Genomic DNA, 288,358 nt, shown 5'->3' on the forward strand with positions numbered 1-288,358 from the left:
TTGTATTGGTTGAAAAGCTGAAAAACGCATCAAAAACGCTACGTGTGAACATAGCCAAAGTGGTGAAGGTACATTTTTTGAGGGGGTCTTTATTTTGAACAGTAAAAAAGTTATGTTTCAGCTCACCCCCATCAGCAAATCCATGAGAGTCCACAGGAACATCCGAGCAAGGAAAACGCCACCGCCCAACGTCCTCTGCTGGGTAAGTATCTTTATTTTGCCTTACATAAAAATTATTACCCTGGAAAGGATGTTCCTTAACATATTTCCCAGGAAAATCCATTTTGGTTTCGTTTTTGTACGTTTCAGTGTGCGCCTGTAAAAGTGTGGTCACACTCTGAAAACATTGGTCACAGCTGTGAACTAGGAGTCAGAATTGCTTCAAGGAGTCTTTCCCATGATGTTACCAATTTGCTCGACCTGAGCAACGAACACTTGACCATTTTAGTTCTCTCCCATCACTACGGACAACCCCTTTAAAAAGAATCATAAATGATGAATCAGGGCCATTGAATAGGCTTGAATCCTCACACTGTGCATTCAGCACTCTCAATGTGACTTTAATGATTGCTCCCTATTTGTTAATTAATTTACTGGCTTATATTACACCATTAATTCCACAGCATTTTACAGATGTCATCATCACGTTCCCCATTGCGGCGCACAATCTATATTCTCTATCAGAATAGAATTTGTTTGGAGTGTGGGAGGAAAACACATGCAAACATGGGGAGAACATAAAAACTTCTTGCAGATGTTGTCCTTTAGGGGATTTGAACCCAGGACCCCAGCACTACAATATTAGCAACTGAGACACTCTGCTGCTCAGTTTGTGCCCGTTTTAATGTATTTATTTTTTTTAAACAATGTGGGTGTGATTTTCTCTATCTAGATGCTATAACCTAATTAGTTTGCCACTTTGGAAAAGCTGCAAAATTTTTTGCAATGGAGCACATATTTATCTACTTTAATTTAAAGACTATCATGCAACATTTTAAAGGATCATGCATCTTTTTGCTTTGTAAAGACACAAAAACAGGTAAAACAAAGATGCATTTGGTTTTAGAAAGAATGTATCAACCTGAGTGTACCGTTCTACACAATTCAGTGCAAAAGTCAGCAACAAATACAGATGCTTCTCACAAAATTAGAATATCATCAAAGTTAATTTATTTCAGTTCTTCAATACAAAAAGTGAAACTCATATATTATATAGAGTCATTAAAGAGTGATCTATTTCAAGTGTTTATTTCTGATAATGTTGATGATTTTGGCTTACAGCCAACGAAAACCCAAAAGTCATTATCTCAGTAAATTAGAATACTTTATAACACCAGCTTGAAAAATTATTTTAAAATCCAAAATGTTGGCCTACTGAAATGTATGCACAGTAAATGCACTCAATATTTGGTCGGGGCTCTATTTGCATCAATTACTGCATTAATGTGGTGTGGTATGGGGGCAATCAGCTTGTGGCACAGCTAAGATGTTATGGGAGCCTAGGTTGCTTTGATAGCAGCCTTCAGCTCATCTGCATTGTTGGGTCTGGTGTGTCTCATCTCCCTCTTGACAATACTCTATAGATTCTCCATGGGGTTAAGGTCAGTCGAGTTTGCTGGCCAATCATGCAGAGTGATACTGTTGTTTTTAAACCATGTATTGGTACTTTTGGCAGTGTGAACAGGTGCCAAGTCCTGCTGGAGAATGAAATTTCTGCTTGTCGGAAGAGGGAAGCATGAAGTGCTCTAAAATTTCCTGGTAGATGTCTGCGCTGACTTGGGTGTGGATAAAACACAGTGGACCTGCAAAAGCAGATCACATGGATCACATGGATTTATATAGCACCATGGAATCAATGGTGCTATATAAATAAATAAATAATAATAATAATAATAATAATAATAATAATAATAATAAAAATAATCCCCAAACCATCACTGATTGTGAAAACTTAACACTAGACCTCAAACAGCTTGGATTGTGCCTCTCCACTCTTCCTCCAGACTCTGGGACCTTGATTTTCAAATGAAATGCACAATTTATTTTGATCTAAAAACAACACCTTGGACCACTGAGCAACAGTCCAGTTCTTTTTCTCCTTGGCCCAGGCAAGATGCTTCTGGCATTGTCTATCGGTCATGAGTGGCTTGACGCAAGAATGCGACACTTGTAGACCATGTCCTGGATACATCTGTGTGTGGAGGCTCTTGAAGAAATGACTCCAGCAGCAGTCCACTCCTTGTGAATCTCCCCCAAACGTTTGAATGGCCTTTTCTTAACAATCCTTTCAAGGCTGCAGTTATCTCGGTTGCTTGTGCACCTTTTTCTACCACACTTTTTCCTTTTTTCCTCAACTTTCCATTAATATGCTTGGATACAGCACTCTGTGAACAGCCAGTTTCTTTATCAATGACCTTTTGTGGCTTACCCTCCTTTTGGAATGTGTCAATGACTGCCTTCTGGACATCTGTCAAGTCAGCCGTCTACCCCATGATTGTGGAGCATACTAAAACAGACTAAGGGACCTTTTTAAAGGCTTAGGAAGACTTTGCAGGTGATTTTTGTTAATTATTCTAATTTAAAGAGGCTTTCATTGGCTATAAGCCATAATCATCAACATTAACAGAAATAACCACTTGAAATAGATCATTGTTTGTAATGACCCTATATAATAATATGAGTTTCACTTTTGGTATTGAAGAACTGAAAGAAATGAACTTTTTGATGATATTCTAATTTTGTGAGAAGCACCTGTATTATAAGGCGAAAAAGAAATGTCACCTAAAAAGCAATAATTATGAATCAGGGCCCTAGTCTCCATTCACTTAGCAATCCTACCAGCTAATGTCAACCCTTTAACGAGCCTTATCACATGACTTAGGATTTGAGCCAAACCTGATCTCAATTTGCAGACACTGTGGTTTGGCTCAAATCCTAAGTTATGTGATAAGGCTTGTTAAAGGGTCGACATTGACTGTTAGGATTGCTACTTCCAATAGGTAGCACTAGAGTTCTAGTCCTCTTCCTCTCTGAAGAGACAATTTGCATATATCCCAGAGGAGCATTGAGGCTTTAAGTCTCCTCATCTCAACATGCTTAACATGTCACTCTCCGCAAGGAGAAACTATACTTCTTGGATTATCTGATGAGGAAATTGTGCACAGGACTAAATCACTGATGGTCTGTATGGAGGGGCATAAAGATCGCATCTGCAGAGGATGCGATCATGACCAGGCCCATCCAAGGGGAGGCATCGCCTTTAGCTGTATCTGAATTTTCATGACTTGGATAAAGCTGAACACTGTAGCGGAGGAACGAGCCTTCGCTCCTTGTTCTGCCTCTAGCACTGATGTGTGACTTACCAGAGTTCCGGAGTATGCGGAGGAAGAATGGCTGTGCTATAATATCACATCATCATGCGACCTGCACCTGGCCAGTGAATGCAAGAAGAAAAAGGAGAGTCTTTGCAGCTGGTCGGAAAGAAAAGTGAGGTGAATTTGTATTTTTGTTCCTTTTTTTATTAGAAATTGAAGCATCAGTGGGCATAATGGAGGACATTGCTAGTATGGCAAGTCATGGCAGAAAGGGGAAGCTACTTTTTATTGAGGCAAAGGTGCATTATTATTTTATGCGGTTACAAAAGGGGACATGATTATCACATGGGGGAACAAAAGTGGGCATAAATATCTTATGGAGGACTAAAGGAGGACATTAGTATTGGTATGACTAAGGACTGAGCTTTAGTCTGAAACATGTAGGAAAACCAACCTACATCTGTAGGTACTGGGAATGTCATTTTAAGCTCATGCATATTGTGTTTAATCTGGAATAAAGCTGGAAAAGTAATTGCTTTAGATGGGAATACTTATTGTATGGGCCAGAAAGGAAACATAATTATTGCATGTAGAGAACAAATAGGAGCATAGATATTGTATGGGGCTGCAAAAGGGGACAAATATAAATATTGCATTGGGTCACAAACAGGGCCAGAATTCTTGCAAAGGGGGACATACCGTATATACTCGAGTATAAGCCGAGCCGAGTATAAGCCGACCCCCCTAATTTTGCCACAAAAAACTGGGAAAACTTAATGACTCGAGTATAAGCCTAGGGTGGAAAATGCAGCAGCTACTGGTAAATGTCTAAAATAAAAATAGATACCAATAAAAGTTAAATTAATTGAGACATCAGTAGGTTAAGTGTTTTTGAATATCTATATTGAATCAGGAGCCCCATATAATGCTCCATAAAGTTTTTGATGGCCCCATAACATGCTCCATATTAAAATATGCCCAATATAATCCTGCATAAAGGTTAATAATGGCCCCATAAGATGCTCCATAGACACATTTGCCCAATATAATGCTGCACAAATGTTGATTATGGCCCCATAAGATGCTCCATAAAGATATTTGCCCCATATAGTGCTGCACAAACCTTGATTATGGCCCCATAAGATGCTCCATACAGATACTTGCCCCATATAATGCTCCACAAACGTTAATTATGGCCCCATAAGATGCTCCATAAAGATATTTGCGCCATATAGTGCTGCACAAACGTTGATTATGGCCCCATAAGATGCTCCATGAAGACATTTGCCCCATATAATCCTGCACAAACGTTGATTATGGCCCCATAAGATGCTCCATACAGACACTTGCCCCATATAGTACTGCACAAACATTGATTATGGCCCCATACAGACACTTGCCCCATATAGTACTGCACAAACGTTGATTATGGCCCCATACAGACACTTGCCCCATATAGAACTGCACAAACGTTGATTATGGCCCCATACAGACACTTGCCCCATATAGTGCTGCACAAACATTATGGCCCCATAAGATGCTCCATACTGACAATTGCCCCATACAGTGCTGCACAAACATTGATTATGGCCCCATACAGACACTTGCCCCATATAGTGCTGCACAAACGTTCTGGCCCCATAAGATGCTCCATACAGACGCTTGCCCTATTTGCTGTTGCTGCGATAAAAAAAAAATCACATACTCACCTCTCCTTCGCTCAGGCCCCCGGCACTTGCAATATTCACCTGACTTCGTTCCGGTGCCGCTCCATCTTCAGCGTCTTCTGCACTGACGTTCAGGCAGAGGGTGCACACTAACCACGTCATCGCGCCCTCTGACCTGAGCGTCACTGCAGAAGACACTGAAGATGTAGCGGCGCCTGGAACGAGGAGCAGGTGAATATCGTGCAGCGCTGTGCTTCCCTCCCCGTTATACTCACCTGCTCCTGGCACAGTGCAGTCCCTGCTTCCCCGGCGCTGCAGCTTCTTCCTGTATTGAGCTGTCACCGTTACCGCTCATTACAGTAATGAATATGTGGCTCCACCCCTATGGGAGGTGGAGCCGCATATTCATTACTGTAATGAGCGGTACCATGTGACCGCTCAGTACAGGAAGAAGCTGCAGCGCCAGAGAAGCAGGGACCTGCAGGGACCGCGCCAGGAGCAGGTGAGTATAATTAGACAGCCCCCGCTCCCCCTCACCTGCCGACCCCTGGGTATGTCTCGAGTATAAGCCGAGAGGGGGACTTTCAGCCCCCCAAAAAATGGACTGAAAACCTCGGCTTATACTTGAGTATATACGGTAATAATTGTATGGGACCACAAATAGAGATTGATAAGTTAAAGGATTTATCAATATATAATACACAAATGCTGTATAGTATACAGAGCACCTGCATACAACTGAGATCTACTACTATATATACCACTGTTAGGGCTAGCGAGTATAGATAGGTAGCTACAAGGTGCGTTCACAGCCCAGGGTCCACCGTGCAGAGATATCTGCTGCAAAGTAACGGCGGATAACCTCTGAGCTCACACGTGGGTTAAGCTTCACCCCTTGTGAACTGGAAGTAATCTCTGTTGACTCACAGAGTCGCGTTGTACACAAAACTATTACCCTAAGGCTAAGTGCACACGATGCAGAATTGCCGCGGAAATTTCCGCGGCAATTCTGCAACTCCAGCCACGGGAATATCGCATGCGGAATTTGCATGCATATTCCTGCAGAAAACTAGCATTTTGCAAGCATAATTAGCTTGCAGAATGCTAGCATTTTCCAAGCGATCTGTAGCATCGCTTGGAAAACTGATTGACAGGTTGGTCACACTTGTCAAACATAGTGTTTGACAAGTGTGACCAACTTTTTACTATTGATGCAGCCTATGCCACATCAATAGTAAAAGATAGAATGTTAAAAATAATTTTAAAAAAATTAAAAAAATGGTTATACTCACCTTCCGCAAACAGCCGATCTCCTCAGCGGCTTCCGTTCCTATAGATGGTGTGTGTGCAGGACCTTTGATGACGTCGCGGTCACGTGACCGCGACGTCATCGCGGTCATGTGACCACGACGTCATCGCAGGTCCTTCACACACACCATCTATAGGAACGGAAGCGGCCACGTGCACCGCTGAGAGGCGGGAAGACTCCGGGGCCATCAGAGGATGAGTATATCACAATTTTTTATTTTAATTCTTTTTGTTTTTTACCAATTATATGGTGCCCAGTCCATGGAGGAGAGTCTCCTCTCCTCCACCCTGGGTACCAACCGCACATGATCTGCTTAATTCCCGCATGGTGGGCATAGCCCCATGCGGGATGTAAGCAGATCAATGCATTCCTAGGTGTGCGGAATCCCCGCGATTCCGCAAATTTAATGAACATGCTGCGTTTTTTTCTGGAATGCGATTCCACTCAGGAAAAAAATGCAGCATGTGCAGAAAAAATGCGGATTGCATTCTATTAAATAGGATGCTTAATGTGAGCGTTTTTTTCGCGGTTTTATAGCGTTTTTATATCGAAAAACCGCGAAAAATCTGCTACGTGTGCACCCAGCCTAAGGGTTGTGCTTGCTCTGGGACTCTTCTGTGCTAACCGCACACATGAAGGAACCAGATGCTAAGCCAAGGCTCATTGCCCCCAATGACGCTAGCTGCCTGCCTGAGTGTACAGTCCCAAAGCTACAGCCTCACACCACATATGTATAGAGTGGTATAGTATCCACTGGCATAAGCCAAACACATTTGATACTAGCGCATGGCCGTGCGGCCATGCAAACCTTTTTTAGTTGCAGCTCTACAGGACCTTCCTGGTGGACCAATAGGAGCTGCAACAGGGCCTGAGCATGTGACCCCCGACCTCCAATGAAAGGTCCTCCCATGGGCATGCTCAGTGCATGAAAAGCAGGACTTAGTCCCAGAAAAGTCTGCTCGCCGCTGACCAATGCTGGCTACAAGGGCAGAGCCTGGAAAGGCAACAGTAACCATTCGCACAGTATCAGGCTGAGCCAGACGCTGGGACCGACGTCTCCACTGCGGCTGGAGAAGAATGGGAGACCACATCGGACATGGCTCAATATTCCCCCTGTGCATCGGCAGGAACTCAACGCCTAACATTACCCCCCCTCCTTGGGCCTCGCTATGCTCAAAGGCTGCAATGAGCAGCAGAGCCCGAATGTGCTCCACAGGTTCCCAGGTTCTGTCCTCTGGGCTGTGACCCTTCCAGTCCACCAGATACTACTTTTTGCCACGTACTACCTTGCACCCCAAGATTGAGTTCACCTTGTACTCATCCGTGGATGAACCCGATGTACCGGCAGATTATTCAGAAAAGTGGGACATATAGACGGGCTTTAAGAGGGAAACATGAAAGGTGTCGGTGATACCAAGGCGTGGAGGAATAGCCAAATGGTAGACCACAGGGTTAACCTGTTCAAGAACCTTGAAAGGACCAATGTAGGGAGGCGCAAACTTTGTGGACTCAACTCGCAGCCTGATGTTACGGGCCACACTGAGTCACCAGGAGCGAAGGTCGGAGCGGGGCGCCGGTGTGCAAAAGCAAAAACCCTCATTCTCTCCCGAATGGCATCCTGTGTGCGGTCCCAAATGTCACGTGCCTCCACTGCCCAGTCTGCCACCCTGGATTCAGTGGATGACACGGGCATGGGCACAGGGACATGCGGATGCTGGCCTTAATTAAGGAGAAATGGAGTCTGCCCAGTGGAATCAGCTACGTCATTGTTCAAAGCAAATTCCGCCGAAGATAGCAAAGATGCCCAGTCATCCTGCCTAGCAGAGACAAATTGTCGCAGGTATGTCACCAGAGTCTGGTTGGCCCTCTCTACCAACCCATTCGTCTCGGGATGGTATACAGAAGAGAGATTCAGCACAATGCTGAGTAAACGACAGAGCCCTCTCCAAAACCGAGATGCAAACTGGGGACCCCTGTCACTGACAATTTTGTCAGGCATGCCATGTAGACGGAAAATATGCTTAATGAACAACGCCGCCAAGGCCCAGGAAGAAGGTAACCGTGGAAGCGGCACCAAGTGCACAGTTTTAGAAAAATGATCGGTGACTACCCAGATAACGGTGCAGCTTCGAAACTTAGGTAAGCCCACCACGAAGTCCATCCCGACCATCTCCCAGGGCCTGTCTGCTACCGGCAGGGGGTAAAGTAGCCCAGCAGGCCGTTGCCGAGGAGATCGATTCTTGGCGCAGGAGATACACGCCCGAATATAATCCTGACATCACGAGCCATATGCAGCCACCAGTATGTCCTCCCCAGAAGCTCAAATGTCCTCTTGGTCCCAAAATGTCCACCCACCCTGGACAAATGAGCCCAAGAGAGAACCTTCGGTCGCAATTTGATGGTACAAAAGTCTTGCCCGGGGGCACAGACTCTAGCGAAACCGGAGCCACAATTCTCAGAAGGGACAATAAGTCAAGGCTCCTCCTCCTCAGATGACACTACGGAGCCGGAGAGAGCGTTGGCACGAATGTTCTTCTCCCCGAAGAGAAAATGGAGGGTGAAATGGAACCAGGAGAAGAACAGGGACCATCTGGCCTGGTGAGAATTTAGCCACTGGGCTGTTTGTAAGTACACCAAATTTTTGTAGTCTGTAAAAACCTGGAAGGGAAAGCGAGCCCCCTCCAGGAGGTGTCTCCACTCTGAGAAAGCCAACTTCATTGCTAGCAACTCCCTGTCCCCGATGGAATAATTCCTCTCCGCTGGTGAGAAGGTCTGGGAAAAGAAGAAGCAAGGATGCTTCTGACCTTGAGCATCCTTTTGGAAGAAGACTGCTCAAGCATCAACAGATGAGGCATCCACCTCCATTATAAACGGCTTATCCACATCGGAGTGATGTAGGATGGGAGCACTAGCAAAGTGTGACTTAATAGCGAGAAAGGCCTTGGAGACCTCCTCCAACCACAATTTGGGATTTGCTCCCTTCTTGGTGAGGGCAACCAAGGGAGCTACCAAAGTGGAAAAGTGGGGAATGAACTGGCGATAGTAATTAATGAACCCCATAAAGCGCTGCACCGCTTTAAGAGAATGAAGTTCCTGCCAGTCTATCACTGCCTGTAGCTTGGCAGGATCCATAGCCAATCCCTGGGCAGAGATGATATAGCCAAGGAAAGGCAAGGACTCCTGATCAAACACTCACTTCTCCAACTTGGCATAGAGGGAGTTTGCCCGTAAGAGGTCGAAGACTTTGCAAACATCTCTCTGGTGGGAGTCAATATCTGGAGAGTAGATGAGAATATCATTCAGATAGACTAGGACCGAGGTGGTGAGCATATCCCAGAAGATGTCGTATACAAAGTCTTGGAAAACGGCTGGGGCATTACAGAGCCCGAAGGGCATCACCAGATATTCATAGTGCCCATCCCTGGTGTTAAAAGCCGTCTTCCATTCATCCCCCTCACGGATGCCAATCAGGTTGCAAGCACCCCGCAGATCTAATTTAGCAAATACCCTTGCTCCCCGTAGCCTATCAAAGAGCTCAGATATCAGGGGTAGTGGGTACTTATTCTTAATGGTGATGGCGTTAAGACCCCTGTAGTCTATGCATGGACGTAGTTCTCCACTCTTCTTCTGCACGAAGAAGAACCCAGCCCCTGCAGGTGACAATGACTTCCTAATGAATCCTCTTGCAAGATTCTCTCGGATGTACTGGGACATTGCCTCCATCTCCGGAAGAGATAACGGATAGACTTGACCCCGGGGAGGCTCTGCACCAGGCAAGAGGTCAATAGGACAGTCATAGGGGCGGTGAGGTGGAAAGGGTCTCTGCAGCCCTTTTGGCGAACACGTCCGTATAGGGCAAATAGTGCTTGGGGAGAGACGAAAGGTCTGCGAGTACCTCAGTTGTAGCAACCTGAACGCACTCCCTCTGACATCTACCCTCACAGGATTTACTCCATTCCAGAATTCTCCCTGAGGACCACTCTATATGAGGAGAGTGGTAGCGTAGCCATGGTATCCCCAACAAGACCTCATCAATTCCCTCAAGAATGACTAGTAGGGTATTAATCTCCTGATGAGATGGAGACATGGAAAGAGTGAATGGAATGGTTTGGTGTGTTAATCTGTGAGGGTAGTGTCGACCCATTTACCACTTGAACGGTCACAGGTTTGGCGAGCATCACCAGGGGTATTGCGTGTCGTTGGGCGAAAGCAGATGACATAAAATTGCCCTCCGCCCCGGAGTCCACGCAAAGCTCTACCATAAGAGTGGATGGGCCTATGGTAATTGTCCTCTTGAAGGACAATTTGAAGGAAAACGTCGCCGTGTCTAGTGTACCTCCTCCGACTACCACTAGATGGCGGGAATCTCCCTAGTGGCCAAAGCGTCATTCACATGGTCAGCCAGCCCCCTCCAAAATACCGAGATGAGGGCTTTATCCGGCCACTCCAGCTCGGATGCTAAAGTCCGAAAGTGGACGGCAAAATGGCGGACCATGGACAAACCCTGAGTCAATGCCAGCAGTTGGAGCACCATATCATGGGTGACTCGAGGTCCTAAAAAGACCTGTTTCAGAGTGCTCAAAAACCGAGGAGCACTCTGCACCACATGATCGTCGCGCTGCCACAGCAGTGTAGCCCATTCCAATGCCCTGTCCGACAGAAGAGAAATAATGAATCCCACCTTTGCCCGCTCTGTGGGAAAACGTTCAGCCAGGAGCTCAAGGTGTATACCGCACTGGCTCACGAAACCCCTACATGATTTACTGTCACCAGAGTATTTATCTGGCAGCAGAAGGTGGGATAAGGACGGAACAGGGGTCGCAGTGGTAAAAGTTGGTGCAGCCACGCTAGCAGCCTGAACAGCTATTGCGGTAACATCCACAGCTGAGGTTGCATGCTCGAGAGCCGCCAACCTGCCCTCCAGCTGCTGGATGTACCCCTGTAATCGCTGTTTGTCCACCGTTACTTAGCTAGACCCTGGCGCTAGTATACTGTTAGGGCTAGTGGAACGCACCAAGTATAGATAGGTAGCTACAAGGTGCGTTCGAAGCCCAGGGTCCACCGTGCAGAGATATCTGCTGCAAAGTAACGGCGTATAACCTCTGAGCTCACACGTGGGTTAGGCTTCACCCCGTGTGAACTGGAAGCGATCTCTGCTGACTCACAGAGTCGCGCTGTACACAGAACTATTACCCTATCTAAGGGTTGTGCTTGCTCTGGAACTCTTCTGTGCTAACCACACACATTAAGGAACCAGATGCTAAGCCAAAGCTCATTGCCCCCACTGACGCTAGATGCCTGCCTGAGTGTACAGTCCCAAAGCTACAGCCTCACACCACATATGTATAGAGTGGCATAATATCCACTGGCATAAGCCAAACACATTTGATACTAGCGCATGGCGAACCTTTTAAAGTTGCAGCTCTACAGGACCTTCCTGGTGGACCAATAGGAGCTGCAACAGGGCCTGAGCGTGTGACCCCCGACCTCCAATGAGAGGTCCTCCCGTGGGAATGCTCAGTGCATGAAAAGCAGGACTTAGTCCAAGAAAAGCCTGCTCGCCGCTGACCAATGCTGGCTACAAGGGCAGAGCTTGGAAAGGCAATAGTAACCATTCACACAGTATCAGGCTGAGCCAGACGCTGGGACCGACGTCTCCACTGCGGCTGGAGAAGAATGGGAGACCACAGCGGACATGGCTCGAGATTCTCCCTGTGCAGCGGCAGGAACTCGACGCCTAACATACCACAGTTGTATTTGTTAATGACTAGAGATGGGTGAACCCGAACAGTAAAGTTCGGTGTCCGTACTGAACACCTACTGTTCCGGCACGGACACAGAACACGGACTTCATCAGGAAATCCATGTTAGGCAGGTGTCACACTTGCAAGTGCAATCCAAAAAATTTGTGCGAGTCTCTCACATCAATTCCTGACACTGCCGACAGCGGTACTGACCGGAGCATTCAGCTGCATAGAAATACATCCAGCCGCACACTCCGGTCCCATGTCCCGGCGGTAGTGCGGGGTATTGATGTGAGAGACTCGTGCGAGTTTCTCGCAATGCACTCGCAAGTGTGACCCCAGCCTTACTGTTCAGATTCGGCAGCCCGAACACTGGGTGTTTGTCGCGCAGTCATGTGCATGACACCGTAGCAACCACTGCTTCTGATCGTTCCCCCGCTATCAAAAGACAGCATGAGCACTGTTATGATCGGAGGTATAAAGTTTGCCTCCGGTCACTGGTGTCAGCTGATGGGACTAAAGCTCCCATCATCTGACAACTGCTGCCGCTAATAACAGCGAGAGCAGGAGCGGCAGATGCAAGTATTCATTATTTGGCTCCTGCGCTGTAAATCAATAATTAAAAAAAATGTGGGTTCCCCTATATTTTTGATAACTAGCCAGGCAAAACTCACAGCAGAGGGCTGCAACCCTGAGCTGTCAGCTTCAACAAGGCTGGTTATCAAGAAAAGAGGGTTGCCCACTCTGTTTAATTAAATTATTTAAATAAATAATAAAAAAACGGCATGGGGTCCTCCCATTTTTGACAACCAGTCTTGCTAAAGCAGACAACTGGGGGCTGGTATTCTCAAGCTGGTAAGGGACCGTGGATATTGGCCAGCCCAGCCTAACAATTTCAGCCTGCAGCTGCCCAGAAAAGGCACATCTATTAGGCTACTTTCACACTAGCATCGGGCTCGGCCCGTCGCAGTGCGTCGGACCGAGGTCACCGACGCTAGCGTTGTCTCCGCCGCACAACGGGGGCAGCGGATGCATTTTTCCAGCGCATCCGCTGCCCCATTGTGAGGTGCGGGGAAGTGCGGGAGGTGGGGGCGGAGTTCCGGCCACGCATGCGCGGTCGGAAAAAGCGGACCGTCGGGAGCAAAAAACGTTACATGTAACGTTTTTTTGCTCCCGGCGGACCGCCACAACATGGCGCAACCATCTCACGACGGTTGCGACGTGTGGCAATCTGTCGCAATGCGTCGCTAATGTTAGTCAATGGAGAAAAAATGCATCCTGCAAGCACTTTTGCAGGATGCGTTTTTTCTGCAAAACGACGCATTGTGACGGATTGCAGTTAACGCTAGTGTGAAAGTAGCCTTATATGCACCAATTCTGGCGCTATGCCGGGCTCTTCCCACTTGCCCAATAGTGGTGGCAAGTGGGGTTCATACTTGTGGGGTTGATGTCAGGTGACATCAAGCCCACAGCTTAGTAATGGAGAGACGTCTATAAGACACCTATCAATTACTAATCCTATAGTTGTTTGGTAAATAAAGACACATCCAGAATAAAGTCCTTTATTAGAAATAAAACAAAACACACGTTATTTAAAAATAACAAACACAGTTATACTCACCAAATGCCCATTCCACCGAAGTGCTTGTTCTCCTGTAATAAAACTAAAATAAAAAAACAATATCCCTCACATGAAAGTACATGATACATTACTGGAATTAAGGCTTCTACTGCTACATTATGCAGCTGTCAGATTACCGTATATAGCAAAAGCCCAGTGACAGATTGTTTTTCAGTATAATAATAATAATAATTATTATTTTATTTATATAGCGCCAACATATTACGCAGCGCTTTACAAATTATATTTGGGACTTGTACAGACAATAGACATTACAGCATAACAGAAATCACAGTTCAAAATAGATACCAAGAGGAGTGAGGGCCCTGCTCGCAAGCTTACAAACTATGAGGAAAAGGGGAGACACGAGAGGTGGATGGTAACAATTGCTTTTTTTTTTTTCAGTATCAGGACAATTACATACAGCATGTTTCCAGTTCAGTTTTTTTATTGCTTGTTTTTTTATCATTTGTTACAACTGAAGCCATTAAGGTAATTTTATTTATTTATTATGAGTTGCTTATATAGCACCATGATATTCCTCAGTGCTTTACATATATAATCATTACAGTCCTCTTTAGGGATCGTATTTCATATTCCCTATCAGTATGTCTTTGAAGTTTTGGGGGAAATCAGAGTGTTTGAAGGAAATCTACGCAAACACGGGGATAGCATTCAAAGTCTTTGCAGATACTGTCCTTGGTGGGAATGGAACCCAGGACCCAGCACTGCAAATCAGCAGTGATAATCACTGAGCCACTGTGCTGCCCATTACCGTTGATTGTAATTTGTAATTTTGTAATGTTTTGGTTTAGTAATGATCGTCACTGTAGCTGCTTAGCATGACTTTTTGTAAGTTTTTGTATATGTCCCTTTAAAATTTCTAAATCAAGGGTGCTTTCCACAACCCGTAAGATTAGGTAAGACAATATTTGCAGAGCAAAGTATTTCAGTTTGTCAGCGAATAGTAAAAAAAAAAAAAAACAAGAAAACTTCTCAACTGTAAAAAGTTCACAGGAACCTCCTGTGGGCTCAAGACAAACTGCACCTATAACTCTTCCTGACAAAACAATGTATGATACTTGAAAGACGTTTTCTCCTATTGTGTGGGAAGTTTGTGTGGGTGGATGAAGTCCTATGGCCAATCAATTATGTCTCCATTTAAACAGAGCCTTTGTTCTCCACAGGCCCTCACAGTAATGGGATCAATATACCTGGCTAGTTGATTCTTAATTATATCCATGTATAGACAATATGGTGACCAGTCTTTTTTAGTAAATTTCTGATATGTCATAGTGACATGTTAGAAGTTTTGATCAGTGGGGCTCCTGGTGCAGAGACCTTGACTGATTACAAAAGATAAAGAGCTGAAGTGCCCCTTCCTCAGTTGTGCTTGGCTCTCACAGAGCAAGAGATATGCAAACTCATAGCCCTTCTATGAGCCCATACATGGCTTGCAAAGCTCAATAACGAGAGCATGGTCAATAATAAACAAAAGAGCACAGCGTACAAGGGAGCATTTCTTCTCATTTGGTTAGAAAATTAATGTTACACTTTAAGTGTCCCCTACACATTAGATGAACATTGTCTGTGACTCATGACATCAGGCCTAAATAAAATTCTGAAGTATTTTCGCTCATCTATTACTAATCTTGCGAATATATGAATATTTGAAAACTGCATATACATTATTGTATGGGAGCACTGGCCAGCTGATTGATGGTCAGGGGAAATGTCGATTGTGCATGTCTGATTTTGGACTCCCTCAAAAAAGAAAAAAAAAATTATATATATATTTTGTCGGGGGCACAGACGAGCTTATCTCACAACTTTGTAGCCCTTACAACCGTGATCACCACACTGCCCTCCATACAGTATAATGGGCCTCCATACAGTATAATGGCAACCACACCCCTACACTGAATACGATGGCCCCTACACAACCATCCACACTCTATAATGGCGACCACCAGCCCTCCAAACAGTATAATTGCCCCCACCCAGCCCACCAAACAGCATACTGGCCCTACACAGCCCTCTACATAGCATAATGGACCCCATCAAAGCCCTCACACTGTATAGTTGTTTGCAAACAGTATAATAGCCCCCACACAGTCCTCCAAACAGTATATTGGCCCCCACATAGCCCTCCAGACAGGATAATGGCCCACATAGCCCTCCAAACAGTACAGTGGGCCCACATAGCCCTCCAAACCATATATTGGCCCTTCACATAGACTTGCAAACAGTATAATACCCCGGACATAGACCTGCAAACAGTATATTGCCCCCCCATGTAGTGCAGCAAACAATATAATGTCCCCCCACGTAGTCCTGCAAACAGTATAATGGCTCCCAAATAGTCCTACAAACAGTATAATAGCCAGACCATGTATTCCTGCAAACAGTATAATCCCCCTACATAGTACTGCAAACAGTATAATGGCCTCCAAATAGTCCTGCAAACAGTATAATGACCCCCACATAGCCCTCAAAATAGTATAATGACCCCCAAATAGCCCTCCAAATAGGGTAATGCCCCCCACATAGCCCTCCAAATAGTATAATGAACCTCAGATAGCCCCACAAATAGTATAATGGCCTCACATTACCTTCCAAATAGTTAAAAAGGACCTCACATAGTCCTCCATATAGTATAATGGGCTCCATATATTCCTCCATACAGTATAATGGACCTCACATATTCCTCCATACAATATAATGTGCCCCAGATAGTCCTCCATACAGTATTATGAGACCCATATAGTCCTCCATACAGTCCTCTATACATTATTATGGATCCTATATAGTCCTCCATACATTATTATAGGTAATTTGTTGTTCTCCATACAGTATATTAGGCCACACATGAAAATACATAAATACTCATCTTTCTCCAATCTCTGCAGCAGATCTTCTGACTCTCTGCACTGCTTGGCACAGAAGGCGCGCTGTAGCAATATCATCATGCCTTTTGCCCTGAGATGTCAGACGCAGAGGGGGAGTGATAGGAAATGGAGAGTTAGCTGACAACTCACTCTCCCATCATTGTTTTCAACTGTATTGGCATCCAGGACCACGATTCCGATAAGGTTGAAAATATGATGCCGGGCAGGGGGGACCTGGTGCTGGCGCTAGCATTGGGCCCCCTGAACTCATGGTCCCTATAGTAGTCAAGTGGCTTGATGCCTTTAGTGGTATGCCATTGCCCAGAAATAAGCCACCGAATTATGTGTTAGTCGATTACTTTCTTAAGGAGAACGTAAGCACCCTCTTTTGGCTGAGTTCACCTGTGCATGGTAGAGTTAACTGAGATAGGTGTCAGCTGAAAGATCAGCCAGAGTATCATTTGGCTGATAGACATCTAAGCTAGTGTGAACAAACAGGTGACAACCAAAAAATGTATAACTTGAAAAACTATAAGGTTGCACAATGAATTACTAAGAAAGATTACGCTAGAACATTGAAACTGCATTACTGCCATAGAAAATGGGAAAAAAGCTATAAAATGTATATATGAATTATTCATCTGCATAATTCCTAGGAAAAATACAGTAAAAAGAAGGTACTTAGCGCATAGATTGGCCAATATATGTGAGCCCAACTGCCAATGTCTGGCAGATATTACGCATAGGCGTAAAAAATAAATATAACTAATTCTTGACCTGCTGTTGATTTGTTTGTTATGCCTCCCAAAGATCACAGTAAGGCTTGGCTCACATTTATCCTGCACTGTACGCTGAGCACTTACTGTGTTTCTGTTGGTTTCTGTGTAAATCTCTGAAATATGTGATTCAGATGGAACCCCTGGTGGAAGATTCACTATAATGAGGCTGATGGAGGCATTGTGAACTCTGTTTTGTCTATGGTCTGGCCATTGCTGTCTTTTTAGGCATGCATAAAGCGTGGTAAGCCACAGTTTTGTGCACCTCTGAAAATCCAGATACCACTGAACAAAAGCCAGAAAGAGTCCCAAGTATATCTGCTGTCTCATTAGTGAATGAATCCCTCGGGGTTTCATCAGAATCACATATTTTGTAGATTTAGATGGAAACCCCAATGTAAGTGCTCAGTGTAGAACACAGTATAAATGTGATCCAACATTTTCTTTACCCCAAAATGCCAATAAAAGCTTCTACTCCACCCACAAAAAACAAGTCTTCACTCAGGTCCGTCATCAGTTAACTGTATATATACATATATAAGGGGTGTCCACATTACGGTAGCACAAAGGCTCTGGAAAAGCAACGTGGCTCCCACCAAAAGAAATCCAGCTAAATCTGTGCTTCCAAATCCAAATGCCTCCCTAATCCTGAGCCCTACAGTGGGTCTAAACTAAATTTAGCATCATCCACATTTTTATCATTACTGTAGGAACTTAAGCCCATTTAATTTAGAGGGTGCGTGTCTTCAGAAGCACAAGCAGGGTTCACTGTTCTGGGCACTACAATGGCATATTTGCATTTTTACTTACTAACATCTATTGCTAGCAAAATCACCTGTAGATCAATCCCAGAGGGGTGTAATTTCCAAACTGGGGTCACTTGAGGGGGCTATTCTGCTCTTCTAGCAATTTGGGGCTCTGTATATGAAGTCTGCAAACTATTCTATGATAATTTTTTATCCAACAGTCTTGCCGTGTGGCTAAGCAGTACTGTACAGCCACATATTGGGTATTGCCACATTCAGGAGGAAATTGTGTAGCAAATCAAATTTTGTGGTCATTTTTACCTATTTACCCTTGTGAAAATGTAAAATCTGCGGCTAAAATAACATTATAGTGGTAAAAATGTAATTTTTTTTCTTCACTGCTCAATGGTTTCAAATTTTGTCAAACATGTGGTCTCAACATGATCACTGTACCCCTAAATAAATTCATTAAGAGGTGTAGCTTGTAAAATGGGGTCACTTATGGGGTTACTGCTTTCCTGACATCTCAGAGGCTCTGCCAAAGTAACATGGCACCCTGAAACCATTCCAGACAAATGTGCAGTCTCATATGATGCTCTTTCTCTGTCTTGTAGAGTGCTCAGCGGTGACCTCCCTCTCTTTCTCTTGCCTGTAGAGTGTAAGATCTTATGGTCAACAAGGTTCTCCCTCTCCTTTTTCCTACGTGTATTTTTCGAGCAATTACAAGCTTTATACAAGGGGCGATCCAAAAGTAATGATAATCGGTTATTTCTATTGCACACAGAAATTAAAATAGAATGTTTTCTTCTCTCTTAGGCCGGGGTCACACTAGACCGTAATACGGACGAGTGCTATGCGATAAAAAATCGCATAGCACTCGGCCCAATGTTAATCTATGGTTCAGCTCCCATCATCCGATATTTTCTCCACCGTATTTCGGATCCGAGGGAACTCGCAGCAGGCTGCGATTGTCAGCGTATCTCGGCCGAGACTCGCCAATGCAAGTCTATGGGTGCGAGAAAAAATCGGATTACACACGGACCATGCATGTGCATTGCGAGAAATACGCAGCGGTGTTCTATAGAAAAGCCGGTAATTCAATTGCCGGCTTTGCATTTCTCCTTCCCATACCCGACAGGATATGAGACATGGTTTTCATACAGTAAACCATCTCATATCCCCATTTTTTTTGCATATTCCACACTACTAATGTTAGTAGTGTGTGTATGCAAAATTTCAGCGCTGTAGCTGCTGAAATAAAGGGTTAAATGGCGGAAAAAATTGGCGTGGGCTCCCGCGCAATTTTCTCCGCCAGAATGGTAAAGCCAGTGACTGAGGGCAGATATTAATAGCCAGGAGAGGGTCCATGGTTATTGGCCCCCCCGTGGCTAAAAACATCTGCCCCCAGCCACCCCAGAAAAGGCACATCTGGAAGATGCGCCTATTCTGGCACTTGGCCACTCTCTTCCCACTCCCTGTAGCGGTGGGCTATGGGGTAATGAAGGGTTAATGCCACCTTGCTATTGGAAGGTGACATTAAGCCAGATTAATAATGGAGAGGCGTCAATTATGACACCTATCCATTATTAATCCAATTGTTGGAAAGGGTTAAAAAACACACACACACATGATTTAAAAGTAGTTTAATGAAATAAACACAGCGGTTGTTGTAATAATTTATTGTTCTCTCAATCCATCAGGAACACCCTCGCTTGGAAAAATAATAAACGCACAAGATACATACCTTCTGGTGAACCGTCTCGTCCCACGAAGTAATCCATCTGAAGGGGTTAACTAATATTACAGGCACGAGCTGCGATAAACTACTCGCTCGTACCTGTAATCCCCGGGTGCTGAAAGGAAAGCAGTGATCTATACTTACATTCAGTCGCGGTGATGCGCCCCTGCTGGATGTTCTCATGAACTGCAGCCTGGGAACTTTTTCCCACGCTACAGGTCATATGAGGACATCCACCAGGGGGCGCATCACCGCGACTGAAGGTAACTATAGGTCATTGACCTACATTTCCTTCAGTCGCGGTGATGCGCCCCCTGGTGGATGTCCTCATATGACCTGTAGCGTGGGAAAAAGTTCCCAGGCTGCAGTTCATGAGAACATCCAGCAGGGGCGCATCACCGCGACTCAATGTAAGTACAGATCCAGCTTTCCTTTCAGCACCCGGGGATTACAGGTACGAGCGAGTAGTTTATCGCAGCTCGTGCCTGTAATATTAGTTAACCCCTTCAGATGGATTACTTCGTGGGACGAGACGGTTCACCAGAAGGTATGTATCTTGTGCGTTTATTATTTTTCCAAGCGAGGGTGTTCCTGATGGATTGAGAGAACAATAAATTATTACAACAACCGCTGTGTCTATTTCATTAAACTACTTTTAAATCATGTGTGTGTGTGTTTTTTAACCCTTTCCAACAATTGGATTAATAATGGATAGGTGTCATAATTGACGCCTCTCCATTATTAATCTGGCTTAATGTCACCTTCCAATAGCAAGGTGGCATTAACCCTTCATTACCCCATAGCCCACCGCTACAGGGAGTGGGAAGAGAGTGGCCAAGTGCCAGAATAGGCGCATCTTCCAGATGTGCCTTTTCTGGGGTGGCTGGGGGCAGATGTTTTTAGCCACGGGGGGCCAATAACCATGGACCCTCTCCTGGCTATTAATATCTGCCCTCAGTCACTGGCTTTACCATTCTGGCGGAGAAAATTGCGCGGGAGCCCACGCCAATTTTTTCCGCCATTTAACCCTTTATTTCAGCAGCTACAGCGCTGAAATTTTGCATACACACACTACTAACATTAGTAGTGTGGAATATGCAAAAAAAAATGGGGATATGAGATGGTTTACTGTATGTAAACCATGTCTCATATCCTGTCGGGTATGGGAAGGAGAAATGCAAAGCCGGCAATTGAATTACCGGCTTTTCACAGATATCGCGCTGAATGAAATATAAATACAGAATATATATATATGTGTCTCAATGACATATATATATATATATATATATATATATATATATATATATATATATATATACTGTATATATGTTTTCCCGAACATTTGAGCACATAAATCCATTAGATGTCGGTTTTGCAAGTTAGCGAGAAAATCTCGGCATACGGATGTCACACGGATGTCACACGGATCATTTGATGCGAGGAAATCGCATCCTCGCACTGCACACGGATCACTGTTTTTGAAACATTTGTGCGATTCTCGGCCGTGAAAAACGGACCGTTTTTTTATACGTTAAGTGTGTCCCCGGCCTTAGGTACCCACTAGTCCAGGAAAAAAAAATCTCTTAAATAGACCATGATTCCCGGGAGCTACATTCATTTGAATATGAACTGCCGAGGAGTGAACATCAAAATGGAAAAAAACGAGCTCAGAGCTGTCATCAAATACCTCTGCTTGAAAAAAATTACTACCAAAGACATACACAGTGACTTGGTGGAAACATTGGGGGACTCTTCTCCTCCATATTCCACAGTTGCACGCTGGGCCAAGGAATTTAAGCTGGGAAGAACATCGATGGAAGATGAACATCGTGAAGGACGCCCATCCACGTCCCTCAATGAAGAAAATGTGAAAAAAGTTGAAGAAGTTGTATTGGCAGATTGAAGTGTGACTATCAGGCATGTAGCTGAGGTCACAGGGATCTCATTTGGCAGTATTCAAAGAATCCTTGCAAAAGAATTGCATATGAGAAAGGTCTCCGCGCGTTGGGTGCCAAAAATGTTAACCGACGAGCAAAAGAAGAAACGAGTTGACATTTCAATAGCAAATCTTGAAAAGTTCCAAGCAGACAAGGAAAATTTTTTGTCACGTTTTTTGACCAAGGACGAGACCTGGATCCACCACTTTGATTCCGAAACTAAACAACAATCGATGACATGGAAACGAGCCTTCGAACCGACGCCAAAGAAATTCAAAGTGTCAAGCTCAGCAGGGAAGGTTATGGCGTCCGTTTTTTGGGGACGCTGAAGGAATTATTATGGTGGACTATTTGGAGAAGGGAGCCACTATTACGGGCTCCTACAACGCAGAACAAATAAGAAGATTGCAGGAGGCTATCAAGGAGAAAAGGCGTGGGAATCTGCGGGCTGGAGTGCTGTTTCACCAAGATAACACGCCGGCTCACAAAGCTGCAGTTGCCATGGCTACCATTCAAGAAGTGGGCTTTGAACTGGTGGAACAACCCCCCTATTCACGAGATCTAGCCCCCAGTGACTTCTTTCTCTTGCCTCGACTCAAGGAACACCTCCGGGGCAAGAAATTTGACGACAATAGCGACGTGATAACCGCTGTTGGGGATTTTTTTGAGGGTCAAGATCAAGAATTTTTTTCAAAGGGAATTCTAAGTTTAGAAAAGAGATGGACTAAATGTATAGACTTGCTAGGAGACTATGTAGAAAAATAAAAAAAAAATTTGACTATATTCATTGTGTTTAGTATTGATTATCATTACTTTTGGATCACCCCTCGTAGTATTGAGATTCACGCAAATTTATTTGCAGCATATTTACCGTAATTATATTGGGAAATTAGGCAAAGCCAACAAATTCGATTTTCACAAGATCTGCTCATCTCTAGTTTGCACCTATATTAAACAGATTTTATGATTTTAGATGTAAACATTAAAATTTCCATTCAATAAAAGAATATTAATTTTTCAAAATGGTTAGGAATTGTCATATAAATAATGCATATAAGAATGTTGATGAACAGATACTTAAAACTGGAAAAATGCTTTAGTCTTCTCCAATAAGTGCTAGCATTCAAAGCAGAAATAGGGTAGCATGGTGGTTAGTGCTGTAGCCTTGAACAGTAGAGGTCCTGGGTTCAAATCCCACCAAGAACAACATCTGCAAGAAGTATGTATGTGCTCCTCATGTTTGTGTGAAACATTACAAGGGGTTGTGCAGTAGCTGTCAACCCCTTTAGCTAAAAATCACCACTATTAGTCTCTGTTGCAGGCAGCATACAGTGAGCTGCGGCAAGAAAAACTAAAACTCCGAGCACTAAAAAATACTCGGAGGACCCCCGAGTGCTTGAGAAATCTCGAGTAACGAGCATATTTGCTCATCACTACTGAACAACACTCCTGTATATGGGAGAACCAGCTGAGATGACAATCAGCCAAAGCATCGTTCATCCAACAGCCATCTAAGGCCGGTTTCACACGTCAGTGGCTCCGGTACGTGAGGTGACAGTTTCCTCCCGTACCGGAGACACTGACACACGTAGACCCATAAAAATCAATGCATCTGTTCAGATGTCATTGATTTTTTGCGGACCGTGTCTCCGTGTGCCAAACACGGAGACATGTCAGTGTTCGTGGGAGCGCACGGATTACACGGACCCAATAGAGTCAATGGGTCCATGTAAAACACGGACCTCACACGGACATTCTCCGTCTGGGGTCCGTGTGCGTGCAGGAGACAGCGCTACAGTAAGCGCTGTCCCCCCCCCACATGGTGCTGAAGCCGCGATTCATATGTTCCCTGCAGCAGCGTTTGCTGCAGAGAAACTATGAATAATAGTGTTTAAAATAAAGATCTATGTGTCCGCCGCCCCCCCACCCCCTGTGCGCCCCCCCGCTGTTCTGAAAATACTCACCCGCTTCCCTCGTTGGCTGTCAATGCTTCCTGGTCTGACCGCGCCTCCTACTGTATGCGGTCACGTGGGGCCGATCATTTACAATCATGAATAGTCGGCTCCGCCCCTATGGGAGGTGGAGCCACATATTCATGACTGTAAATGATCGGCCCCACGTGACCGCATACACTAGAAGCCGCGGCCAGACCAGGAAGCAGCGAGGGAGGCGGGTAAGTATTTTCTGAACAGCGGGGGGGGGGGGCGCACAGGGGTTGGGGGGGCGGCGGACACATAGATCTTTATTTTAAACACTATTCTTCATATTTTCTCTGCAGCAAACACTGCTGCAGGGAACATATGAATCGCGGCTTCAGCGCGATGCAGGGTACCACATGCGTGGGTACCACACGCTCCGTGTGGTACCCACTCGCCATACGGGCAGCACACGTGTGCCGCACGTATGGCCTACGTGAGTTCCCAGGCACACGGACACGGATAACTCCGGTACCGATTTATTCCGGAATTATCTGGACGTGTGGGACAGCCCTAATGTGTATGGCCGGCTTTCATTCATCACACTTAGTATTGACATTACTACAGCTGCACAGGATTTTTTCCTTTTTTGGGAATTTAATAAGTTTGATCATGTTTCTATTAATGACTAAATTTATAAGGCTATGTGCACACGTTCAGGATTTCTTGCAGAAATTTCCTGAGCAAAACCGGACATTTTCTGCAAGAAATCCGCATGCGTTTTTTTCGGAGCTTCCCAATGCATTAAATAGCGGGAAAACCGCAAAAAAATCTGCAAAATTAATGAACATGCTGTGTTTTTTACCGCGATACCTTTTTTTCATGGAAAAAACGCATCGTGTGCACAAAAATTGTGGAATGCATTCTAAATGATGGGATGCATAATGTATGCGTTTTTATAGCGAAAAAAACGCAACGTGTGCACACTGCCTTACACTTTTAGACAAGAAGTTCAGCATTTTACCTCAGTATTTGTGAGCCAAAACCAGGACAAGAAGTTCAGCATTTTACCTCAGTATTTGTGAGCCAAAACCAGGACAAGAAGTTCAGCATTTTACCTCAGTATTTGTGAGCCAAAACCAGGAGTGGGCGATAAAACCGGAAGTGGCGACGTGTTTCTATTATACTTTTCCTTTGATTGTTCCACTCTTGTTTTTCGCTTACAAATACTGTGGTAAAAAACTCACCAAATACTGAATGTGTGAACGTGGTCTAACAAAGATTGTTCCCAATCCACTCAACTCAAGTGAAAGCTGTACACAGAGCAGTCTAGTGTGCCGCACCATCACATAAGCACTATAGTCCTGTATTCATGTAGCTCAGCAATCATTAACCAGGTCACTGATAAGCACTGCAGACAAGTGCAAGTCCTTTACACATAACATGGCCACCAACTCCATCCACAGAAAGCCCTGGTGCTGAATCACCCTGTGCATCAGAGCATTGAGTGAAGCTCAGCCCTGGTTGTTTGCAATGGGCGGATTCCTCGTCCACCCCCTCCTCCTGAACTCCCAGAATTAGAGGCAGAAGCTCCAGCAAGTGACAGACGCAGCGGCTCAGCCACCGGTTGATAATCCCTGGCGCAGACATGGTAAGGAGATGTTTTTGCTTTTATTGCCAAATTGCACTTTATATTAGCAAGGAGATTTTGATTCTTGGGCAGTTGCGTAAGGAGAGGAAGGGACACAAGTCACAGAGCATTAGTTAATGATCAGCTCACAGAGCATTGATGCAAGATAAGGCTGGCTACATAAACCTCACCTGACGTCTTCCTTTTCTGGTCTTGTTACATTGTTTTGCCAATCAGATTGGATGATGAATCTATTTTGTATGATTGTTTTGTTACTTGTATATGAATGATGAGAATACATATTGTGTCTTCTTGCAGTATAACTATACACTATGGCACGTTTGTCAAACTGTCTACCTACAAGTGCAAACAGCGGCTTAGGCTTTATGAAAGAATAACACTGATTTAATTCTGTAGATGAGTATAAGTAAATCATTTTCAGGTTACAATATTATAAAGGATCTGAAAAATTAAATTGAGGTGTGTACAAATGAGCATTAGTGATGAGCGAACATGCTCGGGTGCTAACCGACATGCTCGAATACTACGTTCAAGGGTTGTAGCTGTGGAACAGCCGCAAGGCATGCAGGCACACGGACACGAACATGCCAAAGTCACTCGATTAGCACCCGAGCATGCTCAGATAACACCTCATCCGTTCGCTCATCACTAGTGGCCATATTTAGTGGCTGGGGCTTTGTACAGTCTAGAGGGCAGTAATTGAGGCAAGTAAGATTTTCACAAGATTTTTAGGTAAAAAGATGAGATTCAGAGTCTACATGGAGCTCCAGCCTGAAACAAAACCAAAGGGCTAATTCAGATGTCCATTTTTCATGACCATGTTCTTTTCATGGATTTCACAGAACATGTAGCCATTATAGTCTATGGTGCCGTTGATATGTCCATGGATTTTTGGGGAATTAAGTCATTTGCAGAAAATCATGGGAACGGGTCCGTTTTTTTAAAATCAAAATCACCTATACAAGTCAATGGTTCAGTGCAAATCAGGGATAGCACATGGGTGACATCAGTGTGCTGTCCGTGAATAATTTTGCAATGGATCGGAGAAGCTTTGTAAGGGTATGTTTCCACTGACAGGATGGCCGGCGGTATCGCCGCAGCGGCGAAGCCGCTCGGCGCTAAGTCCCGCCCCCTTTCTGGGACGCGATCATGCCGGATGTGTTAACTCTTCACATCCGGGATGATCGCTCTCGCCCATAGGGCCCTGTGATATGCCTTGTGTGGACGCTGCGTCCCCGCAAGGTGTACGGACATGCTGCGATCTGAAAAGACGCGCAGCATGTCCGGAGTCGCAGGGCCGCCGCGTGCGGGTTTCCACGCATAGTGGAGACGGGATTTCATAAAATCCCCTCCACTATGCTGGAACATCTGGACGCTGCTTGTTTGACGCTGCAGCTCTGCGCAGCGTCAAACAAGCAGCGTTTCCTGACCGTGGAAACATACCCTAAGGGTATGTGTCCACGTTCAGGATTGCATCAGGATTTGGTCAGGATTTTACATCAGTATTTGTAAGCCAAAACCAGGAGTGGGTGATAAATGCAGAAGTGGAGCATATGTTTCTATTATACTTTTCCTCTAATTGTTCCACTCCTGGTTTTGGCTTACAAATACTGATGTAAAATCCTGACCAAATCCTGATGCAATCCTGAACGTGGACACATACCCTAATATATATTTTTTTGTCATCAGTAAAAATCACTGACAAAATACAGATGGTAAAAACTTGAAACGACTAAAACAATAATAATTTTATTTATACCGCCAACATGGTCTGCAGCACTTTATAATTAAAATGAAAATTTCTTGTAAGGCATGTGATCAGCATATGACTGTATCAATAAAAATACAAGAAAGCATCGAAAACAAAAGGTTTTTTTTTAAGGCATGATATGCCAACAAGTAATAAAAACCGCAGCATCAAAATAGCACAAAAAAAACACTCAAACGCAACGAAAAAAGCGCAAGCTACTTAAATGTTCCTAATAGGTTCAGAAATACTGCACCAAATACTCATCATCGTAATGTAGCCTCAAAGTGAGCCTGTCAGCTGATACAGCTTGTCTCATCCATGTATCAGATGTTTGGTTCACTTTAAACGGGAGGTAGTGGCTCAACATAAATTTCTGCTGTAACTCAACGTGACTATAGACATACAGTATCTTGACAATGTGCAATATGTACGCTGTTAGGATTCCTCTTGCTTCTCATCCACTTCATTATATGCACTAGTTGACACATGACTTTAAATAAACCGAAAAAAAAAATTGCAGATTGCATAGTTGTAGTAGCATGATCCTCCCATGAAAATGGAAATAAAGGAAACCCTGAAACGTCAGTGAAGTGTTGGTTACTACACACAGGTTACATTTTTATGTTTCCAGGTCAATCAAAATAAAAAAAACAGTCTGTACAAAAAAAAAAAAAGTGCAATGGACATGCATGTGACCGATAAAGCACAGAGTCGATCATGAGATGAGAACCAGTTTGCTCTGCATGGTTTAATTAACATTGCTCAATGCAAAACAGAAACAGAAGGAAAAAAATCTGGAAGTCATTGTAGAGACCATGATGGAAAAGAAAATCACATGTAGTTTGACTTTATAGCAGCAACATATAGGGCTCGCTCACGCAGGCGTATAACACAGCCTAGTGCTATGTGATGTTTTGTCGGCTAACACTCAGCCCAATGTTATACTATGGGGCCGTCCAGATCAGCACTTTTTTTTTTTCTCATGCTGATTCGAGATGACAAAATATTCTCAGCATGCTGCGGATGCATCCGATCATCAGACCACGTGCACCTATACAAGTCTTTGGGTGAGAGTGAAACATCAGACTGCACTCTGATGCCATCCACGTGCAGTTGATTACCGAGGACAGAAACAATGAAGAAAATAAGTTCTCAGTCTTCTCCACACCTGTGCTGCCATTCTCTCATGTGGGAGAATGGGATCACAGTAAGACGACACTCGGCTCACGCTGTGACTAGTGAAGATTGAATAGTGAAATATTCGGATTCGGGAAAATCGGCACAAATAATTTCTAATATCTGTGTATTCGTACCGCATAACGAATCCAATGCATTGGGAAATCCGAATATTTTTCTGCTGGACCCAACAAACTGATCTGGGGGCCTGAGAAAAAAGCTGAAATGGGTGGAAAAGAGCTAAAACTAAATGGGGACAGCATGGAGAAGATGCCTGCTTGCCTTTCTGACTTACATATGGTATCTGGGAATAATGTTGTCAGACTATTGCGCTGGTTTTATGGTTTTTTTAAAAGACCTACCAAACCAAAAAAAAATTTTAAAGGGGAAAAATGCTAAAAAAAATTATTTCCTTCATAATTACATGTAAATAATGCAAAATTAAAAAAAAAAAAATGAAACCTCCCCTTTAGCATATGTTCGCACAGAGCGTTTTGACTTCTTTTTTTACTTTAACATTTGTGAGGGCTCTCACTCCTACATTTGGGAGGACCCCCCTCATGCCAAATAGTTAGCAGTATAGTGTAATACATATTCCCCATCCCTTTACAATGCCAGCTAAAACATGCCCATTTGAATTTTGGGCTTTGATCGCCATCACCATCATGTCCACCGCCACGTCATTATGCGGCCCTAATTGACAGTTAGCAGAGTGCCAGCAGTTGCCGTGAAACCTGAGTATGATAAGGGCCCTCAGGTGACCCTGTATCATACATTTGGGAGAGCTCTCACTCCTACATTCAGGAGGACCCTCCCTCATGCCAAATAGCAAGATAGTGGAATACATATTCCCCATCCCTTTATGCCATTTCAAACATGCCCAACACCACCATGTTATTATGCGACCTTCACTTTGTTATTATGCGGCCACCAGGTGCTGTGAAACCTGCGTTTTGTAAGGTTCATGGTTCATTTTTGCCACCAGATCCCAATGGAACCACTGTCATAGCGGGTGAAGCTGCTGTAAGGTGAATATAATACAGGAGTTGGGTGAACCATAGCTCCCAACTGTCCCTCATTGTGCGGGACTGTCCCGGATTTGATGCTTTGCCCCGCAGTCCCGCACGGGACGCTCTGATCCCGCAGACAGCAGGAAAAGCAAACAGACACGCCCCCTTGTGTTAAGCCACGCCCCTGTGTTAAGCCAAGTCCTGGGTCACCTCCCGACTGACCAACCCAGGGGGGGGGAATATGAGCCATGCATTCAGGGGGGGGGAATATGAGCCATGCATTCGGGGGGAGGGAATATGGGCCATGCATTCAGCAGGGGGGGATATGAGCCATGCATACAGGGGGGGGGAATATGAGCCATGCATACAAGGGGGGATATGAGCCATGCATACAGGGGGGGGGGATATGAGCCATGCATACAGGAGGGGGAATATGAGCCATGCATACAGGAGGGGGGGATATGAGCCATGCATACAGGAGGGGGAATATGAGCCATGCATACAGGAGGGGGGGATATGAGCCATGTATATGGGAAGTGAGGGAGATGAGCCATGCATACAGGAGGGGGGTCATTATACAGTATTGAGCATCATGTGGGATCATTATACAGTATGGAGAACTGTGTGTGGCCATTATACAGTATTGAACATCATGTGTGGTCATTATACAGTATGGAGCATCATGTGCGGTCATTATACAGTATGGAGCATCATGTGTGGTTATTATACAGTATGGAGCATCATGTGCGGTCATTATACAATATGGAGCATCATGTGCGGTCATTATACAATACGGAGCATCATGTGCGGTCATTATACAGTATGGAGCATCATGTGCGGCCATTATACATTATGGAGCATCATGTGCGGCCATTATACAGTATGGAGCATCATGTGCGGTCAATATACAGTATGGAGCACTGTGTGGCCATTATACAGTATACTAACAATTTGTGAACAGACATATATGCTGAATAGGCACAACTGAACGCTGCGCTGAGACAACAAACTGGACGTGGTTGCTGACTGTTGTGTCTGTGCAACTGCAGGTTGTGGAAAGGAGGCCTCAGTGCTTCTTCCTGGACAGCAGAGTGGGAATGACGTGACACAGGGGTAGTGCCAGTGGTTTCACCGTCAGACACAGATTTTGTACCCAGGTGTTCCGCCCATCTACTGGGGTGCTGCATATATGAGGAGTATATTGCGCATGCTTACAAAGGTATTATGTGAAATTTCCCTTTAGAAAGGGATGTGTGGGTAAGATTTTAGAACTAGCAGCATATACAGTGGGTACGGAAAGTATTCCTACAACCTTACATTTTTCACTCATTGTTTCAGTGCAGCCTTCTGGTAAATTCAAAAAAGTTCATTTTTTTCATTAATGTACACTCTGCACCCCATCTTGACTGAAAAAACATAAGTGTAGTATTTTTTGCAAATTTATTAAAAAAGAAAAACTGAACTACCACATGGTCATAAGTATTCAGACCCTTTGCTCTGTATTGAGTAGAAGCACCCTTTTGAGCTTGTACAGCCATGAGTCTTCATGGGAATGATGCAACAAGCTTTTCACAACTGGACTTGGGGATCCTCTATCATTCTTCCTTGCAGATCCTCTCCAGCTCCGTCAGGTTGCATTGTGAACGTTGGTGGACGCCATTTTCAGGTCTCTCCAGAGACGTTCAATTGGGTTTAGGTTAGGGATCTGGCTGGGACAGTTAAGAATGGTCACAGAGTTGTTCTGAAGCCACTCTGTTATTTTAGCTGTGTGCTTAGGGTCATTGTCTTGTTGGAAGGTGAACCTTTGGCCAAGTCTGAGGTCCAGAGCACTCTAGAAGAGGTTTTTATCCAGGATGTCTCTGTACTTGGCCGCATTAATGTTTCGTTCAATGACAACCAGTCGTACTGTCCCTGCGGCAGAAAAACACACCCACACCATGTTTCACTGTTTAGATTGTATTGGGCAGATGATGAGCAGTGCCTGGTTTTCTCCACACATACTGCTTAGAATTATCACCAAAAAGGTCTATCTTCATCTCATCAGACCAGAGAATCTTATTTCTCATAGTCTGGGAGTCCTTCATATGTTTTTTAGCGGGCTTTCATATGTCTTGCACTGAGGAGAGGCTTCCGTCGGGCCACTCTGCCATAAAGGCCCGACTGGTGGAGGGCTGCAGTGATAGTTGACTTTGTGGAACTTTCTTCCATCTCCCTACTGCATCTCTGAAGCTCAGCCACAGTGATCTTGGGGTTATTCTTTACCTCTCTCACCAAGGCTCTATTCCCATGATTGCTCAGTTTGGCTGGATGGCCAGGTCTAGGAAGGCTTCTAGTCGTCCCAAACTTCTTCCAATTAAGGATTATGGAGGCCACAGTGCTCTTAGGAACCTTGAGTACTGCAGAAATTCTGTTGTAACTTTGGCCAGATCTGTGCCTTACACAGCCGCTTCGCCATGGCAGTGCTGGAGATTTCCCATCTGGGGAGTGATGGGGAGGCTAATTCCACTGAGGAGTAGGAGGAGATACAGGAAGTGTAATACAGGAGACTGAAACCCTGATAGAAGTTGGGCCCGCTATTCTTGGTGTGAATAAGATATGTGATGTCCCAGCCAAATGTGCCGTCACATGAACTTGTGTCTGTGGTTAGGTGGACATTCCCTGTAACTGCGTTGGCCAGAGCACGGCTGATATTGTGTGACATGTGCTTATATAATGCGGGGACGGCACACCGGGAAAAATAGTGTTGGCTGGAAATCGAGTACCATTTTGCTGCCACCGCCAAGAGGTTGCAGAAAGGCTCTGTTCCCACGAGTCGAAACAGCAACATGTCCAGGGCTAGTAATCTGTCAATGTGGGTGTTTAGCGTTTAGGCCTGTGGGTGGCTGGATATTTCTGCTTTCTAGTGAATGTCTGGGGCAGGGACAGCTGAACGCTGCTCTGGGACAAAAAGAGTGGACGTGGTTGCTGACTGTTGTGTGTGTGCAACCGCTTGTTGTGGGCAGGAGGCATCAGTGCCTGCTTCATGGACAGCAGATTGGGAAGGCCATAACACAGGGGAAGGGGCAGTGGTTTCACCCTAAGACACAGATTTGAAACCCAGGCGTTCCACACACCTACTGGGGTGCTTGGCTGCCATGTGCTTTTGCATGCTGGTGTTGCTCAGGTTGGCAGTATTCTTGCCTCTTCTTAACTTGGTTTGGCAGATACTGCAAATTACAGTTGTTTTATCTGAAGGACTTTCAGAAGAAAACTGCCATACAGGGAAACAATGCATTCTTGGCCTGTTATCTAGCCGAGTGGGGGGGGGGACGACTGTGAAACAGTTTACCGAGTTCTACCTCTGAGCAAACCACTACCTCTTCTTGCCTGTTTTCGTGCTACCGATCCATCCCTCTCTGCACTGCTATGCTCGCTAGGTGTGACACCGTGCCAGGTTGGATCAGTGGCCTCATCATTGACCACGTTGGCTTCTAATTTCTCAATCTTATCCTCCTTCTGAGCTGCAATTTGAGGCTGACCTGATGGCAACTGTGCCACATGATTATTCTACACTTCTTCAGACATCAATTGACCTTCCTCAACATGCCTTTCTCCTGGCCATGGGTGCTCAAATGTTTGGGGATCACTGCAATCCACCTCCTCATGACCCTCTTTAATGGTGCACGTTGAGAGGCCTGACAAATTACAAGGGAACAGAAACAGTTCCTCAGAGTGGCCATCGTTGGGGGTCATATGTCTCCTGGGACTCTTGATAGTGGGAGGAAGAAGGCCCAGGTTGAGGATTCAGAGTCCCAGCCTCTTAGTTACTGAGACTGGACTGTATGGAAGACTTTGTGGTGCTGCTTGTCAACACACTGGAGCCTTTGTCTGCCATCCAAACCACAACATCATCGCACCTGCCTGGGTTGGTTAATGGTGTAGCGTGCTGACCAAATTTTGACAGTAAGCTAGAACAAGATACAGTCACTTTCGGATCTGTCACATGGCCTTGGCAGGCACCACCACATTCACGTCCTTTAACGTCGGTCACCCTTTCTCATCTGCAATGCATTATGCTTATGAAACCAAAAATATTGGCTTTTTCACAAGTACTCTTACAAAGGTCCTATGTACAAATTCACTGTAACTAGCAATGTGTGGCTATTTTTTGGGAGATAGTCTTGCTGACACACTCTCTAAATGCGGAGTAATGAAGATTATTGCCCCTGCTACATTGTCACGTACAATTATGTCTACCCAGATTGTGCCAGTCACACAACTACTATACAAATATTAGGTATTTAAAATGGAAAATAGAGAGCTGCAGCATGTACTTGCAATGATGAGAACACCCAGGTGCCTGCCTTTCACCCAACCCCCCTCCTATTAAATATTTCGCTAATAATTACCCACCTAACAAACAAGTAATCTTGACAATTTTCAACTCTTAAAAGAGCTTTTTGGAGTAAAGCTCACTGTAACCTCCTATCACTTTCCCTATGCTGAAAATACGCTCTCCCTACGCTGTTTCCTGCAATGTGCGCAAGCCTTTAAATATTCCCTATGGCACTGGAAGGCCAGACAATCACGGTATTGCCACACTAAAGATGGCGCTGGCGTTACTGTGGTTGGGAAGCCAGCCCAACATGTTCAGTGGCTGAAAATAAAATGCCAAACATGCTGGCGGGTCACTCGAATATACAGAGGTGAATACCTAATTACTCGCCGAGTAACGAACAGCTCGAATGCCGTACTATTCAAGTGAGTAATTATTAGGCTATGTGCACACGTATAATGGTCCTCTGCGGATTTTTCCACAGCGGAATTGATAAATCTGCAGAGCAAAAACGCTGCGTTTTTGCTGCAGATTTACTGCGGATTTCACTGTGGTTTTACACCTGCGGTTTTCTATTGGAACAGGTGTAAAGCCGCTGCGGAATCTGCAGAAAGAAGTGACATGCTGCGGAATGTAAACCGCTGCGTTTCCGCGCGGTTTTTTCCACAGCATGGGCACAGCGTTTTCTGTTTCCCATAGGTTTACATTGTAATATAAACTCATTGGAAACTGCTGCGGACCTGCTGCGGATCCGCAGCAAAATCCGCAGCGTGTGCACATACCCTAAGGGTACCGTCTCACAGTGGCACTTTTGTCGCTACGACGGTACGATCCGTGACGTTCCAGCGATATCCATACGATATCGCTGTGTCTGACACGCAGCAGCGATCAGGGACCCTGCTGAGAATCGTACGTCGTAGCAGATCGTTTGAAACTTTCTTTCGTCGCTGGATCTCCCGCTGTCATCGCTGGATCGTTGTGTGTGACAGCGATCCAGCGATGCGTTCGCTTGTAACCAGGGTAAACATCGGGTTACTAAGCGCAGGGCCGCGCTTAGTAACCCGATGTTTACCCTGGTTACCAGCGTAAAAGTAAAAAAAAAAAAAAAACGTACATACTCACATTCCGGTGTCCTTCAGGTCCCTTGCAGTCTGCTTCCCGCTCTGACTGACTGCCGGCCGGAAAGTGAGAGCAGATCACAGCGGCGACGTCACCGCTGTGATCTGCTTTCACTTTACGGCGGCACTCAGTCAGTGCGGGAAGCAGACGGCAAGGGACCTGAAGGACACCGGAATGTGAGTATGTACGGTTTTTTTTTTTTACTTTTACGCTGGTAACCACGGTAAACATCGGGTTACTAAGCGCGGCCCTGCGCTTAGTAACCCGATGTTTACCCTGGTTACCCGGGGCCCTCGGCATCGTTGGTCGCTGGAGAGCGGTCTGTGTGACAGCTCCCCAGCAACCACACAACGACTTTCCAACGATCACGGCCAGGTCGTATCGCTGGTCGTGATCGTTGGAAAGTCGCAGAGTGTGACAGTACCCTAAGTGCCAAATGTATTCGCTTATCACTAGCTGTGACAGAGTATGATTAGATTTATCATTAGCACATTTAACCTGACTCTCTCACATGTGAGAATATACGGCCATCTGACCGCAGCCTTAAAGTTGTAGATAATATTCCATAGGAAACCGTAATGGATCAATGCAGAAGGAAAAAGAAAAAAAATCCTTATTCCTGAAAGTCCAGTAAAACATCAATATCCAGATTTGATTTAATGTATTATCCTGTATATCTGCTCATCGTGTTTTATTATGTTTGGACGTAATATGGAGGCTGCAGCTGATCATCATCAGCTGATTGACTGCAGCTGTCATGTGACAACTTTGAATACTGATGCCAGGAGATTGGGGAAGGACTGAGTGGTGAGGAAAGGCATCGATCCATATGGTGAAAATTCTTTTTTTCTAATTTATTTGTTTTTTTTCCTACCATTAGGTGATTCAAAAGAGGCTGATAAAGGGAACCTGTCATTTGATTTTTGCTACCCAAACCGTTTTAGTGTGAATCAAATCCTGGCTGCACAACTGCAGTCAAGTATAGTTTATTCTGAAATGCTCTGGCCATTCAGAGATAATGATATAGTTTGAAAATCTGACTGGGATCCAAAGTCAGGGATGAGAATAGTCCGGCCCTATCCCCGGTTGGCCTTTCCAAGAGATGAAAAGTGAATAACAGATCTCTCGCTGTTGGAAAGACCTGTCAATCATCTCTAGCAACAGTGGGAAGAGCTTGCCAGGGGTAGAGTAGGACCAGTTTTTAAACTGGCCATAGTCACTGGACAGATTTCTCAAGTACCATATATTTTCCCTGAAATGTCAGAGCATGGAGGCAGGCCCTGTATGAGCCTCTCTGCTCCTCACCCAATACTGAAACTGGGAAAATGCTATACACGGACTGTTTGAATATAGTGTATGGGTCTTGCTAAGAAACAGTTAAAATGAGTTTAAAAAAGAGCATGAAATGGCACTGAAGCATCACTGAAACATAGTATTTAAGAGAGAAGGAAGCAAAGTAAGGTAAATGTGCAATACTAAAAAAATCCTAATGTAAAGCTATTATAAGAAAATTACCTATTGTTTATATCAGGTTTTTATTTTAAATTATTTTCTTTTTTTTTTAAAGGCAATTTTATTTTTTATATAATGTATTGGTCATCTATATTAAAATCTAAAATAGAAATCTTGTTAATTCCACACTGGTGTCTGGGGCTTTTTGAGACCATAACTTCCTGTAGTTTCAGGAAACAACACATGTACATAGCCACAATGTAAAGACCCCAACCAAATGTTTAGAATTGTAATATCTAATGATCATGTGCAAAAGTCATTGTGAAGGAAAAGGAGGAGTGGGGGGGCCAGGGTCAGCTGCGATATCATAACGACTGCTGTGTCCTGTGTTATCAGCTATGTGTAGAAAAGTTACCTGTAATTGTAATCTTGTCTGTGATAATATGGAGCATTTCTCAAAACTCTTCCTGAAAAAACAGGAAGGAAGAGTCTTAAAAGGCCACAATGGTCACTGGAAAAATTTGACAGTTAACTATTTTTGTTTTGGGTTTTGTTTTTGATAAATTTCAGTGCCAATGGACTTTTTTTTTTTCCTTTTTCCAGTACATTGCAGAAAAATTTAAAAAAGTTATGCCTCTTGGAAGAAGCGGGGAAGAAAATACGAAAGCACAAAAGTGAATGATTGCAAGCTTAACCCCTTAAAGTGCAATGTCTGGAGGATAATTTAAATAAAAAAAAGTTTCTCTTTAAAAGTTCCTTTGAAATCTGTTCTATTTTTGAATAGGATGGAGAATTTGGTCAAGTTAATGTGCCCCATTCTTCATGCTTTTTTATTTCTTACAGTGTCATGCTTTATGTAAATATGTTCTACTTGGAAAAGAACATAAATAAAATGTGGGTTTCATGATCATGGGTTAACGTCTGAAGTCATGATTTCCTGTAATAGTACACAAACACATCTTGCTTCCATTTCAAAGTAATCCTTTATTCTAGACCTGGGCAAAGTCCGGCCCTCTGGCTTTCTCTGTCCGGCCCACAGACAGAGATAGCCGTGGGGCTGGTAACCAGAGGTCCATGGACCGCACTGTGCCCACCCGCTCGCTGACTCCATAGGCGCTGACTGCAACTGCATTGGTGGAGGAAAGGCGTCCTGAGATGTTCTTCCACAATCAGTGTGTGAAACAGCTTACGGGATGATGTTATTCAATTGCGTCAGCTGTGTACTGCAGAGAGTCAGTGCACTGGAGGCAGGAAGAGAAGCAGAGCAGCGGGGAATGGGACCCAGGTATGTGGGATTTTTTTTTTTACTCTTCGCCACAACAGCACCCCACTGGAGAGAGGGATCCGCCCCGCAGGAACAGGAAACCTACCGAGAAATAAAAGGGGGCGGTCCGCCTCTCCTCCTCAGTTTAGGTTTCCTGTTCCTGCGGGAACGTACAGGAACAACAGGACTACACGGCATACCTGGGCTAGCATGCCGCCTGCGCGGTATCCATGAGAACGGCAGGGGCTGCGGCTCAGAAGCAGCGTCGGGGGAGTTTCGTTAGACAGCTCCCTCCTCGTCTGAAGGAGCACGCAGACGGCCGGGTCCGGGGAAGGCCGCCTTGCATCATCTGCGGTGGCGGTATGGCAGTATGAGGAAGCCGGCTGGAGGTAAGAGAGCGGCTGCACTCCTATTGCGGTCCGATGCGGAAATCTCGGACCGCACATGCGCCGACCGCCGCAATACAGGCTACCCCGGAAATGGATGGACTTCCGGGGCTTCTAAGCCGGATCTAGGGCGGGGGAGCCAGCACCGATCTGCGCATGCGCACTGCGAAAAAAAAAAAAAAAATGGGCACACATGGACGGTAATACGGCGATGCAGAGATGTCATCCCCAGGTGCCATGGACCCCACAGCTGGAGATCCAGTACCCCCCGCCAAAGATCACGCCAGAGGATCCTCGGAGACTGCTCGTAAAAGCGACGGATCCAGAACAGGATCTCGGCCTTCTGATCTGGTATTATTTGCTTCACTGGGTGAGTTTGTGAACTCTGCCTATTAAGCTGACGTTGTCTCCCTACTTCTCTCTTTTCTCTTTCTCTCTCTACTTATTACGCTTAGTCCAAAAAGCGACAAAAAACGAAGCATAAGGAATGTGCCTTGTGTAGCCAGCCCCTTCCAGACTCATACCCCAAAAAACTTTGCAAGGACTGTTTTAAGGAAACAACACAGGGAGCAGCAGTGTCCATTACGGACTTACGGGCCATTATTAGGGAGGAACTAAAAAATATGGCCCAGGACAAACCACGTAGTACTAAGTCCAAGACACCGACACCTGTGTCAGACTCCGATAGTGACCAACCTGTACTGTCAGACGCCTCCCTATCATCATGTTCATCATCATCATCCTCATCAGAGATCGAGGGACGCTCATGTTTTCCTTTAGACAGTGTGGACAACTTGGTAAAGTCAATTCGAAATACCATGGGGTGTGAGGAAACTAAGGGTGCGCAAACCACGCAGGACATAATGTTCGCGGGTTTGGCAGAGAGAAAGAGGAGATGTTTTCCAGTTATACCAGCAGTGAAAGCATTAATTAAAAGAGAGTGGGAGAAGCAGGATCAGAGAAGCTTTCTACCCTCAGCGTCAAAACGAAAATATCCGTTTAGTGACGAGGAGCTTCTTACATGGACCAAAGTCCCTAAGGTCGACGCAGCTGTAGCCTCTACCTCTAAGCAATCCACTCTACCTGTGGAGGATGCGGGACTACTGGTCGATCCTTTGGATCGTAAGGCTGAATCATCCCTTAAACGTTCTTGGGAAGCGGCTACAGGAATATTCAAACCTGCAGTAGCCAGCACTTGCGCTGCCCGGTCAATGATCATCTGGATTGATCAGTTAGACCAGCAAATTGAAAATAAAGGTTCAAGAGAAAAACTACGGGCGGCCATCCCCTTAATACGAGGAGCAGCGGCCTTTATGGCAGACGCTTCCGCCGACTCACTCCGTTTGGCAGCAAGATCTGCAGGCCTCGTGAATAACGCAAGACGAGCGCTATGGATGAAAAGCTGGAAAGGGGATGCGCAATCTAAATCTAAAATATGCGCAATCCCATGTGAGGGTGAGTACCTCTTTGGTAAAACCTTAGACGAGATACTCAAAAAGGCAAAGGACAGGAAGAAAGCCTTTCCTGATTCCTCTATTCCCTTTTACAGGAGAGCCTTTAAAAGGAGACCGTTTGGCAAAAGGAGGCAAACGGATAGGTCTACAACATGGACCGCTAAAGACAACAAGCAGAGAGGTACCATGTTTAGAAGACCCAACCCCCAAAAGACAACAAATACTGAGGATATACCAGTTGGGGGCAGACTGAAGTTTTTCACCACTCAATGGGAAAAAATAACATCTAGCTCGTGGGTTTTAAATATCATCCGAGATGGAATTAAACTAAAATTCTCTCTTGTTCCCCACGAGTCATATATTATAACATCCCTCAGCTCGCCTATACAACAACAGGCTCTAGAGCTTGAAATTCAAACCCTATTATCAAAACGGGTCTTAGTCCAAGTTCCGGTGGGACAGGAAGGTAGGGGATTCTACTCTCCCTTATTCCTAATTTCCAAGCCCGACGGATCTTTCAGGACAATCATAAACCTTAAAAAACTCAATTCATTTATTGAAAACTATACATTTAAGATGGAATCCATTAGGTCCACTATAAAACTCCTCTTTCCAAACTGTATGATGGGGGGCATTGATCTAAAAGATGCTTACTATCATCTCCCTATTCATGACAGATACCAAAAATTCCTCAGGGTGGCGGTAATAATCAACAACGAGATTCGTCATTTCCAGTATGCGGCCTTGCCCTTCGGCCTTTCAACAGTGCCGAGGATCTTCACCAAGATAATGCTAGAGGTGATGGCCTACCTTCGCCAGAAGGAAACTTTAATTGTGCCCTTTCTGGATGACTTTTTGGTAATAGGAAATTCAGTTACTCAATGTACTGATCGTTTAGCTCACACAATTTCCTCTCTACAGGACTTGGGCTGGATCATCAATACCAACAAATCCAGACTCACTCCGCTTTCCCGTCAGGCGTTCTTGGGGTTCCATCTAGACTCCATATCTCAAAAGTGTCTTCTGCCTCAGGTAAAGATACTACTGATCAGACACAAAGTCCTAGCCGCGATAAATAACCCACGTATATCCCTAAGACAAGCTATGTCGTTACTAGGGTCTCTTATCTCTTGTATACCTGCAGTAAGATGGGCTCAATACCATACTCGAACACTACAACATCAGATTTTACAAGAAGATAGACGGTTATTTGGTCACCTAAATGCAAAAATAACCTTATCTCAGGAGGTTTTATCTTCCTTAGCGTGGTGGCTAGACTCAAATCATTTGATGAGTGGTGTTCCATGGGTAATAACGCCATCTCATACCATAACCACTGACGCCAGTCCTCATGGATGGGGCGCTCATATGGGGAATGATTTTTGCCAAGGGTTATGGAACATGGAGGAAAGCTGCAGCTCCTCTAACGTTAAAGAACTAAATGCAGTAAAATACGCCTTATACCATTTCCTCCCACAGCTTCGGGGGAAAGACGTCAGAATCCTTTCCGACAAACACCACCACAGTGGCGTATCTAAACAGGCAAGGAGGCATGCGATCAGAGACTCTGATGTCTTCTGCTACAGAAATCTTGAATCTAGCAGAAAGTCACCTAACATCCCTTACTGCGCTGCACATAAGAGGAGAAAACAATCAGCAGGCAGACTTCTTAAGTCGACACACCTTGAGACAAGGGGAGTGGTGCCTAAACCAGCAGATTTTTCTGGACATAATATCCCTATGGGGCCGTCCTCAAATAGATCTCTTTGCCACAAGAAGAAACAGAAAAGTCCGGAGGTTTGCCTCCTTATCTCCAGCGGTTCATCCGTACATTCTGGACGCTCTCCAAGCCCCTTGGCAGTTCAGTCTGGCGTACGCTTTTCCTCTGATCATATTACTACCCCAAGTCATACGCAAAATCAGAGAAGAAGGAGCAAAAGTGATACTGATAGCTCCATTCTGGCCCAAGAGACCATGGTTCTCGTGGCTACAAACCATGTCGGTCTCAGATCCTTGGGTCCTCCCCTCAACACCCAACCTTCTCTTCCAGGGTCCGTTTTTCCACCCTCAGGTGGACAATCTCCATCTGACGGCCTGGAATTTGAGAGGCAGATGCTAAAATCAAGGGGGTTCTCGGAGGGATTGATTGACACACTCCTCCAAAGTAGAAAGCCTTCCACTACAAGAATCTATGCAAGAATATGGAAAAAATTCCTACAATTCCATACATCTTCAAACACGTCAGAAATTCCGATAGTCTATCCTGGAATTTCTTCAAAAAGGGAGAGAACTAGGTTTATCTGTAAACACCTTAAAGGTTCATGTTTCAGCACTAGGAGCCCTCTAAGGCCATAATATTGCAGGAGATAGATGGGTATCCCGATTTATTACAGCCTGCGAACGGATAAATCCAGTTAATATACCTAGAATTCCTCCCTGTGATCTAAATTTAGTTTTACAAGCCCTAACAGACTCTCCATTTGAACCAATAGATTCAATACCAATCAAAAGCCTATCACTAAAAACGGCCCTATTGGTAGCACTGACTTCAGCTAGGAGAATCAGTGACATCCAAGCTCTCTCTGTAGATCCACCTTTCCTGTTAACCTTTCAGGATAAGTTGATCCTTAAACCAGACCCTTCCTACCTTCCCAAAGTAGCAAAGAAATTCCATAGGTCTCAGGAAATAATTTTGCCCACTTTCCTCAGTAATCTCTCCACTCCTGAAGAACAGAAGTACCACACTCTAGATGTTAAAAGAGTAGTGTTAAAATACATTGAAAGGACCAGTAGCTGGCGACAGTGTAGGGCTCTGTTTATTTCCTTCCAGGGTCACAAGAAGGGTCATGGAGTAACAAAAAGCACCTTATCCCGGTGGATCAGAGAGTCTATCAGACTGGCTTATTCCGCGAGGAAAGAAAACCCTCCGGAAGGCATAACAGCGTACTCTACCAGAGCTATGGCATCCTCCTAGGCAGAAAGGGGAGAGGTCCCAAATGAGACTATATGTAAGGCCGCAACTTGGTCAAATCCCTCTACCTTCTATAATCACTATAGGCTTGACCTATCGTCAACTTCTGACCTAGACTTTGGCAGGACTGTCCTCAGCACGGTGGTTCCCCCCCTAGGTGATGGTCTCTGAAAGATCTCCAGTGGGGTGCTGTCGTGGCGAAGAGTAAAAGGCCGGATTACTCACCGGTAATGCTCTTTTAGTGAGTCCACGACAGCACCCTCTTACATCCCTCCCTAGATTAATATAGTACATACTATTGAGTAAAAATTCTTTTAATCATAAGCAAATAAGTTTGAAAAATGAAATAAATGATATTTGCCTAATACTGGCGGTCCTCCGGGTACTCTGAAATCAAAACTGAGGAGGAGAGGCGGACCGCCCCCTTTTATTTCTCGGTAGGTTTCCTGTTCCTGCGGGGCGGATCCCTCTCTCCAGTGGGGTGCTGTCGTGGACTCACTAAAAGAGCATTACCGGTGAGTAATCTGGCTTTTCTTCCATAGGTGAGATGTTTGGGTGGACATGGGGAGGCTATGGGGGTGACATGCACTACATGGGTAGGTTATTGGGGTGACATGCAGCACATGGGGAGGCTATGGGGTGTCATGCTGCACATGGGGAGGCTATGGGGTGACATGCTGCATATGGCGAGGCCATGGTGTGACAATGCTGCACATGGGGATGCTATGGGGATGAAATGCTGCATATGGGGAGGCTATGGGGTCTCATGCTGCACATGAGGAGGCTATGGAGGCCTCAAGCAGTATATGGAGATGCTATTGGGGCCTCATGTAGTATATAGGGAGGCTATGTGGGACTCATGCAGCATATGGGGGAGGCTGTGTTGGGCACATGCTGTATATGGGGGAGGCTGTGTGGGGCTCATGCTGTATATGGGGGAGGCTGTGTGGGGCTCATGTCACTTATGAGAGAGGCTGTGAAGGCTCTTGCAGTATATAAGGGGCTGTTGGAGGGCTCATACGATATACAGAAGGGTCTGTACTCGGGTTCAAACAATATATAGGGGGATGTCAGCATACTTCTCAATATTAAGTGATACAATTAATATAATTATCAATAATATAACTATAATATATCAATATTAATATTGAGTAGACTTAATTTCACCTATTGGTTTGGCCCTCCACAACAGTCACGGTCTCTCATGTGGCCCCCTCCTGAAAATTAATTGCCCACCCCTGCCTTATTCATTCGTTATGCAGATCAGCCACAAGGCAGGGGGCTTGGCCCTGCCCTTATAGCCAGGGCTGCCACTAGGAATTTTGGGGTCCCATACTGGCAAAATTTTCGGGGCCCCCTTGAGACTCTGCCCAGGCTCCACCACAGCCCCTCCTCCACCCCTCGAACTGTCCACAGCCCCACTGCTCTCTTGGGAAAAACTCCACTTCTCACCAGTCACACATTAACAGTTCCTATCACCAGATCACACATATAACCAGCAGCCTTTGTTTTGGCCAAAAGATTTTTTAAGCCGCCACCACGACACGATAGACTCTTTTGGCCGGGTCCTACTCTAACCTATTAAACATTTGGTAATATATGCAATACAATTTAGGTGTATTTTTAAAATGACCAATAATATCACACACAAGGGACAAATACACTGTACCGTGACCAGACACCATATTACCACCGCATGGTGACCAATAATACCACATACAAGGAACAAATACTACCACACTATGGCCGGACAACATATTACCACCACATAGTGACTGAAGACTACAATACTGATGAGTAATTAAAAAAAAAAAAAAAAAACAACACAATACTAATATCACCATATGTGCCATTATACACAGGAGATCTGTACTTCGTATGCAGTGTCAGTGTAAATGCAATACAGTGATCACTGGTGACATTGTACACAGGAGCTCTGTACATACTATACAGCAGAGGTGTCAAACTGCATTCCTGGAGGGCCGCCAACAGGTCATGTTTTCAGGATTTCCTTAGCATTCCACAAGGTGCTGGAATCATTCTGTGCAGGCGATTAAATTATCACCTGTGCAATACAAGGAAATCCTGAAAACATGACCTGTTGGCGGCCCTCGAGGAATGCAGTTTGACACCTCTGCTATACAGTGTATCGTATCAGTGTATAGGTAACACACTGGCTCACCAGTGATGCCTCTAGGTGAAGTCTTTCATCTTCATCCAGCACAGATCGACGTCACTTCTTACAGCCAGGTCTCGTCTCTGCAGGAAATAGCACAGTTAGCTAGAGCACCGCTTGCAAAACACATTACTTATTTTTTCCCAACTTCTATACTACACCAAATGAAAAAAGGCGACATAGTTTGCTCTGCACAGTAACAGGACTGCCTCCCCATTTAAAACAGTTTGCTAAAAAAATAAAATAAACACATCACTGCAGTAATAATATCCCTTAATTAGCCCCTATGGTAATAATATCCCCCATCCTGGCCCTCGTGGGTCTCATTCCTGGCTCCAGCCATATGTTCTCCCATCCTGCCCTCATGAGTATCCATTCTGCCCCCATGTGATTTCCCCATCCTGCCCCATCTGTCCCATGATCCTGCCACAACTGTCCCATTATCCTGCCCCATGAATCTGCACCATCTGTCTCCATCCCACCCAATATCTCCAATCCTGCCCCCCTTTGTCTCAATCCTGCCCCATCTTTCATCCTGCCACCATGTCTCCAATCCTGCCCCCATATCTTTCATCCTGCCACCATGTCTCCAATCCTGCTCCCATCTTTAATCCTGCCCCCTGTGTCTCCAATCCTGCACCCATCTTTCATCCTGCCACCATGTCTACAATCCTGCCCCCATCTTTCATTCTGCCACCATGTCTCCAATCCTACCCCCATGTCTTTCATCCTGCCACCATGTCTCCAATCCTGCACCCATGTCTTTCATCCTGCCCCCATCTTTCATCCTGCCACCATGTCTCCAATCCCATCCCCATCTTTCATCCTGTCTCCAATCCTGCCCCCATGTCTTTCATCCTGCCACCATGTCTCCAATCCTGCTCCCATGTCTTTCATCCTGCCCGTCTCCAATCCTGCCCCCATCTTTCATCCTGCCACCATGTCTCCAATCCTGCTCCCATATCTTTCATTCTGCCCTTGTCTCCAATCTGCTCGTGTCTCCATTCTGCCGCAGTGTCTCCATTCTGCCCCGTGTCTCCGTTCTTGTCCCATGTCTCCAATCATGCCTCAATATCTTTCACCCTTCCCCCTGTCTCTATTCTGCCCCCGGCAGGATGGACACTTGTCTCCATCCTGTCGGCTTGCCGCTTTCAATAAATTTAAAAAAAAAAACCTTTCCTCTTACCCTGCCGCGCTCCTGCAGCGAGTGATTTTCCCTCCACACTGAAAGCACGCACTCCCCGGCGAATAGCGATGTCGTCAGACGCTGGTGACGTGCGCGCTGATGTCATTTGCCAGCCTCCTATTGGCTGCCGGCTTTAACTATTGCCATGTGGGCCCGCACGGCAATGTAGTTTAACTGAACCCTGCGTCTTGGACGCAGGGTTCAGTAAATACTGCCACTGGGGCCCGATCAGCAGAAGAGACGTGGCCCGATGTGGGCCCCCTCTGTTGACCGGGCTCCATACGCCAATCAGGGCAGTAATGCCCTGATGGTGGCCCTGCTTATAGCTCTCCATCCTATTTTCATCTTTCACCTCCTGTCGCCATCCAAAGTTCCCTGACTGATAGATCACTCTTGCCTGAGTGATTTGCCTCCCCTGTCTGAAATCTCAAGTAGGTGCCGTCATTTCCAGTAGGGGGTTCATGCTGATGATGATGCAGAGAGTTCAGGACTATGGATCTGCACATGTGCCACCCCCTCTGAGAAGATGGCTGGCCCCAGGAGTGGCACCGCCTGTGCAAGTTTTTGAATGGGAAAGGCAAGCCACTCACACAAGGAGTGACCTGTCAGTCGGGGAACTTCGGCTTGTGGGAAAAGATGAAAATAGGATGAAGAGCTGTAAGTGTATGGCCAAGCCTCATGTACATAACAATTGGATAAGGGAATAATTTGGGGTGGAAGGAAAGATTACAATAAAGAATGTATATATGCAATTTGTATTACAGTGATCCAACCTAGATGTGTCCGGTTCCCTTTATTGTTCTCCAGTCTCCATCATTGTAGTCATCCATTAGTGTGATGACGGAGCAGTATCTATTTTCTCATCTAGTTGCCAAGATACAGAAACGTCTGTCTCTTTCATTGAGCCTCGGAGTAAAATGAACAGTGTACTATTGTGAAACCTTTTCCGGTTTAATTTATTATGGCAGACAAAGCTTACACTAACATGACAAACTGCTTGGAATCGCTCACGTTTATACAGTAATATTCTATATGGTGAATTCATAACTATGACTAGAACATGGATCCATTTTTTCTAAGAATTGTGTGCCGTTTCACCGGTACCAGAGCCACAGAAGAAATAGCTAAGCATAAAGAGAGAGTGAGAAATATTGAGGTTGCTTAGCATGTCATCTGCTGCCTCTTGAATGAATGTCCATCCTTTTAACCATCTTTATTTTTTGCTCCAAAACTTTCTTCTATTAATCTCTTAGGTCATTGTAATAGTGGTTAGAAGACATATTTTTGTAACCGTACGCCACATCCCTCATGCTTGGCCATATAGTGAAAAAAACCGTAACTGTCACATCCAAAGGGATGTGCTTCCTAATCATAGGCTGGTACCAAGGCTGGGCTCTCAGAATGTTCCTCACCATCTCAGTCCCTAACCTTGGACAATCATTAATGGGATTTTCCTACAATGAGAGTGAATCCTATATCCAGGGCCGGACTGGCCATCTGGCAATTCTGGTAAATGCCAGAAGGGCCTGTCTGGTTGTGGGCTGCCTTGACTGCTACATTTTTTACAGAATCAGCGTTCTCAAGACACCCATACTGTTAAGAGTTGTGACGGAGCACAAAGTTGCTGACTCTGTCACTTACCCCAGTGGGCCACGGGTATCATTAGAAATATTGGTCTTTTAGTAAATCTTGCTTTCCTCCATCCAGGGTAATATTAGTAATATATCCCATCTGGTGCTTGGGGACAGCATGAGCCTGTGTGACTTCAAATGTCAGGACTGAATTTCAGCCCCAGTCCGTACCTGCCTCTATCCACTTGATAAGTGATCAGTGACTGGTCACTCGGGCTTTACTGCTGAGAGCCCTTTTGAGAACCAGAACACAGTGAGGGCAAGACCAAATGGAGCATTGGTTTGGCCTGTCTATGGGGCTATGGGGCTAAGTATTTAGCTGTCTCCATCAGTCCTACTTTGAATGGAGCCCTGTTACCCATGCTTCATCACTACTCTGAAATTCTCCTTGCTGCATTTGTGAAATGAGGCGTAACAGGTCACTCAGGACCTCCATTCTAGTAATCACTGAGGCACCTAATCATCCATGTCTGTCTTTGAATAGGTGATAGTTTCTGTAATAAAACCCTTTAAAGGGAATCTGTCAGCAGTTTTTTGATACCTCCTCTGAGCAGCCTGATATAGGAAAAGAGACCCTGATTCCATCAATGTATCACTTAGTTTACTGTGTCCAATTGTTCTGACACAATCAAAGCTTTTAGATGTAAGCCCCGCCTACTTCCGCATGCCTCTTGCGTACCTATCTTTAACATTGTAACCAGAAAGAAAACTGTGTGGTCCAATAGATAAAAATAGAAAATATGGTACAAAATTTATTGAAGACAAAAGAGGACATACGGATGTATGCGGATGCGTTGTTTTGACACGCCCGCCGACCGCACGGTAACACAAGTTGCGTTTTGTGCGGACGGCGGGCGCGTCAAGATGACACATCCACATGTCCTGCGCACCCAATGTTAAAGATAGGTACGCAGGACACATGCAGAAGTATGTGGAAGTAGGTGGGGCTTAGCAGAGGACGTATGCAGCCCTCCGCAAAGCCCCTGAACGCTAATGTGAACCCGGCCTTAGTAATGACTTTGTTTTGTTTTTTACATGCAATAACATTTTTTTTTGAGATTCCAATAAATTACATACTGGGATACTTAAATGACGCAGCTGCTGTCCCCACCCTGAAGCAGAGAATCATCAGTGCCGACGGTTTCAGGGGCTGGGCTAGTCCTTGCTTTGCGGAACATGCGCTGGTTGTAAATTCTGACACATGCTCAGTATGAACTCCATCATTATATTCCTTTGAATGCAGTGACCGTGCACTCCCTTGTGTCTCTAAAGAGAGTAGAGCATGGGGAGAGGTGGAGCAGCTGAGTGAGGAGTTGAAGAGATGAATGGGTCATGCAGGGGAAATACGTACGCTACTTACCTGGTAGCAGTGTTTTTTCAGGAGCCATGACAGCACAACGAGAGAGGGGATCCGCCCTTCAGGGACAGGAAACCTCAGGCATAAAAAGGGCGGCACCTCACTCCCCCGCCAGTTGGTTTACAGAGTACAAGCGGACCTTTTAGGTTAGTAATACACAACAATATTAAATATGGTACAATTCACCCAGTGAGTAAACTTAGGAATTACTACAGGAAGTGTTGATCCCAATAAAGAAAAGGGTAGGGAATATAAGGGTGCTGTCATGGCTCCTGAAAAAACACTGCTACCAGGTAAGTAGCGTACGTATTTATTCAGTCGCCATGACAGCACAACGAGAGACTTTCAGAGAAGTTAAAAAGTGACTAGGGAGGGACTACTGCCTCCAGCACCCTTCTCCCGAATGTGAGGTCGGAGGAGTCACCTAGATCTAATCTATAGTGCTTAAGAAAGGTGGATGGAGAAGACCATGTGGCCGCCTTACAAATGTCTTCAATCGACACGTCAGCTCTCTCAGCCCAGGATGTGGCTACCGCTCGAGTGGAATGAGCCTTTATACCTTCCGGAATTTCCACGCCACCTGCGGTATAAGCAAGAGATATCGCCTCCCTAATCCATCTGGATAGTGTATTTTTCGATACTCTAAGCCCTTTCCTAACTCCCTGGTAGGATACAAATAAGGAGTGATCTTTTTTCCAGGTGTCTGTTACTGAAATGTATCTGAGAAGACACCTACGTACGTCTAAACAATGAAACCGATGTTCCTTATCATTAGAGGGATTAGAACAGAAAGAAGGTAGGACCACCTCTTGGGATCTATTAAATTTTGAGGCAACCTTTGGAAGATAAAGGGGGTCAGGTCTCATAATCACTCTATCTTCCCTAAACTGCATATATGGAGGCTGTCTCGACAATGCTTGTAGGTCACTAACCCTTCTCGCAGACGTGAGGGCAACTAAGAGGGCTGTTTTGACCGACAGGATTTTGATTGGAACAGTATCAATAGGTTCGAACGGGGCTTGTGTTAGAGCTGAGAGCACGAGATTTAGGTCCCATGGGACTATTCTTTGTTTAATAACTGGCCTGGATCTGGTAACAGCTTTGAAGAATCTAGATATCCAGTGATTATTGGCTAAGTCAGTATTATATAGCGCCCCCAGGGCTGAAACCTGAACTCTGAGGGTACTGGTGGCTAAACCCATCTCTAGGCCCCTTTGTAAAAATTCTAAAATTTGCGTAATATTAGGTTTTTGATCAATTTGTGCCCCCGAACTTGAAAGGAATCTTCTCCAGACCCTGACATAGATGTTAGTCGTGGAGGCTTTCCTACTTTTTAGCAGTGTATTGATAAGATTTTTAGAGAATCCCTTCCCCTTCAGAAGTGACCTCTCAAATTCCACGCTGTTAGGTGTAAGTTGGTTACTCGTGGGTGTAGGACTGGACCCTGGGAGAGGAGGTCTGGTATCTCTGGTAGGATCCATGGCTGGGAAATGGACATGTTTCTCAGCCATGGGAACCACGATCTTCTGGGCCAGAACGGGGCTATCAGAATCACTCGGGCCCTGTCTTCCCGAATTTTCCTCAGAACTAAAGGAATCAGATTTAGAGGGGGAAAAGCATAGGCGAGCCTGAAGTTCCAGGAGATTGAGAGAGCATCGACTGCGTATGGGTTGTCCCCTGGACTTAGGGAACAGAAGTGATGTAGTTTTCTGTTTCCACGATTGGCAAAGAGATCTATTTCCGGACATCCCCATAACTGTACGATCTGATTGAAGACAGCCGGTTTCAGAGACCAGTCCCCTTGTTTGAGCTCGTTGCGGCTTAAATAATCGGCCCTGGTATTTAGTTTTCCCTTTATGTGGAGCGCTGTAAGGGAGAGCAGGTGATTCTCGGCCATCTGAAAAATACGATTTGCAACATCCATTAATGATCTAGACCGCGTACCTCCCTGGTGGTTAATATAGGCAACGGTCACTTGGTTGTCAGAGAGTAGTCTGACATGTCTACCCTGTAGAGGTATAAGAAACTCGTTTAAGGCACGTTCTACCGCCAACAATTCTTTTAGATTGGAGGATGACGCTCGCTCAGGTTGGGACCACAATCCCTGCACGCAATTATCTTCCCAGTGAGCCCCCCAACCCGTGGGGCTAGCATCAGTTGTCACTACTCGCGTGACCCGATTTGACCAGGGTACTCCTCGACGAAGATTTGGAATGTGTGTCCACCAAACTAGTGAATCAGTGGCCTCAACCGATAGAGAAAATTTGTTATCTAGGCTAGCGCCCAGCCGACGAAAATTATGTAGCACATCCCACTGCAGAGTCCTAGTGTGAAATTGTGCCCAGAGTACTGCCGGAAAACACGAAGTAAGAGAACCCAAAAGTGACATCGCCCCCCTTAAGGAGATTACAGGATTATTAATTGCTCTGGTGACCAGTCGGTGAATACTGTGGACTTTCGAGTCCGGCAGGCGACATTCCTGCTGAACCGAGTCCACAATAAGACCCAAAAACTCCTGTGATGTTACGGGCTGAAGACGCGATTTTTTGAGATTAATAACCCATCCTAAGCTATGTAATGCTGTTATCACTTTTCCCAACTGGTCTTTACAGTGTGACTCTGAACGTCCCACAATTAACAAGTCATCTAAGTATGGAATTATTAGTATGTTTTGTTCGTGAAGGTGTGCCATAACCTCTACCATGATCTTAGTGAAAACCCGGGGTGCAACTGCAACACCAAAAGGGAGTGCTCGATACTGAAAGTGCTGTACCGTGCCGGCAAGAGAAACCGCCACCCTGAGAAAGCGCTGATGATTTACATGTATTGGGACATGGTAATAGGCGTCTTTCAGATCTAAGACGACCATAAAGCAATTGTGAAAAAGTAGCTTTATTGCTGTTTTCACAGATTCCATTTTAAAGGATGGGATCAGCAAGAATTCATTCAGGCCTTTAAGGTTGATGATGGTGCGATACGACCCATCTGGCTTTTTAATCAGGAATAAAGGGGAGTAAAACCCCTTACCTCGTTCCTCTGTGGGTACCTTAATCAGAACCCCCTTTTTTTGGAGATCATGGACTTCTGACTCCAAAGCCAATTGTTCTGCGGAAGAAGAACGGATAGGAGTTAATTTGAATTTGTCCTGAGGCATCTGATGGAACTGCAACTTTAAGCCCTCTTTGATGATACTGAGGATCCATGGACTATTGGTGATCTTCAACCAGGCTGGATAGAAGGCTAGAAGCCTACCACCCACCTGGTCCGCCAGTCATTGAGGTTTTTTGGAGTCTCGAGAGGAGTTAAACATATAACCTCTACCTCTTCGTCTGCTGTTGTAATATCTGGTCGAATCTCTATTCGGCTCCCTCTCGGATCTTCGGCGATAAGACCATCCTCTGGTGTAATCCTTCCTGTAAAAGGGTCTTCCCAAAAAAGGGAATCGTTTTTTACTGTCACCAGCCTTCTCAAGCAGCTCATCTAGCACTGGACCAAACAAATGAACCCCCTCACAGGGGATGCCGCATAATTTTGACCTGGCCTGCAAATCTCCTGGCCAACATTTTATCCAGAGTGCTCTGCGGGCTGCATTGGATAAGGCTGTGCCGCGATGCTCCGTCCGACGAATCCATTGCAGAAATGAAGAATCAGGAGCAGCTTGCAGCTCACCCGAGCTCCTTAATAAACCCCCACGGTACCACCCCCTGATGGGGGACAGCAGGGAATCCAGGTGGTGCGAATTGCACTTAGTGCAAATAGGGCACGCTCCCCAGGGCCCCCCCGCAACGCCCCTGAGATCCGGCGCCATCCGGACGACAGGGCGCCGCCATTACTCGGGGACGGCACTACTGCGCCTGCCCCGTCGCGTCATCAAGCCGTGCCGCCCGTCGCAACATCCGGAAACGTCACTTCCGGCTGCGACTGCAGCAACGCCGGCCGACACGCGCGAGGAGACGCCAGTGCCGCCCGGAGTAGACAGCGCGCCCGTGGAATAGCGCACAGATCCCCTGAGGCACCGGCAGGCACGACCCCAGGACAGCAGCCCCAATACTCACCAGGTACATGCGGCCCACAATAGAAGTCGGCTACCCTCAGAGGCCGCTTCTCTCTGCTGTCACCGACACAGACAGTGCCCCTGCCGTGTGGTGCTTCCACAACCTGATCAGACCGAGGTAGGGGACCCCCGCTACCTGCATCGGTCTGTCAGACGTGGGATCTCTTCTTTAAATCTTCAACCCTCTTCATAGGGTCTGCCTGAAGAGGTTCCCCGTCAGGGACAGGAAACCAACTGGCGGGGGAGTGAGGTGCCGCCCTTTTTATGCCTGAGGTTTCCTGTCCCTGAAGGGCGGATCCCCTCTCTCGTTGTGCTGTCATGGCGACTGAATAAAATAGGTTTCCTGTTTCTACATAAAGCAGAGAAAAGAGACAAAGTAGCTGGGTAGAAAGGCAAAATGAGCAATTGTAAGTACACTGTTATATTAAGAGGATAAAAACTTTGATGTGAGTGCTTCTTTAAATTTATTACACTATACTTCTCCAGTTAGCTGACTACTTGCCCATTACATGCAGCAGATGGGTATTGTAGTCCCAACTTTCCTCCTGAACTCTCTTGTAGAAGTTTGAGCAGCTTTGAAACAGCCAGCTCAGCTGCCCGCATCCACAGATGAGAGGACAGCTCCCACGGGAGGCGGGGCTACAACTGAAATGACGATTCTGACAAAATTCAGAATAGTAGATTAGTCCCTTTCCGCGCCTTTGGCTGTGCCTATCAGAGGGCTGGATGTGGCCTGAGGGCCAACGTTTGCCCAGGTTTTGCCTACAATTTGCTGAGTTCAGTGCATGCAGAGCTATGCCTCCATTTAAATACCTGGCAGTCCTTTCTGTATGAATGCCCTATTGATCAAGTTACCACGTATCCGCAACCTGAAAGGCCACATTGATTATTATGGCATCTAAGTTTTGCTATGTGCCAATGGAAGAAAAAGTGCTTCACGTGGAACTTTTGTTTTTGTGAATTATAAACAGGCACATAAGGGAACCCAGATGTTCCCCATGAAAATAAGAGACCCTTATGCTTCTTTTTACATCAAGTTGCGTAACACATTCCACTTTAGACATGAATTACGTTTGTTGGTTACTAAAGTGTAACAGAAACTGAATTCCCAATCGCAATGCAATAAAAGATGCAAATTATCTTTTAATGTCTCAGTGAAATGTCCTCCCTCTAAAATCAGATCACCCTCTACTCCCTTCCACTGTAAGCAGGTGACCGAATGCAACGCACAGAAGGCACGAGGCAGGGACAGTCAATGAACTGTTTAATTCTTTCAAATACAGAGAAAAGTTACAGCAGTTAGGGGTTAGTTGATGATTTCAAACAGTGCAAAACAGCAATAAACCCATACAACAGTACATTTATAATAATGGGGAAGTCTCTCAAGAATTATGCTAATGTTCTTTATACAAGGGTTCTACACCCGTTTCTGAGAGCTACCATGTTCCCTCTTCCTGCAACAAAGGTCTTAGCAGGGGTTCCCGGATTTTCCTGCTAGGCCGCAAGTCCTCCTGACAAAGTCTGTCAAAGAGCGTTGAGCCTCCTGTGCCCCAACTGGACACCACCCAACCTGTTGTCCTAACCCAGGCTAACTCCTGTACCGCATGTTATGGCTGGAAGTGACGGCCATTCTCACACGGGATGTCCCTTTGTAACTGCAGTCGTTCTTGTCTGTGGCAGGCGTCTCCTAGGCCTTGGGCAGAGAGGACTGGGTTCTGATTCTCGGCGGGTAACAGTCTGGCCTCGGAGACTTAACCGGCATGGGGTGAAGGTTCTGGTCTTGACTGGTGCAGCGTGGACTCTGTATCTTGACTTGAGTAAATTGGGTTGCTAGGTTTCTCCGGGCATCATCTGGACCTTGTCTGGCAGTGACCGGCGCCTTGGTGGTGCACTCTGTCTTCTGTTGCCTGTCACACTGGCTTCAGCGTCGTCTCTGGTCCAAGTCTGCACCGCGCCTCTTTTTGGTGCCAAATCCCTCTGCAGTTTGGCGCTCAGAGCTTTTATATCCAAGAACTTTGTCATTCAAGGCACCTGACCAGGTCCAGGACAAGAATTGCCCCACCCTTCAATTCTTCTGGTGCCTGTTGGTTCTGCCTGGTTTTGTCCAGCCAGCAGATGGCAGTCTTTTCTCACTAATGTCACACCACGTAGAGGTACTAATATTTCCTCTTCCACTGCCAAGAAAAACTAAATTAATTTAAACCTATGCACGTTAATGATAATCCAATGTATCTATGTTTTAACATGTTCTAGTAATAAATATTTTACTCTGTTGAAAGGCCGGAAAAGCTCACAGACTCAGTGGAGAAGAACGAGAACAGCTCCTGCCCAACCTGAGAGCAGTTGGGTGGAATGAATTGGATGGCAGAGATGCTATATGCAAAGAATTCCACTTCAAGGATTTCAATAGGGTAAGCTTGAAACAAAGCAATAAGGACATGATATTTTTGAAGATTAGAACCTTTGCAATTTGGCATCTCAAGTTTTAAAACATACCTATTAGAAAAAAAATAAAAATGACTTGGGTTGGTGAAGGCCTGCCTTTGTCATCAGGATTATGAGAGACGTTATACATGCGGACCATAAAAAAAAAAGATTAATAAAAACATAAAGGAGTTTAAAAATAATTTTATTTTCTTCCTTTCTTTGTCTATGTTCAGGCTTTTGGATTCATGACCAGAGTTGCATTACAAGCTGAAAAGTTAGATCACCATCCTGAATGGTTTAATGTCTACAACAAGGTAAGGACATTTTAACCCCTATCTGACATCGGGCGTAATATTACGCCGATGTCTGACACCCTCCCTTTGATATGGGCTTCGGCGCTGAGCCCACATCTTTCCAGGCACATGTCAGCTGTTTTGGGGCAGCACGGTGGCTCAGTGGTTAGCACTGCAGCCTTGCAGCGCTGGAATCCTGGGTTCTAATCCCACCTTGGACAACATCTGCAAGGAGTTTGTATGTTCTACCCGTGTTTGCGTGGGTTTCTTCCGGGTACTCTGGTTTTCTCCCACATTCCAAAGACATACTGATAGGGAATTTAGATTGTCAGCCCGAGCAACGAGTATACTTGCTCATCACTAATTAAAATGCATTAACGGGAGATCAAAAGATCATATGTGCACCAAAATAGTATCAGAATGTCAGCTCAGCATTCAAAAAATAAGCCCTCGCCTAACCCGAGATCATGAAAAATGGAGATGCTACGGGTATTGGCGCAATTTTATTTTTTTTTTTAACAAATTTTGGAAATTTTTTTTCACTACTTGGATAAAAAAAAAAACCTAGATATGTTTGGTGGCTATGAACTTGTACTGACATGTAGACTCATATCGGCAGGTCAGTTTTAGCATTTAGTGAATTTAGTAAAAAAGCAAAACAAAGAACATCTACGGCATTGCACTTTTTTTTTTGCAATTTCACCGCACTTTGAAAATTTTTCCCGTTTACCAGTACACAATATGTTAAAACTAATGGTGTTGTTCAAAAGTACAACTGGTCCCGTAAAAAAAACAAGCTCTGACATGGTCATTTTGACCAAAAAATAAAAAAAAGTTATGGCTCTGGGAAGAAGGGGAGCAAAAAAATGAAAATGCAAAGCCAAAAAATACCTCTGGTTGTTAAGGGGTTAATAGGATAATGTATTAAATGTTTTGTCCAGAATGTAGATTTTGATGACCTAGCCTCTATGAAGTTGTTAGGCGACAAACACCTGGCATCCCATAATCAGTTTGCAGTTCTGTAGCACAATACAGGGACTATAACTAAGGCGAAGTTCACACAGGAGCATTTCTGGCCTTAAGGCCCCGTCTCACATAGCGAGATCGCTAGCGAGATCGCTGCTGAGTCACAAGTTTTGTGACGCAACAGCGACCTCCATAGCGATCTCGCTATGTGTGACACGTACCAGCGATCAGGCCCCTGCTGCGAGATCGCTGGTCGTGTCGGAATGGCCTGGACCTTTTTTTGGTCGTTGAGGCCCCGCTGACATCGCTGAATCGGTGTGTGTGACACCGATCCAGCGATGTCTTCACTGGTAACCAGGGTAAACATCGGGTTACTAAACGCAGGGCCGCGCTTAGTAACCCGATGTTTACCCTGGTTACCAGCGTAAATGTAAAAAAAAACAAACAATACATACTCGCCTTCTGATGTCCGTCAGGTCCCTTGCCGTCTGCTTCCTGCTCTCACTGACTGCCGGCCGTACAGTGAGAAGTGAGAGCACAGCAGTGACGTCACCGCTGCGCTCTGCTCTCACTGTACAGCCGGATCTCAGTCAGAGCAGGAAGCAGACGGCAAGGGACCTGGACACCGAAAGGCGAGTATGTACTGTTTGTTTTTTTGGTAACCAGGGTAAACATCGGGTTACTAAGCGCGGCCCTGCGCTTAGTAACCCGATGTTTACCCTGGTTACCCGGGTGCTGCAGGGGGACTTCGGCATCGTTGAAGACAGTTTCAACGATGCCGAAGTCGTTCCCCTGATCGTTGGTCGCTGGAGAGAGCTGTCTGTGTGACAGCTCCCCAGCGACCACACAGCGACTTACCAACGATCACGGCCAGGTCGTATCGCTGCTCGTGATCGTTGGTAAATCGCTTAGTGAGACGGGGCCTTTAGTTTGCAACACATTGCACATGGATCTGGAAATCTGCCATCAGAGCTTATTTTAAATGAAAGGGGGCATTACCAGTGTGAGACATGTAGATTATACGGTCAGTTATTACATGTCTCACACTGGTAATGTTCTCTTTTAAAAAAAAAAAAAAAAAAAAAACACCTCTGGAGGCAGATGCTCATGCAGATCATTGTCCGTCCCATAGATCTTAACAGCTCATTTACATATTTAGGAAAACACACATTTCTTAAGGAGTAAGACAATGGATCACAGATATCAGGGTATCGTGTTATTCAGCTTCCTATGACCTGCATGCCCATGTGAGCGGCGTAGGAGGGTGGATTCTACAGACAGATTCCCTCTAATGAGATTAATTCTTTAATATGCACTACAGAACAGTTGGCTTCCACATAAACTAAAATCTGAGAAGGCTTTATGGTTTGTATTTATCACCATAATTTCTTATTTTGTGTACATGTATAAATTCAATTCTAACTTGATATACTGTAACAAAAGTACATAGAAGTTTATTTTAACTATACCGTATTGAGGAATCAGTGTTACCAAAATTGTGTATGAGATGGATCAATTATTAAATGAGCAAGAAATTATTGTAATGTCACTTTCTCTGTTTTCAAGGTTCACATCACACTGAGCACCCATGAATGCGGAGGTCTTTCGGAGAGAGACATTAACCTTGCCAGCTTTATTGAACAAGTTGCAGCCACTCTGTCTTAACAAGAGGGGGCAGCACCACCACGCAACCAGATATTCACAGGAAGCCAAAGTCCTTGACTGACATGTTAGTGATGTGACTACCCACGTTTGTGCAAGTCTTAAAACCTAAACATTCTCCAAGCTGTACGGCCAGTGGTTGAGCCATCACTACCCTAATGACGGGAGCGCTCAGGTTATATCGTATGCTATTATTCTGCCAAAGCCGACGTTGTGCATTAAAGCTGTAGTTATGTCATGTCCTGGAGAAAAAAAAAATGTTTCCCACAGTCTTTATCTCTTGATGTATAACAGTATTACTAGTCATTTTATAGCGAATATATTATGTAATATTTTATCCAATGTAAAGTATACAAGAATAATTTTAATAAATGTCTTATTTTTCTTCTGTGTGTAAATTATCCATGGTTAATGAATTACTCCTACGTCAGGAAACATTTCCTGTTTTCAATGCTGTTAGGCCATGTCCCCACATGTGAAACCACTGCAGGTTTTTTTTCTGTAGGTGTATGCAACAAAACATGCAATAGCAATCTGCTCTGATCATTGCATCGTCCTTGCCCCTTTTTTTGTGATTCTTGCCTTTTTTTTGTAAGAAGCCTATAATGAAATGACGCACACACTTCAACAGCATCTTTGAAAGCACAGTGGGCAAGAATGTTCATAAAATCACATCCAGCTTGCTTAAACTATTAAACACATTGTTGTTTTTATTTTTTATTGGAACGTTTACACCCAATCTCTTCTTTAGTATACTATAGTTGGAAAATGAGAATGATTATGTTAGCCGATGCGTGGCATTAAATTACCACCTATTGGTAAATATTAGCCAATCAGGCTTAGAACAGGTTGCCCACATACTAATATGTGCACAGAATCATTATTAATAGATTGTTCACTGCAAATAGGCTGCAATTGTTCTTGACAGCAAACATTCCATCTGTTTTTTCCCGGTACCGGAGAGGACAGTGTCCGTGTAATACTTGCCGCACACATGTGGCAACAGTGTTCTGCATCAGTACCACATGGACGGGCACCAGGGAAGAAGCGCTACAGTAAGTGCTCTTCCACGGTGCTGGGTGCTGAAGACAGCTTACATCATTGTCCCCTGCTCTGTCAGCGATCAGTGCGAGCAGGGGAGAATGATGAGAGTTGTATTCAAGTGAGAATAATAACAGCAGGTGGCGGCTGATGGGACTATTACTCCTATCAGCCTACACTTGCTGCCATTAATAACAGTGCCTTATAGACACCTCTCCATTACTAAGCCGTGGGCTTGATGTCACCTGAAAATACAGAAGTCATCAACCCCACAAATATGAACCCCACTTGCCACTGTTACAGGGCAAGTGGTAAGAGCTGGGCAAAGCACCAGAATTGGCACAACTAATAGATGTGCCTATTCTGGTTGGCTGCGGGCTGCTATTTTTAGGCTGAGGGGGTCAATATCAATGGCCCCTTACCAGCCTGAGCATACCAGCTGTCAGCTTTAGCAAGGCTGGTTGACAAAAATGGGGAGGACCATTTTTTAAATAATTAAAAAACAGCGTAGGGCCCTCAGCTGTGAGTTGTGCCTGGCTGGTTATAGAAAACATAGGGGAACCCACACGGGGTTTTTTATTTATGTATAGCGCAGCGGGTGAGGAATACTCCTATCAGCCGCTCTTGCTGTTATTGTTCTTACTTGTTTGCAACACTCATCATTCTCCCCTGCTCGCGCGCTGATCACCGGGAGAGCAGGGGAGAATGATGAAAGCAGTCTTCAGAACCCGGTGCCAGGGAACATCGCTTACTGTACCGCTTCTTCTCTGGTGCCGATGCGTGTCTCACGGATGACATCCCTGTGTATCATCCAAGTGCATGTATGCGGGATGATTTGTGGCCTGTGCTGACTGTAAAAAAAAAAAAACTTGCATGTCAGCGTGCTTTGTCCACAGACACGCAGTCCATGGAAACACACTGAAATGTGCACAGACACATTCACTTGAATGGGTCTGTGTGTGAAAACTGTCACATGTACCAGACACGGAAGTGTGCAAGAGCCGAGAGAATGATGACTATTTGGGCAAACAAAAAGATCATTTCACCCAACAAATGAACATTTTTCTAGGTTGTTGTTGTCACATGATCGGCAGCCTGTTTACACTACCTGATTATCGGGAAAGCGCACTCATGAGAACACTTGATCCTATAATTAATACAATACACACACCTAGAACATGAGACGGGAATAACTTGCTGATTGCTGTGGATCCACTGTGACCCTTAGCAATCCTGAGATCAGAGCACTGCTCTGAATTAACCAGATGTACATACACTTGAGTTCCACTTTATTCATTTTCTACGAGACTACCTAAAATAGCGAAGGGCTGTACTCGGCAGTCTCATAGACAATGAATGGAACGGAGGCCAATCATGTGCACATCCACTCCATTTAGTGTGAGGCTGTAGAGACCAGTTCTCAGGATCACAGGGGTCAGACGCTGATCGATCGGCATGTTAACCATTATCCCATGATTAGGGAATAACTCTTTCTTTAACAATAAGCAGACAGCTTTCCTTTAAATACTTCTGATCCATTGATTTGTCAGTCAGTTCGTGCAGCCGAAACCACAGGCACAATGAATACGAGCTAGATGGGCTTTCTCTGTTTCAGAGAAAAACATGGTTTGACGTTCTGGCCAGGGACCAAATGGAGAGGTTAGACTAGTCCAATGCAGTCCCAGCTCGGCTTCTCCACATACCGCTTCAGGTGATTGAATGATCGTTCACATGTGTACATCAGAAAAGATCTGTCAAGCAAGTAGAGCAGCACAGAAGTAAACTCTCCCAAACTTCCTTGGCACAATGTGGAACGCCTGCCAGGGCCGTGGGGTACCGGTACTTAAAGGGATGTGTCACGGCGGCGGTGGCCCTGGGCGCCCAAGTAAAAGGGACAGTGTTTAAAAGGGTTTGTGAAATAATAAAAGTTTGTGACGCCACATGTGGTACTCGGTCAGGGGTGACCGATGCTGCTTAAAGGGGTCCTCTGGGGTGGTGTTATGGCAGCAGGGATGGTATGGCTTCCCCCAGGTGAAGCTGGGTCCCCAGGGCTCCCAGTGTGTTTGGCAAGGATGGTGCGGTGCCGGAAAATAAACGGAGAACAGGGTTGAAGTCTCTTTACTTGGTTTACTGATGTAGACAGTCACAGTCCATGGTACCAGCAACAGGTGAGGTCCGGTCGGCCTGGAGGCAATGGTGGATCCATCTCCCAGGTGAGGTTCGTAAGCCTTCCTTCTTGCATTTTCATGAGAGTTCCTTGCTGCCTGTGGCTCCCTTACAAGGTCCATTCTCTCCTTTCCTGGGACAGTACCCATATGGTGGGCAATGCTTGCCTTTTTACAGGGTCTCTATCGCGACCCGGGCTCTGTGTACTGCTGCACCTTCGGGTGTGGACAGACTAAATAAAGGCTTCTGCTGTGGAACATGAAGCACTACACAGCCTCAGGTTCCTGCACTTCAGCTCAGAGGGTGCCCGGTCGCTATTCTCCTCCAAACTCCTTTGTTCTCCCTTCTCACACTTGCTATCAATGCAACCCGTCTGTTTCTCTTCTGTCCTGGAGCTGCAGCACCACACGTGGCTGCACAGCGCCACTCTCTGCTCACACTCCTCTCTCCGCTCAACAACTCCCTGGATCAACTGTCTAACTCCAACTAACTCCTCCTCCAGACCAGAATATCTATATCTGGGGGAAGCTCCCCTGAATCCGGTTTCAGAGTTTCCCCCTTCTGGTCTGGATTCAGAATGTGTTGCATGGAGGTGTATTACCCGTTAAAGGGAATCCTCCTTGCTTCCAGGCATGACACCACCCTCCCGGAAAAGAAGGCGACATCACTAAGAGGTTACCTGGGGTGTTACACAATGCACCTGACAAGGCCTCCCAGATATTTAGAGGTAATCTGGCAACAGGTTTTGTTGCCCCATCTGAGAGGAATATAATGTAGCTGCATAGATGCAGACTGCAGCTGTGTCACTTACTGGATTGCTTCCTGTAGTTCTAAATTGTTACCAGCTACTGTTCTGCCAATGCTGAGCTCGGTATAACACCACCCACAGCATTCAGTGTACACTGTGCATAGGCAAAAAAAAAAAGCTACCAATCAGTGGTGGGGGTGGCATTAGACAGAGCTTATGAATATAGAGAACTACATGTTAGCAAGTTTACTAGTCCTCTAATAGGATTTGAGCAGATCTGAGTAGCCCATAAGTCTCTATAACCAGGGTACAGAATGGTGCAACAAAATCAGGGGCAGAAACATGATGATGATGATAACAACAGTCATGATCTGACCTCTCAGCCCTTTTCTTACCGCATGGTCTAGTCCAGGGATGTCACTCTTTCACTGAAGGCCACATCAGCATTAAAGTTGCCTTCAAAAGGCCTCTTGTAATTGTAAGGGCTAATGCAGATGACCATGCAATACAGTATGAGCAGAAACTGCAATGCACAGACTGGCCCCTGGCTATGAGAGAGCGGTCCCTGGGAGTACGGCTAAGAGAGCTGTGTCAAACCTTAGCGTCCAAGATTGACTGCTCCTTATGCTAAGTACTGGCTGAGTCTGCTCTGATTCAAAGGAGGAACCTCACAAAATTGCTGGCTGACTGCGTTCACTCAGTTTCAAAGATGGCACTCGCGCCTTGTACCGACACCGCCCCGTCCAAAAAGCGCTGGCTGTGTCTGATCAGATTCCTTTAAAACTGCTGCTTTTTTTATTCCACCTCCTGCTCTCTAATCTATCGAACAGTAAAAACATTCATACTAAGTGATTATGGGAAATGATGATTCCCAGAAACTATTTTTTCCCTATTTGTGCAGTGGAAACAGACAGCAAATCTACCTACAGATAAACAAAGGGCTCATTGGGTAAAATGATCTTTTGGTGCATCTTGAAGATCATTGTTCTTGGCAGTGCATTGTCCTGTGTAAACAGAACCTTTTGCTGTCGAAAACCATGGCTTCCTATGTGAAGACAGTTACTGATCAGAAGATGTATGTGTGTAGATTCAAGAGACACAAATGAAATAAAGAGTCAATCAAGTGGTCACATTTTCTGCTGCCAGTGGAAAAACAAAAAACTAACCTCACACATACAGCACTCGGATCAATGTTATTCACATGGACAGAATGTGGAGGGGAGGAATCTAATGTATTCTGTATTTTGGATGAGACTTACCTATTCCAGTCTAAGAGTTATAAAAAAAATAATTTGCATAATTAATAAAATTTACCAAAGTCAATTTCCTATGTTAACTGCTGATATTTTCGACAATACAGATTAAAAATAATTTTTTCCCTTTTGCAATTTACTGCGGTTTTAAAATTTACGGCAGTTCTTGAGATACTAACACTTTTGTTTACAGATCATTTCTAGGAGACCGACCACCGCACCAGTCTAGTTAGTAGGCGCTACGCTGAAGATGGCTGGAAATAAGGGGCAACAGCGGCTACAGCAAACCCAGCCTGCTTTAAAACAGTGCTTACAAGCTCGATAGAAAGGAGCTTATAAGCACAGAGTATGATCTGAGAAGGTGTAGCAGCAGGGGCCCGTTTCCAATTCAACCAGCTGTAAACAAATGTTGACATCAATTAAAGTTTAATAATCAGTAAATTGCTAAATTGTTTGCATTTCCAAGCACTGACAATTCCCCTTTTATGAATCTGTGAATTGTACTTTAAAGCACCACTTCAGTGGTTATTAAAAAAAAAAGTGCTTTAAAAGGGTTGTCCGCTACTAGGACAACCCCTTCTTGATCGAAAAGTTCGGCACTGATAACATACTAAGGGCTCCTTCTCACTTGCGAGAAATACGGCCGAGTCTCGCATGTTAAAACCAAGCTCTGGCGCCGGCACCCCAGAGTGGAGTGTGCAGCTCCATGTGTTGATAGGCAGCCGCACGCTCCGCTCTGTAGTGGCGGTGCCAGAGCTTGGTTTTAATATGCTAGACTCGCACATATTTCTCGCAAGTGAGGAGCCCTAAAGCATCTCTCCCGTGCTGGCGCCATTCACGCAGTGTTGGCACTCTCTTCCCGGGGCTCCCATGCAGTTGTGACACATGAGGAGTCACTGTCCCTGCCTTTGGACGTCTTGAACATGAAGATGAATTCCAGGCTGCTGTTGATCCCTAGCTTCCCCTTCCTGCTCAAAACGTCTGAAGGCAGGCACAGTGATGCCAGCGCTGATGGGGCACCGGAGTCACGTGTCACAACAACTGCATGGGAGCCACAGGGAGAGCGAGTGCCGACACCGCGGGAACAGCGCTGGCATGGAAGGAGAGTATAGGCTTTGTTATCGGGACCAAGCGAGGGATATGAAAAGTTGTCCAGATAGTGGACAACATCTTTAATGCTTTTTACTCGCCTCGCTTTCAAGTTTATGTAATAAATGAAATGCAGCTGAGCATAGCTATGCATGTCTGAGTACGCCTGTACCAGCATGGCAGACAAGTCATTAGCATGGTTGATTTTTAGCCTAATATCTGTATGGAATAAAGTTCTTATTTGCAGACTTGCTTTGAAGGAGAAAAAAAACAAAAAAACTCCCAAAACAGTATGTTTGTCTGAACATTAGTGCCAGTATGCCTAGTCTTTCCCCTGACGAGGCTAGACCCACTAGCAATACACGTTGGGATGTGTATGCCCGGCTGAATTGATATAGGTAGGATTCTATCCAGTGAGGCAAGTATGGATTTTGGTTATATCATGTTTTAAACACTTTTACTTACCTTTACTACAATGGTCATGTTGTGGATTTCTTATTTGAGATGAATTTTCTCTTTTCTCTGCATTTGGCATTTAATCCTTAGTACATTTATTCTATTTGACCATTTGTATTTGTGCAACACTATTATTGATATTTATTACATATACACTGCTCAAAAAAATAAAGGGAACACTAAAAATACCACATCCAAGATATCAATGAATGGAATATTCCAGTTGTAAATCTTTATTCATTACAAAAACCTAAAAATGATCAACGTAAATCAAAATGAATATTCTACGGAGGTCTGGATTTGGAATGATACTCAAAATCAAAGTGGAAAATCAAAATTACAGGCTGATCCAAGTTTAGTGGGAATGCCTCAAGACAAGGAAATGATGATCAGTAGTGTGTGTGGCCTCCAAGTGCCTATATGACCTCACTACAACGCTTGGGCATGCTTCTGATGAGGCGGCGGATGGTCTGATGGATCTCCTCCCAGACCTGGACTAAAGCATCTGCCAACTCCTGGAAAGTCTGTGGTGCAACGTGACGTTGGTTGATGGTGCGAGACATGATGTCCCAGATGTGTTCAATCGGATTGAGGTCTGGGGAACGGGCGGGCCAGTCCATAGCTTCACTGCCTTCATCTTGCAGCAACTGCTGACACACTCTCCAGCCACATGAGGTCTGGCATTGTCCTGCATTAGGAGGAACCCAGGGGCAAACGCACCAGCATATGGTCTCACAAGGGGTCTGAGGATCTCATCTCGGTACCTAATGGCAGTCAGGCTACCTCTGGCGAGCACCTGGAGGGCTGTGCGGCCCTCCAAAGAAATGCCTCCCCACACCATTACTGACAAATCGGTCATGCTGAAGGATGTTGCAGGCAGATCGCTCTCCGCGGCGTCTCCAGACTTTCACATGTGCTCAGTGTGAACCTTTCATCTGTGAAGAGCACAGGGTGCCAGTGGCGAATGTGCCAATCTTGGTGTTCTGTGGCAAATGCCAATCATCCCGCACGGTGTTGGGCTGTGAGCACAACCCCCATCTGTGGACGTCAGACACTCAGACCATCCTCATGGAGTCGGTTTCTAACCGTTTGTGCAGACATGCACATTTGTGGCCTGCTGGAGGTCATTTTGCAGGGCTCTGGCAGTGCTCCTCCTGTTCTTCCTTGCACAAAGGCTGAGGTAGCGGTCCTGCTGCTGGGTTGTTGCCTTCCTACGGCCCACTTCATGTCTCCTGGTGTACTGGCCTGTCTCCTGGTAGCGCCTCCAGCCACTACGCTGACAGACACAGCAAAGCTTCTTGCCACAGCTCGCATTGATGTACCATCCTGGATGAGCTGCACTACCTGAGCCACTTGTGTGGGTTGCAGAGTTTGTCTCATTCTACCATGAGTGTGAAAGCACAGCCAACATTCAAAAGTGACCAAAACATCAGCCAGAAAGCACTGGTACCGAGATGTGGTCTGTGGTCCCCATCTGCAGAACCACTCCTTCATTCAGTGTGTCTTGATAATTGCCAATAATTTCCATCTGTTGTCTATTCCATTTGCACAACAGCATGTGAAATTGATTGTCAAACAGTGTTGCTTCCTAAGTAGACAGTTTGATTTCAAAAGAAGTTTGATTTACTTGGAGTTATATTCTGTTTAAGTGTTCCCTTTATTTTTTTTGAGCAGTGTATTATCAATATATATTTTTTGTACATGTTCAATTTTTATATATAATGTTGCAATATGAGCGATATACCATCTCAGTAGATTTTCATTGATACTCCGTGCATTGTCCAATATTTGTTCTTTGTACGTTCACTTTAGCCGAATTTTGAATGATATTGTAAAATTCATCTCTGGTTACTTGACCTCTTTTTTCAGCCTGTTTTTGTGCACCTTATTACAGATGCACTTCTTTGTCTTGTGTGTTTTTTGTTTTTAAAGGGAACCTTTCACCCCCAAAATCGATGGTGAGGTAAGCTCACCGTCATCAGGGGCTTATCTACAGCATTCTGTAATGCATTCTGTAATGCTGTAGATAAGCCCCCGATGTTACCTGAAAGAGGAGAAAAAGGTTAGATTATACTCACCCAGGGGCGGTCCCGCTGCTGTCCGGTCAAATGGGTGTCTCAGGTCCGCTCCGGCGCCTCCTATCTTCATTCCATGACGTCGTCTTCTGGTCTTCACACCGCGGCTCCGGCGCAGGCGTACTTTGTCTGGCCTGTTGAGGGCAGAGCAAAGCACTGCAGTACGCAGGCGCCGGGCCTCTCTGACCTTTCCGGCGCCTGCGCACTGCTTTGCCCTTAACAGGGCAGACAAAGTATGCCTGCGCCGGAGCCGCGGCGTGAAGACCAGAACAGGACGTCATGGAATTTAGATGGGAGGCGCTGTAACGGACCTGAGATGCCCATCGGAGCGGGACCGCCCCTGGGTGAGTATAATCTAACGTCATTTCAGAATGCTGTAGATAAGCCCCTGATGACGGTGAGCTTACCTCACCATTAATTTTGGGGGGTGACAAGTTCCTTTTAACGTTGTTCATGTGCATTGGCATCTCAATAAAGGCTTTTTAATGTTTCTATTGTGGGTGTGTGAACCGTTTATATCGCTGTTTTCTTTGCCTTCACACAATATGCCTAGGATGGCGTGACAAAACCTGATGATACTTGAGTTTTTCAATTTATAAGCATTTGGATTTTACAAACGATGACATTGTTTAGTAATAAATTTAAGAATTTTATTACATTATCGTGTTACAGTAAAATTAATCAACCACCTACAAGGTGATAAAAGGCACTTGACATTTAGCTCAGCTAATTTCTACACATTAATTTATGACAGAAAAATCTATGGCATTTTAAATGACAGTATAGGCGAGAAAACCCTGTTAATACTCAGACTGATGACAGGAAGAACAGATAAACATAGAACGAAACTGCTGAAAAAAACAAGCAAAAAACGGCATATACTGAAGTTACAATTAGTAATAACATTACTAGAAATGGCCAAGAATGATTCAGTGTTATCAATACTCCATAGAAAACGTTGTCTGACCCCAAAGCCAATATCACCACCTCGGCCATTAGCAGTATATGATGTTTACAAATACAAAAAACAAATAAAACAGACTTTCATTACTAGTAAAAAATACCCTTTTTCAGGTTTACACGGGCTCTGGAAGTGGATTTCTCCCTTTCAAGTTAAAATGTTAATTCCAATCCGCCACACACCCTCATTTCTCACCCCTTGCCCCAAGAAAATGTGCTTTTTAAAAATCACTTTTTTGCCGTTTGATAAAGGATCTAACAAGAAGAATGGCCTTCATTACAGTGCGAGTAGGGTGTATACCCCATAGGGTACATACAGCCAGCGAACAATGCCAGGCCAGGCCTAGTGTTCATGGCCTCTTAGTACATCTGTCCCATGAGTTTGTGCTTGTCTGCAGCCAGAATGTTTTGCTTTCCATTACTAACAAGGAGTCCTACAAAAAGCAATAGAGGTGCTACTGGAGCAGAGAGGTCACAGTTGAACATAAATTAACATTGTGACTTCTTAAATGACATAAGGGCAGCAACCTGTTTGGTAGACAACAGCATGGGGCCTAAGGGAATGTTCACATGGAGGGGACTATTGGAATATTTGCTTTGCTGTTGCGGATTTTCTGATTGTAAATCTAAACCAAAAAAGAAAAATCATCAGCATTTATGCTGTGTGTGAACATACCCTAAATTTAAAAAAAAGGAACCTGTCACATTATACATGCAGTCAGATCTGTAGAGACATTGAGCATAAGTATATATAGGTTTGTTGCAAAAGCTTCTGGGTAACATTTTATTCATGGAAATCCTTGGCGTTTGTATGTACAAGTCCAGTGGGCGGTCCCACAAGTGATTGACAGCCGTCTCAGAATGCACAGTAGGGAATAGGGAAGACGGTCAGTGAGTAGGGCAGCCTACTGGACTCCTACACATACAAACACAGGGATTTCACTAAATAAAATACAAGTTAGAATGACACTTTCTCCACAATAACGTATAGCAATCTCATCAGTTGCTCCACTCTATCATATCCGGCCTGCAGATCAGGTACCATTTTCATCATGGCAAGTTCCCTTTGCATCCAACAATATAAAAAAGTTTTACCATTAGAAGAAATGCCCCACATTGCACACATTGAATGAATGGAAATGAGAAAATAGTTACTCTATGGTCAGTCTCCATAGAGATTACAGACACAGGGAAGAATTTAGAAAATGTTTAAACAGCTTCTCAGAATACAGTAATTCAAAAGGCATTATCACACATACTATTGACTAGTAATATAAAAAACAACAAGAAAAGACCCAACTAAGTGCACTTGTCTATTACCCATTGATGGCTTCTTATTGCATGCCCTATGGTGTAATCGAGGCAGACCGCTCCGGCGCCTTCCTCTTCGCTTCCTGATTAAGATGCCCTTTATATAAAAGGTAACCCTACAGTTATGGACAAGTTCCCTTTATTAACCTTAAAGTTATTGGTTGTGCTGTACAGATGGTGAATCTCAGCTGGAGCAAGAACCGGATTTCCCCATAACACTCCTCTGATTTACAATATGGGTGGCCTTAAATGGATACTTGAGGATAATGTTACAAAAAGATGAAGGGTTTTGTCAGCACTCCTCTTGTTAAAAAAAAAAAAATATGCCCAATACATTGCCTTCTTCCTGACAGATAATTATCTGTATGCACCACAATGATAAAAGATCAATCTGTCAAAGAAAGGACGGGATTATGCAGAGGGCTGGGGCCATTTACATTCCTTTTCAAGCTATTAATCAGCAGTCAGAAACTGATGTTCCTGGGCCCCAATGCAGAAGCTCCATCATTGCCGTCCATCCCTAGTTACCATGTGCCATTTATAATAGTGGTGTCTATCTGGCAAATGGGCTTTGTGGCCCCCACAGATCCTGGTGTGGCCGCTACCTCTGCCCGTCGCTAATGGTTCTTTTAGAGATGCGATGATGTATATGGTCCTCCTGCACTTAACAAGTCAACTGACGTACGGTTATGCCCCCATTTACATAGGCTGATGAATTCTGATGGAAACAGAACAATAGTACGAGAGTTCCATCCCCATCATGTGAGCTGCAGAACATCACCTGATTACACGGGGTGATGTGCTGCAGATAGTGAGCATTTTTTATGGTCCAATCATCCGATGAACAATTGTTGGCTTGTCTAAATCCACCATCTCATGCAGCCAATAACATTGTACAAGTAAAGTTTAAAGAGGTTTTTGGCCAAGGTAATGGTGATTAAACTCAGACCTGAAACTACTAAACATGGCCAATAATGGAACGTTAATGAACATCTGTGCATTTCTATACAATGTCCTAAGGGACATGTGCGGAGAAAGTTTTGCGAGCATAATCATTGTTAGAGAGCGCACACAATCAACATTAACCGATGCAGAACAAGTTTGATAAAAAAAGGATGCAAAACAAACCTGATATAGCACAATTGTCAATTTTGTCTATATTTACAATAATTCTACTAGGGATTACCATTATGAAAGGTCATGATATTGTCAGGTACTGGTTACCCTCTGCTCTACCCCAGCGCTGATGCCGCTTAGCTCAGGATCGACATTGGCGGTACAATCATAGGATATGCCATCAGTGTGCGGTCAACAATGGCTCGGCCATTGTGACCCCTGAGCAAACCTCATCGGTACATAAAACTGGACTTTCCAGTTACTTTTCTAGCAGTAACTCATGTTCTTCTCTTGAAGTTCTACGTTGCATTTTCTGTGGATTATGGGGTCTGGACATCACAATGTGTCACACTTCAATATGCAGACAGGAACATATGGGTAAGCAGATCAGAAGACATTATATAGCCTATGGACAATTCTCAGATCTTACGAGGCACAAAAATTAGATTTTGTATTCTGTCGGAAAGGAAAAAATATTTCTAGGCAATAAGTACCTTACTCATTAGGCATAAAAGTATATAAAAAAAAAAACAGACAAGTCCCCTATAGTAATAAAAAGCAGTCTCTGTGAGATTCTGCTGCCCTGTGGAACCATTTGGAATAGTACCGCCTAAAGGGAAGGAGTTATACCTAGTGCTGTCCATGAGAGCCATTTATCTGTTTGGCACTAGGTGGCAATTCTGTGAGATACAAACAGTCCAGGAAAGCTTTGGAAATTTCAGTGACCAGGGATCTATCAGGAATCGTCTGTGCCATCCCATATACTGCACCCTTAAAAGAAAAAAAAAAAAAAGTAAAAATTTGCATTTTCAGATTTCATTCTGCTTCAATACTAAAGAACAAGCTCACTCTGATCTGGCCACCCACCCAGTTACACCGCTGCTTGTAGGACTTTAACGATTCACAAAAGAAATTCTCCAAAAATGCTTCATATAATATAAAAAAGTGGAAATAAAATCAAGTTACCGCTCCAGTGGCTTTGGCTCCTGGATCTTCCATTATCACCGGCAAAGATTCTTGAACGTCCTTCACAAAAAGCTGCGCTACTCCAGGTTTTGTGTGCAGCAATGTCAGACATATATGGATACTAAGGGCAAGAAACGAGAACGTAGCTGAAGCAATCATCGTTCCATCATCATATTCCTTCATCACAAATCATGTCCCCTCAATCCCATCATCTACTAAAATTTTCACACAATTAGGTATAAAATGGGGTTGCAGCTGGAACCATCTAATTCCCAAAACTGGGACACTAATTACCTACCGTAATTTAGAAATTGATGGCAGAAACATATCTCAAAAAAGCTGGGACAGGGTCAACAAAAGGCTGAGAAAGTAAAAGATACTAAAGGAAAAAGAGCCACATTTCAACTAGGTCATGACAGTGTTAGAAAAAAAAAAAAAAAGTTAGAAAGGCAGAGTCTCTCAAAAGCAAACAGCATCAGAGATTCAGCTGAACAGTCTAAATATTGTGGAATTATTTCATAAAATGTTCCTCAAAGTAATGTTGCAAAAACTTTGAATATCTCACCATCTACAAGGCTTGATATCATCAAAGGTTCTGAAATTCTGAAGAAATCTATGTGAACAAGGCCGACAGTCAATATTGTATGCTAGTGATGTTCAGGTCCTCAAGTGGTACTGCATTAAAAAGTGGGATGAGTCTTGTGCAATTTATTGGAAAACCTACATTTTTAGTCTTTTCAGTTCCTTTTGGATCTAATGTCTTGGTCATGTAAAAAAGCAATACAGGGGTCACATATCTAAGTTCCCTTCCCTGAGTATTACATTCACCAACCGCCATCTTCATCTGTTTAATGGCGCCACTCCGATCGGTCTCCAGCAGTTTGTGACATGCCAGATTGCACAAGCATTCGCTGGGCGATTCGGAGGTCACTTCCAGTCAGTCAGAAGTTGCGATCTGAAGATGGCGGATTGGGACAGGAGCTGTAAACAGCTAAAGACGGCAGCTGGTGAGTATATTACTCAGGGATGGGAACTTACATTAGTGATACTACTCCATCGCTGAAATAAGAAGAGAACGCTGGAGTGGCGCTTTAAAATTTGTAATGGAAAAGTTTGCAATTTAGAATTAATTTTCCTGGTTGCCTCTTTTTTCCTTCTTTATTGTAGTTTCTTTGTAGTGTGATGCAACAGGTTTTATATAGTCTGGAGCAGTCTATTTCTTTTTTTCAGGTTTTATGTATTTTTGCACTATAAATCACTTACCTGGGTGGAAATTGGAGCGTATTCAGATTCCAGCCTTTTGCCGTCAAAGAATTGGACAATCGATAGATATCAAAAACCTTAGAACCAAATGAGATCACCGAAACCTCAGGATTTCCAAAAATCAAAATTTCTTTTATTTTTTGCAACCTTAAAATTAAAAGCAAAAATAGAAACAAGGTCTGAAAATCATTATATAGTAAGCCAGCATTCACAGACTCTATAGTGCAGCAAAAATTTTTATATAAAGGCACATGTAGATTAGACAAACGCCAAGAGAAGACTTTCACCAGGCAAATAAACTTTCAAAAACTTTTTTTCTTAAGCTTGCATTTCACAAGAAATAGCAATGCTGAATAAGAACAATAAGGTTCTTACTTGGGTCATTCCTTTGTTACTCTGCCTGAAAATAAACAGATAAATTGACAGCTGGGTGATACTATTGCCCTCGTCAATGGGGTGTGTCCAGAAACACTACAACTCAGATCATTGACCACATAAGATTATAAGGACACCAACAAGGAGGACGATGGTATCCAGATGCAAGATGGTTACACCTTCCAGTAGGAATAATAGAGGAATAACATCATAAGATCTCTAATAAAAGAAGTTTCAGATTTAGTTCATAGGGAATAAACGCATTTACTGTAAGTAATCTGTCAGAATTCTTTGTAAATCACCAACAGCCTGTCCTCTTTATGCTGCAGCATTAGGAAAGTCCTTTTGTCCCCAGTCAGGCTGGTACACGTCAGTATAACTTTTTGCAGGATGGAATAGTGCAATACAATATACTGTAACAAAACATACGATGGGAGACTATAGGCGACACGTATGACAGTATGACTATACACTGGGGTAAGTTGTAGGCATACGTCGGTAGCTTTTCCACAGATATGCTTTAAGTCAATGCTCAGAAAGGATGAAGAGGCTCATATACATACAAGAGTTATTTTTGCCTTTGCCTTGTGGTCACTGGCTGACATATATACACAGGGATATACATCAGAGGTACACATACACAGGAGAACACCACCGGTGTATAGCCCTAAGGAACACCCTAAATGCAATAAGAACATGGACTGGAGTATATACATACGTACATACACACACACATAATAGAAATGCATTTACATAGGCTCACTTACTCTTTTATGATGAATCGTGCGTTTGAGATAATACTCTTGGTGGCTTCAATATATCCATCTTCTCCCATGTGCATCATTGTAGCCCAGCAAGCAGCTACAATGCCACCAGGTCGCGAGCCGGCTATTGAAGGAGAAGCATACAATCCACCTGGCCAGTCAGAAGTGACAAAGAACTGGTACTGCCTATAGTCCTTGTGGCTATACAGTATCACTGAAGACCCTTTAGGAGCGTAGCCATACTGGAAAGAAGTCAGAAGAAGAAAAAATAAATAGTGCAGTCTAAACTTGACTTTATACCTCATTGATTGGTGTGGTTCCATCAACTCATGGGAACCCTACTGACCACTGAAACCAGGGTCCAGCCCTCAGCTAAAGCAAGAGGTGTGCACAGCAGTGTGTGGACCCACGGACTCTACATTTAGGGCCCGTCCTCTCGTATTAGCTGAGCACTTCTCAACTATAGTTTGAGCAATCACTGGAGGCCTCAGGACTGTGACCCCCAACAGTCAAGAAGACTTAAGTTGCTTTAACATATTAAAAACTTGCTTACACACGATAGGATATCTGCCTGGGCAAACTATGATCCATACTTCTGTTTAGTTACCCTACCTTATGAGTATCGGCTGAGATGCTGGTCACTCCTTTAACCCTAAAGTCAAATGGCTTAAGAGGGTAACCGGCTTTTTTCATGAACACAATGAGGAATCCACCTAAACAGGCATCCACGTGAAAAGGGATGTTGTACTTTACTGCCAGCTAAGAAAACAAACAAAACATCATTAAAAAGGGCAAAAACACATACATAGTTTAATTATTCCCATCTTCATAGATAGATTTTGTTGGCTAGTGCTAGTGAAAACAAGCACTTTTGCAATGCAATACTTAACGTTTGCAGCTATTGTTGAAACAAACACAGCGCACTCCAGAAATACTGGCCAGCTTCAAAACAGCGCTTACAAGACCGACACAGAAGAGTTTGTAAGCACTGCAAGTGTTCTGCTGTCTAAAAACGGTGGTCAGTATCCAAGGCAACAAGCTGTAAGCAAATGTCGTACAGGCGGGTCCTCAGCAGCTTCTCCCAGGCTACTCTCAGTGACTGATAAGCCTCTGCCTGTGTGTGCGTATAACTGTCAGTTGGCGGTGAGAAGCCACCGAGGACCCGCCTGTACAACTAGTCAATAATGTGGCTCAGTCCCAAGCGGCTAGTAAAAGTATGGAACTAGGGCACATCAGAGACACACATACATGGCTGTGATCTTACAACCAGTGGCTGATACCGGACAACCACAGCTTGAGTTGCCTGCATCAGCTGACAGGTTCCCTTTAAAATGATTACATCATTGAGAAATGCTGATAAGCCGGCAGAATTGTGAATGCAGCTCCAGGATGTAATGCCAGCCCCAGTGCGTGGTACATATGGTAACATACTGAGGTAGTCAACAATCCAATGGTTTATTTAGGTTCATTTTATATACAATCTTTTAGTCACACTGAGCTCTGGGAGTCAAAGTTTCACAAAGATCATGTAGCCTTCGATAAGGAGTACTTACCTTAGCTACGTCTTCTATGGGGTCAATAATGCCATGTGGAAACTGAGGAGCTGAACACACCAGCATCGCAGTGTTCTTAGAGATCGCTCTTCTCATAGCCTGCAATACAAATGGACACTACAGAGGTGCCTCGTCTAATACATGGAGCACACACACAATCCAGACGTCATGTCATGAAGCGTTGCTAGAGGATAGAAAGGGAATCAGTCCTCAACAATCCCAATAATTGGGAGCAAATACATTTCACAGAAAAGATTTGTCACAAATGTTGATTTAGTCCAACTTTTTCATTTTCACAAGTGGGAATACAAAATGGACTTCACAATTTTGTTATGGACTATCTCCAAATTCTCGGCGATACCTCATATGTGGTCAGACACGACTGTTTGGCCACACGGCAGGCTGAAGGGAGAAGCAATATTTGACTTTTGGTACAAATGGTTATGCCCCATAGTACATAGACTTTGGACTAGGGTATATAACCCTATTCTCACAGTTACAAATACTAACCTTATAAACAAAAAAACCCTTGGGAAGCCTTACTTAAATGTATCCCTAAGACTGGTTTCACACTTGCGTTTTGATCTGCAGCGTTTTAAAAAAAAACGCATGTGGTGAAAAAACGCATGTAAACGCGGCAAAACGCCGCGTTTTTTAGATGCATGCGTTTTTGCATGCAGAAAAAAAAAGCGGCGTTTTGCGGCGTTTACATGCGTTTTTTCCTGCGTTTGCGTTTTTTAAACGCATGCTGAGAAGTGTGTGACAGCTGCCAATCACCAAAATCAACTAGAAAACCCACTAAAAACAGAAATAGCTAGGGTTAGGGTTAGGATCCCTAATAACCCTAGGGATCCTAACCCTAACCCTACCCCTAACCCTAGGGATCCTAACCCTAACCCTAGGGATCCTAACCCTAAGGTTTAGGGTTAGGATCCCTAGGGTTAGGGTTAGGATCCCTAGTAACCCTAGGGTTAGGGTTTTCTTGTTTTTTCTTGTGTTTAGGGTTTTGTTTTTCTATAAAAACGCATGCGTTTTTAACGCACGCAAACGCATGTGCTTAAAAACGCATGCGTTTACATAGACCGCAATGCATTTTTTTGCCGCGAATAAACGCATGCGTTTTTTTGCGGCAAAAAAATGCCGCTAGAAATTACTACAGGTTGCATTTCTGCAAATGAACGCACGCGTCAAAAAACGCATGCGTTGCCGAAAACGCACGCTAAAAAACGCATGCATTTTTTAATGTTAAGTATAGAAAAAAAAACGCATGCGTTTTTTAGCGCTAAAACGTTGCAGACCAAAACGCAAGTGTGAAACCAGCCTAATACACACCTAAATTCTCATTTCATTCATATTTCTAGTGGCCAAGCAAACTATAGCACTTGCCTGGGGAAAAAAAAAAAAAGAATCAGGCTTAGATTTATCGCAAGTCAAGAAACGCCATTCTTGGTATACGGTTAACAGAAAAACTAGTCAGCCATACTTACGGACAAAGTCCGTAAATGTGAGAAAATTTGGCTTCCCTATGCCAGCCACACCATCACTTTGTCTACATGCTCCTTACTCCTCAGATTCGTCCTAATTCTTGCTACTGAATTTAGACTCTACTAACCTCCCACCTCGGGATACTTCCCCCCCTCCTTCACCCTTTATACCTTCCTGTCCGTTATGTTAGTCCCTCCCTTTGTATCCCACCTAACTATATGTTCATAGTATGGTTACTACAATGTACCCTGTTTAAAGTTGTATAATTCTTTAATAAAAATATGTTAAAAAAAAAAAAAGTTTGTAAACACCATGTCTTATTTCAAGAGCATATGAGCTGCCACCACACTTTGGAAACTACACTCCAGAAGGCATTTATCAAGTGGTGGATTTCCCATTTGAACCCAAGTGTTTTTTCAGGGTTCAGTGCACGTAAAATCCATTATGTAACGTTACAGAAAAAGTACATAATGTACATTTGTTTTTGTTTTCTCGTACACAAGAAAAGGGCAAGTTTTTGTTTTCACTTGAAAGTTTGATATATATGTTTTCTTTAAACATTCAGGACTTGAATTTTAACTCTATGGTTGCTAATGTGTACACTGCAAAACTTCTGAAGAGAGATCGCATCAGGAATTTGATAGTGCCGTAATGGGCACGTGATCAATGCCTGATCCAATCAGTTTCCTGATGATGTCTCCTGGACCCAAGAAGCTGGATTCGTGTTATGGAGGCGCTGTGAGGGACAGCTCTGCTGGTAAAATATCCACTTTAAATACAGTTATATGAAAAAGTTTGGGCACCCCTATTAATCTTAAGCTTAATGTCTTATAAAAATTGTTTTTTTTTTTTGCGACAGCTATTTCAGTTTCAAATATATAATAACTGTTGGACACAGTAATGTTTCTGCCTTGAAATGAGGTTTATTGTACTAACAGAAAATGTGCAATCTGCATTGAAACAAAATTTGACAGGTGCATAAGTATGGGCACCTCACCAGAAAAGTGACATTAATATTTATTAGATCCTCCTTTTGCAAAAATAACAGCCTCTAGTCGCTTCCTGTAGCTTTTAATGAGTTCCTGGATCCTGGATGAAGGTATTTTTGACCATTCCTCTTTAGAAAACAATTCCAGTTCAGTTAAGTTTGATGGTCGCCGAGCATGGACAGTCCTCTTCAAATGATCCCACAGATCTTCAATGATATTCAGGTCTGGGGACTGGGATGGCCATTCCAGAACAGTGTAATTGTTCCTCTGCATGAATGCCTGAGTAGATTTGGAGCGGTGTTTTGGATCATTGTCCTGTTGAAAGATCCATCCCCTGCGTAACTTCAACTTTGTCACTGATTCATGAACATTATTGTCAAGAATCTGCTGATACTGAGAGGAATCCATGCCTCCCTCAACTTTAACAAGATTCCCGGTGCCGGCATTGGCCACACAGCCCCAAAGCATGATGGAACATCCACCCAATTTTACTGTGGGTAGCAAGTGTTTTTCTTGGAATGCTGTGTTTTTTGGCCGCCATGCATAATGCCTTTTTGTATGATCAAACAACTCAATCTTGGTTTCATCAGTCCACAGGACTTTCTTCCAAAAAGAAATTGGCTTCTCCAAATGTGCTTTTTGCATACCTCAGTCGACTCTGTTTGTGGCGTGCTTGCAGAAACGGCTTCTTTCGCATCACTCTCCCATACAGCTTCTCCTTGTGCAAAGTGCATTGTATAGTTGACCGATGCACAGTGACACCATCTGCAGCAAGTTGATGCTGCAGCTCTCTGGAGGTGGTCTGAGGATTGTCCTTGACTGATCTCACCATTCTTCTTCTCTGCCTTTTTGATGTTTTTCTTGGCCTGCCACTTCTGGCATTAACAAGAACTGTACCTATGTTCTTCCATTTCCTTACTATGTTCCTCACAGTGGAAATTGTCAGGTTAAATCTCTGAGACAGCTTTTTGTATCCTTCCCCTGAACAACTATGTTGAATAATCTTTGTTTTCAGATCATTTGACAGTTGTTTTGAGGAGCCCATGATGCCACTCTTCAGAGGAGATTCAAACAGGAGAACAACTTGCAAGTGGCCACTTTAAGTAGCTTTTCTCATGATTGCATACACCTAGCTATGAAGTTCAAAACTCAATGAGGTTACAAAACCAACAAAGTGCTTTAGTAAGTCAGTAAAAAGTAGGTAGGAGTATTTAAAACAAGAAAATGATAAGGGTGCCCATACTTATGCACCTGTCAAATTTTGTTTGAATGCAGATTGCACATTTTCTGTTAGTACAATAAACCTCATTTCAAGGCAGAAACATTACTGTGTCCAACAGTTATTAGATATATGAAACTGAAATAGCTGTTGCAAAAACAACAATTTTCAAAAAACATTAAGCTTAAGATTAATAGGGGTGCCCAAACGTTTTCATATAACTGTATATGCAGGTACTGATCAAAGCCCAGCAAGCATCAACTTATACTTACCGTCATCTGTCAGGAAGAAGTTAAAAATCTTCTAGAGTTTACAGCACCTATAAAATATTGTGTCTGCATGGTTGTTGCCAAAATACTAAACTGGTGTAGTCTACCCCCCTATAGGCACTCTCCATTCTATCCATCTCCCAGCTTATAACAAAAATATATTTGGTAGTTGAGCAACACGGGACTGTAGGGTTAGTCTATACAGGGAGATATGGACACAAAACAAGTTATACTTTTCTTTTTTTTTTTTTTTTTTAAAGGGAACCTGTCACCCCCCTCAGGCGTTTGTAACTAAAAGAGCCACCTTGTGCAGCACTAATGCTGCATTCTGACAAGGTGGCTCTTTTTGTTATGATGCCTACACACGCTGAAATAAAGGTTTGTAAAATGTGCCCCCTCATATCCTGAAATTGTCCTGGAGGCAGGACTTTCCTTCCTAATCAGACGCAGCACAGCAGTCACTCCGGGCCTGTGCGCGCCGCCTCCTCTTGCTGCATTATCGTCCCCGGCGCCTGCACTGCCCCCCCAAAAAAAAACTTAATGCGCAGGCACCGGGGACAATAATGCTGCAAGAGGAGGCGGTACCCGGGGCACACAGGCCTGGAGTGACGGCTGTGCTGCCTCTAATTAGGAAGGAAAGTCCCGCCTCCGGGACCATTTCACGGTATGAGGGGGCACATTTTATAAGTGTTTATTTCAGCGTGTGCAGGGAGCATAACTAAAAGAGCCACCATGTCAGAATGCAGCATTAGTGCTGCACAAGGTGGCTCTTTTAGTTACAAACGCCTGAGGGGGGTGACAGGTTCCCTTTAAATTGAGTACTTTAAAATATATTCCAGCAGGATCGATTAATATATGCAAAAACAGGGCAAATATTGCTGTAGTTTCTGCAGCCCAAATGCTGTGGATATAACGTTGCAACGTTTCTTATATATAATAAATGTAATACCTTCACATCGACTTGCATGGTCTTCTTATCCAGGGGAATGTGCACCATCTTCATTCCAAAATAATTTGCTGCTTTGTCAAATGCTGCATGCACACTCACCGGAGCAACTCTACAATAGAACAGCCCTGTAGCGTTACATATCTATCCCAAACATACACATTTCAGACATAAAAACCACGAGAAGTGAGCAATGGATTACAATAAAAAGACCCCACAAAAGAAAAAAAAAAAAAAAAAAAAGAAAAATAAAATGTTCTCTTTCTTCCACACAAATAGAATAAAAGCCATGTCATGACCTGTGACTAGAGATGACGGAACTTGTTCGGAAAATGATCACCGAATCAGAATGTGCCATAATCGTGTCAAATTTATATTTGGCGATAGTTTCCGAATATATTTGCTCATCTCTACTTGTATTAGCGAATATCTTTGGAAAACGATCACCAAACAAATTCGGCAGGAATACGGCACATTCAGCGACTGTTTTCCAAACAAGTTCACTCATCTCTACCTGTGACCACCATCTCTTCATTCATAAACGGCTTTAAAGGGAATCTGTCAGCAGGTTTTTGCCATCTCATCTGAGAGCTGTCTGATGTAGGTAAAGAGTATCATAAGTGATACATCGCTGGACTTAGCTTTTGGGTGCAGCAGTTTTGACATTTTTTAGATTTTAAGCAATGCAGCAGAGCTGAGAAAGCCAACACCGCCCACACCAGGTATGTACAATGTCTATAGACAGTGAGCTGCTTATCAGAGGAGGGGCGGAGTAGGACCAGGAGGCACATGCTGCTGTGTCCCAGCAATGATAAGCTCCTGGTGCTAAAGCAATCATTGTAAGAAGACAAAACCACAGAACTTGATAAGCGAGGCATCACTGAAATCTGTCTTTAACCCCTTCAGCATGCAGTATTCAGATTACATAGCAAAAACCTGCTGACAGATTCCCTTTAACAGGCGACACATTACATAGGAGCAGGAGCTGAATAGATTGATATAACGTTTTGTAGGAAAAGATTCATTATAACTTCTAATACTGAATCTTATAAATTGCTGCTCTCTCTAATTAGGAGTCCAGTAGGTGGTCCTACTCTGTAAATGATATCCATCTATATATGCAGACTCCTACCAGGAAGGTGACAGGTCACTCACTGGACTCCTACGCTTACAAGAAGAGAGATACATCAATAAAATACAAGTTACACTGAATCATTCAGTATGTCTTTACCATCGTCCACCTTCTCAGCATAAATAATTGAAACGTAGGACTTTAACAGAAGACATCAAATCGGCCAGGGAATGGCTGTTAAAGGTAAGCATTCATCAGTAGTTAGTTTATATTTTTTTAGCTAATAAAATACCGTTCTTTTTTTCTCAGACATTCTATTCCCCTTCTAGCAGTACACAACAAAAAGTCTTCCCATCCGTATTGCCAAGCCACTACTTTGAACACCAGGTGGCGCCAATATACACCCCACACATAATAGCTATCTATCTTGGCATTTTAACAGGGAGGGGTGTGTGTATATCCACTGTGTACATACATTATATATACGCAGTTGAAACCAGAAGTTTACATACACTATATAAAAAGACATATGCATGTTTTTCTCAATATCTGACATGAAATCAGAATAAACCTTTCCTATTTTAGGTCAATTAGGATTACCATAATTATTAATATTTGCCAAATGTCAGAATGAGAGACAGAATGTGTCAAGGCATTTTTATTACATACTGCAAAGTCAAAAGTTTACATACACTATGATTTTTATGCCTTTAAACAATTCTGAACGGCCCATATGATGATGTCATGTGTTTGGAAGCTTCCGACAGGTTTTTTGGCAACATCTAAGTTACTGTATATACTCTAGTATAAGCCGAGATTTTCAGCCCCCAAAGATGGGCTGCAAGTGCCCCTCTCGGCTTATACTCGAGTCATGGAAGGCGGGGGGGTCTTCGGGTGAGGGGGAGCGACATACTCACCTGCTCCTGATGGGGTCCCTGCGTGTTTCATGGTCTCCGGCGCCTTTTTCCTCTGTTCAGCTGTCACGTGGTACCGCTCATTAAAGTAATGAATATGGACTCCACTCCCACGGGGGTGGAGCCACATATTCATTACTGTAATGAGCGGTACCAGTGACTGCTGAACAGAGGAAGAAGCTGCGGGTGCTGGAAACCATCTATCTGGGAGAAGCTGCCAGGGACCACGCCGGGTGCAGGTGAGTATTAAATAATCACCTGTCCCTCGTTCCAGTGTCGGCGCCGCTCTGTCTTCTGCGTCCTCTGCAGTGACTGCTCAGGTCAGAGGGCGCGATGACGTATTAGTGTGCGCACCGCCCTCTGCCTGAACAATCAGTGTGGAGAGACGGGACGCTGAGGAGCAACGATGAGAGGTGAGTATGTCTTTTTTTGCAGCAGCAGCATTATATGTGGCACATTGTCATATGGAGCATCTATGGGGCCATAATGAACTGCATGGAGCATTATATGGGGCATATTTGTATATGGAGCATCTATGGGGCCATAATGAACTGCATGGAGCATTATATGGGGCATATTTGTATATGGAGCATCATATGGGGCGTATTTTAATATGGAGCATCTTATGGGGCCCATCATGAACTGTATTGAGCATTATATGGGGCTCCTGATTCAATATGGATATTCAAAAACAGTTGACCTACTGATGTCTCAATTAATTTTACTTTTATTGGTATTTTTATTTTTGAAATTTACCAGTAGCTGCTACATTTCCCACCCTAGGCTTATACTCGAGTCATTAAGTTTTCCCAGTTTTTTGGGGCAAAATTAGGGGGTCGGCATATACTCGGGTCAGCTTATATTCGAGTATATATGGTAATTAGAGACATCTGTGGAAGTATTTTAATGCACACCTGAAACACACTGCTTCTTTGTGTAGCATCATGGGAAAGTCTAAAGAAATCAGGTAAGATATGAGGAAGAGAATTCTGGACTTGCACATGTCTGGCTCATCCTTGAGTACAATTTCAAGATACCTGAAGGTGCCTCGTTCATCTGTACAAACAATATGCAAGTACTAACAAGATGGGAATGTCCAGCCATCATATCGCTCAGGAAGGAGGCGGGTTCTGTGTCCTAGAGAAGAATGTGCTTTGGTCCGACATGTGCATGCCAACCCAAGAACAAAAGACCTTGTGAAGATGATGGTGGAAGCTGGTAAGATTGTGTCAATATCCACAGTGACATGAGTACTGTATCAACATGGGCTGAAAGGAAACTCTGCCAGGAAGAAGCCATTACTCCAAAAGAAACATAAGAAAGCAAGATTAATGTACACAAGAACAAAGACCTTAATTTTTGGAGACGTCCTGTGTTCTGATGACACTAAAATGGAACATTTTGGGCATAATAACCATCGTTATGCATGGAGGAAAGGGAGAAGCTTGGAAGCCTAAGAACACCATCCCAACTGTGAAACATGGGGGTGCCAGCATTATATTGTGGGGTTGTTTTGCTGCAGGAGGGACTGGTGCACTTCACGAAATAGATGGCATCATGAGAAAAGAAGATTATGTGGGAACACTGAAGCAACATCTCAACACATCAGCCAGGAAGTTAAAGCTTGGGCCTAAGTGGGTTTCCAAATGGACAATGACCCAAAGCATATTGACAAAATGGCAACGTGTCTCAAGGATAACAAAGCCAATGTTTTGGAATGGCCATCACAAAGCCCTGATCTCAATCCTATTGAAAATTTATGGGCAAAGCTGAAAAGGCAGGTGAAAGCAAGGCGAACTACAAACCTGGATCAGTTACACCAGTATTGTCAGGAGGAATGGGCCCAAATTCCAACCAACTATTGTGGGAAGCTTGTAGAAGGATATCCTAAACGTCGGACCCAAATCATTCAGTTTTAGGCTACTTTCACACATCAGGTTTTCGCCGTCAGGCTCAATCTGGCTAATTTTGAAAAAAACGGATCCGGCGAAATATGGGAGGTATTAGTTAATATTTTGGCCAAAATACGCAAGCTCATAACTAATACCTCACATATGTGTTTTTAGCACTTTTTTTCGGGGTGAGTTTGGCCCACTCTGTCTTGTAAACTGTGGTGTCTGTTCACATGGGGTGCATTTGGATAGCGCTGGGCAGCCCGTCTGATTTAATAGAAGGGTGTCACTACTAGCCTGTTAACCTGGATGCTGTGCATCTCCATTGTGTGAACAGCGCCACATACAAGCCTTATGTGCAGCAATGTGCCAAGCAGCCACCCCCTCCATTAGTTTGGTAGGTTGTGAGTGGCTGCCTCATCGGTATTTCTGCACCTGTGCTGCTGCCATCTTAACTACATGGGTCCACTGCATCCTGATAGTGCACTTGTTTAGAGGCCTAGGCAGGTAAGCATCTCAGCCATTTTGCTGTTTTCTAAGGGCAATGGTACCAAATCCTAATGAAATGTATGTAAACTTTTGACTTTGCAGTAAATAATAAAAATGGCTTAAAACATTCTCTCTCTCATTATTCTTATTATTAAACATGCATATGTGTCCTTTTATATAGTGTATGTAAACTTCCAGTTTCCACTGTATGTACACACACATTATTTAATGTCACCCATAATCGGTAAAAATCTAGTAAGAAACAAGCTGAAATTATGTTGGGGGGTAGGGGATAAAAAAAAAAAAAAAACTAAAGTAATATGGTTCCATATGCGAGAACACCCTGGAATAAATTGGAAACGTGGTTGTGTTCAGAATTAGACAATCACATTTAGGGTAAGTTCAGACTATGCATTTTTTTCCTTGCGTTTTTCAGCATGCTAGATTTGTCTCTTGTGCATGCTGATAAAGTTTAGTATTGGAAAAATAAAGTCCTGTTCCAAAGAATGAAGTTTTGGCAAAAAAAAACGCTGCAAAACGTGATGCTTGCGTTTTTGGTGCGTTTTTCACCACCCATTCAAGTAATAAACAGCTGAAAATTAGCATAAAAAAAATGCATCAGCAAAAACGCAATGTGAACTTAGTCTTCAACTCAAGCTAAATAATAGTCAGTACACGGTTGACATCATATATAGTGATTATGATTAACCCTATATAAAAAGTTTAGCTGTTCTAGCAGTATTTTCAACAGCATTTTACAACAAAAGTCATGATTTTATAAATCTTGCAACATAGAAAAGGGATCTCATTTTTCAAATTCATCAGTAAAAAAAAAACAAAAAAGGTACCAAAAAAATTCCAGGGCATTATATATACAGGTCCTTCTCAAAAAAATTAGCATATAGTGTTAAATTTCATTATTTACCATAATGTAATGATTACAATTAAGCTTTCATATATTATAGATTCATTATCCACCAACTGAAATTTGTCAGGTCTTTTATTGTTTTAATACTGATGATTTTGGCCTACAACTCCTGATAACCCAAAAAACCTGTCTCAATAAATTAGCATATTAAGAAAAGGTTCTCTAAACGACCTATTACCCTAATCTTCTGAATCAACTAATTAACTCTAAACACATGCAAAAGATACCTGAGGCTTTTAAAAACTCCCTGCCTGGTTCATTACTCAAAACCCCCATCATGGGTAAGACTAGCGACCTGACAGATGTCAAGAAGGCCATCATTGACACCCTCAAGCAAGAGGGTAAGACCCAGAAAGAAATTTCTCAACAAATAGGCTGTTCCCAGAGTGCTGTATCAAGGCTCCTCAATGGTAAGTCTGTTGGAAGGAAACAATGTGGCAGAAAACGCTGTACAACGAGAAGAGGTGACCGGACCCTGAGGAAGATTGTGGAGAAGGACCGATTCCAGACCTTGGGGAACCTGAGGAAGCAGTGGACTGAGTCTGGTGTGGAAACATCCAGAGCCACCGTGCACAGGCGTGTGCAGGAAATGGGCTACAGGTGCCGCATTCCCCAGGTAAAGCCACGTTTGAACCAGAAACAGCGGCAGAAGCGCCTGACCTGGGCTACAGAGAAGCAGCACTGGACTGTTGCTAAGTGGTCCCAAGTACTTTTTTCTGATGAAAGCAAATTTTGCATGTCATTCGGAAATCAAGGTGCCAGAGTCTGGAGGAAGACTGGGGAGAAGGAAATGCCAAAATGCCTGAAGTCCAGTGTCAAGTACCCAGTCAGTGATCGTGTGGGGTGCCATGTCAGCTGCTGGTGTTGGTCCACTGTGTTTCATCAAGGGCAGGGTCAATGCAGCTAGCTATCAGGAGATTTTGGAGCACTTCATGCTTCCTGGCACCTGCTCACAGTGCCAAAACCACTGGTAAATGGTTTACTGACCATGGTATTACTGTGCTCAATTGGCCTGCCAACTCTCCTGACCTGAACCCCATAGAGAATCTGTGGGATATTGTGAAGAGAAAGTTGAGAGACGCAAGACCCAACACTCTGGATGAGCTTAAGGCCGCTATTGAAGCATCCTGGGCCTCCATAACATCTCAGCAGTGTCACAGGCTGATTGCCTCCATGCCACGCCGCATTGAAGCAGTCATTTCTGCCAAAGGATTCCCGACCAAGTATTGAGTGCATAACTGAACATTATTATTTGATGTTTTTTTTGTTTGTTATTAAAAAACACTTTTATTTGATTGGACGGTTGAAATATGCTAATTTATTGAGACAGGTTTTTTGGGTTATCAGGAGTTGTAGGCCAAAATCATCAGTATTAAAACAATAAAAGACCTGACAAATTTCAGTTGGTGGATAATGAATCTATAATATATGAAAGTTTAATTGTAATCATTACATTATGGTAAATAATGAAATTTAACACTATATGCTAATTTTTTGAGAAGGACCTGTACAATGGAACTTTGCAGACGGTCATGAAGAAGGGTCTTAAATTTGGCACAACTATGTGTTTACCTAGAACTGGGCAATGCTTAGAAATTGATGAGAAGACAAAGGAAATTAGAGGAATTGCAAAAATTTCTGTGCCCTGCATGTGACAACAATCTTCTGTATTCTTTATAAGTCTGGGCTCGGGGGTATGGGTGGCAAGACGGAAGCACTTTCTTCTTTGGCTAGGTTTTGCCGCAACCTACATCTAATCTGCCAAAAGCATGTGGGAAAAGGTGTTATAGTCTCATGAGACCAAGGTTGAAACTTTTGGCAAGAATTCAAAAAAGGTATGTTTGTAGTAAACCCAACACTGCGCCCCACCAAAATAACACTATAACCACAGTAAAGCATGGTGGAGGCAGAATTATGCCTTAGGGCAGTTTTTCGGGAGCTGGAACTGGGGTCTCAGTCAGAGTGGAGGGAACAAAACCTTAAGCTGCTGCTAGAAAAACGAAAATGAAGAGGATTTTCACCTTTCCGTGCATTGACTGTAAGCATGCCTCCAAATTAACTAGAGTGGCTTTGCCAGGAGAATATCAAAGTTTTGCAATGGCCAAGCCAGAGCGCAGATCTGAATTTAATTGAAAATCTGTGGTTGACCTGAAGAGGGCGCTGTACACAGGAGGTACCCTCACAATCTGACAAAATTGGTGAGCTACTGCAAGGAAGAGTGAGCAACGATTGACAAATCTAGATGTGCCCAAAAAACTGAATGCTGCCATATAATCTAAGAGTACTTCAATAAAATATTAGTGTAAGGGTGTGCATGTTTATGTAGTCACATTACTCAAGTTTTTTATTTTCTTTTTCCACATGAAATGATTTCAGTATGTTTCTTAATGGATTTGTACAGATTACACTGTGACCATAAAAAGGTGAACAGTTCTGAAATTATTTTTCTAGGAATGATTTTTTTACATGTCAAAAACTTGGCATTTTAACATGGTCAATGCCAAGATTACAATCTAAACCTGTTCCATAGGGTTGTTTTTAAAATGAATTTGTATGCAAGCGGAATAGGTACATGGAAAAACAGATGGTAAAAATGAAAATAATCGCTTTCCCCTCCGGTAAGGCCTCTTTCACACTTCCGTCTTTCTCCACACGTCGAAATACGTCGGTTTGTGAAAAAACAGGATCCTGCAAATTTGTATGCAGGATCCTGTTTTTTCCCCCATTGACTTGTATTAGCGACGTATGGGCACACGTTATGTCTGTCGTGCACTGGATCCTTGGCATTTTGGCGGACTGTCGTCTGTACGTTGGATCCTGTGTTTCCTATTGAGCATGCCCGGCAGGGAATCTCTCTCTCCTCCCCAGGATTTTACACTTACCTTTCCGGACAGTGGACCTGTTGAAACACTGCATCCGCTGCACATGTTATCCACTATTTCCCAAACATCCGTCGGTACGTCGCGCCGACGGAAATGTGGAAGAAGCCTAAGCCCTGCTGCTCGCTGTCCAGACATCATCGTTCGCTCATCACATGCAACACCTCCAGCCTCTTCACTATAAGCTAGGACTTCCAGTAGTTAAAAGGCCAGAGGTGTGGAATGCAACAGTGAAAAAAAACAGGGAGGCCAGAAATATACTAGCATTTTTTTATGGGGGCAAAAATTAAATGTTTGTAACTTGGGGTGGCATGCAAGCTCTTAAAGGGGTTGTCCACTATTATGAGAACCCTTTCTTGAATTAAATGTTTGGCCACAATAAAATAAAAACAGCAGATACACCCCTCCCGTGCTGGCACTGCTCCATTGGCGTCAGCACTCACAGTCCCAAAGCTATGGGACCGCGACTGCTCATACAGATGGAACGCTATCTGCACGGGAGGAAAGTATAGGCTTTTTTTTTTTCATTTATTTTATCCGGACCAAACATTTAGTTCAGGAAAGGGTTGTCCTAGCAGTGGAGAACCATTTTAGCCCATCATTTGCACATGAATGAAAGCACCAATTTGGGAAAACAGCAACAGTTAGCAGACATATGGATTTACATTTTAAAAACCTGCATGCTCATATATGTGGTTTATTGCTCAAATGAAATATTCACTAACAAATTGTTGCAAGTTTTTTGTTTTTTTTACAAAAATATATGTGACTTCTGAAGTCTGTATTGCGCTGGGATTTCTTGGAGAAGACCGTTACTTACATCTCAGGGTACTTGATTCCCTTTTCATATGCTAGATCTCTGTAGGCTTTGCAGGCCATCAGGATACTTTCCGTTCCTCCGGACGTCACCTGCACAAATAGAATAGACAACATCTACGAGTTACTGTTGCTCCATCGGCGAGGGCATTGAGATTTCAGCATCTAATGAGGTTGTGAAGGGAGAGAGACTGGGAATAGGAACCGCAATAATCAGTTTCATCCACTGATTTTCATGGCTAGTCATGAGGCTGTATCTCAGGATTTCCTCACTATGCAGGTGTCGGGTTGACAGTCCTGCTGGGAGCGGTGATAGCAGACATTCCTTACAAAACAAGACATAACATGCAAAAAAAAACAAAACATAAATAAGTTCTAATGGCCCCAGAGAAAAGTAGGACCCATCACCTGAAAGTCTCATGTGAAAATGTGTAAACATAGCAAAAGTTTTCGCAATCGCCAGAAATGGATTTCCTAATGTCTAAGTGTGTGTTGCTCCATACACAGTGGCCGGCATACAGTGTGTCACGTCACGAAGCACAGCTGTGTCTGCTGCCCAAGTGTCCTCAGATCAGTGCAAAACAAGAAGACAGCCATGACCTTTGCAGACAAGCAAACAGGCCGAACACCAGAAAACTATCCTTCATTGCCAGGGCAACTGAGTTTCTTCACCTTGATTTTTCTCTTGTTTTTCCTCCTAAATTCTTCGCTTTAGCCCTTTTTAATTGTCTTCAGACATAAGACACAAAACACCAGTTGCAGATGGAATTTTTTTTATTGATTCTGGAGTGTCAGGGTGAAGATTGATATGCAGAGGTTGTCTGGCCTGCTACCAAGCTTCATAGTCCCATGGTTTAGGGTTTAATAGAGTCCCAGAAAAACAACACATTCGAGGGAAGCCGTCATCAGAAAATTACCTATTGATTAAATCATGTTTTTCTGTTATATGCATATTTTTTCTTTAATTTAGGCAATGTTTTACAATCTTTATTAATGTGGTTGTGGACTACAAAGACAACTTCTTCTCCATCTGATTTCTTTTTCCTCGGTTAGAATAAAAACATTTAGGCTATGTGCACCCGTTGCAGATCCGCAGCGTTTTTTCGGTGCGGATTTACACCAAATCCGCAAAGAGTGCTCAGGCAATGTTAATGAATTGGAATCCAGAATTGGTGTGCACATGCTGCGGAAAATTCCACACTGATTCTCATCTCATTTTCCGCAGCATGTCAATTCTTTTTGCGGATCTGCAGCGTTTCTGCACCCATTCACTTACAGTAAGTCAGTCAAATTTGCAGCAAAACTGCAGGTGTAAAAAGGTCTGCAGATTAGCTGCGGATTTGCGTGCCAAAAACACTGCAGAAAGGAAGGAGGAAGAGTGTGAGCGGAGAATATGTGCGGGTCTGTCTGCGGGTATCTCTGTGTGTCTGCTCACGTCTGCATGTGTGCGGGTCTGTGTGTGTGTTTGCGCGTGTGTGTGTGTAGCCAGGCATCGTCTGATGGGACTAATGCTCCCATCCGGCTATGTCTGCTGTCACATATATCAGTGAAAGCATGAGCCGATGATGGGGCAGTACTCCCAAAATCCGGCGACTGTTCAAGTGTAAAAAAAATAAAATAAAAAGTCATAGTTACTCACCGATAACGGTGTTTCTCGGAGCCCATGACAGCACTACGGAGAGAGGGGATCCGCCCTTCAGGGACAGGAAACCTACAGATAAAAGGGCGGTACCTCTCCCTCGCATCAGTTGGTTTACAGAGCATCGGAGGTCCTCCAGGTTAGTTTACAACAGAGAAAATACCATATTATAACATTTCTTAAAAAAAAGGAACCCCGTGCCTAAATTGTAATATATAACTATATAAATCATATGTAATTAAAGGTGCTCACCGCACTCGTGACGGGAGGGAATAAGCAAGTGCTGTCATGGGCTCCGAGAAACACCGTTATCGGTGAGTAACTATGACTTTCTCGGTCTCCCATGACAGCACTACGGAGAGAATTGCAAAGACTAAGCTTAGGGAGGGACCACCGCCTCAAGAACCCTTCGACCGAAGGTCAGGTCAGGTCAGACACAGAGGCTAGATTTAATCTATAGTGCCTAAAAAAGGTTGACGGTGATGACCAGGTGGCCGCCTTACAGATCTGTTCTATTGATACCTCTGACCTCTCAGCCCATGAGGTAGCTACTGCTCTTGTGGAAGGCGCTCTTATACCGTCCGGGATCGCATTTCCCAATATTTTTGGTACCCAAGGAATCCCTTTTGAGATATTCTGGTTCTTTCCCCACCACAGAAGGGAATGAATAACGGAGGAATTTAGAATGACCCTGCTTTCCAAATTGTTTTTTAATATTACCTGCCATTCTAGTATGTGCCACTGAAGCTCCCTTGTGTGGAATTGTGCAAAGGGTATCGCCAGCAGGCATGAAGATAGAGACCCCAGCAGTGACATTGCCCTCCTTAGAGTCATGGAGGGGTTTTGTAGTGTTTGTGCTATCATGGTTAATATTTTGTCTTTTTTGGGGCCCGGGAGTCGGCATTCTTGAACCTGGGAGTCTAACGTCAGCCCTAGGAACTCCTGCACTTGAGAGGGTTCCAATTTTGATTTTTTTATATTTATGAGCCAACCCAAGTCCGTTAGAATAGTCATTACTCGGTCTCTCTGTTCTCTGCAACTTTGAGCCGAGTCGCTGGCAATAAGAAAATCGTCCAAGTAAGGGACTATGATAATGTTTTGTTCCCTTATGTGGGCCATCATCTCCGCTACTATTTTTGTGAATATCCGCGGAGCAATAGAAATCCCGAACGGGAGGGCCCTGTACTGGAAGTTTCTTATTTTTCCCTTTATGGACACTGCCATCCTGAGAAATTTTTGAGAATGTTCGTGGATGGGGCACATGGTAATATGCGTCGGTTAGGTCTATCACAACCATGTAGCAATTTGGGAAGATAATTTTTATTGTAGATTTTATTGTTTCCATTTTGAACTTGTGATTTCTTACATAATTGTTTAGATTTTTCAAGTTTATAATCGTCCGAAAAGACCCGTCGGGTTTCGGTACTAGAAACAGAGGGGAAAAGAACCCTTCCTCCATTTCTTGAGGAGGGATCTCCTGAATCACGGCTTTCTGCAGTAGGGAAATAATTTCTCTCTCTAATGCCGCTTGTTCTGCTGCCGAAGACCTCGTCTTTGTCACTACATAATTTCCGGGGGGGGGGGGGGGAGAGAAAGGAAATCTATTTTAAGACCAGATTGTATTAGTCTTAAAATCCAGGTGTTGTTGGATATTTTTTCCCAGGCAGGAAGAAATGAGGTGAGCCTTCCCCCCACCATAGGGAAAATGTCATTTGGAGGTTTTTTTTATCACGGGAGGTGTTGCCAAAGAGGTAACCTCTATCTCGTCTTCTCCCTTCTTCCCATTTATTCTGTTCTCTGGGAGGTCTCCGACGAAAAAATTTACAGTTCCGAAAGGACTGTTTAAATGGGGCTGGCCCCAGGTTTGGAAACACCTTCTTTTTGTCTCCTGCTTTCTGGAGGATGTCATCCAGGGTTTCCCCAAATAAGAAATTTCCCTCACATGGGATAGAACACAATTTTAACTTTGTTTGGAGATCCCCTGGCCTGCTCTTAAGCCATAGGGTCCTTCTATCTGCGTTGGAGAGGGCAGCGGCCTTGGATGTTAAACGTACTGAGTCCGCTGAAGAGTCCGCTAGGAATGCTGCTGCTGCCCTAATTGCAGGGATTGAGTCCAGCAATTTACTTCTGGGTGACCCGTCCTTGATCTGGCTTTCCAGCTGGTCAACCCACAAAATCAAAGATCTGGGAGGTGCAGGTCGCTGCAACTGCAGGTCTCAATCTACCCCCAGCCGATTCCCAAGCCCCTTTAAGAAAGTTATCCGCTTTCTTGTCTAAGGGGTCTTTGAGGGTACCCATATCCTCAAACGGGAGCACAAATTTTCTCGAGGCTTTGGCCACTGCCACGTCCAATTTGGGTGCCTTGTCCCAAGAAGTGGACGCCTCATCATCGAAGGGATACTTTCTTTTAAGCGAGGGCACTGAAGTGTTCCTCCTGTCCGGTTTTTCCCATTCTTTTTTGATCAGTGTCTGGACATTGGGATTTAACGGAAAAGTTCTCCGCTTTTTTTTGTCCCAGACCTCCGAACATAATATCTTGAGCCGTTTTATCGGGTCTGGGATCCTCAACCCCCATAGTGGCTCTGACGGTTTTAACTAAAGCATCCACCTCCTCTAGTGGGAAGCAATGACGGCCCGAATCTTCATCGGAGGAAGATAGGGAGGATTTGGAATCGTCAGAGTCCGCGTCCTCAGACGAGGATCGGACAGAGTGAGAATATACCGTCTCCTTCACCTTTTCCTTCCCTTTTTTGGAAGATAACAGGGCATTCTGAACTTCAGATCTAATTATAGTTTTTAGTTCAGATGCGAAGTCAGGGGTCTCTTCACATAAAAATCGCTGAATGCAAGATTTACAAAGCTTTTTTCTCCAGGTTACCGGCAAAGCTTTGTTACAGGTGGGACAGACCCTATTTTTCTTTTTCTCCAGGCTCTTCTTACCCTAGTAAGGGAGAAGAGGGAGCCCTATTATAAAAAATGTATACTTTCACGGAGATCACTCACCATCCGGATGTGGAGGCAGGTACCGGTTCTGGAGGCGGGCCCGGGTCTGGCAGTGGAGCTTCTTGAGGAGGAGAGTTAGTCCCTGCAGCAGATCTGCTGCGCTGTGTGGATCGACTGCTTGATTCACTTCTTCTGGAGCTCTTTGGGTCCCCTTTCTTATGGTGCTGCTGTCTGGGCTGCAGCTGCTGTGGATCGCTGTCCTCCATGGTTAAACGGAGATGGTGCACACATAGTTGTCGCACTATCTCCCTTTTGAATTCGGCGCCACCCCCAGCGTTCTGCCTCACTTCCGGTCCTGCGCACATCCCAGGGAGAGGAGAGATTACTGCGCATGCGCGCGGAGATGACCCGGAAGTTAACGCCGCATTTCCGGAGCGGCGGCCATCTTTCTTCACCCGGAGCGTGCAGCAGCCGGCACCGGAGCTCCGGGTGACCAGCGCCCCTTCCTCCCTCGGAGTCTGGCGGCGGCCTCTCCCCCGCACACCCTGAAGAACCCGTCGGTTCCAGCGGTGCCGGCTTCGGGTGCTGGACGAGCCGCGGCAGGAGCCTCCTCGCTGCCGGAACCCGACTGTCCGGTCCCGGTCCCTTAGAAACGGCGTCTTCGTGTCAGGTACTGCCGAAAAGAGGTTCCCCGTCAGGGACAGGAAACCAACTGATGCGAGGGAGAGGTACCGCCCTTTTATCTGTAGGTTTCCTGTCCCTGAAGGGCGGATCCCCTCTCTCCGTAGTGCTGTCATGGGGGACCGAGAAATACAACACACATTTACATAGTCACATACAACATTCATACTCAAACACCTAATTCCGACGCCCTCGATTTCCTGCAAAATAAAAAAAACAAACAAAAAAAAAAAACCACCATATACTTACCTTTCCGCCGTAGTCCATTTAACAACGAGTGTCCCACAGCGATCTCATGTGTAGAACAGTCACATCGGGAGATGTGACCGCTCTAAACGGCTCTGGTGATACACTGACAGGAGCAAATATCTCAGGAACCGGCAACGTTTTGGACGGAGCGGAAATGTGCTGCAGGCTTTTGTACGCAGGTGATTCCGCATGTGTTCATTGAACCGTGCAGAATCACAGCACCCAATAAATTGTACGGGTGACATTTATCTTGTGGAGAATGAGCATCTCCGCAAGATAAATTGGCATGCTGCGGTCTGGAAAGACGCGCCGCATGTCAGTCTCTGCAGGGAAGCCGCGGGTGCCGATGCACGCACAGTGAAAATGGGATTTCTTCAATTCCCATCCACTATGTGGTAACATACAGCCGCTGCGGGTTGGACGCTCCGTACAACCCAACCCACAGCGTTACTGACCGTGGGAACGTACCCTTATAAAGTTTTTGAAAATTAAACAGATATTGCGTTTCACTCAGATTTTGTGTGTGCGTGCATCTTTCTGCCACCTGTTCATTACTAAACCTTGCTTGGATTTAGATATTTAGATAGATAGATAGATAGATAGATAGATAGATAGATAGATAGATAGATAGATAGATAGATAGATAGATAGATATATTATACATTATACTCTCGTGTATTTGTTTTGCCTTATGTAATGATATTATGGTCTTCGATGGAGAATGTAAAGGAAGAGGTTGGACTAGGAAATTACAATTTTTTTTTTTTTTTTTTTTGGTTCTTTTTTGTTAAATATATTTTTATTTAGCATACAAAAACGCAGACAAATCTGCATAGAAATCCGCATGAAAAACCGCATCAAAAGCGCGAGGATTTTCAACTGTGTTTTCTGCCAAAAGAGGAAGAATCCATGCAGATTTTTACAAGAGTAAATCCGCAACGTGTGCACATACCCTTATACTCACCTCGTGTGCTGGCGCGGTTCTAGAGGTGTCGGCACTCAAGTTCCCGGGGCTCACCTACGGTTGTTATGTCGTGTGAGCCCAGCGCCCAGTCAGCAATGGTGTCACTGTCCCCGCTTTTGGGCAGAAAACTAGCGGTTAGTGAGAGCTGCGGCTGCTTTGTCACTTCCTCTTGATTACTTCTAAATGCAAAGGCGCGGACAGTGACGCCAGTGCGGATTCATCTATTGTGAATGGTGGCTCCTGTTACCCGCTATGGATAGAGGTGTTGCCTGCCTCTGCTAATAAATTTATCTGGTGAAAACGCATCCTGAAAGCACAGGAAGTGGGGAGTCCGAAGATGCCCTGGTCGCCACTGAGAGTTGCTCGTTTTTATTTTTACAAAATAATGGGATAAAAAAAAAAAAAAGCACCACCTTTTGGAAGACTCTTTTACGAGACTTGCCACATGACATGGGATACAAGCCAAAACTGAATCTCAATTTGTAGACACAATGTTTCGGGGTGTTGCCCCTCATCAGTGCCAAGTATGAGATACGATTTGGCCATTTGACTTTTAGGATTGCGGCTTCCAAATCGGTGGTGCTAGGGTAATATTCCTATTTCTTGCTGAAGGGATAATTTGCATATTTAACTTCCCAGAGGGGCATGCATAGCATACAAATCTCCTCACTTTGACATGCCAGGCTTGGCTTTCACTCTCCACAAGGAGAAATGCTACTCCTTAGACACAAACTGGAAATGACTCATTTTGTGCTTAACGTAGACTACAAGTAATATAACACACATTAACCCCTTTTTGACATCGAGCGTAATAGTGCGCCGATGTCGGACTCCCCCTGTTTGGCATTGGCTCCAGAGCGGAGTCTGCACCTTTCAGGGCACATGACAGCTGATATATACAGCTGACAACTGCCCGCAACAGCTGCGGATGAAGTCGCGATTCACCCGCGGCTGTTAACTAGTTAAATGACGCAATCTCTGACAGCGGCATTTAACTCATGCTTTCGGAGAGCGTGCTGGAAATCCAGCCAGTCGGTGACCCAGTCACGTAACTGTGGGTCAACGATGGGTTGGCATGATAACTAGAGGTCTCTAGCAGACCTCTATGGTTGTCACTGCCAGATTGCTGTGAGCGCCGCCCGGTAGTCGACACTCATAGCAAGTGAGCATTTCTGCTACATACAGGTGATCTGATCATCGCCTGTGTGTAGCAGAGGCAATCAAAGAACTGCAGCTTCTAGTCTCCCATGAAGACTATTGAAGCATACAAAAAGTAAAAAAAAAAAAGTTTTTAAAAATATAAAATCAAAAAATATAAAAGTTCAAATCAAAAATCAAATATACCCATATTTGTTATCTATGAACTCGTAATGACCTGGAGAATCATAATGGCAGGACAGTTGCAGCCTTTAGTGAACGTGGTAAAAAAAAAACAAAAAAAAACCAAAAAACCCTGTGGGATTACACTTTTTTTGCAATTTCACCACACTTGGAATTTTTTTCCCGTTTTCCAGTACACTATATGTTAAAACCAACGGTGTTGTTCAAAAGTACAACTTGTCCTGCTAAAAAACAAGCCATTTTGACAACAACAACAAAAAAAAAAAAATAATAATTATGGCTCTGGGAAGGGAGCAAAAAATTAAAATGCAAAAACAAAAATACGTCAGGTCGTTAGCGCTCAGTTTTGCCTCCAAACCTACAATAAAAGAAGTAGTACACACATTTGGTTTGGACTGGTTTGAAGATCTCTCATACCAAAAAGGGTTTCTGCACACTTGAATGTCATAGACCCATGTTGTGTGAACCCATTATACGAGCACAGACTTAAGGTTTTATAAAGACGTTTTTGGCAGGAGCTCATATGAAACCTATTAGAGAAATAATCACGGCTTGCAGTATTATCGTGGCACCTAAAGGTCCATGACACAGAGCCAGAGTAACCGGCCGTACATGGTCTGCCCATTCGGCAATGCGATGAGGTCTAGAAGTGTTACCACGAGTATGGAAGGACAAACTTGGCACATTCATGAAACATGGATTTTATTTTGTTACAGCAATTATTTGAATATTTTAATTTCATTAGTTTACAATAGGGGGAAAACATTGACAGTGAAGTATTTGATCATAAACTGCTCTTCTGAGGGTTAATTGGAATCTTGCACTAGAGCTCCTCTTCTAGAAAATGAACAGAAGTCGATATTCAAGAGAAAATACAAACTACTTTTCTTACCGCTCCACAGGTCTCAGGGCCACCATTGAAAAGATTACAGGCCATTCTGACTATTTCTGCTTCCATCTTCCGTACACCAGGGAAAACATCCGGATGTAGAGGATTGCTCCAGGCAAACTCTCCATACACCTACAGGGAAAGGTTTCAGTGCGTGAGAACAAAACCCTGCAGAAAGCATGCCGGGCACCAATATATATCACATTCATGCATTACACAGAAGAGTACAATGGGCCCGAATGACCGCACATTTCACTTTTCTTCTTTGGGTGGCTTTCAGATCTAACAAAATCAATAAAATACCTATATCTATCTCTAATTGTCTAAGGAGTACTTCCGTCTGTCTAACTTCAGTAACGGAAATCCCACGTCACTGACTGATCGCGGCCGGCCGGGACCAATCAGCGAGATTGGGGCGGGATTTGCTTCACTTTTACTATTGATGAATATTAAAAACATAGGATGTTAAAAGAAAAAAAAAAAAAAAAAAAAAGACAAAAACAAACATTATATTCTCCCCATTTGAAGTCCGCCGCAGCCTTTCCCGCTCCAGTCCCAAGAATGCATTGCGGCACTGACTCGAGATCACGTAGCGGTCTCGCGAGATGATGACGTAGCGGTCTCGCGAGACCACTACATGATCTCAACTCATTGCCGCAATCCATTCTTGGAACCGGAGCATCGGTAAAGGCCTCGGCTGGATCCGGGGGCCGACGGAAGGTTAGTGTATAACTATTTTTATTTTAATTGTGTTTTGTTTTTTGTTTTTTTAACAGGGATATGGTGCCCACATTGCTATATACTACGTGGCTGTGTATTCTAGACTACCCGATGCGTGTCTCTCTCTCCCTCTCCATATACACATATACTAGATGATAGCCCGATTCTAGTCTAACGCATTGGGTAGTCTAGAATATGCATCTAGAATATGCATGTCCACGTAGTATATTGCCCAGCCATGTAGTATATTGCCCAGCCACGTAGTATATTGCCCAGCCACGTAGTATATTGCCCAGCCACGTATGTCACAGGTTAAAAATAAAAAATAAACATATACTCACCTTCCGAGGGGCCCCTTGTAGTTCTGTCGCCTGTGTTTGGTGCAGGCGGCAGCTTCCGGTCCCAGGGTGTGATGACGTCGCGGTCACATGACCGTGACGTCATGGCAGGTCCTTCTCACGCAGGACTTGTGATGACGTCACAGTCACATGACCGTGACATCATGGCAGGTCCTTGTCGCATACCATCCTTAGCACCGGAACCTGCCGCTTGCATGGAGCGGTCACCGAAGCGTCGCGAGGAGCGGGAAAGGCAGCGGAAGGTGACTATATAATGATTTTTTATTTTTTTAAACATTAGATGTTTTTACTATTAACGCTGCATAGGCAGCATCAATAGTAAAAACGTGGTCATACAGGGTTAATAGCGGCGGTAACGGAGTGAGTTACCCGCAGCATAACGCGGTCCGTTACCTCTGGCATTAACCCTGTGTGAGCAGTGACTGCGGGGAGTATGGAGCGGGCGCCGGGCACTGACTGCAGGAGAATAGGGAGGGACTAATCAGACTGTGGCCGTCGCTGATTGGTCGCGGCAGCCATGACAGGCAGCTGGTGCGACCAATCAGCGACGCGGGATTTCCGTGACGGAAGTTGCCGACAGAAAGACGGAAGTACTACTTAGACAAATATATATGTACTAGATTGTGGCCCGATTCTAACGCTTCGGGTATTCTAGAATATGCATGACCCCGTAGTATATGGACAATGATGATTCCAGAATTCGCAGCAGACTGTGCCCATCGCTGATTGGTCGAGGCAACCTTTATGACATCATCGTCGCCATGGCAACCATCATAACATCTACGTCGATACTGTGCCCATCGCTGATTGATTGGTCGAGGCCTGGCGGCCAGGCCTCGACCAATCAGAGAGGCGGGATTTCCAGGACAGACAGACAGACAGACGGAAAAACCCTTAGACAATTATATATATAGATTGTCTATGTATATTATACGGCAATGATGTTATAATGGTTGCCATGGCGAAGATGATGTCAATGGTTGCCATGGCGACGATGTAATAGGTTGCAATGGTGACGGTGTTGTCATAATTGGTATATGGGCACGGGACTATGGGATGGAGGCTGTGTGATGGGTATATGGGCACTGGACTATGGGATGGAGGATATATGTGATGGGTATATGGGCACGGGACTATGGGATGGAAGATGTGCGTGATGGGTATATGGGCACAGGACTATGGGATGGAGGCTGCCTGATGGGTATATGGGTACTGGACTATGGGATGGAGGATATGTATGATGGATATATGGGCACGGGACTATGGGATGGACGATAATCATTAGAATGTTATAATAGTCGTTAACAACAATAATACATTAGTAGAATAGGAAATGTGACTTTTATAAACAGGTCATCCTCCGTTCATACAAAAACAACGACAGTGCTCAGGAGCACCCCTATATTAGAGCAGATAGAAAAACTCCTGTTCAGGTCACTGCATATTTATTTAAATAAGTAAAAGCAACAGTGCATATAAAAATCATTGGGTGCTTCGTATGCACCGTTCTTGATTAAAAAAAAAAAAAGGAAAAGCTTAAAAGCCATCTTACCCGCGCCAAGGTGTACACGAATTTTGGGACAGTCCTAACCTCTAGTATTAAACCTTTTACCATCTGTCATAGTGACGTCAAGGAGAATAAGGGTTGAGCAGGACAAGGTCCCCAACAGAGCAAAATGGGAAGCTATATAAACGTAATGACCAGCTCCAAGAAAGGGAAGCCACGCACTTACCTGCACTTCCCATTTTGCTGGGTGATCATGTCCAGGACCTGGTCCTGTTCAGCCCTTATTCACACTGTTGTCGCTATAACATATGGGAAGGTTTTAATAGCCGCATTTAGGACCTTCCCAAATTTGGGTATACCTCAATGCTGGCAGAATGGCTTTTACGCTTTTTTTTTTTAATCAAAAACAGAGATTTCACTTATTTACCTACAGCAGGGTATATGTTCATTTTGTTTCTGACCTTTCCACTGCATAGCTATTTGTGATGAGCGAATATACTCGTTACTTGAGATTTCTCGAGCACGCTCGGGTGACCTCCGAGTATTTGTTAGTGTTCGGAGATTTAGTTTTCATCGCTGCAGCTGAATGATTTACAGCTATTAGCCAGGCTGAGTACATGAGGGGGTTGCCTGGTTGCTAGGGAATCCCCACATGTAATCAAGCTGGCTAGTAGCTGTAAATCATTCAGCTGCATAGATTAAAACTAAATCTCTGAGCAAATACTCGGAGGACACCCGAGCGTGCTCGGGAAAAGCAACGAGTATACTCGCTCATCACTAATAGCTATGTATTACATTGTACAATTAAATGAATGGAGGACTTTTTCTATGTGGCTGCCACACATTGATGTTACTGGCGATCACAGCAGTTAAGAAAGGCAAGGGCAAACAATTTGCAAACCTATAGTATTTTTTATCATTTTGTGCTACATTTCTGCTATTTTTTACTAATCTAATAAATGAGTACTTTTAGTACAGATTTTGATTAAAATTTCATGAACCCACCCACTACAACACGGTGGTGTCATTCAGATGGGTTTCTGGACTGAGGCTAGTGCTACAGGTCATGTGCAAAATGCGATATAGTCCTAAACGAGATGTAACCAAAATAACGTATCGGCCAGAATACGGATGTCAAACAAGAACGCCAAGGCGGGAGTCATACAAGACGTGATCAAAGATAGAAAAGTCCTGTGCGACTAACAGAAGTAAGGCTACATCCCCCCGATCAGGAATAGCAACGTTTTGGACACAGTGTATTTTCGCTGCATTCTAATTGCCGCACTTGTTTGTCAGTACATGCGGATTTACATGTAAGGACATTAAATTGGTCAAAAATTCGACCATGCTGCGGCTCGTACACCCGCACCGTGTGGGAGCTTACCCAGAGTTAAAGAGAAGCACAGAGGGCATGGGAGTTCTACAAATCGCATCCACTGTGCTTATAATGCAGAACACAGCGTTTTGCTATTCCTGATCCTGCTCATTTATGGGCCGATACAAACAGAAGCATCAATGAGCCTTAAGGAAAAAAATGAAAGAAAAAAAAAAAAAAAAATATACACCACACATGACTAGTCTGCTCATATGTACCTTTACAAGAAGCTGGGTAAGCCGTTCATCTCCACTATAGACCGTCCCAGACACTTTGCCTTGTTCCCACGAGACCTCACCTGAAACAGATAAGAATGTGATTTTTTTTTTTTTTTTTACTTGAGTTTGAAAACAAAACCTCATACTGAAAAAAAAAAAAAAAAAAGAAGAAGAAGAGTCTAAAAACTGCATATGCCAACTACAACTGCCACAGACGTCATTAGCGGGGCATTAAAGGGAAATGGTCACCAGATTTTTGTTACATAATCTGAGAACAGAATCATGACACGGCTCTCATAATTCCAACACTTATTTCATTTTCCTTTCTTTAAGGCCAAGTTCACACAAGTGTATGGGCTCGTGCACACAACAGGGTTAAATCGGACGAGTGCCGTCCGTTGCTTTGACTGTGCACATGTCCAATTTTCATCTGAGGGTCAGACCAAATCAACAATGCAAGTCTATGGGTCTGTGGAAAATGTCAGACCGCACTCTGACATCCGATTTTCACAGACTGACAGAATGGAGGAGGTGGGGAAACTTCATTTCTGAGAAAAACAGATTTTCAACTCTGATCATACCCCGATTAGCAGAATCAGACCATTGATCTCCGAAGGAGAGAATACAGTTGTGAAGTGAGACCCCCCAGGCTATAAATAATGTTCCGTTTTTTTTCCCTTCACCATGACAGCACCGCACATGAGAGATGGCATCCGCCCCCAGGAACAGGAAACCTGCAGCAGAGATAAAAGAATGGGGCGGCCACTCTCTCCTCAGTTTGGTTTCCTGTTCCTGCAGGTGGACGCCTGTGGCAGAGCTCATACCTCCGGAGGGATACCCTCTGATGATTCCGGTCCAGAGGCCGAGGTCCGCGGGGGGGGACCAGCCATGCTCGGCAGCACTGCGTGCGGTGCTGCCCGGGTGAAGGAGCTGCTGTACCGCGCCTTTTTCCCCCTCGCTGGACTCCCCGGCGACCGCTCTGGGCAGGAGGCAGGTCCGGGGCAGGGGGCGTGTCCTTCGCTGACGCCGGCCGCCGAAGTGAAGGATGACGACTTCCGGTCGCGCCGGAAGTAACGTCACACGCCGAAGGAGCCGGTGTGCTGGACACTTCCGGGCGGAAGCTGTTCCAGAGGCGCGCACACCACTCCTTATATATACAGGGAGCAACCGATTAGCCTCTGGTCCTCTACAGCACGCAGTTTGCCTGCTAGAATGACCGAACCAGCGATAGATCCGGAGATGCCTGCACCCAGAATGTCTGAGGAGGCACAAACTACCGCGGTATCCGGGGTCCTGGAGGGGTGAGTGCCACACACTGATACACTATATACGGTGTCTTTTTAGGGAAGGAAAGCCACCTCCAAACAAAAGAATAGGGCTTGTCCACTATGTAAGGTGACACTCCCCAAACTATATACCAAAAGAATCTGCTGGGCCTGTATAGATAAAACAGTCGCAAAAGAATCACCTTCCTTATTACAGAACATTAGGACAATAATACGAGAAGAGGTTAAATCCACAGTTAAAGAGCAGCTGAAACATCAGGCGGCTAAAGAAAATCCCCCTCCCCCAGCAAGTGAACAGGGGTCGGACATAGATTCAGGGGATGAGCCAGGAGTGTTAACCCCCTCTCTGATGCCTCAGACTTAGACTCCTCGGATGAGGAGTATGGCCACCCGTATTTCCAGTCAGAGGATATTGGAAAACTGCTCAAACTAGTCAGAGCAACTATGGGGGTGGAAACCCCAAAAGGAGCCGCGGTCAGTTCAGGATAGTATGTTCAGCAACTTGGAGGGAAAGAAGCGGAAAGTCTTTCCCTTCCATGATAATATACTTAATCTAATTAAGAAAGAATGGAAAAAGACCAATAAGAAGATCTCCATTCCTCAAGCCTTAAAACGCAAGTACCCCTTTGATGAAGCGGTATGTGAAAAATGGGAAAAGGCTCCTAAATTAGACGCCGCCATAGCCAGCACCTCTAAAGGGGTAGCATTGCCTTTTGAGGATATGGGAGCCCTAAAAGACCCCCTTGACAAGAAGGCAGATGCCTTTCTAAAATCAGCTTGGGAGGCATCAACATGGTCATTTAAAACTGGGGTTGCGGCCACTTGCACGGCACGTGCTATGGTCAAGTGGCTGGAGGAGTTAAGTGACCAAATCAAAAATAAGTGCCCACGAGAAAAACTACTAGAGGCATTGCCCTCCCTGCAAGGGGCCGCAAAATTCCTGGCAGATGCATCAATTGATTCTGTCAGGGGGGCCGCACGTGCTTCTGCTTTATCCAACTCTGGGCGTAGAGCATTATGGCTGAAGAATTGGGCGGCTGACTTCCAGTCAAAAGTTAAACTCTGCGGAGTACCCTGTGAAGGGCAATATCTTTTCGGTAAAGCTCTGGACGAGATTCTTGAAAAAGCGTCTGACAAAAAGAAGCAATTTCCACCTCCTTCCTTTCCTAGGCGCCGATGGGAGGCTTCCCGTTCGTCCTTTCGGAGATCTGGATACAGGGGGACCCGCGGCCGTTCAGATGACAGGCCTGGCCGAGGCAGACCTTGGAGAGATCGAAAAGAAAAAGGATTCCTTTTCAACAAGCCTCCCCTATGTCTGATCCCAAACACCAATGACGCCAGGATTCCAGTGGGGGGGGGGGGGAAGACTCCGGTGGTTCGTCCACCACTGGGCAGCACTGCCGGCTTCTCAGTGGATAACCAACCTATTATCGGAAGGTCTGAAACTCAAATTCTCCAACCTCCCACCAAATCGTGTGACAATGACCCAAGTGGCGGGAAAAAAAATCAGGCCACCCTGGAAAGAGAAGTTCGTCTCCTCATACAAAAAGAGGTATTAGTAAAGGTTCCTCATCAGGAAATAGGGAAAGGGTTCTACAGCACCCTGTTCCTAACGCCAAAACTAGGGTTGAGCGAAACGGGTCGGCAATTTTCAGAAGTCGCCGACTTTTGGCAAAGTCGGGTTTCATGAAACCCGACCCGACCCCTGTGTGGGGTCGGCCATGAAGTCGGCGATCTTCTGAATCTGGAATTCCGATACCGATTCCCGATATCTTAAACATATCTGGAATTGGTATCGGAATTCAGATTTAAGTGTAAAATAAAGAATTAAAATAAAAAATATCGCTATACTTACCCTCTGACGGGCCCTGGTACTAACCGGGAACCTTCCTTCCTTAGAATCAGCCTTCCAGGACCTTGCGGTGACGTCGCGGCTTGTGACTGGTCGCGTGGCCGCCCATGTGACCGCTCGCGCGACCAATCACAAGCCGCGACGTCACCGAAGGTCCTGGAAGGGCTGATTCTTAGGAAGGAAGGCTGCCGGAACGAAGCCGAGGGTGAGTATATTCCTATTAGGTATATACTCACCTCGGACACGCCCTGCTTCTTTCTGGCAGCCTTCCTTCCTAAGAATCAGCCCTTCCAGGACCTTCGGTGACGTCACGGTGACGTCGCGGCTTGTGATTGGTCACGCGAGCGGTCACATGGGCGGCCGCGTGACCAATCACAAGCCGCGACGTCACCGCAAGGTCCTGGAAGGCTGATTCTAAGGAAGGAAGGTTCCCGGTTAGTACCAGGGCCCGTCAGAGGGTAAGTATAGCGATATTTTTTATTTTAATTCTTTATTTTACACTTAAATATGGATCCCAGGGCCTGAAGGAGAGTTTCCGCTCCTTCAGACCCTGGGAACAATTGGAAACCCAATGCACTGCATTGGGTTTCGAGTTTCGGCCGACCCCGACTTTTTTATAGGATCGGCCGATTTCACTCGACCCGACTTTTGAAAAAGTCGGGTTTCGTGAAACCCGATCCTATAAAAGTAAAGGTCGCTCAACCCTAGCCAAAACCAGACGGCTCGTTGAGGGTGATATTCAACTTGAGGGCCTTAAATCGTTACATTCATATAGAGAAATTCAAGATGGAGACTCTAAGGACGGCGTTAAAAGTGCTCAACCCAAACTGTTATATGGCAGTAATCGATCTTACAGATGCTTACTACCATGTGCCAATCGCAATCCAATGTCAGCAATATCTCAGACTACTAGTAAACCTCGAAAAAACTCCCACCCACGTACAGTATCAATGTCTTCCATTTGGGGTAGCCATAGCACCCCGCATATTTACCAAAATTATTTCCGAAGTGGCGTCCTTCATCAGAAAACAAGACATATTACTGGTGCCTTATTTGGACGATTTCTTGGTGATAGCAAACAGCAAAGAAGATTGCGAGAAAGCAGTCACAACAGTTCTGGACGTGTTAACGAAATTGGGGTGGATGATAAATCTGAAGAAATCAAGACTTGTCCCAACACAGTAAGAATTCCTCGGGATCCTACTAGATTCCACCAAACAGGAGTGTATCCTCCCACAGAGGAAAATTCAGTCTATCCAACAGAAGGTGCAACTTCTTCAGCGGCAACAATCTATCTCTCTACGGAACGCAATGTCGCTCCTGGGAGTTCTAACGGCGACAATTCCAGCAACGCGGTGGGCCCAAAGCCACACGAGAGAGTTGCAATGGCAGGTACTAGCCGAGCAAGCAAAAAATCCTTACAACCTAAATCGGAAGATTCTCCTATCTCTAAGGGTCCAAAACTCACTAAAGTGGTGGTTAAAACCAGAAAATCTGAGCAAAGCAGTACCGTGGTCATTACAAAATCCAGTAGTCCTCACCACCGATGCGAGCCCATGGGGATGGGGAGCGCATGTGGGGGATCAGGTCCTACAAGGTCAATGGGAGCCCTCAATGACAGCAGCGTCTTCCAATCTAAAAGAACTGTCAGCGGTGAGACAAGCGTTTCTTCAAATAGGAGAAAAAATACAAGGAAGGCATGTGGTGGTGTTATCCGACAACAACACAACAATAGCTTATATAAATCGCCAGGGGGGCACAAGATCACCATCCCTGATAGCAGAAGCCAAAGAACTTTTCTTGTGGGCCGAAAACAACCTTCTCTCTCTAACCGGGACATACTTAAGAGGATCAGAGAATCAAGTAGCCGACTTCCTAAGCCGTCACCCATTACATCAAGGGGAGTGGGCCCTGAGCCAGGAGGTCTTTGGGAAAATATGTGCCAACTGGGGCATCCCAGAAGTAGACTTATTCGCCACAAAACAAAATCGGAAGGTGAAGAAGTTCTATTCTCTAAACCCAAAAGAACAACCGGAAGGGGTAGACGCGTTTCTATACCAGTGGAACTTCCATCTGGCATATGCATTTCCCCCAATACCGTTAATCCCGACAGTCCTCAGGAAAATTCGGGAAGACAGGGCACGAGTAATACTCATAGCTCCCTTTTGGCCGAAAAGGGCATGGTTCACGTGGCTCAGGCGCATGTCTATCTCGGACCCGTGGATCCTTCCAGATACATCGGATCGCCTACACCAGGGACCAGTTCAACACCCTCAAGTACACAGGCTACATCTCACCGCCAGGAACTTGAGAGGGGACTTCTACTAGCAAAAGGATTCTCGAACCCTTTAGTGACCACATTGCTCGCTAGCAGGAAAAAAGTCACCTCAGAAAAATATCAAAAAATTTGGCAAAAATTCCTGGAATTCTCGGGGCGACAGTTGTCCCAGACAGGCCAAGAAGTCACGGTAAAAGAAAATTTTAGAATTCCTCCAAAAAGGGTTGGAGAGAGGGCTATCTACTAGCACCCTGAAGGTGCATGTCTCCGCCCTGGGTGCGCTGTTTGATCACAAACTTGCTGACCACCCTTGGGTCTATAGGTTCATCTGAGCCTCCTTTACATCTAGACCCTCAAAATTATCTCCCAAGGTGGCTCCCTGGGATCTAAATTTAGTTTTAAATGCTCTAACTGTTTCCCCCTTTGAGCCTCTTGACTCTATTTCAATAAAATCTTTGACCCTTAAAACTGTCCTCCTGGTTGTGTTAACTTCAGCCCGCCGTACTTGCGAGCTGCAGGCTATTTCAGTGAACCCCCTTACACTACCTTCCAGGATGACAGTAATTATTAAAACTGACCCGGCCTTCCTACCTAAGGTCAATTCTAAATTTCATAGGGACCAGGAAATTATCTTACCCTCATTTTGTCCTCAACCAAAATCCCAGGGAGAGCAAACCTTCCATTGTCTTGATGTCAGACGCTGCCTGCTTCAATACATAGAAGCCACAAAATCTTGGCGTCAGTCATCAGCCCTTTTTGTCGCCTTCCAGGGGACAAACAGGGGAAAAAAGGCCTCAAAGGCAACTATTGCACGGTGGTTGCGTACGGCTACTTCACTTTCGTATTCCTCTTCTGGCCAAATCCCCCCACAGGGTGTTACGGCTCACTCCACGCGTTCTATTGCCACATCCTGGGCGCAAACGCCTCGGTGGAACAGATTTGTAGAGCGGCAGTATGGTCTTCACCCTCTACCTTTTTCCGACATCATAGGCTAGACTTAGGTCTATCAAACTTGTCTTTCGGGAGAAAGGTGTTATCTGCTGTTGTCCCACCCTAGGAGTCTTCTATTTCTTCCTCTCATGTGCGGTGCTGTCATGGTGAAGGGAAAAAATGATAATTACTTACGGGTAATTTGATTTTCCAGAACCATGACAGCACCGCATTAATTCCCGCCCTATCTTGGTGATGGTTGTGTGATTCACAAAAAAAAAAAAGAGCTAATATACAGCTATGCAATGTAAATATGATACATGAATGTGTACTAACAAAGCGGTCATCTTCCATACTCTGAAACAAACTGAGGAGAGTGGCCGCCCCATTCTTTTATCTCTGCTGCAGGTTTCCTGTTCCTGGGGGTGGATGCCATCTCTCATGTGCGGTGCTGTCATGGTTCTGGAAAATCAAATTACTAGTAAGTAATTATCATTTTTATCCAGGAAAAAAAAAAAAAAAAAATGGATGAATTCTCATCACAAATTTTTTGTATGAAAACTTTATGCCATTAATTTTCATATAATCAGCAGCAATTAAAATTTACAGGACAAAACAGTTCTTTAAAGGGTATTCCCATCTCAACATGTATTTGGTTTAATAATAACATTAGCAAATACCTCCCATCAGAAATGTGGTATAGTTTTTCTGATTTGCGGTGTCTCTCCCCTCATCTGCAGGCATTGCAGGACCTTAGGTATCCATGGTTACGTCCACTGATATACTTGACAGCTAGTTGCTAGTGGTCGTAACCTTGGATACCTAAGGTCCTGCAATGCCTACACATGAGGAAAGACATAGCAAATCAGAAAAACTGTACTACATGTCTAATAAAGGGTATTTGCTAATAATATCATTACTGCATCTACTACATATTGGGATAGGGTCTTGGAGATGGGAATACCCCTTTAAGCATGTTGATAACTGCAATGTATTCATAGAGATCAAATGCTATGTGCAGCCATAGACTTGAAAAGACTAGCGCATGCCATTTTACTTCTTTATTTCATTCCAATATTCAATCCATGGAAAAAAAGAACAAACAAAAACAAGAACAAGAAGAAGAAGGTCATCTAAACAGCTCTATTACATAACACTGGTCCAAGTGCAGATAGAAAGCAGTCACTGCAATTATACGGTTGTGTGAGCCTAGCCTAACAGATAAGGCCATTTTCACACAGGTTTGACAAATCGTTTTATGCTTTTTTTCCCCCTGCATGAATACGTAGATTACAGCCAGGAACCTGCAGTCGAAATGATCTGTTTTTAAAGAGTTTTTGATGTGTTCTTGGTCGCTTACCAGTATATTTGTTTATTTTTTTAATCTCAAAATGAGGAAAATAAACTGCAGTAATAAAGCAAAAAAATGTACATACTGTATTTTTTAAAAACCGTATGGGGGGGGGTGAGGGATTGTTTCAATATCTTAGAAATCTCATTCATTTTGCGGTTACTGTGAAAAGACTACGATTATTTCACTTTTGAAAAAAAAATAAAATACAATAAAAATAGCATCAAAAGCACCGAGTCCGAGCAAGTTGTAAAACTTCCTAACTCTTAGGCTATGTTCACACCATGACTGTTTTCCCCCAAAGGCAAAACTTGCACTCTTAGCAGTAAAGAAGCAGCTTACATAAAGGCAGGATTTGCTGGGTTTTTGTTGTCTCTTGTGCATTTTGGTAAAGTTTATTGACCCCCCAAAAAAGAATGATATAACTTCCTTAGTTTTCTGCACAAAAAACGGATACCTGTTTTTTTTGCTGCATTTTCGTACTTACCCCATTGTTTCCTATGGGTGAGATAATGTGCAAATATGGTGTAAAAATGCTGAAAGAAGTGACGTGATGTACGGTAGTTTGCAAAAACGCAGCAGTTTTCCAAATCAAGCAAGAAAAAAAAATGTATGTAATGAGATTTCTGAAATCTCAGACTTTGCTGGTGCAGTAAAACACAGCTTAAAGTTTGCATAAAAAAAAGCAGCAAAAAAACAAAACCACATTAAAGAGGATCTGTCATTTAATCTGAGAGTAGCATAATATAGGGGCAAAGAGATGATTACCGGTGTGTGTCACTAATTAGGCTGTGTGCTGTAGATTCAATAAAATCAGTGTTATCAGCAGGAGATTATCACTAGGGGAGTAGGTCTCACGTGCAGGCCGGTCAGGCTAATTTGTGTGAGTGGGGTTAAACAGCTCAGCATTCTGACCACTGCTACATCTATGACAGGCAAAACAGGGACTTTATTACAGCTGCACCAAGCAGTTCAGTACGTGACACATTGGAGCATTCAGGGTCTCTGCCCCTGCATCGGGATGCTCTGAGATTACAAAGACCTGCAGACAGATTCTCTAATTCCTTGCTCAGCATCGCCCTTTGTCTCACAAATATAAGAACAGATAATCTGTAACTAGTGTCCTGGAAGATGTACCTAGAGCGGAGTATTCTTTTAATTTCTCCATTACTTTTTCCTGCTTTAGTCCATTGCGTGGGAGAGTTTTCACAAAGGTCATTCCATCTTTCACATTTAACAGTCGATGAGCCATTTCATCCAGAGCTTTATCCAGTTCCTTCTGGATCTGTGGAAATGAAGTGTAGATATTAGACTGCAGACCTGTAATAAACCCATAGTCGTCCTGTTCTGTCGGAGCTCCTGCTCATAAATGGAGAAGTGCGGATCTGAACTACAGCACAAGCTAAGATTTACCAGGTAAACCTCAGTCTATGCAGTTCACGTGTACACCTGGGTAATATGACCTAGTAATGGTACACACTAAAATGCAACTCATTTTCAAATTTTTTTTTTTTTCGTCTACAGCGCTTATTCAGAGGTTTGTGCCCCAGGACAACAAAGAACTTCAACCAAACTGCTCAAACATTCCTTTTTTTGAAACGACGGTATATTCAGACTACACAGGGTTTCCTTGTAGTCTGCTACCATGGAGACACATTGAGCATAGTAGACAGTACAGTGGATTTTGAATAAACACCATTTGTAAACTAGTTCTATATTTAGTTTAATATGCATCAGAAGCAAAACCATATTTGACTGCAGAGGTATAAAAAATAGCCGTGGATTACAGTTACATAGTTACATAGTTATTACGGTTGAAGGAAGACTGTAAGTCCATCTAGTTCAACCCATAGCCTAACCTAGCATGCCCTAACATGTTGATCCAGGGGAAGGCAAAAAAAACACATGTGGCAAAGAGTAACTCCACCATGGGGAAAAAAATTCCTTCCCGACTCCACATACGGCAATCAGACTAGTTCCCTGGATCAACGCCTTATCAAGGAATCTAATATATATACCCTGTAATATTATACTTTTCCAGAAAGGTATCCAGTCCCCTCTTAAATTGAAGCAATGAGTCACTCATTACAACATCATACGGCAGAGAGTTCCATAGTCTCACTGCTCTTACAGTAAAGAATCCGCGTCTGTTATTATGCTTAAACCTTCTTTCCTCCAGACGTAGAGGATGCCCCCTTGTCCCTGTCTCAGGTCTATGATTAAAAAGATCATCAGAAAGGTCTTTGTACTGTCCCCTCATATATTTATACATTAAAATAAGATCACCCCTTAGTCTTCGTTTTTCCAAACTAAATAGCCCCAAGTGTAATAACCTATCTTGGTATGGCAGACCCCCCAGTCCTCTAATAACCTTGGTCGCTCTTCTCTGCACCCGCTCCAGTTCAGCTATGTCTTTCTTATACACCGGAGACCAGAACTGTGCACAGTATTCTAAGTGTGGTCGAACTAGTGACTTGTATAGAGGTAAAATTATGTTCTCCTCATGAGCATCTATGCCTCTTTTAATACATCCCATTATTTTATTTGCCTTTGTAGCAGCTGCCTGACACTGGCCACTGAATATGAGTTTGTCATCCACCCATACAGCCAGGTCTTTTTCATTGACGGTTTTGCCCAGAGTTTTAGAATTAAGCACATAGTTATACATCTTATTACTTCTACCCAAGTGCATGACCTTACATTTATCCCCATTAAAGCTCATTTGCCATTTATCAGCCCAAGCTTCTAGTTTACATAAATCATCCTGTAATATAAAATTGTCCTCTCCTGTATTGATTACCCTGCAGAGTTTAGTGTCATCTGCAAATATTGAAATTCTACTCTGAATGCCCCCTACAAGGTCATTAATAAATATGTTAAAAAGAAGAGGGCCCAATACTGACCCCTGTGGTACCCCACTGCTAACCGTGACCCAGTCCGAGTGTGCTCCATTAATAACCACCCTTTGTTTCCTATCCCTGAGCCATCTCTCAACCCACTTACACATATTTTCCCCTATCCCCATTACTCTCATTTTATGTAACAACCTTTTGTGTGGCACCGTATCAAAAGCTTTGGAAAAGTCCATATATACTACGTCCACTGGGTTCCCTTGGTCCAGTCCGGAACTTACCTCTTCATAGAAGCTGATCAAATTAGTCTGACATGAACGGTCCCTAGTAAACCCGTGCTGATACTGGGTCATGAGGTTATTCCTCTTCCGGATACTCCAGCATAGCATCCCTTAGAATGCCCTCCAGGATTTTACCCACAGTAGAGGTTAAGCTTACTGGCCTATAATTACCGAGTTCAGTTTTTGCCCCTTTTTTTAATATTGGCACCACATTTGCTATACGCCAGTCCTGTGGTACAGACCCTGTTATTATGGAGTCTTTAAAGATTAAAAATAATGGTCTATCAATGACTGTACTTAGTTCCTGCAGTACTCGGGGGTGTATCCCATCCGGACCCGGAGATTTGTCAATTTTAGTTATTTTTAGTCGCCGCTGTACTTCCTGCTGGGTTAAGCAGGTGACATTTAATGGGGAATTTTTATCACTAGTCATATTGTCTGCCATGGGATTTTCTTTTGTAAATACTGATGAAAAAAAGTCATTTAGCATATTGGCTTTTTCCTCATCCTCATCCACCATTTCACCCAGACTATTTTTAAGGGGGCCAACACTATCATTTTTTAGTTTCTTACTATTTATATAGTTAAAGAATATTTTGGGATTATTTTTACTCTCTCTGGCAATGAGTCTCTCTGTCTCAATCTTTGCTGCCTTGATTTGCTTTTTACAGAATTTATTTAATTTTCTGTATTTATTTAATGCCTCCTCACTACCTACTTCCTTTAATTCTCTAAATGCTTTCTTTTTGTCCCTTATGGCAGAGTTGTTTGTACTCTGTTAGGGTGGAGATAAAGGATACTTTGCTACACTTATCTTATCGGTCTATTAGGACACTGATCATCCAAAGAGGCAATATGCAGGTTTATATGAGCGAGTGGGTTCAAAGTTTACAGTTCAGTTTAGAAACAATGGACCCAATTACGTAATTGCATTATTTTTCACTTTTTTCTTGTTATGTGGCGTTTTTGTGCCAAAGTCTTCAAAAAAAGGCACACACAGATTATGCACAAAATGAAACATGTGCTTTTAATGACATTTGTATATGTATGCATGTATATTTATATATGTGAGCGAGTGTGTGTGTATTGTAACAATAGAAGTATGACTGGGTTAAACCATATCACTACAGGTCTTCATTAGATGCATCTTGGCAGCTCTAACCAACAACTAGGAAACAGGCTCACCCTGTGTAAGTCTACTTAATGTTGTGCAGAGTCGGGTGTGTTGAAGCTGGTGAGTGACCAGCCAAAATGTGAGCTGTAGCTGGGAGACAAGCCAGCGTCTCTCTCTGTATGGAGACTGAACGGGGTTTCAGCTAGGAAAACTGAGCAGTCTGTGTTGGAACTGCAGAGTATAGTGTGAAAGTTGCAGCCTGTTCAGTGTGAACTGTGCATGGAGTTGAACACTTGTTTGGCGCTGGAAGCTGCTGGAGCTAACATGGACAAGAAATGCGTGGCAATGCTTGGACTGGCCGGCGGCTATCCTGACCCAAGCGCAACAGCTGCGTAGAAATATATACAAGCTGCCACGCTTGGATCAGGAGAGCCACCAGCCAGTCCGAGCATTGCGATATGATAATCATTCATATTATACAGCTGTCTAACTATGCCCTGAAGGAGATACCAAGACTGGTAGTACTGTACCTCTTGTGTGTAACATTTGCTCCTGTAGCAAGGACTGCAATCTGTTTGGATGAGCCCGCACGGACATGTGCTACTGAATGAACGGTCTATTTGCGGTGATACCTTTGTACTCAGAAGATGCTGCTTTGGTTTTGAATCCCTTGGAGTTTTATGAAACCGATAAAACTGGAAATGTTTGGACCCAACCGCATTGCCTGTGTGAACACTACCCAATGCCTAGCTGAGAGCGTGGACCCCTACAGCATGTATTAAGCTAAAAGGAGAGAAACAATTGTAGCAATCTATGACTCTAGTAAAGTGTCTCCCAGGAAACTAGTCTCAATTATTTTGGTGTACAAGGCTTATATAGGAGTGCATTTCTCCTGCTTTAGACAGAAACAGACATTCTACAGCTGTTTGGATCCTTACATTTTCACAGCAGTAGGTTATTAGTCCATGGTCAGGAATAGGAGGTCCCACACATAAGCGGCACATATGGGCTTCTTGCTTCCATATGGTTGGAAGTACTATGAATCCAGCATTACAGAAAAACAACGTACATACTTACTAGTTACTGTGGCTTAGTAATCTATAAGTATAGAGGAAAGCAGGATAAAACAAGCTGCTAAGGTGACCATGCACATCTGAGGAAAGTCTGTCCAACCACTGATCTTAGAGACTTGACAACTGTCTAATGTGTTATGACAGCAGATGTAGGAGGGAAGAGACACGGGACATGTTAAATTTCAATGTGCCGAATCAGTCGTTCCTTCAGCAGATAAGTTGTCACTAGAGTTGAGCGACCTTTAGTTTTTTAGGGTCGAGTCGGGTTTTGTGAAACCCGACTGTCTTAAAAGTCGAGTCGAGTGAAATCGGCCGACCACCGTTCAAATTCGGGGATCTCTCTCTCTCTCTCTTTGCACATCGCTCCCAGAACGCTCATTTTACACTTTGCACATCGCTGTAATGCACGCGCAAAAAATGACGGTAGTTGTGTACGCCCCCTAACACCTATGTCATCACTCTACCGCTCCTTCATTGGCTGCAAAAATGGCGCTAAACGCATCATACAAAACGCGACTTTCGCGCCAAGTTCGCGTACCGCGTGGCCGACCCCACACAGGGATCGGGTCGGGTTTCATGAGACGCCGACTATGCCAAAAGTCGGCGACTTATGAAAATGAACGATCCGTTTCGCTCAACCCTAGTTGTCACCCATGTAGTCGCATTTTACACTCCCATTGAGTTTGCAGGAGATGGGATGAATGGATGCCAGCTGAAGTAGCAACTATCTAAAGTGTACGGCAACTTTACAAAGCTGAAGGGAAAAGAAATATAAAAAGTCACACCAGGATAGAAAAAAAAAATAAAAATGCAAAAGTGCAAGAATATCCCCCTAACTTGCAGCAGAGAAGTCAGCAGGACACAGCAGTTTGTTCTGCCTCTTTCAGTAAAATGACCTGAAGTAAACTCGGAGAAGGCTGGGGGAAGAAAGGACGGCGAGTCCCGTGATAATGAAGTCACCAGTTTAATGTACAGAGTCGGCTGGAGCAAGATTGATGGTGTGAAATAACAATGCTGATCCTTACCAGAATCATCCTCACAATACAGCTCATGGAGCAACTTCAAAACACAACATGACAGAGTTAGGCTGGAGGTCACTTACTTTGGATCCGATAATCGGCAATCTTCTGACCATGCGGAAAAATTGTTTCTTACATCGGGACTTTAGACCTGTCATAAAAGAATTCAGAGAACAGTTATGTCTGAATGTTCAGGTTACAAACACAGCAAGAGGGGATTTAAGGAAACCTGTCAGGATTCCCAGGCCCCCATAAAACATCAGATATTCGGACTAAAAGATCTGCACCGAATACGCTGCACTTACCCTATGTGGGAATGTGAACTTAATGGCCCCCATACTCTTTACATAGCAGCCGATGAACCTTGGCTCGTCCGATGGCTCTCGGCCATACACAGGAGCTCCCGCCACGCCGAGCAGTGTCCTCTATAAGAGCCGCTGCCAGAAATCTAGAATGATCGCCTATCTGTTAGAGAACAAAAATGTCCAAAACTGGACAATATGCAGATATTCCCCTGAAGTCAAAGGCCTAAAGGGGAAGACTGGCCTTAGGCTACAAGTCTGCACTGACTCCATGTGACTTGTGAATCCTTACATCGTTCGCACTGCAAGGTTTCCCAGATGCCAATGCCTGGAGGGGGCGGTCATATTACCACAAGTATGTGATTTACATACTTCCGAGCACATTCCGACTAGACAAGTCCAACCTCGTTCATTGAGCAGGTCTAGTCGGTATGTGACTGCATGTATGCAAATCACATATTTGTGGTCATAAGCCTACAGCTCCTGGTACCGGCACCAGAGATTCCTCACAGGGCGTGCTATGTGAGGACTCAGAAGTCTGCAGTCAGAGTGATCGCTGACTAGAGTAAGGGTACCGTCACACAGTGGCACTTTGATCGCTACGACGGTACGATCCGTGACGTTCCAGCGATATCCATACGATATCGCTGTGTCTGACACGCAGCAGCGATCTGGGACCCTGCTGAGAATCGTACGTCGTAGCAGATCGTTTGGAACTTTATTTCGTCGCTGGATCTCCCGCGGTCATCGCTGGATCATTGTGTGTGACAGCGATCCAGCGATGTGTTCGCTTGTAACCAGGGTAAACATCGGGTTACTAAGCGCAGGGCCGCGCTTAGTAACCCGATGTTTACCGTGGTTACCAGTGTAAAAGTAAAAAAACAAAAAAAAACGTACATACTCACATTTCGGTGTCCTTCAGGTCCCTTGCCGTCTGCCGGCCGGAAAGTAAGAGCAGAGCACAGCGGCACCGCTGTGATCTGCTTTCACTTTACGGCGGCACTCAGTCAGAGCGGGAAGCAGACAGCAAGGGACCTGAAGGACACCGGAATGTGAGTATGTACGTTTTTTGTTTTTTTTTTTACTTTTATGCTGGTAACCAGGGTAAACATCGGGTTACTAAGCGCGACCCTGCGCTTAGTAACCCGATGTTTACCCTGGTTACCCGGGACCTCGGCATCGTTGGTCGCTGGAGAGCTGTCTGTGTGACAGCTCCCCAGCAACCACACAACGACTTTCCAACGATCACGGCCAGGTCGTATCGCTGGTCGTGATCGTTGGAAAGTTGCAGAGTGTGACAGTACCCTAAGGCCAGACAATCCCTTTAAACAAACAGCAAAACTTTAAAGGGCATAGAGAACAAAAAGGTAATTCTCGAATAAGTGATAATGGTGACGGATGAGAAGGGGGATGTTACGTGGGAACATTCTACAAAACCATCAGGAAGTGTAGATTCTGCACAGATTAATGATACGAACCGTGGCTTTGTGTAAGGGTTACCTAAGCAGAACAGCCAGGCTCTCTGGCACCGGTAGAGCTGGGCCATTTATTATTCATAGACTGCAGCACTCGGTACTTTATGGGCTGAATAATGATCACTATATAATGCAAATATCACAGGTGGCTGGCTGTGAGGTCTCGGGGAAAGGGCGGCCATTATCTCTTTGTTAACACAAAGGTTATAAACAATAGTCTCCGGGAGAGAAGTCACCCAGGCAGGAGCTGCGCATCTACTACTGCCCACTGCAGCCTGCGGGCCGCGAATGCAATTATTCCTCAATATTTTATTCATTCTCACTCAATCACGTTGATGAATTTCCTTCACGGAAACAAAGTATGTGATAAACCCCCACCCCACGAGTGCCCCTCAATGGCACCTATAGCAAACAACTGACCCCCTTGCACAGATCTATGGTAGAGCAATGGTGAATTCAGACAGCACGATCACTGTGAATGAGCAATCACAGGAGCACCTGTTACTCCATAGTTGTGCAGTCTGCCGATCACCCAATGAACAAGCAAAAAGCTTGTTAGTCGGGTGAAATAAGCTTTTAGTTTATACAAGGATTTCTATGCTGCTGCCGAGAACAATCTATTACTGGTCGCTCAGTACGTATACGAATGCTGCCGATTGGCGCTGGGATAACCCTGTGCATCGCTCAGTGTAAATGGACCTTCACTTTCAAATCACTTTTTACGCAGGTAGTACAGATGAAAAACAAAACAAAATGTCCATCAACTTCAAACAAGCAGTGACGTGAACAATCAGGATAGAAAAAAAATTAATTGTTTAGTCCAGCAAGTTCAAACTTCATCTAAACCCCCCACCACTTACACTACGGTTTGAAATCAGCCAAGATACATTTTGACAGGTGTATGAAACCCAGTTCCAGAGAAACACTATGCTACATGCCATTATCTGACCTGTACATGGGTCTGTGTGGAGCTCCGTGCAGAACCCGTGTACCATGTATGCAGACACTGTCTCACTGGCAGAAGAAAAGTGGGAGCTGAGCAACACTGGTCATTGTGTTGTTTGGGTGCAGCCCATGACGGACACGCACAGCACACTACCAAGAGTATGTTTGTCTGAACACAGTCCAAGGGCTGTACTGCATTTCAAAAAATTGCACCTCTAGGAGAGAAAATGTCCAGCATTATAGAATACTTTGCATTTCATGGACCTCTGCACGCCATGCTCTACTCTCAGAGCTGTAATACACCCCAGTAACCCAGAGAAACTTATTAGCCAGCAGAGGAGAAAAAAAAAAAAAAAAATGTCCTGGTTTTGCGTTTACATAAATGTATTCATATATTTTACCTGGAACTTTGGCCTGTACAGAATTGTGATTTTATTGCATATACAGTTAGGTTCATATATATTTGGACAGAGACAACATTTGTCTAATTTTGGTTATAGACATTACCACAATGTAATATAAACAAAACAATTCAGATGCAGTTGAAGTTCAGACTTTCAGCTTTCATTTCAGGGTATCCACAATAAAATTGGATGAAGGTTTTAGGAGTTTCAGCTCCTTACTTAACATGTGCCACCCTGTTTTTTTTTTTTTAAATAGCTGCAATGACTATAAATACTTACTCTCACGCTGGAATATAAAGTTATACACCCATACGGTCACCAATGTGGAGGCAAATGTCAGCATTATAAGATGACATGGTTCGAGATCTTTGAAGGAATCATTTACAAAGCTTCGGATGTCCAGCACATATTGTAGAGCAATTTCTTTATAATCCATTAAGGTTTTCTGGGGAGAACAAAAAAACAAACAAACCATGAAACAGCTAAAAAAAAAAATGACGACACAGATAAAACATCCTCTGTATTCCCTTTCCGAGTGAAGTATAGATACGGTAAGTAGTATATCACACGCTTCCACCCTCCGAGTCTTGGTCAACTTTGTTGACTATGCGCACATAGCACTTATCCATACTGCCTTTATTAAAGATACAGTGGACAAAGACACAAGGGGCACAAAACGTCTGGTACAGATTGTTGCGCAGAAAGTATATACTACCTGGCATAACTACAGTCATGGCCAAAAGTATTCACACCCCTGCAATTCTGTCAGATAATACTCAGTTTCTTCTTGAAAATGATTGCAAACACAAATTCTTTGGTATTATTATCTTCATTTAATTTGTCTTAAATGAAAAAACACAAGAGAGAATGAAGCAAAAAGCAAAACATTGATCATTTCACACAAAACTCCAAAAATGAGCCAGACAAAAGTATTGGCACCCTCAACCTAATACTTGCTTGCACAACCTTTAGCCAAAATAACTGCGACCAACCGCTTCCGGTAACCATCAATGAGTTTCGTACAATGCTCTGCTGGAATTTTAGACCATTCTTCTTTGGCAAACTGCTCCAGGTCCCTGATATTTGAAGGGTGCCTTCTCCAAACTGCCATTTTTAGATCTCTCCACAGGTGTTCTTTGGGATTCAGGTCTGGACTCATTGTTGGCCACCTTAGAAGTCTCCAGTGCTTTCTCTCAAACCATGTTCTAGTGCTTTTTGAAGTGTGTTTTGGGTCATTGTCCTGCTGGAAGACCCATGACCTCTGAGGAAGACCGAGCTTTCTCACACTGGGCCCTACATTATGCTGCAAAATTTGTTGGTAGTCTTCAGACTTCATAATGCCATGCACACGGTCAAGCAGTCCAGTGCCAGAGGCAGCAAAGCAACCCCAAAACATCAGGGAACCTCCGCCATGTTTGACTGTAGGGACCGTGTTCTTTTCTTTTAATGCCTCTTTTTTTCCTCCAGTAAACTCTCTTCTGACCAGAGAACATTCTTCCAAAACATTTTAGGCTTTTTCAGGTAAGTTTAGGCAAACTCCAGCCTGGCTTTTTTATGTCTCGGGGTAAGAAGTGGGGTCTTCCTGGGTTTCCTAACATACAGTCCCTTTCCATTCAGACGCCGACGGATAGTAAGGGTTGACACTGTTGTACCCTCGGACTGCAGGGCAGCTTGAACTTGTTTGGATGTTAGTCGAGGTTCTTTATCCAACATCCGCACAATCTTGCGTTGAAATCTCTTGTCAATTTTTCTTTTCCATCCACATCTAGGGAGGTTAGCCATGGTGCCATGAGCTTTAAACTTCTTGATGACACTGCGCACGGTAGACACAGGAACACTCAGGTCTTAGGAGATGGACTTGTAGCCTTGAGATTGCTCATGTTTCCTCAAAATTTAGTTTCTCAAGTCCTCAGACAGTTCTTTGGTCTTCTTTCTTTTCTCCATGCTCAATGTGGTGCACACAAGGACACAGGACAGAGGTTGAGTCAACTTTAATCCATGTCAACTGGCTGCAAGTGTGATTTAGTTATTGCCAACACCTGTTAGGTGCCACAGGTAAGTTACAGGTGCTGTTAATTACAGAAATTAGAGAAGCATCTCATGATTTTTCAAACAGTGCCAATACTTTTGTCCACCCCCTTTTTTATGTTTGGTGTGGAATTATATCCAATTTGGCTTTAGAACAATTATTTTTGTGTTTTTTTCATTTAAGACAAATTAAATGAAGATAATACCAAAGAATTTGTGTTTGCAATCATTTTCAGGAAGAAACTGAGTATTATCTGACAGAATTGCAGGGGTGTGAATACTTTTGGTCATGACTGTATGTGCTGTACTGTGCAATAAAGTATAGGTCCCCCTACTCATGCCAGCACGTGTCCTGGCATGTTTAAAGTTCGCCAATGACCATCTGGATAATCCAGAAAGGCATGGGAGAAGGTCTTGTGGTCAGATGAGACCAAAATAGAACATTTTGGTATTAACTGCACTCGCCGTGTTTGGAGGAAAAAAAAGGATGAGTACAACCCCCAAGAACAACGTCCCAACTGTGAAGCATGGTGGGGGAAACATCATACTTTGAGGGTGCTTTTCTTCAAAGAGGACAGGATGACTGCACCATATTGAAAGGAAGAAGGATGGGGTCCTGTACCATGATATTTTGGGCAACAACCTCCTTCTCTCAGTAAGAGCATTGAAGATGGGTCGTGGCTGGGTCTTCCACCATATCAATAACCCAAAACACACAGCCAGGGCATTTAATGGAGTTGCTCCATAAGAAGCATTTCAAGGTCTTGGAGTGGCCTAGCCAGTCTCCAGACCTGAAACCAATACATAATCTTTGGAGGGAGTCGAAACTCAATGTTGCCCATTGACAGCCCTGAAACCTCAAAGATCTGAGAAGATCTGTATGGAGGAGTGGGCCAAAATCCCTGCTACAGTGTGTGCAAACTTGGTCAAGAACTACAGGAAACGTCTGATGTCTGTAATTACAAATCAAGATTTTTGTACGAAATATTAAGTTCTGTTTTTCTAGTGTATCAAATACTTATTTCATGCAATTAAATGCTAATTATGTAAAAATCTTACAATGTGATTTTCTGGATTTCTTTTTTAAGATTCTGTCTCTCACAGTTGAAGTGTACCTACAATAAAAATTACAGACCTCTCCATTTTTTGTAACATAGTAACATAGTTTTTAAGGTTGAGGGAAGACTAAGTCCATCTAGTTCAACCCATAGCCTAACCTAACGTGCCCTAACATGTTGATCCAGAGGAAGGCAAAAAAAAACCATGTGGCAAAGAGTAAGCTCCATATTGGGGGAAAAAATTCCTTCCTGACTCCACATATGGCAGTCAGACTAGTTCCCTGGATCAACACCCTATCAAAGTGATCGGTGGGAAGACTTGGTTCATCATGGCAGGGTCAATCGTATAAATACACCTTTCCACCAATTGCCACCCCAATTTTCTTTGATTGACAGCTCTGGCTTCATAAAGCCAGAGAAGGGTGGAGATAGATGTAAAGCAAGCAGGTGGAAAGCTCTATATAAATGATTGACCCCGCCATAAAGCACCAAGCGCCTGTATTTGGTTTAAACAGTCATTCTGTTATGACAGACTCCCTTTAATACGGGCACATAACATTTTTCTTGGAAGTGCATGTCCCATTTATAGAGGATGATGTGCTGCCGAGAACAATGATCTTTTCAGTAAACCAAAAGACCATTTTGCGCGTTCGTCGAGTGATTGATTAGCAGCTGGTTTAGACAGCAAGATTATTGAAAGTGGTAACTTTTCAGACACCTTCTGCTTAAAAGTCAGAAGAATCGTAGGGCTATAAGAAACTATTAGGGTATGTGTCCACGGGCCGTATTACATCCGGAATAGCTGCGGATTGAACGCTGCGCGGAGCCGCAGCGTTCAATCCGCAGCATCCAGATGTTACAGCATAGTGGAGGGGATTTTATGAAATCCCGCCTCCACTATGCGTGGTAACACGCATCCGGAGGCCCTGCGATTCTGGACATGCGGTGCATATTTTTAGAAGGCAGCATGTCTGTTTACCTTGCGGCGACGCTGCGCAAGGTAACACAGGGCCCTATGCGTGGGGTGCGATGATTCCGGATGTGTGCAATGAACACATCCGGCATCATCGCGTCTACAGAAGGGGGCGGAGCTTTGGGCGGAGCGAGTTTTCCACTCCGTCCAAAGCGCCGGCCATCCTGAACGTGGACACGTACCCTTAACCCCTTCACCCCCGGAGCTTTTTCCGTTTTTTCATTTTCGTTTTTCGCTCCCCTCCTTCCCAGAGCCATAACTTTTTTATTTTTCCGTCAATTTGGCCATGTGAGGGCTTATTTTTTGTGGGACGAGTTGTACTTTTGAACAACATCATTGGTTTTACCATGTCGTGTACTAGAAAATGGGAAAAAAATTCCAAGTGCAGTGAAATTGCAAAAAAAGTGCAATCCCACACTTGTTTTTTGCTTCGCTATTTTGCTAGGTTCACTAAATGCTAAAACTGACCTGCCATTATGATTCTCCAGGTCAGTACGAGTTCATAGACACCTAACATGACTAGGTTATTTTTCACCTAAGTGGTGAAAAAAAATTCCAAACTTTGCAAAAAAAAAAAAATAAATTGCACCATTTTCCGATACTCGTAGCGTCTTTATTTTTCGTGATCTGGGGTCAGGTGAGGGCTTATTTTTTGCGTGCCGAGCTGGCGTTTTTAATGATAGCATTTTGGTGCAGATACGTTCTTTTGATCGCCCGTTATTGCATTTTAATGCAATATCGCGGCGACCAAAAAAAACGTAATTCTGGCGTTTCGATTTTTTTTCTCATTACGCCATTTAGCGATCAGGTTAATGCTTTTTTTTTATTGATAGATCGGGCGATTCTGAACGCGGCGATACCAAATATGTGTAGGTTTGATTTTTTTGTTATTGATTTATTTTGATTGGGGCGAAAGGGGGGTGATTTAAACTTTTATATTTTTTTTATTTTTTTCACATTTTTTTTTACTTTTTTTTTTTCACTTTTGCCATGCTTCTATAGCCTCCATGGGAGGCTAGAAGCAGGCACAACCCGATCGGTTCTGCTATGTAGCAGCGATCATAGGATCGCTGCTACACAGCAGAATTACAGGTGTGCTGTGAGCGCCGACCACAGGGTGGCGCTCACAGCTGCCGGGGATCAGTAACCATAGAGGTCTCAAGGACCTCTATGGTTACCATTTAGAAGCATCGCCGACCTCCGATCATGTGACGGGGGTCGGCGATGCGCTCATATCCGGCCGCCCGGCCGGATGCGGTAGTTAAATGCCGCTGTCTGTGTTTGACGGCGGCATTTAACTAGTTAATGGGCGCGGGCGGATCGCGATTCCGCTCGCGCTCATTGCGCGCACATGTCAGCTGTACAAAACAGCTGACATGTCGCGGCTTTAAGGTGGGCTCGCCGCCGGAGCCCACCTTAAAGCGGGGGTTCTGCCAGCTGACGTACTATTCCGTCAGCTGGCAGAAAGGGGTTAAAGGGAACCTGTCACCTCCAAAATCGAAGGTGAGCTAAGCCCACCAGCATCAGGGGCTTATATAAACAGCATTCTGGAATGATGTAGATAAGCCCCGGATGTATCCTGAAAGATGAGAAAAAGAGGTTAGATTATACACACCCATGGGCGGTCCAGCGCCTCCTATCTTCATCAGATGACGTCCTCTTCTGGTCTTCACGCTGCGGCTCCGGCGCACTTTGTCTGCCCTATTGAGGGCAGAGCAAAGTACTGCAGTGCGCAGGCGCCGGGCCTCTCTGACCTTTCCCTGCAGTACTTTGCTCTGCCCTCAACAGGGCAGACAAAGTACACCAGCGCCGGAGCCACAGCATGAATACAAGAAGAGGATGTCATCGTAAGAAGATGGGAGGCCCCAGACAGCGACGCCTATCGTACCGGGACCGCCCCTGGGTGAGTGTAATCTAACTTCTATTTCTTATCTTTCAGGATACATCGGGGGGGGGGGGGGGGTGTCTTATCTACAGCATTACAGAATGCTGTAGATAAGCCCCTGATGCTGGTGGGCTTATCTCACCTTCCATTTTGGCGGTGACAGGTTCCCTTTCACACAAAACAATTTGGATAAAATGCAATAACAGATGATCTTGTGTAACGAACAAGATACTGCAGTTAAGGTACCTTCACACTAAGCGACACTGCAGCGATACAGACAACGATGCCGATCGCTGCAGCGTTGCTGTTTGGTCGCTGGAGAGCTGTCACACAGACCGCTCTCCAGCGACCAACGATGCCGAAGTCCCCGGGTAACCAGGGTAAACACCGGGTTACTAAGCGCAGGGCCGCGATTAGTAACCCGATGGTTACCAGTGTAAAATGTAAAAAAACCAAACAGTACATACTCACCTTCGCATCCCCCGGCGTCCACTTCCCTGCACTGACTGAGTGCCGGCCCTAACAGCAGAGCGGTGACGTCACCGCTGTGCTGTACTTTCACTTTACGGCCGACGCTCAGTCACTGTGGGAAGCGGACGGTGGGGGACGCGAAGGTGAGTATGTACTGTTTGTTATTTTACATTTTACACTGGTAACCAGGGTAAACATCGGGTTACTAAGCGCGGCCCTGCGCTTAGCAACCCGATGTTTACCCTGGTTACCACTGTAAAACATCGCTGGCATCGTTGCTTTTGGTGTCAAACACGACGATACACGGCGATCTGACGACCAAATAAAGTTCTGAACTTTCTTCAACGACCAGCGATATCACAGCAGGATCCTGATCGCTGCTGCGTGTCACACTCAACGATATCGCTAGCCAGGACGCTGCAACGTCACGGATCGCTAGCGATATCGTTTAGTGTGAAGGTACCTTTAGGGGGCTTCTCAAAAGCCTGATGACTTATTAATACATCTGTGTAATTAGATGACTTAGAAAAGTGGGGACCTGTGAGGGACTGGTCTTGCTCGAAAACCTATTGGACCAATTGACGTAGAGCAGAATCCACCGCGCTAAGGGATGCAGACTTGTTCCAGCATGAAGCATCGGTTATGTCGCCCTTCCTGATGTGTTTTATTAGAGAGTTCCTTGCTCTTCCATTTAGCCTCTGGAATCAATGTTTCTATTCAGTGACAGTAAGCAGAGGAAAATGTGTGGGCTGGCTCTTATGTATACCTAAGGCCAGACAGGAGAAAGCTTTACCTTTACCAGTCATTCCATTACTCCCATTAGTGTCTCAGGGGCCTCAATTAAGCCATTGTTCTCCCAGCCACTAGTCCCATTATGTGGATGGAGACAGTGGTGCCCTCACCACAGGGGGTCCCACACACAGTGCCAGGTGATAGGCTCAGCATCAGGAAAATACCTCCACCAGTGCACAGATAGCTTTGGAGGAAGTGTAGCTTACCTAGGGCCGGGCTCAATTCCAGTGAGTGGGGTATTTAGGACACTTGTGTGTGTGTGTGGCGGAGGAGTTGTTGTTGGCTGGAGTGGGAAGCACGTGCTATGGTTATGATGTCCATCGTCAGGAGGAACATAGGCTCTGACTGCAGACTACACCGGGGAAAGGTACCAAAAGCTGTGGGGCAACCATAATCTGGGAGATAGTGGGTATCGCCTGGTACGAGGGCAGTGGAACTATTGATTCCGGGTTCAGAACTTGTGGACTGAGGGCATTGTATTTTGGTCTGGAGTTGCTGTATGACCGTGGACAGAAGGAATAAAACTAAATTGCATAGTTAACATGCCTAAGTGATTATTACAACCCACAACCTCACATCTTCACAGGACCTAAATGATCGGAAAAATATATAGTTAAAGGGGTTGTCCACTACTAGGACACCCCCTTCTTGAACTAAATGTTTGGTCCCGATTGAAAAAAAAGAAGCTTATACTCCCCTCCTGTGCTGCCGCCGTTCCAGCGATATTAGCTCTCACGGTCCCGAAGCTCTCGTGCAGTGTTGTGGCCGGCGCCCAATCAGCTCTGGTGTCACTGTCTCCACCTTCGTACGGCTTGAATATGAAGAGGAAGGCAGGAATCAGCTGCAGCCTGGACCTCCTCTTCATGTTCAATCCGTACAAAGGTGGAGACATTGACGCCAGAGCTCATTGGGCTCCGGGCACCATGTGTCACTACACCGCACAAACTCTCTGGAACGGAGGGTCCCGACACTGCTGGAATGGCGCCATCACGGAAGGAGAGTACAAGCTATTTTATTTTAATCGAGGCCAGACATTTAGTTCAAGAAGGGGTCGTCCTAGCAGTGGATAAGCCCTTTAAAAGAACCATTAAGTAAGTCAGAACCCTTGTAAGATAAATAATAAACTGATTTCCTACATCATGAATGGTTTTGTGTGCCTGGTACTATTGTGAAGAAAGACTTTATGGGTTTATAAAACTTTAACCAAGCTCCCGTCATCTCATCCATCTCCGTATCTGATTGTACTGATATAAAAAAAAAAAAAGCTAAAGTCTAAACGTAAAAGGCCACAAATTAGTCAGACAGCGGATCTGTTTGCAATACAAGGTGTAGTATTATCAGCGCTTGGAGTGTTGCAAAATGGTCACATGAACTGCAAACGGCCAGAGGAGAATACAAGGACAAAAAGGTGAGATGCACGAGGAAAAAAATAAAAAAACAAAAAACTTCATATAGCCTCATGGCTCTAGTTTGGTACAGCTCAGGGACAGACAAGATTGTCCATTTCAGAATGTATTCTACAGACTTGAAAAATGGAGCCTGGCGGGACCTAGTCACAGCCACAGGCGAAACACACGTAGGGTGCAGGATACATGCTGGGGGGGTGAATTGGCAATATGCATGAAACGGTTCATTTAGGTTTGTGATATTCGACAGCACATATGTTTATCATGCGCACACCAATGGATTTATTTCTTAGCACAAGTCACTTTATTTAATACTATACAGTTTCATTGAAATCAGAGATCCAATATTCACATGTGGGCAGGGACGTCAGATCTTAGCATTGCTCTGTCCTAGCACTTTTGACTTTCCTCTGTTATTTCTCTACTTTATTACCCTCACATAATACTTTGTATTTTTTAGTGGAACTCTATGCCCTTAATCATTTATCATTGTATTTCTATGTGATTCATACTTAACATGTCACTCTCCGCGAGGAGAAACGATACTTCTTGGATCCCAGTCAGATGACTCTCACTCAGCCAAATCAGATCCCACACTTTGCACTGACGAGGGGCAGTACCCCGAAACACAGCGTCTGCAAATTGAGATTCTGGTTTGGCTTTTATCCCAAGTCACCTGACAAGGCTCGTTAAAGGGTCGACATTGACTGTTAGGATTGCTACTTCCAATAGGTGGCACTAGAGTTCTAGTCCTCTTCCTCTCTGAAGAGACAATTTGCATATTTCCCAGAGGAGCATTGCGACTTCAAGTCTCCTCATCTCGACATGCTTAACATGTCATTCTCCGCAAGGAGAAACGATACTTCTTGGATCCCGATATGTGATTCAATAAAACAATTGCATTGATTATGATCAGTTGTGTGTCACATTTAGAGTTTGATAGTTCCTGCAGACATACAACTAGTATTTATTGTATCCATATCTATACCCAACACTAAATGAACAGCAGACGAAGCTGTCCAAAGACTGTGCATTGCTGCCAGCACCATGTGTGCTATACCTCCCTATTCCCCTATACTTAGGCTATGTTCACATGCAGCACTTTTGCTGCCTATTCTTCTGGAGTCATAGACTGCTAGCTTTCATTTGTCAGTATTTTTGCAGCATTTTTGAATGGCATTTTTTGCAGCACATTTTGGGAACAAAGCACGTACTGTAGACAAAGCGTACAGGTTTAACTCAGTTTATTAGTCAGCAAAAATGCAACTAAAAGCAGTTGCAATTTTTGCAATGTTTTTCACCTAATTGCTTTCTATGGCTGCAAAAAAAACAAACAAAAAAAAACAAGTACATGAGATTTCTGAAATCTCAGCTTTTACTGGTACTGTAAAAGCAAAAATATATTTGCATTAAAAAGGCTGCAAAAATGCAGCATGTGAACACAGCTTTGCTGAGATGAGGGCATGCGCTGCTCTGTGGGTTAGGGAAAGTATGAGGGCCGTGGCTTATCTCCGACGGGCGCATGTGGAAATCCACTGCACCCGATCCGTCTTCCTTGTCCACCCCTACTTCCCCGTCATCTGGATTCGGCCTGGTGACCCACAAACACACTAGACAATCCAGAAAAAAGGATAGATTACGCTGACACATGAAGACTTGTGTACTCATACATTGTCCTGGACCGCTTCTGCTGACTGACTCAGACTCCTTGCATTCCCATACAATGAGACACAGATTTGTCCACCGTACCTTTAGCCTAAAGAACATCTGAACTTCATTTCTTAGACTAAGCAAAAAGATAAAACCTCAAAAGAGAACAAGACATCATGTGTGGCGTATACAACTTCCTTCCATACACGAGCGTAGTCTCACCACACAAGCACCCGATAGCACTTGTATATCTACTAGTAGACTGGCACCAAGCCACGAGACGAGGCCTGCCAGCCAACGCTATACGATATATGCAAGACTTGTACTTTCATCTTATCTTGTGCAACAAGACCAAAATGCCAGTATAACCGAGGTATCAGCACTTAGTAAGTTAGAGTTGAATGGGAGATTACGAGCAGCACTAAACAATGTGCGGAGCGGTGTTCTGCTCCATCCGCTGCTCACACCTGGCCACAGCATAGTAGATATGAGCTGATCGCTGGGGTGTCGGACCCTCACTAATCTCCTATTGATAATCTGTCCCACCAACATTCCATAAATATATTAAATGGACAGCAAAGTACCGTATGTCAACTAAAGCATCTGGGAATGTTTAGCTTGCAAAAAAGGCTAAGACCTCTTTCACATTTCCGTCGGTACGGGGCCGTCGCAAACCGTCGGCCCGATGGACGTTGTGCAAACAGTGCACAACGTGGGCAGCGGATGCAGTTTTCAGACGCATCCATTGCCCATTATGAGTTCCAGGGAGGAGGGGGCGGAGTTCCGGTCGCGCATGCGCGGCCGGAAATGGTGGTCCCAACGGACGAAAAAACGTTACATTGAACGTTTTTCGTCACGACGGGCCGCAAAATCACGACGCATCCGTTGCACGACGGATGAGACGTGTGGCCATACGTCACAATGCGTCGCTAATGCAAGTCTATGGAGAAAAACCGCATCCTGCGGGCAACTTTGCAGGATGCGTATTTTTCTCCAAAACGACGCATTGCGACGTTGGCCAAACGACAAAAGTGTGAAAGAGGCCTAAGAGATTTAATAGGTGTCTACAAATATCTGAAGGGCTGTCACAGTGTAGAGGGATGATCATTCTACTTTGCACATAGAAACACGAGAAGCAATGGAATGAAACAAAGGGAGAAGATACAGATTAGATATTAGAAAAAAAACTTTTTGGCAGTGAGGGTGACCAATGAGTGAAACAAGGCTGCCACGATAGAGGCTGGACAGACATCTGTCTGAGTCCTGCATTGAGCAGGGGGTTGGACACGATGACCCAGGAGGTCCCTTCCAACTCTAACATTCTATGATTCTAAGTCCTGGAAAACCCCCTTCAATTGAAAGCATATTAAAATACTACCACGGGTATACTGGACATTATAGGTTCTGGCCATAAATATGGCTCTGTTCACATGACATCTGAGCCTTTTGTCAGACGTACATATCAAGAGTATTCCTCAATATATACCTCCAATGGGAAGCTACACACAATGACCAAGTGTCCCAGCTTCTGTTCATTACAATACCACCGCCCCCCATGCATGTTACACTACCCTGTGACGTGCACTTGCGGTGCCATAATCCCACAATTATGGGTACATTATCTGTCGTAATGGCAGTGTCTGCCATTAGGACGGATAAGGTACCCATAACTGCGCGAGAGCATGGTGCATGTGCAGGTCACAGAGTAGTGTAACATGCATGGGGGGCAGGTGGTATTGTAATGAAGTGAGGAGGCACGGATATCTTCCCGGCACCGCACGCCCTGGAGCCTGGAAACAATCATTAACATAAAAGATTATAACTTCATTTCCTAACATCTTAACATACAGGCAAAACTGGTTTATCCATTCTATTACCTGCATGCCCATAGTAATAGATTAAAAGCTTCCCAGGGGGTGACAGATTCCCTTTAACAACCATAGTGTCAGGGTACCTGTTACTGGGACAGTGCCTGAGAAGATAACTCAATTCACATGTGAAGAAGGGGCTTCGGCACACAGTAACGTCTCAACACAACAAAACCCAGACTCCTATTTAGATGCGAGAAAAGTGACGCAATTGATTACATATTACTCCAAAAACATCATATCACAAAAAGGAGGACAAGTGGAGCTTTTTAAAAAAAAAAAAAAAAAAACGTACAAAAATCTTTATTGACACAATAATGAACATACAAAAAGACAGATAAAACAATGTGCTATAAAGGACACCACAAAAAGTGGTGGTGTTTAGTACAAAGTATAGCTCAATTCAAGAGCTGTGGTCAAGAGGCCAAGGTCCAAAACCAATCTGACATTACAATCATCAAAGGTTCCCCAAATTCATTTGTATGATGCACAGTCAGAAAATCATCTTACCCGGTACCAAAACGCCAGCACCCAAACCCCGACGCGCATTTCGCTGTCCGTTGACTCTGGGTACTCCCCCTTGAGGAAGCAAACCATGCAATCCGGGGCATTAGTATAGACATAGGAGTAGTAGAATGACGGATGGCGCTTATTGCTTACAGCAGGGGGCATTGTTATGTGCCTCTCTGAGCTCAACCAGAAAGTCCTCATCTTACCATAACCAAGTTTGTTACTGTGAATTGAGCTATACTTTGTACTAAATGCCACCACTTTTTGTGGTGTCCTTTATAGCACATGGTTTGATCTGTCTTTTTGTATGTTCATTATTGTGTCAATAAAGAATTTTGTACATATTAAAAAAACAACCTCCATTTGTCCTCCTCTTTGAGATAGTTACGTCTCATTAGCATATAAAGACCCTTCCTCGGATCCTGATTGGCAGTGCTCGCTTACTAGAACAACTTGCTCCACATCCGCTTCATTCAATGTTTAGGAGACTGCAGGAAGCAGCAAAGGACTGCACTCAGCTTTATCCGGCTGTCCCATAGGACGTGGTTAAGGGAATTATAGTTTTGCGTTTTCTTTTCGGGGTTCCATATAGTATTACACTTGGGTACTGCGGCATGGGTAATCCCACTTGGGTAATCCCTGCTTATTGAGGACAGGCTAAAGGTTAGGTTTTAAGAGACGCTATATACTGAGGGAACTGATTCGGACACCATTAGTCAGTATCTTGCACTACATGAATAGCATGTGGCTTCAGTAACAAAAAATGCACTGGATGGTAACACAGTTGGTGAAGGATCTGATAGGCTATGTTCACACGTAGCTTACAAAAAGCAATTTTGCTGAGGTTTTGTTGTGTTTTTATTCCTTCATGTTGCACTCACCCGAGTGAAATAGCGCTGAAAATACGCTGAAAAAAATGCTGAAAGAAGTGACATGCTGCAGGGTGCAAAAACGCAGCAGTTTTCCCAAATCAGTCAGGAAAAAAAGTGTAATGTGTGTGTATGAGATCTGAAATCTCGGACTTTGCTGGTTCTGTAATACACAGGTTAAAACTAGAATTAAAACACACAGCAAAAACACAACCTGTGAACACAGCCTAATTATTGTGGCACTGGAGCAGAAACGTTTTCTACTGACCCTTAGTAAAAAAAAAAACAGATGAAACTCAAAAGGAAATCGGAAACACAAAGTCGGACTTCCTAGTTTCATCCACGTCTTACAGATCCCCATAGACTTAATGGCCACGTCTGACCAGCAAAACTGATGAGAATAGGGCAAACCATGGGTCCATGAGAAAAAAACGATGACATACAAATGTGTCATGTGGATGAGTGAATGTAGCCTACTCGTACAAATCCTGGAATCCCCCTTTAATGAAAGTCCCAACTATAATAAAATATTTAAACCAAAAGAAATAAATAAAAACCTTCTTTGTTTGAGGCCAAATCAGCAAATGGGACTTTTTGGCAGACTGATTATTTTCTGAGTCATGAAATGATGACTGCAAAGGTTTTGTGTGTGAATGTGGCAGCCGTCAGAAGAGGGAAGAGGTGGGGAGTCGGGACTGTCATGTAAGCGCAGCTCAGGAGGAAGCTACACACTGGAGACAGACATGTTCTGAAGATGATACACCGGCCAGTGGGAAGACCTGACAACCTGAAGGAACTCAGCTGAAAAAGAACATCAGGTTTATTCAGAGATAAATTGGTGGTTTCATATATAACACCCCGGACTGACAGGTATGGTAAGTGGAGAGCAGCACAAAGGTCGTGGTCTTCAACCGAGGTCTAAAGTCCAGATGTGGAGGAGATATCCGGATCTTATCAGCACCTTTACACTACAGGTCTTCTCTGTACACAGGGGAGAAGACAAGGACGCCGTCCACCCCCAGGCATCCACACAAGGAGAACTCATACCATGTACCAGAGGCAATGTGCTGAAGACCCCGGACCACATACTGACATATACACCAGTGCTATAGACAATCCCTCCACGCTAATCATAAAATACAAAAAGAAAAGTTAATAAATGTGAATAGTAATATATAATACTAATGAATAACCCCCGCACCCAAGACAACGTTTATTAAAGGAGTTCTCCGGTGAAGAATAAAAGTTACCAGCCATTTGCAGTGTGGGATAATGTGTGGATCCGCACCAACGTACAAATCAGTGCGCTTTTATCCCTGTTAGAATAGAGTGGCGGTGCGCACGCTCTACCTGCGCTCCATTTATCCCTATGGGGCTGCCATTAGAATAGAGTGGGGGTGCACACGCTCTACCTGCGCTCCATTTATCCCTATGAGGATGCCATTAGAATAGAGTGGCGGTGCGCACGCTCTACCTGTGCTCCATTTAATCCCTATGGGGCTGCCATTAGAATAGAGTGGCGGTGCGCACGCTCGACCTGTGCTCCATTTATCCCTATGGGGCTGCCATTAGAATAGAGTGGCGGTGCGCACGCTCTACCTGTGCTCCATTTATCCCTATGGGGCTGCCATTAGAATAGAGTGGTGGTGCGCACGCTCTACCTGTGCTCCATTTAATCCCTATGGGGCTGCCATTAGAATAGAGTGGCGGTGCGCACGCTCGACCTGTGCTCCATTTATCCCTATGGGGCTGCCATTAGAATAGAGTGGCGGTGCGCACGCTCTACCTGTGCTCCATTTATCCCTATGGGGCTGCCATTAGAATAGAGTGGCAGTGCACACGCTCTACCTGTGCTCCATTTATTCCCCATGGGGCTGCCATTAGAATAGAGTGGTGGTGCGCACGCTCTACCTGTGCTCCATTTATCCCTATGGGGCTGCCATTAGAATAGAGTGGCGGTGCGCACGCTCTACCTGTGCTCCATTTATTCCCTATGGGGCTGCCATTAGAATAGAGTGACCTGTGCTCCATTTATCCCTATGGGGCTGCTATTAGAATAGCGTGACGGTGCGCACACTCTACCTGTGCTCCATTTATTCCTATGGGGCTGCCATTAGAATAGAGTGACCTGTGCTCCATTTATCCCTATGGGGCTGCTATTAGAATAGCGTGACGGTGCGCACGCTCTACCTGTGCTCCATTTATTCCTATGGGGCTGCCATTAGAATAGAGTGACCTGTGCTCCATTTATCCCTATGGGGCTGCCATTAGAATAGAGTGGCAGTGCACACGCTCTACCTGTGCTCCATTTATTCCCCATGGGGCTGCCATTAGAATAGAGTGGTGGTGCGCACGCTCTACCTGTGCTCCATTTATTCCCTATGGGGCTGCCATTAGAATAGAGTGACCTGTGCTCCATTTATCCCTATGGGGCTATTAGAATAGCGTGACGGTGCGCACGCTCTACCTGTGCTCCATTTATTCCTATGGGGCTGCCATTAGAATAGAGTGACCTGTGCTCCATTTATCCCTATGGGGCTGCTATTAGAATAGCGTGACGGTGCGCACGCTCTACCTGTGCTCCATTTATGCCTTTGGGGCTGCCATTAGAATAGAGTGGCGGTGCGCACGCTCTACCTGTGCTCCATTTATCCCTATGGGGCTGCCATTAGAATAGAGTGGCGGTGCGCACGCTCGACCTGTGCTCCATTTATCCCTATGGGGCTGCCATTAGAATAGAGTGGCAGTGCACACGCTCTACCTGTGCTCCATTTATTCCCCATGGGGCTGCCATTAGAATAGAGTGGTGGTGCGCACCCTCTACCTGTGCTCCATTTATCCCTATGGGGCTGCCATTAGAATAGAGTGACCTGTGCTCCATTTATCCCTATGGGGCTGCTATTAGAATAGCGTGACGGTGCGCACGCTCTACTTGTGCTCCATTTATCCCTATGGGGCTGCCATTAGAATAGAGTGGCGGTGCGCACGCTCTACCTGTGCTCCATTTATTCCCTATGGGGCTGCCATTAGAATAGAGTGACCTGTGCTCCATTTATCCCTATGGGGTTGCTATTAGAATAGCGTGACGGTGCGCACGCTCTACCTGTGCTCCATTTATTCCTATGGGGCTGCCATTAGAATAGAGTGACCTGTGCTCCATTTATCCCTATGGGGCTGCTATTAGAATAGCGTGACGGTGCGCACGCTCTACCTGTGCTCCATTTATGCCTTTGGGGCTGCCATTAGAATAGAGTGGCGGTGCGCACGCTCTACCTGTGCTCCATTTATCCCTATGGGGCTGCCATTAGAATAGAGTGGCGGTGCGCACCCTCTACCTGTGCTCCATTTATCCCTATGGGGCTGCCATTAGAATAGAGTGGCGGTGCGCACGCTCTACCTGTGCTCCATTTATTCCCTATGGGGCTGCCATTAGAATAGAGTGACCTGTGCTCCATTTATCCCTATGGGGCTGCTATTAGAATAGCGTGACGGTGCGCACGCTCTACCTGTGCTCCATTTATCCCTATGGGGCTGCCATTAGAATAGAGTGGCGGTGCGCACGCTCTACCTGTGCTCCATTTATTCCCTATGGGGCTGCCATTAGAATAGAGTGACCTGTGCTCCATTTATCCCTATGGGGTTGCTATTAGAATAGCGTGACGGTGCGCACGCTCTACCTGTGCTCCATTTATTCCTATGGGGCTGCCATTAGAATAGAGTGACCTGTGCTCCATTTATCCCTATGGGGCTGCTATTAGAATAGCGTGACGGTGCGCACGCTCTACCTGTGCTCCATTTATGCCTTTGGGGCTGCCATTAGAATAGAGTGGCGGTGCGCACGCTCTACCTGTGCTCCATTTATCCCTATGGGGCTGCCATTAGAATAGAGTGGCGGTGCGCACGCTCTACCTGTGCTCCATTTATCCCTATGGGGATGCCATTAGAATAGAGTGGCAGTGCACACGCTCTACCTGTGCTCCATTTATTCCCCATGGGGCTGCCATTAGAATAGAGTGACCTGTGCTCCATTTATCCCTATGGGGCTGCTATTAGAATAGCGTGACGGTGCGCACGCTCTACCTGTGCTCCATTTATTCCTATGGGGCTGCCATTAGAATAGAGTGACCTGTGCTCCATTTATCCCTATGGGGCTGCTATTAGAATAGCGTGACGGTGCGCACGCTCTACCTGTGCTCCATTTATGCCTTTGGGGCTGCCATTAGAATAGAGTGGCGGTGCGCACGCTCTACCTGTGCTCCATTTATCCCTATTGGGCTGCCATTAGAATAGAGTGGTGGTGCGCACGCTCTACCTGCGCTCCATTTATCCCTATGGGGCTGCCATTAGAATAGAGTGGTGGTGCGCACGCTCTACCTGTGCTCCATTTATTCCCTATGGGGCTGCCATTAGAATAGAGTGGCGGCGCGCACGCTCGACCTGTGCTCCATTTATCCCTATGGGGCTGCCATTAGAATAGCGTGACGGTGCGCACGCTCTACCTGTGCTCCATTTATGCCTTTGGGGCTGCCATTAGAATAGAGTGGCGGTGCGCACGCTCTACCTGTGCTCCATTTATCCCTATGGGGCTGCCATTAGAATAGAGTGGCGGTGCGCACGCTCTACCTGCGCTCCATTTATCCCTATGGGGCTGCCATTATAGTGAAGTAGCGGCACGCACGCTCTACCTGTGCTCCAATCATTCTCTATGTGGCTGCAGAGCACAGCACTTAGCTTTTTACAACAGTTCCATAGAAAATGAATGGAGTCTGACATGTCACACCATTGTAATGGGCATCAATGTTCCCTGTTATGTGTGGGCTCCGGTGGTGGGACACCCACCAATAAGTGATTACCCCTAGCAGGACTCATAAAATGCCTTCACCTTAAAGGGGTTGTCCGGACTTGAGCTACAAGTCTACAGTGACTGCAGACATGTGAATCCTCTCTCACATCATGTGGTGAGGATTCTCCAGCGCCAGGAAAGCTGGTCATGTGACTGCAAGTCTACGATATACATACTCACAATCCAACCCGACTGTTTCTGGACTCGAAATATGGTTATGGATAAACAATGACCAAAAAGTGGGCCTGGGGCAGATAAGTAGGGTTACATGGATCTTGGCAGACAGCTGAGCATCTTTCATGCCCCTACGTTAGTGACACCACTCCAGCCACGAAATTTAAGAAGAAAAATGCTGGAGTACATTTCAAAAAAACTGACCGTCACATCCAAACATAGACTAAGTGTGAACATGTGCTGAACCTAGAGTCACCAACTCATATACAGTCAAGTAAATAAGGCAGCACACTGCAGCGCTGAAACATGCAAACATGAAAACTGAACTGCATTACTGCACTAGAAATATGAAAAATGAGAGCGTTTAGCGCACAAAAATGGCCAATTTTATGTGTACCTGGTAGCCACTTTACGGCAGCTCTCTTATACCAGGTCCTACGCTTTCCTTTCCTCGCTGAGAATAAACGTCTCCATGTGAATGGGTACTTGTGAAACCTCTTCTTAGACTAACATTCTCTCTCTCTGTAGAGGGGTACTGGACCTGTTGCGATTAAAACACCTGTGGCTAGGAGGCGGAGTGCTCGGTCAGAAGGCTAAAGAATACATTTCAAAAAACTGACCGTCACATCCAAACATAGACTAAGTACCCATTCACATGGAGACGTTTATTCTCAGCGAGGAAAGGAAAGCGTAGGACCTGGTATACGAGAGATGCCCTAAAGTGGCTACCAGGTACACATAAAATTGGCCATTTTTATGCGCTAAACGCTCTCATTTTTCATATTTCTAGTGCAGTAATGCAGTTCAGTTTTTCATGTTTCATGTTTGCATGTTTCAGCGCTGCAGTGTGCTGCCTTATTTACTTGAAAAATGCTGGAGTGGCGCTTGAAGTGCTTTTAAATAGCAGAACTCACCCTCTGGTTTGTGGATCTGGTGGTGCTCTGCTTAAAAATGCACAAATAAACCTCATGTTCCATTAACGTGGCACTCTCCCTCCATCCCTTCTTTGTTATGGATGGTGAGTGCCACTTTTCTGGAACATATTGCTTTGTCTCCTTGCCGTCAGTAACAGAGCCCCAAGATGATGGTGCGTTCTCCCACACAAGACTGGAGACACTGAAGGAGATCATGTCATTCCTAATACCCATCTGTGCAGGGAGCGGAGCGGCCAGAGACCAGCTTTTATGTGCAATACAGGAAGACCCCTTGTGTGAGGCCCAGGGACTAAATGTGCCGATTACAGACTGGTAGGAACGATTGTGGGGTACAGACGCCATTATCAGGAAGCATCGGTGTGGCCGGGCTCATGTGCCAACATACACAGCGTTCTGCACTGACAGGTCACCACTGCAGGACTAGAAGGAATCAATGATCCCAAAACATCTGCCCTCAGAGCCGCCCATCAGACATGCGGCAGAAAAACCTGCTGGGTCACTGTGTGTACAGGGGACAAGGAACATCCTGACAAAGCACTGCTGCTGTGCGAAGCCCCCCACCCCCACCGTGCGGAGACCCCCACACCAGCCACACGGAGCCCCCCACCCAAGCCACGCGGAGCCCCCCCAGCCCACCGTGCGGAGCCCCCCACACCAGCCACACGGAGCCCCCCACACCAGCCACGCGGAGCCCCCCAGCCCACCGTGCGGAGACCCCCACACCAGCCACGCGGAGCCCCCCACACCAGCCACACGGAGCCCCCCACACCAGCCACGCGGAGACCCCACCCCAGCCGAGCCCCCCACCCCAGCCCCACCGTGTAATACCCCGCACTATGGCGGAAAGTCTGCCCCGCACGGCCCTGCTAGACGTCTGATTACAACTTTCCCAATATAATGAAGGAAACCAGAAATCTCCAGTGTCCGTCCATAGAAAATATTAAGACCACCAGAGAGAGGAGCAAGGTCCCAGACAGCGTCCCTGCCCCCACAATGGGGACCAGGATACTGCACTCAGCTGCCGGTGCACTACAACTCCCAGCAAGCCAGCCAGGTATCTGTCACTAAACTAATATGTAATAAATGTGTCATCCCTTTAAGGCCCCCCCCAAATGAAGTGAAACTACCACTCCCAGCATGCCCTATAGCCATTTACGACAGCAGCAAAGTCCCCAAACATTGCTTTCCGGCGCAACCACTTGCTGCTGGGAAGTGTTCAGTTCTCACCTGTAAGTCCATGTCGGGCACGTCAGTCGGGACACAGGACGCGACAGGAGCGCAGCAGGGAGCAGCTGATAACCTCTTCCTATCTCCGGCAGCGGCCCGCTCTCCTCCCCTGATTTAAAGCTCTGCTGCTCATTGCCACCCGGCTATACAGCTCCTCCTGCCTCCCTCCCCACTCCTCCTTCGCGGCCGGCCGGAAATGGCGTGCTGTGCAGCCTCCTCCTGCCCTTGTCTCACGCTTAGCTACGACGCCATCACACATAGCAACGGCGTAAAACCGGTGTCCGGGGGTTACTAACGGCTGCAGGGTGTAGCGACATCTAGTGCTGGAGGGACGGCGGTACACGGCAGCCTGGGATTCTGCCCCCTCAGCCGTCTGCGCCGGATTATCGAGCATTTCCCAAGTAACTGATGTCTCCTAGTAATCTGTAGTGTGAGGAGGCTGCGGTCTGATGGTGGGGAGCTGCACTGAGTGTATAGAGCTGGGATAGGCTGGAAAACACATTGTCAAACATCCTGATTGATTATTGCAGTGTGGAGTGTAAGCACCACGATTACATTGTGATAATTACGGCACTTAAAGCCTTGGCTGCTATCATTGAGGTTATTAATGGTCGTCCGAGGAAGGTTCTGCCCTGAATGCACTCTGGTAAATCATCAAGATCCGCTGCTGGCGGCGTCCTTTGCAATTTCTGACTATTGACATCCCAGATGTGCTCAATGGGTCACCAGTCTGGAAATGCTGCAGGCCGTGGTAATATGCCACGCAGGCTGCTCACCGCAGAATGAACATTTTGTGGCCCTTGTGAGGGCCTCTCCATAGCATATCACACATGCTCTCTAGACCAATCTCCAGCTATCATCGCATTGCTGAAGAGGATGGGCCGCCATCTTCCTCTGCACTGTGGTGCTCTATGAGAGCACAGGCGTGAGGTCAGTGGGTCGCCTGTACTGGGGGTCTGGCTCGTAGCCCAATGTCATGCACGCCCCGTCTGGTTTGTGGAGACACTGACGCCTTAGACTCGGTAGGTGATGTCAGATTTCACTTGCAGTACAGGGTGGATCACAATGCGTTCTTCAAATGTGAGGAGACCATGTAGCCAACGCCATGTAGAGGCCTTCACGAGGGAATGGCATCGGTCCCACTCCTGGAATTATGGTTGGCATGATGTATGGCCCGACCCTCTAGTCTCCATCCCAGGTATTCTAACAGCTCGACATTACAATGGTTTCATGGTGGAACCGATGGTGTTACAGTCATTTCTGCAGTGTCCTAGGAGCAATTTCAACATGACAACACCAGGCCGCCTGTTCCTCGTGCTACTGTGAGCAGCCTCTATGGCCTACATGTGGTACCATGGCCTTCTGCGTCTCCGGACTTGTCTCCCATCGAGCCCATCTGGGCGTCATTGGTCGGCAATTGCTCAGTCAGCTACCAACAGCGAATCTTGATGATTTGCACAAGTGCATTCACTGTGGCAAGATATTCCTCAGTCATTAAAGGGGTCATCCAAGTTTTTCACAAAAGTCTGCAGCTACTCTATGTGACTATCATAACAGCAAACGCTGTGAAGACTCCGGTGCCAGCGGCAAGACTCCGCAGTCATGTGACCCCAAGTGCGCCATATGCACACTCCCAGGCACATTCCAACTAGACGTGCAAAGCCTCGCTCAGTACAAATGAATTGCGCCAAGTCTCACACGTCTAGTCAGAGTGTGGCTGGGAGTGTGCATATCGCGTACTTGGGGTCACATGACTGCCTGGTCAGAGAATCTTCACAGCGCACATTGCACGCTGTGAGGATTAACAAGTCTGTAGTCACAAAGAGTGACTGCAGGGCTGCATGACAAAACTGGACAAACCCTTTAAGAACCTCATTGATGCAGCCAAGGTGTGCACGTGCGGGATCATACTCCACACTGAGTAAACCAAGATGTTTTGAATATGTTTCCATTTTTCCATCATTTATGCATAATTAACACGTCTGTCCATCCCATGATTTCCATAATTCCACCATTTTTCCCTCTTGGCGCTGCACATATAAACTTACAGCCGATGTCATTTTTTTCCCAGATAGGATCCAAAAATGTATATTGATAATGCACATGTAAGAGCCGCACACCGCGCCTTAGAGACGCCCCGCTATCATCTCCATAGTAATTATGTTCCTAAAATGCTAATGCTAGTTAGATGAAATAATCATACAAAATGAACGGGTCTTTAATTAAAGCGTCCCCCACTGAGCCGGGAGCGCGGCGGCTCATCCCTCACAGTCTGTGATGTGTTCATACATTGCTGGGAGAGATGAAACATAGGATTATATGAGAGTAAAGAAGGGTCCGCAGCATCAAAGAAATAGCATGAGATCTGAAACAAAATGTCATATATCTATATGCCAAGTTAGTAAAGGGATCGTCCCGTCCCATAAGGGTAAGTGATTGCATCATGTGCATCAGCAAGGGCCCCACTGCTGCATTCTCCAGAATGAAAGGGCCACAGCGCTTGTGAAAGGGGTTTTCTTGGATTACAAAGCAGTTGGCTAATTCTTTAGATATGCCATCAGTATCAGATTGTCCTTGGTTGGTTCACTAGACTGCACTCCATCTTGCGGCTCAGTCCATCTCTCTGGAGCTGTCCCTTTCGTCTCATGATTGTGGGGGTGACGGAGGTCAGCTCTCTCCAATCTGATGTTCATGGCCAAACCTAGGGAAAAGAGCTTCAATTCTGTAGTTCCAAAAACGAAACTTTTAAGAGGATATTCCACAGGTCCACTGATAGGTGAAAAAGGTTCAAACAACTGGAACCCCACCAATCACTGGTTTAAATGGAGCGGGATTGGATCATGCAACCTACCATTCCACTAAAGGTCTATCACCGACAAAACCAACTGAGGGTTAACCAGGAAGAGCCATGACATGATAAGATGAAAATACCCTGTGAAACGGACATCTCTAATAGAGGGCTCAGTATCATGTACTGTCCAGATTGCGCTAGATTCAGGATAGGGATAGTACAAAAAAGAACGCACCTCCTCATCCTTCATACACCCCCATCCTTCATATACCCCCATCCTTCGTACTCCCCCATCCTTCATATACCCCCATCCTTCGTACTCCCCCATCCGTTATATACCCCCATCCTTCGTATACCCCCATCCTTCATACACCCCCATCTTTCGTACTCCCCCATCCGTTGCATACCCGCATCCTTCATACACCACCATCTTTCGTATACCCCCATCCTTCGTATACCCCCATCTGTTATATACCCCCATCCTTCGTACACCCCCATCCTTCGTATACCACCATCCTTTGTACATCCTATCTGTTTCATACCCCCATCCTTCATACACCCCCATCCTTCGTACACCCCCATCCTTCGTACATACCATCTGTTGCGTATCCCCATCCTTCATACACCCCCATCCTTCGTACACCCCCATCCGTTGCATACCCGCATCCTTCGTACACCCCCATCCTTCGTATACCCCCATCCTTCGTACACCCCCATCTGTTGCATACCTGCATCCTTCATACACCCCCAGCCTTTGTACACCCCATCCGTTGCATGCCTCCATCCTCCATGCACCCCATCTGTTGCATACCCCCATCCTTCATACACCCCAGTCCTTCGTACACCCCCATCCGTTGCATACCCCCATCCTTCATACACCCCCATCCTTTGTATACCCCCATCCTTTGTACTCCCCCATCCGTTGCATACCCGCATCCTTCATACACCCCCATCCTTTGTACACCCCCATCTGTTGCATACCCCCATCCTTCGTATACCCCCATCCTTCATACACCCCCATCTGTTGCATACCCCCATCCTTCATACACCCCCATCCGTTGTATACCTGCATCCTTCATACACCCCCATCCTTCGTACTCCCCCATCAGTTACATACCCGCATCCTTCATACACCCCATCCTTCATACATCCCCATCCATTGCATACCCCATCCTTCATACACCCCCATCCTTCATATACCCCCATCCTTTGTACACCCTATCTGTTGCATACCCCATCCGTCATACACCCCCATCCTTCATACACCCCCATCCTTTGTACACCCTATCTGTTGCATACCCCTTATCCTTCATACACCCCCATCCTTCGTACACCCCCATCCTTTGTACACCCCATCAGTTGCATATCCCCATCCTTCATACACCCCCACCCTTTGTACACCCCCATCCGTTGCATACCCCCATCCTTCATACACCCCCATCCTTTGTATACCCCCATCCGTTCCATACCCCCATCCTTCATACACCCCCATCCTTTGTACACCCCCATCTGTTGCATATCCCCATCCTTCATACACCCCCATTCTTCGTACACCCCCATCCGTTGCATACCCCCATCCTTCGTACACCCCCATCCTTTCCCCCTTCAGTGATCACCACCTGTTGTACCTTTTCGCTTAGGCTACTTTCACACATCAGGTTTTCAGTGTCAGGCTAAATCCGGCGAGTGTTGGAAAAACTGGATCCGGCGTAGATTGTGAAAAACTGATGCAACGGATCCGTTTTTTTGACAGATCCAGCTAGCCTATCTAGATTATTGGATAAAAAAAATTTGAAGCATGCTCAGTTTAAAAAACCGCATCAGGCCGCCGGATCCGCCTTTTTCCAGATCCGGCACCTTCCGGCTCCCATAGGCTTTCATTGTAGCAAACAGCCAGAAGCGCAGGATACGGCGCTTCAGGCTTTTTCGCCGGAGACAAAAAACGTTGCAGTAGACGTTTTTTTCAGAAGCTGGAATCGGAATTTTAGCCAGATCCGGAAATAAACGGAAGGAACGCTGGGCCATGCGGCGCGATCCGGCGCTAATACAAGTCAATGGGGGGAAAACCCGGTTTTTATTTTTTCCGGTTCCGGTTTTTCTCTAAAGAGCTGGATTTAGCCTGAAACAAAAAACCTGATGTGTGAAAGCAGCCTTACCTCATTCTTGATTCTTTGATGCCTGAAATTTGCTTCTCTTCTAAACACGCGGTCTCATGTACAAATGGGAAAAAAATCTAATGCAGAAAGTTGGAATACTTGTTCATAGCCACTAAAGTAATATCTTAATTTTCCAATGTGGGTTAGGAGCTTTATCAGATCGGCTGCTATGATTTTCTCTACCAGATGTCTGATGACGCAGTATCTCGGCATTATGCTATAGTAACCTTCTGGAGATGTTGCCTTCTAGGAAGTCTCGCCAGAATTTGGGAAATTTTCCAGCTGACCACCCCTGAAACTTATAACAGCTGATAGCTAGGGTTGTCAGGTTTCGAACATCCACCAATTAGATTTAGATGACCTTTCTGAAGGATAGGTCATATAGGATATCCTTATATCTTTAAGGGACAATCCTGGCCAGCTGGAAAGTACATATGGAGTCTTCACACTGTGTTTAGGAGATCACTTTAATTCCCATTGCATAGGATAACCCATTTATAGAAGCAATATAAATATAAAACCTAATTAAAGTTTTCACAGGGTGTTTCTGGTTTTTCCAAGTGATCTCACAAGCTGGGTTAAATAAACCAGAGACATCTCAGTAGGTTATTTGTTGGAAAACAATATTGCATTGTTTTTCTGGAAGCGGATACACAGTAAGCAAACATTCACAACATTACAGAGCAGGTTCTTCAAGGTGTGCACCGAGCACCTCCCACCGATCTGTCATGCCAACGGCAAACCTATCATTATCAAGACACCGTGTCACTCCTTTTGTAGAATAATAAGGACCTCACAGCTTTTGAAAATGGTCTTGGTCTGATTGTGAAACTTATCTTAAGTAATCAGTTGTTACATGATTTTTTTAAAATCTCTGATATTTGTGCATTTTTTCATGGCTTCTTGGTTTTTGAACTAAAACGCGCCGTGCAGATAAAATAATTTGACCATTTACCATTTAGTCTTTCAGTGTGCCTTATGGTCCATCAGATCATGTTAAGGGGAAAACTGCTTGTAATAAAAGCCTTCCATATACTTAAAGGTAAAATCTGAGGACAGTGTAACATGGTGTGGGGCGGCAGCATGAGCGGGGCACTCGTCTCTTAAGCCCCGGCACATTACTTGAAGGTGGGGGTCTTGGCTCTGTGTGTGGGCTTGTGCTATGGGGGCTCTATACCCTTGCAGGCTGCATTTTACTGATGTTGTTGGTTGGCCAGTTGTCATGGTTCCCAATGGCAAGGGAACGTCAGAGAACTTAAATAACAGACTAGCTCTTGGGTGATGGAATCTCGAGCTGACCGTGAGCTAAACCTACCACACAACTAACAGTGGCCGGGTGACGTACCTACGTTTTATCCCTAGACGCCCAGCGCCAGCCGGAGAACTAACTAACCCTAATAGAGGAAAAAACAGACCTGGCTTACCTCTAGGGAAATTCCCCCAAAAAGGAGACAGAAGCCCCCCACATATATAGACGGTGAGTTCAGAGGAAAAGACATACGCAGTATGAAGATAGGTTCAGCAAAGCGAGGTCCGCTTACTAGATAGTAAGAAGATACAATAGGGAACTTCACGGTCAGCTGAAAACCCTATTAAAATACCATCCAGAAATTACTTTAAGACTCATGTGTCAACTCATGACACCGGAGTGGTAATTTCGGCCCACAAGAGCTTCCAGCTACAGAAACATAACATAACTGTGAACTGGAACAAAAATGCAAACAAACTTAGGACTAAGAGTCCAACTTAGCTGATAGTAGTCTAGAAGCAGGAACATGCAACAGAAAGGCTCTGGTTACATTGATGGCCGGCACTAGAATAACTGAGCAGCAAGGCTAAATAGGATACTCCCACATCCGGATGGAAACAGGTGAACAGAGAAAGTGAAGCACACAAGTCCAGTACCACCAGCGACCACCGGGGGAGCCCAAAAACCAAATTCACAACAGTACCCCCCCCTCAAGGAGGGGGCACCGAACCCTCACAAGAACCACCAGGGCGATCAGGATGAGCCCTATGAAAGGCACGGACCAAATCAGAGGCATGAACATCAGAGGCTGTCACCCAAGAATTATCCTCCTGACCGTAGCCCTTCCACTTGACCAGATACTGAAGTTTCCGTCTGGAAACACGGGAGTCCAAGATCTTCTCCACAACGTACTCCAATTCACCCTCAACCAACACCGGAGCGGGAGGCTCAACGGAAGGCACAACCGGTACCTCATACCTGCGCAATAATGACCGATGGAAGACATTATGGATAGAAAAAGATGCCGGGAGGTCCAATCGAAAGGACACAGGGTTAAGAATCTCCAAAATCTTATACCGGCCGATGAACCGAGGCTTAAACTTAGGAGAAGAAACCCTCATAGGGACAAAACGAGAAGACAACCACACCAAGTCCCCAACACGAAGACTAGGACCAACACGACGACGGCGGTTAGCAAAATGCCGAGTCTTCTCCTGGGACAACTCCAAATTGTCCACCACCTGTCCCCAAATCCGATGCAACCTATCCACCACAGTATCCACTCCAGGACAATCCGAAGACTCCACCTGACCAGAAGAAAAGCGAGGATGAAACCCCGAATTGCAAAAAAAAGGAGAAACCAAAGTGGCAGAACTAGCCCGATTATTGAGGGCAAACTCCGCCAACGGCAAAAAGGCAACCCAGTCATCCTGATCCGCAGACACAAAACACCTCAAATAAGTCTCCAAGGTCTGATTAGTTCGCTCAGTCTGGCCATTAGTCTGAGGATGGAACGCAGACGAAAAAGACAAATCAATGCCCATCCTAGCACAGAACGCCCGCCAAAATCTAGATACGAACTGGGTCCCCCTGTCAGAAACGATATTCTCCGGAATACCATGCAAGCGAACCACATTTTGAAAAAACAGAGGAACCAACTCGGAAGAGGACGGCAACTTAGGCAAGGGCACCAAATGAACCATCTTTGAAAAACGGTCACACACCACCCAGATGACAGACATTTTCTGAGAAACAGGGAGATCAGAAATAAAATCCATAGAGATGTGAGTCCAAGGCCTCTTTGGAATAGGCAAAGATAACAACAATCCGCTAGCCCGAGAACAACAAGGTTTGGCCCGAGCACAAACATCACAAGACTGCACAAAAACTCGTACATCTCGAGACAGAGAAGGCCACCAGAAGGACCTAGCCACCAAATCCCTGGTACCAAAGATCCCGGGATGACCTGCCAACGCAGAAGAATGAACCTCCGAGATGACTCTACTGGTCCAATCATCAGGAACAAACAGTCTACCAGGCGGGCAACGATCAGGTCTATCCACCTGAAACTCCTGCAAAGCCCGTCGCAGGTCTGGGGAAACAGCAGATAATATCACCCCATCCTTAAGGATACCTGTAGGTTCAGAATCACCAGGGAAATCAGGCTCAAAACTCCTAGAAAGGGCATCCGCCTTCACATTTTTAGAACCTGGTAAGTATGAGACCACAAAATTAAACCGAGAGAAAAACAACGACCAGCGCGCCTGTCTAGGATTCAGGCGCCTGGCAGACTCAAGATAAATCAAATTCTTGTGATCGGTCAATACCACCACCTGATGTCTAGCCCCCTCAAGCCAATGACGCCACTCCTCAAAAGCCCACTTCATAGCCAAAAGCTCCCGATTACCAATATCATAATTTCGCTCGGCGGGCGAAAATTTTCGAGAAAAGAACGCACAAGGTCTCATCACGGAGCAATCGGAACTTTTCTGCGACAAGACCGCCCCAGCTCCGATCTCGGAAGCATCGACCTCAACCTGAAAAGGAAGAGTAACATCAGGCTGACGCAACACAGGGGCGGAAGAAAAGCGGCGCTTAAGCTCCCGAAAGGCCTCCACAGCAGCAGGGGACCAATCAGCAACATCAGCACCCTTTTTGGTCAAATCAGTCAAAGGTTTAGCAACATCAGAAAAACCAGTTATAAATCGACGATAAAAATTAGCAAAGCCCAAAAATTTCTGAAGGCTCTTAAGCGAAGAAGGTTGCGTCCAATCACAAATAGCCCGAACCTTGACAGGATCCATCTCAATGGAAGAGGGGGAAAAAATGTACCCCAAAAAAGAAATCTTTTGAACCCCAAAAATACAGTTAGAACCCTTCACACACAAGGAATTAGCCCGCAAAACCTGAAAAACCCTCCTGACCTGTTGGACATGAGAATCCCAGTCATCCGAAAAAATCAAAATATCATCCAGATACACGATCATGAATTTATCCAAATATTCCCGGAAAATGTCATGCATAAAGGACTGAAAGACTGAAGGGGCATTTGAAAGACCAAAAGGCATTACTAAATACTCAAAATGGCCCTCGGGCGTATTAAATGCGGTTTTCCACTCATCCCCCTGCTTAATTCGCACCAAATTATACGCCCCACGGAGATCAATCTTAGAGAACCACTTAGCCCCTTTTATTCGAGCAAACAAATCAGTCAGCAGTGGCAGAGGATACTGATATCTGACTGTAATTTTATTCAAGAGTCGATAATCAATACACGGCCTCAAAGAGCCATCCTTTTTAGATACAAAGAAAAAAACGGCTCCTAAGGGAGATGAAGAAGGACGAATATGTCCCTTTTCCAGGGACTCCTTAATATATTCTCGCATAGCAGCATGTTCAGGTACAGATAGATTAAATAAACGACCCTTTGGAAATTTACTGCCCGGAATCAGATCTATGGTACAATCGCAATCTCTGTGAGGAGGTAGTGAACCAAGCTTAGGCTCCTCAAAAACATCACGATAATCAGATAAAAATTCCGGAATCTCAGAGGGAATAGATGACGAAATGGAAACCAAAGGTACGTCCCCATGAGCCCCCTGACATCCCCAGCTTAACACAGACATTGCTTTCCAGTCAAGAACTGGGTTATGAGATTGTAACCATGGCAATCCGAGCACCAAAACATCATGTAGATTGTACAACACAAGGAAGCGAATCGTCTCCTGATGGTCTGGATTCATACGCATAGTCACTTGTGTCCAGTATTGTGGTTTATTACTAGCCAATGGTGTAGAGTCAATACCCTTCAGAGGTATAGGAACTTCCAGAGGCTCTAGATCAAACCCACAGTGCCTGTCAAGGACCAATCCATGAGACTGAAAGCGGCGCCAGAGTCGACATAGGCATCCGCGGTAATTGACGATAATGAACAAATCAAGGTCACAGACAAAATAAACTTAGACTGTAAAGTGCCAATTGAAATAGACTTATCAACCTTTTTTGTACGTTTAGAGCATGCTGATATAACATGAGTTGAATCACCACAATAGAAGCACAACCCATTTTTTCGCCTAAAATTCTGCCGTTCGCTTCTGGACAGAATTCTATCACATTGCATATTTTCTGGAGCCTTCTCAGAAGACACCGCCAAATGCCAGGGCGCACTCATTCCACTGAGTAAGCACAGACCATTTACGAAATTTTTGGCAGTATATTTCAGCTTCATCTTGCCCTTGAGATAGGGCCATCAAGGTTTTTTCAGCCTGAATCTCTAAATTAGGTTCCTCATAAAGCAACCCCAAAGCCAGAAAAAACGCATCCACATTGAGCAACGCAGGATCCCTGGGTGCCAATGCAAATGCCCAGTCTTGAGGGTCACCCCGCAGCAAGGAAATTACTATCCTAACCTGCTGTGCGGGATCTCCAGCGGAGCGAGATCTCAGGGAAAGAAATAATTTACAATTTTATTTGAAATTCAGGATACGAGATCTATCCCCGGAGAAAAATTCTGGTATAGGAATTCTAGGTTCAGATATAGGAGCATGAATAACTAAATCCTGTAAATTTTGAACCTTCGTAGCAAGATTATTCAAACCTGTAGCCAAACTCTGAGGATCCATTTTAATCAGGTGAGATCAGAGCCATTCAAGGATTAGAAGGAGAGAGAGAGGCAAAGGCTGCAATTAGAGCAGAAATGCAACTGAGTAAACTATAGAGCAAGCTCAGAAGAAAAAAAAAAAAAAAATCTGCAGACTTCTTTTTCTCTCCTTTCTTCTGCCAACGGTTTTAACCCTTGGCCGGCCATACTGTCATGGTTCCCAATGGCAAGGGAACGTCAGAGAACTTAAATAACAGACTAGCTCTTGGGTGATGGAATCTCGAGCTGACCGTGAGCTAAACCTACCACACAACTAACAGTGGCCGGGTGACGTACCTACGTTTTATCCCTAGACGCCCAGCGCCAGCCGGAGAACTAACTAACCCTAATAGAGGAAAAAACAGACCTGGCTTACCTCTAGGGAAATTCCCCCAAAAAGGAGACAGAAGCCCCCCACATATATAGACGGTGAGTTCAGAGGAAAAGACATACGCAGTATGAAGATAGGTTCAGCAAAGCGAGGTCCGCTTACTAGATAGTAAGAAGATACAATAGGGAACTTCACGGTCAGCTGAAAACCCTATTAAAATACCATCCAGAAATTACTTTAAGACTCATGTGTCAACTCATGACACCGGAGTGGTAATTTCGGCCCACAAGAGCTTCCAGCTACAGAAACATAACATAACTGTGAACTGGAACAAAAATGCAAACAAACTTAGGACTAAGAGTCCAACTTAGCTGATAGTAGTCTAGAAGCAGGAACATGCAACAGAAAGGCTCTGGTTACATTGATGGCCGGCACTAGAATAACTGAGCAGCAAGGCTAAATAGGATACTCCCACATCCTGATGGAAACAGGTGAACAGAGAAAGTGAAGCACACAAGTCCAGTACCACCAGCGACCACCGGGGGAGCCCAAAAACCAAATTCACAACAGCCAGTACCAGATGTTTGACAGTTCAGGGAGACCACAAGTCAAAAATAAACTTTTAACTAAACGTTAACTTTGGGGGAAATATACGAGTGTTTCTCGCTAAATTAGAATATCATCAAAAAGTTAATTTATTTCAGTTCTTCAATACGAAAAGTGAAACTCATATATTATATAGAGTCATTACAAGCAGAGTGATCTATTTCAAGTGATTATTTCTGTTAATGTTGATGATTATGGCTTACAGACAATGAAAACCCAAAAGTCATTATCTTTGTAAATTAGAAAAATTAACTAAAAACACCTGCAAAGGCTTCTTAAGCGATTAAAAGGTATCTTATTCTATCTCAGTAGGCTCCACAATCATGAGGAATACTGCTTACTTGACCGATGTCCAGAAGGCAGTCATTGACACACTCCACAAGGATGGTAAGCAACCAAAGGTCATTGCTAAAGAAGCTGGATATTCACAGAGTGCTGTATCCAAGCATATTAATGGAACATTGAATGGAAGTAAAAAATGTGATAGAAAAAGATGCACAAGCAACCGGGATAACCGCTGCCTTGAAAGGATTGTTATGAAACGGCCATTCAAAAATTTGAGTGGTCACAGATGTATCTAGGACATGGGCTACAAGTGTGGCATTCCTTGTGTCAATCCACTCATGACCGATAGACAACGCAAGAAGCATCTTACCTGGGCCAAGGAGAAAATGAACTGGACTGTTGCTCAGTTGTCCAAGGTGTTGTTTTCAGACGAAAGTACATTTTGCATTTCATTTGGAAATCAAGGTCCCAGATTATGGAGAGGCCATAATCCAAGCTACTTGAGGTCTAGTGAAGTTTCTACAATCAGTGATGGTTTGGGGAGCCATGTCATCTGCTGGTGTAGGGCCACTGTGTTTTATCAAGACCCAAGTCAGCACAGCCGTCTACCAGGAAATTTTAGAGCACTTCATACTTCCCCCCTGCCGATAAGTGTTATGGAGATGGAAATTTCATTCTCCAGCAGGACTTGGGACCTGTCCACACTGCCAAAAGTACCAATACCTGGTTTAAAAATAACAGTATCACTGTGCTTTATTGGCCAGCAAACTTGCCTGACCTTAGATATTGTCAAGAGGAAGATGAGTGACACCAGACCCAACAATGCAGACAAGCTGGAGGCCACTATCAAAGCAACCTGGGCTTCCATAACACCTCCGCAGTGCCAGAGGCTGATTGCCTCCATGCTATGCCGCATTGATGCAAAAGGAGCCCCGACCAAGTATTCAGTGCATTTACTGAACATACATTTCAGTAGGCCAAAATTTCGGATTATAAAATCATTTTTTCAAGCTGGTGTTATAAAATTTTCTAATTTACTGAGATAATGACTTTAGGGTTTTCATTGGCTGTAATCCATAATCATCAACATTAACAGAAATAAACACTTGAAATAGATCACTCTGTTTGTAATTACTCTATATAATATGAGTTTCACTTTTTGTATTGAAGAACTGAAATAAATTAACTTTTTGATGATACTCTAATTTAGAGAGAAGCATCTGTATATAGTAGATAGTGGGTACACAACTTTATGAACGTTTCCTTCACAATATGGAGCATTTTTCACTCACAGTTCCAATTCCCTCATCTTTACTCATTTGTCCTCTATCTCCATTCCTCTCTCTTTCACCAGAGCCCAGCTCAGTACTACAGACCAGTTAGCAAGAGTCCGTTACTCAACAATCCGCGGTTCCGTGTCTCCTTTCCCTTCAAGGGAACTATATTGCCAGTATGACTGGTACTCATCCTTTCTGTGCCTGATGCCAGGACACTCTCTTTGTCCCATATACTCTGTCCCTTGTAGACTCGATACCTCTCTGAGTTATAAACTTTGGGCTATACATCTAGGTGTCCTCTCTTAGGACCCATCTATGATCAATCACTCAGTTTTTTGATCACTTCTCTCCTTCCTTCCACAAGGATCTCGCTATCCTCTGTCATGGTCTCCTGTCATGTTAGGGACAACCATGTCATGTGGCACTTCCATCTGATGTTCTGTCAGGAAACTGTCTATGTCCCTTCACCTTAGCTCCTCCCGCTGTGGGCTAGTCCCAATCATTAACTCTAAATGTCCCTACTTTGGAGCAACACATTAACACCAGTAACACAGTTCACATTACACAATACGATATTACACTTGTTCTTCCATGGAAGACGTGAGCAATATGTCCATCTCCTTACAGCAGCGTGAGGTAGGGGCTGGGACACTGATTTCTGCAATGTAACGTGTATGGTGGGGCTTTATGTGTACAAACCTACAATATTGATGTGTCTAATACATGACCTCCAGATGGGCATTAGTGATAAAGAATAATATAATTGAAAAAAGATGGGAGGTGTTATAGGACAAAAAGAGTAAAACAACAGAGGAGCTCTGTTCTGTGACTGCTCCTGGGCACTGTGACACTGCACAACCCCACAGAATGATTACATTTTTATGGGGGTACTTTGGACTTTCTCTATGGGTCTACAGGAGTTCTATGCACACGTATACATTGCAATGCATAATCTCAATCCTTGGGCATCATAAAATTGAAACACATGCTGCTCTATGTCTGCACATTTTTTACAGACTCTGTCATGGAGACTCTAAAAAGGGACAACCCCTTCATTATAAAGTTTTGTGACTGTTAATCTGTGTTCCCATGCTTTTGCGGCATTTTTTGGAATCCCAAATTTCAGCTTTGATTCCCTCATACAAACTTGCTTCACCTGTGATGGGGGCACCTAAAATGGTTGTCCCACTAAAATGGTTACTCCCTTTTATAATGCTCCCCTTAATTCCACCTTTAACCCCTCCTACCCCCCCCCCACAGCCCTATCCCAACTCTGCTATTCAAATCCCTTAACCCTTACTAAGCCGACCCTTTTAACATGTTCCACTCCCTATAGCCCCCCTCAACCCTGTCATGTTGTCCTCCCTTCAAAGGCCTGTGGCCCAGAACGGCCTCACTTGACAATTGGGTATTCGTGATTCCTGTGAGTTTCACCCCATCTAAAACTTCACAACCACTTTCAGCCACTCAATCCTAATACCATACGCCATGTTCCTTTCCACATAATCTACCCAAAGGGGGAGTCCAGGACCTTTGAGATCCCCCCTCCGAGCCGCCATTTACTAGTACCACCAACCTCGAGGACCTCCCCCCACGGCCCAACATAAATGTTCTGACCCCTCAAACATTTATGTCCCGCCACACCAACAAACGTTTTTCAATGCCCTCCTGTATTGCCAAACACCACATATTCAATCCGATCGCATTCAGATGAATACCATCCTTCCTCCAAAATTCCCCTTCGCCCGATTCCAAATCACTATGACGCACCACAATTGCCCCATTCCTCACCATAAAGCGGGAGACTGCTCTATTTAGCTTGATCCTGGCTCTATTTATACCTTGCACCGACGTTGCCCCATACCATACTTTCCTAGGGATGATGTCTGACCACACCACCAACAACCTGGGAAACATGGACCACAGCCTCAACATGTCAAACTTAATGTCTTTAATTAAGTCCCTGCACGGTCGTTTCCACCTAAATGTATTACCAACACGTCGGGCGCCCGGTCGAAATGAACGAATCTGTAAAATTCAGGCAACAATTGTTTCCACACCATCCATCCCTCCCCTCCCCATTTTCCCATCCACCTCAAGATTGCTAATGTCCTCGGTACACCCAGCTGTCTCCCATCCGGACGAACATCTGCCCTCATCGCTGCACAAAAGTAAATGACCCATAATCCACGTGAGCAGGTGTCCCGGCTCTGAAACAGAGAACAAAATCACAGCCAAATAAATTCACACAAGTGCCTACACATCCAAAAAACATACCAAAGATGGGCGAACATATGAGCGAAATCTCACTGACTCCCAGCGACGGATCCTCTTTACCACTTCCTCCACCAAACCCCTCCTGGCTGCCTCCGTAGCCGCGCCAATACGGAACGAGTGCCCACTGTAGTTTTTTGCTGGAATGCCCCCTCTTTCAAAACAGCGCTTAAATATCGCTAGGAACTGAAAACGTGATAAAAATGAGCTGTCCTCATGTACATTGCAAAGGGCATAGAGGGGAACTGTTCACCTCAAAAAGTACCACCCTGCAACCCCTTCCTTCAGTATCCGTCTTAGAGGACCGCAGAAATACAGAAATAACACTAACCTATCCCCATTCATATCCACATCTTGCCTAAGCAGCCCCCCTTTTCGAGATCTGGAAGGGCTGACCAACTCCCCCAAACGAAAAGCCCCAAAAACGCCAGCGAAAAGGCCGATTTGAACAGAACTACTTCCCCTTGAGAGGAACAGACATCCCTTAATTGCTCGTCCAGGATCAATAGCACCTCATAAGACACCGGGCGTCTCCCATCCGCCACCTTCCAGCCTTTCTACCACTTGAAAACCAAAAATGACTTTGTTAAATCCTGCAACCCCCTGAACTTAATGCCAAAAGCTAAATCCGATAAAAAATTATTGAGTTTCGGAACCGACCAACCCGATTCCCAATTGTGCCCCAATTAGCAATAGGAATTTGCTCTCATCCTCCAAACCCACCCCCAACTTAGCCTTCCAATCCTCCCACATAACCCATGCCCTCGCATAATGTGACCATGTTCCAGCTGCCAAGGATCTAGATAACAGATCTCTTACTGCCCCACAGAAGGTTCCATAATTCCCCCAGACTCACCAGCCCTGTGGATTCCGCTTGAGATGCCAACTCCCGAATGCGATCCCACTGTGAACAAGAAAGAGCTTTAAGAATGGGGTAATTTACCTTAGGCCTGACTTCCACCGTAACCCACAAATTAAAACTCAAACCTGCCAAGATCATATGCTGTAGAACTCTCACCAAAACTTGATCAGGTGATAACGAATTTATGGCCCTCATCGCCCCCAAAGACTCGCAACCAAAACAAATTTTTCTATTCCACTCCCTCCCCACAATGATAGCCCACAACAGTGGGGAACACCTCACACAGTACTTGATTGGCCGACAAGCCCCTATTCTCCCAGATTCTTGGATACCGTTCTACCAACCTCATGCCTTGAAAAAACAAACTGAAACCCTGCTCACCAACCTAGTGACTCAGCCGACACCACCGGCGCAATCCAAATCGACTTCCCATTGTAGGAGTCCAGAAAAAGTGCCCAGACCTTTAAATCGTAGGCGTCATGAAAGTCAGTGCCAATCCGACCTGTGACGCCTATGTGGCATCATGGAGGGATCACGTCCCTGCAGATCGGGTGAAAGGGTTAACTCCAATTTCACCTGATCTGCAGGGACAGGGGGAGTGGTACTTCAACCCAGGGGGGGTGGCTTCACCCCCTCGTGGCTACGATCGCTCTAATTGGCTGTTGAAAGTGAAACAGCCAATCAGAGCGATTTGTAATATTTCACCTATGAAAATGGTGAAATATTACAATCCAGCCATGGCCGATGCTGCAATATCATTGGCCATGGCTGGAAACCCTGATCTGCCCCCCCACCACCACCAGCGATCGCCTCCCCAGTCCTCCGTCCTGTGCTCTGCTCCCCTCCGTCCACCTGTCCGCTCCCCCGTCCTCCTGTCCGCTCCCCCGTGCTCCGATCCCACCCCCCATGCTCCGATCCCCCCCCCCGTGCTCCGATCCCCCCCTCATACTTACCGAGCCTCCCGGTGTCTGTCCGTCTGCTCCATGGGCACCGCGATCTTCCCAAATTGCGGGTGCATGCGCAGTGCGCCCGCCGAATCTGCTGGCCGGCAGATTTTTTCTAGGTACATTTTGATCACAGTGATCAAAATAAAAAAAATAGTAAATGAACCCCCCCCTTTATCACCCCCATAGGTAGGGACAATAATAAAAATAAAGAAAATATATTTACTTTTATTTTTACACTAGGGTTAGGGTTAGAACTAGGGTTAGGGTTAGAACTAGGGTTAGGGCTAGGGTTAGGGCTAGGGTTAGGGCTAGGGTCAGGGCTAGGGTTAGGGTTAGAATTAGGGTATGTGCACACGCTGCGGATTTCACTGCGGAACTGCAGCGTTTCTGCAGCTGCGGGTCCACAGCGGTTTCCCATAAGTTTACAGTACAATGTAAACCTATGGAAAACGAAATCCGCAGTGCACATGCTTCAGAAAAAAACGCGCTGAAACGCAGCGGTTTATATTCCGCAGCATGTAAAGTCTTTGTACGGATTCCGCTGCGGGTTTACACCTGCTCCATTAGAAAACTGCAGGTGTAAACCCGCAGCGGAAACCGCACTAGAAACCGCGATAAATCTGCAGTAAAAACCGCAGCGGTTTTGCACTGCGGATTTATCAATTCCGCTGTGGAAAATTCCGCAATGGAATCCGCAGCGCGGGCACTTACCATAAGTCTATGTGCACACGGTACGGATTTGGCTGCGGATCTGTGGTGGATTGGCCGCTGTGGATTCGTAGCAGTTTTCCATCAGGTTTACAGTACCATGTAAACCTATGGAAAACCAAATCCGCTGTGCCCATGGTGCGGAAAATACCGCGCGGAAACGCTGCATTGTATTTTCCGCAGCATGTCAATTCTTTGTGCGGATTCCGCAGCGTCTTACACCTGTTCCTCAACAGGAATCCGCAGGTGAAATCCGCACAAAAAAACGCTGGAAATCCGCGGTAAATCCGCAGGTAAAACGCAGTGCATTTTACCAGCGGATTTTTCAAAAATGGTGCGGAAAAATCTCACACAAATCCACAACGTGGGCACATAGCCTTAGGGTTAGGATTGGAATTAGAGCTAGGGTTGGAATTAGGGCTAGGGTTGGAAATAGGGTAAAGATTAGGCTTGTAGTTAGGGTTATGGTTAGGGGTGTGTTGGGGTTAGGGTTGGGATTAGGGTTAGGATTAGGGTTGGGATTAGGGTTAGGGTTGTGGTTAGGGGTGTGTTGGGGTTAGGGTTGTGATTAGGGTTATGGCTAGAGTTGGGATTAGGGTTAGGGGTGTGTTGGGGTTAGTGTTGGAGTTAGAATTGAGGGGTTTCCACTGTTTAGGCACATCAGGGGTCTCCAAACGCAACATGGCGCCACCATTGATTCCAGCCAATCTTGCGTTCAAAAAGTCAAATGGTGCTCCCTCCTTTCTGAGCCCTGACGTGCGCCCAGTCAGTGGTTTACCCCCACATATGGGGTATCAGCGTACTCAGGACAAAAAGGGCAACAACTATTGAGGTCCAATTTCTCCTGTTACCCTTGCGAAAATAAAAAATTGCTTGCTAAAACATAATTTTTGAGGAAAGAAAAATGATTTTTTATTTTCACAGCTCTGCATTGTAAACTTCTCTGAAGCACTTGGGGGTTCAAAGTACTCACCACATGTCTAGATAAGTTCCTTGGGGGGTCTAGTTTCCAAAATGGGGTCACTTGTGGGGGGTTTCTACTGTTTAGGCACATCAGGGGCTCTGCAAACACAACGTGATGCCCGCAGACCATTCCATCAAAGTCTGCATTTCAAAACATCACTACTTCCCTTCTGAGCCCCGACGTGTGCCCAAACAGTGGTTTACCCCCACATGTGGGGTACCAGCATACTCAGGACAAAGTGGGCAGCAACTATTGTGGTCTAATTTCTCCTGTTACCCTTCTGAAAATAAAAAATTGCTTGCTGAAACATAATTTTTGAGGAAAGAAAAATGATTTTTTATTTTCACGGCTCTGCGTTATAAACTTCTGTGAAGCACTTGGGGGTTTAAAATGGTCACCGCACATCTAGATTAGTTCCATGGGAGGTCTAGTTTCCAAAATGGGGTCACATGTGGGGGAGCTCCAATGTTTAGGCACACAGGGGCTCTCCAAACACGACATGGTGTCCGCTAACGATTGGAGCTAATTTTTCATTCAAAAAGTCAAATGGCGCTCCTTCCCTTCCAAGCCCTGCCGTGTGCCCAAACAGTGGTTTACCCCCACATGTGAGGTATCAGTGTACTCAGGAGAAATTGCCCAATAAATTTTAGGATCCATTTTATCATGTTGCCCATGTGGAAATGAACAAATTGAGGCTAAAAGAAATTTTTTGTGAAAAAAAAGTACTTTTTCATTTTTTACGGATCAATTTGTGAATCACCTGGGGGTTCAAAGTGCTCACTATGCATCTAGATAAGTTCCATGAGGGGTCTAGTTTCCAAAATGGGGTCACATGTGGGGGAGCTCCAATCTTTAGGTACACAGGGGCTCTCCAAACGCGACATGGTGTCCGGTAACGATTGGAGCTAATTTTTCATTCGAAAAGTCCAATGGCGCTCCTTCCCTTCCAAGCCTTGCCGTGTGCACAAACAGTGGTTTGTGACCACATATGAGGTATCAGTGTACTCAGGAGAAATTGCCCAACACATTTTAGGATCCATTTTATCCTGTTGCCCATGTGAAAATTAAAAAATTGAGGCTAAAAGAAATTTTTTGTGAAAAAAAAGTACTTTTTAATTTTTACGGATCAATTTGTGAATCACCTGGGGGGTCAAAGTGCTCACTATGCATCTAGATAAGCTGCTTGGGGGGTCTAGTTTCCAAAATGGGGTCACTTGTTGGGGAGCTCCAATGTTTAGGCACACAGGGGCTCTCCAAACGCGACATGGTGTCCGCTAAAGATTGGAGCCAATTTTTCATTGAAAAAGTCAAATGGCTCTCCTTCCCTTCCGAACCCTTTTGTGTGCCCAAACAGTGGTTTCCCCCCCATATGGGGTATCGGCATACTCAGGGTATATTGTACAATAACTTTTGGGTTCCAGTTTCTCTTTTTACCCTTGGGAAAATAAAAAAATTGTTGCTAAAAGATCATTTTTGTGACTAAAAAGTTCATTTTTTCCTTCCATGTTGCTTCTGCTGTTGTGAAACACCTGAAGGGTTAATAAACTTTTTGAATGTGGTTTTGAGCACCTTGAGTGGTGCAGTTTTTAGAATGGTGTCACTTTTAGGTATTTTCAGCCATATAGACCCTTCAAACTGACTTCAAATATGAGGTGGTCCCTAAAAAAAATGGTTTTGTAAATTTCGTTGTAAAAATTAGAAATCACTGGTCAAATTTTAACCCTTATAACTTCCTAGCAAAAAAAATGTTGTTTCCAAAATTGTGCTGATGTAAAGTAGACATGTGGGTAATGTTATTTATTAACTATTTTGTGTCACATAACTCTCTCGTTTAACAGAATAAAAATTCAAAATTTGAAAATTGCGAAATTTTCAAATTTTTCGCTAAATTTCCATTTTTGTCACAAATAAATGCAAAAATTATCGACCTAAATTTACCACTAACATGAAGCCCAATATGTCACGAAAAAACAGTCTCAGAACCGCTAGGATCCGTTGAAGCGTTCCTGAGTTATTACCTCATAAAGTGACACTGGTCAGAATTGCAAAAAACGGCCAGGTTATTAAGGTCAAAATAGGCTGGGTCATGAAGGGGTTAACTCCTTCCTCTGGTATTGTCCCTAGACATCTGAGAATTACTCTGGCACCAGGATATCGTTATAAGAACCCCGGGCTATTAGCAAAGTGGGAAAAGGAAGCCATGGATAGCTCACTAAGATTAATGAGACTTCTGTTAGAGGAGGAAAAACAAAATTTGAATGTTCTAAACGAATCCCTAAAGGAACAAATTGAAGTGACAAAATTTTTTTTCCTTAGAACCGGATTTTTCAAAAAAAGAGATACAATTACAGAATTCTATAGAAAGGTTCCAATACCATCTAAAGGACACAAGTTCTTTATAAGGGTCCTACAAGAGTTCAAAGAAAATAAAGCTTATTCCTTCTCCACAAGTAAATTTTCACAGAGAACTGAAACAGACATATCATCCTCAGAAGCAGAAGTCTCAGATAGTGAGGCTAGACCAAGCGGGCAAAGAAGCAGGGGCAAAGGCAGAGGAAGAGGAGGCAACTGGGGGCGCGGGAACAATAGGAGATCCCCCGCCAGGAACGTTTTTTTAGATTTAAGCTACCCCCTCAGAAGCCGCTCCAATCCACCCACCTGAGTACACAAGTAATACATTTGTCCTCAAGGCCTTTAAGTGAAAACGAAGTCAAGTTATTAAGCAAAGGCCTCTCATTTGTACCAACCTCTGATATGGATACCTTTGAGGTAATAAAGGACCTCAATCTATTTGTCAGACGCTTAAAGTGGAAGAAGTTCTTCCTCAGAGAGTACAAAAAACAATGCGCTGAATTAGGAATCACTGATGATTTATTACAAGATGTGCACATGTTATTCCATCTAGGGGACCCTGATCCCACTCTGAATGGGAGAGGCCCCTTTACTGGTTTAAAAAACAAGAGCACCAAAATGCCCCCACCAATGGGCGATTTGAGCTCTATAGACATCTTTTTTGAACTTAGTCACTGAGGACATCATGAAATTACCTATTAAACAACATAGGACCTCACACAATCTATCCAGGAGTGAAATGGCATGTTTATGTGATCTAGAGAAGGATCAGATGATCACTATAAAACCCTCTGATAAAGGGGGCAATGTTGTCGTCATGGACACAACAAATTATCATGCTCTATGCCTTTCACTACTGGACAGCAAGGATGACTATAAGATCCTGGTCAAAAATCCCCTAAGTAATTTTTCGGATGAATTAAAAGCCATTGTTGAGAGAGGGTATAGCGACGGAGTGGTGGGCAAGGACGAGAGAGAATTTTTGTTACCTAAAAATCCAGTGGTTCCAACTTTTTATTGCCTTCCCAAGATTCACAAGGGTACTAACCCCTTGAAAGGCAGACCCATCGTCTCCGGCAATAACAGCCTGACTGAGAGACTGGGTATATATATAGACAAAATTTTGAAACCCTTTGTCGGCTCTTTGAATTCTTTTGTACGGGACACCACAGATCTTTTGGGCAAATTGGATGGTATTTACTTAGACCCCGACATGATTTTGGGGAGTATAGACGTGGAGGCGCTATACTCATCCATTCCTCACGATAAGGGTCTCACGGCTGTGAACCACTATCTAAGTACCAGAGGTACACAATTTGAAAAACATAACAAATTCGTCTTAGAAGCCCTGGAATTTTGCCTGACCAGAAATGTGTTTCTTTTTGACCGTAAGTACTTCCACCAGCTGAGGGGCACTGCGATGGGCAGCCCTTGTGCGCCTTCGTATGCTAACTTGCTCCTGGGCTGGTGGGAGGAAACAGTGGTTTTTGGTGACTCCATGTCCCTTCCAGATGAGAGAATTGTATTGTGGCTAAGATACATCGATGATGTGTTTGTAATCTGGAAGCGAAATACTATGGAATTTGGCAGCTTTGTTGAGGGCCTAAATAATAACAATATAGGCCTGCGTTTTACCTATGAAGCCAGCACAACCAAGTTAGCATTTCTGGACATCTGTATAGAAAGGAAAAAGGATGGTGAGATAGAAACAAAGACCCATAGAAAGGATACAGCCACTTACTCTCTTCTCCATTTGGAAAGCAACCATCCCGTTCCCTTAAAAAGAGGGATTCCAAAAGGGCAATATTTGAGGAATTTCTCCAGTATGGACACCTTCCATGAACAAGCGAAAGATCTTAAAAATAGGTTTTTAGAGAGAGGCTACCCAGACGGTGTCCTCAAGAAAGCCTATAAGGAATCGGTAAAAAAGGAAAGAAAACATCTGTTGATACCCAGAGAGAGATCCGATGATGACAATCTCATCCGTTTTATCACTCGGTTCTCCAATGGAGCCAGTGATATTAGGAATGTTTTGTGTAAACATTGGCCCATACTTCAGATGGACAATGACATAAAGAAACATATTTCGATTTTTCCTCAAATTACCTATAAAAAAAGGTAGATCCTTATCTGATAGACTGGTTCACAGCCACTACCAACCAATGGGTACACCTACCTTCATGAATCATGTGAAAGGCTGCTTCAGGTGTGGAGACTGTAAAGCATGTGCTTCAATCACATCCACAAAGGTCCTTCGTGGCAATGTCACAGGTACCACCTACCCCATCCGACATTTCATCAATTGCCGTACAAAAGGGGTGATATACAAAGCCACTTGTGAATGTGGCCTTCAGTACGTTGGCAAAACCAAAAGAGAATTTCGGAGGAGAATTAGAGAGCATCTCTGTGACATTGCTAATAAAAGAGATACTCCTGTGGCAACCCATATGAATCGGGTCCATCAAGGGAACCCAAAAAAAATCTTCTTTGTTGGGATAGACAAAATTCTGCCACCAATAAGAGGAGGAGATTGGGACAAATTGATTCTCCAAAAGGAGAGCAGATGGATATTCACTCTCAGAACGGTCCAACCTCTGGGTATGAATGAGATACAGCCGTATAACTGTTTTTTATAGCCCTTACTATGTCCCTACGACATCCCCCAACATATCTGTATATCCCTACATTTCCAATCTATAAGTACCTACCTTTGTATAATCCAATAGGTACAATTATTTAGGGACAGTCGTCTTTTGAGTGGGGGCGCCACTTGCGCAGGAATATAGGGTGCCAATCCCCACGTTAGGCAGTGTCTAGTTCTAGGGATTTCATAAGCTATATTTCAATAGCCCCCCCCCCCTCTTAATACATTTCTTTTTGACCATTGGTCATCTGTGGTGATTATTCCTACTATGTCTTATCTTGGTCTGTTAGAGGAGGGTGTTTCATAGGGATAGATAGTCTGGGACAGCCTTCGCGGAGTGGGGGCGCCTTGTGCGCAGGTTTCTTTTAGGGTGCCAACCTCCACTGATAGGTAGGGCACAGTTAGTTAGGGCGACATACTGAGGGTTTAACAGGCTATAATCTCCTTATTTCCCCATTTCCTTCTTCCATCTGGTGTTGTTCCGTATATATATGGGTCGGTATAGGATTGTAAAAAATATCCTGCCCCCCTCCCATTTTTTACCTTGTATTTAATTGTTACATATAACAATCAGTTCTCTCTCTCTCTTAGATTAAGTCCTTGGCCCACACTCTAGATAGCTTACCTGTTTAAAACAATTGGCATAATCATACCGATGAATGCTTCTGTAAGTGTCATAAATATAGTTTTTGAGTCAATGCTGAATCGTGCCACATGGTGCACAAAACGGAGCATACATTAACAGCATTTGTTTTGTCTGAGTACTTAGCTCATGAATAAATGCCTGTTATATACATTCAGACATTTTAAAACACATGCGCTGTACAAATCTGGACTTGGGCGCGTTGGTCCGCTGCCCATCAATGCACCATATGCGTCCAGATATTCCGGTATGGAGATGGACAAGCTGTTGTTCTGCATAAGCGCAATATCCCTAACAGAGGAGAACGCTTGCGTTCCACCTCCCTGGGATACTTGCGCTTCATTACTCGGACGAGCGCTCCAAGTATACCGGAAGTTCTTCATTGAACCCACCAACGCGTCACACGCCAGGGGCGTATAACAAAAAAACGGCAAACAATTCTCCGGTGACTTCTCCCCAATAACACTGGCTAGTATAGCAAACGCTTGCAACCAATTAGAGAACGTGTGGGGAATTAGTCGAAACCTCGTTTTATCCTCGACCTTCTTCTTAGACTCATCCCTTCTTAACCTATCTAAGTCAAAACGTTCCAGTGGGAGTAAGGAAAAATGTCCACATACTCCCCTTTCCATATCCTTTCTCTCACCTGCTTCAAATGTGCCCCCAACGGCCCCTCAAAGCAGATGTAAAGTTCCATTTTAGCTGCATCATCCAACTGCACTGTCTCATCCTTATCTTTTCCCCACTGTCTCCTGAAGACGATCCCTGTCCCATATCCTCGCCTTCAGTCACCGTTACCCCCCAAACATTCACTAAACCCCCTGTTACTGTACTTGGTACCACACTAGATGAACCCGCTGCCCCATTAACATCCAAAAAACCCTCTCCCTTACATTACCCATCCATGCTGACAATGGCGACGACTCACCCTGACCATTCCCAGATTCCCAAAGCCTAACTAACGCCTTCAGACCCTGCAATACAACACCAATTCCGACACTAGCCACCCCCCGCAGACAACCCCCCACATTTACATTGGAAGCTAGTGACGGTTGAAAAAGAAGCCATTGATTCTCACCTAGCTGCCTGGGTGCTGTGTTCCCAGCAGCCGCAGACCCAAATTCCAGAAGTGGCCAATCCGAGCTTGATCCTCCAATATCCTGTTCACTCGCAGCTCCTGGAGCCCCATAGAGCCGACCTTGACTGACCCCTGAGTAATCTGCAGTCATGATGCCCCTTTGTGCTGCATTTTGCCTATCCAACATCACAGGTCGTGCTGGCCATTGTTCTGGATTATGATAATCCCCCTCCCTCAAAACTGCTGCACTACCCCCAACGTCCGACGCCGGACGATTCCCTTGTGGCCCTCTATCATTGCCCTCCCACAATTCTTGCCCCTAAGTAGCAGCACCAAGCTGCCCGTCATTATTTTCAAAAGCAGCAGCAGCCAGCAAGTGAGCGGAGCTATCGTGCTGCCACTCGCCAGCCGCTCTGCATTCCGAGGCCTGTACCGCCGTCCACCATTGGGTACCTGCACTTTGCCAAACGGAGGCCTGGACGATGGGAGCTCTTGCTGCCCCTGTGCCCAGGTCCTGGTACCTCATTGTTGCCTGTGAGTGGGCGGATCCACCTTGCCGGGTCCTGAATGAAGGCTCCCGGCTCGCAGGCCCCTGTGCGCTCTCTCGTGCCTCCCGCCGCTGCTAAGCTAGGCCCGTTTCTGGCTGGGTGCCAGCCGCACCTGATCCCAGATCCCCTTGCGACACCACCGCACTGGTCGAGGGGGAGGCTGACACCCCCCAATGTAGGTCCCGCCAAGATGCAGGATTCCTCCCGGCTCTGGATCCACGCACCCTAGGCCTGCGGCACATGACCCCTGTCAGAGGGTCCCCGGAGGACACCGTCGCCCTTCTCGTTGGGCCTGAGGATGCCCAGCCCTCCTTGCAGCAGGCCTTGGATAGATGCCTGCAGAGCTTGCTTCACCTGTTATGGGGGCAACTAAAATGGTTGCCCCACTTAAATAGTTACTCCCTTTTATAATGCTCCCCTTAACTCCACCTTTAACCCCTCCTACCCCCCACAGCCCTATCCCAACTCTGCTATTCAAAGCTCTTAACCCTTACTAAGCCGACCCTTTTAACATGATCCACTTCCTATAGGCCCCCTCAACCCTGTCATGTCGTCCTCCCTTCAAAGGCCTGTGGCTCAGTACGGCCTCACTATTCAGACAGGAAAAAGCAACAATGTACAGTTATATGAATGAGATTTCTGAAATTTCATAGTTTTTGCTGGAAATGTAAAAAGCAGCTTTTAATTTGCCTACAAAAAAAGCAACGTGTGAACATAGCCTTATTAGGTTTGTATCACACTGTGTTTGTTCTTATTGTTTAGGCTCCTGATGGAAGCGTTTTAGCCGGGGTCACACTTGCGAGTGTGATGCAAGAAACTCGCGCAAGTCTCTCGAAACAATACCTGGCACTGCCGCCGGAACTCAGACCGGAGCGTGCAGCTGCATAGAAATACATGCCTGAATCCGGTCTGAGTGACTGGCGGCAGAACCGGGCATTGATGCTAGTGACTCGCACGAGTTTCTCGCATCACACTCGCAAGAGTTACCCCGGCCTTAGGGGAAAACATACACCAGATACACACAGTTTAAGGCCTGTTTCACACATCAGTGGCTCCGGTACGTGTGGTGACAGTTTCCTCACGTACCGGAGACACTGACACACGTAGACACATTAAAATCAATGTGTCTCTGCAGATTTCATTGATTTTTCGTGGACCGTGTGTCCGTGTGCAAAACACAGAGACATGTCCATGTTTCTCCGGCAGCACGGTCCGCAAAGCGTCGCGCACACGTGCACACGGAGAACAGTGTGCACTCTCCTCCGTGTGCACGTACCGGTGCAGGAGAAACAGCGCTACAGTTAAGCGCTGTCCCCTGCTTTTGGTGCTGAAGCCGGCATTCATTCCTTCTCCAGAGCAGCGAACGCTGGAGAGAAGGAATGAAAAATCAAGTTTTTTTTAATTTTTTTTGTTTAAAATAAAGTTCGGGGTCACCTCCCGTCTCCCACCCCCCGCGCGCCCGCTCGCCCGCTCGCTTGCATTGAAATACTCACCCAGCTCCCGCGATGCCTCCTCTCAGCGCCGGCAGCCTGTCCTGTGTGAGCGGTCATGTGGTACTGCTCATTACAGTGATGAATATGCGGCTCCACCTCCCATAGGGCCACGTGAGCACACTGACACACGGACACGGATAACTCCGGTACCGATTTCTCCGGTACTGGAATTATCTGGACGTGTGAGACTGGCCTAACATCGTCTCTAAATGCTCAGAAGGAGCAGGAGTTTTCATGAAATCCACTACAGGCCTGTTTCACACATCAGTGTCTCCGGTACGTGTGGTGACAGTTTTCTCACGTACCGGAGACACTGACACATGTAGACCCATTCAAATGAATGGGTCTATGCACATGTCAGCGTGTTTTCACGGACCGTGTGTCCCTGTGCAAAACTAGCAGACATGTCCATTTTTACCCGGACACACAGGCTGCAAAATGTGCCACACACGTGCACACGGAGAACAGTGTACACTGTCCTCCGTGTGCACGGATGTCCGCTGGGGAAGTAGCGCTACTGTAAGCCGCTGTTCCCCGGCGGCTGGTGCTGAACGCAGCTTTCATCCATTCTCCCCTGATCTGCCGGCAAGCAGCGCGAGCAGGAGACAATGAATGAATGAATGAAAAACCCAATGTGGGGTCCCCCCTATGTTGTTAAACCAACCCAGGCAAAACTCACAGGTGCGGGCTGCTATTCTCGGGCTGGTAAGGGGCCATGGATATGGACCCCCACCAGCCTAAAAACAGCAGCCCGCAGCTGCCCAGAAAAGGCGCATCTATTAGATGCGCCAATTCTGGAGCTTTGCCAGTTCTTCCCACTTGCCCTGTAGCAGTGGCAAGTGCGGTAATGAGGGGTTAATGTCACTTTCCTATTGTAAGGTGACATTAATCCTGGCTTAATAATGGAGAGGTGTCAATAAGACACCTCTCCATTACTAATCCTATAGTTGGTAAAGGGTTAATTAAACACACAACACAGTAAGAATGAAGTATTTTAATGAAATCATACACCACACAGTTTTTCCATATTTATTATACTGGTAATCCAAGCGACACTCTCGATCTCCTGTAATAAAAATAACAAACCAACAATATACCTATGCCTGTCCGGCATACAATCAGTCCCACGCTGTAATCTATATCTGGGGATAGACAGTTTACAACCGGGAACGCTGCTAATGCGACCGGCCCGACTGTAAACTACTGGGGAATGAATGATACGCAGCGGGCGCAGGCTCAGTAACTAGCGGTGACGACACTTAGTCTGGGCTCGCTGCCGGCATGAACTCCTGTGACCTCATGACTGTAGGAGAATGCAAGTGATGAGGTCACTGTGACAGAGCTTGAACTGCTGTGACCTCATCACTTGCATTCTCCCACGGTCCTGAGGTCACAGGAGTTCATGCTGGAAGCGAGCACAGACTCAGTGATGTCACCGCTAGTTACTGAGCTTGTGCCTGCTGCGTATCATTCATTCATTCTCCCCTGCTCGCTGGCCGAGCAGGGGAGAGCAGATGGCAGCCGCGTTCAGCACCACACGCAGGGGAACAGCGCTTACAGTAGCGCTACTTCCCCGGCGGCACTGTGGTGTGTGCCGCGTGTGGTACTGATGCGGCACTCGATTGCCACATGTGTGCCGCATGTAGTACACACACGGACACTGATATCTCCAGTACCGCTTTTTCCGGTACCGTAAATATCAGGACGTGTGAAACCGGCCTCACTTGTACTGATAAACTCAGCAGATTTTCTGCACAAGAAATGAAGCTGAAGAAAACAATTGTGCATGTTGTCATTGCATAAAACTCATCCTTTTTTTCTTCCAGAGGATGAATATTTGTCCTGGTTGTGTCATGGCCACACATGTGTACAGATGGCAGGGGGGAGATCTGATAACTGCTCTGTACCGAACTGTTCAGCTTAGCCGCACACAGCACAGACTCTCACCCACTGGAGATAATATATAGGTTGATGACATCATAGCATATTATAAAATGACATCACGTTTTGTTATATTATGAAAAATCGTTATTTGCTGACAACAAATTACTTTCTGATTATTTAGGTGATACAGAGAATAAGATCTTGCTTGTATGACCTGTGTTTCCAATTAAAGAACGCATCAGACATGCTTGGAGGGGCACTTTTTAATATTGCAGGTAAAGTTTTAATTTAGGTTTAAATAAACAATATCTTGGACATTAAAAATCATTATCATGTAATACCTGTAATGTCAAAGGAGGGCGCTGCGAGCTAACACTTGTTACAGCATTTATTTAATTATTTCAGAACACTAGTTACTCAATATCTCCAAAAGAGCCACGAAAACCCCTTTTTTAGACTACATTCCCACGATGAGCTCAGTTTTTGACACTGTAGAATTTCTGTACCTGTTGTTTAAAGGGAACCTGTCACCCCCCCAGGCGTTTGTAACTAAAAGAGCCACCTTGTGCAGCACTAATGCTGCATTCTGACAAGGTGGCTCTTTTAGTTCTTGTTCCTGGAACTGCTGCAATAATCGCTTTTGAAATTTGTCCCTCATACCTGTGAAATCGTCCGGGGGTCAGGTTCAACTGCTCATGCCCCCCCAAAAAAATAACAGCGCAGGCGCCGGGGACGCTACTGAAGGAAGAGGAGGCGGCACCCGCCGTGCAGAAGCCATGAGTGATGGATGTGAGGCATCTGGATTAGGGGGAAAGAACTGCCCCCTGGACGATTTCACAGGTATGAGGGACAAATTTCAAAAGCGATTTTTGCAGCAGTGCCAGGGACCCGAACTAAAAGAGCTTTTTCAGAGCCTGTGTACTACCAGTAAATGGACCTGAGTGGAACTTTTTTGTGGATTGAGTTGAAGCTTTTATTGGCAACATTTTACATAATTTTTGGGTTGAAATTCATCCTGTGCTCTACGCTGAGCACTTACTTTGCAGTTTCCATCTAAATCTCTGAGTCACCTGATTCAGTTGAAACCCCCAAGGGATCCATTCAAAATAATGAGAAGTGCACAAACCTGTGGGGGACCTCATTTTTATACATGCTTAAAAAGACAGACACTGCTAGATCATAGGCCAATCAGTATCCACAGTGTCTCCATCTGTCTTATTAAAGGGAATCTTCCGCTGAGGGTTCTGTCTGAATCACATATTTCAGAGATTTATACAAAAACCCCGGTGTAAGCGCCTACAGCTGTGCGCAGGATAAATGTGCACCGAACCTTACTGCGATCTTTGGGAGGCAGAATGAGCAAATCAACAGCAGATGAAGAATTGGTTTTATTTATTTTTTACGCCGTTCCTCATGCAGTATGTGATTAGATTACTTTATTATTTAAGTCGGTGAGATTACAGACATATTGTTTTTCTATCTTTAGCTGCTGTCACACAATAAAATACACTTTTTTTTGCAAAAAGTAGTTTTTGCATTGGCATATTTTGAGAACAATAATTTTTCCATATTTTGGCCATCACAGTCATGTGATGCTTTATTTTTTGTGGGATGAGTTGACATTTTTATTGGCACCATTTTTGGACACATGACTTTTTTTTATCGCTTTCTATTCCTGTTTTTGAGAGGAAGAATGAACAAAAAACAGCAATTCAAGAATAGTTTTTTGGGGTTATGTTTTTATGCCATTCTACTTGTGGTAAAATTGATAAGGCAGCTTTGTTCTTTGGGTCAGTACCACTACAGTGATTCCACATTTACATAGTTTTTTATGTTTTGGCGCTTTTACACAATAAAAACTATTTTATAGAAAAAAGTAATTATTTTTGCATCGCTTTATCCTGATAGCTATAAGTTTTATATTTCTCTGCTGATGGAGCTGTATCGCGGCTTGTTTTTTTTTTTTGTGCGAGACTTGATTACGTTTTCAGGGATACAATATTTATTTACATGCATCTCTTTTATCGCGTTCTATTCCACTTTTTATTTGGCGGTACAATGACAAACCATTGTTTTTTGCCTCTTTTTTGTGGTGTTCACTAAAGGGGTTAATTAGAGGGACAGTTTTATAGGTGTTTAATGTAGCTGACAGGTCCACGTATGGTACACACTCTGCTTTATACCAAGTTACCTGTGATTTGTCATGCCCTGGGGATTGAACAAGAAGGATTCAGATAACACTTATTTTTCTCTCAGCATAGTCTGAACCTGAAACCTTGATTCGATGACGGTTCCATACATAGTGTGTAATTGGGCCTGTCATATGATATTTTTTAGCAAAGATATTTACTGTCTATGTATAGCTAGACTCTGATAGGGTATCAACTAGGGTGATCAGGGATATTGACAAGCGGGGGCGCCATTTCCCAAAATACTAGGGTGCCAACCTTCAATGCCAGGTAAGGTAAGAGAAAGGGATGACTAGGGATTTGATAGGTCTATCATTACTGTCTGACATATTGAGATCAACCCTACTGAATCCTGAAATGCCCTGAGAGTTTTTGTTGTGAATGTTTTCAATACCTATAAGTCTTACACTACCGTTGAAAAGTTTAGGGACACCCAGACAATTTTGTGTTTTCCATGAAAACTCATACTTTTATTAATCAAATGAATTGCCAAATGAATTGAAAATCTAGTCCAGACATTGACAAGGTTCGAAAAAAAAAGATTTTTACTTGAAATAATAATTTTCTCCTTCAAACTTTGCTTTCGTCAAAGAATGCTCCCTTTGCAACAATTCCAGCATTGCAGACCTTTGGCATTCTAGCAGTTAAATTGCTGAGGTAATCTGGAGAAATTTCACCCCATGCTTCCAGAAGCACCTCCCACAAGTTGGTTTGGCTTGATGGACACTTTTTGCGTACAATACGGTCAAGCTGCTCCCACAGCAGCTCAATGGGGTTGAGATCTGGTGACTGCGCTGGCCACTCCATTACAGATAGAATACCAGCTGCTTCTTCCCTAAATAGTTCTTCCATAATTTGGAGGTGTGCTTTGGGTCCTTGTCCTGTTGTAGGATGAAATTGGCTCCAATCAAGCGCTGTCCACAGGGTATGGCATGGCGGTGCAAAATGGAGTGATAGCCTTCCTTATTCAAAATCCCTTTTATCTAGTACAAATCTCCCACTTTACCAGCACCCAAGCAACCCCAGACCATCACATTACCTCCACCATGCTTGACAGATGGCGTCAGGCTTTCTTCCAGCATCTTTTCAGTTGTTCTGCGTTTCACAAATGGTCTTCTGTGTGATCCAAACACCTCAAACTTGGATTCGTCTGTCCATAACACTTTTTTCCAATCTTCCTCTGTCCAATGTCTGTGTTCTTTTGCCCATATTAATCTTTTCCTTTTATTAGCCAGTCTCAGATATGGCTTTTTCTTTGCCACTCTGCCTTGAAGGCCAGCATCCTGGAGTCACCTCTTCACTGTAGACGTTGACACTGGCTTTTTGCATGTACTATTTAATGAAGCTGTAAGTTGAGGATCTGCATCAATTTCTGCAGACTCTAATGTACTTGTCTTGTTGCTCAGTTGTGCAGCGGGGCCTCCCATTTCTCTTTCTACTCTGGTTAGAACCTGTTTGTGCTCTTCAGTCACCGGCCAGGGCCGTGGGGTACTCGGTACCGGGTCCTGTGTTCACAGGGGGATGTCACAGTGGCTGCGACCCGGTCCGTGGCCCTGGGCGCCCATGTAAAAGGGGAAAGGTATTTAAAGGGAATAAAGTTTATGTTCGTGACGCCACCTGTGGTATTTGGTCAGTGGGGACCAACGCTGCTTTAAGGGGTCCTCTGGGGTGATGTTATGGCAGCTAGATGGTATAACTTCCCACAAGTGAAGTGTATCCCCAGGGCTCCCGGTGTGTGGATGAAAGATGGTGAATGGCGCAGTAAAGAATGAGGACACAGGTTTGCAGTCTTTTTACCTTGTTTACTGTCGACTTCAGGCAGCCACAGTCCAGGGCACCAGATCACAGGGAAGGCAGGGTCCGGCCGGCTTGGAGGCAAGTTAGGAGTCCCCTTATCCAGGTGGAAATCACAGCCTTCCTCTAGTGCCGTGGTGTTGTAGTCCCTTACTGCCTAGGGCTTCACATAAGGTCCTTACAGATGTTATCTCTCTCTCTGGATAGAACATAACCCATATGACTGGTGGCTTGAGGCTGTTTGTAGGGACTCTAGCACGCCCCGGCCTCTGAAGGGTGCCACCGTGCCTCCTGGGTATTAGGTTGGACAGGTAACGTGGAGTTCAGCTGTCCTGCCGGTCTCTGATGTAAGTCATAGAGGTCCTTACAACCTCTGTGTTCTGGCTACCTGTCTCTGCGCCTCAGAAGGAGGCAGCCTGCTCGGGGCTGGTCTCCCCCTGGTATCCTCTCCTGTGCTTTGCTCTCCTGCACGTTCACTGCAATCAATTCGTCTTTCTCAATGTCTCTTTCCAGGAACTGCTGCACTGCGGCTACACAGCTCCGTAAAACCTTCTTTTCTGCCTCAGACTGATCCAGTCTGTTTCCTGGCAAGAACTGAACTAACTCTCCCTACAGACTACCAGTTTTATATATATATATATATATATATATATATATATATATATATATATATATAGCGTCACCTAGTGAATAGGATCAAAAGCTCCCCCTGGTGGTCTGGAGTGTGAATGTGTTGCATGTTTGTGGTACCTGGTTGCAGTTATCCCTCCTTGCCTTCAAGCGTAACATCACTCTCACCGTGAAGAAAGCAATGCTATTGTGATGACCAGGACCCTGGGGCGCCACACTCTCCTCTGAAGGGAGTAGTAGACACCATTGTAGGAAATCTTCAGTTTCTTGGCAATTTCTCACTTGGAATAGCCTTCATTTTTAAGAACAAGAATAGACTGTCGAGTTTCACATGAGAGTTCTTTTTTTATGGCCATTTTGAGAGTTTAATGGAACCAACAAATGTAATGCTCAACTAGCTCAAAGGAAGGTCAGGTTTATAGGTTCTCTAATCAAGCTGTTTTCAACTGTGCTAACATACTTGCACAAGGGTTTTCAAGCGTATTCTAACCATCCATTAGCCTTCTTACACAGTTAGCAAACACAAAGTACCATAAGAACACCGGAGAGATGGTTGTTGGAAATGGGCCTCTATACACCTATGAAGATATTGCATTACAAAGTAGACGTTTGCAGCTAAAATAGTCATTTACCACATTATCAATGTATAGAGTGTATTTCTGAATCATTTAGGCTATGTGCACACGTCAGGATTTCTTGCAGAAATTTTCCTGACAAAAACCGGACATTTCTGCCAGAAATCCGCATGCTTTTTTTTCATGTTTTTTCATGCGTTTTTGACGCGTTTTTTGATGCGTTTTTTACACGTTTTTTTGTGCGTTTTTTTCCAAATGCATAGAATTGCGGGAAAAACGCGGAAAATCCGCAAAATTAATGAACATGCTGCTTTTTTTTACCGCAATGCGTTTTTTTTTGCGGGAAAAAAACGCCCCATGTGCACAAAACATGCAGAATGCATTCTAAATGATAGGATGCATAATGTATGCATTTTAATGAGTTTTTATAGCATTTTTATAGCGAAAAAAAGCGAAAAAAAAGCGAAAAAACCTGAACGTGTGCACATACCCTTAATGTTAGCTTCATTGGAAAAAAAACTGTACTTTTCTATCAAAAATAAGGAAATTTCTAAGTGACCCTAAACTTTTGAACGGTAGTGTATGTTTTAATAATATATGAATAAAAGTTAGTCTAATGTATTTTCTGGTTGTCAAGTTTACGAGGCCCTGCTTCTTTATTTATGAATTGGTTGTCATAGCTAAATTAGGTTAGTTGCGTTTTTTAATATACGTTTTTACGCGTTTTTGACACTTAATTTTTTGTCTCTTCAAAGCTACTTTGTTTTTGATACGTCCAAAAGACACTGACACGCTGCCGAACTGAAAAGCACCGCAGGTCAGTTTATGCTGCGTTAGAAGGAAGCACAGTGGCCATGAGATTTCTATGATTCTCATCCACTTTGCTGGAACTGTTCAAATTGTGTTTCTGACGCAGCAAAACATGTATCGTCAAAAACTCACCAAACGCTCCTCGTGAGAACATAGCCTAAATTGGGCCAATCTGCAATACCAGACATAACCCATGGTACTGTTTGTGGAAGAAAGCATCCATGTTTTCTCACCAAACTTCTTTAAAGGGAATTTATCCGCTTTTTCACTATTTAATACTAGATGTGGAGCGCCCGCTACGACCGTGGGATACTCGGTACCGGGCCGGTTTCTTAAAGGGATGTGGTCACGGCAGCAGTGACCTGGTTCGTGGCCCTGGGCATCCAATTAAAGGGGGTAAAGTGTAGTCATAAATAAAGTCTATAGAGCAATGTTCATGACACCACCGCATATATACGCATATTCCTCACTGTAATGAGCGGTCCCACGTGACCGCTCACACAGGACAGGCTGCCGGCGCTGAGAGGAGAGAGGAGACATCGCGGGAGCTGGGTGAGTATTTCTTCTGCAAGGGGCCGGGCAACACACTGGGGATGGGAGGCGGGAGGTCCCAGCAACTTTATTTTTAACAAAAAAGAAAAAAAAACTTGATCTTTCATCTCTTCTCTCCTGCGGGGGAGAAGAGATGAATGCCGCCTTCAGCACCACACAGGGGGGACAGCGCTTACTGTAGCGCTGTCTCTCCTGTGGGCGGTACGTGCACACGGAGGAGAGTGCACACTGTTCTCCATGTGCACGTGTGCAGGACGTATTGCTGTACGTGCTGCCGGAGAAACACGGACATGTCTCAGTGTTTTGCACACGGACACACGGTCCGTGAAAACACGGAGACATGTGCATAGACCCATTCATTTGAATGGGTCTACGTGTGTCAGTGTCTCCGGTACATGAAAAAACTGTCACTACACGTACCGGAGACACTGACGTGTGAAAGAGGCCTCACTCAGACTGCCTTTTAATTCCTCCTCCAGACCACAACTTATAGGGAAGCTACCCTGAAACTGGGTCTAGAGCTCCCCCTTCTGGCCTGGAGTCAGGAAAGTGTTGTATGTAGTGTTACCTGTCAAGTGGATTTCTTCTCACTTCCAGGCATGGCATCACCCTCCCCGAGAGGCAGGCAATGCCACTGTGACAACCGGATTCCTGGGGTGTCACAGATGCATATTCTCTTTCTCCAGTCTGTCTTTATGCTATGGTGGAACAGCCAAGATGTGGCTGCAATACGGTCAGAAGTCCACACTGTTGTTCCAGTTGCTGTGATTTTCAAAAGGATTCTTAAAAATGTAGTTTAAAATTATTAATATCTTTGTAGTTTTGCAAACCGGAAATCACTTGTCTTGGCCGAATATGAACTGCGCAGTGGTCACTACGTGAGGCCGTGCCCTTCAATGGAGTGCAAGTTAGGTGATATTGGCTCTTACAGGGAACTTGTCAAACGCCACTAACCACAGATATGTGGTTAATCTGCAGGTGAATAGTGTTCTGAACCTGCTCGGCACCAGCACGTAAAGCCCCATTGCCGGGAGCAAATGAACGTTATTCCCTCGGCAGCACTCAGCTTTCAGTCAAGGCAGTGCCACTGGCACCATTTCAGTCACTACTTTGTGTGTATACTGTAACCCGGGATTGACTGACAGCAGACTCAGCATTAGGGCCGGCTGTCAGTCAGTGTCAGGGGCTCAGTTACAGCCACTAATCACTATGCACAAAGGAATGACTAAACCCGGGCCGATGCCACATATTAGACAACTGTTTGGATTACAGCTACAGTATTGCTCCTGAGTCCCCCATACCCAGTAATGTTCCTCTCAGGTGAGCGCTTCTGTGTTCTCCGTGAGGAACCCGCTGCCACACTCCTCTACCAGTGGCTTATCTCCTGGAAAGTAAGAGGATTGCCTATTAGAACATGCCGAAGCCTTCTTTTCCCTGGTCTGATGGGGACAGAGTCGGGAGAGCCTCATATGCATTAGACGGTCAAACGCTCCCGCTGATATTGGAGGGTCCAGCTGACTTGACTCTTAATCTTAGGCGCCATAAAGGGAACCTGTCGCATTTTACATGTAGTCTGATCATATAGAGCAGGAGAAGCTGAGCAGAATGATATATAGGTTTGTTGGAAAAGATTCAGTATAACTTGTAATTTATTCATTGCTATTTGTACCTTGTGGGAGTCCTGTGGGCGGTCATACTCAGTGATTGATAGCTATTTCTGAATGCACAGTCATAAATGGAAGACTGTCAATCACTAGCAGGACCTCCCACTGGACTCATCTACAGAAACACCAAGGATTTAAAAAAAAAAAAAAATGCTGAAACTTTTACTTCAATGATGTCTATCAATCAGCTCAGCTCCTCCTGCTCTATAACATCCGGCCTGCATGTCAGATACTATTTTCATCATGACGGGTTCCCTTTTTAGCTCGTGCCGATGAACGTATTTTCAGTACGAGAACAAGCCAACAAAACATCGGATCGCGCTCGAGCCATAGTCTGTCCGAGGAAAAAATTGCATCATGCATCCGATATTCATATACCACTAGGCCATGCAAGTCAATGAGTCTGTGAAAAAATTGGGACTGCACTCGGTTGACATCTGAGTGCAGTCCGATTAGCATCAAGTTATAAATTCAGATTCAATCAGATTTAATCCCAATAACTTCCACAGCAGAGTAAGCGATACAGAAATGTGACTCGGACAGATGTCCTAGCTATCTGGTTTAACTGTACAATAGGCTTATACGTCTAGGCTATTAAATTGCATGAAAAATTTGTAAAGCTATTTCTACATTTTACAGCTTTCTTCGTGGCAGCTGCGTCTTCTGAGATTTTATTTGCCGATTGTCCAGATTCATACACTCAGTTTTGCTTCCATGGCACGTGCCAGTTTTTGGTATCAGAATGGACGGCCTCCTGCATGTAAGTATATACAAACGATGAGAAGAGAGAGTCCGGATCTGCAGTTTCGGCCCCACATAGGGGTCTACACATACACAGTAATGCCACATAGTACAGGCATATGGCATGTTATGAATGATGCACACAGTGATGTCACAATGCAGGGGTAGCAGACATATTATTAGGCTGTGGTGACTCAGTCATGTGATGCTGTGGCCTTGCCATCTCTTAGAGGTCTTTGCTGCATTATGCAGCTGACACCGCTTTGGTGATGTGTCCAATGTCATCTGTGGCATCTAAGCAGTTAGACAGTGGGAGGGGGCTTCTTCTATCACCACACTTGTACCCTTATAATTCAGTTGCAAGGTGCCAATGGGTTACCCTGGAAGCTGAGGCCTAATAAAGCCTAATAAGTGCTGCACTTCATCAGGACCAACCATAGTCAACCACTGCGGTCTGTCCTGATGAAGTGCGACACTTCGAAACACATTGACTAATAAACCATATTCATGGATTTCTGACTCCTTCTTATCACTCATCCCCCAGCAATGCAGATTTAACCCATTTTTCTCTGGTCCTTGACGAGCCCCTGACAGGAGTAACATTCCAGGCAGGGGCGCACGACAGTTGACAGATGCACCAAAATCATTAAGATTCACGTTCCTCTAAGTGAATTTGGTGAATCCTATTCCAACGCTCGCTTCATCAAGATTGGCGGACAATTTTCAGTCTTGATGACTCGGGGGCTATGTGATGTTTGTGAGAAAGTTGTTAGAAATGTAAAAAAAAAAAGAATAAAAAAAAAACCTAATATATGTTGAGTATCATCTCATTAGTAACAACCTGAAGTTTAAAAATTTACTGCGTTATTTATTCAACTTGTTCAGTCCCCCAAAAAAATAAAAATATCAGAATGGCCTTTTTTTTGTACCCAAAGTTTTTTGTTTTGATCAGAAAAGTAGGCCGCCAATATTGTATTAATGAAAAAAACACCTCAGTAAGCTATAATGATGGAAACATAAAAAAGTTGATAACGACCCCAAGAATAAAATTCTAGTCCCCAATTCACTTATAATAATTCATTAAGAGGTGCAGGCCAAATAATGAATGCAGCGCACCTTATCAGTGATGTGCATCGCACCAGAGATGTTACTCCAGTCTGTGACTGGAGTAACGTTTCTTGCATACAAAACGTTGGCACTTCTGCTGAATTTGATGTTCGGGAGTAGCCTCCTTCCCTGTTTCTGCCATTTTGACGGACCTGCTTGAAACTGACATTGCGCCAAAGTTCTGTTCCTTTTCAAAATGTTGTAACCCAGTTTTCTGGAAAAAAAAATTTGATGAATCTCCCATTTAGTGTCCAATAAATGCTGTAGAGAAGAAGCTTTGTATTCTCTACCTTTATGAGTTATTATTGAAAGTTTTTTTTACGGTTTCAGTAAACTATTGCCCTCTTGTGTATTTCACTGTAAAAAAATAAAACTATACTTTACTTCATCCTCTCCCTGGGAGTCTACATCTGTGTCACTGACATCTACATCAGCAGAGCCGCTGGACTCAGTGATTGGCTGCAGCGCTATTGATATGGTGTCAGTGCTGCAGCCAATCAACAGAAACAAGGGCAGTCATGGAGGGATGGTGCTGTACCTGGGGAGAGGAAATAAAGCCTAATTTGTTTTTGATACGATTCTATATATTTTTTCTTAGATGTTTCAAAGGCTACATTGGCAGTAGATGCCAGCAAATGGATTTGTTTCAAGTGTTGGCTGGTGACCCCCGCTCTATTTTGGTTGTGGCATTTGTGGCTGTACTGACGCTGATGGTCACCACTTGCCTTGGCATTTAGTAAGTATTTTCTCAGATTTCAATCTTCTGTAGCTGAACCGACCTATCTGACTTATTAGTATCTGGAGAACGTTTATGGCTTCTGTAGCACTGCAGACTGTCTGAAGGACATGAAAAAATAGTTAGAATTGAGAGTCCTCAGTGGTTGATACCTTTTGCATGAAGTAATTGACACCAACCCACAGTCATGATGTAACAAGATGCCCCCAGTTTGTTTTATGTGTCGCCAACAGTGAGCTTCTTCTCATGTTTTGTCTAGGAGGAACTTGTACAAATTTCTTACACAAAAAGTTCCCCCCACTTTCCTGCATTCTCCTTCTGGACTGTGGAATGAAGATGGATCCTCTATGCCCCCAACATGGCTCCCTATGTAAGTGACGTGCCAGAAGACCCCCAGCGCTTTCTATAACAAAGAGGCAGAAGGCTCAGGCTCAGTTGGTTCCCCTGTGACTCGCGGGTTTAGCAGTGTAAGGACACACAAACTTTCTATACCCCTCTATACAGCCATCATAGTCTATAGGGCACAGAGCTTCTAAACGCTACTGGAGGCCATTTTACAGAACTCTTCTCACCTAGAAGTATCACATTTAGGGGAGACTATCCCTGTAATTACATACTTGCCTTTCTGTGATTTTCTGTACTTGTGTCTGTATCAGTCGCTGAAAGAGAGATGTTAGAATAGAGAAGAGCTCTATATGCTCACACTGGGCCTGGCGGAAACCCTCACTATAGCAGTAGTGGTGGGGGGATTCCAAGGGTGACCATATGTGACTGGTTTTATTTTTATCCAAAAATATTCAAAAACCTCAATATAAAGCCCACAACATAAAATCCCTCTCAAATAGGATTACTCCCTTAAAGCATTTTTCAACCAACCTCATTTTATTCTCATGGGCAAAAATATCAAATTAGATGTATTTTTTGCTACTGCAAACACATCCAAAAATACCATAAATACCACAGAGGCTGTTTTGGGACCCTGCCCAAATTTCCCATCCCCTTTGCTACACTTTTGTCTTGGATTGCAAAACCCAGCACCATTAAAGCAGGATAGGTTTAATCTTCTTTATAACCCTTTAAAAATATTCATAAGACCACCAATTATGATAAGAATATTTTATTTGAACATATTAATCACACAATACATCTCCATAAAAAAATAAAAAATGAAATAATTTAAAATATCTTTATTAAAGCTGATAATTTCTAAAAACAATTTATTTCTGTAAAAAAGTGTACAAAAAAGATCAATAATTTGATACAGAAACTATGTATGTGCAGGGCAGGGCATACTGAAACTGACTGGCACCAGGAAAAAATCTATACAAAAAATAAATAATAAAATTATATATTTATACCAATTAATCTGTGCACCCAAAGTTATATATGTGTATGTATAAAAAGAGAACACTTGGGCTACAAGTGTCACATTCCTCGTGTCCAGCCGCGCATGACCAATAGACAACGCCAGAAGCATCTTACCTGCGCCAAGGAGAAAAAGAACTGGACTGCTGCTCAGTTGTCCAAGGTGTTGTTTTCAGATGAGAGTACATTTTGCATTTCATTTGGAAATCAAGGTCCCAGAGTCTGGAGGAAGAGTGGAGAGGCCACAATCCAAGCTGCTTGAGGACTAGTGTGAAGTTTCTACAATCAGTGATGGTTTGGGGAGCCATGTCATCTGCTGGTGTAGGTCTGCTGTTGTTTGTCAAGACCCAAGTCAGCGCAGCCGTCTACCAGGAAATATTAGAGCACTTCATGCTTCTGTAGCGCCCCCACTGCCACAGGGCCGAGGGGTACCCGGTACCGGGCCTCTGGCCTCTGAGTCTCTGTCCTGGGGTTGTCACGGTGGCTAGACCCGGTCCGTGACCCTGCTGAGGGGCGCCCAATGAAAGGTGTGGGTGGTGATGATGTTGTGGTGCGGTGCACGTCGCAGTGAATAACGAGGACACCAGGTTGCAGTCTCTTTACCTCTTTACTGAAGGCTTCAGGATCCTCAGTCTGGAATACGGTTAACCGGGCTGCGCAAGTCCGGCCGGTCCGATGGCACCTCCAGAGTTCCCTTTGCAGGTGGAAATCTGTGCCTACCTTCTAGCGCTTGTGTGTTGTGGTCCTCCCCTGCTGTGCTTACGGGATAGTCCCCACAACTGTTGTGTCTGTTTCTGAAGTTCCCTCACAACTCAATTATGATGTTCTTCTTCGTCCCCCAGATGATATGGCTAGGACGCACCCGTGTGACGGGTAGGCTCGGAGCTCTTCCGGGACCCTAGTGTCGCCCCTCTCCTGTTGTTGCCCCCTATGTCTTCTTAGGTGATTTGGGTGAGACAGCCCGCCTATAACTGACTGTCCTGCCGTAGGTTTGAAGTTAGGCCTGGAGCTCTATACTTCCTCGGCGTTCCGGCCACCGGCTGCGCGCCTCAGTAGGATGTTGCCTCGTCTTACAGCACAACTCCTACTGGTGTTTCTCCTTGTTGCGTTGATCTCGTTTCTCACTCAGCACAATAAACCTCGCTTCTTGTCCTTTCTTAGGGCACCGCCGCTATCTCGTGCAGGCGCGGTCCCGTAACGTGCTCTCTGTTCGCTAGGCCTCTGTCAGGATCCCACCCCTGACAGTGACCCCCCTGAGTCTCTCCCCGCAACACCCTCTGCCACAGGATGTTGCCTGTTCGATTCCCAGTCAGCTTCTTTCTAACTTCCTATCTAACCCCCAGTTTTACCAGATTGTGAGGAGTGGCCTAATACATAGCACCCTTAGCTCCCCCTGGAGGCCAGACTGTGAAGTGTATTGGTGTCTGTGATACCTGGTCAGGTGAACTCCTTCAGTGCCATCAGACGTACCATAGCCCCCCTTAGCGGCGGAGCATCAGTACTGCAACGACCAGGACTCTGGGGCGCTGCACTTCCCTTTGCTGACAAACTTTTTTTCTCCAGAAGAACTTGGCACCTGTCCACACTGCCAGAAGTACCAATACCTGGTTTAAAAACAACAGTATCACTGTGCGTGATTGGCCAGCAAACTCATCTGACCTTAACTCCATAGAGAATCTATGGGATATTGTCAAGAGGAAGATGAGAGACACCAGACCCAACAATGCAGACAAGCTGAAGGCCGCTATCAAAGCAACCTGGGCTTCCATAACACCTCAGCAGTGCCACAAGCTGATCGCCTCCATGCCACGCAGCATTGATGTAGTAATTGATGCAAAACTAGGCACAACCAAGTATTGAGTGCATTTACTGAACTTATATGAGTTTCACTTTTTGTATTGAAGAACTGAAATAAATTAACTTTTTGATGATATTCTAATTTTGTGAGAAGCACCTGTTGGTTAAATATGCAACTAAGTATTCATCAAATTTGCAGATTTATTTTGCTTCATATCTTAGCATATTTATATTAGATTTGACAGTGGAATTAAAGGCATAATAAGATATAGAAACCTATAGAAACGTAAAGTCATAATATTACAGCTCTTTAAAACGTGAAACCCAGTTGAGTAGTATGCATAGTCCCTAACATTTGATCATGTAACCTCTTTTACAGCTTATGTAGGAGAGAGGCATTCAGCAAGCTTACACTTTTGAAGACTATTGATGTCCATGGTAAGTTTTGACATAGCAATGAAATTCTTAGTGTGCAGCCAGAAAGCGCTATGAAACGCTTTCCTTTGGAATTTTCACAGAGAGCGTTTTTACACATTGATGGCATAATTCTGCACTAATATTCACATGATAAAATTTGCTTGCAACAAGCTTACCATTTATTTTAATGGATTGACAAGTCTATTGTACACATATTTCATTTTGTGCAGTAAAACACTAAAAGCACATGTAATCTGCACATGACTGTGTCAAAAAAGTTTTGTCAAAGCCAAACATCAGAGAGTATTAGAAACATGGCAGCTCAATTTATAATATGACACATAAAAAAGGGACAAAAAAGCCCAGCATAAAAAAGTCATGAAAACATATGCAAAGAAACGTACTAAAAAAGCATAAGTAACCTAGTTTAGCTAATAGGTTCAGAAACACTGCAGAAAATCTGCAACATCAAAAACTCACAGATACTCATTGTGGAAATATAGCTTTAGGATATGTGCACACATTGAGTATTTGCAGCAGATTTACAACACATAGGAGACAGTGGCGCTAGAGCATATACACATGGGAGGCTGAATGTTGTGAACTATATTTCTTGGCTCCCTCTTGTGGTCACTAGCGGTATTACACTTGGATCATCTTTCTCCAGGTTGGTACCCACCTGGTTCGTTAGGCCTTGGGTGTTCCTATTTAGACTTCCTGGAAACTCAGTCTAGTGCCTGGAATCGATGTAGTCAGTCTATGTCTGTTTGCTCCTGACTCCTGGTCTCCTGTTCTTTGCATGATAAGCTAAGTCCTGCTTTCTTATTTTTGTTTATTCGCTTTGTTTCTATTTTGTTCCAGCTTGTTCATAATGTGATTCCTGATTTTTGCTGGAAGCTCTAGGGGGCTGATATTCTCCCCCCACACCGTTAGTCGGTGCGGGGGTTCTTGGATATTCAGCGTGGATTTTTTTGTAGGGTTTTTGCTGACCGTATAAGTCTCCTTCCTATTTTCTGCTATTAATTAGTGGGCCTCTCTTTGCTAAATCTAGTTCATTCTTACGTTTGTCTTTTCTTCTTACCTCACCGTTATTATTTGTTGGGGGCTTGTATTATAACTTTGGGGTCCTTTCTCTTGAGGCAAGTGAGGTCTTATTTTCTCTGAAAGGGTTAGTTAGTTCTCCGGCTGGTGCGAGACGTCTAGAATCAACGTAGGTACGTTCCCCGGCTACTTCTAGTTGTTGTGCTAGGATTAGATATACGGTCAGCCAAGTTACCACCTCCCTATGAGCTGGTTTTTGTGTTTGCGGACTTAGCTGGAACTTCTGAGATCCTCTACCACTAGGATCATAACAGTATTCCAGGCCAAAAGTGAATATTTATTGCATTGCAGAAGCGGGATTAAAAGAAAAGAAGTTCTGAGTTTTTTTTTTTTTCTTCTTCCCCTTTTTCCTCTGAGTGGCTTGAAGCTCTGCTGCAGACATGAATGTTCAGACTCTGATTACTAGTGTGGATCAGCTTGCTGCACGAGTGCAGGGCATTCAGGATTTTGTTATTAGTAGTCCTATGTCAGAGCCTAAGATACCTATTCCTGAGCTTTTCTCTGGTGATCGATTTAAATTTGGGAATTTTAGGAATAATTGTAAATTGTTTCTATCTTTGAGACCGCGTTCGTCTGGAGACTCAGCTCAGCAAGTTAAAATTGTTATCTCTTTCTTGCGTGGCGACCCTCAGGATTGGGCTTTTTCATTGGCGCCAGGAGATCCGGCATTGGTAAATATTGATGCGTTTTTTCTGGCGCTCGGATTGCTTTATGAGGAGCCCAATCTTGAAATTCAGGCAGAAAAAGCGTTGCTGGCTATCTCTCAGGGCCAAGATGAGGCTGAAGTGTATTGCCAAAAATTTCGGAAATGGTCCGTGCTTACTCAATGGAATGAGTGTGCTCTGGCCGCAAATTTCAGAAATGGCCTTTCTGAAGCCATTAAGAATGTGATGGTGGGTTTTCCCATTCCTACAAGTCTGAGTGATTCTATGGCTCTGGCCATTCAGATAGATCGGCGTTTGCGGGAGCGTAAATCTGCTAATCCTCTGGCAGTGTTGTCTGAACGGACACCTGACTCAATGCTATGTGATAGAATTCAGACTAGAACTGAACGACAAAATCATAGATGTCAGAATGGGTTGTGTTTTTACTGTGGTGATTCTACACATGTTATCTCAGCATGCTCTAAACGCCTAACAAAGATGGTTAGTCCTGTCACCATTGGTAATTTGCATCCTAAGCTTATTTTGTCTGTAACTCTAATTTGCTCATTGTCTTCCTACCCTGTTATGGCATTTGTGGATTCAGGTGCTGCCCTGAGTCTTATGGACTTGTCGTTTGCCAAGCGCTGTGGTTTTGTCCTGGAGCCTTTGAAAAATCCTATTCCTCTTAGAGGAATTGATGCTACGCCACTGGCGGAGAATAAACCGCAGTATTGGACACAAGTGACCATGTGTATGACTCCTGAACATCGGGAGGTGATTCGTTTTCTTGTTCTGCATAAAATGCATGATTTGGTCGTTTTGGGTCTGCCATGGTTACAGACCCATAATCCAGTTTTGGATTGGAAGGCAATGTCTGTGTCAAGTTGGGGTTGTCAGGGAATTCATTGCGATTCCCCGTCGGTGTCTATTGCTTCTTCTACTCCTTCTGAAGTTCCGGAATATTTGTTGGACTATCAGGATGTATTCAGTGAGTCCAGGTCCAGTGCCCTTCCTCCTCATAGGGACTGTGACTGCGCTATAGATTTGATTCCTGGTAGTAAATTTCCTAAGGGACGATTATTTAATTTATCTGTACCTGAGCATGCCGCAATGCGTTCTTATATAAAGGAGTCTTTGGAGAAGGGACATATTCGTCCATCCTCTTCCCCTCTTGGTGCGGGATTCTTTTTTGTAGCCAAGAAAGACGGGTCTTTGAGACCTTGTATAGACTATCGGCTTCTGAATAAAATCACGGTCAAATTTCAGTATCCTTTGCCACTATTGTCGGACTTGTTTGCTCAGATTAAGGGTGCCAAGTGGTTCACCAAGATAGATCTTCGTGGTGCGTACAACCTTGTGCGCATTAAGCAGTGAGATGAATGGAAAACTGCGTTTAATATGCCCGAAGGTCATTTTGAGTACTTGGTGATGCCTTTTGGGCTTTCTAATGCTCCTTCAGTGTTTCAGTCTTTTATGCATGACATCTTCCGGAAGTGTCTAGATAAATTCATGATTGTTTATCTGGATGATATTCTGTTTTTTTCTGATGATTGGGATTCTCATGTAAAGCAGGTCAGGATGGTGTTTCAGGTTTTGTGTGATAATGCTTTGTTTGTGAAGGGCTCAAAGTGTCTCTTTGGAGTGCAGAAGGTTTCCTTTCTGGGTTTCATTTTCTCCCCTTCTACAGTAGAGATGGACCCAGTCAAGGTCCGAGCTATTCATGATTGGACTCAACCCACGTCTGTTAAGAGTCTTCAGAAGTTCTTGGGTTTTGCTAATTTCTACCGTCGTTTTATTGCTAATTTCTCTAGCGTTGTTAAACCTTTGACGGATATGACCAAGAAAGGTTCTGATGTGGCTAATTGGGCTCCGGCAGCTGTGGAGGCTTTCCGGGAGCTGAAGCGCCGGTTTACTTCGGCGCCTGTTTTGTGCCAGCCTGATGTCTCACTTCCCTTTCAGGTTGAAGTGGACGCTTCTGAGATCGGTGCAGGGGCTGTTTTGTCGCAGAAAGGCTCTGGTTGCTCTGTGATGAGACCTTGTGCTTTTTTTTCTAGGAAATTTTCGCCTGCGGAGCGGAACTATGATGTTGGTAATCGGGAGTTGTTGGCCATGAAGTGGGCATTTGAGGAGTGGCGTCATTGGCTCGAGGGAGCTAAGCATCGTGTGGTGGTCTTGACGGATCACAAAAATTTGATGTATCTCGAGTCTGCTAAGCGCCTGAATCCTAGACAGGCTCGTTGGTCGTTGTTTTTCTCCCATTTTGACTTTGTGGTCTCGTACCTGCCTGGTTCGAAGAATGTGAAGGCTGATGCTCTTTCTAGGAGTTTTGTGCCTGACTCTCCGGGAGTCTCAGAGCCAGCTGGTATTCTTAAAGAGGGAGTAATCTTGTCGGCCATTTCTCCTGATTTGCGTCGTGTGTTGCAGAGATTTCAGGCTGGTAGACCTGACCCTTGCCCACCTGATAGACTGTTTGTTCCTGATAAATGGACCAGCAGAGTTATCTCCGAGGTTCATTCCTCAGTGTTGGCGGGGCATCCTGGGATTTTTGGTACCAGAGATTTGGTGGCTAGGTCCTTTTGGTGGCCTTCCTTGTCGCGGGATGTGCGTTCTTTTGTGCAGTCCTGTGGGATTTGTGCTCGGGCTAAGCCTTGCTGTTCTCGTGCCAGCGGGTTGCTTTTGCCCCTGCCCGTCCCGAAGAGGCCCTGGACACACATTTCCATGGATTTCATTTCAGATCTTCCGGTGTTTCAAGGTATGTCTGTCATCTGGGTGGTGTGTGATCGCTTTTCCAAGATGGTCCATTTGGTGCCCTTGCCTAAGTTGCCTTCCTCTTCTGATCTGGTTCCTTTGTTCTTTCAGAATGTGGTTCGCTTGCATGGCATTCCTGAGAATATCGTGTCTGACAGAGGATCCCAGTTTGTGTCCAGATTCTGGCGATCTTTGTGTGCTAAGATGGGCATTGATTTGTCGTTTTCATCTGCCTTTCATCCTCAGACTAATGGCCAAACGGAGCGAACCAATCAGACGCTGGAGGCTTATTTGAGATGTTTTGTTTCTGTGGATCAGGATGATTGGGTGACCTTCTTGCCATTGGCTGAGTTTGCCCTCAATAATCGGGCTAGTTCCGCTACTTTGGTTTCGCCATTTTTCTGCAACTCTGGTTTTCATCCTCGTTTTTCCTCGGGTCATGTTGAACCTTCTGACTGTCCTGGGGTGGATTCCGTGGTGGATAGGTTGCAGCGGATTTGGAATCATGTGGTGGACAACTTGAAGTTGTCACAGGAGAAGGCTCAGCGTTTTGCCAACCGCCGCCGCGGTGTGGGTCCCCGACTTCGTGTTGGGGATTTGGTTTGGTTATCTTCTCGGTATGTCCCTCTGAAGGTTTCCTCTCCTAAGTTTAAGCCTCGCTTTATTGGTCCTTATAAAATTTTGGAAGTCCTTAATCCGGTGTCTTTTCGTTTGGATCTTCCGGTGTCATTTGCCATTCACAATGTGTTCCATAGGTCTTTGTTACGGCGGTACGTTGTGCCTGTGGTTCCTGCTGTTGACCCTCCGGCTCCGGTCTTGGTTGAGGGCGAGTTGGAGTACGTGGTGGAGAAGATCTTGGATTCTCGTCTCTCTAGACAGAGGCTTCAGTATCTGGTCAAATGGAAGGGCTATGGTCAGGAGGATAATTCCTGGGTGGTCGCCTCTGATGTTCATGCGGCCGATTTGGTGCGTGCCTTTCACGCTGCTCATCCTGATCGCCCTGGTGGTCTTGGTGAGGGTTCGGTGACCCCTCCTTAAAGGGGGGGTACTGTTGTGAACTATATTTCTTGGCTCCCTCTTGTGGTCACTAGCGGTATTACACTTGGATCATCTTTCTCCAGGTTGGTACCCACCTGGTTCGTTAGGCCTTGGGTGTTCCTATTTAGACTTCCTGGAAACTCAGTCTAGTGCCTGGAATCGATGTAGTCAGTCTATGTCTGTTTGCTCCTGACTCCTGGTCTCCTGTTCTTTGCATGATAAGCTAAGTCCTGCTTTCTTATTTTTGTTTATTCGCTTTGTTTCTATTTTGTTCCAGCTTGTTCATAATGTGATTCCTGATTTTTGCTGGAAGCTCTAGGGGGCTGATATTCTCCCCCCACACCGTTAGTCGGTGCGGGGGTTCTTGGATATTCAGCGTGGATTTTTTTGTAGGGTTTTTGCTGACCGTATAAGTCTCCTTCCTATTTTCTGCTATTAATTAGTGGGCCTCTCTTTGCTAAATCTAGTTCATTCTTACGTTTGTCTTTTCTTCTTACCTCACCGTTATTATTTGTTGGGGGCTTGTATTATAACTTTGGGGTCCTTTCTCTTGAGGCAAGTGAGGTCTTATTTTCTCTGAAAGGGTTAGTTAGTTCTCCGGCTGGTGCGAGACGTCTAGAATCAACGTAGGTACGTTCCCCGGCTACTTCTAGTTGTTGTGCTAGGATTAGATATACGGTCAGCCAAGTTACCACCTCCCTATGAGCTGGTTTTTGTGTTTGCGGACTTAGCTGGAACTTCTGAGATCCTCTACCACTAGGATCATAACAGCTGAAGCAAATACATCACATAGAATACACTGGGGCTGGAGCATATATATCACATAGGAGACATTGAGCAGGAGAATATACATGACATAGAATACACTTAGGCTGGAGAATATGCATCACATAGGAGACAGTGAGGCTAAGCATATCCAACACATGGGATACACTGGGGCAGGAGCATATAAATCACATAGGAGACTAGAGCTGCAGCATATACATTACATAGGAGACAGTGGGGCTGGAGCATATACATCACATAGAATAAACGGGCTGGAGCATATATATTTCATAGGAGACACAGGCTGGAGCATGTACATCACAGGAAACACTGCGTCTGGAGCATATACAGTACATCACAGACATCTTTATATGCATCGTATAGGAAACGCTGAGGCTGCATTGTGGTGTTCAGTAGTGAATGTTGCACGCATGTGCTCGCATCCTAATGGGAAATTTAAAGGGCTGGTGGCTGGTGTAAAGTTTCCACTCACTCGGTTATGAGGTTGGCACCGGTAGGTAAAATGCTATACGTGCTGGAGCTTGCTTCCAGGCTTACATTACTGAGGATAACTACATCAGTGATACCTCGCTCAGGACATCGGAGACTGTAAAGCGGTTTAAAGAAGCAGCATGTTCTTTCCACAGATGGCTTCCGCTAGGAAGCTGCTCGCTAGTTATAATTTAACATTTTAGCCATAGTTTAAAGTTTAAAAAAATTACACTGTAAAAGTAGTGGCAACACTGCCAGTGGAGCCACTTCAGGAAAAAGACAGCAGATGTTTTTTTTCAGCAGCTTCACTTAGGAAAACTGGGTGGTCCCGCGTCTTATAGATGTTTTGTGCACATGCCCTATAGAGTTTTTTTTCCTGAAACATCGACCACAGTCCTTTAATTGGGCAGTGCCTAGTTTGGAGTAGATTCCCTGAAGATCAATTTTCAAAACTTGAAGTGAAAAAAACCCAATGAATTATAATAATAATTTTTATTTCTATAGCGCCAACATATTCCGCAGCACTTTCCATTACAGAGGGGAGTGAGGGTCCTGCTCGCAAGCTTACAATCTAGCAATATGTCTCACCCAAATGGAATTTCTTCACATATTATATATATGTACATATGACAAGAGTGTATGTAATTTATAGGAACCAACTATATTCCAAAAGTTTCCTTTTATATATAGCAATTTTTAGAATAGTACCTTGTTATGTATGGATCTTTTAGGCTTTTCTAACCGCATTTTGTTTTGTAGTGATGTTTCCTTAATATCTGTGGTGCATTATAAAATGCACTAGACACAACACACTTCATCATTTGCTTTTTTTTTTTTTTTTACATCACTTGCCTTTTTTGTCTTGTGATATTAGTCGTTTTGGCACCAAATTCATAAAAATGGCGCATGTGATTTATGAAATGGACTTTATGCCCTTCTTAGGCTATGTTCACTCGATCCTTTTTTTGATCCTTTTTTTTTCAGGTCCTGATTTGGAAAACCCGCAGTGCAAAACTGCACTGCTGATTTTTCTGCAGTTTCTTCTGCAGATTCCTCTGCGGATTTTCAACAGCACTTTCCTATTGGTGCCTGTTGAAAACAGGAACTGAATCCGCAGAAAGAAGTGACATGGTACTTCTTTTTTTCTGCAGGCAAATCCTCGCGGATTTGCCTGAGAAAAAAAGGATAGTGGGCACAGCGGTTTTTGTTTTCCATAGAGTAACATTGGACTGTACCCTGCATGGAAAAAGGACCTGAAAAAAAAAGGATCAAAAAAAGGATCGTGTGAACATAGCCTTAAACTGTTTATACATCTTTTGGTCACACCTTAGCACCAGATGTCACAAAAATTGTGCAAAAACATTGGTGTACTCAGAAATCACACTTGAATTGTGGGGGAGACTGGAGTGGAATTGCGCCAAATTTTGCAACTTTTTTAAAAAGTCAGATTTGATGAATTAGGTGAAAACATCTTGAATTGCTAAAATCACGAAATGAAAAACAAACAAACAGGCGTGGTAAGGCAAAACCAGGAGTGGGTGATAAATACAGAAGAGGTGACGTGTTTCTATTATACTTTTCCTCTGATTGTTCCACTCCGGATTTTAGCTTACAAATACTGATGTAAAATACTGACCAAATACTGAACGTGGCCTAAATCTGAGACTGCTCTAGATGTAGCCGTTGTTTTTTTGTGATTTTCTCATAGACTTCTCTATTTAACAAAAAGTCCATGTTACAAAATACAATAGTCCAGCAAAAAATTGCTTATGCTGTAAAAGATGTATAAAAACACTGGAGAGTCTATGTGAAGGAGGTCTAAGGTAGTTTTGGGGTATTTACCTGCCTTAGGCTACATGTCTGCAGTCTCTCTTTGTGTAACTGCAGACTTAGGAATCCTCACAGTGCGTACACTGTATGCTGTCAGGATTTTCCGGTGCCGTTGCCAGGAGCGGCGGACACGTTACCACAAGTATACAATTTACATACATGTGGTCATGTGCCAACTAGACGTTTGCAGCCTCTCTCAATGCAAGATTATTGAGTGAGGTCGCACATGTCCAATCAGAATGTTGCCAGAAGTATTGCATACTTGTGGTCATATGACCGCCCGCTCTCAGGACCAAGAATCCTTACAGTACACAGTGTGCGCACTGTGAGGATTCACAAGTATGCAGTCACACAGAGTGTGTGTGACATGTAGCCTATAGCCAGGCGTCCCCTTTAAGGATCTGCGCTTACTGCTTTAGAAGCTCTGTTTTACATTAGTTTCTTTTCTTCTCTAGATGTTTAAATCTGAAAAAGAAGATTTCAACTAACTGTGAATAAACAAAAAGACTGACAAGTATAATTTCATGTGTTAAATTTAATATAATTTTAATATAAAATATTAAAGATATAAAAGATTTGCAAGTATAATAAAAACTGCCACAGATTACGGATACTATTTAGCATTTTACATTCTCGCTGTCAACAAGACGAGTATTAGAGGTTAAAAAATTTAGACTGTGAACCTGATGCTTATAGTTAATGCAAGTTCATTCACAGTAAAGCAGTTACTTTACATGACACAGGTCTTGGGCCCTTGCAGAACTATGTACATGGCAATATGAACACACAGTGCCACAATATAGAAATATTCACCCCTAAAAGCAATGCATCATTTGTATGCCTTTAGATGGCCCCATAGACTCATATGGGCACTGAGTAAGGACTTTATAGACTTATTAAGCCAAATGTTAGTAAAAACGCAAGCTAATTTAGCCCCTGGGCCATTTTGCGCTTTCGTTTTTTGCTCCCCTTCTTCCCAGAGCCATAACTTTTTTATTTTTCGGTCAATATGGCCATGTGAGGGCTTGTTTTTTGCAGGACGAGTTGTACTTTTGAACGACTCCATTGGTTTTAACATATTGTGCACTAGAAAATGGGAAATAAATTCCAAGTGTTGTGAAATTGCAAAAAATTGACCTACCATTATGATTCTCCAGGTCATTATGAGTTCACAGACACTAAATATGTATAGGTTCTTTTTTATTTAAAGGGAACCTGTCACCCTCAAAATCGAAGGTGAGCTAAGCCCGCCAGCATCAGGGGGCTTATCTACAGCATTCTATAATGCTGTAGATAAGCCCCCGATGTAACCTGAAAGATGAGAAAAAGAGGTTAGATTATACTCACCCAGGGGTGGTCCCGCTGCAGTCTGATCCGATGGGCGTCGCGGTCCGGTCTGGGGCCTCCCATCTTCATAGGGTGACGTCCTCTTCTTGTCTTCACGCTCCGGCGCAGGCGTACTTTATCTGCACTGTTGAGGGCAGAGCAAAGTACTGCAGTGCGCAGGCGCTGGGCCTCTCTGACTTTTCCCGGCACCTGCGCACTGCAGTACTTTGCTCTGCCCTCAACAGGACAAAGTACGCCTGCGCCGGAGCCGCAGTGTGAAGACAAGAAGAGGACGTCATCCTATGAAGATGTATCCGTATGACATGCGTATGATTTTACAGTTCTCACTGCTTTTCCCCAATGAATTTAATGGCTCAATAGGCTGAAATTAGGAAAATGTGTGCGTATTTGTCGCCAGCTAGACGGATGGTCCGTGTGGTGTCCGAGTTTATCTCACACCCATAGGCTTGCATTGGTGAGTCTCAGACGATATATGCGTACAATCACAGCATGCTGCGATTTTACACGCACGTTGAATACGCTTGAGAAAAAATACGGTGATGTGAGCTGCCCCATAGATTAACACTGGTCCGAATGCTATACGAAGTTTTCTCGCATAGCACTCGTCCATATTCTACGCTAGTGTGACCCCGGCCTAAAAGAGACTTCTGACTCCGGCATAGAGTGATCTGGATACTCTGAAGTGCAGTGATGTCATTGAGATGAGGAACGGAATGACTCTGGATAATGGAGGATTTGGTGGTAGGGGACTGCATTAAAGTGAATCTGTTAGTAGGATCAACCATTCTAACTCATCTATATGAGCATGTAGGTCTTGGAAAGCTCAATAAAATGATGTCTTGATATGTATGATCCGATGTCGTATTCCAAAGAAATCCACCTTTTTCTTAAATGAGCTGTTACTATCCATAGACCAGACATAGATCTCTCTGAGAATCTGCCTCCATAGCTTATTTTAGATGAAAAGGGGCGTTACAAGTGTGGCACAGATCAGAAAAGAAGACTGTCAGTCATTACATATCACACTGGTGATTTCAGTCCCCCCATTCATTTAAAATAAGCTCTGGAGAGAGATTCTCATGCAGATCAGTGTTTGGCCAATAGATTTTAACAACTAATTTACAAATTATGAAAAACATGGATTACTCTGGATTAAGACATCGGAGTGCAGATATCAAAGTATCATTTTTTTCAACTTTCTCTGACCTGCATGCCCATGTAGATGACATAGGAGGATTGATCCTACTGACAAATTCCCTTTAACACAATGACGCTTCACAATATACACACGTGGTCAAAATTGTTGGTACCCCTCGTTTAATGACAGAAAAACCCACAATGGTCACAGAAGTAGCTTGAATCTGACAAAAGTATTGATAAATAAAAAATCTATGAAAATGAACAAAAGAAAGTCAGACATTGCTTTTCAACCATTCTTCCACAGAATAAAAAAAAATGAAACTCATGAAATAGGCCTGGACAGAAATGATGGTACCCCTGAAAATAATGTGACAAAAGGGACATGTTAAACCAAGGTGTGTCCACTAATTAGCATCGAAGGTGTCTACAATCTTGCAACCAGTGAGTGGGCCTGTATATAGGGCTACAGATACTCACTGTGCTGCTTGGTGACATGGTGTGTATCTCACTCAACATGGACCAGATTATTATACAGAGATACTACTACAGATCTATACGCTGTTGGACTGGCCCAGCAGAGCGCCGGAGGATCCTCCGGTGGGCCCTCCTTGCTTCTGTATGTCAGAAGCATCATGCAAGGTTGTACTGGCATCTACATTGAGTTATGCAGTACTATCTTAACAAAACATTAACAAACCTCACTGTATCGACTTAACACCTTCTTCTTTTCCCCTGTGACAAAGTCACTGGAAAAGTGCGGGAGGGGAGATACATTTCACTGAGGCTATTTGCTTCAGTGATTTGAAATCCAGAAGTTTCCTCCAGCACACTAAGTGTTGAGAGGGGTTAATTTGCCATTTTAAGGGCTGGGTTTTTGTGAGCAACCATACAGCAGGTGGGAGGTTGACTACCTTATCTCCACCCCAGGGTGTGGTCTGGGGGTTAAATAGTCGGCCTCCAGAGGCTTTCAGTGTTTGGTAGGCCTGGAGAGTGGCGCTCAAGTGCTAGGTGTGACTCCTGACAAGGAAGCTGAACCTATGAATGTTTTTTTTTTTTTTCTGAGCAGGTGGATCCCTGCAACCACATGAACTGTGCTGTATGTTTTTTTTTCCCCTTATGCCAGGAAAGCCTTGTATTATTTTGATAACTCTGCACTGGCTTATGCAGGACTCCTAATAAACCAATGAGAGTTTTATAGAGACATTGTTCCGGTGTCTATGCAGCGCCCCAGAGTCCTGGTCGTTGCAGTACTGATGCTCTGCCGCTAAGGGGGGCTATGGTACGTCTGATGGCACTGAAGGAGTTCACCTGACCAGGTATCACAGACACCAATACACTTCACAGTCTGGCCACCAGGGGGAGCTAAGGGTACTATGTATTAGGCCACTCCTCACAATCTGGTAAAACTGGGGGTTGGATAGGAAGTGAGACAGAAGCTGACTGGGAATCGAACAGGCAACATCCTGTGGCAGAGGGTGTTGTGGGGAGAGACTCAGGGGGGTCCCTGTCAGGGGTGGGATCCTGGCAGAGACCTAGCAAACAGAGAGAACGTTACGGGACCGCGCCTGCACTAGATAGCGGCGGTGCCCTAAGAAAGGACAAGAAGCGAGGTATATTGTGCTGAGTGAGAAACGAGATCAACGCAACAAGGAGAAATACCAGTAGGAGTCGTGCTGTAAGACGAGGCAACATCCTACTGAGGCGCGTAGCCGGTGGCCGGAACGCCGAGGAGGTACTAGGCTCCAAGCAGTACTTCAAACCTACGGCAGGACAGTCAGCTATAGGCGGGCTGTCTCACACCAATCACCTACGAAGACATAGGGGGCAACCAGTGGAGAGGGGCGACACTAGGGTCCCGGAAGAGCTCCGAGCCTACCCGTCATACGGGTGCGTCCTAGCCATATCATCTGGGGGGACGAAGAAGAACATCAGAATCGAGTTGTGAGGGAACACGAGAAACAGACACAACAGTTGTGGGGACTATCCCATGAGCACAGCAGGGGAGGACCGCAACACACAAGCGCTAGAAGGTAGGCACAGATTTCCACCTGCAAAGGGAACTCTGGAGGTGCCATTGGACCGGCCGGACTTGCACAGCCTGGTTAACCGTATTCCGGACTGAGGATCCTGAAGCCTTCAGTAAAGAGGTAAAGAGACTGCAACCTGGTGTCCTCGTTATTTACTGTGACCAGCACTGCACCGCACTACCACCACCATCCACACCTTTCATTGGGCGCCCCTCAGCAGGGTCACGGACCGGGTCTAGCCACCGTGACAAGCCCAGAGCAGAGACCCAGAGGCCCGGTACCGGGTACCCCTCGGCCCTGCGGCAATGGGGGCGCTACAACTTGGCGTCACGAACAGGATCTACTTAAGCCTGAAGAATCAGGTCATGTGTGCCTTGGAACTGTGCTTTATTATACTTGGACTGTGACTTATTGCAAAGACTGTGGATTGCCATTTGCCGCCAAAACCAGCCGCCATTACAGCGCTGAGGAGAGCGCAGGAGGAGAAGAGGGGCGTGGAGTAGGCGTGGACCAGCTGAAGAGCGCGAAAGACAATGGCCGCCCAGTCTAAACATTTCTGCATCCTGAGGCCGTGTCCGTCAGCAGCCGAGGTCCGCCTTCTCATCCTCTTTGGAGGGTGGAGACCATGGAGACGGGGCGCCCACGAAAGAGACCGCGGGAAGAAGACACTGGAGAAGGAGCAAAGATGGCGACGCCGGGAGTACCGCGTGGGAACGACCCGACCCCGCATGAGGCTGCACCACCCGACACAGCCCCAGATGCCCCATCGTTGCAGGGACTGGCCCTTACGGAGTTACCGACGGGCAGACCCAACTGGCCGCCGTCTGAGGAGTGTGTGGCCGCAGCCGAGGCCCGGCAGATAGCACGCCGCCTTGAGGCCGATGCTTGTGTGATCGCTCGGCTGGGTCAGCCTACGGAGGTCCGCCTAACTCCGGTGTCCCCTGCTTCCCCCATCCCGCCAGCGGCAGAGTGTGAGCTGCAGGCACAGGGCCTGAGGATCCTGCCGGAGGCAGAACACCTGTGGTGCCTGATGACAGCATGGCGGGACAGACCCCAGCCTGCAGCCCAGGTCGATCTGACGAGCGTCGAAGAGACCCCGCCGTCACACTGGGGTGTTGTGGTGTCCTTCAACTCCCGGAAAGGAAGGGGAGTTATTCAAGAGATCGGGGAGCCACTACAGGTCTGTGTTGACCGAGAAGAAGTGGAGCCCTGCGGGGGAAGGTACGATTGCGACCTGGAGCCTGGCGACGCAGTGACCTATACCCGGTGGAGGAGGGAGATCGGCTGGATGGCTCGGGGCGTCCAGCGGTGTGTCGCGCTCCAGGCCGCTGCCGGAACGTCCGAGGATGAGCCTCCTGCGGGAAAGGTGACGGAACCTGTCCCCGTGGAACCTCAGGAGGTCCGGGTCCACCGCGTGCCTCTGGGTCGCGCTCGCCCACAGGCAAGGAGGGCATCCCGACGAGGGATCCTGTCGTTGCTGGAGCCGGGACCGGTCCTTGTTACACCAACGCGACCCGTTGGCCGGGTGAGACCCGGAAGGAGGCCGCCACCTGTCCAGCCAGAATCTGAGTAAGCAAGAATGCTTTATCACTTGTAAATAGTTAACTGTTTTTCCTCTTGCTGCTATAACCCGATCAGGGTTAACTCTTAAAGGGATCCCTTTGTTTACCCGGGATCCCTTCTTCTGCTTTTTGTTTTTGTTTCCTGTTTTATCATTATTGAAAGAACTGCTGGATCATGAACACTGCATGATTACAAACTCCTTGTAAATAGTTTGCACCTTCTTAAAGGTGCCCTCTACTGGTTTTATAAAAGGAAAGGACTCTTTGCGAAGAAACTGTTCCTGGAAGCAGTACTGGAGTCCTTGCTGCGTACGGACTTGCAGCTTGAGAAGTTGCACTACCTCATAGAGACTTGGTTCCTTCTTAAAGGGAACGTTCACCCATAGCACTTAAAGTATAATGATGCCTTAAGAGAAATAGTGATAATGCTTACATGTAAAGTTATATGTAGTCAGACAGTTGATAGTAAGAAATGTTTAATAATGTGTTAGAGAATGAGGACAGGAAGTGAACCCGTACGGGGTTAGTCGGTGAGTCCTCCTAGGAGCCATACAGAGATGGCTCGGTGATTCTGAACTGAGAGATGGAAGATAAGTTCTATACTGTGTATAGTAGCAGAAAGGCAGTAGGCCCGGGCTGAAAGGGGCGGTCCTGTAATAGAACGAGAGGCAGTAGGCCTGGGGCAGATAGACAGGCGGTTCTGCAGATGTAAGGATGGAAAATGAAGGAAAAGTTGATTAGCCTTAAAGTGTTTTATAAGAAGTTCTTTAGTGGATTTAGCGTGTACATCCTTAAAGGCAATGTTAAATTATTGTTCAGAAATTTGCACTAAGTAGAATACCCGGTTGGGTAAGAAAAGTTATTTATAGTACGTTATTTAAAGTATTTAACCATGTTTGTAACGTTCAAGTGTCCTCACCTCCCATAAAGGGAAGCTCTGTTCAAAATTTGCTTATTGTTATCGCATTTCAAAATTGTATGTCTTTTTGCTGACATGTATTGTTGTTTTCTTCCCAGTCCAGGAGTACTGGATTTAACCGGGGGGGAGTGCAGCGCCCCAGAGTCCTGGTCGTTGCAGTACTGATGCTCTGCCGCTAAGGGGGGCTATGGTACGTCTGATGGCACTGAAGGAGTTCACCTGACCAGGTATCACAGACACCAATACACTTCACAGTCTGGCCACCAGGGGGAGCTAAGGGTACTATGTATTAGGCCACTCCTCACAATCTGGTAAAACTGGGGGTTGGATAGGAAGTGAGACAGAAGCTGACTGGGAATCGAACAGGCAACATCCTGTGGCAGAGGGTGTTGCGGGGAGAGACTCAGGGGGGTCCCTGTCAGGGGTGGGATCCTGGCAGAGACCTAGCAAACAGAGAGAACGTTACGGGACCGCGCCTGCACTAGATAGCGGCGGTGCCCTAAGAAAGGACAAGAAGCGAGGTATATTGTGCTGAGTGAGAAACGAGATCAACGCAACAAGGAGAAATACCAGTAGGAGTCGTGCTGTAAGACGAGGCAACATCCTACTGAGGCGCGTAGCCGGTGGCCGGAACGCTGAGGAGGTACTAGGCTCCAAGCAGTACTTCAAACCTACGGCAGGACAGTCAGCTATAGGCGGGCTGTCTCACACCAATCACCTACGAAGACATAGGGGGCAACCAGTGGAGAGGGGCGACACTAGGGTCCCGGAAGAGCTCCGAGCCTACCCGTCATACGGGTGCGTCCTAGCCATATCATCTGGGGGGACGAAGAAGAACATCAGAATCGAGTTGTGAGGGAACACGAGAAACAGACACAACAGTTGTGGGGACTATCCCGTGAGCACAGCAGGGGAGGACCGCAACACACAAGCGCTAGAAGGTAGGCAGGCACAGATTTCCACCTGCAAAGGGAACTCTGGAGGTGCCATTGGACCGGCCGGACTTGCACAGCCTGGTTAACCGTATTCCGGACTGAGGATCCTGAAGCCTTCAGTAAAGAGGTAAAGAGACTGCAACCTGGTGTCCTCGTTATTTACTGTGACCAGCACTGCACCGCACTACCACCACCATCCACACCTTTCATTGGGCGCCCCTCAGCAGGGTCACGGACCGGGTCTAGCCACCATGACAACCCCAGAGCAGAGACCCAGAGGCCCGGTACCGGGTACCCCTCGGCCCTGCGGCAGTGGGGGCGCTACATCTACATTTGTGTGCAGCCGAGTGAGCCGATCTACCACACCCCTCACACATTCACATACACTTCTGTCTTCTTTGCTGTAAGAGCAGAGACAGTGGGTGGGTCTGCAGCTACATTGAGTGGAGCCTTTTTACTGCACTCAGTACTGAGCAACTCAGCTGTAAAGTAAGGTTTTCAGTAAGGTTTTCTGTGTTTGTGTTTGGGTTTACTGTGTACATCTGTACACTGTGTGTCAGTAATTATACTCATGTATAATGTGTGTATAACTGTCAGTGTGAGTTAAGTGGCACTCATTCAGTAAGGGGTGATATGGGTGGTGGGGAATGGAGCCCTCAGTCAGTTATGGATGACTGAGGGCCCCCAGCCCACAACACCTGCATCATCCTTTATGGAATGAGGGCACCCACACTCACACTGACAGCTATATATGCATTGTACATGAGTATTAACATTCATACTCCGTATACACATGTACACTCACACACTCACACTTACTGACAGATGTGGGTTGAACTATGGGCCCTCAATCAGTTATGACCTTTTTGTCATATATAAACAGAACTTTTCATAAATAGTCTATAATGGTGGAGAGTTAGGCTATGTGCACACGTTTAACGCGTAATCGTGCGTGGATTTTTCCGCACCGGTTTTGCAAAATCTGCAGGTAAAAGCACTGCGTTTTACCTGCGTATTTACTGCAGAATTCCTGCGGTTTTTGTGCGGATTCCACCTGCGGTTTTACACCTGCGGATTCCTATTGAGGAGCAGGTGTAAACTGCTGCGGAATCTGCACAAAGAATTGACATGCTGCGTAAAATACAATGCAGCGTTTCCACGCGGTATTTTCCGCACCATGGGCACAGCAGATTTGGTTTTCCATAGGTTTACATGGTGCTGTGAATGACATGGAAAACAGCTGCGAATCCGCAATGGCCAATCCGCTGTGGATCCGCAGCAAAATCTGCAACGTGTGCACATAGCGTTAGAGAAATTCTCTTTCTATATTGAGAAAGCCATAATTGGTTAAGGGTCACTCCTGTCCCCCAACTCCATCAATAAGGGCTCTTTCACACCAGATTTTTGGGTTAGCGTGCTATGCATCATTTTTGCACGAACCCATTAAAGTAAATGTGCTTTTTTGCCTGTCTTCTTTTTTGGATAAACATATCCTACTTTGATTTGTGTTGCCAATAACTACACTTAGTACATGCCGATTTTGCTACGCATTTGTATAGGGTTAAATCCACAGTTAAAATCGTCATAAGGAATTGACGCAAAGTGGAGTTTCCATATTGCACTGTAATGACTTGAAATGCTGTATGCAATGGAGATCCAGCGCTAGTGCTGTACCTGCTTGTAAGCAGTGATTCCATGTGCAGTTCACCATGACACCAAGGTATACTAGGTGAGAACCACAGCGAGTTATTATTTACCTAATAATGTAATTGTTCTTGTTCAATATTTAGGGTCAAACCTTCTCTGCTGGTCACTGACTGCTTTGCCGGTGATTCCGTGTCTTTTCAAATGAGCAACTCTCTCTCATCCATTCTTGCCTGTTGATGGTGCGTGACTGCTGACATCATGCTGATTGACAGCCGGCTACCTGTTCCCTAACTGCTGTCAGTCAGTTGTCATTCAGCCTGACATCAGCAGTCATGCTGTATCGACATAGAAGCCTGGAAAAGCAAAAGCTGCTTGTTGACGTGGAGCAGCTGAATCACTGGCAGAAGCAGTGACCGCTATCAGTCGGCACTGGGCAGAATAGGCAGGTAGCTAGCACCTACCTGCATGTTAGTTTTCAGGCCCGTAGTAAAAAAAATCCTGGATAACTTCTTTAGCTATCCAAATACTGGGTATTAAGACGAGCCAAGTTACCCTCAGAATTGGACCATGTAATGTGTTGGATTTCAGGGGTGACTGATGGCTGGTGTGTTTAGGGTGTGAAGGAGGAGCCCATGTTACTCTTGCTTTCTAGCTATTCATTTATGCAGTCTGTATCCACTGTACTGGGGCAATTTATTTCTTTATCTTTTGAATATAACGAGTTCATTTTTGCTTTCTGGAGTCCTCGGTTACATTTTCAAGCTAAAACAGGACAATATGTTGATATGTGAAACAACCTAATTTACTTATTTACTATTTTTTTTATATAGGGATATACACATTTTCAAAACCAGCCAATGTAAATCCAGAACACCAGCAAACTAGCAAACTGATCCTCTTAGGATGGCAAGGTCCTTTGATACTGGCTACTCTCTAATCTAAAAATAATAGCCTACAGCTGTCCCCTGCACAAACTAACACATTGGATGGTCTGTTTTTGGGGTAATTAACTCCTTGTCAATTTCCCTGGTTCATTAGGCAGTTAATTAATAGTGAGGGAGTGTCAATTTTTAAGGCAAGAAAACAGCACTAGCTGACACTAAGCACCAAAAATAATTTAAAGGTGTCGGTCAGATACCTCCATTACTGATGCTATAATAAAATGTTGCAAATAACAAAAATACTGTAGTTCCCGCATCTCTGCCTGCAGTCCCGCAGTCCCTCACTCCCTGCAGAGACACCAGCGTGCTCACCGCCGAGGCTCCCATCCTGCTTCTTCCAGGACTGCTGCTGCCTGAGGTGCGTCACTCATAGCAGGTCTCCAGGCACTGTGCTGAGGGCACGAGCACACTTCCTCTTTCTTAAAGGGGCCGCATGCATTCCTCTAAAGCAGCGTTTCCCAAACTCCAATCCTCACAGTCCCCAACAGATCATGTTTTCAGGATTTCCATAGTATTGCACAGGTGATGGAATTATTATCAAGCCATCAGAAATGGCCACAAGTTCTCTCGCCTTTGCAATATTAATGAGATCCTGAAAACATGACCTGTGGGGGTCCGTGAGGACTGGAGTTTGGGAAACACTGCTCTAAAGTGTCCCCAGCTAATAGCTGGAGATCATTTACTATTTAAAGCACCTCCTCCAACATGGAGGTGCCTGTGCAATGTTGTGAGCTCGTTCCTAATACTCTTGTCAGTTCTCAGGTCCCAGTGTTTGCATTTAGTCTGTTGCTCCCCCCAGTGCTCACCTCATCGGCAGCCGTGCCAGTTGCACCCGCCAGTGCTCACCTCAAAGGCAGCCGAACTAGTTGCACCCGCCAGTGCTCACCTCAACATTAGCCGAACCAGTTGCACCCACCAGTGCACACCTCAACAGCAGCCGAGCCAGTTGCACCCACCAGTGCTGACCTCAAAGGCAGCTGAGCCTGCTGCACCCGCCTGAGCTGAACTCTTTATCAGCCTGTCCTGTCTGCACCTGCGGTTTCTGTCATCTTCTCTGCCTGTCTGCACCTGTTGGACATTCCCCCCGGGCCATCACAGCTACCCCTTCCTAGGGGTCAACTGCCATCCACCCAAGATCAATTGTGGAGTAGCACTTGGACAACCTCCCTTGTCTCTGCTCAAATCTGGGTGCCGCTAGCTGCTGCGTATCCGAGGTCGGATGGGGTGAGGCTCCTACTCACTCCCCTTCAGGTCTTCCTTGGGCTTTGGCGCAGTGGTTCCACCACCCAGCCTTTTACAAATACTTCTTTGAAAATCAAACAAACAAAACCACCACACTACACCATCCCACTTTGATCATTTTTTAACCAACCAGATCCTATGTTGGTCCAACATAGTACATCAAGTCTACTGTAGTGCATATAGTGATAAGAGAAATGAATGAAATCTCTGATATTAGTTTCACTTAACCCCTTTCTGACCTCGGATGGGATAGAACGTCCAAGGTCAGAACCCCCGCTTTGATGTGGGCTCTGGCGGTGAGCCCGCATCAAAGCCGGGACATGTAAGCTGTTTTGTACAGCAGACATGTGCCTGCAATAGCGGCGGGTGGAATCGTGATCCACCTGCTGCTATTAACCAGTTAAATGCCGCTGTCAAACTCTGACAGCGGCATTTAACTAGCGCTTACGGCCATCGGGCCGGAAATGCACGCATCGCTGACCCCGATCACGTGATCGGGGGTCAGCAATGCTTCGGCATGACAACCAGAGGTCTATTGAAGACCTCTATGGTTGTTGATGCCGGATTGCTGTGAGCGCCACCCTGTGATCGGCGCTCATGGCAAAGCAGCAATTCTACTACATAGGAGTGATCTGAGCATCGCTCCTATGTAGCAGAGCCGATCACCGATCAGGCTATGCCAGCTTCTAGCCTTCCATGGAGGCTATTGAAGCATGGCAAAAATAAAAAATAAATGTTTTAAAAAATATGAAAAAAATATATATAAAAGTTTAAATCACTCCCCTTTTGCCCCATTCAAAATAAAACAATAAAAAAACAAATATACACATATTTGGTATTGCCACGTTCAGAATCGCCCGTTCTATCAATAAAAAAAAGGATTAACCTGATCGCTAAACGGCGCAGCGAGAAAAAAATTTTCAATGCCAGAATTACGTTTTTTTGGTCACCGCAACATTGCATTAAAATGCAATAACGGGCATTCAAAAGAATGTACCTGCACCAAATTGGTATCATTAAAAACACCAGCTCAGCATGCTAAAAATATTCCCTCACCCAACCCAAGATCCCGAAAAATGGAGACGCTACGGGTATCGGAAAATTGCGTAATTTTTTTTTTCTTTGCAAAGTTTGGAATTTTTTTTACCACTTAGATAAAAAATAAACTAGACATGTTTAGTGTCTATGAACTCATAATGACCTGGAGAATCAAAATGGCTGGTCAGTTTTAGCATTTATTGAACCTAGTTCAAAGTTATGGCTCTGGGAAGGAGTGGAGCGAAAAATGAAAACGCAAAACCGAAAAAAGCTTGGGTCTTGAAGGGGTTAATACACAGCGCTGCCCTCGCTTTTGTTGCTGACTTTAACCTTTCTCACTTCTAAAGTAAATGGATAGCGGCCCCAAGATTGATGTTCTCTGATGGGCTCTGTGTTCTTCAGTCCAACACTGGATCTGTAAACCAGGTAAAGGTAATCTGTCACCACAGACATATCTAAACTATTAATACATACAGACAATAGACTGCTGCTGAGGAGAGTGATACCTGTATGTCTCATATTAGATGCCTTGTTGTTGAGAAATCATTTTTTATCACTTTATGTAAATGACCTCTTCCAGGCAATGGGGAGGACGCAATACCAAAATAACTGGTGTGAATCGTCCATATAAAAAGTATCACAATTAAGTTAACAATATACATATACAAGTAAATATAATACATAATTAGACACGATCAGTAGCATGAGACAGGTGTTAAAGAGCATGATGGCCACTAGGCATTGTAATCTGGGATGGGATGAGCATAAACCTGAATGAACTGTACTAAAGTGCTAGTGCTAAAAATGTTCATTTACAGTAACTGCTGTGTCTGCAATCTGCATAGTGCATCAAAATAGCAGTGCCGATAAGTGCTTGGTTATAGTGAATACCTTAAACTACATGCAGTCACAGAGAAAACAGGAAAGAAGTTCTTACCCATAGCCTCAACGTACATTTTGCATTGGCTTCCTCGGCTGCAGCTGCATGTGTCACAGCTGTGTGATAGGCATGACACATGCATGGAGAGCCCAACAAAGAGGCTCTCCATGCATGTGTCGTGCCTGTCACACAGCTGTGACACATGCAGCTGCGGTGCTGATCAGCTGATCGGCTGGCACGTTCCTGGAAGTTGGGTGCCCTCTGCAGCTTATTTGGCAACCACTATAGCTTGCCGAATAAGAGGGAACCTGAGCAAATTTGCTCATCTCTAATCCTGATCTCCCTAAATTCCTGAGTTTTAGCTCTTCTATATTAGACATTTACATATTCTGTTCACATGCATATTCAAGCCTTAAATGAAATCTGTCAGCAGGTTTTTGCTATTTCTTCTGAGAGCATCGTAATGAAGGTGCAGAGAGCCGGATTACATGGATATATCACTTACTCAGCAGCTTTCTGTAGTTTCAATACAATCAGTGTTTTATCAGCAGGAGATAATCACTAGAGGATTTGGTCTCACATGCAGGCCAGTCAGGCTAAGGGTACCGTTACACTAAACGATTTACCAACGACCACGACCAGCGATACGACCTGGCCGTGATCGTTGGTAAGTCGTTGTGTGGTCGCTGGAGAGCTGTCACACAGACAGCTCTCCAGCAACCAACGATGCCGAAGTCCCCGGGTAACCAGAGTAAACATCGGGTTACTAAGCGCAGGGCTGCGCTTAGTAACCCGATGTTTACCCTGGTTACCATCGTAAATGTAAAAAAAAAAAAAACAGTACATACTCACATTCCGGTGTCACGTCCCTCGCCGTCTGCTTCCCGCACTGATTGTGAGTGCCGGCCGTAAAGTAAAAGCAGAGCGCAGCGGTGACGTCACCGCTGTGCTGTGCTTTACGGCCGGCACTCACAGTCAGTGTGGGAAGCAGACGGCGAGGGACGTGACACTGGAATGTGAGTATGTAGTGTTTGTTTTTTTTTACATTTACGATGGTAACCAGGGTAAACATCGGGTTACTAAGCGCGGTCCTGCGCTTAGTAACCCGATGTTTACCCTGGTTACAAGCGAACACATCGCTGGATCGGTGTCACACACACCAATCCAGCGATGACAGCGGGAGATCCAGCGACGAAATAAAGTTTCAAACGATCTGCTACGACGTACGATTCTCAGCGGGGTCCCTGATCGCTGCTGCGAGTCAGACACAGCGATATCGTAACGATATCGCTGGAACGTCACGGATCGTGCCGTCGTAGCGACCAAAGTGCCACTGTGAGACGGTACCTTAAGGCCTCTTTCACAATTCCATTGTTTGCGATCCGCCGCAATCCATCGTTTAGGGCAAAAAACAGATCCTGCAAATGTGCTCGCAGGATGCGTTTTTTGCTCATAAACTTGTATTAGTGACGGATTGCCACACGTCGCGTCCGTCTTGTGATGGATCCGTCGTGTTTTGGCGGACCGTCGTCACAAAAAAATGTTCAATGTAACTTTTTTTGTGCGTCGCGTCTGCCATTTTCGACCGCACATGCGCGGCCGAAACTCCACCCCCTCCTCCCCGGACTGCAGAATGGGCAGCGGATGCGTCGAAAAACTGCATCCGCTGCCCACGTCATGCAAATTATTCACAACGTCCGTCGGTACGTCGGCCCGACGCATTGCAACGGGCCTGTACCGACGGAAATGTGAAAGAGGCCTAACCTGTGTAACCCTATGCCCACCACTGATTGACAGCTTACTGAAAATTTACAGTGTGAAGAGGAAGCTGCCAATCAATGGTTTGCATGGGATTATACAGAGCTCAGTATTCTGACCACTGCTACATCTACAACAGAGAAGAACAGGAATTCTATGAAAACTGAACCAAGCTGTCCAATAAGTGATACATCACTAAAACCAGACTCTCTGCATTGACATCATGCTGCTCTCAGATTCCATAGCATAAACTTGCTGACAAATTGCCTTTAAAAGGAACCTGTCAGCAGCTTTTCACCTAAAAACTAAAAGTACCACCTTTAAGCCATCGTAAACATCATTCCAGCAATGTGTGAATAAGCCACTCACAAATCCATGAAATCACCTTTTATATTTCTCCAGTGCCGTATGCTAATATGCACAGTCAATGGGAGTAGCAAGTCTCTGCTTGGTGCCACCTCTCTCCCTGCAATCGCTCGGATGATCACAAACCTGCGACAATCATCAGACCGATTAGAATATGGCATGGGAGGATTATGACATTTCATTTCATGGATCTGTAGGGTCTTATACACAGATTGTAAGAAGACTGAAGATTATACAGTGGGTAAAAAAGTATTTAGTCAGCCACCAATTGTACAAGTTCTCCCACTTAAAAAGATGAGAGAGGCCTGTAATTGACACAGGGTCAGACTGGCCATCCGGCAGTGCTGGCAAATGCCAGAAGGGCCGGTGCCAGTAGTGGGCTGCTGTGCGCCGACTCACCCCCCCCACCAGCGCCGCCTCCGCCTTCAACTATACCGGTGTCTATGACGCTGGTACAGTTGAATGCAATGATGGAGGACAGAGCGTCTGCTGACTCTCCCTCTCCCATCATTCCCCGCTCTGCCTCTGACACTGGGTGCGCGCGCACTCACTGTGTCCCAGGCAGTGCAGCGGCAGCTGCCGAGACAGGAGCAGGGAGCAACGCGGGCATGAGGAGAGGTGAGGAGTGTGTTTTTTTTTTTTACTGGACTGTGGGGCCATTCTCAGGGGGAGGAGAGATGCGGGCTGTGCTGTATACTACTATGTAAGCTGTGCTGTATACTACTATGTGGACTGTACTATATACTACTGTGTGGGCTGTGCTATATACTACTATGTGGGCTGTGCTATATACTGCTATGTGGGCTGTGCTGTATACTACTATCTGGGCTGTACTATATACTACTGTGTGGGCTGTGCTATATACTACTATGTGGGCTGTGCTATATACTACTTTGTGGGCTGTGCTGTTTACTACTACGTGGGCTGTGCTGTATACTACTACATGGGCTGTGCTGTATACTGCTACATGGGCTGTGCTGTATACTGCTATGTGGGCTGTGCTGTATACTGCTACGTGGGCTGTGCTGTATACTACTACGTGGGCTGTGCTATATACTACTGTGTGGGCTGTGCTGTATACTACTGTGTGAGCTGTGCTGTATACTACTGTGTGGGCTGTGCTGTATACTACTACGTGGTCTGTGTTATCTGCTATGCGGGTTGTGCTATATGCTATGTGGGTTGTGCTATATACTATGCGGGCTTTGCTATATACAATGCGGGTTGTGCTATATACTATGCAGACTTTGCTATATACTATGGGGGGCATATTATATTCTATGGGGGAGGCCGTGTTATATAGTATGTGGCTGTGTTATATACTATTGTGGGGGTATATTATATTCTATGGGGGAGGCTGTGTTATATACTATGGGGTATATTATATTCTATGGGGAGGCTGTGTTATATACTATTGGGGCTGCATTATATTCTATGGGGCCTACATTATATATTATGGGGAGGTGGGCTGTATTATATTCTATGGGGGGCTGTATTAGATTTTATGAGGGATGATTGCATCATACTTTTTGATGGGGCTGCATTATATTCTGTGGGGAGGTAGGCTGTATTCTATTCTATTCGGGGCTACATTATACTCTATGGGGGGCTGTATTATATTTATATTCTTTGAGGGGTGATTGCATCATACTCTATGAGGCTGCTGCATTAAACTATGAGGGGGGCTGCATTATATTCTATGGGGTGGCTGCATTATACTCTGGGTTGGCTGCATTATATTCTGTAGGGTGGTGGCTGCATTACACTATATGTGGGCTGCATTATACTGTGTTGTGGACTATGGGGAATACATTATACTATATGAAGAACTATGGAGTGCATTATACTATGGGAAGTGAATTGTACTATATGGATGACTATGGCAGTGCATTATACTATATGGAGCACTATGAGGAGTATATTATACTATGTGGAGGACTGAGCAGTGTATTTTAATTGATGGAGGACTATAGGGAGTGTAGTATACTATATGGAAGACTGTGGTGCACATTATAATATATGGAGGACTATGGGGTGTATTTTACTAAACAAGTAAAATGCTGCATATTCATTTTGTTTTTGCTGGAACAAAAATCATTGTTCTCAGCAGCACATCGCCGTTGTAAACTGTAGATGTGCTGCTGATAACATGATACTGTATGGTGATCTGTTAGTGATCTATTAGTGATCGTTCTGTCCCATCATTATTCCTCAGCTGGTGGAAAGAGGCCAGGAAACAAGCGTTGAACAACATCAGTATTGTCGATCAAACTCATTTAGCGGCCTGAGATCAGCACATGTAAATACAACCGAAATGCTTTTGTGATGTGCAATATGTTAACACTTGGGGCCCCATTTTAAACTGTGCCTAGGGCCCCACTTTGCCTAAAACCGGCCCTGCCTACAAGTGCAGAGCATCAAAAAGGAGGAAACACAGCGTCTGGTGATGTCCATGAGTTCAAGACTTCAGGCAGTCATTGCCAAAAAAGGGTTTTCCACCAAGTACTAAAAATGAACATTGTATTTAAAAATTATTTAATCTGTTAAGCTGAAACTCCTAAACCCTTCATCCAATTTTAATGTGGATACCCTGAAATGAAAGCTGAAAGTCTGAACTTCAACTGCATCTGAATTCTTTTGTTTAAAATTCATTGTGGTAATGTCTATAACCAAAATTAGAAAAATGTTGTCTCTGTCCAAATATATATGGACTTAACTGTATATCCTTTGTTGGCAATGACAGAGGTCAAATGTTTGCTGCAAGTCTTCACAAGGTTGGCACACAGTGCTCCAAATTGCTGGTACCCCTTTTTTAATGACAGAAAATCCCACAATGGTCACAGAAATAACTTGAATCTGACAAAAGTAATAATAAATAAAAGATTTATGAAAATGAACAACTGAAAGTCAGACTTTGCTTTTCAACCTTGCTTCCACAGAAAGAAAATTATGTACAAACATGTTAAATGTAAAAGTTATAAGACGTTCTCCAAGTAGCTTGATGTTCCTGTGACTACAGTTGCACATAGTATTCAGAAATTTAAGTTGCATTGGACTGTAGTCAACCTCCCTGGACGTGGCAGTAGGTGGAAAATTGATGACAAATCAAAGAGACGGATAATACGAATGGTAACAAAAGAGCCCAGAAAAACTTCTAAACAGATTAAAGGTGAACTTCAAGCTCAAGGAACATCAGTGTCAGATCGCTCCATCCGTCGTTGTATGAGCCAAAATGAACTTCATGTGTGACTACCAAGGAGGTCACCATTGTTGAAAAAAAAATCATAAAAAAGCCAGACTAGAATTTGCCAAACTACATGTTGACAAGCCGCAAAGCCTCTGGGAGAATGTCCTATGGACAAATGAGACAAAAATTGGCAAGGCACATGAACTCCATGTTCACAGACGGAAAAATGAAGCGTATCAAGAAAAGAACACTGTTCCGACTGTGAAACATGGAGGAGGCTCTGTTATGTTCTGGGGCTGCTTTGCTGCATCTGGCACAGGGTGTCTGGAATCTGTTCAGGGTACAATGAAATCTCAAGATTATCAAGAGATTCTAGAGAGAAATGTGCTGCCCAGTTTCAGAAAGCTTGGTCTCGGTCGCAGGTCATGGGTCTTGCAACAGGATAATGACCCAAAACACACAGCTAAAACACCCAAGAATGGCTAAGAGGAAAACATTGGACTATTCTGAAGTTGCCTTCTATGAGACCTGACCTAAATCCTATTGAGCATCTTCGGAAAGAGCTGAAACATGTCATCTAGAAAAGGCAACCTTCAAACACGAGACAACTGGAGCAGTTTGCTCTTGAGGAGTGGGCCAAAATACCTATCAAGAGATGCAGAAGTCTCATTGACAGTTACTGAAATCGTTTGATTGCAGTGATTGCCTCAAAAAGTTGTACAACAAAATATTAAGTTAAGGGTACCATCATTTCTGTCCAGTCCTTTTTCATGAGTTTTATTTTTTTTTAAATTTGTGGAAGCATGGTTGAAAAACAATATCTGACTTTCATTTGTTCATTTTCATAGATTTTTTTTATTTATTACTACATTTGTCAGATTCAAGTTATTTCTTTGACCATTGTGGGGTTTTTTTGTCATTAAACGAGGATACCAACAAATTTGATTGTGTATGTTGGCCCATTCCTCCATGCAGATCTCCTCTAGAGCAGTGATGTTTTGGGCCTGTTGCTGGGCAACATGGACTTTCAACTCCCTCCAAGGGTTTTCAATGGTGTTGAGATCTGGAGACTGGCTAGGCCACTCCAGGACCTTCATATGCTTCTTACGAAGCCACTCCTTCGTTGCCCTGGCAGTGTGCTTGAGATCATTATCATGCTGAAAGACCCATCCACGTTTCATCTTCAATGCCCTTGCTGATGGAAGGAGGTTTGCACTCAAAATCTCACGATACATGGCCCCATTCACTCTTTCATGTACACAGATCAGTCATCCTGGTACCTTTGCAGAGAAACGGCCCCAAAGCATGATGTTGCCACCCCCATGCTTCACACTGGGTATGGTGTTCTTTGGATGCAACTGAGCATTCTCTCTCCAAACACGATGAGTTTTATTTCTACCAAACAGTTCTACTTTGGTTTCATCAGACCATATGACATTCTCACAATACTCTTCTGGATAATCCAAATGCTCTCTAACAAACTTCAGATGGACCCAGACATGTACTGGCTTAAGCAGTGGGACATGTCTGGCACTGCAGGATCTGAGTCCCTGGCGGCGTAGTGTGTTACTGATGGTAGCCTTTGTTACGGTTGTCCGAGCTTAATGCAGGTCATTCACTAGGTCCCCCCTGTGTGGTTCAGGCATTTTTGCTCACCGTTTTTGTGATCATTTTGACCCCATGGGGTGAGATCTTGTGTGGAGCCCCAGATCGAGGGAGATTATCAGTGGTCTTGTATGTCTTCCATTTTCTATTGCTCCCATAGTTGATTTCATCACACCAAGCTGCTTGCCTATTGCAGATTCAGTCTTACCAGCCTGGTGCAGGGCTACAATTTTGTTTCTGGTGTTCTTTGACAGCTCTTTGGTCTTCACCATAGCGGATTTGGAGTGTGACAATTTGAGGTTGAGGACAGGTGTCTTTTATACTGATAACAAGTTCAAACAGGTGCCATTACTACAGGTAATGAGTGGAGGACAAAGGAGACTCTTAAAGAAGAAGTTACAGGTCTATGAAAGCCAGAAATCTTGCATGTTTTTAGGTGACCAAATACTTATTTTCCATCATTATTTGCAAAATAAATCTTGCCAAATCAGGCAAGGTGATTTTCTGGATTCGTTTTCCAATTTTGACTCTCATAGTTTTGGTCTACCTATGATGTCAATTACAGGCCTCTCTCATCTTTTTAAGTGGGAGAACTTGCAGAATTGGTGGCTGACTAAATACTTTTTTTCCCCACTGTACTTTTAGTTTATATGGGGAAAACGTGGTAACAGGTTAGCGTTAATGTTCCATTATTATGACACCTTGGTGTCACGCTATATCTGTGTTATGGCACTTAATATGTGGCCTAGTATGAGGCCTTATGTATGCACTATTATTAATCCCCATAAAGCTCTATCCCTTGCAGGACATGAAGGCAAATAATAGATTTTGCCAAATTCTGACACATGATTTCAAAAAGTTAGCTCAACATTGCACAATGAATTCTATGCTTGAATCTGTCATACTTTTCTTGAGACCCCATTTGTCTTTTGATAAAAGTTGAGCTCTATTATAAAAGAATCTGCCTTAACAGCATCTTGTGTAACGTGCATACTCCGCTTGTGGTAAAGGGTAAGTGATTAAACAACTACTGTGTGACATGTCATTCTGTAAAAAGAAGCAAGTTCAGGTTTGTCAGCGTTGTGATAAATGAGACATTAAATGAAATATAACATGCTCAAGGTTTACTGATGCAAAACTACAGTGAGTTTGAAATCCAACCCCATTTAAAGGAACACTAAACAGAAAAACACACAAAAAACTAAAACTTATAGCAGCATTTTGTCCTTTTTCCTTTTTTTTTTCCTGTTCGTCTACTTTTATCTAAAAAAAGCAAGAAATATGGCACAATTCCACCACGGCGTCCTATTGATGTTGTGAATGACAGCTCTGCCTCTCAATGTGATCTAGGGCTTGCTGAGCTGTCAAGATTGTGGATTACAGCTTAACCGCCCAATCTGAGGCAGAGGTGTGTGTATTGTGGTTAGTATCACAGCCATCCTATTTGGCTGGGTCTGTAGGATCTCCTCCTCGTGTCATCCGTTCTGGGTGACTACAGGGCTATTTAGCACTTTGACATTGGTCAGATCATTGTCAATTGTAGCTTTGCTCAAGGAGTGTGTGCTTGCTCTGTGCTCGGAGTTGTATTCTTATTTCCGTTGCCCATGTAGGATTTACCTTTGACCATCCATTTGACTTACCCCTTTTTTCTTGATCCGTTACTTTCATGATACTCTGACCTCAGACTGTGACCTGACTATGCTTTTGTCTTTTCCCATGGTCTATTACGAGCTGTCTTGGTACTGACCCTGGATCTTATGACTATCCTGCCTCACATCAAGTCCTTGAGTAGTGACTAGCGTCACATTACAATTGGTCTAAATACTTTTTTTCTCCCACCAGTATGGCACCAATTTGCACACTTTTTGATCAGTTGACGAATTTGAGCCATGTGATTTAGGATCTGGCCAGGAGGCACCAGAAATTAGAAGCATCACAGTCTCAGCTGCAGTGTCAATTTTCTAGTGCGATGGGTGCTACACAGAATCGTCTGTTGTCGGCAGTAGCTATGATCACTGCACCTTTGGATGTACAGTTGATCTCTCCCAAACAAGCAATTGCTCTCCCTGATATATTTTCAGGAGAAAAAGATCAGTTCATGGTATTCAGGGAGAGCTGTAGGTGATTTTTTTACCTTGTGACCCCAGCTTCATGGAAAGAATCTTAGGATGAATAATCCTGTCACTACCACTATGAGTTCCTCAGACTTGGGCATTCTCTTTGTACCCACAAGCCTCAGATCAGTTTTTGGTAATGCCTTTTTTGACGCATTAGAGTTACTTTATGATGAACCTGACAGGATCCAGGTCGCTGAGGCAAAGATTATGACACAGGCGGGCCGCATCTTGTATTAAGTTTTGGTAATAGTTCACAGAAGTGCTGTGGAATGATGCAGCTTTCAGGTGACAATTCCGCAGAGGCCTCTCAGATACTCACGAATAAGCTCTGGCTCTTCATGCACCACCTTATTCCTTGGAGGAAGCTATGAGCCAGGTTATTTGGCTAGATTGCAGAATTTCGGGAGAGGTGTGATGACCTACAGAGGGGTTTGGTCTTTTCCTCTGAACCTGTCCACTTATCTGAGGCGGAACCGATGGAAGTTGGAGCCTCCAGCTCATCGGCCGTTGAGAGGAGATGTCGCAATCTTGGACTCTGCTTTTATTGTTGTTTTGTTGGGCATTTTCTCCAGGACTGCACGATACACCCTAAAAGAAGCCAGCTGGAAGGAAACGCCTATGTCTGGGTAATTGTCGAGGAGGTTACCCAGACTTCCAGGTACCTTTTTACTCCTCTGAGAGAGTGCTGTTAAACATGGAACTATGTTTCCGGAACCTGTGGTTATCTGCATTTGCTTTCATTGACTGTGAGCCTGCAGCCAGCTTCATTAATTCAGGTCTGGTTCTTAAATTAGGATTTTGGAGAGCTAGATTATAGAGACCCATTCAAATTGTCCCATTGACAGGACACCGTTACTCCAGAACTTTATCCAGCTGCTAACGGTGGAATTCACACTTAGAGTGGAAACACTTCACTCTGAGTCCATCTCCTGCTATTTTTTACCTGATTGGTTGGTATTGGAGTTTCCATGGCCACTTATTAAAAATACTGTTATCGACTGGTATCAGATGGGTGTTGTTGAGTGGAGTCCCGATTGTTATAAGAAACGTCTTAGTTCTGTACAAATTTGCTCTGCTATTCTGAAGGATCTACAGGGGTACCTGAAAGTCTGTAGCTGCTATGTTTTTCTTTGCTAAAAAGGAAGATTGGGGTCTCCGTTCTTGCCTCCATTTCTGTGAATTAAACAAAATTACAATTAAGAATACTTACCCACTTCTACTCATCCTTGACCTATGTAATCAGCTTACTGGAGCTAAATGGTTTTCTAAACTTGATATTAGAAGGGCTTTTAATTTGATGCGCTTCCGAAATGGTGATGAGTGGAAAAACATCGTTTTTGAGATCTGAGGGTCTATTTGATAATTTTGTCATACCTTTAGAGTTAACCAAATTACCAGCAATCTTTCAAAACTCTATGAATGGTATATTTTCTATTATTATTTGAAGGTTTATTGTAGTATACCTTGATGACATTCTAATTTTTTCATCTGATCTGCATTTCCTCTATGAACATGTCCGTTTTGTCTTACAAAAGCTCAGGGAAAATTCTTTGTTTGTTAAATTGGAGAAATTTCCTTTTTCCGTTCAATAAATATGGTTCCTGGGGATCATTGTATCTGCTGAATGGTTTAACCCCTTTCTGACATCGTGAGTAATAGTACGCCAATATCGGATACCCTCCCTTTGATTTGGGCTCCAGCAGTGAGCCCACATCTTTCCAGGACATGTCAGCTGTTTTGAACAGCTGACATGTGCCCTCAATAGCCGAGGGTGTAATCGCGATCCACCCACTGCTATTAACTAGTTAAATGCCACTGTCAAACGCTGACAGCAGCATTTAAATGGCACTTCCGGCAATCACGCTGGAAATACGCACACCGGTGACCCAAATCATGTGATCGCGGGTCACTGGTGTGTCGGCATGACAACCCGAGGTCTCCTGGAGACCTCTATGGTTGTCACTACCGGATTGCTTTGAGCACCACCCAGTGGTCGGCACTCATAGCAAGTGAGCAATTCTACTGATCTGACCATCGCCTCTATGTAGCAGAGCCGATCAAGTTGTGCCAGCTTCTAGTCTCCTATGGAGACTATTGAAGCATGGCAAAAGTTAAAAAAAAAGTGTTTAAAAATATAAAAAAAATAAAAAAAATAAAATAAATAAAATCACCCCCCTTTCGCCCCATTCAAAATCAAACAATAAAAATAAAATCAAACATACAAATATTCGGTATAGCCGCCTTCAGAATCCCCATATCTATCAATGAAAAAAAAGGACTAACCTAATCACTAAAGGGCGTAGCGAGAAAAAAGTCAAAACGCCAGAATTACGTTTTTTTGGTCGCAGCAACATTGCATTAAAATGCAATAATGGGCGATCAAAAGATCCTATCTGCATCAAAATGGTTTAATTGAAAACGTCAGCTTTGCTCGCAAAAAATAAGCCCTCACCCAACCCGACATCACGAAAAATGCAGACCCTATGGGTATCTGATAATGGCACAATTTTTTTTTTCCACAATTTAGAATTTTTTTTCACCACTTAGATAAAAAAAGATCCTAGACATGTTTGGTGTCTATGAACTCATACTGACCTGGATAATCATAATGGCAGGTCAGTTTTAGCATTTAGTGAACCTAGCAAAAAAGCCAAACACTTTTTTTTGCAATTTCACCGCACTTGAAATTTTTTTCCTGTTTTCTAGTACACGACATGGTAAAACCAATGGTATCGTTCAAAAGTACAACTCATCCCGCAAAAAATAAGCTCTCACATGGCCATATTGATGGAAAAATAAAAAAGTTATTGCTCTGGGAAGGAGGGGAACAAAAAATGAAAACGCAAAACCGAAAAAAGCTCTGGTCATGAAGGGGTTAAGATGGATCCTGAGAAGTTACAGGTTATAAATGATGGAGTTCAACCTTGTGACCTTCAAGTATTGCAATGTTTACTAGGATTCGCAAATTACTGCAGAAAATTTATGAGAAGTTTTTCCCAGATTTTTAATTCTCATAATAATCTTACACATAAGTGAACTGATCTTAAAGTTTGATCGCTGCGTGCTATTGAAGAGTGTATCATGTCTGCTCCAGTTTTAATCCAACCCAATCTCCAGAAACCATTCATCGTAGAGGTGGATGCCTCTGAGGTCAAGTTTGGGGCTGTTTGACCAACCTGCTCCTATGTACATTTTTTCTAGGAAATTTGCGTCTGCTGAGAAAAATTACGATGTTGGGAATCGTGAGCTGCTCAAGGTCAAATTAGCTTTTGAAGAATGGGGACATTTTTTGGAGAAAGCTATTCATTACTGTTGTGACAGATCATAAAAATGTATCTTATATTGTATCTGCTAAATGTTTAACCTCAAGACAGGCCAGATGGTCCTTATTTTTTCTAGATTTAATTTTTCTACCCAGGGGTGGATTAAGGGTAGCCAGGGCCCCGGGCTGTTCAGACACTGTGGGCCCCCCCCCGGTCATGTGACGGGGGTCATGTGACGGGGGTCGTGTGACGGGGGTCATGTGATACCCGAACCAGATTATTCCAGAAAAATGGCCGGGCCCTACTCTACTGTAACCTATTAAATATTTGTTAAAATCTGCAATACAATTTAGGTATATTTTGACCAATAATATCATATACAAGGAACAAATACCACCGCGCCATGACCAGACCACAAATTACAACATCAGTGATCGAATAATATCACATACAAGGAACAAATATCACCGCACCATGTCAAGACCACATATTACCACCACTTGGTGACCAAATAGCACATTCAAGGGACAAATACCACACCATTTCCAGACCACATATTACCACCACATAGTGACTGAATACTACAATACTGATCAGTAATTAAAAAAGAAAAACACAATACTATCACCATAAGTGCCAGTATTCACAGGAGATCTGTACTTAGTATGCAGTGTCTGTGTAGAGGTAATACAGAGATAACTGGTGACATTATACACAAGAGCGCTGTATATAATGTATAGGTATTACAGTGATCACTGGTGACATTGTACACAGGACCTCTGTATATAGTATACAGTGTATAGTGTCAGTGTATAGGTAACACTGACTCACCAGTGACGTCTCTAGGTGAAGTCCTTCATCTTTCATCCAGCACAGACCGCCATCATTTCTTCCAGCCAGGACTCGTTTCTGCAGGAAATAACACAGTTATCTCGAGCTCTGCTTGCAGAACACATTACTTAATTTTTCACAACTTCTACATTACATCACATGGAGAAAAAAAGGCGATATAGTGTCACTCTGCACAGTAACAGGACCACCCCCCCCATTTAAAACAGTATACTCAAAAAATAAAATAAATACATCACTGCAGTAATAATATCCCTTAATTAGCCCCTATGGTAATAATATTCCCACACCCTGGCCCCGTGTGTCTCATTCCTGGCTCCAGGCAGACATATGTTCTCCCATCCTGCCCTCATGAGTATCCATTCTACCCCATGTGATCTCCCCATCCTGCCCCATCTGTCTCTATCGTATCCATCCTGCCCCATGATCCAATCCTGCCCCATGTCTTTCATTCTGCCCTGTGTCTACATTCTGCCCATGCCTTCTTTCCTGCCCCCAGTGTGTCCAGCAAACTGCCCCAGTGTGTCCAGCATATTACCCCCAGTGTGTCCAGCAATCTGCCCCAGTATGTCCAGCATATTGCCCCAGTATCCAGCAATCTGCCCCAGTGTGTCCAGCATTGCCCCCAGACAGTGTCTCCAGCAATCTGCCCCGTGTCTGACTCCAGCATATTGCCCCAAGTGTGTCCAGCAATCTGCCCCAGTGTGTCCAGCAATCTATCCCAGTGTGTCCAGCATATTACCACCAGTGTGTCCAGCAATCTGCCCCAGTATGTCCAATTGTCCAGCATTGCCCACAGTGTGTCCAGCATTGCCCCACTGTCTCCAGCATTGCCCCAGTATCTCCAGCATTGCCCCCAGACAGTGTGTTCAACAATCTGCCCCAGTATGTCCAGCATATTGCCCCAGTGTGTCCAGCATATTACCACCAGTGTGTCCAGCAATCTGCCCCAGTATGTTCAATTGTCCAGCATTGCCCCCAGTGTGTCCAGCAATCTGCCCCAGTGTCTCCAGCATATTACCCCCAGTGTCTCCAGCAATCTGCCCCAGTGTGTCCAGCAATCTGCCCCAGTGTGTCCTCCAGCATTGCCCCAGTGTGTCCAGCAATCTGCCCCAGTGTGTCCAGCAATCTGCCCCAGTGTCTCCAGCATTGCCCCAGTGTCTCCAGCATTGCCCCAGTGTCTCCAGCATTGCCCCAGTGTCTCCAGCATTGCCCCAGTGCCTCCAGCAATCTGCCCCAGTGTCTCCAGCAATCTGCCCCAGTGTCTCCAGCATTGCCCCAAGTGTGTCCAGCAATCTGCCCCAGTGTCTACAGCAATCTGCCCCAGTGTCTACAGCAATCTTCCCCAGTGTCTACAGCATTGCCCCAGTGTCTACAGCATTGCCCCAGTGTCTACAGCATTGCCCCAGTGTCTCCAGCAATCTGCCCCAGTGTCTCCAGCAATCTGCCCCAGTGTCTCCAGCATTGCCCCCAGTGTGTCCAGCAATCTGCCCCAGTGTCTCCAGCATTGCCCCAGTGTCTAAAGCAATCTTCCCCAGTGTCTACAGCAATCTGCCCCAGTGTCTACAGCAATCTGCCCCAGTGTCTCCAGCATTGCCCCAGTGTCTCCAGCATTGCCCCAGTGTCTCCAGCAATCTGCCCCAGTGTCTCCAGCAATCTGCCCCAGTGTCTCCAGCATTACCCCCAGTGTGTCCAGCAATCTGCTCCAGTGTCTCCAGCATTGCCCCAGTGTCTACAGCAATCTGCCCCAGTGTCTACAGCAATCTGCCCCAGTGTCTACAGCAATCTGCCCCAGTGTCTACAGCAATCTGCCCCACTGTCTACAGCTATCTGCCCCACTGTCTACAGCTATCTGCCCCAGTGTCTACAGCTATCTGCCCCAGTGTCTACAGCATTGCCCCCAATGTGTCCACAGTCCACCCTTAACTTATAAAAAAAAAAACAAAGAAAAACAAACAGTCTCCTCACCTCACCAGCGCTCCACGCAGCGAGCTCCCTCCAGCAGCGCACACTCGCTGGCGACTGACAATGACGTCAGACGCCGGTGACGTGTGCGCTGCGGCCGACTTCAACTGCCAGCCTCCAATTGGCTGGCTGGCGGCTGTTGTTAACTATTGACGTGCGGGCACGCGCCCGCACGTCAATAGGAAAGCGCCGCAGCGCCGGAGGGGGCCCGGTGAGCAGATGAGAAGGGGCCCGATGCGGGCCCCCTCTCTCTGCCCACCGGGTCCGGGGGGCGGGGCACATAAATGCCGGCGGGCCGGGCATTCAGTCACACTCTGGCAGATTATCAGAGGGTCAATCCATATTGACCCTCTGATAATCCGCCCCTGTTTCTACTACATTCAGGCCAAGGTCCAAGAATGCTAGAATTGATGTTTTATCACACAGTCTTGATTCAGTTTCTCCCCAGAACCTCCATCCTCCATTCTTCCTTGAGGCATTGTGGTTTCTATGGTATTCTTGGAGTTGGAAGCAGAAATCTGTCAAAACAAGTCATTGCCTCCCTCTTTTACTGCAGGGTCCAAATTATTTGTGCCTTTGTATGTAAGATTACATTTGCTGCAGGAGTTTTATGATTCTGTCTCGAGGTGTCATCCTGGGGTCACAGCTATGCAGAAAGCTATTGCGAGTCTTTTTTGGTGGCCATCCTTGCTTAATGACATTAAAGAATTTGTATACGCTTGTGATATTTATGCACACGCTAAAGACTGTCGTAAGCAGCCAGTCAGGGAATTTACTCCATTGCCAATTCCAGAAAGACTGTGTGGACTCTTTTGTCTTTAGATTTCATTATGGATTTTTTGTGTCTGGAGGGAAAACTTTTATTTTGGCGGTAGTTGATTCAGTAAACAGGCCCATTTTGTTCCTTTATCGAGGTTACCAAATGCTGAAACACTTTCCATGTTCTCAATCATGTGGTGAGATTGCATGGAATCCATTCGAACATTATATCGTTTAGGGTGATGCAATTTGTTTAAAAGTTGGGAAGAGCGTTTTTTAAGAAATTAGGGAATGATTTGTCATTTTCCTCTGCTTACCGCCCTGAAACCAGCAGTCAGACAGAAAGGACCAATCAACAAATGTTAAGATGTGTTGTTGCGACTCAGCACGAGGACTGATCATCATTTTTATCTCTTGTTGAGTTTGCATTTAACACACGAGTTAACCACTTTACCAGAACCTTGCCTTTTTTTATAATAAAGGTTTTCATCCCCATTTTGGTGAATTCTCTAGGCTGAGTTCTGGGTGTCCTGAAGACGAGGTTGCTATACAAAAATTTTTGGGATATCTGGAGGAATGTTCAAAATAATATTGGAGTTGCTCATCTTCGCCAGAAACGGAATGATGATAGGAAACGTTCGGTGGGTCCCATGAGAAAAGTAGCCGATAAGGTTTGTTTGTCATCCATATTAAGTTTAAAGTGCCATCAGCAAAGTTGGGTCCTAATTTTGTTTGCCTGTATGAGATTTTGGAGGTAGTTAACCTGTGACATTTAGATTAAAACTCCCTGTTTTTTTGCATTCTGAATGTGTTGCTTATACCACTGCTAAAGGAGTTTATCCCTTCAGTTTTGTCTCCATCGTCCCCACCTCTTCTGATTTCTGACAATGACAGTTTAGAGTTCGAGGTACAAAAAATTGGTGTTTCTTGGAAAGTCTGTAATTTCATCCAGTATCTCATCCATTGGAATGGATACAGACTGGTATCTCATCCATTGGAACGGATACAGACTGGAGGAGAGATCCTGAGTGCCAGCTTATCATAGAATGTTAGCGTCTCCAGGGTCATCATATCCAACCCCCTGCTCAATGAAGGATTCACTAAACCATCTCAGACAGATGTCCATCCAGACTGAAGACTTCCATTGAAGGAAAACTCACCGATTCTCTTGTAAGCCTGTTCCACTCATTGATCACCCTCACTGTCAAAAAGTTTTTCTAATATCTAATGTGTATCTTTTCCCTTTCAGTATCATTCCATTGCTTCTTGTGTTTCCATGTCTACAGATGGACGAACCCCTGGATGCTCGGGTTTGGCCGAAAAATGTAAAAAAAAGTTTGAGTTCGGGTACCAGAACTGTACCCGGATCCGGACCCCATTCACCTGAATGCAGGGCCTGGTCATCCAGTGTTTGCCATCAAAAATAGAGGGGTCTCCACTAGGGTTGAGCGAAACGGGTCGATCATTTTCAAAAGTCGCCGACTTTTGGCTAAGTCGGCGTCTCATGAAACCCGATCCGACCCCTGTGCTTGTCGGCCATGCGGTACGCGACTTTCGCGCCAAAGTCGCGTTTCAATGACGCGAAAAGCGCCATTTCTCAGCCAATGAAGGTGAACGCAGAGTGTGGGCAGCGTGATGACATAGATCCTGGTCCCCACCATCTTAGAGAAGGGCATTGCAGTGATTGGCTTGCTGTCTGCGGCGTCACAGGGGCTATAAAGGGGCGTTCCCGCCGACCGCCATCTTACTGCTGCTGATCTGAGCTTAGGGACAGGTTGCTGCCGCTTCGTCAGAAGCAGGGAGAGCGTTAGGCAGGGTCCACTAACCACCAAACCGCTTGTGCTGCAGCGATTTCCACTGTCCAACACCACCTTCGGTGTGCAGGGACTGTGGAAGCTATTTTTTTTTTTTTTTCCCCTCAGCGCTGTAGCTCATTGGGCTGCCCTAGAAGGCTCCGTGATAGCTGTATTGCTGTGTGTACGCCACTGTGGAAACCAACTGCTTTTTTCAAAGCACATATCCTCTTGTTCCTTCCTTTCTGCACAGCTATCTTTTTTGTTTGTCCACACTTTTTATTTAATTTGTGCATCAGTCCACTCCTATTGCTGCCTGCCATACCTGGCTTACATTACTGCAGGGAGATAGTAATTGTAGGACAGTTTTTTTTTTTTTTTTGTTTTTTTTTGTGGGAGATTAAGATTGGCATTTCTGCTACAGTGCCATCCCTGTGTGTGCCATCTCTCACTGAGTGGGCCATAGAAAGCCTATTTATTTTTTCCGTGATTTGTGTTCTAAAATCTACCTCAACACAAAAACACTACATCAATCAGTGGGAGAAAAATATTGGCCTCAGTCAGGGCTTGTGTGCCACTGCTGTGTGTGCTATCTCTCATTCAGTGGGCTATAGCAAGCCTATTTTTTTATTTTTTTTTTTAATATTATTTGGTTTCTAAAGTCTCCCTGAAAAAAAAAAAAAAACCTAAAAAAACAGTGGGAGAGTAATATTGCCCTTTCAGCTTGTGTGCCAGTCTTGACTCCTGGGTGTGCCACCTCTCTCCCTCTCATTCAGTGGGCCATAGAAAGCCTATTTATTTTTTTTTTTTAAATATTATTGGGTTTCTAAAGTCTCCCTTAAAAAACAAAAAATACATAAAAAAACAGTGGGAGAGTAATATTGCCCTTTCAGCTTGTGTGCCAGTCTTGACTCCTGGGTGTGCCACCTCTCTCCCTTTCATTCAGTGGGCCATAGAAAGCCTATTTATTTTTTCCGTGATTTGTGTTCTAAATTCTACCTCAACACAAAAACACTACATCAATCAGTGGGAGAAAAATATTGGCCTCAGTCAGGGCTTGTGTGCCACTGCTGTGTGTGCTATCTCTCATTCAGTGGGCTATAGCAAGCCTATTTTTTTTTTTTTTTTTTAATATTATTTGGTTTCTAAAGTCTCCCTGAAAAAAAAAAAAAAAAAAAAAACAGTGGGAGAGTAATATTGCCCTTTCAGCTTGTGTGCCAGTCTTGACTCCTGGGTGTGCCACCTCTCTCCCTCTCATTCAGTGGGCCATAGAAAGCCTATTTATTTTTTTTTTTAAATATTATTGGGTTTCTAAAGTCTCCCTTAAAAAAAAAAAAATACATAAAAAAACAGTGGGAGAGTAATATTGCCCTTTCAGCTTGTGTGCCAGTCTTGACTCCTGGGTGTGCCACCTCTCTCCCTCTCATTCAGTGGGCCATAGAAAGCCTATTTATTTTTTTTTAAAATATTATTGGGTTTCTAAAGTCTCCCTTAAAAAACAAAAAATACATAAAAAAACAGTGGGAGAGTAATATTGCCCTTTCAGCTTGTGTGCCAGTCTTGACTCCTGGGTGTGCCACCTCTCTCTCTCATTCAGTGGGCCATAGAAAGGCTATTTTTTTTTTGGTTTTTTTAATATTATTTGATTTCTAAAGTCTCCCTGAAAAAAAAAAAAAAACATACAAAAAACAGTGGGAGAGTAATATTGCCCTTTCAGCTTGTGTGCCAGTCTTGACTCCTGGGTGTGCCACCTCTCTCCCTTTCATTCAGTGGGCCATAGAAAGCCTATTTATTTTTTTTTTTAAATATTATTGGGTTTCTAAAGTCTCCCTTAAAAAACAAAAAATACATAAAAAAACAGTGGGAGAGTAATATTGCCCTTTCAGCTTGTGTGCCAGTCTTGACTCCTGGGTGTGCCACCTCTCTCCCTTTCATTCAGTGGGCCATAGAAAGCCTATTTATTTTTTCCGTGATTTGTGTTCTAAATTCTACCTGAACACAAAAACACTACATCAATCAGTGGGAGAAAAATATTGGCCTCAGTCAGGGCTTGTGTGCCACTGCTGTGTGTGCTATCTCTCATTCAGTGGGCTATAGCAAGCCTATTTTTTTTTTTTTTTTTTTAATATTATTTGGTTTCTAAAGTCTCCCTGAAAAAAAAAACAAAACCTAAAAAAACAGTGGGAGAGTAATATTGCCCTTTCAGCTTGTGTGCCAGTCTTGACTCCTGGGTGTGCCACCTCTCTCCCTTTCATTCAGTGGGCCATAGAAAGCCTATTTATTTATTTTTTTAAATATTATTGGGTTTCTAAAGTCTCCCTTAAAAAACAAAAAATACATAAAAAAACAGTGGGAGAGTAATATTGCCCTTTCAGCTTGTGTGCCAGTCTTGACTCCTGGGTGTGCCACCTCTCTCTCTCATTCAGTGGGCCATAGAAAGGCTATTTTTTTTTTTGTTTTTTTAATATTATTTGGTTTCTAAAGTCTCCCTGAAAAAAAAAAAAAAACATACAAAAAACAGTGGGAGAGTAATATTGCCCTTTCAGCTTGTGTGCCAGTCTTGACTCCTGGGTGTGCCACCTCTCTCCCTTTCATTCAGTGGGCCATAGAAAGCCTATTTATTTATTTTTTAAAATATTATTGGGTTTCTAAAGTCTCCCTGAAAAAAAAAAAAACATAAAAAAACAGTGGGAGAGTAATATTGCCCTTTCAGCTTGTGTGCCAGTCTTGACTCCTGGGTGTGCCACCTCTCTCTCTCTAATTGTGGGCCATAGAAAGCCTTTTTTTTTTTTTTTTTTTTTTTTTTTTTTAATATTATTTGGTTTCTAAAGTCTCCCTGAAAAAAAAAAAAACATAAATTAGGTGGGAGATTAATATTGACATTAGTGCTTGAGTGACAGTCCTGCGTGTGTGTCATCTCTGTGATTTTGTGCCACAGAAAACAGAGTGTGTAACATTGTGCCTGATTTTCCTTGTGGTCTCACCAACCTGTTAAGGGATATTGAAATCATACTGAAGTTATAGCTCACCGTGTAAGTTGTTTGACAGCAACAAATAAAGTTACTTTGGTTAAGATTTTAAAACAATGAGGAAGTCTGGTGCAAGAGGTCGTCGTGGGCGTTCATTGTCAGCTGGTAATGATGGTAGTGGTAGTGGAGCATCAGGTGGTCGTGGGGATAAAAATATTCCACCTAAGTCTGGAGCTGTGGAGCCAGTTTCGTCGTCAGGCTACACAAGGCCTCGAACGCTCTCTTTTCTGGGAGTAGGAAAACCGCTTTTAAAGGCGGAGCAGCAACAGCAAGTTTTGGCTTACATTGCAGACTCAGCCTCTAGCTCTTTTGCCTCCTCTTCCGAAACTGGTAAATGTAAAAGCAGCGCGTCGCTTGTGGATGTTCACGGTCAGGGACAAGTCGCTTCCTTGTCCTCCTCAGCAAAAACTACAACAAGAGAGAAGGATGCAGCAGGCGACACAACGGGTCACTCCATGGAGCTCTTTACACATACCGTCCCTGGCTTAGAAAGTGAAACATTTAACAGGCCATGCCCATTACAAGTATATTCTGACATGGAGTGCACTGATGCACAGCCACAGCCAGAGTACTATGCTGCTCCTTTGACTCAGACCACCACATTGCCCTCTCAGGGTACAGATCCACAATCAGACCCTGATGAGACTATGTTGCCCCGCCACGAACGCTATACCACCGACCGACACAGTGACACAGACGAAGTTGCACACGAGCTCGAAGAGGAGGTAATAGATGACCCAGTTATTGACCCCGATTGGCAGCCATTGGGGGAACAGGGTGCAGGCGGCAGTAGTTCAGAAGCGGAGGTGGAGGAGGGGCCGCAGCAGGCATCAACATCGCAACAGGTTCCATCTGCCGGGCCCGTATCTGGCCCAAAACGCGTGTCAAAGCCAAAACCTGTTGGAGCACAGCGTTGCCATACGGTTAAAGCTCAGTCTGCAATCCCTGAAAAGGGATCCGAGTCTAGGAAGAGTGCAGTCTGGCATTTTTTTAAACAACATCCAACTGATCAGCGCAAAGTCATCTGTCAAAAATGTTCAACTAGCTTAAGCAGAGGTCAGAATCTGAAAAGTCTAAATACTAGTTGCATGCATAGACACTTAACCACCATGCATTTTCAAGCCTGGACTAACTACCAAACGTCCCTCAAGGTTGTAGCACCCTCGGCCAATGAAGCTAGTCAGCAACGCAACATCCCTTCCGTCACTGTAAGGCCACCATTTTCCGCACCACCGGCAGTATCTGTGCAGGTTTCTTTGCCAGCCAAAAGCAGTCAGGGTCAGGGAATCACCAGTTTTGTAGGAGGAAATATTGCATCTAGGGCACCGGCGGAAACAATACCGTCTCCAACCGTCTCTCAGTCTGCCATGTACACCGGCACACCCGAAAGTTCCACGATCTCCAGCTCTCCAGTCCAGCTCACCCTACATGAGACTCTGGTTAGAAAAAGGAAGTACTTATCCTCGCATCCGCGTACACATGGTTTTAACGCCCACATAGCTAGACTAATCTCGTTAGAGATGATGCCCTACCGGTTAGTTGAAAGCGAAGCTTTCAAAGCCCTGATGGAGTACGCTGAACCACGATACGAGCTACCCAGTCGACACTTTTTTTCCAGAAAAGCCATCCCAGCCCTGCACCAGCATGTTAAACAGCGCATCGTCCATGCACTCAGGCAATCTGTGAGTACAAAGGTGCACCTGACTACAGATGCATGGACCAGTAGGCATGGCCAGGGACGTTATGTGTCCATCACGGCACACTGGGTGAATGTGGTGGATGCAGGGTCCACAAGCGACATCAATTTAGGGACAGTTGTGCCTAGCCCACGGTCTAGGAAACAGTTGGCTGTAGGCGTTCGCACCCCCTCCTCCTCCTCGTCCTCCTGCAGAAGCTACAGCTCTTCCACAGAACGCAGTCTGCCAACCACTCCATCGGCAGATGACACTGTTGCACACCAGTTGTCCCATTATGGGCCAGCTACTGCCAAGCGTCAGCAGGCTGTATTGGCTATGAAGTGCTTGGGCGACAACAGACACACCGCGGAAGTTCTGTCCGAGTTCTTGCAACAAGAAACGCAGTCGTGGCTGGGCACAGTAGATCTTGAGGCAGGCAAGGTAGTGAGTGATAACGGAAGGAATTTCATGGCTGCCATCTCCCTTTCCCAACTGAAACACATTCCTTGCCTGGCTCACACCTTAAACCTGGTGGTGCAGTGCTTATTGAAAACTTATCCTGGGTTCTCCGACCTGCTCCTCAAAGTGCGTGCACTTTGCTCACATATCCGACGTTCGCCTGTACACGCCAGCCGTATGCAGACCTATCAGCGGTCTTTGAACCTTCCCCAGCATCGCCTAATCATAGACGTTGCAACAAGGTGGAACTCAACACTGCACATGCTTCAGAGACTGTGCGAACAGAGGCGTGCTGTTATTTATTTGTGGGAGGATACACGGGCAGGCAGTAGGATGGCAGACATGGAGTTGTCAGGTGTGCAGTGGTCTAAGATACAAGACATGTGTCAAGTCCTTCAGTGTTTTGAGGAATGCACACGGCTGGTTAGTGCAGACAACGCCGTAATAAGCATGAGCATCCCCCTAATGCGTCTGCTGATGCAAAGTTTGACGCACATAAAGGAGCAGGCGTCTGCACCAGAGGAAGAGGAAAGCCTTGATGACAGTCAGCCATTGTCTGGTCAGGGCAGTGTACAGGACGAGGTAGCGGGCGAAGAGGAGGTGGAGGATGAGGAGGATGATGGGGATGAGTATATTTTTAATGCCGAACCTTTCCCGGGGGCACAGGAAATCGGTTGCGTGTCACGGCCGGGTTCTGGTTTTTTGAGGGACACAAGTGACGTAGATTTGCCTGCAACTGCCCCTCAACCAATCACAACCGGAGATTTGACAACTGGAACTTTGGCCCACATGGCGGATTATGCCTTACGTATCCTAAAAAGGGACACACGCATTACGAAAATGATGAACGATGACGATTACTGGTTGGCCTGCCTCCTTGATCCACGCTATAAAGGCAAATTGCAAAATATTATGCCACATGAGAACTTGGAACTAATATTAGCAACCAAACAATCAACTCTTGTTGACCGTTTGCTTCAGGCATTCCCAGCACACAGCGCACGTGATCGTTCTCACACGAGCTCCAGGGGGCAGCAGACTAGGAGTGTTAGGGGTGCACACATCAGAAGTGGCGTTGGACAGAGGGGTTTTCTGACCAGGTTGTGGAGTGATTTTGCTATGACCGCAGACAGGACAGGTACTGCTGCATCAATTGAAAGTGACAGGAGACAACATTTGTCCAGTATGGTTACTAACTATTTTTCATCCCTTATCGATGTTCTCCCTCAACCGTCATTCCCATTTGATTACTGGGCCTCCAAATTAGACACCTGGCCAGAATTGGCAGAATATGCATTGCAGGAGCTTGCTTGCCCGGCAGCAAGTGTCCTATCAGAAAGAGTATTCAGTGCTGCAGGTTCAATATTAACCGAAAAAAGGACTCGTCTGGCTACCCAAAATGTTGACGATCTAACATTCATTAAAATGAACCACAACTGGATTTCGAAATCTTTTGCCCCACCTTGCCCGGCCGACACCTAGCTTTCCTATGAAAAGCTCTTGCCTGTGAATTACTTTTCTAATGTCTAATTTGCTGCAGCTGATTGTACAGCATACGACATGTTTACACCTCCCTAAATGGCAAAACTCCCCACACGGGGCCGTGGTATCGCGACTTGGCGCAAGCACCCGTGAGACTGCTGTTTGTCTGAAGAGGTGGGTGTGCTCGCTTTTGGTTGACGGCATTGCTACTGGGTCCCTCATAGTACAATGTAGTGTCTCTGGCGGTGGTGGTGCGCACCCAACGTCAGACACACCGTTGTAACATGAGGGGCCCTGGGGCGATCCCGCCGGCCTCAAGAGAGTTCCCCCCTACCCCAGCTCAAAATGTGCTCTACCACGTCCAAAATTATGTCGCACAGCTCCACCAATCTTTAGTCTATTCGCTGACATCATTCAATGTCTGGCACTGACAATACAAATTTGTAGACATCTATGATGCAACTTAAATTAGTCTGTGTCTGTGTCCTATATTGGCACCATTAAATAGTTACTGCCAAATTACTATGTCAGAAACTCAGTAGATGAGCCCACCCCTGTACCTAAGTATGCCACCTTTTTTTTTGTTTTGGTTGTTTTGCGAGACATTAACATCTATTTATATTTTGGGAGTACTGGGACAGACACTCCTTGCACTACTCCTCCACTCACCACCAAGCTGCCTGTGTATCCATGTAACCGCTGTAAAACTGCCATGAGCCTATTGTTTGTTATTTTAGGCCTTTGATAGCCTGTCTGCGGTCCCTACTTTAAATACTCCTCCACTGACCAGACCACTGCTGCCCGTGTACCCCTGGAACCAATTATAAAGTGCCTACAGCCAGCCCATTTTCTTATGTTAGGCCTTTGAAGCCTGTCTGCGGTCCCTACTTTAAATACTCCTCCACTGACCACCAAGCTGCCTGCCCGTGTATCCATGTAACCGCTGTAAAACTGCCATGAGCCTATTGTTTGTTATTTTAGGCCTTTGATAGCCTGTCTGCGGTCCCTACTTTAAATACTCCTCCACTCACCACCACCAAGCTGCCTGCCCGTGTATCCATGTAACCGCTGTAAAACTGCCATGAGCCTATTGTTTGTTATGTTAGGCCTTTGATAGCCTGTCTGCGGTCCCTACTTTAAATACTCCTCCACTGACCACCAAGCTGCCTGCCCGTGTATCCATGTAACCGCTGTAAAACTGCCATAAGCCTATTGTTTGTTATTTTAGGCCTTTGATAGCCTGTCTGCGGTCCCTACTTTAAATACTCCTCCACTGACCAGACCACTGCTGCCCGTGTACCCCTGGAACCAATTATAAAGTGCCTACAGCCAGCCCATTTTCTTATGTTAGGCCTTTGAAGCCTGTCTGCGGTCCCTACTTTAAATACTCCTCCACTGACCACCAAGCTGCCTGCCCGTGTATCCATGTAACCGCTGTAAAACTGCCATGAGCCTATTGTTTGTTATTTTAGGCCTTTGATAGCCTGTCTGCGGTCCCTACTTTAAATACTCCTCCACTGACCACCAAGCTGCCTGCCCGTGTATCCATGTAACCGCTGTAAAACTGCCATAAGCCTATTGTTTGTTATTTTAGGCCTTTGATAGCCTGTCTGCGGTCCCTACTTTAAATACTCCTCCACTGACCACCAAGCTGCCTGCCCGTGTATCCATGTAACCGCTGTAAAACTGCCATAAGCCTATTGTTTGTTATTTTAGGCCTTTGATAGCCTGTCTGCGGTCCCTACTTTAAATACTCCTCCACTGACCAGACCACTGCTGCCCGTGTACCCCTGGAACCAATTATAAAGTGCCTACAGCCAGCCCATTTTCTTATGTTAGGCCTTTGAAGCCTGTCTGCGGTCCCTACTTTAAATACTCCTCCACTGACCACCAAGCTGCCTGCCCGTGTATCCATGTAACCGCTGTAAAACTGCCATGAGCCTATTGTTTGTTATTTTAGGCCTTTGATAGCCTGTCTGCGGTCCCTACTTTAAATACTCCTCCACTCACCACCACCAAGCTGCCTGCCCGTGTATCCATGTAACCGCTGTAAAACTGCCATGAGCCTATTGTTTGTTATGTTAGGCCTTTGATAGCCTGTCTGCGGTCCCTACTTTAAATACTCCTCCACTGACCACCAAGCTGCCTGCCCGTGTATCCATGTAACCGCTGTAAAACTGCCATAAGCCTATTGTTTGTTATTTTAGGCCTTTGATAGCCTGTCTGCGGTCCCTACTTTAAATACTCCTCCACTGACCAGACCACTGCTGCCCGTGTACCCCTGGAACCAATTATAAAGTGCCTACAGCCAGCCCATTTTCTTATGTTAGGCCTTTGAAGCCTGTCTGCGGTCCCTACTTTAAATACTCCTCCACTGACCACCAAGCTGCCTGCCCGTGTATCCATGTAACCGCTGTAAAACTGCCATGAGCCTATTGTTTGTTATTTTAGGCCTTTGATAGCCTGTCTGCGGTCCCTACTTTAAATACTCCTCCACTCACCACCACCAAGCTGCCTGCCCGTGTATCCATGTAACCGCTGTAAAACTGCCATGAGCCTATTGTTTGTTATGTTAGGCCTTTGATAGCCTGTCTGCGGTCCCTACTTTAAATACTCCTCCACTGACCACCTAGCTGCCTGCCCGTGTATCCATGTAACCGCTGTAAAACTGCCATAAGCCTATTGTTTGTTATTTTAGGCCTTTGATAGCCTGTCTGCGGTCCCTACTTTAAATACTCCTCCACTGACCAGACCACTGCTGCCCGTGTACCCCTGGAACCAATTATAAAGTGCCTACAGCCAGCCCATTTTCTTATGTTAGGCCTTTGAAGCCTGTCTGCGGTCCCTACTTTAAATACTCCTCCACTCACCACCACCAAGTTGCCTGCCCGTGTATCCATGTAACCGCTGTAAAACTGCCATGAGCCTATTGTTTGTTATTTTAGGCCTTTGATAGCCTGTCTGCGGCCCCTACTTGCAATACTCCTCCACTGACCACAATGCTGCCTGGAGTGCCTGCCTGTGTATCCATGTAACCGATGTAAAACTGCCATGACTGCCTACTGTTTGTTATTTTAGGCCTTTGATAGCCTGTCTGCAGCCCCTACTTGCAATACTCCTCCACTGACCACACCAATGCTGCCCGTGTACCCCTGGAACCTATTTAAAAGTTCATAGAGCCTAGTTATATATTTTATTTACTATTAATAAGGCCATGATGGACTATGCTGTACCACGCTACAAGCTAACCAGTCGACACTTCTTTTGCGAGAAAAGCCATCCCAACCCTCCACCAGCATGTAGAAGACCGCATTGTCCATGCACTCTGGCAATCTGTGAGTACAAAGGTGCACCTGACAACAGACGCATGGACCTGTAGGCATGGCCACGGAAGATTACGTGTCCATTACGGCGCAATGGGTTAATGTGGTGGATGCATGGTCCACAGGGGACAGCCTACTAAGTCTGTCTGCAGTCCCTAATTCAAATTGTCCTCCACTGTCTAAATCGGAACTTCCACCTTCTGGCTTTCGGCCTATAGTATCAGAAATTAAACTGCATTTGGCCTTCAACTTTGGTTAGGGCCTACTAACGGCTTCTGCCCCTCCCTGGTGTTGCCCTCAACTAAATAAAGCTGAGCTTCAACCTTCTGCTCCAAATTACCATTTTGAAAAATGCAATAGGCTTTTCCGGCCTACTAAAGGTGTCTGTCTGTGTGCCCCTGCCTGGTGTTGTCCTCAACTAAATAAAGCTGAGCTTCAACCTTCCGGCTCTCATTAAGTGGTTTTAAAAAAAAAAAATGGTGGTTAGGGCCTACTAACGGCTTCTGCCCCTCCCTGGTGTTGTCCTCAACTAAATAAAGCTGAGCTTCAACCTTCCGGCTCTCATTAAGTGGTTTTAAAAAAAAAAAATGGTGGTTAGGGCCTACTAACGGCTTCTGCCCCTCCCTGGTGTTGCCCTCAACTAAATAAAGCTGAGCTTCAACCTTCTGCTCCAAATTACCATTTTGAAAAATGCAATAGGCTTTTCCGGCCTACTAAAGGTGTCTGTCTGTGTGCCCCTGCCTGGTGTTGCCCTCAACTAAATAAAGTTGAGCTTCAACCTTCCGGCTCTCATTAAGTGGTTTTAAAAAAAAAAAATGGTGGTTAGGGCCTACTAACGGCTTCTGCCCCTCCCTGGTGTTGTCCTCAACTAAATAAAGCTGAGCTTCAACCTTCCGGCTCTCATTAAGTGGTTTTAAAAAAAAAAATGGTGGTTAGGGCCTACTAACGGCTTCTGCCCCTCCCTGGTGTTGTCCTCAACTAAATAAAGCTGAGCTTCAACCTTCCGGCTCTCATTAAGTGGTTTTAAAAAAAAAAAATGGTGGTTAGGGCCTACTAACGGCTTCTGCCCCTCCCTGGTGTTGCCCTCAACTAAATAAAGCTGAGCTTCAACCTTCTGCTCCAAATTACCATTTTGAAAAATGCAATAGGCTTTTCCGGCCTACTAAAGGTGTCTGTCTGTGTGCCCCTGCCTGGTGTTGCCCTCAACTAAATAAAGCTGAGCTTCAACCTTCTGCTCCAAATTACCATTTTGAAAAATGCAATAGGCTTTTCCGGCCTACTAAAGGTGTCTGTCTGTGTGCCCCTGCCTGGTGTTGCCCTCAACTAAATAAAGCTGAGCTTCAACCTTCCGGCTCTCATTAAGTGGTTTTTAAAAAAAAAAATGGTGGTTAGGGCCTACTAACGGCTTCTGCCCCTCCCTGGTGTTGCCCTCAACTAAATAAAGCTGAGCTTCAACCTTCTGCTCCAAATTACCATTTTGAAAAATGCAATAGGCTTTTCCGGCCTACTAAAGGTGTCTGTCTGTGTGCCCCTGCCTGGTGTTGCCCTCAACTAAATAAAGCTGAGCTTCAACCTTCCGGCTCTCATTAAGTGGTTTTAAAAAAAAAAAAATGGTGGTTAGGGCCTACTAACGGCTTCTGCCCCTCCCTGGTGTTGTCCTCAACTAAATAAAGCTGAGCTTCAACCTTCCGGCTCTCATTAAGTGGTTTTAAAAAAAAAAATGGTGGTTAGGGCCTACTAACGGCTTCTGCCCCTCCCTGGTGTTGTCCTCAACTAAATAAAGCTGAGCTTCAACCTTCCGGCTCTCATTAAGTGGTTTTAAAAAAAAAAATGGTGGTTAGGGCCTACTAACGGCTTCTGCCCCTCCCTGGTGTTGTCCTCAACTAAATAAAGCTGAGCTTCAACCTTCCGGCTCTCATTAAGTGGTTTTAAAAAAAAAAATGGTGGTTAGGGCCTACTAACGGCTTCTGCCCCTCCCTGGTGTTGCCCTCAACTAAATAAAGCTGAGCTTCAACCTTCTGCTCCAAATTACCATTTTGAAAAATGCAATAGGCTTTTCCGGCCTACTAAAGGTGTCTGTCTGTGTGCCCCTGCCTGGTGTTGCCCTCAACTAAATAAAGCTGAGCTTCAACCTTCCGGCTCTCATTAAGTGGTTTTAAAAAAAAAAAATGGTGGTTAGGGCCTACTAACGGCTTCTGCCCCTCCCTGGTGTTGTCCTCAACTAAATAAAGCTGAGCTTCAACCTTCCGGCTCTCATTAAGTGGTTTTAAAAAAAAAAATGGTGGTTAGGGCCTACTAACGGCTTCTGCCCCTCCCTGGTGTTGTCCTCAACTAAATAAAGCTGAGCTTCAACCTTCCGGCTCTCATTAAGTGGTTTTAAAAAAAAAAAATGGTGGTTAGGGCCTACTAACGGCTTCTGCCCCTCCCTGGTGTTGCCCTCAACTAAATAAAGCTGAGCTTCAACCTTCTGCTCCAAGTTACCATTTTGAAAAATGCAATAGGCTTTTCCGGCCTACTAAAGGTGTCTGTCTGTGTGCCCCTGCCTGGTGTTGCCCTCAACTAAATAAAGCTGAGCTTCAACCTTCTGCTCCAAATTACCATTTTGAAAAATGCAATAGGCTTTTCCGGCCTACTAAAGGTGTCTGTCTGTGTGCCCCTGCCTGGTGTTGCCCTCAACTAAATAAAGCTGAGCTTCAACCTTCCGGCTCTCATTAAGTGGTTTTAAAAAAAAAAAATGGTGGTTAGGGCCTACTAACGGCTTCTGCCCCTCCCTGGTGTTGCCCTCAACTAAATAAAGCTGAGCTTCAACCTTCTGCTCCAAATTACCATTTTGAAAAATGCAATAGGCTTTTCCGGCCTACTAAAGGTGTCTGTCTGTGTGCCCCTGCCTGGTGTTGCCCTCAACTAAATAAAGCTGAGCTTCAACCTTCCGGCTCTCATTAAGTGGTTTTAAAAAAAAAAAATGGTGGTTAGGGCCTACTAACGGCTTCTGCCCCTCCCTGGTGTTGTCCTCAACTAAATAAAGCTGAGCTTCAACCTTCCGGCTCTCATTAAGTGGTTTTAAAAAAAAAAATGGTGGTTAGGGCCTACTAACGGCTTCTGCCCCTCCCTGGTGTTGTCCTCAACTAAATAAAGCTGAGCTTCAACCTTCCGGCTCTCATTAAGTGGTTTTAAAAAAAAAAATGGTGGTTAGGGCCTACTAACGGCTTCTGCCCCTCCCTGGTGTTGTCCTCAACTAAATAAAGCTGAGCTTCAACCTTCCGGCTCTCATTAAGTGGTTTTAAAAAAAAAAATGGTGGTTAGGGCCTACTAACGGCTTCTGCCCCTCCCTGGTGTTGCCCTCAACTAAATAAAGCTGAGCTTCAACCTTCTGCTCCAAATTACCATTTTGAAAAATGCAATAGGCTTTTCCGGCCTACTAAAGGTGTCTGTCTGTGTGCCCCTGCCTGGTGTTGCCCTCAACTAAATAAAGCTGAGCTTCAACCTTCTGCTCCAAATTACCATTTTGAAAAATGCAATAGGCTTTTCCGGCCTACTAAAGGTGTCTGTCTGTGTGCCCCTGCCTGGTGTTGCCCTCAACTAAATAAAGCTGAGCTTCAACCTTCCGGCTCTCATTAAGTGGTTTTAAAAAAAAAAAATGGTGGTTAGGGCCTACTAACGGCTTCTGCCCCTCCCTGGTGTTGCCCTCAACTAAATAAAGCTGAGCTTCAACCTTCTGCTCCAAATTACCATTTTGAAAAATGCAATAGGCTTTTCCGGCCTACTAAAGGTGTCTGTCTGTGTGCCCCTGCCTGGTGTTGCCCTCAACTAAATAAAGCTGAGCTTCAACCTTCCGGCTCTCATTAAGTGGTTTAAAAAAAAAAAAATGGTGGTTAGGGCCTACTAACGGCTTCTGCCCCTCCCTGGTGTTGTCCTCAACTAAATAAAGCTGAGCTTCAACCTTCCGGCTCTCATTAAGTGGTTTTAAAAAAAAAAAATGGTGGTTAGGGCCTACTAACGGCTTCTGCCCCTCCCTGGTGTTGCCCTCAACTAAATAAAGCTGAGCTTCAACCTTCCGGCTCTCATTAAGTGGTTTTAAAAAAAAAAAATGGTGGTTAGGGCCTACTAACGGCTTCTGCCCCTCCCTGGTGTTGCCCTCAACTAAATAAAGCTGAGCTTCAACCTTCTGCTCCAAATTACCATTTTGAAAAATGCAATAGGCTTTTCCGGCCTACTAAAGGTGTCTGTCTGTGTGCCCCTGCCTGGTGTTGCCCTCAACTAAATAAAGCTGAGCTTCAACCTTCTGCTCCAAATTACCATTTTGAAAAATGCAATAGGCTTTTCCGGCCTACTAAAGGTGTCTGTCTGTGTGCCCCTGCCTGGTGTTGCCCTCAACTAAATAAAGCTGAGCTTCAACCTTCTGCTCCAAATTACCATTTTGAAAAATGCAATAGGCTTTTCCGGCCTACTAAAGGTGTCTGTCTGTGTGCCCCTGCCTGGTGTTGCCCTCAACTAAATAAAGCTGAGCTTCAACCTTCTGCTCCAAATTACCATTTTAAAAAATGCAATAGGCTTTTCCGGCCTACTAAAGGTGTCTGCCCCTCCCTGGTGTTGTCCTCAACTGAACAAAGCTGAGCTTCCACATTCTGGCTTTCGCCCTATACTATCAGATATTAAACTGCATTTGGCCTACTAGTGTGGTTAGGCCCTTGAAACAGTGTCTGCTGCTCTTGGGTTTGCTACTCCACTGAACAAAGCAATGCCGCCTGTTTAGTCCTGTTACCAATTTTGAACTGCATGTAGCCTACTTTATTCTTTGGCCCTGTATCTGTTTCCTCCTCATCCTGCCCATTGCCCAGCCACTGCTAAATGAGTCTGCTGGTACATTGACCTAGACCACTACATTCCCCTTGTACTCTACACAGCCAGAATCTGTCCCTGCTGAAAGTAAGGTTCCCCTTCCCGCATGTTATACCACCTTACACAGGGACAAAGAGGAAGGTGCAGATGAAAGTGCAGGTTCCTTCATCAGGTGGGGGGGCATACTCGTTGGCGACGTCACTGGCACAGGGCCCCTCAGAGTACGCAAAAGTGTCGCTGCTGGTGGGAGGCGCCCCCGCCATGCAAACACACCGCCGTACTTTGAGGGGCCCTGTGCCAGTGGCAATGCGAACGAGTGGGCCCCCCCCTGCTTGCTCAGGATCACAGCACTTGCAACTTTTAAATACTTACCTTTCCCTGCAACACCGCCGTGACGTAGTCCGCATTTCCTGGGCCCACGAAAAACTTGAGCCAGCCCTACTCCCCCCACAACTTTCCCCCAATTCCCTATGCCCAACTATTATTATACAGTTAATTAAGATTGGCAAGCTTCAGAAACAAGAATGGATGTTTTTGGCATTAAAATGGGCACTGTAGGTGTTTTCCTGGCCTCCACTCACTGCCGACTATGCTTCCCCATTGACTTGCATTGGGTTTCGTGTTTCGGTCGATCCCCGACTTTTAGCGATAATCGGCCGACTGCACTCGACTCGACTCTGGACAAAATCGGGTTTCCCAAAACCCTACTCGATCTTAAAAAAATGAAAGTCGCTCAACCCTAGTCTCCACTCTATAGTTATTTACAATATAACTATAAGATTAGTAATGGATAAGCGTCTTATTGACACCTTTCAATTACTAAGTCATGGGCTTGATGTCACTAGACAATACCCTTTAATATGAACTCCACAAATATTGCCCCACTTGCCACTGCTGGAGGGGAAGTGGGAAGAGGTGGGCAAAGCACCAGAATTGGTGTATCTAATAGAAGTGCCTTTTGTGGGTGGCTGCAGACTGCTATTTTTAGGCTGGGGGGGCAATGTTAATGGCCCCTTAGCAGCCTATGAATACCAGCCACCAGATGTCTGATTTAGCTTGGCTGGTTGTCAAAAATGGGGTGACCCCACACCGTTTTTTAAACTGTTTATTTAAATAATTAAAAAATATGGCGTGGGGATCCCTCTATTCTTGATAACCAGCCTTGCTAAAGCTGACAGCTGAGGGTTGCAGCTGTGATCACCAGGAACATTATACACAGAAGCTCTGTATATAGTGTCAGTGCACAGATAAAACAGCCATGACTATGGCGGTACATTATACTATATGAAGCACTATGAGGAGTGTGTTATACTACATGGAGGACTGAGAGGTGTATTTTAATATATGGAGGACTGAGCAGTGTATTATACTATATGGAGGACTGAGGAGTGTATTATACCATATGGAGGATTGAGGAGTGTATTATACTATATGGAGGAATGTATTATACTATATGGATGACTGATTTGTGTATTTTAATATATGGAGGACTATGATGAGTGTATTATACTATATGGAGGACTGAGGAGTGTATTTTAATATAGGGAGTACTATGAGGCATGTATTATACTATATGGAGGACTGAGGAGTGTATTATACTATATAGAGGACTGAGGAGTGAATTTTAATATATAGAGGACTATGATGAGTGTATTATACTATATAGACGACTGATGAGTGTATTATACTATATGGAGGACTGAGGAATGTATTTTAATATAGGGAGGACTATGAGGAGTGTATTATATTATATGGAGGACTATGGTAATTGTTTAATACTATATGGAGGACTATAGAGTGTATTATACTATATGGGGGACTACGGGTATGCATTTTATAATATGGAGGACTATAGGGAGTGTATTATACTAAACAAGCAAAATGCTGCATATTCATTGGATTGTTTAAACTGTAGACGTGCTGTTGATAACATGATACTGTATGGGGACTGTCATGAATCCCAATGGCTAGGGATAGCACAGGACAAGCAAAGTACAAATATATTACGGACGAGCTCTAGGGTGATGGAACCTGGGCTGACCGCTGCCCTACGCCTGACAAACGCAACTAGAGATAGCCAGGGAGCGTGCCTACGTTGGTTCTAGACGCCACGCACCAGCCTAAGAGCTAACTAGCACTGCAGAGAAAATAAAGACCTCACTTGCCTCCAGAGGAATGAACCCCAAAAGATATAGTTGCCCCCCACATGTATTGACGGTGAAATGAGAGGAAGGCACACACATAGAGATGATATATATAGTTTTAGCAAATTGAGGCCCGCTGTAAACTAGAAAGCAGAACGATACAAAAGGGGACTGAGCGGTCAGCAAAAAACCCTAATCAAAAAAAAACCATCCTGAGATTACAAGAACCCATGTGCCAACTCATGGCACATGGGGAGAACCTCAGTCCACTAGAGCTACCAGCTAGCATAGAGACATAATAAGCAAGCTGGACAAAAAACCAAACAACTGAAAATCAGCACTTAGCTTATCCTGAAAGATCTGGGAGCAGGTAGGCAGGAACCAAACAGAGCACATCTGAATACATTGATAGCCGGCAAGGGAATGACAGAAAGGCCAGGTAAAATAGGAAACACCCAGCCACTGATGGACAGGTGGAAACCAAAGGCCGCAACCCACCAAAGTCACCCAGTACCAGCAGTAACCACCAGAGGGAGCCCACAAACAGAATCCACAACAGGGTACAGAGTGATCTAAAAGTGATTGTTCTGTTCCCATCATTCTTTCTCAGTTAATGTAAAGAGGCCGGGAAACAAGCGAACGACTTCAATATTGTCGATCATGCTCTTTTAGTGGCCTGAACTCAGCGCATGTAAACACAACAGAAATACTTCTGTGTGATGTGCAATATGTTAGCATTTGAGGCCCCATTTTAAACTTTTGCCTAAGGCCCCGCTTTGCCTAAAACCGGCCCTAAATACAGGGGATGGGAATGGCTAACCAAGCTCATTTGAGAGCTCAGACTCCCAGAGCTTCGAACATGGCCAATTAACCCCTGCTCTGCCAAAAGAAATGAACACCATTTAAAAAGAAGATGAAGTGCTTCTTTTCAGCGCAGGAGTAGGAGCAATCAGACGCTGCGGTCTTCTCTCTCCTCTCTGTTGAGGTAACCCTGTGACACCTGCTTTGATGCTCATCCACACTCAGGTGGCACAATTATCAATTTTGTAGACTACAAAAGAAATTGGAGGTCTGCCGGTCTTGAAGGCCCACTGCTACAGGCATCACACATGAAGGAGACCCAGCCAAGTACTACTCCAGGGCTGACCTACAGAGGTTGGCAGCTGATCTTCTTGAGAGGGTAAGTTGGTAAAAAGAATGCAGGCAGGCATTGTAGGGATACTTGAACCACATGTGCAGATGGGACAGAAAAGCACTGACAGGTGCGGACTGGACTGGCTGATGGACAGAAGAGTACAGACTGTTACAAGCATAGACAAGCAGACAGGCGGACCTGGGGAACCTGACAACTAGCAAGCATGCAAGGCAAACTAACAACATTGCTCAGGCACCTCCACATTGGAGGAGCCTTAAATAGAAGGTGTCACCCAGCTATTGGCTGGGAACACCTTAGGGCAACACGCCCTGTTCCTTTAAGAGGGAGGGAGCATGCTTGGACTAAGCATATTCCCAAGCCTAAAACTGAACCTTGGGGGCACCGACACAAATAAGGGGAAATATGAGGATGTGGTGAGTGAGTGGGAGACACTGAATGTCCTGTTTGTTAGGTACGAGGAGATCCAACAGAGGGCCAAGTCCGTAATGACAAGAAACCAGAAATTCTGTAATAAGATGGAATGGTACACTATGTCAAAGACAGATGCCAGCTCTAGGAGAAGGAGGAGGACTAACTAGCATCATGGAATAAGATAGCGCTATATAAGCAAAGCATAATAAATAAATTAATTTCAGCCCAAAATAATTAAAATATAAAATATGGCCTGCTTTATTTAGCACGGTAGTAACAGAAAAAAATTTATTTGTTACTGTGGACGAGCCTTGAATACAGCAGAATCGGAGCACAAAAGAATGACAACCTCAGATGTGGCCTAGTTTTTGGAGCACAGTAGTAACAGAACAAATGTATATTTTATCATGTGTACCCCTGTATGGAGAAAAATGTGTGCACAAAAGAATGAAAAAATGAAATAATAATAATCTTTATCTAATATATAAAGCTGAATGTGTGTATGTGTGTATGTATGTCCGGGATTGGCATCTGAACCGTCGCAGCTACAGCCACAAAATTTTGCACAGTCACACGTCTGGACCCCGAGAGCGTCATAGGCTATATTGTGAGGTGAAATTTTAACCCCGCGCTTTCCAATTCACCAAACAATTTTGCCCCTATCTACATAATGGGGAAAAAGTGAAAGGAAAAGTGTTGGAGGCGTCGCAGCTACAGGCACAAAATTTTGCACAGTCACACGTCTGGACCCTGAGAGCGTCATAGGCTATGTTGTGAGGTGAAATTTTAACCCCGCGCCTTCCAATTCACCAAACAATTTTGCCCCTATCTACATAATGGGGAAAAAATGAAAGGAAAAGTGTTGGAGGCAAATTAACAGCTGCCAGATGTGAACAAGGGGGACTTAAAGAATGAGAGTGATGGCGCCAAAGAGTATATACTGTACAGTTGCTAAGGTGGGGCCCCGACATGGGATAATCACCACACCACCACGGGGATATGAACACACACACAAAATGCGCCACACACTACCACGTGCTCGAACACATATACCACCCTCAGCGCACATTTCACCACACATACACCAACCTCGCCACATAAAAGTTGAAACACAAAAGTCGCCGCTCAAAACGCGCCACGCGCAAAACTCTCCACATGCAAAACTCGCCACACGTGCAAAACTCACCTCATGGAAAACTCGCCACACGCAAAACTTGCACACGCGGAAAAATTGCCACATGCACAAAAGTTGCAACACATGCAAAAGTTGCCTCACACAAAACTTGCACATACTCAAAAGGCACCACACATAAAAAAACTTGCTGCACACAACTTGCTACACTAACCTGTCACATGCAACTCGACACACAAAAAGTTGCTACACGCATGTCGCCACACAAAACTCATCTCACAAAAGTCGCTACATGCATGTCGCCACACGCAACTCAACACACACAACTTGACACACGAAACTCGCCCTAAAACACACACAAGTCTGGTATTATCCTTCAAAAATAAAAATCTGATTAATAAGCTGACAAACTACAAGAGCAACAAATGTACCATATAGGAATCCGGCAGCTGTCAGTCACATGACCAGTCTATTATGTGTATGTGTGAGCTAATATATACTGCCAGGGGGTGGGCTTACTGTTGGCTGGGGATTTATCAGGCTGCCAATTTAGCTTACAAATACTGAGGTAAAAATACTGACCAAATAACGTGTGAACGAGGTCTAATACAGGAGGAGATGACATACAGATATATACTATATACAGGAGGAGATGACACACAGGTATATACTATTTACAGGGGAGATGACACAGGTATATACTATATGCAGGATGAGATGACACACAGATATATACTATATACAGGAGAGATGACACACGTATATACTATATAGAGGAGGAGATGACATACAGGTACATACTACATACAGCAGGAGATGACATACAGGTATATACTATATACAGAAGGAGATGACACACAGGTATATACTATATACAGGAGCAGATTACCTACAGGTATATAGTATATACAGGAGGAGATGACATACAGGTATATGCTATGTATAGGAGGAGATGACATACAGGTATATACTATATACAGGAGGAGATGACACACAGATATATACTATATACAGGTGAGATGACACACAGGTATATACTATATACAGGGGAGATGACATACAGGTATATACTATATACAGGAGATGACATACAGGTGTATACTATATATAAGGGAGATGACAAACATGTATATACTGAGGTGAAAATGAGAGGTGTGAGGTGAAAATGAAAAGGTGTGAGTGCAAAATGAGAGGAGTGAGGGAAAATAGTGGAGTGATCGGAAAATGACAGATGTGAGGTCGAAATGACAAGTGTTAGGGGGGAATGAGAGGAGTGAGGGGGAAAATAAGAGGAGTGAGGGGGAAAATGAGAGGTGTGAGGGAGAAAATGAGAGATGTGAGGGGGAAAATGAAACATGTGATGGGGAAAATGAGAGGCGTGATGGGGAAATAAGAGAAGTGAGGTGCTATAACTAACCACAGATATTTACTATGCCCAGGCAACGCCGGGCTCTTCAGCTAGCTTAGATTTACAATCTCCATGCTTTTCTCATGGTCAACTTTATGTGGCCTGTTCAAGAGTTGGAACAGCCAAAAATCTGTTTGTCTTTGCACCTGAAGGAAAAACTAAGAATGTCGTTTATCAAAAGGCTCTCGATTAAGTAGTAGAAGATTACTTCACATTACTTGGCCAATTTAGTTAAATCTGTGTGGAATATCTCTGGTGTTGAAATATATGTTGTAAAATGCTTCTATTAGCTTAGTTTTTGCCTTTTAATAATTACATTTCTATCTATTTGTTTTGTGGTTTTTTGTGCAGAATAAATTTTTGTTAACACATTCTATTTTGCTAACAGCAGTTATTACCCCGGGCGAAGCCGGGTAGTACAGCTAGTTTTTTTATATAGCTGTAACATATTCCGCAGCGCTTTTCAGTTTGCACACATTATCATCGCTGTCTCCGATGGGGCTCACAATCTAAATTCCCTATCATACTGCTTACAAATAAACTGAAGCATATGCCTGGTAAAAATTTTAAAAAATGTATTTAACAAATATTGACACACAACTATTTAAAAAGATTCAGTGGATGAATACACACATATGGACCTGAGAACACAGGAATTACTATACCCATGCCATAAACATATTCAAAAAATGGATAAATATCCAGAGCATATAAAGAAAAGATTTTTCTCTAGGGTTCCTCAGAAAGGGCTACCTTATATATGGAGCAAAGCTTTCTTGAGTGTTAATGTTATATAATTCAATATATTTCACTTTGCTTTTTGACTCATATGTCAACCAAATTTGGTATTCAATATAACATTCATAAAGCATAGACACATAAATAAGGAAAATAATTTTCCCATATAGCTCTATTTAGATGCCCATATAGCTTATGGCTCTATGTAAAAACCCTTGTGGCTCCTCACAGCAAAATTGTCTACATACAGTGCCTACAAGTAGTATTCAACCCCCTGCAGATTTAGCAGGTTTACACATTTGGAATTAACTTGGCATTGTGACATTTGGACTGTAGATTAGCCTGGAAGTGTGAAATGCACTGCAGCAAAAAAGAATGTTATTTCTTTGTTTATTTTTTTTTTTAAATTGTGAAAAGTCTTTTCAGAGGGTCATTTATTATTCAACCCCTCAACCCACCAGAATTCTGTTTGGTTCCCCTAAAGTATTAAGAGGTAGTTCAGGCACAAAGAACAATGAGCTTCACATGTTTGGATTAATTATCTTTTTCCAGCCTTTTCTGACTATTTAAGACCCTCCCCAAACTTGTGAACAGCACTCAAACATGGTCAACATGGGAAAGACAAAGGAGCATTCCAAGGCCATCAGAGACAAGATCGTGGAGGGTCACAAGGCTGGCAAGGGGTACAAAGCCCTTTCCAAGGAGTTGGGCCTACCTGTCTCCACTGTTGGGAGCATCATCCGGAAGTGGAAGGCTTATGGAACTACTGTTAGCCTTCCACGGCCTGGACAGCCTTTGAAAGTTTCCTCCCATGCCGAGGCCAGGCTTGTCCGAAGAGTCAAGGCTAACCCAAGGACAACAAGACAGGAGTTCCGGGAAGATCTCATGGCAGTGGGGACATTGGTTTCAGTCAATACCATAAGTAACGTACTCCACCGCAATGGCCTCCGTTCCAGACGAGCCCGTAAGGTACCTTTACTTTCAAAGCGTCATGTCAAGGCTCGTCTACAGTTTGCTCATGATCACTTGGAGGACTCTGAGACTGACTGGTTCAAGGTTCTCTGGTCTGATGAGACCAAGATCGAGATCTTTGGTGCCAACCACACACGTGACGTTTGGAGACTGGATGGCACTGCATACGACCCCAAGAATACCATCCCTACAGTCAAGCATGGTGGTGGCAGCATCATGCTGTGGGGCTGTTTCTCAGCCAAGGGGCCTGGCCATCTGGTCCGCATCCATGGGAAGATGGATAGCACGGCCTACCTGGAGATTTTGGCCAAGAACCTCCGCTCCTCCATCAAGGATCTTAAGATGGGTCGTCATTTCATCTTCCAACAAGACAACGACCCAAAGCACACAGCCAAGAAAACCAAGGCCTGGTTCAAGAGGCAAAAAATCAAGGTGTTGCAGTGGCCTAGTCAGTCTCCTGACCTTAACCCAATTGAAAACTTGTGGAAGGAGCTCAAGATTAAAGTCCACATGAGACACCCAAAGAACCTAGATAACTTGGAGAATAGCATACACCAAGTATGGACCCAGCCAGTGGAAAGAATAGCAGAGAACTATTTTTAGTATATATATATTTTATTAAATGGTAAGAGTAGAAGTACAATAAAAACAGTATTAAAAAATTGAAATCTTATGTATATATATATATATATATATATATGTATACTTCTTTTATATATATTTTTTCATATATATTTTTTCACGGGCACATATCAAAAAATATATTAATTTTATATATATATCTAGTGTATAATACGATATATCATTACATAGGGCTGGTTTGTATATATATATACTGGATACCCCTATCATGAATATAAATAAATAAAGTAGGGATCACATGCAACATACAAAGTTAAGAAAATTGAATAAAAAAGTGGAATTATTAAAAAGTGGAAATATATAAAAAATTAATTAATTAATCATATGTATGCAACCATGTACATATGGCATGTAAGGAAAAAAAGTGCAAATAGTGCCAATTAGTGCAAATACAATGTGCAAAGGCAGAGATTCACAAGAAGAAGTGCTAAATGTGCATATGATCCAATGCTACTTACTTATAAAGCTAGGGAAATTATCTCCAGAACCGCCACAGAGTTTGATAATGTGCTCCCCGACACGTGTTTCGGACCCAACAAGTTCCCCCTGACGAAGGAAGCTATCCTGGATGGTTCCCAGGGTCTGAAGGAGAGGAAACTCTCCTTCAGGCCCTGGGATCCATATTCATGTGAAAAATAAAGAATTAAAATAAAAAATATGGATATACTCACCCCTCCGGCGGCCCCTGGACCTTACCGATGTAACCGGCAGCCTCCGTTCCTAAGAATGAGGAGTTTAGGACCTTCGATGATGTGGCAGCTTGCTATTGGTCGCGTGACCGCTCATGTGACCGCTCACGCGACCAATCACAAGCCGTGACGTCATCGCAGGTCCTAAACTCCTCATTCTTAGGAACGGAGGCTGCCGGGTACATCGGTAAGGTCCAGGGGCCTCCGGAGGGGTGAGTATATCCATATTTTTTATTTTAATTCTTTATTTTTTACATGAATATGGATCCCAGGGCCTGAAGGAGAGTCTCCTCTCCTCCAGACCCTGGAAACCATACACTGGGAACTTCCGATTCCGATTTCTGATATTACAAAAATATCGGAACTTAGTATTGGAATGCTCAACACTAATCATAAACCAAAAAAGCAAACTAGTAACAGAAAACAGCCTGTCAGTCTCAAATGAAAATAAAAAGTTCATATAAAGTCCTACCAAGCTCCTCTGGGTCAACACATATGGCAGCTCTCAGGAGCTAGCAGTCAGGAGTAGGGTTGAGCGACTTTTGCTTTTTTAGGATCGAGTTGGGTTTTGTGAAACCCGACCTTCTCGAAAGTCGGATCGCGTGAAATCGGCAGATTCTACTGTAAAGTCGGGTTCCGGACCGGAACACGAAACCCAATGCAAGTCAATGTGGATTCTCTCTCTCTCTCTCTCTCTCTCTCCTTGCAAAACATATGTTGTGTTTGACTGCGGAAATCACTGCAGCTCAAACGGTAATATGGCTCTATGACGCCGCAGAAACCAGGCCGGAACCTATGTCATCACGCTGCCCACACTCCTTAATTGGCTGAAAAAATGGCGGGGAAGGCGTCATACAAAATGCGACTTTGCCGCCAAGATCGCCGACCACGTGGCCGATCCCACGCTGGAGTCGGGTCGGGTTTCACAAAACCCGACTTTGCCAAAAGTCGGCGACTTTTGAAAATGAACGATCCGTTTCGCTCAACCCTAGTCAGGAGGCTTTCTACTTCCACACAACACAGAGAGAGGAAAATAAAACTGACTGGACATTTATTTCCCCAGCCACACCCTTGAGGTGATTATATAGTGAGTAGGCATCCTGCGCATCTCTTATCTACTCACCTAAAAACCCACCAATAACATGGTCGCTTAACTCCTTAAGCACATAGTATGCTGAAAAGAAACGTATGGGTTTCAAGATTATGGAGGAAAGCAATCTCTGTGACACATATCTCCCCTCACATACAGTGCCAGTGACCCGTCCCTACCTCTGCCCAAAGCCGGGGGCTTTGGCACCTTCAGACACCAAACGGAATTCGGGAGAGAGCATCTGCTTTCCCGTGTGACTTCTCGGGCCTGTGTTCTACATGGAACTTGAAATCCTGGAGGCCAAAGAACCACCTAGTCACCCGGGTGTTTTTACTCTTTTTCCCCCTTAACCATCTCAGAGGGGCATGATTGGACGCACGTTTGAACCTCCAACCTAGTAGATAATACCTAATGTATCCATGGCCCATTTTATGGATGGACACTCCTTTTCGATGATTGCATACTTCTTCTCGCATGACAAGAGCTTCCGGCTCAAATACAGGGTGGGATGTTCTTCTCCATTTATTACTTGAGACAGCATGCCTCCCAAGCCAACTTCTTACGCATCTGTCTGGACCACGAACTCTTTGCTGAAGTCTGGTGTAACCAGAACCGGATGGTTATGCAGAGTTCTCTTCAGTTCCTGGAATGCCATCTCTGTGTTATCAGTCCATTTAACGATCATCAATTTGGTGCCTTTAACCCCTTAAGCCCCGAGGGTGGTTTGCACGTTAATGACCGGGCCAATTTTTACAATTCTGACCACTGTCCCTTTATGAGGTTATAACTCTGGAATGCTTCAACGGATCTTGGCGATTCTGACACTGTTTTCTAGGGACATATTGTACTTCATGTTAGTGGTAAAATTTATTCGATATAACTTGCGTTTATTTGAGAAAAAAATGGAAATTTGGTGAAAATTTTGAAAATTTCGCAATTTTCCAACTTTGAATTTTTATGCCCTTAAATCACAGAAATATGTCACGCAAAATACTTCATAAGTAACATTTCCCACATGTCTACTTTACACCAGCACAATTTTGGAACCAACATTTTTTTTTGTTAGGGAGTTATAAGGGTTAAAAGTTGACCAGCAATTTCTCATTTTTACAACACCATTTTTTTTTTAGGGACCACATCTCATTTGAAGTCATTTTGAGGGGTCTATATGATAGAAAATACCAAAGTGTGACACCATTCTAAAAACTGCACCCCTCAAGGTGCTCAAAACCACATTCAATAAGTTTATTAACCCTTCAGGTGTTTCACAGGAATTTTTGGAATGTTTAAATAAAAATGAACATTTAACTTTTTTTCACACAAAATTTATTTCAGCTCCAATTTGTTTATTTTACCAAGGGTAACAGGAGAAAATGGACCCCCAAAGTTGTTGTACAATTTGTCCTGAGTACGCTGATACCCCATATATGGGGGTAAACCACTGTTTGGGCGCATGGCAGAGCTCAGAAGGAAAGGAGCGCCATTTGACTTTTCAATGCAAAATTGACTGGAATTGAGATGTGACGCCATGTTGCGTTTGGAGAGCCCCTGATGTGCCTAAACATTGAAACCCCCCACAAGTGACACCATTTTGGAAAGTAGACCCCCTAAAGAACTTATCTAGATGTGTGGTGAGCACTTTGATCCACCAAGTGCTTCACAGAAGTTTATAATGCAGAGCCGTAAAAATAAAAAATCATATTTTTTCACAAAAATGATCTTTTCGTCCCCAATTTTTTATTTTCCCAAGGGTAAGAGAAGAAATTAGACCATGAAAGTTGTTGTGCAATTTGTACCGAGTACGCTGATACCCCATATGTTGGGGTAAACCCCTGTTTGGGTGCACGGGAGAGCTCGGAAGGCAAGGAGCACCGTTTTACTTTTTCAACGCAGAATTGGCTGGAATTGAGATCGGATGCCATGTTGCGTTTGGAGAGCCCCTGATGTGCATGAACAGTGGAAACTCCCCAATTCTACCTGAAACCCTAATCCAACAACACCCCTAATCCCAACGGTAACCCTAACCACACCCCTAACCCTGACACACCCCTAATTCTAATCCCAACCCTAATCCCAACCGTAAATGTAATCCAAACCCTAACCCTAACTTTAGCCCCAACCCTAACCCTAACTTTAGCCCCAAACCTAACCCTAACTTTAGCCCCAACCCTAACCCTAACTTTAGCTCCAACCCTAGCTCCAACCCTAACCCTAGCCCCAACCCTAACCCTAGCCCTAACCCTAACCCTAGCCCTAACCCTAACCCTAGCCCTAATGGGAAAATGGAAATAAATACATTTTTTTTAATTTTATTGTTTTTCCCTAACTAAGGGGGTGATGAAGGGGGGTTTTATTTACTTTTATAGCGCTTTTTATATCGGATTTTTATGATTGGCAGCTGTCACACACTGAAAGACGCTTTTTTATAGCAAAAAAGTTTTTGCATCTCCACATTTTGAGACCTATAATTTTTCCATATTTTGGTCCACAGAGTCATGTGAGGTCTTGTTTTTTGCAGGACGAGTTGACATTTTTATTGGTAACATTTTTGGACACGTGACAGTTTTTGATCACTTTTTATTCCAATTTTTGTGAGGCAGAATGACCAAAACCAGCTATTCATGAATTTCTTTTGGGGGAGGCGTTTATACCGTTCCACGTTTGGTAAAATTGATAAAGCAGTTTTATTCGTCGGGTCATTATGATTACAGCGATACCACATTTATATCATTTTTTTATGTTTTGGCGCTTTTATACGATAAAAGCTATTTTATAGAAAAAATAATTATTTTGGCATCGCTTTATTCTGAGGACTATAACTTTTTTATTTTTTTGCTGATGATGCTGTATGGCAGCTCGTTTTTTGCGGGACAGGATGCCGTTTTCAGCGGTACCATGGTTATTTATATCCGTATTTTTGATCATGTGTTACTCCACTTTTTGTTTGGCGGTATGATAATAAAGCGTTGTTTTTTGGCTCGTTTTTTTTTTTTCTTACGGTGTTCACTGAAGGGGTTAACTAGTGGGACAGTTTTATAGGTCGGGTCATTTCGGACGCGGCGATACTAAATATGTGTACTTTTATTGTTTTTTTTTTTTTTTTCGTTAAAGAAATGTATTTATGGGAATAATATTTTTTTTTTCTTTATTTAGGATTTTTTTTTTTTTTTTTACACATGTGGAAATTTTATTTTTTACCTTTTCACTTTGTCCCAGGGGGGGACATCACAGATCGCCGATCTTACAGTTTGCATAGCACTCTGTGAGATCGGCGATCTCACTCATCGCTGCAGGCTTACAGAGCTGCAGCTGCAGCCTGCTCCTGACCCAGAAGTATTCCCTGCAGGACCCGGATGCAGCTCTGCGGCCATTTTGGATCTGGGGACTGCAGGGAGAAGATGCTCGGTACAAGGTGAGTACATTCCCTTGTACCGATCGTCTCAGGGAAGCCCGCAGGGAGCCCCCTCCCTGCGCGATGCTTCCCTGTACCGCCGGCACACTGCGATCATGTTTGATCGCGGTGTGCCGGGGGTTAATGTGCCGGGGGCGGTCCGTGACCACTCCTGGCACATAGTGCCGGATGTCAGCTGCGATAGTCAGCTGACACCCATCCGCGATCGGCCGCGCTCCCCCCGTGAGCGCGGCCGATCGCGTATGACGTACTATCCCGTCACTGGGAATTAAGTCCCAGGTCACCTTGACGGGATAGTACGTCATATGGGATTAAGGGGTTAAGAAGATTTTTCAATAGCGTGGCGATTATAGCGAAATTCGGAATGAATCACCCATAGTATCCAACAATTCCAAGAAACGCCCTCACTTGCTTCTTGGAAACCGGTTGCGGCCTCTCTTGAATCGCTTCAATCTTGTTGATTTGCGGCTTAATTTTGCCTCTCCCGATGACATATCCTAGGTACTTGGCCTCCTCCTTCCACATTTTTTCAGATTTATCATGAATCCCACATTTCTTCAAGCATCCAGAACCACCTGTACCATTGGCAGATGACTAGCCCAGTCAGGGCTAAAGACCACTATGTCATCGAGGTACGCAGCGGCATACTTATTATGCGGAGCCAGGATCTGATCCATCGCCCTTTGGAAGGTGTTCGGGGGCCCCCTGCAGACTGAAGGGCATCATGGTGTATTGAAAACACCCATCAGATGTCGAGAAGGCTGTCTTCTCCTTGGCACTCTGGGATATGGCGATCTGCCGATAGCCCTTTGTCAGGTCCAGGGTTTTAATGTACCTCGCGGGTCCAAGTCTCTCATTGAGATTGTCCACACAAGCTATCGGGTATCAAAACTAGAGACTACATACAGCTTGCTGTAGTCGTTACAAAACTGCCACTCACCGTCAAGCTTCGGTACAAGGACGATGGGACTCGATCATCCACTTTTCGACTCCTCTATCACCCCGAGGTCTAGCATCCTCTTCACCTCATTGGATATCACCTCTCTCTGTGCTTCCAGAATTCTATAGGGCTTGAGGTTTACCCTTATGTGCGGTTCCATCAACACATCATGCTTGACCACCTGCATATGCCCCAGCAACTCTGAGAATAGGTCCCGATTCCACTGCAACAGTTCTCGACACTGTTGCCTTTGTGACGGCGTCAGAGTCTCTGCAATGGTGACATCGTTAATGTTGACTTTGGGACTGGCTCCCAGGCAAGGGGTGTCCAGCAGTTATTGGTCTCGTCAGGGTTTGAGCAAGTTCACATGATAGACCTGGTTCGGCTTTCTTCGCCCCGGCTGGAGCACCTTGTAATTAACTTCACCCAGTTTTTCCGCCACCTCGTATGGGCCTTGCCACTTGGCTAGAAACTTGCTCTCCACTGTTGGGATAAGCACGCGGTCCCCTGGCTAGAACTGCCTCAGCCTCACTGATCGGTTATACACCCTTGCCTGTGCATCGAGAAGATGGTCCTTCATGATAGGCATCACTTTCACCATTCTCTCCTGCAGCTGGGTGACATGCTTTATGATGTCAACCATTCAAGAGCTTGAATGGCGAGAAGCCAGTAGAGGCCTGGGGAATTTCCTTGATGGAGAAGAGCAAAAACGGAAGCAGGTAGTATCAGTCTCAACCATCCTTCTCAATGACCTTTTTGAGCATGGCTTTCTGGATTTTATTGAAGCACTCTACTAGGCCGTTGGTCTGTACATGGTACACTGAGGTTAGCAGCTGGGCAATCTGGAGGACCCTACAGAGTTCTTTCATTACCTTGCTCATAAAGGGGGTTCCCTGGTCTGTCAGAATCTCCTTTGGCAGGCCTGTCCCAGCAAAAATATGGACAAGTTCACGGGCGATTCTCTAAAGCCGAAGAGTTCCTTAGGGGAATTGCTTCAGGGTACCGGGTCGCATAGTCCATGACCACTAGGATAAATTGCTACCCTCATGTAGACTTAACTAAAGGACCAACTAGGTCCATGGCAATTCGCTCAAACGGGATCTCTATTACCAGTAACGGGACTAGAGGACTTCGGAAGTGCGAAAAGGGAGTGGTTATTCGGCAGGTGGGGCAGGACCTGCAATAATTCAGGATCTCCCCATAACTTCCTGGCCAATAGACCCTCTGCAATATTCTCTATTGCATTCTACGCACCCTTAGATGTCCCCCTAAAACATGTGAATAGGCCATGTCTAGAACCCTCCGCCGGTATGGCCCTGGAACCAACAGCTGCTCCACTATTTCACCTCCCCTCAATGTAGTTACTCGATACAACAATTCACTATTGACTGCAAAGTGTGGGTACCTGGTGTCAGTCCCCAGTTCTTGAGCAAATCCAGCAATCAGACACATTTTCAAAAGCCCCTTTTCACGTAAGATCCCGAATTTGAGCATTCCCAAAATTTTCCCCAGAAACCGCGGCCTCACTGGTCACCAATTTGTCCTCATCACCAGCTAGGATACACAAGGGGAACTCCTCTATCTCCGACTACAACGGAGATTCATCAAGGTTGCACTGGCTCCTGCCTGAGACACTAGGCACCCCTGCTTTCCCCCACAAGTCCCAGAACAGGCTGAAGTCCCGCCCAATTATTGCAGGGTGTAGTAAGTGTCTGACTACCCCAATCTCATGGAACTCTACACCGTTACTCATTTTAATCGACACTCTGGCAATGGGGTAGACTTTGGCTTCCCCGTGGATGCAGCGTACGCCCACATGTTTTCCTGGGATCAACTGGTGGGGAAGTGTGGCCCTCATCAGGGTCAGCAATCTCAAGGAGTCTAAGAGTCCTGATACCAGTACTCCATTTATGGTCATGGGGCATGACTGTGGCCCCTCTCTGGGCTGATGGTCCAAACTGCAGGCTGGGTAGGCATAATACAAGCAGCACCTGCCTAGTCTACAATCCATCTGCTCGGCAGACATAGGACAACAGGCCTCTATGTGTACAGGACCATGACAATGCCAGCAGGTCTTTACCAGCAACCTTTGGTAGTCCCTCAGTGGTTCCTTGGGTCCTCGGACTCCACCCAGTGGTGGCTCTCTAACCCCTCTTTCAGGACTTGGGCTCCCGCTAGGTATCCCAGTATGGCGATGTACCACCCCCTGGCTTCCTCAGGGACCTCTCGACCACCTAGTACCTTTCTATGAGGCCCACCAGATCATCTGCATTTCGGGGGTCTCCTTTGGCAACCCAGGTCTGCACCGGCCTGGGGAGAGAGTGAATAAATCTGTCCGTGACGACCCACTCGACCATCTGGGCTGGTGTGGAGGATTTTGGCTCCAACCATTTCTGGACCAAATTCAATAAGTCAAACATTTGTGAGCAGGGAGGTTTGTCACCACAATACGCCAGTGATGAAACTTTGGGCTCTGACTGATATAGTGACCATTGAGCTTGCCAATATCTCCATTTTCAACTTAGCATACTAATGGACATCCTGCAAGGCCAAGTCAAAATAGTCTTTCTGGGGTTCACCTGTCAGATAGGTGGCCAGCACCTCCACCCACTGCTGCAGGGGTAGCCTCTCTCGTTCTGCAACCAGTTCAAAAACAGTCAAAATGCCTCTATATCATCCCCTGGGGTCAACTTTTGCATGGCTCTTCTTACCGCTCTCCGGATGCACGAGTCATCACATTGATGAGGGGGAGGGGCGGTTTCTCTGCTGCAGACATTTGCAGCCAGGAGTTCCATCTGCGTTTGCTGTTGTTCCAGCTGTTGTATTAGGAGTTTATTAGTTTAATACTGTACCTGGTGCTGTTGCTGCTGTCTCAGGATCAGGTGCTTGAGTGGCTCCTCCATTTTGTCCGACTGCTGTTCCACCTCCGTAGCTGCCTTTACCCAGGACATATGATTTATCCACTGCTGCTACAAGTGTTCCCGGAACGTTGCCTGTATGCGAAACCCCACTCGTGGAAGGTCGAAGCTGCTCCTCGAGGTAGCCACAGGCACACATGTGGTTAAAGTCTCTGGGTGGTTTATTGCATCATAAACCCCAAAAAACAAACTGGTAACAGATAACAGCCTGTCCGGCTCAAATGAAACTTAAAAGTTAATTTACAGTTCTGCCCAGGTCCTCTGGGACAACAGATATGACAGCTCTCTCAGGTGCTAGAAGTGAGGAGGCTACCTACCTCCACACAACACAGAGAGAGGAAAAAAAACTGGCTGGACATTTATTTCCCCAGCCACACCCTTGAGGTGGAGATATGATGAGTAGGCGTCCCACCCATCTGTTACCTACTCACCTAAAAGCCCGCCCATAACATGGCCGCATAACTCCTTCAGCACATAGCATGCTGAATAGAATGTGTGGGTTTCTAGATCACGGAGGAAAGCAATCTCCATGACACATACTGTATCTTCCCTCACATACAGTGCCAGTGACCCTGTCACACCCTGTATGGAGCACCCAAAAAATTTTAACTGACATTTAGCCTGCTGTATAAGGCTATGTGCACATGTTCATGTTTTTTCATGTTTTTTTCGCGCTTTTTTGCTATGTGCACATGCTGCATTTTTTTCCGTGGCGGAATCGCATTCCGGAAAAAAATGCAGCATGTTCATTCTTTGTGCGGAATCGCAGAGATTTTGCACACATAAGAATGCATTGATCCGCTTACTTCCCGCATGGGGCTATGCCCACCATGGGGGAAGTAAGTGGATCATGTGCGGATGGTATCCATGGTGGAATAGAGGAGACTCTCCTCCAGGCCCTGGGTACCATATCATTGTTAAAAAAAAATAATTAAAATAAAAAATCATGATATTCTCACCTTCCGGCGTCTCCCGCAGGTTTCCCGCTCCTCGCGACGCTCCGTTCCCAGTAATGCATTGCGAAAATGACCCGTGATGACGTAGCGGTCTCGCGAGACCGTACGTCATCTGGGGTCATGCCGCAAAGCATTACTGGGACCGGAGCATCGCGAGGAGCGGGAAGCCTGCCGGGGGACGCCGGAAGGTTTTTTATTATTTTTAACACTCTATCTTTTACTATTGATGCTGCATAGGCAGCATCAATAGTAAAAAGTTGGTCACACTTGTCAAACACAATGTTTGATGAGTGTAACCAACCTGTCAATCAGTTTTCCAAGCGATGCTACAGATCGCTTGGAAAACGCTAGCATTCTGCAAGCTAATTATGCTTGCAAAACGCTAGTTTTTAGCGGGAATATGCATGCATAATTCCGCATGCGATATACCCACGGCAGGAGCTGCAGAATTGCTGTGGAAATTTCTGCGGCAATTCTGCAATGTGTGCACTTAGCCTAACACTTATAACAGAATCAAGCATTTTTAGCTGTGGATGAGGCCTGTTTACAATTGAATATATGCTCAAAACAATTTCAAACTCAGATCTAGCCTGCTGTTTCATATTTGTGACAAAAAAATATTTCATTTTAATCTCCTCGAGCTCTGCATACAGCTAATTTCAGTGCCTTTAAATGACAAGGTGGGATATGGCGTGCTGAATCATGTTAGCAACAGCCTCAAAAATATGTTTTTACTGTGCAACAACTCTACACACAGAACAATTTAACCGCCACAAAATTACATCGTGGGATATGGCAGGCTGTATCATGTTTAGCAACAGATTTTTTTTCTCTTTTTTTAATCTGCATGAGCTATGCAGACAGTTTAATTTCACCTCCAATAAATGACAAGGTGAAATATGGCATGATGAATGAGGGTAGCAACTGAAAAAATAAGATTTAGAATAATATACTTGTGCATGGAGCACAATAAAAGCAGTGCACAACACACTTCTATGAAATGTGTCCTGCTATCTTTGTCTGTGGACCTCAGTAATGGCACAACAAGAAATAAAATCTACTTGAAGGTTGATTTCACAGCCACACAGGACACTAGCTATCTAAAATATATGACTTAGAAACAACTTCCTAGCTAACTAGCTAAAATCTATCAGCAAACAGCACCAGCATCAGAAGCAGCCTCTCTGCGCTGTTACATTGTCAAAATGGCGCTAAAACAAGATGTCCGCTCTTTATATGGAGAGGGACATGTGATTTCAGCAGCCAATGACACAAGCCATTGTGTCAGGACATTGTGGATGTTTCCTGTGCCCTGTTTGGCTACCTGCAATGTGCACACATAAAGTTAGAAGAATAAAAAAAAAGGTTACAAGCACACCGCTCCTCTGAGCTCTCCCCACCTCCTATCCTCATTAAACACATGCTCACGCTCATCATACACCACCATTATCATAGCCAAAGTGCGCAAAATACTTAAGTGGCAGCACAAATATTTTCCCGCACTTTTTACCAAATGTTACCGATTTTTTCCGATTTTTTGAAATTTCGCATTTGTGTTTCCGATCATGAATCCAAATGTGCCATACTTGTGCCGAATTTATGTTTGGCGATTGTCTTTCGAACAAATTCGCTCATCACTACTCAATACATCATCATTTACTTTCCCCACCGTCGATTCATTATCATTCTCTGTCTCCAACCCCCTGGTCTGAAGTCATCATCATTTGCTCTCCCCCACCCTCAATCCATCATGTACTCTCCTCTCATCCACTCTCAATTCATTACTATTTGCTGTACCCCAAAAACAGCAACCCAAAGGACTTACATACGGAAAACAAACCAGGAAAAAAACAACCTTACCAAAACCAATCACAAATGCACAAGCAAGATGCAGCAGACCCCCCATTATAAAGGTGGGGGCAGCACAGGTTCAAAATGCTGATGGAAGCAGACACTGACAAACCTACCAATTCATGGAGGGGGTGGCTGCCTAGTAAAAAAATGCACACAAATGAGACTTGAATAGAATGCCAGTCACACAGGTACATGTGATGCACAGTGTCTGGCTTAGGCTACTTTCACACATCCGTCTTTTGGCGTCAGGCATAATCCGGCGGTGCTCCAGAACGACGGATTCGGTGAAATTAGTGAAAAACCAATACGTTGGAACCGGTTTTACGCTGGATCCGCTTGTCGGATCCGTAAAAAAAAAAACGGATTTGTCACATCAGTTCTTCATCCGTTTCGTACGGTTTTTCATACATTTTGCGATGTATCCAGTTTTTAAAAACGCCCATGGGAGGCTCCCAAACGTGATTGGCTACTGAAAACCTATATACAGTGCCTTGCGAAAGTATTCGGCCCCTGGAACTTTTCAACCTTTTCCTACATATCATGCTTCAAACATAAAGATACCAAATGTAAATTTTTGGTGAAGAATCAACAACAAGTGGAACACAATTGTGAAGTTGAACAAAATTTATTGGTTATTTAAAATTTTTGTGGAAATTCAAAAACTGAAAAGTGGGGCGTGCAATATTATTCGGCCCCTTTACTTTCAGTGCAGCAAACCCACTCCATAAGTTCATTGTGGATCTCCGAATGATCCAATGTTGTCCTAAATGCCTAATGATGATGATTACACACAGATGGATTATATTTAAGTCTCTGTATAAATGCACCTGCTCTGTGATAGTTTCAGGGTTCTGATTGAAGCACAGAGAGCATCATGAAGACCAAGGAACACAACAGGCAGGTCCATCATACTGTTGTGGAGAAGTTTAAAGCTGGATTTGGATACAAAATGATTTCCAAAACTTTAAACATCCCAAGGAGCACTGTGCAAGTGATCATATTGAAATGGAAGAAGTATCATACCACTGCAAATGTACAAAGACCCAGCCGTCCCTCTAAACTTTCCTCTCAAACAAGGAGAAGACTGATCAAAGATGCAGCCAAGAGGTGATCACTCTGGATGAACTATAGAGATCTACAGCTGAGGTGGGACAGTCTGTCCATAGGACAACAATCAGTCGCACACTGCACAAATCTGGCCTTTATGGAAGAATGGCACGAAGAAAGCCATTTCTCAAAGATATCCATAAAAAGTGTTGATTAAAGTTTGCAACAAGCCACCTGGGAGACACACCAAACATGTGGAAGAAGGTGCTCTCGTCAGATGAAACCGAAATCAAACTTTTTATCAACAATGGCAAGCGATATGTTTGGTGTAAAGGCAACACAGCTCATCACTAGTGTTGAGCGATAGCTTCCGATATTTGAAAGTATCGGTATCGGATTGGATCGGCCGATATCCAAAAAATATCGGATATCGCCGATACCGATACCCGATACCAATACAAGTCAATGGGACACAAATATCGGAAGTGATCCTGGATGGTTCCCAGGGTCTGAAGGAGAGGAAACTCTCCTTCAGGCCCTGGGATCCATATTCATGTAAAAAATAAAGAATAAAAATAAAAAATATGGATATACTCACCCTCGGACGAGCCCTGGCTGTCACCGCTGCAAGCGTCTGCCTCCGTTCCTAAGAATGCAGAGTGAAGGACCTTCGATGATGTCGCGGCTTGTGATTGGTCGCGTGACCGCTCATATGATCGCTCACGCGACCAATCACAAGCCGCGACGTCATCGCATGTCCTACACTCACTGCATTCTTAGGAACGGAGGCTGCCGGTTGCACCGCTGAGGTCCAGGGTCTGTTGGAGGGGTGAGTATATCCATATTTTTTATTTTTATTCTTTAGTTTTTACATGAATATGGATCCCAGGGCCTGAAGGAGAGTCTCCTCTCCTCCAGACCCTGGGAACCATAAGCACCGCACACGCCTGGGAACTTATAGGAACTTCCGATTCCGATTTCCGATATCACAAAAATATCGGAACTCGGTATCGGAATTCCGATACAGCGAATATCGGCCGATACCCGATATTTGCAGTATCAGAATGCTCAACGCTACTCATGACCCTTGAACACATCATCCCCACTGTCAAACATGGTGGTGGCAGCATCATGGTTTGCGCCTGCTTTTCTTCAGCAGGGGCAGGGAAGATGATTAAAATTGATGGGAAGTTGGATGTAGCCAAATACAGGACCATTCTCGTCTTGAAGAAAACCTGTTGGAGTCTGCAAAAGACCTGAGACTGGGATGGAGATTTGTCTTCCAACAAGACAATGATTGCAAACATAAAGCAAAATCTACAATAGAATGGTTCACAAATAAACGTATCCAGGTGTTAGAATGGCCAAGTTAAAGTCCAGACCTCAATCCAATTGAGAATCTGTGGAAAGAGCTGAAAACTGCTGTTCACAAACGATCTCCATCAAACCTCACTGAGCTCGAGCTGTTTTCCAAGGAAGAATGGGCAAGAATTTCAGTCTCTCAATGTACAAAACTGATAGAGACATACCCCAAGCGACTTGCAGCTGTAATCACAGCAAAAGGTGGCGCAACAAAGTATTAAGTTAAAGGGGCCGAATAATATTGCATGCCTCACTTTTCAGTTTTTGAATTTCCACAAAAATTTAAAATTAACAATAAATTTCATTCAACTTCACAATTGTGTTCCACTTGTTGTTGATTCTTCACCAAAAATTTACATTTGGTATCTTTATGTTTGAAGCATGATATGTGGGAAAAGGTTGAAAAGTTCCAGGGGGCCGAATACTTTCGCAAGGTACTGTATACTGTGTTCCTACAGCCCATCTTTGACAGGATGTAGAGGAGCAAGTGGTTGGAGATCAAGATGGAAGGCGTAATTGTGAATATTCTGAAGATCAACGTGGATTTTACTTTGGAGGCGAATCGTTTGAGAGCGATTGTTCTGGAGAAGGAGCGAGAGAGACAGCAGCGCATCATACGTCTGCACCGACGGCGTTTGTGGATTCATACCATTACAGCACAGAGAATGACTCGGGGTCTCGGGGAGTCTTTTCAACTTCATACATGGAGCTACGAGGAGACCCAGAGAAGTTTTTCAGCTATGTGTGGCTGAAAGCTGAGAACTTCGAGGTGTTGATGGAATGGATTGGACACCTCATCGCAAGAAGTGATACCTATTGCCGTTTCTCCGTTTCACCTGCAGAGTGTCTGATGGTGACTCTACGGTAAGCCATTTTTATTGTATCTCCTACTGTGAAACCACACATACTGTAAAACTAATGTTGATGCTGGTAGTTTTTAGATATTATTTTGTTTTGTATCTCCAACTGTTCTAGCTGACTCATAACTGTAATGTTATTACTGGTATTTTGTACTAATTTTTCCCTTTTTTGTCACAGATTCCTTGCAACTGGAGAATCCCTTTTGTCACTCCATTTCCAGTTCCGACTTGGAATTTCCACCATATCGGGAATTGTGAAGCACACCTGCCATGCATTGTGGGACTTTCTACATGCGGAATTTATACCACATCCCACAAAGGAGAGTTGGCTGGAGATCACGGACAAATTCCTACAAATTTGTCAGTTTCCAAATTGCCTGGGAGCTGTGGATGGGAAACATATCCGCATCGTCAAACCTGCTGGATCGGGATCGGAATATTTTAACTACAAAAAATATTTATCCATCGTGCTCATGGCCATTGCAGACGCTGAATACAAATTTCTTGCGGTCGATATTGGGGCCTTTGGAAGCTCAAATGATTGACAAGTGTTTAAAGTGTCTGCTGTGGGGCATCATCTCTATGGAAACACCTTTGAATTTCCACCTCCAAGACCACTTCCTCAAACCTCTGGGCCATCAATTTGTTTGTGTTGGAGATGAAGCCTTTCAACTATCGGAGCACCTGTTGACACCATACTCCAGTAGTGGATTGACAGAAACTAAACTCATTTTTAATTACTGCCTAACATGCACACAAAGAATGGTGAAGTGCGCTTTTGGGATTTTAACTGCAAAATGGAGAGTTCTCTTGACTGCTATCAACCTCAAGGCTGACACTGTTGACGAGGTGGTAAAAGCTTGTGTGGTCCTGCACAATTTTGTTTTTTGCAAGGAACAGATTTCCATTGAAGACCACTCTGAAGAAACCACCTTGCATGACTATCAGGACATTACTTTTATATTTTCTGTGGCAGTTTCAAGAATGAAGGACAAATATGCTGAATACTTCGTGTCACCTCAAGGAAGAGTAGACTGGCAGGATGAGAAAGTTTGAAAACTGTTTTGGACATTGTTATCAAAATTATCTCACCTTGTGTTACCCAGTATTTTACCAGGTTGGGAATTTCCCAAAGTTTATTACATTTTTAACCCAAAGTATTGTACCTGTTTTACCCAATATATTGTACCTGATTGGGATTTTCCCAATGTTTATTATCTTTTTTTTACCCAATATTACCTTGTTTATTACCTTTTTTAACCAATGTACTGTACTTTATTGGGTTTTCCCAAACGTTTATTAACTTTTTAAAACCCAAAGTATTGTACCTGTTTTACCCATACTAAACCTTATCATGTAATAAATGACACAATTTTTTAAACCCAAAAAAGAGCTTTATTTAGTAAAACTTTTAACAAAACTTTCATAAATTTAAAAACTGTGAGGTGGAGATAATACTGGAGGGGCTGTCAAATTGGGACACTTCGACAGTGGGAGTGTGGAGAGAGGATGGTGGTGGAGAAGGATCAGGAGGAAAAACAGAAGGTGAAGGTGTGGAGAAAGTAAGAGCACGGGTGGACATAAAACCTGGAGCAGTGTTTGGAATTTGGAAGGTTTGAGGGGTGGAGTGGAGAGATAGGGAGGCAGAAGAAGTGGAGAAGAGGTATGTGTTTGGGGGATGATGGCTGGTGTAAGAGACTGGTAGTGCAGCCCACGGAGTGCAGGTTGGGCAGGGAGTGGAGGCACAGATGTGGTAGGGAACTGGTATGGGGCAGGATGCTGGTATGGGGCAGGATGCTGGTATGGGGCAGGATGGTACTGGCCAGTTTGCTGGTATTGGAAAGGGGGTGGTGGAGGGACAGTGGCTGGAGGAGGGACAGGTGCAGGAGCAACTACCGGGGCGGGTGGAGGGTCTTGGGAGCTAACCTGCGCTAGAGCAAACTGACAGACTTGCATTACATACATCTGCTGGTCAGGAGATAGCTTATCTATGAGCTCGACAACCGCCTGGAAAAACTAGTGGTTAGGCAATCGACTTGCATCTGAATGCATCCTATCCACTCGTGTGTGCAACTCAATAATACTGTTGCTGAGCAAATTAAAACCTGCAGTCATTTGCTCAGACGACAGATTCAGACAGTTCTGGAAGGCTGCATTCAGATGCAAGAACTCGGGCGCATAGCTCTGTACCTGACCCCTCTGGCACTGGTTCCCAGAACCCACAGGTGTTCTAGAGGTGGCAGCATCAGAGGGGTGGGGTAAAGGAAAAGCTATATCCTCACCAGCAGCTTCATGTAACGCAATCGGCCATGATGCTTCAGCGCTAGTGGATGGGACCGAGGGATCGCATGTGAGGGAAGGCTGTGAGGGTGCAGAGGGGTCGGATCTGTCGAAGTGTCCCTCGGTGGCGGACTCCTGAGGGATCGCTTCTGAAGGATTCAACTCGGCAGGCTCCCGAGTGCTGCAGACGGTGCTGTGGAAAAAAGAAAAAAATGTGAAATTAATAAATTGTTATTGCTTGGCCCTGGCTGAAACCAAAAATAAGGTTAGACATGTAAACATGTTAAAATGGGGGGGGTAATATTTACCTTCTGTTCACCATCGTTGACCTGAGGAACGACAGGGCTCGGGCATTTTTATTTTTTTTTCTCCTGCTTCCTCCGGATCCACTCGGGGCCTGCATTTCTTTGTTGAATTCTCTTGAAGCGATCCCTGATTGACCGGTCCGCCACCGCTTGACAATTCTTTCACCTGTAAAGTGAAAACACAAATTGGTTAGCATACAACGCATTACATCCAGCTACATAACTGAACTGTGAATACTTACGTGCTTGATTCTGGGCCCGAACATTGAGGTCCTCTCAGTGGTCCACAAGCTGTTCACTGACTTCCTCCCAGAGCCGTCGGGTAACACCAAGATCAGCATGGCGGCGGTCCCTCATGTTCCACAGCGGCTTCCGCTCTCGAACTAGATCAATGAGGAGGTCGATGTTTAGACCAGCCTCCTCACCGTCCAAGTCAGGAGCACGCTGTGAAGCCTGTTAAAAAAAGAAAAAAAAACAAGGACATGACTCAAATAAAAAAAACAAAGTGGAAAAAAGAAAAAAAAAGAAAAATACTCGGTGGTGACCGCCACGACGCTCATGCTGACGACCCTGGGAGGCGCTTTGATGACCTCTGGATCGAGACCCAGAATCGGAAGACTAAAAGAAAAAAACAAATAAAAATTATGTGTTTGGATGTTGGCTTATGTGTTGTGTGTTCAGTGATGTCTGTAATGATCTGCTATGTGTTGTATGTACTGTGATGTCTGTGATGATGTGCTTCTGCGATGCATTTAGATACTTACTACACGAGCGCCCGCTCCGGGTATCTCTCCACCCCTTCCGTCTCCTTCTAGAAGCACCTCTGACGCTGCAGGTTCAAGTTAAGAATTAAAGCATATTGCTAGTTGAACATCACCCAAAAGAAAAACAAAAAGATATATATTTACCTCAAAGTGCAGACGATGGATGGGAGGGCTGTAGGAAGAAGACATGGCTGCTGTAGCTGGCTGTGGCTGTATCTGGCTGGAGCTGGCTGTGGCTAGAGCTGGCTGTGGCTGGAGCCATCTGCGGCTGGAGCTGGCTGTGGCTGGAGCTGACTGTGGTTGGAGTCAGCTGTGGCTGGGCCGGCTGTGGCTGGAGCTGGCTGTGGTTGGAGCCTGCTGTGGCTGGAGTTGGCTGTGGCTGGAGTTGGCTGTGGCTGGAGCTGGCGGTGGCTGGGCCGGCTGTGGCTGGAGGTGGCTGTAGCTGGAGCTGGCTGTGGCCGGCTGTGGCTAGAGCCGGCTGTGGCTGGAGCTGGCTGTGGCTGGAGCTGGCTGTGGCTGGAGCCGGCTGTGGGTGGGTCGGCTGTGGCTGGAGCTGGCGGTGGCTGGAGCCAGTTGTGGCTGGAGCTGGCTATGGTTGGGCCGGCTGTGGCTGGAGCTGGCTGTGGCTGGGTCGGCTGTGGCTGGAGCAGGCTGTGGCTGGAGCTGGCTGTGGCTGGCTGGCTTGGCTGCTGCAGCTCTGGTGGCAGGTTTAGCTCTAGCTCCGGTGGCAGGTTCAGGTGGCAGGTTCAGCTCTGGCTCTTGAGGCAGGTCTTCTGTTGATGACAGGTAAATGGATGAGTGAAGGCCTACTTGGCTGGCTTTATAGATGTTTCCTAATTGGGGACTGGCCAATTGTTTCGGAGCATGCTCAGTTTAAAAAAATGGAATCCGGCGCCGGAATCCGTCATTTGCCAGATCTGGCGCCTTCCGGCTCCCATAGGCTTCCATTCTAGCAAAAAGCCGGAAGCGCCGGATCCAGCAAAAACTGGACAAACCGTAAGGTCATCTAGCGCAATCCGGAGTTAATACAAGTCTATGGGGAAAAACCGGATCCGGCGGCATCTTTTGCCAGATCCAGTTTTTCCTAAATTTGCCGGATTATGCCTGACGCCAAAAGATGGATGTGTGAAAGTAGCCTTACAGCCTATTAATGACTGATCTAATTAATATTAGATCAGGCGGGCTGTCCTGCACTATATGACTGTACCCCAGAAGGACAGAAGCCCCAGTCCACCGAACTAACTAAAAAAGGCCTGGCTGCATCCTGCAAAAATGAAAAAATGTGCAATAAAAAATGAAAAATAATGTATACAATTAATACATTAAATGAGGTATTGGTCAATGTTTTTGATTGTAGTATAGGACTTGCAAGCATGAGGACCCTTTACGTGGGTTGTGTATTTTAGCCAAAATATTGACCAATACCTCATTTAATGTTTTTATTATATTCATTATTTTTCATTTTTTATTGCACATTTTTCCATTTTTGCAGGATGCAGCCAGGCCATTTTTTGTTGGTTGGATGGACTGGGGCATTTGTCCTTGTGTGGTGCACTCACATAGTGTTGGGTAGCCCGCCTGATCTAATGTTATGGATGTCTTTAATAGTCTGTAAGGCAGCCACTGTGCATCACATGTACCTGTCTGACTGGTGTTCCATTCAAGACTCATTTGTGTGCATTTTTTACTAGCCAGTCACCCCCTCCATGAATTGGTAGGTTTGTGAGTTGCTTTCATCAGTATTTCTCACCTGTGCTGCCGCCGCCTTTATAGTTGGGGTCTGTTGCATCTTGCTAGTGCATTTGTGATCTGAATTGGTGTTGGTAAGGATGTGTTTTTCTGTTTTTTTATTTGCTGTACTCCACCCTCAATTTATCATTATTTGCTCTCCCCATCCCCCACCCTCAAGTCATTATTATCTGACTGTCACCCATACCCAACCCGAAATCATTATTTGTGCTCCCCACCTCAATACATCATCATTCACTGTTCCCCATCCCACACACTCAATTCATCATTTGCTCCCCCCTTCACACCCATTTAATTAATTTTATTAAAAAGTTTTTCACATTTACCCCTCATGATCCCTTGCAGGCGCAGCTCCGCTTCTGGTATCCTGGCAAGTGGCACAAGTACATTCCGACGCATACGAAATTACATCATCGATTACACGCCATCACCGGCGCATTACAGAAGAGGCGGAGGGACTCCCTTGGAGCCTTGGAGCTGCACTGCAGTTCACTGGAACTCCAGGAAGGTTCCGAGATGTGCCCGCACGTAATGCTTTATTTTACCATGGGGCACGCTGAGAAGAAGCACAAGAGGGGGGTCTAGACTGTATCCGGGCCCCCCTCTTTACTTCTGCTCACCGGACCCCATACAACAGTAAGGACAGTAATGCCCTAATGCTAGGACACTTGTAAAACCTGACATGGAGCACAGCAGAGGGCTGATCTTACTCATTGCATATCAATGATATAAAACCAATTAAACTTTCACTTATATTGTAAATGAATGGGTGAAATATTGCAGCCCCCATGACCTTTGCCAGCTAAATGATTTGACATTTAGGTGTAGTACAGAAGGGGCACAGTAAGCAATCATATTTTTAAAGTGCATTATTAAAGGCAATCTAACCGTAGGATCAACCTTTATAAGTTGCCTATACAGGCATGCAGGTCATAGAAAGTTCAATAAAATGAAAACTTGATATCTGGGATCCGATATCTTATTCCAGAAATATCTACGTATTTCTTAACATGTGTATGAGCTGTAAAGATCTATGGACCGGACACAGATCACCCTCAGAATCTCCAGAGCGTATTATAAATGAAAGAGATGATTACCAGTGTGAGACATATAGATTGGGAAAGCAGACTGGCAGTTAACCCCTTTCATTTCACAGTGATGATACCAGAGTTAGTGTACACAACATAAGGCCTATTAGGAACCACTATAACTGCAGTCTTCCATTTCAGTTGAATTGCACTGTGAGTATGTATACCTTTTAGGCTACGTTCACATTTGCGTTGTTGGGCGCAGCGTCATCGACGGATACCGACGCATGCGTCATGCGCCCCTATCTTTAACATGGGGGGGTGCATGGACGTGCGCCGGTATGCGTTGTAATGCGTTTTACGATGCATGCGTCATATTGACGCACAAGACAGGGCACAGAGGACGCTACTTGTAGCGTTTTCTCTTCGCCGAAACTCCTGGTCTTTACTATCTTATGACAACGCATGCGTCGCAAAACGCTGCGTTGTGTACATGCGTTGTTGGTTGCGTCACGTCGCCGACGCTGCGCCCAACAACGCAAATGTGAACGTAGCCTTACAAGTGTAATCCAACTGATTAAAGACATGCAGCCTAACATAAAACCTGCAGTAAAGTGAATGTAATGAAAGGGTTACATACATCCTTTTTTAAAAACTGAAAGTAACGCTTTCAGCATACCGTCTGACATTTCGGCATCCTTCTCACATCTCTGCCACCACATCTGTTTTGGTGTTTATGAACATGATATCAGGTAATCAAGTTCCACGCAATTAATCTCCAGTTTAATAAACAAATTACCTGTTCTCACGTCTAGATGTGGAAATCACTCAGATCAAGTTATTGTATGCACAAAGATCAAATGTCTGGACAGCTCGAAAATGTTTACTCCATGCAAACTCAATGCACATTAGTCTGAACAAAAGAAGAGATTACTGCTGTGCATAAGGAGAGGCATCTCTATCAGCATGTGCAATAATGTAATGCGTACTGATGCTGGTAGATCCATACAGGTTACACTTTTTTATTTTCTATCCACATCCCTATTGCACCACTTACTGTATAATTGTCAATACATCAGAGACTATAACATTCAAACCTCTGGACTACAACAGTTGTCCATATCTAGCAACAGTACCAAATTTAGAATGCAGCTATAGGTGAATACAATGGTGTTGAAGGGACCCATCAGCTCCCTACTCCATCATTTACCCAGTGTTATCTATGGCATCTGGGGCATGGCATAATTGGCACACATCATAAGCTCTTGCTCGCTGCACCAAGCTACACACAGCCCAGACTGGAGAAGGTGCGCTTTTCTTTTTTATTAGCTTGTGTACTACATTGCCTGATGGGGGAAGGAAAGGGCAACATATTGCGAATGGGTGAGTAGGAGAATGCAATTGAGGACATCATATTTTGTGTGTAGGGGAAGGGTATCATACGCTATGTATGGGAGGAAACGTTTGACGTTATTACATTGTGCACCTTGAGGCATCATACTGCAGTGGTGCCTTTGGGGTATCATATTATGCATGAGGGTGTAGGATGCTTGCAGGTGCATAGGATGCAGTGACACACAAGAGGCAGAACAAAGGTTAACAGGTTCTTTATGTACACTGTGTTCCAAATTATTATGCAAATTGGATTTAAGTGATATAAAGATTTAATTGTTTTGTTATTCAAATAAACTCGTGGATGGTATTGTGTCTCAGGGCTCAATGAATCACTGAAATCAATCTTAAACACAAGTGATAATTAGTTTTCCGGGTCATTCTAACTAAAGGAAAACTACTCCAAAATGATGTTCCACATTATTATGCAGGACACAGGTTTCAAGCAATATGGGAAATAAAAAGGATCTCTCTGCTGCTGAAAAGCGTTAAATAGTGCAATGCCTTGGACAAGGTATGAAAAAATTAGATATTTCACGAAAACTTAAGAGTGATCATCATACTCTGATGAGATTTGTGACTGAAACAGAGCACAGACAGAGTTCATGCAAATAAAGGCATAATGAGGAAGTTTTCTGCCAGAAAAATTCATTGGATTAAGAGAGCAGCTGCCAAAATACCATTACAAAGCAGCAAACAGTTATTTGAAGCTGCTGGTGCGTCTGGAGTCCCTCGAACCTCAAGGTGTAGGATCCTTCAAAGGCTTGCTGTGGTGCATAAACCTACTATTCGGCCACTCCTAAACAGTGTTCACAAGCAGAAACGGTTGCAGTGGGCTCAGACATACATGAAGACTAATTTTCAAACAGTCTTGTTTACTGATGAGTGTCGAGCAACCCTGGACGGTCCTGATGGATGGAGTAGTGGATGGTTGGTGGATGGCCACCATGTCCCAACAAGGCTGCGACGTCAGCAAGGAGGTGGAGGAGTCATGTTTTGGGCTGGAATCATGGGGAACCAGCTGGTAGGCCCCATTAAGGTTCCTGAAGGTGTGAAAATGACCTCAGCAAATTAAATAGAGTTTCTGACTGACAACTTTCTTCCATGGTCTAAAAAGCAGAAACGTGCCTTCAGGAACAAAATCATCTTCATGCATGACAATGCACCATCTCATGCTGCAAAGAATACCTCTGAGTAATTGGCTGCTATGGGCATGAAAGGAGATAAACTCATGGTGTGGCCACCATATTCCCCTGACCTCAACCCTATAGAGAACCTTTGGAGTATCATCAAACAAATGATCTATGAGGGTGGGAGGCAGTTCACATCAAAACAGCAGCTCAGGCTATTCTGACTTCATGCAAAGAAATACAAGCAGAAACTCTCCATAAACTCACAAGTTCAATGGATGCAAGAATTGTGAAGGTGATATCAATGAAGGGCTCCTATGTTAACATGTAACTTGGCCTGTTAGGATGTTTTGGAGTTAAATAGCTTTTTTGTTCAGTGAATGTGACCTCCTAATGCTGCAAATTCCACAAATGAGCATTTTCAGTTCTTTAAAACAAATCAAATGTTTAGAAATACTACTGTGCCTAATAATTTGGAACAGTGCATTTTGAGTTTTTATTCATTTTGGAGATTATACTGTTATCATTGGGAGGTTTCTTCAATAAAAGTCGATGTATAATCTAACGGGTGATGACTTTTATTAGACTGACTGTCATTTGCACTGACCATTTAGGAAAATCTGAGAAAAATGTCATTTGCATAATAATTTGGAACATAGTGTATAAGAACAGTAATGGTACAAGCAGGGATTAAGGAATGTGATTGGAGGATAGGGGAAAAGTCAAACGCAATAGAATGTAACAAGTTAACTTATCAGTCTCTGTGCGCTGGAGGGAAGGTGGCTGGAAGATCCCACGGCGGCACCTCAGGCGGCGCGAGATGTCTCCGATCCTGTCCCACAGATGAGCGATGCACTTTCTCCTTGCGACGACGAATCCTCCGGGTTCTTCGGCACGTGATCTCCTGATCACTGCACACGGTGAGACAGAGGTGATGGTCGGCGGCACGGAAGAAGCAGAGAGTTCAGTGAGTAAGGCCGCAGTAGGAGCGCACGGTTCAGCAGACACAGCCACAGGCACGGGCCGGTCCTCAGCAGGCAGTGCAAGGATGGGACTAAGCGGTGCCTCTGCGGTGGTTAGCGGAGCGAAGGTCTGTACTCTATCCTGGTCACTACCCAGTGTGGAAGTCTCTCTGGGCTGAGGGTAGGAAGCGTCAGCAGTCTGGCTAGCTGGTGGTATAGACACAGCTAGCGGGCATGGGTCCGTGAAGAGGGAGTTAACAATCTTACTACTCACAAGCTCTGTCCCCGCCAAATGTTCTGTCTTCCCGCTCAAACTGCTATTTAAGTCTGAGCCGCCCCCATCAGTCAGGTGCCCTGTACTGCTCCAGTCAGCAATCTCTTCCCCCTGCAATACTGGTGACAGCCCCGACGGTTCCGGCCCAGATAAGCAGGAGAGACCATCAACTTGGTTCTCCTCCCTACACGCCCCCACTCTTTTTCCTCACCATTCCACAGGCGAGACTCTTCGAGAAGTGTATGGCCGTCTTCTCTTTATGTGTGCGAATTGTTGCCAGACGATGTTCTCATTGTCATAGCATTCTGGGGGCTTGCCAGCTGTTGTTCGCTCGGAGCATCTCAGTTCAGAAGAAGTAGTGGAGTCCTCTTGTGTGGCTGAGTCCGGCTGTGGGGGAAGAGCCATAGGGGAGCTTGTATCCTCTGGTTCTAACCTCTCAGAGCTTAATCCTTCAACCTCTTCTTTGTCCTCTGCTTCTACCGGTATATAGATCTTTTCAGGAGCCTCGGGCTCTTCTTCTACTCGAACAGGGTTCTTAGACAAGCCCGGTCAGAGCATGTTCCGATGAAGAATACGAGTGGGGGCATCTTCTCTTCCCTCAGGTTGAACTTCGTAAACAGGTCCCTCTGGACTAACTCTTCTCTTCACCCGATAGGGGTCTTTCTCCCAACGATTTTCCAGCTTGTCTTGAGTGTGCTTCTCCCTTACTAAGGCACGGTTTCCAACTCGAAACTCTGTGTCTCCGGACGAAGTCCTCTCTGCATGTTTTAGTTCCTGTAACCTGGTCTGGACCAACAAGTGTAAGTTCTGCAGGCGGTGTCGATGTTCTCAAACCCTTGGAGGACACCCCCATCCGTGAGTAGTCCTCTTCTGGGTCCAATGCCAACTCGTGATTACTTTTGTGTCTCGGCTGAAAAGAAGGGAATAAGGTGTATATCCCGTGGTTTGGTGTATTCGATTATTGCACACCCATACCAGTTCCGACATGTATTTTGGCTAGTGTTGAGCATTACGATACCGCAAGTATCGGGTATCGGCCGATACTTGCGGGTATCGGAATTCCGATACCGAGATCCGATACTTTTGTGGTATCGGGTATCGGTATCGAAACAACATTAATGTGTAAAATAAAGAATTAAAATAAAAAATATTGCTATACTCACCTCTCCGACGCAGCCTGGACCTCACCGAGGGAACCGGCAGCGTTCTTTGCTTAAAATGCGCGCGTTTACTTCCTTCCGTGACGTCACGGCTTCTGATTGGTCGCGTGCCGCCCATGTGGCCGCGACGCGACCAATCACAGCAAGCCGTGACGTAATTTTCAGGTCCTCAATGCCTAATTCTAGGCATTCATGATTTTAAAATTACGTTCCGGCTTGTGATTGGTCGCGTCGCGGTCACATGGGCGACGCGACCAATCACAAGTCGTGACGTCACGGGAGGCAGGAAATGCGCGCATTTTAAAATTACGTCACGGCTTGTGATTGGTTGCGTGCCGCCCATGTGACCGCGACGCGACCAATCACAGCAAGCCGTGACGTAATTTTCAGGTCCTGAATGCCTAATTCTGCATTCAGGACCTGAAATTACGTCACAGCTTGCTGTGATTGGTCGCGTCGCGGTCACATGGGCGGCACGCAACCAATCACAAGCCGTGACGTAATTTTAAAATGCGCGCGTTTCCTGCCTCCCGTGACGTCACGGCTTTTGATTGGTCGCGTCGCCCATGTGACCGCGACGCGACCAATCACAAGCCGGAACGTAATTTTAAAATCATGAATGCCTAGAATTAGGCATTGAGGACCTGAAAATTACGTCACGGCTTGCTGTGATTGGTCGCGTTGCGGCCACATGGGCGGCACGCGACCAATCAGAAGCCATGACGTCACGGAAGGAAGTAAAGAACACTGCCGGTTCCCTCGGTGAGGTCCAGGCTGCGTCGGAGAGGTGAGTATAGCAATATTTTTTATTTTAATTCTTTATTTTACACATTAATATGGATCCCAGGGCCTGAAGGAGAGTTTCCTCTCCTTCAGACCCTGGGAACCGTCAGGGATACCGTCCGATACTTGAGTCCCATTGACTTGTATTGGTATCGGGTATCGGTATCGGATTAGATCCGATACTTTGCCGGTATCGGCCGATACTTTTCGATACCGATACTTTCAAGTATCGGACGGTATCGCTCAACACTAATTTTGGCCACTGGGCCTTCCAATCTTCCTCTAGAGTCCTTACCATCTGAATCAGTGTATTGTTGAATCGTTCATATGCACCATTACCTTGAGGGTGATACGATGTGGTGCGTGATTTGTCAATCCGGTGCAATTCATCCTTTACTTTTCCCAAGAAACAAGCTCCCTGATCAGAGTGAATTCTCTTCAGACACCCATAGGGTTGGATGAAGTGCTTACATATTGCATACAGAGCGGACTCTGCAGTCTGATTCTGTGTCGGAGTCACCATGGCGAATTTTGCAAAATAGTCCACCATTACCAGGTAATGTTCGTAGCCCTGATGGGCCAGGCCGATGGTTAGATAGTCTATTGTCAGGAGTTCCAGAGGAGCAGAGGTTATAATGGACTGAACGGGAGCCTTCTCTTCTGGCGGCTTAGCCAGTTCACATGTTTGGCACTCTCTCCAGGCCTTGTCCTCTTTTGCCTTCAAATGAGAATGGAAGATGAACTGTTGTAGCCATTGGAAGGTCTTCTCTGGATCGAAGTTTGCTCCTTGCTCATGTGCAGTGACAGCAATTTCAGATAGTGACGTTGTTGGAACGAGGACTTGCCAGGTCACATTCTACTCAGACCGACTGGCGTAAGTGATCACCATCTCTCTTCTGTCCTGCATCTGCGACAACACAGCCCCAAGTCCCAGCAGACTCCCGTCAGTGTGGAGAATGAGCGGTTGAGAGAAATCTGCTTAGGCCAGGATGGGAGCTTCGGTGAATGCCCTTTTGAGATCTTGAAAGGCTTCTTCTTGAGGATCCTGCCAATAAATTTTCCAGTTCTTGCCACCAGGGGGCATCTTTTTCAACAGTTCCTTTAAGGTCTTTGCCCGTCGAGTAAAATTCTTCACAAACTGCCTGTAATAACCAGTCAGTCCCAGGAACGCCCGCACATCTTTCACGGTCTCTGGAGTGGGCCAGTCTTGAATCATGGTGACCTTTTCTCTTGAGGGTTCTACCCCTTCAGGAGAAACGACATGCGAAACAAATGACACTTTGAGGGCTTCCCCTTTAGTCCGTGCTTCTGAAGGCGGGCCAACACTTGTTCCAGGAGTTGCAGATGTTCCTCAAATGATGCTGCAAAGACTATAATGTCATCCAGATAGATGAGTGTCGACTCGAAGTTCAAGTCCCCCAGGCACCTCTCCATGAGACGTTGGAAAGTTCCAGGAGTGTTGGCTAGGCCAAACGGCATGTGGTTGAACACGTATAGACCCATGGGAAGAATGAAGGCAGTCTTTGCTCAATCTTATTCAGACATGGGGACTTTCCAGTAGCCACTGGCGAGGTCCAGTTTAGAGAAGAACCTGGCTTTCCCCAGAGCAGACAGGGACTCCTCAATCCGGGGCAGTGAGTACGAGTCCCTCACCGTACAGGCATTAAGTTTTCGGTAGTCCACACAAAACCACAAGGTGCTGTCTTTCTTTTGCACCAACACAGTTGGGGCAGCCTACGGACTCTGGCTCTCCTGGATCACACCGGCCTGCAACATCTGATTCAGCATGTTTTTCACTTCCTTTTACAACTGTGGGGGAATCTGTCGGTGACAATCTCGTATAGGAGTGGCACTTCCAGTTGGTATTTTGTGCACAATGGCCACGGTGCAGCCAAAATCAACTTTGTTGAGGGCGAAGACTTCCTTATACTTCCCCAGCAGAGCTTCTACCTGTCGTGCCTGAGCGGGTTCGAGTTCGGCCAGTTCAGCCCGCATTTGTTCCAATATGGGTCGGCCTTCCTTGATATAACGAGGTTTTGACACTGAGATGGAGTTCACTGACACAGTCCAGGGGTCTCCAGGTTGTACCTCCAATTGCACTGTTTGAGGGGGTATTACTTCTTCCGGTAGGTTCATGATTCGGGCCACCACACTTCTGGAAACTACAGTAATATCTTGATCTTCTAAGTTAATGCACCGCACCAGAACAGTTCCTTCCCTTACAATTGCCAATGTACGCGCCACCAGGAGTCCCGTGGGTAGTTGTTCAGAAGAGGATGGTTCGATTTGGTCCTCAACCCCCCCAGGGGGACACAAGAATGAACAGGGATGGCACTATTTGTCCTGGTGGAAGTACAATCTTGGTGGAGGCCGGAACAATTACTTTCCCTAACACTCCCCCCTTGCAGTTAGACTTCTGCGCTTGTGCCACTCATGTCAGTTGCTGGAAAATTCTTCTCTGTGGTGTGTGTGGGCCACATTGTTTCAAAGTCTCGTTACAGGGGTCTCTGAGGAGAAGGCTTCCAAGCTCCTTCAGTACATTCATCCCCAAGGTGATGACGGGTCCATAGTTTACCTCTCCTTGTGTCAGTACCACGCCTTTCTGTCCCAGGTCTTTTCCACAGATGGATACTTGCATCCATACCACCCCTGCGACCAGGATGGGTAGTTGGTTGGCCGTCATTAACTTTATCTCAGAGCCCCATTCGGGTTGGTTTGCCCTGGGAAAATCTTTCTGGTAATAAGCCTCTGGCATCATTGTCACCTGAGAGACCATGTCCACCAGGCATCGCACTGCACGTCCGTACATTTCTGCCCATATCAGGGGGCATGTTGACACTAAACTTGCGGGACTTCAACTACTCTTCCTTACTTGTTCTGGCTCCAGACGGCATCTCCCCGGCTCGGAGACCTCTAGTTTAACTGGCTTTGAGAAGTCACTCTTCTGCGGCGAGTGCACTCCCGTGCAATGTGTTCGCTCTCTCCGCAGTTGTAACACGTGATAAACCTCGGCCGGCAAAGTATTCTGGAGTCATGGGGGGGCTGCGGGCCCTCCCTGCATTCTGAAGGGTTACTGGTAGCCTCCATTTTTCTCTTGATGTCAGCCCGTTCTACTTTCACAATCAGAAGTTCTCTTCTCAGTTCGTCTACCCACTTGGGTTCAGCAATAGCATTTACAGACACCCCTGCGTTCTGGACCATCCTTACCAGGACTGTCACCCCCTGTTCCTGTTCACGCATTTGGAGGTTCACCCATACACGTTCTTGCAGGGCTTGTTTTTTCAGCAAGCCTGTCGCAAGGAGGTCTCGTAGCATTATGTCTGTGGGTTCTTCTCCCCTGCCCTCTTTCCTAATAATTGCGATGTGTAGCTCTTGTAAGGCATTGATATATTGGGTCACAGTCTCCCCCTCCTTCTGCATCCTTCTAAAAAGTCGTGTTCTCAGTTCCTCTACTTCTATGGGGTCCCCATGGATCTCCTCCAAGATCTGTAGCAACTTATTAAAGGTATCCCGGTCTTGTGAGGTCCGTACAGGGCCATAATGGCCACCTCAGCCTCCAGCGCGGGGTCATGGGGTGCATTCTCATCATGCCTCTAAGGTGCTCAGTCCAGCTCCAAAGCATAGTGTTGCTCCCCACGAACTTGGGCAAGTTACTGAGCATGGCCCCCAAGGAAAGACTAGTCCTGGGGCCACCCCCAACTGCTTGGTCTGCCGCCTGCATGCTATTGGACTGCATCCTGCTGACTACACCACTTGTAGGATGCTTGCAGGTGCGTAGGATGCAGTGACACACAGGAGGCAGAACAAGCGTTAACAGGTTCTTTATGTATAAGAACAGTATTGGTACACGCAGAGGGGTAAGGAATGTGATTGGAGTATAGGGGTAAAGTCAAATGCAATAGAATATAGCAGTCTCTGTGCGCTGGAGGAAGGCGGCTGGAAGATCCCACGGCGGCACCTCAGGCGGCGCGAGATGTCTCCGATCCTATCCCACAGATGAGCGATGCACTTTCTCCTTGCAACAACGAATCCTCCAGGTTCTTCGGCATGTGATCTCCTGATCCGTGCACATGGTGAAGCAGAGGTGATGGTCGGCGGCACAGAAGAAGCAGAGGGTTCAGTGAGCAAGGCCGCAGTAGGAGCACACAGTTCAGCGGACACGGCCACAGAAACGAGCTGGTCCTCAGCAGGCACCGCAAGGATGGGACTAAGTGGTGCCTCCGCGGTGGTGAGCGGAGTGAAGATCTGGACTCTATCCTGGTCACTACCCAGTGAGAAAGTCTCTCTGGACTGAGGGTAGGAAGCGTCGGCAGTCTGGCTATCTGGGGGTATAGGCATAGCTAGCGGTCATGGGTCCGTGAAGAGGGAGTTACTACTCATAAGCTCGGTCCCCGCCAAGTGTCCTGTCTTCCCGCTCAAACTGCGGGAAGATTTAAGTCCGACCTACCCCCATCAGTCAGGTGCCCTGTACTGCTCCGGTCAGCAATCTCTTCCCCCTGCAACAATGATGACAGCCCCGACGGTTCCGGCCCAGATACGCAGGAGAGACCATCAACTTGGTTCTCCTCCCTACACTGGCATCAAAGAGTGGTGGGGATGCATGCACTCTGGGGACATATTATGTGGGGAGATGTACTGTGAGATACTGTGTGTGGAATGCACTACAGAAGCATCATACTGGGGAGCACTGTGGGGACTTCGTTACATTTTAAAGAAAAATAGCATTTTGTCAGTAGCAATTAAAAAAAAATAGAAAAAAGTTTTAAACCATATACCCCTGAGCCTGTGACCAGTGTCAATTTATCTATATATATAATTGTCTATGGGGTACTTCCTGTCCTCAACTTCCGTAACGGAAATCCCGCATCGCTGATTGGTCTCGCCAGCTGCCAGTCATGGCTGCCACGACCAATCAGCGACAGGCACAGTCCGATTAGTCCCTCCCCACTCCCCTGCAGTCAGTGCCCGGCACCCGCTCCATACTCCCCCTCCGGTCACCGCTCACACAGGGTTAATGCCAGCGGTAACAGACCGCGTTATGCCACAGGTAACGCACTCCGTTATCGCTGCTATTAACCCTGTGTGTCCCCAACTTTTTACTATTGATGCTGCCTATGCAGCATCAATAGTAAAAAAATGTAATGTTAAAAATAATAAAAAACCCAAAAAACCTGCTATTCTCACCCTCCGTAGTCCGCCGAGCCACACGCGGCTGCCGCCATCTTCCGTTCCCAGAGATGCATTGCGAAATTACCCAGAAGACTTAGCGGTCTCGCGAGACCGCTAAGTCATGTGGGTAATTTCGCAATGCAATGCATCTTGGGAACGGAAGATGGCGGCAGCCGCGCACGCATCGCGAGAGCTTCGCTGGATCCCGCCGGGTGAGTATATAACTATTTTTTATTTTAATTATTTTTTTAAACAGGGATATGGTGCCCATACTGCCGTATACTACCTGGGCTGTGTTATATACTGCGTGGGCAGTGTTATGTACTGCGTGGGCTGTGCTATATATATTACGTGGCCACTGTTATACACTACCTCGCCTGTGTTATATACTGCGTGGCTGCTATATACTGCGTGGGCTGTGTTATATACTGTTTGGGCTGTGTTATATACTGCGTGGCCACTGTTATATATTGCGTGGCCTGTATTAACGCATCGGGTATTCTACAATATGTATGTATGTATGTATATAGCAGCCACATAGTATATAGCACAGGCCACATACTATTTGTCTGCTATATACTACATGGCTCCTATATACTACGTGGCCTGTGCTATATACTATGTGGCTGCTATATACATACATACATATTCCAGAATACCCGATGCGTTAGAATTGGGCCACCATCTAGTGAGGTAATAACTCTTGAACGCTTCAATGGATTCCACTGATTCTGAGACAGTTTATTCATGACATATTGTGCTTCATGATAGTGATAACTAGTGTTGAGCATTCCGATACCGCAAGTATCGGGTATCGGCCGATACTTGCGGGTATCGGAATTCCGATACCGAGATCCGATACTTTTGTGGTATCGGGAATCGGTATCGGGATTAATATCAATGTGTAAAATAAAGAATTAAAATAAAAAATAGGGATATACTCACCTCTCCGGCGGCTCCTGGACTTTACCGCCGTAACCGGGAGCCGTTGTACCTAAGAAGGTGCGCTTGAAGGGCCTTAGATGAGGTCACTGCGCTCTGATTGGTCCGTAGCGGTCGCGTGACCGCTACCCGACCAATCACAAAGCAGTGACGTCACCTAAGGTCTTTCAAGCGCTTGAAATACCTTAGAAGACGTCACTGCTTTGTGATTGGTCGCGTAGCGGTCACGCGACCGCTACGCGACCAATCAGAAGCTGCGGACGTCTTCTAAGGTATTTCAAGCGCTTGAAAGACCTTAGGTGACGTCACTGCTTTGTGATTGGTCGCGTAGCGGTCACGCGACCGCTACGGACGAATCAGAGCGCCGTGACATCATCTAAGGCCCTTCAAGCGCGCATTCTTAGGTACAACGGCTCCCGGTTACGGCGGTAAAGTCCAGGCTGCGTCGGAGGGTGAGTATATCCCTATTTTTTATTTTAATTCTTCCTTTTACACATTGATATGGATCCCAGGGCCTGAAGGAGAGTTTCCTCTCCTTCAGACCCTGGGAACCATACAGGATACCGTCCGATACTTGGTGTCCCATTGACTTGTATTGGTATCAGGTATCGGTATCGGATTAGATCCGATACTTTGCCGGTATCGGCCGATACTTTCCGATACCGATACTTTCAAGTATCGGACGGTATCGCTCAACACTAGTGATAACATTTTTTCCATATGACTTGCATTTATTTGTGAAAAAAAGTAAAAATTTGGCAAAAATTCAGCAATTTGCAAACTTTTAATTTCTATACCCATTAAATCAGAGAGTTACTTCACACAAAGTAGTCAATAAATAATATTTCCCACATGTTTACTTTACATTAGCACAATTTTTTAAACAAAATTTGTGTTTCTTTGGAAGTTATAAGGGTTAAAAGTTGACCAGCAATTTCTAATTTTTCCATCAAAATTTGCAAAACTAATTTTTTCGGGTCCACATAACATTTGAAGTGACTTTCAGGAGTCTATATGACAGAAAATATCCCAAATGACACCATTCTAAAAACTACACCCCTCAAAGTGCTCAAAACCACATTCATGAAGTTTATTAACCCCTTAGTTACTTCACAGGAATTTTTTGGAATGTGGAAAAAAAATAACATTTAACTTTTTTTCACCAAAATTTAGCTTTAGACCCAAATTCTTTATTTTTGCAGGGGTACAGGAAGAAATGGACTGCAAAATTTGTTGTGCCATTTCACCTGAGCATGCCGATACCCAAATGTGGGGGAAAACAACTGTTTGGGCACATGGCAGGGCTCTGAAAGAAAGGAGTACCGTTTGTCATTTTTTGAATGTAAAATTAGCTGGAATAATTAACGGATGTCATGTCGTGTTTGAAAAGCCCCTTATATGCCTATGTGGCACCTCAGGAGTCGGGTTGCCACAGTGGCATTGCCACCCTCACAGGGGGTGATGTCATGCCTGGAAGCAAGGAGGGGTCCCCTTACCAGGTAATACCAGCATCCAACACCTTCCTGACTCCAGACCAGAAGGGGGAGCTCTAACACCCGGTTTCAGGGGAGCTTCCCTATAAGTTCTGGCCTGGAGGCAAGGTTAGTTAGTCTGAGTCTGAGAGGAGAGGAGTCGAGGAGAGCCTGGGGAGTGGAGCTGTGACAAAGCTCACCCCTGAACAGAGCGCTGACAAAGAGGACGCCAGAGTCCTTGGCTTTGTGGGTGCTGTACGCCCCAACAGCTGAATCTGGAGGGCAGGGAACTGCAAGCTACCTGGCCACACCGAACACCCAGAGGCACCACAGCAAGCCAAGAGCCTGGGGCTGCCAGGGACCAGGCAGCGCCCATGATAGGCTCACACTGTCTGCCATACAGGTTAGGAGAAACAGACAGTGAGAGGAACTTGTGCAGAGCTTCAGGCAGCAAGGACCTGAGAAAACAGCACAGAAGGAAGGCCTCCGAACCCACCTGGCGGCTATTTGGATCCTAAATTGCTTCCAGGCTGCCAGGAGCCCCCATCATCACCTGTTACCTGTGCCCCGGATTGCACTTTCTACCACCAAGTAAAGGTAAAGAAAACTGCAATCCTTGTGTCCTTCAGTCATTTCCCACACCCTCAGTCCTGTCCACCATCATCTATGATCCCTTACCAACTGTACCGGTAGCCCTTGGGCCCCGCTCCACCTGTGGGGAGCAGAACCATCCCAGCTGCGTCACCATCGGCCTCACAGGTCCCCTTAAGCAGTGTCGACCATCAATTGCTGAACACCACAGATGGGGTCATGAACTAATTCCCTACAGACTTTATTTCCCCTTCATTTCATCAATTTTATTGGATGCCCAGGGCCACGAACCGGGTCACTGCTGCCGTGACAACCCCTGAAGAACCGTTGGACCTGGCTCGAGTACCCCACGGTATTAGCGGGTGCTCCACCTAAACAGTTAAAACTGCCCGCATGTGACACCATTTTGGAAACTGAAATCCATAGGGAACTCATCTACGTGTGTGGTGAACACCTTGAACCTCCAGGTGCTTCACAAAAGTTTATAACGTTGAGCCGTGAAAATAAAAGTTTCCCATTTTTCCTACAAAAATATATTTTAGCCTCAAATTTTGCATTTATACAAGGGTAACAGGAGAAATTGCACCATACAATGTTTTGTGCAATTTCTCCTGAGTATGCAGATACCCCATATGTGGGAGTAAACTACTGTTTGGGCTCACAGCAGAGCTCAGAAAAGAAGGAGTGGTGATTTGGAACGCAAACTTTGATGAAATGGTCCGAGTGTTATGCCATCTGAAAACAACACCTTGGACCACTGAGCAACAGTCCTGTTCTTTTTCTCCTTGGCCCAGGTAAGTTACTTTTGGTGCTGTCTGTTGGTCATGAGTGGCTTGACACAAGGAATGCGACACTTGTAGACCATGTCCTGGATACATCTGTGTGTGGTGTCTCTTGAAGCAATGACTCCAGCAGCAGTCCACTCCTTGTGAATCTCCCCCAAATTTTTGAATGGCTTTTTCCTAACAATCTTTTTAAGGCTGCTGTTATCCCGGTTGCTTGTGCACCTTTTTCTACCACACTTTTTCCTTCCACTCAACTTGCCATTAATATGCTTGGATACAGCACTCTGTGAACAGTCAGCTTCTTTAGCAATGACCATTTGTGGCTCCTTGTGGAGTGTGTCAATGACTGCCTTCTGGACATCTGTTAAGTCAGCAGTCTTCCCCATGATTGTGGAGCCTACTGAAACAGACTACGGGACCTTTTTTAAATGCTTAGGAAGCCTTTGCAGGTGTTTAGTGTTAATTATTCTATTTTACTAAGATAATGACTTTCGGGTTTTCATTGGCTGTAAGCCATACTCATCAACATTAACAGAAATAAATACTTGAAATAGATCACTCTGTTTGAAATGACTCTATATATTATATGAGTTTCACTTTTTGTATTGAAGAACTGAAATAAAATTAACTTTTTGATGAAATTCTAACTTTGTTAGAAGCACCTGTATGTATTAACATTGCCCAAAGAAGATAAACAAATTACATGTTGTGATCCAAATCTACCTGCTAGTACTCATTAATCCCTATAACCCAAAATGACTTACATCTACTGTACGTAAGTACTGTGGTCATCATGTGTGGAGCCAGCATCTGTCTCTAACAGCAGCAAGCTGAGCAGCTCTGACAGAAGCATGTAAATGGAGATGTTGCTGCTGTACTGGTATTGCAAAATATAGTAGAAGAAATCAGATGATCACAAGTTCAAGTCACCTAAAGAGACTGAAAACACAAAAATTATAATTTAAAGTTTAAAAAAAATCACTTTTGGTATCGCCATATATGATTTATCAAAATACAAAAATAATTAATCCACAAGATATACACCAAAGAGAAAATATACACAAAACACTAGAATTGCGATGGTCTTGGTCACCATGTCTCCTTAAAAATATGCAAAATTGTGGTATGTATGCGAAATTGGTGTAAATAAAACAATCAGGTTGCCACGTAAAATTCAAGCCTAGACAGTTCCATTGGTAGTAAAATAAAAATGTTCTTGGTCTTGGAAAATGGTGACACAAACCCACATTTTTTTTTACAAACCTCTGAATTTTTGTCACTGCTAAAATAATAATAAAAAAAAAATCTGTAAAAGGTTGGTATTATTGTACTTAACCCCTTCATGACCTTGGGATTTTCCGTTTTTCCGTGTTCGTTTTTCACTCCCCTCCTTCCCAGAGCCATAACTTTGTTATTTTTCCATCAATATGGCCATTTGAGGGCTTATTTTTTGTGGGACGAGTTGTACTTTTGAACAACATCATTGGTTTTACCATGACGTGTACTAGAAAATAAGAAAAAAATTCCAAGTGCGGTGAAATTGCAAAAAAAAAAGTGCAATCCCATGGGTGTTTTTTGTTTGGCTGGTTTGCTAAGTTCACTAAATGCTAAAACTGACCTGTCATTATGATTCTCCAGGTCATTATGAGTTCATAGACACCAAACATGTCTACATTATTTTTATCTAAGTGGTGAAAAAAATTCCAAACTTTGCTGAAAAAAAATGCGCTATTTTCCGATACCCGTAGCGTCTCCATTTTTCGTGATCTGGGGTCAGGTGAGGGCTTATTTTTTGTATGCCGAGCTGACGTTTTTAGTGATACCATTTTGGTGCAGATGCGTTTCTTTGATCACCCGTTATTGCATTTTAATGCAATGTCGCAGCGACCAAAAAAACATAATTTTGGCGTTTCGATTTTTTTTCTCGCTACGCCGTTTAGCGATCAGGTTAATCCTTTTCTTTTATTGATAGATTGAGAGATTCTGAACGCGGCGATACCAAATATGTGTAGGTTTGATTTTTTCTTTTATTGTTTTATTTTGAATGGGGTGATTTAAACTTTTGTATTTTTTTTATTTATTTCATATTTTTTTTACTTTTTTTTTACTTTTGCCATGCTTCAATAGCCTCCATGGGAGGCTAGAAGCTGGCACAATTCGATCGGCTCACCTACATAGCAGCGATCATCAGATTGCTGCTATGTAGCTGAATTGCAGGCTTGCTATGAGCGCCGACCACAGGGTGGCGCTCACAGCATGCCAGCATCAGTAACCATAGAGGTCTCAAGGACCTCTATGGTTACTATCCTGACTCATTGCTGACCCCCGATCATGTGACGGGGGTCAGCGATGAGCGCATTTCCGGGCGCGCGGCCGGAAGCGGTAGTTAAATGCCGCTGTCAGGGTTTGACAGCGGCATTTAACTAGTTAATAGCGGTGGGTGGATCGCGATTCCACTCGCCGCTATTGTGTGCACATGTCAGCTGTTCAAAACAGCTGACATGTCGCGGCTTTGATGTGGGCTCACCGCCGGAGCCCACATCAAAGCAGGGGATCTGACCTCGGACGTACTATCCCGTCCGAGGTCAGAAAGGGGTTAAACTCCTGAACAGCTCATTTATAGATTAAGAAAAACATGGATTTCTCTGGGAATAGACATCAGATCATAGATATTAAGGTATCCTGTTATTTAGCTTCCTATGACCTACAGTACATGCCCATATAGACGGCTTAGGCTGGGTTCACATTAGCGTTTCCTGTAAGCAGCTTATAAGCCGCATAGATCCCCATGCATCATGCGTACATATCTTTAACATGGTGTACGCAGAGACATGCATTTGCAAACGGAACCGTATGCATGCGCCATTTCGTGGTGTGCGGTGGCTTCCGGCGAACGCAACATGTTGCATTTTTTGAGGCGTCAAATATTGTGCAATCATGCGAATGCGGATGATTGCGGATGAGTGTGTCAAAAAACGCATTACTGTCTAGAAGGGTTAATCCTACTGACAGATTCCCTTTAAATGATTGTCCTGTTTTGACCAGGCTAACATAATTATAATTTATAGATACACAGACACCACTAATTTTGCATCTATTCTATTGACTTAGAGACACAACAGAAATACTAACATTAACCCTGAAACCAATCTATGCAAATCGGTGTGTAAAGGGAGGAATGGTAAGCGGGACATCTTAGTGGTTGGCACTAAGACACTGCGTTTGCCCCACAACTAGTTTCCTAGTTATCTATTTATATAAATACCTTAAATTGTCTGTCATCCACTTCTGTCTGGACGTCCTCGAATCCCACAATACACCGCGCTGCACCAGAAGTATGCCAGTGATGGGTATTTCAATATGGCACCCGCTGGTGGTACCTGGCCCTTGCGTAGTACCACCAGGGGGTCATCGCCGGACCCCCCCGCTGCTGGGACTCCCCCCTGTTGCAAGAACCCCGCGCCGCAAGGACCCCTCCCCATCGCTGGGATCCAGGCCGCCACCCCGATGCGATAACATTGGGCCTCCATGCAGTATTTTATAAAAGAATAGTCATCTCACCTCTTGCTTGTCTGCTTTATGCACCACCAGGGTTATGGTTAGTGGCTTCTTGCCCAGGAGAGAGCAGAAGAACGAGATTCTTGTAAGAACATTTTATTTTGCTTTGTATTCAGAATATAATGCCCTGTAAGTAAAGCAAATAATGAAGAACTTTCAGCAGAACCCTTTTTGAAGTTTCGCGTTACATAGCCTGTAGATTTATCAGGTTCGTTTTAGTGGTGTTGCTTTTGTCAATACACAATTCAGTGTTTTTTTTACAAAGGTGAAATAACACAAGACAAATGTGGACCTGTGCTCAGGGTATGCATGATTCTGCTCCACATTTATATGGTCAGATTAACATATTAACAATATAGATTCACTTACTTGGAGTATGTAAATCCAGAATGCATTCAGTACTTTCTCCCCTGCTGGAAACTAATTGAAGTCAGTCACATACCTTGAAAGCAGAAAAGCAGACATTATAAAATAACTTGAATGTAGACGTTATTACACACATAACATATTCTATTGCATACAAGTATGCATTTCATTTACTTTAGTTATATATAAACCTTGATGTCAATCATTAAAGGACATTTTGAATCAAACCAGGAAAAAAGCTTATCGAGTTGTCCTTTTTTTTTTGTCTTTTTTTTTTTCATTTTGGCTTCCACTCAATCAGACGTTCCCGCACCAGCAATACCACCCAACTATCCAGTAATTCTGAACAGTAAATTGATGATTATGGCTTCTGTAAAAATAGGATAATTGCATCGGATGTTATTTGATGGACATAGTCATTCCTATAGTCATTAGAGAATGTTAGAGAATAGAGTATTGAGGAATGCAGGTATTGTGTCCAGACAGAGGCATTGCATCTCTCACAAGTTATAGAGAAGCCCACAGGCCTAAATGTATTACTCCCCAAAACACAGTAAAATGGTCCTCACAAGCCCACACACTGTAAAATGCCCCCACAGTCCACACACAAAGGATGAAGCTGTCCTAGCTACCCACACTCAATATAATGTTATCCACAGCTGCTTACAAAGTATGTTAACCCCACAAGCTCTAACTCACAATATTATGCCTTCATAGAACCCATACATACCAGAGCCTTCAGACACATAGTATGATGGCTTGCTTAGCCCCCATATAGTATATGACCCTATAGCTCCACAGCCAGCTCCACAATATGATGAACTGACAGTCTCCCTGACAAAGTATGAAGTATTCATAGTCCCCCACGCCACAAAGTATGATGGCCCCTCAGAGTCCCTCACACAATATGATGCCCCACCATCCCCTTACATGGTATGATAGCCCCACACAGTATGATGCCCCCACATCTACCCACACATTATAATGGCTAGTGCATCCCTCTAAACAAAGTATCATGTCCCCACTATCCACAACACATGGGATAATGTCCTCCCCAACCCCACAGTCTGATGCTCTCACGGCTCTCCCCCACATGCAGTATGTTGACTTCAAAGCACCTTTACATAGCATTAAAGCCGCCACAGCCTGCACAGACAGTATGATGGTTCCCACAGCCCCATACATTATACACTGCTCAAAAAAGTAAAGGGAACACTTAAACAACAGAATATAACTCCAAGTAAATCAAACTTATATGAAATCAAACTGTTCACTTAGGAAGTAACACTGATTGACAATCAATTTCACATGCTGTTG

At 44.9% G+C, this 288,358-nt stretch overlaps 3 protein-coding genes across 5 annotated transcripts; 2 read left to right on the top strand and 1 right to left on the bottom strand.

The window, feature by feature from the left end:
- Positions 1 to 25,090: 25,090 nt before the first annotated feature.
- Positions 25,091 to 58,351, top strand: PCBD1 (pterin-4 alpha-carbinolamine dehydratase 1). Its single transcript, XM_077257173.1, has 4 exons — positions 25,091 to 25,307; positions 54,888 to 55,019; positions 55,269 to 55,349; positions 57,861 to 58,351. The coding sequence occupies exons 1-4, from the start codon at positions 25,305 to 25,307 to the stop codon at positions 57,957 to 57,959; spliced, it is 315 nt and encodes a 104-aa protein (XP_077113288.1). The 5' UTR covers positions 25,091 to 25,304; the 3' UTR covers positions 57,960 to 58,351.
- Positions 58,352 to 67,409: 9,058 nt separating this feature from the next.
- Positions 67,410 to 139,865, bottom strand: SGPL1 (sphingosine-1-phosphate lyase 1). Its single transcript, XM_077259294.1, has 14 exons — positions 139,727 to 139,865; positions 119,317 to 119,482; positions 115,995 to 116,062; positions 110,710 to 110,857; positions 101,876 to 101,955; positions 97,700 to 97,828; positions 88,995 to 89,083; positions 80,004 to 80,112; positions 75,093 to 75,191; positions 74,152 to 74,298; positions 73,543 to 73,781; positions 72,401 to 72,547; positions 71,138 to 71,258; positions 67,410 to 70,942 (listed from the first exon to the last, which is right to left on the bottom strand). The coding sequence occupies exons 1-14, from the start codon at positions 139,736 to 139,738 to the stop codon at positions 70,802 to 70,804; spliced, it is 1,695 nt and encodes a 564-aa protein (XP_077115409.1). The 5' UTR covers positions 139,739 to 139,865; the 3' UTR covers positions 67,410 to 70,801.
- A 125-nt stretch (positions 139,866 to 139,990) lies between these two features.
- Positions 139,991 to 193,061, top strand: LOC143770059 (protransforming growth factor alpha-like). 3 transcript variants are annotated; one of them, XM_077259296.1, is made up of 6 exons: positions 139,991 to 140,127; positions 169,639 to 169,732; positions 178,311 to 178,431; positions 180,118 to 180,255; positions 183,797 to 183,855; positions 192,908 to 193,061. In XM_077259296.1, the coding sequence occupies exons 2-6, from the start codon at positions 169,702 to 169,704 to the stop codon at positions 192,913 to 192,915; spliced, it is 357 nt and encodes a 118-aa protein (XP_077115411.1). In that variant the 5' UTR covers positions 139,991 to 140,127; positions 169,639 to 169,701; the 3' UTR covers positions 192,916 to 193,061. The 3 variants fall into 3 exon arrangements, with proteins under 3 accessions (XP_077115411.1, XP_077115410.1, XP_077115412.1); XM_077259295.1 differs by having other exon boundaries at positions 140,051 to 140,178; XM_077259297.1 differs by lacking the exon at positions 139,991 to 140,127 and adding an exon at positions 169,427 to 169,540.
- The last annotated feature ends 95,297 nt before the right edge of the window (positions 193,062 to 288,358 follow it).

The sequence above is a fragment of the Ranitomeya variabilis genome, chromosome 4 (assembly GCF_051348905.1).
Source record: "Ranitomeya variabilis isolate aRanVar5 chromosome 4, aRanVar5.hap1, whole genome shotgun sequence".
Taxonomy (NCBI): domain Eukaryota; kingdom Metazoa; phylum Chordata; class Amphibia; order Anura; family Dendrobatidae; genus Ranitomeya; species Ranitomeya variabilis.

Bases quoted from the DNA above. Each gene is read 5' to 3' on its own strand.
- PCBD1 (XM_077257173.1), top strand. The intron at 55,020-55,268 runs GTAAGCTTGAAA...GTCTATGTTCAG, and splicing joins ACTTCAAGGATTTCAATAGG to GCTTTTGGATTCATGACCAG. The intron at 55,350-57,860 runs GTAAGGACATTT...TCTGTTTTCAAG, and splicing joins GGTTTAATGTCTACAACAAG to GTTCACATCACACTGAGCAC.
- SGPL1 (XM_077259294.1), bottom strand. The intron at 116,063-119,316 runs GTAAGTATTTAT...CTTTTATGACAG, and splicing joins CTTTATATTCCAGCGTGAGA to GTCTAAAGTCCCGATGTAAG. The intron at 74,299-75,092 runs GTAAGTACTCCT...TTGTTTTCTTAG, and splicing joins CCATAGAAGACGTAGCTAAG to CTGGCAGTAAAGTACAACAT.
- LOC143770059 (XM_077259295.1), top strand. The intron at 169,733-178,310 runs GTAAAGTTTTAA...TACATTTTACAG, and splicing joins GGCACTTTTTAATATTGCAG to CTTTCTTCGTGGCAGCTGCG. The intron at 178,432-180,117 runs GTAAGTATATAC...ATTTTTTCTTAG, and splicing joins GAATGGACGGCCTCCTGCAT to ATGTTTCAAAGGCTACATTG.